This window comes from Oncorhynchus tshawytscha, linkage group LG08, assembly GCF_018296145.1.
Source record: "Oncorhynchus tshawytscha isolate Ot180627B linkage group LG08, Otsh_v2.0, whole genome shotgun sequence".
Classification (NCBI taxonomy): Eukaryota; Metazoa; Chordata; class Actinopteri; order Salmoniformes; family Salmonidae; genus Oncorhynchus; species Oncorhynchus tshawytscha.
In genome coordinates, this window is record NC_056436.1 from 49,153,179 (window position 1) to 49,412,668 (window position 259,490).

At 42.1% G+C, this 259,490-nt stretch overlaps 4 protein-coding genes and 1 non-coding gene across 10 annotated transcripts; 2 read left to right on the forward strand and 3 right to left on the reverse strand.

Annotated features, from left to right (window-relative positions):
* The first annotated feature begins 20,735 nt into the window (after positions 1–20,735).
* LOC112256386 (tenomodulin) lies at positions 20,736–134,280 on the forward strand. The gene is given in 8 exon segments (XM_042325592.1): positions 20,736–20,882; positions 25,728–25,859; positions 107,492–107,632; positions 112,464–112,571; positions 124,343–124,375; positions 124,378–124,504; positions 125,003–125,109; positions 132,972–134,280. Coding segments are annotated over 8 exon segments (906 nt in total). The 5' UTR covers positions 20,736–20,834; the 3' UTR covers positions 133,182–134,280.
* Positions 134,281–148,665: 14,385 nt separating this feature from the next.
* On the reverse strand, positions 148,666–231,713 carry LOC112256385 (ETS-related transcription factor Elf-1). 4 transcript variants are annotated; one of them, XM_042325593.1, is made up of 10 exons: positions 211,371–211,636; positions 178,745–179,082; positions 176,195–176,272; positions 164,165–164,336; positions 163,879–163,983; positions 163,416–163,571; positions 163,050–163,133; positions 162,056–162,248; positions 159,736–160,116; positions 148,666–151,181 (listed from the first exon to the last, which is right to left on the reverse strand). In XM_042325593.1, exons 4-10 carry the CDS (start codon positions 164,274–164,276, stop codon positions 150,389–150,391), a joined length of 1,824 nt encoding a protein of 607 aa, XP_042181527.1. In that variant the 5' UTR covers positions 164,277–164,336; positions 176,195–176,272; positions 178,745–179,082; positions 211,371–211,636; the 3' UTR covers positions 148,666–150,388. The 4 variants fall into 4 exon arrangements, with proteins under 4 accessions (XP_042181527.1, XP_024285369.1, XP_024285368.1 ...); XM_024429601.2 differs by lacking the exons at positions 176,195–176,272; positions 211,371–211,636 and adding an exon at positions 231,197–231,713 and having other exon boundaries at positions 164,165–164,354; XM_024429600.2 differs by lacking the exon at positions 176,195–176,272 and having other exon boundaries at positions 164,165–164,354; positions 211,371–211,650.
* Positions 231,714–231,997: 284 nt separating this feature from the next.
* On the reverse strand, positions 231,998–232,069 carry trnae-uuc. The gene has a single exon. It is a non-coding gene; the product is annotated as a tRNA-Glu (tRNA).
* Positions 232,070–247,031: 14,962 nt separating this feature from the next.
* LOC112256384 (ubiquitin-conjugating enzyme E2 A) lies at positions 247,032–251,176 on the forward strand. Its single transcript, XM_024429599.2, has 7 exons — positions 247,032–247,131; positions 247,489–247,532; positions 247,824–247,904; positions 248,162–248,187; positions 249,420–249,509; positions 249,670–249,758; positions 249,954–251,176. Exons 2-7 carry the CDS (start codon positions 247,489–247,491, stop codon positions 250,080–250,082), a joined length of 459 nt encoding a protein of 152 aa, XP_024285367.1. The 5' UTR covers positions 247,032–247,131; the 3' UTR covers positions 250,083–251,176.
* A 652-nt stretch (positions 251,177–251,828) lies between these two features.
* LOC112256383 (NF-kappa-B-repressing factor) lies at positions 251,829–256,909 on the reverse strand. 3 transcript variants are annotated; one of them, XM_024429598.2, is made up of 3 exons: positions 256,609–256,909; positions 254,962–255,086; positions 251,829–254,762 (listed from the first exon to the last, which is right to left on the reverse strand). In XM_024429598.2, exons 2-3 carry the CDS (start codon positions 255,050–255,052, stop codon positions 252,502–252,504), a joined length of 2,352 nt encoding a protein of 783 aa, XP_024285366.1. In that variant the 5' UTR covers positions 255,053–255,086; positions 256,609–256,909; the 3' UTR covers positions 251,829–252,501. The 3 variants fall into 3 exon arrangements, with proteins under 3 accessions (XP_024285366.1, XP_024285365.1, XP_024285364.1); XM_024429597.2 differs by having other exon boundaries at positions 256,568–256,908; XM_024429596.2 differs by lacking the exon at positions 256,609–256,909 and adding an exon at positions 255,477–256,459.
* Positions 256,910–259,490: the final 2,581 nt, after the last annotated feature.

Below are 259,490 nucleotides of genomic sequence, written 5' to 3' on the forward strand. Positions count from 1 at the left end.
TGTCAGTGTTAGATATTAGGCTGATAGTGTGTTATGCATTACAATTAACAGTCATTGTCACTCCAGATGAGGCACTTTGCCGTTAATGAATTTCAGCCCGGGTGTGTTGCAATCAGTCAATCAATCTATTTGATGGATTGTTTAATATGATATTGTAGCCGTTAGCTCCTCAAAGGCACGGCTAAGCTCTCTCTCCCTCTCTCTCTCTGAAGTGCGTATGACATTATACTTACCTAATGTGCAAAGTTCTGTACTCTCCTTTATTCCCTCTTTCCATTTTCCTTATGTTGTTTTGTAGCGAGTTCAATTCGTGCAAACCCACTTTTAACGATAGCTCTGGTCCAACCCCACTTTAAACAGTAGTTCTGGTCCAACCCCACTTTAGTTCTGGCCCAATAACGTGCTGTCAATTGAGGGATGTGTTGACAATCTTCTGTTTGATTAATATTCATGTGTATTCAATCAATCACTCCACACAAGTCAATCATGTTAGAGATATTTGTTTTATGACATTCAAATGTTTTAAGCTCATTTAGTGAATATCCAAGGTCATCGTTACATAGAATGTATTCTGTTGACAAGAGGAATGGGAATATAACAAAAACAACATTTGGCACTATGAGTCATTTAAATATTTTGGGATATCTTTACATGCTCTGTAACCTGTGTAGTATGACTAGGACCTCCTAATTGCGAGCAGCGGAGGACATTTGCATGCATAACCGGACACTCCTAACTGGCATATAATTAAGATGCCACAATATCTATACATGCTCGGTAACCTATGTAGTATGACTTGGACCTCCTGATTGCGAGCAGCGGAGGAAATCTGCATGCGTAACCTGATGCTCCTAACTGGCATATAATTACGGTGCCAATGATATGGCAACCTTGCCTGGAAGTATGTACGCTGCCTGGATGATGGCCGACTTGTGAAAGTCAAACAGCTACTTTTGAGTTGGAGGTGCATGCCAATTGACATCTGCTTGCTGGCCTAAGGGCAGCGAAGAATGTTGATAGGGAAAGGTTGGAGGGTTTGGATTACTTCCTGAAGCGTGCTGCGCTTGGCGTGACGAGCTCCACAGGACTCGGACATTCACAATGACCTCTGGACACTGGTCATATATTCGGACAGCCTCTTATAATCTGACTGATGCATAGATGGAATGCCGAGATGGAAGGAGAGGGGAAATGAGAGAGACTGTCACATGTGATGTTGTCTATGCATTTCAGAACTAGCGCAGTAGTACATCTGACAATACTCATTTTAGTTCACGTCAGCTTCACTGTTTTAAGGATTTGTACAGATGACACTGATGTTTCTGTTTATGTCTGGGTTATTATTGTCTGTATACCATAGTTCCAGATATACTGTAGGCCTGTGATTGGTTATAATTGTCACATCCCAAGACCATAATTTCGTACAGAGAACAGTTAACACTTCTAACATTTCATATCAACAATATTTTCTCTCTTTTTGCAGTAAATCGATTTAATTACTTTTAACAGTCAACAAATTTACAACTATTAGCAACCTGACACCATCTAGAATGGTAGCCTTTGGTATTGGCTGTCGTTCCTTGTTCAATGAATTGTTGTACATTCTGGGTTTTTGTTGAAGGATTCTTTGGACTTACACATCAAACTTGAACATCTGGTTCGAATGCCTTTATTTCAATTTAGCATAAGCTTTGACATAAGATACTTCGATGTGTTGCTTGTGGGTAGTTCTAAGTTTTTACTGAAGCCCTACAATTGAGCATTGATTGTAATCGTGAATATGATCTTTTTTTAGGTATAAACGTAACAATAACACAAGGACAATTGCAACTAAACTGGGTCAATTACGAATGGGTTTTACTTTCAAGCATTTAAAGTGTTTTTGGCAATTCTCGCCGTCAACTTAGCCTTACAGAATGATTAATATTTCAAACAGAGGGAGGAAAAAAATAACAATTATTTAATTCAAACTCAAAAATATCCCACTAATCACTGTCTAATTATATCACAGAGTAATTACACAGCAATTACAGCCCTCTATTCTGTCAGAGTAGAGCACATTTAGAGTAGAAGGTACATATGGGTTGATTAAAATTATACATTAGATCATTTGAATGAGGAAATGTTATAAAGTGTAATGCTCTGTCCGTTCTCCATTCCTCTGTATATTTTAATATGTTTAATTCTGTGTGATTAAACGTAATACATAGTGTGGGTATGGCAGCACTGCCACGTGTTTACTGTAAAGCTGAGCAATGTGCAACGGCGTTGGTCTGTTGAAGGAGAGTCGGACCAAAATGCAGCGTGGTGGTTACTCATGTTCTTTAATGAAAAAAATAGTGATACATGAAATAACTAAAATAAATACAAAAAAACAACAAACGAAACGTAAAAACCTAATTACAGCCTATCTGGTGAACACTACACAGAGACAGGAACAATCACCCACAAAATACACAGTAAAACCCAGGCTACCTAAATATGGTTCCCAATCAGAGACAACGAGAATCACCTGACTCTGACTGAGAACCGCCTCAGGCAGCCAAGCCTATGCTAGACACACCCCTAATCAGCCACAATCCCAATGCCTACAAAAACCCCAATACGACAACACAATAAACCCATGTCACACCCTGGCCTGAACAAATAATGAAAGAAAACACAAAATACTAAGACCAAGGCGTGACACAATGGGGCTGGAAAAATGTAACCACTTTCAAAAGAATTAGATGGACCTATGGATACAAGACCTGACATTCCATGAAATCACATACCCTATAGGTAGTTATCAATAAAATGTCACAATAACGTTAGATTTGGCTGCTGGGGGGGCAAGGAGATCCCAGGTCTGTTAAAACCATTGACAACTATGTGCTGTTTTCAATGGATTGTTAAATAAATGTTTTCTCAAAAATCTCAATCTCAAAAATAAAATATATTTTGATTTGTTTAACACTTTTTTTTCATGTGTAATTTCATAGTTATGATGTCTTCTCTATTACACTACAATGTAGAAAATAGTACAAAAAAAGCAAAACCTGGAATGAGTAGGTGTGTCCAAACTTTTGATTGGTACCTTATATAAATTAGATATTTATATATTTCATTTTCAATAAATTAGCAAAAATGTCTAAAACATCTTTTCACTTTGTCATGATGGGGTATTGTGTGTCAATGGGTCAGAAAAAAATATATTTTACCCATTTTGAATTCAGGCTGTAACACAACAGAATGTGGACTAAGTCAAGGTGTATGAATACTTTCTAAATGCACTGTTGAAGGTACATTATTTGTACTTATACATGCAAAAGGTTTCTTTCAAAATTGTAAGTTGCGCATCAAATTAGGTTAAAAAAAATGGTGTTTTGACTCACATCATTTATTTTCCAGGGCCCAGTTTCCAAAAAAGTATCTTAAGGCTAAGTTTATCGTTAGAACATTCGTAGGCTTTTCGTTTAAATCTTGTATTTTTGTATTTTTGATTTGTATTATCTTTGTATTATCACATGTATTTTTCTTTGTATTATCTTTTACCATATCTAATGTGTTATATTCTCCTACATTCATTTCACATTTCCACAAACTTCAAAGTGTTTCATCCTTTTAACTCATTAATGGCTACTTCCCACTAAAGGGACTTTTCGGCCTTAATTTCAACGTCCACAGACGGGACTCCTTAAAAACTGACCACTTTGATACAAGGGACTTTTCGTAGCAGGTTAGGATAACATTTTAGGTTAGTTAAAATGTTATCCTAACCTTAACCTGTTATATTAATTCTGCTAACCTGTTGTGTAAATTCTCCCAACCTTCTTCAAAAAGTTGTACCTGTATCGAAGTGGCGTGTTATTAGGGAATCTCGTCTACAGAACTTGGATTTGTGAACAAATGTGAACCAATCATAGACTTCTACACTACATGGCCACCAGTATGTGGACACCCCTTAAAATGTGTGGAATTGGCTATTTCAGCCACATACGTTCCTGAAAGGTGTATAAATTTGAGCACACATCCATGCAATCTCCATAGACAAACATTGGCATTAGAACAGCCCATACTGAAGGGCTCAGTGACTTTCAACATGGCACCATCATAGGATGCCAACTTTCCAACAAGTCAGTTCATCAAATTTCTGCCCTGCTAAATCAACGTCAGCACAAGAACTGTTCACCGGGAGCTTCATGAAATGGGATTCCATGGCCGACCAGCCTCACACAAGCATAAGATCACCATGCGCAATGCCAAGCATCGGCTGGAGTGGTGTAAAGCTTGCTGCCATTGGACTCTGGAGCAGTGGAAACGCGTTCTCTGGAGTGATCTGGCAGTCCAATGGACGAATCTGGGAACACTACCTGCCAGAATGCATATTGCCAACTGTAAAGTTTGGTGGAGGAGGAATAATGGTCTGGGGCTGTTTTTCATTGTTTGGGCTAGGCCCCTTAGTTCCAGTGAAGATAAATCTTAATTCTACAGCATACAATGATACTCCAGACGATTCTGTGCTTTCAACTTTGTGGCAATATGTTTGGGGAAGGCCCTTTCCTGTTTCAGCATGACAATGCCCCGTACAGAAATGGATTGTTGAGATTGGTGCAGATGAACTTGACTGGCCTGCACAGAGCCCTGACCTTAACCCCATCAAACTGGAAAGCCGACTGCGAGCCATGCCTAATTGCCCAACATCAGTGCCCGACCTCACTAATGCTCTTGTGGCTGAATGAAAGCAAGTCCCCACAGCAATGCTCCAACATCTAATGGAAAGCTTTCCCAGAAGAGTGGAGGCTGTTTATGCAGCATATAGGGGGGCAACTCCATATTAATGCCCATGATTTTGGAATTAGATGTTTGACAAGCAGGTGTTCACATACTTTTGGCCATGTAGTTTACGTTTCACAATATAGTTCATTCGATATAATCGATCTATTCCAGAGCTAGCACACCTGATTCAACTTGTCGACTAATCCTCAAGCTCTTAAATCTCACCTAGCTATCTTAAGATGAATGTACTAACTTTAAGTCGCTCTGGATGAGAATGCCTGCTAAATGACTCAAATGTATAAATGTAACAAAATGAAAAGCTTGTTCAGAGCTACAGCAAAATTGTGAAAAGTCTGTGGTTCTCCGAGGAGAAGTTTGAGAACCACTGCAGCAGGGAACAGCAGAGTGTAGTACATTACAGTACAGTAAAATAAAGTAGAGAAACTCTTTTCAACATTCATTCAGAACTGAAAATGAGCCTGATTTCAATGTCTGGAAAATACGTGTTTTCAACGTCCGGAAAAAAACATATTTTCACCGTCTAAAAATAACAATTCAACGTCTGGAAAATACATCTTTTAAACTTCCTGAAAATATATATTTTCACCTTTCATTCAGAACCTCAAATGAACCTAACTTCAACAACTGCAAAAAGACGTAACTTTGCTTACTGTGTTCCGATTTTTGGGAACACATTGAAAAGTAACTTGACACTGTTGATCAGAGTGCACATTTTTATTTAAATGTCATGAAGAAAATTGCATTGACAGAGGAGTGAGTGTAATGATTTTATGTATCATAAGGTAAGGGCTGGAATTTGTTCTGGATGCTCACTACAATGCGCAGTCGATGCGCTACTTGCATGTGTATTTGCCGGGTTTAGATTCAACATAGCTACGTGTGCAGCCAGATGTCACTATCAGCACAAACAGCTGCTTGTTAGTGAACATTTCCTCAACCAAGACCAGCCTCTCACAATACAAACTGGAGCTGATAAAACAAATTATCTTGCCCATTGCATGTATTATAAGTTAGCAGCATGGCAGTTTCCCAAAAGTTCCCAAAGTTTGGTGTTGACTATGAAATGTACTTAGCTAGCTATGTAGCTATGCTTTATGGAAGAATGTAGCTAGTTTCATGACGTGGCCCTTTCTGGGTGTAGTTCGTGGCTTCCCCCTCTCTCTCAAAAAGGAAGAGTCCTAATAACCAAGGCTGAAGGCATCTCTAAATTAACATATGTCGCTCTTTCTTTATATCTTGACAGAAAATAAGCAAAGCGATAGACCAGATACTTTAACTTTCTGTCAAGAAACCATACCCATTACATTAGGAAAACTGTTGTAATGAACACTTATGAGTATCGTGGGCTGAATTTTATAATACTTTTAAGATCAATTGGATAAAACAACTTCTAAGAAGACCCACTCTTCTCTACTTTTGGTGGTTGTCACACCAGCCTTCGCTTTGGCTCCCCCTCCTGTCCACTTCAGGCGTTCTGTGTCGCCGGCCTTTTAGCTGCTGCCGAACCTACTGCTGGCAAACGCCCTTCACTCATCAACCTCAGACTTGTCTCATCATCATTACACACACCTGGTTCCAGTCTCCACTCTTATCACTGTATATAAACTCCCTCGGCCATTTGTCTTTGTCGATCATTGTGACTTGTTTTTAGCACAACAGTGTTTGGGTTTCATCCCGCTTTGATCTATGGTGCTTAAATAAACTCAGTAGTTCTAAACCTGCGACTGCCTCCTGCCTACTGCTCTCTCCACCAGTGACAGAATGATCGACCCAAGAAAACAGGAAGCAGCAGGACATCCCAGCAGGACATCCCGGAGCGAAACTCCGCCACCACGACTCGTGCCTGGAGCGTCTCTGGACTGCCATAGACGAGGTGCTCCGGACCGTATGCCAACTGCAGGCTACACCACCTTCCCAGCCCCCCACAGTCGGTCCAGCCACCCCATCACCATCTACATCACCAGGTCCGATCACCAAAGTCCACCTTCCCCTTCTGGAGCGGTTTGACGTCAAACCGCTCCAGAATAATTTTGCACGCCCAATTTTTCAGTTTTTGATTGTTAAAAAAGTTTGAAATATCCAATAAATGTCGTTCCACTTCATGATTGTGTCCCACTTGTTGTTGATTCTTCACAAAAAAATACAGTTTTATATCTTTATGTTTGAAGCCTGAAATGTGGCAAAAGGTCGCAAAGTTCAAGGGGGTCGAATACTTTCGCAAGGCACTGTAACTCTTCTTCAGACTTCAGACTTCTAGAATACATCCCTACATTAAAATATTCCACTATCTCACAATATACAGGGCATTTAATGTCCTCAATGATTTTGGATGTACTGTTTAGGTACGTACATGAGATATGAGGATGTTCCTTCACCGTTCCGGAGACAGTAATAGACATAAATGTCCTCCGCGCATCACTTGATTGATTATTTGTTTAAACAGGACTGCTCTTAGGCTAACTTTATTACAAGACCAAGGCAGTCGACTACTGTAGGCTACTGTTATTATGACATTATTTGCCATTTTCAATGTATTTTGTCTGCCTTAAAAATTACTATGTAAAGGTTTTAAATCTCCAAGGGTGCAGGTAGAAATCACAGCCTGTTGTCTTGGAAAGTCGATATTTCCCAGAAAGTGTGTCTCCACATGCCTGTTAATTTAGGCCTACTGAACAAAAGGCATGTTTGGATATTGAAGAGGTAGCTTTCCTAATGATCAGGTCTCAATAAGCCCACTGCTGTCCTCCCCACAGCATCTCTGCAACAGTTGCTTAGGAACCACTATCCAGTTCCCTTTGGGTCCTTTTGTTTTAGCTCATTGTATGACTTTATTTATTCACCTTTATGCCCAGAGGCTTTCATAGGGTATGTGCACAGTTTAACTCCCACTGTTTTATAACTTTCTACAGCAAGTTTATTAGCATCATTTGGCGAACAGTTTTTTACCTGCTCCAGTAGACGTGGGCAAGCCTGATGAGTTCCCTGTAGGGAATTAAGATTCCAAATGGAAATATTTCACCTTATATAATCCAAGTAATGGATTTGAATTAGTCTTTTGACTCAATTTATCTCGGTAACATTTTTCCAGGAAAACCAATTTCCCATTCAAACACTGGCAAAATCCCCTCACAATGATCTCAAACTGTGTTTCTAAAACACAAAATTAAACAAAGAATAGCCCTTGCTCATCAGGAAACTCTTGGGTATTTTGTGGTGGACTGCTATTACAATTGCTTGAAGGGAACCAAGTAAAATTATGTTTTGTAGTGTAGCTAGCCACTGAATGGCTCTGAATTCACTTTCAGCATGCAGTCAAAGCTATAGTAACCACTTTAGGAGCTAACTACAGCACCTTGAAAAAGCATTCATCCCCCTTGGTGTTTTTCCTATTTTGTTGCATTACAACCTGTCATTTAAATGGATTTTATTTGAATTTCATGTAATGGACATACACAGAATAGTCTAAATTGGTGAAGTGACATGAAAAAAATAACTTGTTTTTAAAAAAAATTCAAAAAACGGAAAAGTGGTACATGCATATGTACTCACCCCTTTTCTATGAAGCCCCTAAATATGATCTGGTGCAACCAATTACTACCTTCAGAAGTCACATAATTAGTTAATTAAAGTACACCTGTTTGCAATCTGTGTCACATGATCTCAGTATATATACTGAAAGACCCCAGAGTCTGCTACACCACTAAGAAAGGGGCACCACCAAGCAAAAGGCACCATGAAGACCAAGGAGCTCTCCAAACAGGTCAGGGACAAAGTTGTGGAGAAGTACAGATCATGGTTTGGTTATAAAAAAAAATATCAGAAACTTTGAACATCCCACGAAGCACCATAAAATCCATTATTAAAAAATTGAAATTATACGGCACCACAACAAACCTGCCAAGAGAGGGCGGCCCAACATAAGACCAGCAAGGAGGGCATTAAATCAGAGATACAACAAAAAGACCAAAGATAACAAAGCTCCACAGCAGAGATTGGAGTATCTGTCCATATTTATTTCAACTTGATTTAACCAGGTAGGCTAATTGAAAACAAGTTCTCATTTGCAATTTTTTTTAACCTTTATTTAACTAGGCAAGTCAGTTAAGAACAAATTCTTATTTTCAATAATGGCCTGGGAACAGTGGGTTCAGGGGCAGAACTGACCTTGTCAGCTTGGTGATTTGAACTTGCAACCTTCCGGTTACTAATCCAACACTCTAACCACTAGGGTACCCTGCCACCCCGGGTGACCTGGCCAAGATAAAGCAAAGCAGTTAGACACATACAACAACACAGAGTTACACATGGAATAAACAAACATACAATCAATAATACAGTAGAACACCTATATACAGCATGTGCAAATGAGGTCGGCTAAGAAAGGTAAGGCAATAAATAGGCCATGGTGGCGAAGTAATTACAATATAGCAATTAAACACTGGAATGGTAGGGTATGCAGAAGATGAATGTGCAAATAGAGATACTGGGGTGCAAAGGAGCAACATAAATAAATACAGTATGGGGATGAGGTAGATTGGATGGGATATTTACAGATGAGCTATGTACAGGTGCAGTGATCTGTGAGCTGCTCTGACAGCTGCTGCTTAAAGATAGTGAGGGATGTATGAGTCTCCAGCTTCAGAGATTTTTGCAGTTCGTTCCAGTCATTGGCGGCAGAGAACTGGAAGGAGAGGCGGCCAAAGGAAGAATTGGCTTTGGGGGTGACGAGTGAGATACACCTGCTGGAGCACGTGCTACGGGTGGGTGCTGCATTGGTGACCAGTGAGTTGAGATAAGGCGGGGCTTTACCTAGTAGAGACTTGTAGATGACCTGGAGCCAGTGGGTTTGACGACGAGTATGAAGCGAGGGCCAGCCAACAAGAGCATGCAGGTTGCAGTGGTGGGTAGTATATGGGGCTTTGGTGACAAAACGAATGGCACTGTGATAGACTGCATCAAATTTTTTGAGTAGAGTGCTGGAAACTATTCTGTAAATGACATCGCCGAAGTTGAGGATCGGTAGGATGGTCAGTTGTACGAGGATTTGTTTGGCAGCATGAGTGAAGGATGCTTTGTTGCGAAATAGGAAGCCGATTCTGGAATGCAAGCATTTCGCTACACTCGCATTAACATCTGCTAACCATGTGTATGTGACAAATAAAATTTGATTTGATTTGGAATTTAATTTTGGATTGGAGATGTTTAATGTGAGTCTGGAAGGAGAGTTTACAGTCTAACCAGACACCTAGGTATTTGTAGTTGTCCACATATTGTAAGTCAGAACTGTCCAGAGTAGTGACGCTGGATGGGCAGGAAGGTGCGGGCAGCGATAGGTTGAAGAGCATGCATTTAGTTTTACTTGCATTTAAGATGAGTTAGAGGCCACAGAATGAGAGTTGTATGGCATTGGAGGTTAGTTAACACAGTGTCCAAAGTGTTACAGTGTCCTGTTGAACAGGCTAGTAATAGGGGTTGCAACAATTTCAGCAGATAAAATTAGAATGAGAGCGTCCAGATTGTCTAGCCCGGCTGATTTTTAGGGGTCCAGATTTTGCAGCTCTTTCTGAACATCAGCTATCTGGATTTGGGTGAAGGAGAAGTGGGGGAGGTTTGGCAGAGTTGCTGTGGGGAGCGCAGGGCTGTTGACTGGGGTAGGGGTAGCCAAGTGGAAAGCATGGCCAGCCGTAGAGAAATTCTCAAGTATTGTGGAATTATCGGTGGTAACAGTGTTTCCTAGCCTCAGTGCAATGGGCAGCTGGGAGGAGGAGGTGCTCTTATTCTCCATGGACTTTACAGTGTCCCAGAACTGTTTTGAGTTTGTACTACAGGATGCAAATTTCTGTTTTGAAAAAGCTAGTCTTAGCGTTATTAACTGCCTGTGTATATTGGTTCCTAACTTCCCTGAAAAGTTGCATATCACATTAACATGCATGATGTAACCAAGGCTTTTACGGTTACAGAAGTCAAGAAATGAGAGTACCTGGGGAGTGGGAGTGGAGTGGGAGTGGAGCTAGGCACTGCAGGTCCTGGATTAACCTCTACATCACCAGAGGAGAAGTAGGATAATTGTACGGCTAAAGGCTATAAGAACTGGCCGTCTAGCACGTTCGGAACAGAGAGTAAAAGGAGCAGGTTTCTGGGCATGATAGCATAGATTCAAGGCATAATGTACAGACAAAGGTATGGTAGGAAGAGAGGACATTGGAGGTAAACCTAGGCATTGAGCAATGATGAGAGATATATAGTCTCTAGAGACTCCCACTGCCCTCAAATATGAGCTTGTCCGAAGATTGGGACTTGACGACAGTTGCTATCCATTAGAGGACTGCGATTGGTTGCCCAAATTTCTGGTATGGGGATGTTTGCAAAATATTCGTAATATCCCTTAGTTACTGTTGCTAGCTCAGTCAAACTGATCCAAAACCATGGATTATCTTTTATTTTTTATTACACTCATATAGCAGTCAATAGAAACTGAAATCCATGAACAAGATGTTAATATGGGCTATTGTCAGCCCTTTCCTGGGTAGCTTATCAGAGATAGACATAATATGGAAAAGAGCAAACTAAGCAAGAGAAAAACATATGCATTCAGCAATTTATTTTATCAGTTAGTGTGTGTGTGCTGATAGGTTGAAGATACGAACCCATAAGCTTGACTCTCTCATCACTCCCAGGCTTTTGGGAGTGAGGCTGGACAATGAGCCTGTCATAGCAGATGTAAGCAATGTCCCCACGTTCTCTGGAAGCTTTCATGGCTGTGATAAGTTCTTTCCTCTTCTGGCGCACAGATTTAGGATAGTGCTCGTTGAGGAAGATTTGTTCCTCTCAAGTTCTTGGCTTTTTCAGCTACCTTGTCCTTGAACCTCAGGAACTTGTGGTCCATCTTCAGTTTCTCTGAGATCATTTCCCTCACTTTGTCTTCAGACTCCGTCCAAATTCTGTAATTCTGTCCACATCCATGTTGTTCCGCCTTGATTGTCCCTTGAGATAATTGTATTTCTCTGTCATTGTTGTCAGGTATTCAGATACAGATCTGATGTCCTCTCTCAATGACTTAGAGATTGCTGTCATCTTGCTGTTCTCCTGTTTAAACTCATCGAGCTGAACCTGGGAGAACTGCAAACTGTTCTTCAGTTCCTGGACCTCTCTGGCCAGGTCATCCATGCTTTTATTAGTTGACTCCACTAGTATTTGGACAAAACACTTGATGCAATTTTCTTGTTTTCTTGTTGTTACATCTGCTTGTAGAACTATTTTTGTTTGCTTAAAAAATCCTTCACCTGTGATAAAGAGACACCAACAGTCTCTCGCCGGCTTTGTCATGGTAAAAACGTAGGTCACGCTGTTACACCTCGCAGTTTCAGGCAGGGTAGGTCACAGGGAAGATAGAAAACAACAATAAACAGCAGGTGTCTAGACAGTCACAAGCCTGGGACATGGGCTGTGTTCAAGCCCTCAAGAAAACCCAACTAGCCTGATAGGCAACTAGCTAGAAGCTAGACTAGATGCTGCACCAAACAACTCCTCAGACCCGGCCTTGGTCAGCAGGATCACTGGACAGATAGTAGCGGTTCCATCAAGTTATGCAAACCGCATCACAGGATCCGAACTCAAAAGTTAGCTAGCTAGTAACCAAACCTTTTCAATAGACTTTCAAAACTTTCCAAAAAAACAAACCAAACTCTCTCTCTCATTTCACATTCAACAGGAAGTGTCTGTATTTACACTGCAAAACAAATGCTATTGGTCACATACACATGTTTAGCAGATGTTATTGCGGGTGTAGCGAAATGCTTGTGTTTCTAGTTCCAACAGTGCAGTAATATCTAACAATTCACAACAATACACACAATACACACACACCTAAAAGTAAAAGAATGGAATGAAGGAATATACATTTTTATATTAGGATGAGCAGTGTCGGAGTGGCATAGACTAAAATACAGTAGAATAGAATACAGTATATACATATGAGATGAGTAAAGCAAAAATATGTAAACATTATTAAAGTGACCAGTGATTTCAAGTCTATGTATATAGGGCATCAGCCTTTAAGGTACAGGGTTACGTAACCGAGTGGAAGCTTGAGATAGAAGCTGTTTTTCAGTCTCTCGGTCCCAGCTTTGATACATCTGTACTGACCTCGTTTTCTGGATAAGAGTGGGGTGAACAGGCAGTTACTCGGGTGGTTATTGACCTTGATTATCTTTTTGGCCTTCATGTGACATCGGGTGCTGTAGGTGTCCTGTAGGGAAGGTAGTTTGCCCCCGGTGATGTGTTGGGCAGACTGCACCACCCTCTGGAGAGCCCTGCGGATTTGCACGGTGCAGTTGCTGTACCAGGCGGTGATACAGCCCAACAGGACGCTCTCAATTGTGCATATGTAGAAGATTGAGTGTTTTAGGTACCAAGTCAAATTTATTCAGCCTCCTAAGTTTGAAGAGGCACCTTCTTCACCACACTGTCTGTGTGGGTGGATGATTTTAGACCGTCAGTAAATTGTACAAATATAATGTGAGTAGTGGAATCAATAGCATAGAACATCAGCATTGACTATGTGTGTTTATGGTTGTGTGTAAGCGTTGGATGTTTGGCTAGTCAGTGCAAATAATTTCTAAGGTGCATTTAGTCTCTCCGGTTGAAAAAGTCTCTAAGTTGCAGCTTTTTAGCAGTCTGATGGCATGGTGGTAGAAAATGTCTTGGAGGCTGTTGGTCCGAGACCCTATACTCTGATACTGCTTGCCAGATGGTAACAGTCCATGGCTCAGATGACTAGAGTCCTTGACGGTCTTTCAGTCCTTCCTCATACTCTGCCTGGTGTAGATATCACCAAGTCATTGAATTTAGGTTCAAAGCTGGGTGAAATACTTTTTCACATTTATTCAACATCATCACATTTAATTATTTTGTTGAAATGACGTGGAAACAATGTTGGTTCAACCAGTTTTTGCCCAGTGGGTTGCTTTGAATATGCCACTTAACTTCAGCTTGACTCAGAGAGCTCTGCCAGAAGCGACACAAATCCAAGTCAATTTGAATGGAGATCACAATATTTTTATTGTTCACTTTGACACCCTTTTTTACTTACACACTTCTGCACACTTTTGTTACGCAAGCTGCATTATGGATGATTTCCCGTTGAATATTTTCCTTTCCCTTTAAGGTTATGGAAAAAGTTGCAGAGTGCACAAAGCCTTTCCACAATATTGCAGCCAAGATAGTTTGCCTCTACTCGAACTCTGAATTGTATTCATATTTGATTACATTATGAATTGGATGAGGAATATAATTACCAAAGTAAATACACCTGTCCCGCCAAGCAAGAAATGGAGAAAATCCCACCGAGGTGAGCTTTGGGGAAATCCAGCATCTTGGAGAGATTTGCAAACGTGATAATCTGCCTTTGTCTTCAATTTGATTCAAGATGCCACCATTTGAATGTCAAGTGTGTGCAAAGCTGTCATCAAGGCAAAGGGTGGCTACTTTGTAGAATCTCAATGTCGATGTGGATGGGGGTGTGCTCACTCTTCTGGCTCCTGAAGTCCTTCATTTTGTTGACGTTGAGGGAGAGGTTATTTTCCTGGCACCACTCTGCCTGTGCCCTCACCTCCTCCCTGTAGGCTGTATCGTCATTTTTGGTAATCAGGCCTACTACTGTTGTGTCATCTGCAAACTTGATGATTGAGTTGGAAGCATGCGTGGCCATGCAGTCATGGGTGAACAGGGAGTACAGGAGTGGGCTGAGCACGCACCCTTGTGGGGTTAATGTGTTGAGGATCCGTGTGGGTGTTGTTTCCTACCTTCACCACCTGAGGGCGGCCCGTCAGGAAGTCCAGGACCCAGTTGCACAAGGCAGGGTTCAGACGCAGGGCACTGAACTTAATGATGACCTTGGAGTGTACTATGGTGTTGAAGGCTGATCTGTAGTTAATGAACACCTTTTTAGCATGGCCTTTAATCAATTAATTTAATGGGGGTTTTACCAGGCACAATAAATTGTCAATATCTACAGGCTACAGTTACCAGTCAAAATTCAATTATATCCTGTTGTCTGGAGCAGAAACAAAAATGTTTGTGTTAATTAACAAGTATGATAAAGTCACACTCTACAATATCACCTTGAAAAAACACTAGAAGATCTTAAAAAAAACGCAGCATACATGCCATCAAAGCATGCCAATTCGTATCATCTGAGATTCCCAAAGTTTGGAAAGCTGCCGTGGTCATCCCCCTCTTCAAAGAGGGAGACACTCTAGACCCAAACTGCTACAGACCTATATCTATCCTACCCTGCCTTTCTAAGGTCTTCGAAAGCCAAGTTAACAAACAGATTACCGACCATTTAGAATCTCACCGTCCCTTCTCCGTTATGCAATCTGGTTTCAGAGCTGGTCATGGGTGCACCTCAGCCACGCTCAAGGTCTTAAACGATATCCTAACTGCCATCGATAAGAGACATTACTATGCAGCCATATTCATCGACCTGGCTAAGGCTTTCGACTCTGTCAATCACAACATTCTTATTGGCAGACTCAACAGCCTTGGTTTCTCAAGTGATTGCCTCGCTTGGTTCACCAACTACTTCTCTGATAGAGTTCGGTGTGTCAAATCGAAGGTCCTGTTGTCCGGACCTCTGGCAGCCTCTACGGGGGTGCCACAGGGTTCAATGCTCGGGCCGACTCTCTTCTCTGCATACATCAATGTCGCTCTTGCTGCTGGTGATTCTCTGATCCACCTCTACGCAGACGACACCATTCTGTATACCTCTGGCCCTTCTTTGGACACTGTGTTAACTAACCTCCAGACAAGCTTCAATGCCATACAACTCTCCTTCCATGGCCTCCAACTGCGAGTAAATGCGAGTAAAACTAAATGCATGCTCTTCAACCGATCGCTGCACGCACCCGCCCGCCCTTCCAGCATCACAACTCTGGACGGTTCTGACTTAGAGTATGTTGACAACTACAAATACTTAGGTGTCTGGATCGACTGTAAACTCTCCTTCCAGACTCACATTAAGCATCTCCAATCCAAAATTAACTCTAGAATTGGCTTCCTATTTCACAACAAAGCATCCTTCACTCATGCTGTCAAACATACCCACGTAAAACTGACCATCCTACCGATCCTCGACTTTGGCGATGTCATTGACAAAATAGCCTCCAACACTCTACTCAACAAATTGGATGCAGTCGATCACAGTGCCATCCGTTTTGTCACCAAAGCCCCATATGCTACCCACCACTGCGACCTGTACGCTCTCGTTGGCTGGCCTTCGCTTCATACCCACTAGCTCCAAGTCATCTACAAGTCTCTGCTGGGTAAAGCCCCACCTTAGACTCTTATCTCCATAACAAGCTTTAAGCACCAGCTGTCAGAGCAGCTCACAAGTCACTGCACCTGTACATAGCCCATCTGTAAATAGCCCATCCAACTACCTCATCCCCATACTGTATTTATTTATTTATTTATTTATGTTGCTCCTTTTCACCCCAGTATCTCTACTTGCACATTCATCTTCTGCACATTCTACCATTCCAGTGTTTAATTGCTATATTGTAATTACTTCACCACCATGGCCAATGTATTACCTTACCTCCCTTATCCTACCTCATTTGCACATGCCGTATATAATCTCTTTCTTATGTGTTGTTGTATGTGTCGAACTGTTTTGCTTTATCTTGGACAGGTCGCAGTTGCAAATGAGAACCTGTTCTCAACTAGCCTACCTGGTTAAATAAAGGTGAATTTAAACATGTTTTAATAAAAACCTGTGGATGTCATCATTCCAAATGGAAATGGTTGGAAAATCCATTCAATGTTGAAAGTAACACTCAATGTAGACACAGTGTCACGTTCTGACCTTTTATTTCCTTTGTTTTGTCTTTATTTAGTATGGTCAGGGTGTGAGTTGGGGTGGGCAGTCTGTTTGTTTTTCTATGTTGATTTTTGTGTGCAGCATAGTATGGTTCTCAATCAGAGGCAGGTGTCGTTAGTTGTCTCTGATTGAGAATCATACTTAGTGTCACGTTCTGACCCTAGTTCTTGTGTTATTTCTTTGTTTTAGTTGGTCAGGACGTGAGTTGGGTGGGTATTCTATGTTTTGTGTTTCTAGGTTGGGTTTCTTGTTTGGTTTGATATGGTTCTCAATCAGAGGCAGGTGTTAGTCATTGTCTCTGATTGGGAACCATATTTAGGTAGCCTGATTTCTGTTGGGGTTTGTGGGTGGTTGTTTTCGGTCTTTCTGTGTATGCACCAGATAGAACTGTTTCGGTAGTCACTTTTGTTGTTTTGTAATTTGAAGTGTTCAGTTTTTTTATTATTATTAAATGAAGATGAACACTAACCACGCTGCGCTTTGGTCCTCTCTATCTCCAGACGACAACCGTTACACTTAGGTAGCCTGGGTTTCACTGTTGGTTTGTGGGTGTTTGTTTCCGTGTGAGCGTTTGTCGCCACACGGTACTGTTTCGGTTTCGTTTTCATCACATTGTTTATTGTTTTGTATTTCAGTGTTCAGTTTCATTTTTAATAAATCGTCATGAACACTTACCACGCTGCATCTTGGTCCGATCCTTACTCCTCTTCAGACGAAGAGGGAATCTGCCGTTACAGAAACACCCACCAACCAAGGACCAAGCAGCGTGGTAACAGGCAGCAGGAGAGGCAGCGATACCTGGAGAGATGGACTTGGGAGGAGATTCTGGACGGCAAAGGACCCTGGACTCAGCCAGGGGACTATCGCCATCCCAAAGCAGAGCTGGAGGCAGCGAAAGCAGAGAGGCGCCGGTATGAGGAGGCAGCACGGCAGTGCGGCTGGAAGCCCGAGTGGCAGCCCCAAAAATGTATTGGGGGGTGCACACGGGGATTGTGACGAGTTCAGGTAGGAGACCTGCGCCAACTTCCCGTGCTTACCGGAGAGCGAGAGGGACCGGGCAGGCACCGTGTTATGCTGTGGAGCGCACGGTGTCCCCGGTGCGTGTGCATAGCCCGGTGCGGTACATTCCAGCTCCTCGTATCGGCCGGGCTAGAGTGGGCATCGAGCCAGGTGCCATGATGCCGGCTCTATGCGTCTGGTCTCCAGTGCGTCTCCTCGGGCCGGCGTACATGGAACCAGCCTTACGCATGGTGTCCCCGGTTCGCCAGCACAGCCCAGTGCAGGCTATTCCACCTCGCCGCACTGGCCTGGCTACGGCGAGCATTCAACCAGGTAAGGTTGGGCAGGCTCGGTGCTCAAGAGCTCCGGTGCGCCTGCACGGCCCGGTCTATCCGGTGCCACCTCCACGCACCAGCCCTCCGGTGGCAGCCCCCCGCACCAGGCTGTCTCTCCGTCTTCTGCCTACAGGTGTTCCCGCCAGAGCCTTCCTCCTGCCCAGCGCTGTCAGTCTCTCATCAGTCCTGAGCCGCCAGAGTCTCCCGTCTGTCCTGAGCCGCTAGAGTCTCCCGTCTGTCCTGAGCCGCCGGAGTCTCCCGTCTGTCCTGAGCCGCCGGAGTCTCCCGTCTGTCCTGAGCCGCCGGAGTCTCCCGTCTGTCCTGAGCCGCCGGAGTCTCCCGTCTGTCCTGAGCCGCCGAGTCTCCCGTCTGTCCTGAGCCGCCGGAGTCTCCCGTCTGTCCTGAGCCGCCGGAGTCTCCCGTCTGTCCTGAGCCGCCGGAGTCTCCCGTCTGTCCTGAGCCGCCGGAGTCTCCCGTCCATTCGGGATCCGTGGCGTGGGTCCCCAGTCCAAGGTCGGCGGCGAGGTTCGCCGCTCTAAAGAGGCCACGGAGACGGGCTAAGAGTCGCATTAAAACTATGGTGAAGTGGAGTCCACGTCCCTCACCAGAGCCGCCACTGCGGACAGACGCCCACCCAGGCCCTCCCCTATAGATTCAGGTTTTGCGGCCGGGGTCCGCACATTTGGGGGGGGAGTACTGCCACGTTCTGACCTTTATTTCCTTTGTTTTGTCTTTATTTAGTATGGTCAGGACGTGAGTTGGGGTGGGCAGTCTATGTTTGTTTGGTTGTTTGCTATGTTGGTTCTCAATCAGAGGCAGGTGTCATTAGTAGTCTCTGATTGAAAATCATACTTAGGTAGCCTGGGTTTCACTGTTGGTTTGTGGGTGTTTGTTTCCGTGTGAGTGTTTGTTGCCACACGGTACTGTTTCGGTTTTCGTTTTCATCACATCGTTTATTATTTTGTATTTCCGTGTTCAGTTCGTTTTTAATAAATCGTCATGACACTTACCACGCTGCATCTTGGTCCGATCCTTACTCCTTTTCAGATGAAGAGGAAATCTGCCGTTACTCACAGTAACCAATTTAATTGGGAGGAAGATGGGAAATTCATGAAAAAAAGTTACGCTTGCCCTGTTTGCAACTGTACTAACTTTCACTTATTTTGAACTTTCATATACCTCACCTTGATTCATTGTACTCCATTGCTGCGTCTAAGAAGCCAACAAGCAGACAAGATGTCGCCGAAGAGTTCATCAAGTTCCTATCAGATGCTAGTCAGCGATGGAGCATAGAGGGGGAAAGAGCAAATGTTTATTTTTCAAATTCTTCCAGGTTTGCTCTAGCTGCTCCCATCAGCCCGCCTCTAATCTGTAGGTATCTGGCGTGTACTTGACAAATACATTTGATTATTTTCTATGGGTATAGAATCCCGAGTTTCGCTCTGAATGCTGCAAGGGGGATGGGGGTCTGTGGATGGGGGTCTGTGGATGATCGACTCCAGTGCTGACACGACACTATTCCTGAAAGAGCTGCTGCAAAATGTTACAGTAATTGTAAAGGTTTATATCAATAGGAAAAAGCTGACTAAGCCTCACGGCTATCAGATCTGACAGACAATGTGTGTCGGAATGTTGCCTGCCACACTAAAGTCCTGCTTGACCGGGTTTTGCCCAAATGATCTCCGTTGTACTGACCTTAGTCATCATTCCGCCTCTTCCTTATGCAACCTAGGTTTATGTGAGTGTTTACATTCTAGTAAAACAACACAGGCAACACCGCAACAATTCCATCGATGTGCGATTTTAAGAGGTTTTGACATTTTTTAAAGGCATTGCTGTAGGAGTTACATACTGTATGGACTATCAAGCATAGCCTTGAAGAGAAACTCCACTCAACTTATATATATTTTCTACATTAGTCCACTGTTGATACAATCCCAAAATGTTTTCCATGTCAGCAGCCAAGTTCTCAAGATATTGGACTTTGAATAAGAAAGTGTCACCAGCCATATCAGCATGACATGCAAAACATTTTGAGACTGTATCAACAATGGACTAATTTTTTTTTAAATACCAGAATATCAAGGTTCCCTTTAAAAACTCCCACACAACTTCAGGTCCTCCTTTTGCATGAAAGGTATGAAATCTGACAGATCTCACCAGATGTTCGATAGCTTAACTGTTTGCACAGTGTCACAGTGGCCTTAGCCTGTAAAGGTATTGAACTGCATAGTGTGTCAATGTATAATAGTGTTTCAAAGTGTGTCATAGTGTGTTAAAGTAAGTTCTACATGGAACAGAGGACCAGGAAATTAACTATTTTCTGTGTGGGAGCACCATCCTGAGTGTTGTTTATATTTGTGTATTTGCTGTGGTTGCTGTATTTGCTGACGGTTGCATTCACTTGAAAGAGCATTTAGACAGCCAGTCTAGAGCACTCATGTTAAAATGTTCACGCCTTCTCTTCCTCATAAAAGATCGTTGAAAAGAACAATTATTTGTATTTTCTCGTACACTTTCAAAAGTTTGCACGTCCCCCTAGAGTCAGATAATTGAAAGTAAAATTAAAATAACTATCCCGGGTGTGGTGCAGTATCTCAGAGTTAAACATCTACCTCAGATATTCCATTATTTGAATTTCAAACAGACTTCGGCTGGATACATCTGCTTTTCTTATAATGGAAATCAGAAGTGTTTAAGTAATTCCATCCCATCCCTCCCCTTTCAGAGCACTCTCAAATTACCAATGGAATGAAGTTTGGACTCTTACTTCTAGAGCCTCAGTAGTTTTACCAGCTAGGACAAGTGAATCTGAAGAAATTCTTCTCTAGGCTTGCATTATGGAAAATAGCTCTCAGTCCAGCAGTCAGCAGGCTCTATGGAAAGATGTGAGTCTTAATTTCATTCTTTTGTACTAATTGTTCATACTCTACCGACTGTAGAATATGGTTAGGATTAGGAGATGTTGGTAATAAGTGGCAATAAATTCAATATCTTCATTGAAATAATACATATCTTGATGCTTATGGACACATAATCAGTGATGTAACATGGGGTCATTGGGTGTTATATTATTGGGTGATGAAAAGATAATGAATGCAATTAAAATGACAACAAATGTCAGTATTTTGTCATGCATATTGGGCAAAAACATCCTTTACAGACAAAATAACAATTGCAATTGGTATATTGTGAGTTTTAGGTGGTTTGAGGGGCTAAAAGATCATTGAGATGTTAAGAAAAAATAAAATACTGATGTATTTCAAATTCCTAGAGTTATATCTGACATTTGCACTGTGGAATAACAATTAGAATGAGACTTGATATTGGTGTCTGACTGAGTGCTTAGAGTATACTATTTTCCTCATCTTTCCTCTCTACCTTGCCTATCTTATGTACACTTAAGTTGAACAAGTTCACCTGAGCTAGGGGACTTGCTAAATTCCTCAATTTTTTTTATCATCTAGCTATTTTATTTTGAATTTTAGTACCCTTGTAGGTACATTTTTTGGGGGGGATAAAATATTGAATTTAGCCTTTACTACTACAACCCATAGAAGCACATTGAATTACACATTCATGAATGGAAAAACAGACAGTCCCCCAAAGAATCTCATGTGAAGATTGTGTCAATTGTTACAGCAGACTCACTGAGGGAATTATTATGATTCAAAAACCACCTGTGGCATTACATTTTTGAAGAAAATATTCAATAAAAAAAAGTGTGTATTGAATGCAAAGTAGACCACACTTAGTCCAGTCTTGTGGAATAATTTAAACTAGTCTTGTGGACTCATTCAAATGTTGTGTTCATGTGTGTTACCGTAAGCAAAAATGTCAATCACATTGCATGTACAGTACATTAGCTCTTGCAGTGTTTTCTTTTTTGTTTCATTTTTTAAAAGAATGCCCTCTATCCATCCCTCTCTCTTTCTGTCTCCCTCAGAATAACAAGGGGCTTCAGGCTCCCCTCATCACAGACTGAGTCCTGCCATAGAGGCACCAAATACCTGCCTGATTGTCAACCCTTAAACCCGTTTAACACTGGTCGACTGGCAGTTGTCTGTGTGCACACTCTCTACTCCTTTCACTCTCTTTGCCTCTGCCTCTGCCTCCCCCTCGCCCCACCCCCTCTGTCTTTCTTTGAACAATTTATATTCTGTGCAGACAGAGCTTTGTCGTCAAGTGAAGTTTCCACTACATACTGTATGCAAGCTGTTGGAGGTGAGAGTAGACTTTGGCCACATTTATACGGTCTTCTGTTTCCTATCCTCATTGTGAGGAGAGCTAGAGCCTTGGATGTTTATTGCTACAGTTATAAGTTAATCACATACAATGCCTTCGGAAAGTATTCAGACCCCTTGACTTTTTCCACACTTTCACGTTACAGCCTTATTCAAACATTTATTAAATAGTTCCCCCCCCCCTCATCAATCTACACACAATACCCCATAATAACAAAGGAAAAACAGATATTTTTTGCTAATTTATTAAACAGAGAAAACAGAAATATCACATTTACATAAGTATTCAGACCCTTTAATCAGTACTTTGTTTGTTGAAGGACCTTTGGCAGCGATTACAGCATTGATTATTTTTGGGTATGACGCTACAAGCTTGGCACATCTGTGTTTGGGGAGTTTCTCCCATTCTTCTCTGCAGATCCTCTCAAGGCGTACAGAGGCCCATTATCAGCAACCATCACTCCTGTTTTCCAATGGCATGTTGTGTTAGCTAATCCAAGTTTATAATTTTAAAAGACTGATTGATCATTAGAAAACCCTTTTGCAATTATGTTAGCAGAGCTGAAAACTGTTGTCCTGATTAAAGAGGCAATAAAACTGGCCTTCTTTAGACTAGTTGAGTATCTGGAGCATCAGCATTTGTGGGTTTGATTACAGGCTCAAAATGGCCAGAAACAAGGAACTTTCTTCTGAAACTTGTCAGTCTATTCTTGTTCTGAGAAATTAAGGCTATTCCATGCGAGAAATTGCCAAGAAACTGAATATCTTGTACAACGCTGTGTACTACTCCCTTCACAGAACAGCTCAAACTGGCCTTAACCAGAATTGAAAGAGGGGTGGGAGGCCCCGGTGCACAACTGAGAAAAAGCCATATCTCAGACTGGCCAATAAAAAGAAACGATTAAGATGGGCAGAAGAACACAGACACTGGACAGAGGAACTCTGCATAGGAGGCCAGCATCCCGGAGTCGCCTCTTCACTGTTGACATTGAGACTGGTGTTTTGCGGGTACTATTTCATGAAGCTGCCAAGGCCCATATCGGCGGATGGGGTGGATTGAGATGCAGTCCATGCAAAAACTGATATCTCTAGCTTAAACAGACTGATTTGTATATTGTATATTATTATGATAATTGATTTCCATGGGGGCATGGACATCAACTCTAGGGGGTATTAATGCACGCAGCTTTTGCTCAATACATTTTTTTACGACTACCACACTGTTTAAAGTCCCCACTATTAATAGTATAAACACTATAATAAGAAATCCATTGCATATCAGACTTGGAAAGTCTAAGCTGCCTATCACACACCCCTGATTTTGCGCTTCAGCACCATTGAGAGCAGTTGAATTTGATGTTTTCTTTTTGGTGTCGCCATGGCTAGCAATAACATAATCAAAAAAGTATATTTAATGCACATGACTGTGGAAATGTCAGAGCTGTGCCCATGGTAACCTCGTAAACAATTAATGTGCTAATGCCCGGCTATTAAAAGGGACAGGCAACTATTTGAGATTCGCCTTTTAATTGAAATTGTTGACTACTTCAGACTCCAGAAATAAACATTTATAACTCTTTCACCCATTAAATCTTCATTCACCCCTCTAATACTTGTCCATGGGACCGGCTGACATTCACTCAGTCACACTACTTCTCTCACTCACATTCATGAACAAGATATTGTGCATGAACTACATATACCTTTTATAAATGGCACCCTCATTTTGTCAAACATTACCCAATCCACTGTAATAATTACAATCACAATAGAGACAACAAAGCTGTTTTATCATAGCCTTGCATGCAAGAAGATGGCCCAATTATTTTAAAGAACAACTTCGCTAATTGAACTTTGCTCCGATATCTTCTTTCCATTGTCCTCGGAGACCTTCGATAGCAGCAGTGTGAATCAGAACATTTCATTCCCTCACCACTGGAGCTTTGTGGGGGAACAAAAGCCCTTTTTTATTAATGTGTGGCCTTGAGCCCAGGGAATTGAGTTTTAATTTGAAGAAAAGTAAAATAAACATGACCTTTTAGTATATCCACAGTTCTGCGGATTTTCAAAATAATGATATCAAAATATTTACTTTGTGCAGGCAAGTACACTACATAACCAAAAGTATGTGGACACCTGCTCTTCAAAGATCTCATTCCAAAATCATGGGCGTTAATATGGAGTTGGTCCCACCTTTTATGCTATAACAGCGTCTACTTTTCTGGGAAGGCTTTCCACTAGATGTTGGAACATTGCTGCGGGAACTTGCTTCCATTCAGCCACAAGAGCATTAGTGAGGTCGGGCACTGATGTTGGGCGATAAGGCCTGGCTCGCAGTAGGTGTTCCAATTCATCCCAAAGGTGTTCGATTGGGTTGAGGTTAAACTCTGTTCAGGCCAGTCCAGTTCTTCCACCCCGATCTCGACAAACCATTTCTGTATGGTTCGCTTTGTGCACAGGACATTGTCATGCTGAAACAGGAAAGGGCCTTCCCCAAACTGTTGCCACAAAGTTGGAAGCACAGAATCGTCTAGAATGTCATTGTATGCTGTAGCATTAATATTTGCCTTCAGCCCCTGATCATTATTCCTGGGTATTGTTTACATAATCCTCCCAGCATTTCTGCAACTTTATATAGTTTGACAGTTCACACTATGAATAGAGTATTTATGGGTTGCACGTTTGTCACAATATTGTTTTGAAGGTTCTCTTGAGGTCTGGTGGCCGACTGAATGTTCTACCTGATGCTTTCTCAATTGGCACTGAAGAAGATTTACTCTAAAGTGTGTTATAGTGACTTGGAAACACAATGACATTTCTAAAGGAGGCAAATAATTCATAGGAAAACCTTTTGTCATCATTGTGATGTAGTCAGATTGACTTTAGATGTAGGATAGCATCATCTAGCTAGCTAAGAGTGAGGAGTGCCAAAAGTTAGCTAGCTAACGTAGTTTTGACAAACTTTGCTTGCTAATGACAACATTTCCATCGATCTAAAGTCAATTCAACGACCTAATGATGACAAAATTGTTTCCTACTAATTATTGATTTTCCAAGCCACTATAGTGTAATTTAGAAGAACCAATAATCTGCACTCATTCAGAGTGACTGGGCACCATTTGACTTTTGTGCACCACTATTGCTGAGAGCATCTTGAGAACATTGATATCAATGGCTTGATGCGACCGAGTGATGGAGGTGAAACCCATAAATAGAGGCTATCTAGAGAATTAACATATTTTTGTAAGCAACATTAGGAATCTTGCATCTAATGATTGTCAGACATTATTTCAATTATGTCATGTTATAATGAGGTTATTACAATATATATCATTGCTAATACCATTAGAATAACACATTTTCTCAGTGCAGCTGTAGTGAACATTTTAAAGTCATTATAGTTACTTAAAGGACAGTATGATATGTACATGAACCACTCTGAATTGTGAATGGATAAAAAATGCTTCCCAACTCATATGTTCTCCTTAGGTGGAGGTGGGGAAAGAGAAGACCGTGTACCGGAGCTACCAGCGAGGAGCCCTAATTCTGGGGCTGGTTTTCCTGGTGTTGACCCTGGGCATCTTCAGCCTTAGACACCTCTGGAGCCCAAGTCTGGGGAGGGTAAGGCCTGGCTCATTAACAGCAGTATTGCTTCACAATCATCTAGTAAACTAGAGTCACTGTAAAGGTTTAGTCTAGGGGGGTGTAAGACCTGGCTCATGTCAATAACAGGGGGATGTCATGATTGTTCATATTGCTTCAAGATCAACCAGTTGACTAGAGTCATGGTAAACATTTAGTCTGGGCATGGGGAGGGTAAGGCCTATCTTATGTCAATAACTGTGGTATGTTATGATTAGGGCTGTGGTGTTCACAACATTTCGTCAGCCAGTAAATAACTGTCGGTCTCACGGTAATTGAGCATTAATTAACAGAAACACATTTAGCATCTCCTGGCTGTCACACATAGCCTGCTGATGCAGACCTTTGGAACATCTACATTTTTAAAAGTCTAATGAATCCATGTAATATAGCCGACACCTTCACAACAAATCTATTTATTTTAGTCAGGGTTAAAGAAGCATGATATGAAGAAAATGTAGTCTATTTCAGAAGAACAGAATAGCATACTCCGAGTTGTCCTTATGTTAGGTCCTATGCCAAATGTTAGGTGGCTATGCCAAATGGCTTTGGGCTACACTAGTTCATTTAGCAGACAAGATTTCTTTACAAATCTGTGGCATTATTGTATAGTATTTTCTTGTATGAATAATACAATTGAACAAAGCTGAGTTGTTACACAAATGTTGGGCTATATGTTTTGATAAATTAATACATTTTAAGGCTGCATGATGCGATTCTAATTGTGATTTGTAAAAAGTTGCTTGAAAGGCATGAGCTCTGCTTTGTTTGTTTTGCCCAGGCTGTACACACTTCATTAGTCTCATTCACAATTTGACAAGCACTTGATAATGCCTCGAATTTGACAGCGACGTTACCTTTGTGGCTGTAATGCACTCCATGTCTTTGTTGTGCCCTTCTCCCTGAGTGTTGCGTGCTCTCCATCACGTTATCGGGTCTTTCTCAAAGGCTACAAGTGAAGACAGACACATCGGGGACGCAACTGTGCGTGTCCTTATTGGATGAACTGTCCACATTTACTTTTCGTCTGCCAACAAGATGAGTGGGCCTAATGATTAGCAAAAGCACTAGCCTATGTCAATCTACTATCCCTCCATAGTACAAAAGTCAACCTATTCTATTCTACTCTATTCTATGGGAGAAATAAACATTACATCCATAGTCTGGGACAGTTGTGGGATGCAATAGATCCCAAATTAATACAACCACTAGCATCAAAAAAATGTTTAAGCAATGTGGCTGACACAACAGATCAGAACATTTAGCTTAAAATGTTGATAAACTATTAGGTGTCACGTTCGTCATGAAGAGTAGAACAAGATGCAGCGTGGTATGTTTCTTTATTCATCCTTTATTTTGGAAATGAAAACTTCAAATAACAAAACAACAAAATTAAATGTGAAGCTGGACTAATGCTCACAGGCATCATCAATACATAGATAGGTCCCACAAAGCACAATGAGAAAATGGCTACCTAAAGACAACGAAAAACCGCTGCCTCTGATTGGGAACCATATCAGGCCAACATAGATATACAATTCCCCTAGATAACGCACCCTAAATCTCACCTCGACCCAACCCACATAGAGAATTAACAGCTCTCTATGGTCAGGGCGTGACATTAGGCTATTTCTTCACAGTATAAGCACAGCAATGGGCACATGGCAGTAGGCTATAAGCGGGAATGTTCAATTAGCGGGCAAACACCATTTTCAAAAGTGACCGCAAATGCGATTATGCATGTAATGCTTTTATTATAAAGGTGCATTTTTATGGTAAATTATCTTCCCCAAAATTGAAACTCATGCGTTGCTTATGTATGCCAGTTAGGCTCTACACCCTTGTAAAGCGGGTTAATGTGCATCATTTTAAGAAGTTATTTGGCCACTTTAGATGTGATATGGCCTAGGCTACATGAGATGTGTGACTATTATTCGAAAAAGTTTCTTATTGCTGGGCATCATTCACAAGGGATAGGCTAATATTGTCACTCATCAGACTATTCTTGATTTAATCTTATCTTTACAAATACTAAATAATGTGTGTAAAATGTATTTTAATTTAGACTGGACCATTATCATGCACCTGTCTTGACACAGGGGTGGTCGGAAAAAATACGTCATCTATGCACTTAAATAGCAAATGGCAGACGCTTTTCCCGTGATTAATTTTCATGCCAGCCAGGTAGGCTATACTCCTGTTGTAAAGATAAACAATATGCTTAATTTGAGGAAAATTGAGAAATAAATATAGCAGGCCTAACCTAATAGAAAGCTGATTGGATCCTCCTCTTTTTAGTAGAGGCCATCGCTCTGTTTTCTCACTCAATTGCATAGCCTATAGAAATGTAATGCAACATGAGCTCATGGGCTCTCATGAGTGTTTGATTTGATTTTCGATTACATTTGCATTGATGTCAGAGTGATTAGAGAGACAATAGAGTACTAAGTAGCAGGCAGTTAGCAAGTTTGGTAGGCTACTAATGACCATGAGCAGCAATCAGAGCTTGCAGAAGCCTAATTACCGTGACTAACCGGTCACGTAGAATTTGACTGCCTTCATGACTCGTGACCGCCGATGTGGCGGTAATACGGTCATCGCAACAGCCCTAGTCATGATGACTCTTCATATTTCTTCACAATCAACCAGTAGACTAGGTTTCCATCGCTCTTATCAAACAAGCTCATGTCCGACCTTGAAACAGGTTAACAGTTACACATCTGCTCATTCTTCTCTACCTGCTCATAAAAAAGCTATATCGATGTCCTGCTACAATGCTGTATGGCCCAGCTTTTAATGGAACATTTGAATTGCTAGGACTCTGGATAAAAGACCCACTGAAGCTTTTCCTGACCAAATCATATCTATGACTTTCATGGAAAATGTGTAAGAAATGGAAAGAGATGGTCAGACAAAGAGCCAAAGACAGCCTCAGCCTGCATTCGGTATAATATAACACAGTATATAACACAGTATAACACTAAATGAAAAGCTCTATTGGCCATCAAAAATACAGCCATTTTGAAATGATTATTTCAATGTCTTGGCTGTCAAGTATGTAATTTCAAGAAGCATTTGTGTTAAATGATGACTTCTCTGGTTGACTGCAGCGTCATTTATCATTTTGTCTATTAGCTTCTCTCTACAAGCCGTGTAAATATGTTTAAGCAATTCGTGTTCCTGATACCTCTGTCCAAACAACCTTAATTGCTGTTGACCACATTGGCAGCACTAGAACTCAAGCCTCTTCATGATATAATTGGAGTAAACTCTTGTCCGATCCATTCATCTTGTAAAAATTCAATTCACTCACTTTTGATGGAGAGCATTTTCACTCCGCATCTTTCCCCCAGATTACCCAAGGGGGGTAAAAGCTAATTAACTCAAGACTATGCCCCAAAAAATACATCAATAATTTCTTCTCAAGGACAATTATCCAGTATTTTTGTTCCAGGCGCTACTGTGAATAAGAGAAAATGACTGCAAATGATTTTGTTTCTTAACCAGAAAATTAAGACTGATAATCAAACTACCTATATGCTATATTACTCAAGTTCGGGAATGTCGTCAAATAATTCATATTTATTCAAATAATTCATATTTATTTATAGTATTTATAAAAATAAAATAAAAAGACAGCATTATAGGAAGGGTCAACTAATGCAATAATAAACCCCCAAATACAAGGAACTGGAACACAAAAGTACTAAAAAGCCTGAAATTAGGCAGGAATCAATGTGGCAATAGAAACAAAACAAACAGAGGACATAGGAGATACGTTATGTGAGTGAGGATATGTGGGGGGGGAGTACAGGTGTGTTTGAAGATAGGGTGCCTGAGAGTTTGTGTGATTGGAAAAGTGTGATGAGTTGAAAGTGAGTGAGCAAAGAAAGTAGTTGCAAATGTCGGAACCCATTTGTGTCTGTGAGCAGAAGTTGTGACGAGTTCAGAGATCCACTAAAGCAGCCCAGTCCCCTCAAGAGTCTGAGCATAATATACAAGGATTTTCTCAAAGCTGCTAATGACAACCTTGACAACTTCGTACCTTGCTGAAGGGAATTCCGGTGGGGTATCAAGAATGGTCCACCACTTAAAGGACATCCAGCAAACACAACTGTGGGACGCATTGGAGTCAACATGGGCCGGAATGCCAGTACAATGCTTTCGGCACCTTGTAGAGTCCATGCCCTGAGGAATTGAGTCTGTTCTGAGGGCGAAAGGGGGGGATGCAACTCAATATTAGGAAGTTGTTACATAATTATTCAGACCTTTTACTCAGTACTTTGTTGAAACATCTTTGGCAGTGATAACCGCTTTAAATCTTCTTGGGTATTACGCTACAAGCTTGGCACACCTGTAATTGGGGAGTTTGTCCCATTCTTCTCTGCAGATCCTCTCAAACTCTGTCAGAATGGATGGGGAGCATCGCTGCACAGCTATTTTTAGGTCTCTCCAGAGATGTTAGATTGGGTTCAAGTCCAGGCTCTGGCTGGGCCACTCAAGGACATTCAAGACAATTCCTGCGTAGTCTTGGTTGTGTCCTTATGATTGTTGTCTTGTTGGAAGGTAAACCTTGGCCCAAGTCTGAGTTCCTGAATGCTCTGGAGCAGGATTTCATCAAGGATCTCTGTACTTTGCTCCATTCATCTTTCCCTCGATCCTGACTAGTCTCCCAGTCCCTCCCGCTGAAAAACATCCCCATAGCATAATGCTGCCACCACCATGCTTCACCATAGGGATGGTGCCAGGGTTTCTCCAGACGTGACGCTTGGCATTCAGGCCAAAGAGCAATCTTGGTTTCATCAGACCAGACAATCTTGTTTCTCATGGTCTGAGAATCCTTTAGGTGCCTTTTACCAAACTCCAAGTGGGCTGTCATGTGCCTTTTACTGAGGAGTGGCTTCTGTCTGGCCACTCTGCCATAAAGGCCTGATTGGTGGAGTACTGCAGAGATGGTTGTCCTTCTGGAAGGTTTTCCAATCTCCACAGAAGAATTCTGGAGCTCTGTCAGAGTGACGATCGGGTTCTTGGTCACCAACCTGACCAAGGCACTTCTCCCCCGATTGCTCAGTTTGGCTGGGTGGCGAATTCTAGGAAGAGTCTTGATTCTTCCAAACTTCTTCCATTGAAGAATGATGGAGGCCAGTGTGTTCTTGGGGACCTTCAACATTGCAGAAAAGTGCCTCGACACAACCCTGTCTCAGAACTCTATGGAAAATTCCTTCGACCTCTTGGCTTGGTTTTTGCTCTGACATGCACTGTCAACTGTGGAACCTTATAGAGACAGGTGTGTGCCTTGTCCAATCAATTGAATTTACCACAGCTGGACTCCAATCAACTTATAGAAACATCTTGTCGTGACTTGACTTGAACATTAATCTGAGAACTGTTATTTATCTCATCAAGTGACTAACAATTAACTCATTATGATATGGGGCACCACGACAGCAGTTATTTAAAGAGTTACCATCTCCTGAATTAAAATCTAAAAGGTCTTTACCTATCTCATGTATAAACAGTCAACTTATTAATCATGACCTCATATTATATAATAATTCTGAACTGTCGAATACCTCGTTGCATCAGCACATTTGTTTAATTATTTACTTGTTAATTAAATGGTAATACAGGAAAAACTTACACACTTAATATGTTAAGAACAGGTCCCTAGCAGACTGACAACAATATGGTTGCTTCTTACAAAAGACATGGAGAGTGTGTGAGAGAGAGAGCAATGTACAGAGACACTTAACGTTGGTACATTTAGAAACTACTCTCATTTAGAGAACTCCAATACTTTGCACACTAACCCCCACCCGCTTGTAGTAAGAAATCATTAAATTATTTTGTGAAATTCCTTGGTTCGCTGTGTATCTCTGTTGGAACCGGGCCCTCTTGGAAAGGGGGGTTGGGCCTTTTCGCGGCACGCTTGTAAGGATCTGATGGAGCAAAAATGGTCCCAACAAGTCTTCTACTGTTGTTCTTCTCTGCAGTTGTCTGGTGTCCGGTGACTTGTCGTGTAGTCCTGAACAGAACTACAGAGTTGATTTTCCTTCCATTCACTAAGAAAGATGCCTCTTTGAAGGTAGGCTATCCAGTCGTGTCGATGGTTCCCAGTGGGGTGATGAGAGTAGAGTAATATGATGGTTTGAGCAGAGTAGTAGAATGGTCCCACTCAATTCACTTTTCTAGATACTTTACTTAGGACAGTGATTGTCCGGGAGGTGAGTTTATCGTCAAACCACTTTAAATGTAAAGCTGCAGCTCTATGTCTCCCTGGTTTGATATGTTCATTCTTAACCCATCATTTTATGCAGTTTGTTCAAAATGGGCGGTTCCGTTAGGCTGACACACTCTCTGACCTCACTCAGGGATGTGACTTGTCACTGTGTAACGCTTATGTAAAACAATTATCTCTTATAGTTTCTCAAAAACAAACAAAACAACATTAGTGTTCTGTAGATCGCCTCTGACCATTCCCCACGTTCTATGTTAGAAATATTGTTTTTGTAGTATAGTTTTGAATGTGTTAGAGTTTGGACGGGAAAAAGTATTCTTGAAACAAAGCACACTCCTTGGGTAAATTTGGAGAGGGAGAACAGAATGTTCTGTCTTTGATATACAACAGGGAGAGAGTTGTTAAACCCCCTGCAGTAAATGTGATATTTGTAATACATTTGCAAAAAATTCTAAAAAGCTGTTCTTGCTTTATTGTTATTGGAAATTGTGTGTAGATAGATGAGTGGGGAAAAAACAATTTGAATCAATTTTAGAATAAGGCTGTAACGTAGCAAAATGTGGAAAAAGGGAAGGGGTCTGAATATTTTCTGAAAGCACTGTACAGTACAACTGAGGCGATAGCATTAGAAATGCTGTTGGCTGCTAATCTGGTTCTGTTCTGTAGGTGGCACTTTGTGCTCTTTTCAAAGGTTGGGTCCCAATCTCTGGGAAGCCCTGTGGTCTATGTGTGCAGGGGTGTGTCTGCCAGTCATGGGGACGACAATCCAACTAGGGATGGGGGGAGGTTTTAGCGGGTAGACTATTGGAGGACAATTGGAGTTTTACTCAGTCACAGCTACAGTATGCTTAACATTGCAAATAGCATGGTACATCTACATGGACACTAAATCATCATGGTACTTTCTAATGGCAAGTTTACGAATATGTAATATGGTAACTACAATTGAAACTTGTATCTCCTTACGGTAAGCGGTGAAATAAGTATAGCTAGTTAAAATTGACATGGCTTAGCTAAGAACAGATGTTAAGTCTTTACCTGCCTACAGGAGAAGGAATATAATATCTAATGTTTACAGGAAACTCATTCTAAAAAAAATTATGAAGTTGTGTGGATAAAGGACAGGGGGGTGAAATATATTTCTCCCATGGACAAAGTAACTGAAAAGGGGTGATGATATTAATTAACAGAAATTTAGAACCGAATGTGCACACTGTCCAAACAGATCCGCAAGGAAGGTGGATCCTTTTAAGTGTGCTATTGGACGATACATATATTTGTCTCAATCTACTGAGAGAAACGTGGTGGACGCTCCATCAATCTAGTCGTCTTGGCTACTTTCTTATATCACTGTCGCTGGCACCAAAAGTTGTTAATTAATATGGGACAGAATGCGGTCGGGCCATCAAATAATTGGCATACACATTACTCTTACGGCATTTCCACATAGGTGATGATATTGGAAATGTCACAACTCTCTCTCTTGGGTGAGGGTCATAGGCGCCAGATCAGCTCACCCTCTCTCGCTCTCTCACTCTCCCACCAGAGTTTTATTACTTAACAACCGGATCATAAATACTTTGCAGAAAATCTCCCTTCTGCTCTGCAGTATTTGGTTTTAAATATACTTAAGTATCAAAAGTAAAACTATAAATCATTTAAAATGTCTTAAATTAAGCAAACCAGATGGTACGGTTTTCTAGTTTTTAAAAATGTATGGATAGCCAGAGGCACAAACCAACATTGAAATATAATTTACAAACAAAGCATTTGTTTTTAGTAAGTCCGCCAGATCAGTGGCAGTAGGGATGACCAGGAATGTTTCTTTTGATAGGGATGTGATTTGTGTCACGCCCTGGTCAAAGTATTTTGTGTTTATCTTTATGTATTTGGTCAGGCCAGGGTGTGGCATGGGGTTTTTGTAATTGTGGTGTGTTTGTCTTGGGGTTTTGGTGGTGGTATTGGGATTGTAGCTTAGTGGGTTGTCTAGCAAGGTCTATGGCTGTCTGGAGTGGTTCTCAATCAGAGGCAGGTGCTTATCGTTGTCTCTGATTGGGAACCATATTTAGGCAGCCATATTCTTTGAGTTTGTCGTGGGTGATTGTCCTTAGTGTCCTATGTGTACTCGTTGTTAGTTTGCACCAGATAGGCTGTTTCGGTTTCGTTTATTGTTTTTTGTAAGTTCGTGTTTCTTTGTTATATTAAACATGGATCACAATCGACACGCTGCAGTTTGGTCCGACTCTCCTTCATCACCACTAGAAAACCGTTACAGAATCACCCACCACCAACGGACCAAGCGGCGTGTCAACAGGCAGGAGCAGCCGAAAAAGGAGATGCTCACCATTTCTGGTCATGGGAGGAGATCTTCGACGGGAGAGGACCCTGGGCTAAACCAGGGGAGTGTAGCCGCCCAAAGGAGCAACAGGAGAAGAGGCAACAGAGGCAGCAGCAGCAGAAGCAGCAGCAGCTACAGTGGGAGAGGTTGCACCACCTGGAGATATGGACATGGGAGGAGGAATTGGACGGTAAAGGACCCTGGAATGAGCCTGGAGATTATTGTCGCCCCAAAGCCGAGCTGGAGGCAGCAAAAGCAGAGAGGCGGCATTATGAGGAGCTAGCACGGCAGAGCGGATGGAAGCCCGAGAGTCAGCCCCAAAAATTTCTTGGGGGCTCACAGGGAGTATGGCTATGCCAGGTAGGAGACCTGCGCAAACTCCCTGTGCTTACCGGGGGCTGGAGAGACCGGGCAGGCACCGTGTTATGCTGTGGAGCCCGGTGTCTCCAGTGCGGGTGCACAGCCCGGTTCGGTATTTCCAGCGCCTCGTATCGGCCGGGCTAGAGTGGGCATCGAGCCAGGTAAGGTTGGGCAGGCTCGGTGCTCAAGAGCTCCAGTGCGCCTGCACGGTCCGGTCTATCCAGTACCACCTCCACACCCCAGCCCTCCGGTAGCAGCTCCCCGCATCAGGCTTCCTGTGTGTGTCCTCGATCCAGTACCACCAGTTCCAGCACCACGCACCAGGCCTTCAGTGTGCCTCGCCTGTTCAGCGCAGCCAGCGCTTTTCTCCTCTCCTGCGCTGCTGGAGTCTCCCGCCTGTTTAGCGCAGCCAGAGCCTTCCTCCTCTACAGCGCTGCCGGAGCCTCCCGCCTGTTCAGCGCAGCCAGAGCCTTTCTCCTCTACAGCGCTGCCGGAGCCTCCCGCCTGTTCAGCTCAGCCAGAGCCTTCCTCCTCTACAGCGCTGCCGGAGCCTCCCGCCTGTTTAGCGCAGCCAGAGCCTTTCTCCTCTCCTGCGCTGCCGGAGTCTCACGCCTATCTAGCGCTGTTAGAGCTTTCCTCATCTCCAGCGCTGCCGGAGTCTCCCGCCTGTTTAGCGCAGCCAGAGCCTTCCTCCGACACAGCGCTGCAGGAGTCTCCCGCCTGTTCAGCGCAGCCAGAGCTGCCAGTCTGCATGGAGCAGTCAGAGCTGTCAGTCTGCATGGAGCAGCCAGAGCTGTCAGTATACATGAAGCAGCCCGAGCTGCCAGTCTGCATGAAGCAGCCAGTCTACATGGAGCAGCCAGAGCTGTCAGTCTACATGAAGCAGCCCGAGCTGCCAGTCTGCATGAAGCAGCCAATCTACATGGAGCAGCCAGAGCTGTCAGTCCGCATGGAGCAGCCAGAGCTGTCAGTCTGCATGGAGCAGCCAGAGCTGTCAGTCCGCATGGAGCAGCCAGAGCTGTCAGTCTACATGAAGCAGCCCGAGCTGCCAGTCTGCATGAAGCAGCCAGTCTACATAGAGCAGCCAGAGCTGCCAGTCTGCATGAAGCAGCCAGAGCTGTCAGTCTGCATGGAGCAGTCAGAGCTGTCAGTCTGCATGGAGGAGCCAGAGCTGTCAGTCTACATGAAGCAGCCCGAGCTGCCAGTCTGCATGAAGCAGTCAGTCTACATGGAGCAGCCAGAGCTGTCAGCCGCATGGAGCAGCCAGAGCTGTTAGTCTACATGAAGCAGCCCGAGCTGCCAGTCTGCATGAAGCAGCCAGTCTACATGGAGCAGCCAGAGATGTCAGTCTGCATGAAGCAGCCAGAGCTGTCAGTCTGCATGGAGCTGCCAGTCTGCAAGGAGCTGTCAGTCTGCACGGAGCTGTCAGTCTGCACGGAGCTGTCAGTCTGTAAGGAGCTGCCAGTCTGCAAGGAGCTGCCAGTCAGCACGGAGCCGCCAGAGCGGTCAGTCTGTAAGAAGCCGCCAGAGCTGTCAGCCTATATGGAGCAGCTAGTGCCGCCAGTCTGCCCAGCATCGCCAGTCTGCCCAGCGCCATCAGTCTGCCCAGCATCGCCAGTCTGCCCAGCATCGCCAGTCGGCCCAGCACCGCCAGTCTGCCCAGCACCGCCAGTCTGCCCAGCGTCGTCAGTCTGCCCAGCGTCGTCAGTCTGCCCAGCACCGCCAGTCTGCCCAGCGTCGTCAGTCTGCCCGGCGCCGCCAGTCTGCCCAGCGCCGCCAGATCTGCCAGTCAGCCAGACTCTTCCAGATCTGCCAGTCAGCCAGACTCTTCCAGATCTGCCAGTCAGCCAGACTCTTCCAGATCTGCCAGTCAACCAGACTCTTCCAGATCTGCCAGTCAACCAGACTCTTCCAGATCTGCCAGTCAACCAGACTCTTCCAGATCTGCCAGTCAACCAGACTCTTCCAGATCTGCCAGTCAACCAGACTCTTCCAGATCTGCCAGTCAACCAGACTCTTCCAGATCTGCCAGTCAGCCAGGATCTGCCAGTCAGCCAGGATCTGCTGAAACCACCAGCCAGCCAGGAGCTGGTAGATCTATCTACCTGCCTGAGCTTCCTCTCACTCCTGAGCTTCCTCTCACTTCTGAGCTTCCTCTCACTCCTGAGCTTCCTCTCACTCCTGAGCTTTCTCTCACTCCTGAGCTTTCTCTCACTCCTGAGCTTTCTCTCACTCCCGAGCTTCCCCTCAGTCCCGAGCTGCCTCGGTCCCGAGCTGTCCTTCAGTCCCGATCTGCTCCTCAGTCCAGTGGGGTTCTGGGTGAGGACTACTAGGCCATGGTCGGCGGCGAGGGTGGACTATCCAGGGACAAAGGGAGAGGGGACTAAGACATTAAAGGAGTGGGTCCACGTCCCGCGCCGGAGCCGCCACCATGGACAGACGCCCACCCGGACCCTCCCTATTGTTTTGAGGTGCGTTCGGGAGTCCGCACCTTAGGGGGGGGTTCTGTCACGCCCTGGTCAAAGTATTTTGTGTTTATCTTTATGTATTTGGTCAGGCCAGGGTGTGGCATGGGGTTTTTTGTAATTGTGGTGTGTTTGTCTTGGGGTTTTGGTGGTGGTATTGGGATTGTAGCTTAGTGGGTTGTCTAGCAAGGTCTATGGCTGTCTGGAGTGGTTCTCAATCAGAGGCAGGTGCTTATCGTTGTCTCTGATTGGGAACCATATTTAGGCAGCCATATTCTTTGAGTTTGTCGTGGGTGATTGTCCTTAGTGTCCTATGTGTACTCGTTGTTAGTTTGCACCAGATAGGCTGTTTCGGTTTCGTTTATTGTTTTTTGTAAGTTCGTGTTTCTTTGTTATATTAAACATGGATCGCAATCGACACGCTGCAGTTTGGTCCGACTCTCCTTCATCACCACTAGAAAACCGTTACAATTTGGATCATTTTCCTGTCCTGCTAAGCATTCAAAATGTAACGAGTACTTTTGGATGTCAGGGAAAATGTGTGGAGTAAAAGGTATATTACTTTCTTTAGGAATGTAGTGGAGTAAAAGTAAAAACAACTGAAGTATTACTTAAGTATTTTTACTTAAGTACTTTACACCACTGCTTTACCCTACATAACATGGGTGCAGCAGATCTCCTTTTTGTTTGGGACACTTCAAATGTTTTTTTAGACCCCATGCAATTCAATACTCTTTTTTTAAATTATGTATTTCCAGTGCCTACAGAAAGCATTTATACCCCTTGTCTTATTGCACATTTTGTTGTGTTACAGCCTGAATTCAAAATCATTTAAAAAATAATTCATCCCACCCATCTACGCTACACACAACACCCCATAATGACGAAGTGAAAATGTGTTTTTAGAAATGTTTATTCATTTCTTGAAAATGACATGCAGAAATGATGTATGATTTACATAAGTATTTACACCCCTGAGTCAATACATGTTAGAATCACCTTTGACAGCAATTACAGCTGTGAATCTTTCTGGGTAAGTCTCTAAGAGGTTTTCTTACATGGATTGTACAATATTTGCATTATTATTTAAAACATTCTTTAAGGTCTGTCAAGTTTGTTGTTAGACAGCCATTTTTTTAGTCGTGTCATATTTTCAAACCACTCAAAGACATTAAAAAATGTGATGGGGGGCATCCACTCCCACCCTCTTCAGAGGGCAAAAATAAACTCTGTTTGTACAGCTGTACATTGTACATTGTACACATTTTACATACATGTCACTTTTTTCTTACAGTAGCTACATAACAAATTCATATAATATTTTAATGTACAGTACTGTGCAAATGTTTTAGGCAGATGTGAAAAAATGCTGTAAGAATGCTTTCAAAAATAGACTTCTTAATAGATTATTTATATCAATTAACTAAATTCCAAATGAGTGAACAGAAGAAAAATCTAAATCAAATCCATATTTGGTGTGACCATCCTTTGCCTTCAAAACAGCATAAATTGTTGTAGGTACACTTGCACAAAGTCAGGTATTTTGTAGGCATATAGTCAGGTGTATGATTAAACAATTATACCAAACAGGTGCTAATGATCATCAATTCAATATGTAGGTTGAAACACAATCATTAACTGAATCAAAAACAGCTGTGTATGAGGAATAAAACTGGGTGAGGAACAGTCAAACTCAGCTAACAAGTTGAGGTTGCTGAAGACCGTTTACTATCAAAAGTCATACACCATGGCAAGAATGAGCACAGCAAGACACAAGTTAGTTATACTGCATCAGCAAGGTCTCTCCCAGGCAGAAATTTCAAATCAGGCAGGGGTTTTCAGAGGTGCTGTCCAAGCTCTTCTGAAGACGCACAAAGAAATGGGCAACGTTGAGGACCGTAGAAGCAGTGTACGGCCAAGGAAACTTACTGCAGCAGATGAAACACACAGCATGCTTACTTCACTTTGCAATCGGAAGATGTCCGTCAGTGCCATCAGCTCAGAATTGGCAGAAAACAGTGGGACCCTGGTACACCCATCTACTGTCCGGAGAAGTCTGGTCAGAAGTAGCCTTCATGGAAGACTTCCGGACAAAAAGCCATACCTCCGACGTGGAAACAAGGCCAAGTGAATCAACTATGCATGAAAGCACAGGAACTGGGGTGCAGAAAAATGGCAGCAGGTGCTCTGGACTGATTAGTCAATTTTTTAAATATTTGGCTATAGCAGAAGGCAGTTTGTTCACCGAAGGGCTGGAGAGTGGTTCACAAATGATTGTCTGCAGGCAACAGTGAAGCTTGGTGGAGGTTCCTTGCAAGTTTGGGGCTGCATGTCTGCAAATGGAGTTGGAGATTTGGTCAGAATTAATCTCTTCAATGCTGAGAAGTACAGGCAGAGACTTATGCATCATGCAATACCATCAGGGAGGCATCTGATTGGCCCCAAATGTATTGTGCAGCATGACAACGACCCCAAATATACAGCGACAGTCATTAAGAACTATCTTCAGTGTAAAGAAGAACAAGGAGTCCTGGAAGTGATGGTATGGCCCCTACAGAGCCCTGATCTCAACATCATCGAGTCTGTCTGGGATTACATGAAGAGACAGAAGCACCTGAGGCTGCCTAAATACACAGAAGAACTGTGGTTAGTTCTCCAAGATGTTTGGGCCAACCTACCTGCCGAGTTCCTTCAAAAACTGTGTGCAAGTGTACCTTTAGAAGAATTGATGCCGTTTTCAAGGCAAAGGGTAGTCACACCAAATATTGATTTGATGTAGATTTGTCTTCTGTTCACTCACTTTGCATTTTGTTAATTGATAAATATAATTTATTAACATGTCTGTTTTTGAAGCATTCTTACAATACAGCACACCTTGTCACACCTGCCTAAAACTTTAGCACTGTACATTACATCTAGATAGATAGTACATGTACATTAAAAATCGTGTTTTCAGTCAAAACTATAATAGAACATGAGCTTTTAAACCCACCTCTCAGCTACTCTCAGTAAACCACCCTCTTATGATTTTTATGTGCCATATATTTTTCAACTGTGCTGTGATGGTTTACATAAATTCTGAACCTGTCTAATAGCAAAGTATCTACAGATTCTAAGTTAAAGATACATTTTTTTATTGAAAGTATTATTATATTGTTGATGGATTGACACTGGTTTTCCAAATCTCACATTAATGCTATTTGTAGGGTTAATTTTAGATAAATGTTGAGTTTCCTTCCATTCCAGCAACTGAGTTAGGAAGGACGCCTGTATTTGTGTGGTGACTGGGTGTATTGGTACACCATCCAAAGTGTAATTAATAACTTCACCATACTCAAAGGGATATTCAATGATGCTTTTTTCACCCATCTACCAATAGGTGCCCTTATTTGCAAGGCATTGGAAAACCTCCCTGGTCTTTGTGGTTGAATCTGTTTTTGAAATTTACTGCTTGACTGAGGGACCTTACAGATAATTGTATGTCAAAGATAACCCTGAAGGAGCTGCAAAGCTCCACAGCAGAGATTGGATTATCTGTCCATAGGACCACTTTAAGCCATACACTCCACAGAGCTGGGCTTTACGGAAGAGTTGCCAGAAAAAAGCCATTGCTTAAAGAAAAAAATAAGCAAACACGTTCGGTGTTCTCTAAAAGGCATGTGGGAGATTACAAAACTTATGGAAGAAGGTACTCTGTTCAGATGAGACTAAAATTGAGCTTTTTCGCCATGAAGGAAAACGCTATGTCTGGCGCAAACCCAACCCACCCAGCATGGTGGTGGCAGCATCATGCTGTGGAGATGTTTTTCATCGGCAGGGACTGGGAAACTGGTCAGAATTGAAGGAACGATGGATGGTCCTAAGTACAGGGAAATTCTTGAGGGAAACCTGTTTCAGTCTTCCAGAGATGAGAGACTGGGGCGGAGGTTCACCTTCTAGCAGGACAATGACCCTAAGCATACTGCTAAAGCAACACTTGAGTGGTTTAAGGGGAAACGTCTTGGAATGGCCTAGTCAAAGCCCAGACCTCAATCCAATTGAGAATCTGTGGTAGGACTTAAAGATTGCTGTACACCAGTGGAACCCATCCAACTTGAAAGAGCTGGAGCAGTTTTGCCTTGAAAATGGGAAAAAATCCCAGTGGCTAGATGTGCCAAGCTTACAGAGACATACCCCAAGAGACTTGCAGCTGTAATTTCTGTAAAAGGTGGCTCTACAAAGTATCAACTTTTTTTTGTTAAGTTTTTTTTTGTCTTCTTTCTTGTTTGTTTCCCAATAAATCATATTTTGCATCATCGAAGTGGTAGGTATGTTGTGTAAATCAAATGATACAAAGCACCAAAATATCCATATTAATTTGAGGTTGTAAGGCAACAAAACAGGAAAAATGCCAATAGGGGTGAATACTTCCAAAAGCCACTGTATATATTTTTTTTTTTTATTAAGCAAACTGGATGGAATATGGGAAAAAAATCTAAAATAAATATTATTAAAATTATTCACAGAAATTTCCCTACATTAAGATTGCAACCTCTCACTTTTGGTTATTTGATCAATTTATTAATCTCCAAAATATCTCTATTTTTAAAATAAACCATAGAAATCTGGTTGAAATTTCAGTTTAATCCACCAGGAAAAAAACAGAATAAATATTGCAACATATTATTGTTAAACTCGAATATACTAATTGATTTTTTAAAAATACATTACAAATAAGACACAGAAATACAGGTGAAGATTACATACACCTTAGCCAAATACATTTAAACTCAGTTTTTCACAATTCCTGACATTTAATCTTAGAAAATATTCCTTGTCTTAGGTCAGTTAGGATCACCACTTTATTTTAAGAATGTAAAATGACAGAATAATGGTAGAGAGAATGATTGATTTATTTCAGCTTTTATTTCTTTCATCACATTCCCAGTGGGTCAGAAGTTTACATACACTCAATTAGTATTCGGTAATATTGCCTTTAAATTGTTTAACTTGGGTCAAACGTTTCGGGTAGCCTTCCACAAGCTTCCCACAATAAGTTGGGTGAATTTTGGCCCATTCCTCCTGTCAAAGCTGGTGTAAGTGAGTCAGGTTTGTAGGCCTCCTTGCTCGCACATGCTTTTTCAGTTCTGCCCACAAATTTTCTTTGGAATTGAGGTAAAGGCTTTGTGACGTCCACTCCAATACCTTGACTTTGTTGTCCTTAAGCCATTTTGCCACAACTTTGGAAGTATGCTTGGGGTCATTGTCCATTTGGAAGACCCATTTGCGACCAAGCTTAAACTTCCTGACTGATGTCTTGAGATGCTGCTTCAATATATCCACATGATTTTCATTCCTCATGTTGCCATTTATTTAGTGAAGTTCACCAGTCCCTCGTGCAGCAAAGCACCCCCACAACATGATGCTGCCACCCCCGTGCTTCACGATTGGGATGGTGTTCTTCGGCTTGCAAGCCTCCCCCTTTTTCCTCCAAACATAACGATGGTCATTATGGCCAAACAGTTATATTTTTGTTTCATCAGACCAGAGGACATTTCTCCAAAAACGACGATCTTTGTCCCCATGTGCAGTTGCAGACCGTAGTCTGGCTTTTTTATGGCAGAGCAATGGCTTCTTACTTCCTTTGGAGCATAGGCTTCTTCCTTACTGAACGGCCTTTCAGGTTATGTCACTATAGGACTCGTTTCACTGTGGATATAGATACTTTTTACCTGTTTCCTCCAGCATCTTCACAAGGTATTTTGCTGTTTTTCTGGGATCTATTTGCACTTTCACACCAGAGTATGTTCATCTCTAGGAGACAGAACGCATCTCCTTCCTGAGCGGTATGAAGGCTGCGTGGTCCCATGGTGTTTATACTTGTGTACTATTGTTTGTACAGATGAACGTGGTACCTTCAGGCATTTGGAAATTTCTCCAAAGGATGAATCAGACTTGTGGAGGTCTACAATGTTTTTTCTGAGGTCTCAGCTGATTTCTTTTGATTTTCCCATGATGTCAAGTAAGAGGCACTGAGTTTGAAGGTAGGCCTTGAAATACATCCACAGGTACACCTGCAATTGATTCAAATGATGTCAATTAGCCTATCAGAAGCTTCTAAAGCCATGACATCATTTTCGGGAATTTTTCAAGCTGTTTAAAACCTGTTATGGCTGCAATCCCATTATCGGGATCGATATGACAACTACCAGTGAAAATAGACGGCGCCAAATTCAAACCACAGAAATCTCATAATTACAATTCCTAAAACATGCATGTGTCTTATATCATTTTAAAGCTATTCTCATTGTTAATCCCACCAAAGTGTCCGATTTCAAATAGGCTTTTCAGCGAAAGCACTACAAACGATTATGTTAGGTCTCCACCAAACCAAAATAAGCACAGCCATTTTCCAGCAATGTAGATGATAATACAAGTTATACACATGGGATTATAGATATACCTCTCCTTAATGCAACCGCTGTGTCAGATTTCAAAAAAGTTTACAGAAAAAGCAACCCATGCAACAATCTGAGAAGGCGCTCAGAACAGTAGCCAAATTAGCCTCCATGTTGGAGTCAACAGAAACCAGAAAATACATGATAAATGTTTCCTTACCTTTGATGAACTTCATCAGAATGGAGTCCTAGAAATCCCAGGTCCACAATAAATGCTTGATTTGTTCAAAAATGTCCATTATTTATGTCCAATTAGCTACTTTGGTGAGGGCGCTTGGTAAACAATTCCAAAGTCACAAAGAGCGTCCACTATAACATGACGAAATGTCCAACAATTCCGTAACAGTTAGTAGAAACATGTCAAACGATGTACTGAATCAATCTTTAGAATGTTGTTTACATATATCTTGAATAATGTTCCAACCGGAGAATTAGAATTACTTCAGATGAGCGGTGGTACGCAAGTCCTTCCCCTGTGAATGCGTCTGGTGAAAGCATGGTCCACTCATGGCTGTGGTGACTATTTCCTGTGTCAATCGACCCCCCTTCACATTAGAGTTACCAGACAAAGTTCTATTGACTGCTGACATCTAGTGGAAGGCGTAGGAAGTGAAAACACATCCATATCTCGATGTAATTTCAATGAGACCTTGGTTGAAAATCTGCCTCCTCCAGAAAAAAACAGGAAGTAGAATTTCTCAGGTTTTTGCCTGCTATATGAGTTATGTTATACTCACAGACATAATTCAAACAGTTTTAGAAACTTCAGAGTGTTTTACTAATAATAATATACAAATATTAGCAACTATGACTGAGGAGCAGGCCGTTTGATCTGGGCACCTTTTATCCAAGCTACTCAATACTGCCCCTGCAGCCATAAAAAGGTAAAGGCACAGTCAAGTTATTGTATGTAAACTTCTGACCCACTGGAATTGTGATACAGTGAATTATAATTGAAATATTCTGTCTGCAAACAATTGTTGGGAATATTAAGAAAGAAGATGTCGTAACCAACTTGCCAAAACTATACTTTGTTAACAAGAAATTTGTGGTGGTTGAAAAGCAAGTTTTAATGACTCCAACCTAAGTGTTTGTAAACTTCCAACTTCAACTGTACCTTATTTACATAAGCATTCAGATCCTTTACTATGATACTCGAAATTGAGCTCAGGTGCATCCTCTTTCGATTGATCATTCTTGAGATGTTTCTACAACTTGATTGTAGTCTCCTGTGTAAAAATTCTATGATTTGACATGATTTGGAAAGGCACACACCTGTCTATATAAGGTCCCACAGTTGACAGTGCATGTCATTGCAAAAACCAAACCTTGAGGTCGAAGGAACCACCAAGACTCTTCCTGGAGCTCGTCACCCAGCCAAACTCAACAATCAGGGGATAAGAGCCTCTGACAGAGTTCCAGAGTTATTTTGTGGAGATGGGAGAACTTTCCAGAAGCACAACCATGTCTGCAGCACTCCATTAATCAGGCCTTTATGGTAGAGCGGCCAGATGGAAGCCACTCCTCAGTAAAAGGCACATGAAAACACTCTTGGAGTTTGCCTAAGACTCTCAGACCATGAGAAACACGATTCTCTGGTCTGATGAAACCAACATTGAACTATTTGGCCTGAATGCCAAGCATTATGTCTGAAGGAAACCTGCCACCATTCCTACGGTGAAGCATGGTTGTAACGCTTGTCGTCTGGGAAGGAGAGGAGGACCAAGGTGCTGCGTGGTAAGTGTTCATATTGTTTAATGAAATATGCAACACTAGACAAAACAACAAACACGACAAACAAACAGCCCTGAAAGGTGAAACAAAAACACTAAACAGGAAACAGTCACGTGTGGCACGGCACGGCACAGACACGGAAAATAAACACCCACAACTCAAAAGTGAAACCAGGCTACCTAAGTATGATTCTCAATCAGGGACAACGATTGACAGCTGCCTCTGATTGAGAAACATACTAGGCCGAACACCGAAATCCCAAATTATAGAAAAACGAACATAGACAACCCACCCAACTCACGCCCTGACCATACTAAAACAAAGACATAACATAGGAACTAAGGTCAGAACGTGACAATGGTGGTGTCAGCATCATGCTGTGGGCATGTATTTCAGTGGCAGGGACTGAGATAAGTCAGGAACGAGGGAAAGAGGAACGAAGCAAAGTACTGAGAGATCCTTGATGTAAACTTGCTCCAGAGCGGTCAGGACCTCAGACTGGGGAAAAGGTTCACCTTCCAACAGGACAACGATCCTAAGTACACAACCAAGACAATGCAGGAGTGGCTTCGGGACAAGTCTCTGAATGTCCATGAGTGGCCCAGCCATAGACCGGATTTGAACCCGATCGAACATCTCTGGAGGGACCTAATAGCTGTGCAGCGACACTCCCCATCCAACCTGACAGAGCTTGAGAGGATCTGCAGAGAAGAATGGGAGAAACTCCCCAAATACAGATGTGCCAAGCTTGTCTTGTCATACCTAAGACTCTAGGCTGTAATCACTGACAAAGGTGCTTCCACAAAGTACTGAGTAATGGATCTGAATACTTATGTAAATGTGAGATTTCAGTTTTTTGATTTTTAATAAAACAATTAACATTTTGAATAACCTGTTTTTACTTTGTCATTATGTGGTATTGTGTGTAGATTGATGAAAGGAAAAAAACTATTTAATCAATTTTAGAATAAGGCTGTAACCTAACGAATGTGGAAAAAGTACTTTCTGAATGTACTGTATGTTACACATGCAGCTGACCAAAATATATTGAAATGTCTGCTCTACCAAAAACTACAACCAACTGATTTCAGCATTACAGCAACAAAAATGTAGGAGGAAAGTGGAAGGGGGAGAAGCTAAGGAACTTGTCTGTCGGCCCTGCATTAAAGACCAAAATTGGTTGAAAGAAATGTATGATTAATAAAAAAATATACCAGTTATTTTTAAGGAGCAAAAGATTGACAGCTGTGCCATACAGATTGCAAAATCATTGTGTAGAGATTTTCAATGTACAGATTCAATGGCACATAGTTAATGAACTGATTTTACAAAACAACGCCGAATTCAAAACTGAGTTTTCAACTTAAAATATAATACAAAATCTTGTAACCAATAGAATGTTATATATATGGGGGATAGAACCACTCCAGCCCTGCAGATTTTGCTGTGAGGAGACATTATCTTTAGATCACTTGTTTTGGTACTGCCCATATGTACTGTAGCTTGTTTTTGGTTCTCAAGTACAGGAATGGCTGAAAAATCACATTTTACTTAAAAATGGTTTTCTGGTGAAAGAGAGGCGGACCAAAATGCAGCGTGGTGGTTATTCATGTTTTTAATAAAGACGACTATACATGAACAGACTAAACAAAACAAAACAAGACAAGAAAAGAAAAATGAAAACCTAAACAGTCCTATCTGGTGCAAACACAGAGACAGGAACAATCACCCACAAAACCCAACACAAAACAGGCTACCTAAATATGGTTCCCAATCAGAGACAATGACTAACACCTGCCTCTGATTGAGAACCATATCAGGCCAAACATAGAAATAGACAAACCAGACACACAACATAGAATGCCCACCCAGCTTATGTCCTGACCAACACTAAAACAAGGAAAACACATACGAACGATGGTCAGAACGTGACATAGACAATGTCTCTTATGACTTCACCTGACAAAGAGCATCATATAAACTGTAGCTCCTATACCACCTAACAACTAGATTTCAGCTTACTGAGTAGGGTTTAGACCACAGTTTGTGGGTGGCCCATTCAGAGTTCTTATAGATATCTTTAGATATCTCTGAAAACAAGTAACTTCATCTTTAGAGCTTGGATCCGTGGGAAGGTCCTGAGATGATCGACTTCCAAGAATACTTTTTGGAACACCTCAAAGGTATATTTCAGTTCTTTGGGGTACCTTAGATTTAAGCCAAAGATGAGGCCCATGACTGTGTAAGACAGGGAAAACCAGCCAGGACCTCCCATGCTCTATATTCTGGTGCAGATCCTTCACAGTAAACACCTTTGTCGTGTCTTTGGCTATGCCGGATTAAGTGATATGACATGCTATTCTATAAAATAATTTCTCCGTAATTAATATCACCTGATTGAGCTAATCATATAAATGTAATTAACTAGAGAGTCGGGCACCACAAAATAATATTTATATAGCTGTTATCTTCCGAATAAACTCTTAAAGACCTAGTAATATTTTACATCAATAGCAGTCAATATTAATTGTCATCTTAACATATGGTTGCCTAACGTGTTCAATCCATTTGGGTGATGATAAAAATACAGTATACGTATATCTAATACCTATTAGTCACACTAATGTTGGGTTCCGCATTGCGGAAATCATAGGGCCCTATACAAGCCCTAATGTGAGCTACAATGACAACACACAGACATTTGAATATAGTTACATACCTTGTCAATGTATTTCCCGGAAAATATGGTCTGTCCAGTACTCAGGAACACCTGAATACGTGAATACCTATACCTAAAGAAGAGGAGTTGTATTAAAATGTATGACAATGTGAGGAAAATAAAACTCAAATGACTTCAGCTTTAGATAGCTAGCAGAAACATCGCAATCCTAGCTGACTTGGAAGGGCTGCTTGTTATCTATCTTACTAGCCAGCCCAGTTATTTCATTTAGGTAGTTTGGCTGTTAGATTATTGACTAGATAATTACTGCACACTGTCAACGTTTGTGTGTTGTGAATACGTGAACAACAAGAAGGTTTCCGCAAAGGACAGGTGTAGCTAGATAGCTGGGTGTAATTAGCTAGCTACGTATTGTTCGTTCCTGTCTCTTCCTGGCTAGCTTGCCTAGCAGGCAAACATTAAATTGCAGGGGAACCATGTGTTCAGTTGTACTTTAATGTTCGCTGACGATGCATTTTTTGGTAAGCTAGGTAGCTAATATGTTACATAGCTATTTCGGTCAATATAAAACAGCGCCGAGGCGAGTAAATGCACTGCTAACTTACTAGCTAGTAACATGCCCACCACTAGCTAACTATACAAACATCACAACCGTTAACTAACTAGCTTATCAACGTGAAAATATATAACGTACTATGGCAATATAGCCAGCAAGAAAAAATGTGTACTTCAAGAATATTCGTTAAAGTTTTCCACAAATATTTTTGAAATTCCATCGAAAATATGTGTAGAGAGATCCAAACTACATTCCAAGTTGCATGGCCATTCCAGAGGAAAAAGATCAAGACGAGGTCCGTTGAGCTGTTCCAAGCACAATTTAAGTTCAGAACTTGATCTGGCATGTCAGTCCAACATAATAATAATAATTTGAATATCATATTTTTAAGATGTTGGTTGTTACTTCGAAATATTCGTTCAAATTTAGCAGCATATTACCTTGGATTTTTATTTGCAAATGCTAGTCTTTTATACGGGTTGTAAATTAAGTACTATATTCAAAAATGTAAGTTAAACCATAAACCTATAAAAATCATTGATTTTCTTTTGAAAAATGTACTAAGCCCATGGGTAATTCTTTACAGTGCAGGCCCTAACCCGATGTATAATGTCGAGGCCCGTCAGGCTCTGATCGGGTAGCAGAGCTCTACTAGTGTGTGCGCATAAATAAAACAGCCCCCCCTAAGAAGCTATTGGAATAATATTTCAGATAAAGTGCCTTTTTGGCGATTGTAGCACATGTAAAACTTACAAAATCTGGACCCCTAAATCTAGACAATCTGGACCCTCTCTTTCTAAAATGATCTGCCGAAATTGTTGAAACCCCTCTGACTAGCCTGTTCAACCTCTCTTTAGTATCGTCTGAGATTCCCAAAGATTGGAAAGCTGCCGCGATCATCCCCCTCTTCAAAGGGGGAGACACTTGTCATGACATTGGCAGTCATAAATACCTCTTCCCCACTTTTTCCTCTCTCTACCCTACTGATGTTATATTTGCAAAAATCTTGGATAACATAGAAATTCTGGGAACATCAGAAGGTGGGGGGGAATTAACTATATTCTGGTAATCCGAACAATTGAACATATGCGGTGGTACTTAATGAATATGATGTCTGTTCAGTTGTCATCTGAGACATTCTCATCAATGATAAGATGACATATACTCTACAGTGGAAAGTCTCCACAGAGTTATCCGATTCACATGGAATTGTTGTTCAATTTAAATGTTTGAATATTAAATTATTCGTGATGGGATGAAATGTGATTTTAGCTTCTAAAATGTGAGAATTGGGTTTTCATAAGACAGGGCTCTGCTCAATCACTGGCCCGCCCCTGTGAAGGGACATGGGCTATAAAACCTTTCAAACACTCCCTCCTCTCCCTTCCTATATAAGCCCTTGACGACAATATAACTTCCTGTTCCGAGGATGTAGGACGACGGTCCTATGTCAGAATGGTTCAGATAATAACTACAGAACGAAGCCAACATCAGCGTGAGCTTTGGTTGCGAATGGTATGAACTTTGAACTCGTATTCACTACAGAAGTGATACCTCCTAGCCGTTGAGTTAGCAACAGCAGATGCAACGAGGGTTAGGAAGGAACAGACAGAGTATCCCGTCTATCACCCAACGACGTTACTACAACGTATCCAATTGACAACCAGAGACATTCTTCAAAGGACTCGGTTTGGCAACACGGCCTTCCATCTACCACCAACCTACCGAAGCGCAGCTCAGAGTAAATATTTATTGCATTTTTCTTTTCCAAATGGGTGGTAATTTAGAATGCATCAGATACTGTATTTACGATAGCACAGCTTCTCCCTGTGTCCCTCAGTCTTCCCGCTCTTTCACTCAAACCCAGCCCTTTTCCTTTGTGTAACAAGCTGTCATATCTGTTCCGCCCGCTAGGGACGTTTTCCTTTATGATGTAATTTGTGATCAAGTTATGATTTAATTATGTGTATATGTAATTCTGTGTGATTAGTTAGGTATTTAGTATGCTGATTCAAATTATTAGCCAGGGTTCGTGCAGATAACCAAGAATTTACAACTTTCAGATGAGACTGAATTAAGATGACGATTAATATTGACTGCTATTGATGTAAAATATTACTAGGTCTTTAAGAGTTTATTCGGAAGATAACAGCTCTATAAATATTAGTTTGTGGTGCCCGACTCTAGTTAATTACATTTACATGATTAGCTCAATCAGGTGATATCAATTACGGAGAAATTATTTTATAGAATAGTATGTCATATCACTTAATCCAGCATAGTCAAAGACACGACACACTCTAGACCCAAACTGCTACAGACCTATATCTATCCTACCCTGCCTTTCTAAGGTCTTCGAAAGCCAAGTTAACAAACAGATTATCGACCATTTCGAATCCCACCGTACCTTCTCCGCTATGCATTCTGGTTTCAGAGCTGGTCATGGGTGCACCTCAGCCACGCTAAAGGTCCTAATTGATATCATAACCGCCATCGATAAGAGACATTACAGTGTAGCCGTATTCATCAACCTGGCCAAGGCTTTCGACTCTGTCAATCACCACATTCTTATCGGCAGACTAAACAGCCTTGGTTTCTCAAATGACTGCCTCGCCTGGTTCACCAACTACTTCTCTGATAGAGTTCAGTGTGTCAAATCGGAGAGCCTGTTGTCCGGACCTCTGGCAGTCTCTATGGGGGTGCCACAGGGTTCAATTCTCGGGCGACCCATTTCTCTGTATACATCAATGATGTTGCTCTTGCTGCTGGTGATTCTCTGATCCACCTTTACGCAGACGACACCATTCTGTATACTTCTGGCCCTTCTTTGGACACTGTGATAGCTAAACTCCAGACGAGCTTCATTGCCATTACAACTCTCCTTCAGTGGCCTCCAACTGCTCTTAAATGCAAGTAAAACTAAATCCATGCTCTTCAACCGATCGCTGCCAGCACCTGCCCGCCCATCCAGCATTCCTACTCTGGACGGTTCTGACTTAGAATAAGTGGACAACTACAAATACTTAGGTGTCTGGTTAGACTGTAAACTCTTCTTCACCATTGCAACCTGTACACTCTCGTTGGCTGGCCCTCACTTCATACTCGTCGCTAAACCCACTGGCTCCAGGTCATATACAAGTCTCTGCTATGTAAAGCCTCGCCTTATCTCAGCTCACTGGTCACCATAGCAGCACCCACCCGTTGCATGCACTCCAGCAGGTATATCTCACTAGTCACCCCCAATTCCTCCTTTGGCTTCCTTTCCTTCCAGTTCTCTGCTGCCAATTACTGGAACAAACTGCAAAAATCACTGAAGCTGGAGACTCATATCTCCCTCACTAGCTTTAAGCACCAGCTGTCAGAGCAGCTCACAGATCACTGCACCTGTACATAGCCCATCTGTAAATAGCCCATCCAACTACCTCATCCCCATACTGTATTTATTTATTTATCTTGGTCCTTTGCACCCCAGTATCTCTACTTGCACATTCATCTTCTGCACATCATTCACTCGTGTTTAATTGGTATATTGTAATTACTTCGCCACCATGGCCTATTTATTGCCTTACCTCCCTTATCTTACCTCATTTGCACACACTGTATAGATACTTTTTTTCCTACTGTATTATTGACTGTTTGTTTATTCTATGTGTAACTCTGTGTTGTTGAATGTGTCGAACTGCTTTGCTTTATTCTTGGCCAGGTCTTAGTTGTAAATGAGAACTTGTTCTCAACTAGCCTACCTGGTTAAATAAGTAAGTCAAGAATTCCTATGTGCATCAAAATGGACCTTTTAACTTCACTTGAGGGATAGTACTGGAAGGTTACAGAGCACAGGCTAATCAAGGTACAGCGAAACTTTTTGTATGGAAGTCCGCCTTCTCTTCCTCCCTGCTCACCAGATATAAATCACCTTTGCGTCCGTCTTCTTTGTCCTTGTTAAGTATTTCATGCCGGAGGTGGAGGAGTCATTATTTCTACTTTAGTAAGCTGTGATCACTCTCACGTGGCACATAATACCTCAATCCCAAATGGCACCCTATCTCATATATAGTGCACTACTTTTGACCAGAGCCCTAAGGGCCTTGGTCAGAAGTAGTGCACTATAAGGTGAATAGGGTGCCTTTTGGGACGTAACCAACATGTTGATGGCAGAGGCTGCCCAGTCATTGGACATCAAACCTGTGGGCCCTCAGTTCCCCTTTAATGGGGTCTTGAGGGGGAGGCCTCGTTCTCTGGCCTCAGTGAGAAAGATGGAGCCACTTCAAAGCCCAATTACCTGTCTGTCTGCCTGATGGGAAGCCCCCTTAGACACACAGCAGTAAAATACAGGACCCCATCTGGGTCCTGAAGGAGAGTTTGCACAGAGGATGGGAACATGTGTGTGTGAGAGAGAGAGTTAATTAATTAATCAAATGTTATTTTCGTGTCAAATCGCCAGCTGGCAACCGATCCCTTACGGGATTAATTGATACATAAATAAACATTACAATAATTCACATTGATAATTTAGTCATTCTCCAGTGTTTTGTGCAGTGCGCACCACATAAAGAGTGAAAAAGAAATCAATATATAATAGTAAATAAGGTTATTCAAGCAATAATAATGACCCTAGAGCAGTAAAAAGAATATAAAAGCAAATAAATGAAAAGGAAGGCGTTTGAACCCGGTCTGACACAAAGAGAAGTTTCAAGTGTGAGACAGGGCTACACACAATCTATATACATTCGTGCTCTTTGCTACATTTCTGTAGATAAAAAAATATATATAATTGAATTATAGGTCGCCCTTTTTCTTTTATTTCAGTCTTTATCTACAAATTCCCCAAATGGAAATAATCAATGGACAAAAAAACAAGTACAAGCGTATGCAGTGCATCCAGAAAGTATTCAGACCCCTTCACTTTTTCCACATTTTGTTATGTTACAGCCTTATTCTAAAATGGATTAAAATAGTTATTTTCCTCATCAATCTACACACTATAATGACAAAGTGAAAACAGGTTAAGAAATTTTTGAAAATTTATACACATTTTAAAACAGAAATAGCTTATTTACTTCAGTATGCAGACACTTTGTTTTGAATATCAAAATTGAGTTCAGGTGCATCCTGTTTCCATTGATCTTCCTTAAGATGTTTCTACAACTTGATTGGAGTCCATATGTGGTAAATTCAATTGGTGTGACATGATTTGGAAAGGCACACACCTGTCTATATAGGGTCCCACAGTTGACAGTGCATGTCAGAGCAAAACCAAGCCTTGAGGTCGAAGGAATTGTCTGTAGAGCTCTGAGACAGGATTGTGTCTAGACACAATTCTGCAGCATTGAAGGTCCCTAAGAACACGGTGGCCTCCATCATTCTTAAATGGAAGAAGTTTGGAACCACCAAGACTCTTCCTAGAGCTGGCTGCCCAGCCAAACTGAGCAATCGAGGGAGAAGGGCCTTGGTCAGGGAGGTGACCAAGAACCCGATGGTCACTCTGACAGAGTTCATCTGTGGAGATGGGAGAACCTTTCATTAGCACAACCTACCCTGCTGCACTAAACCAATCAGGCCTTTATGTTTTTCAGCGGCAGGGACTGGGAGACTAGTCAGGGTTGAGGGAAAGATTAATGGAGCAAAGTACAGAGAAAACCTTGATGAAAACTTGCTCCAGAGCAGTCAGGACCACAGTCTGGGGCGAGGGTTCACCTTCCAACAGGACAACGACCCTAAGTACACAACCAAGACAATGCAGGAGTGTCTTCGGGACAAGTCTCTGAATATCCTTGAGTGGCCAGCCAGAGCCCGGATTTGAACCCGATCAAACATCTCTGGAGAGACCTAATAGCTGTGCAGCAACGCTCCCCATCCAACCTGACAGAGCTTGAGAGGATCTGCAGAGAAGAATGGAGAAATGCCCAAATACATGTGTGCCAAGCTTGTAGCATCATACCCAAGAATACTCGAGGTTGTGATCGCTGCCAAAGGTGCTTCAAAAAAGTTCTGAGTAAAGTGTCTGATATTTCATTTTTTAGTGTATATATTTTTTGATACATTTTCTAAAAACTTTTTTTTGCTTTGTCATTATGTGGTATTGTGTGTAGAATGAGTGAAACAAACAACAATTTAATCTGTTTTAGAATAAGGCTGTAACGTAACAAAATGTGGAAAAAAGTTCAGCGGTATGAATATGTTCTAAATGCGCTGTATATCATGATAGAAATGGAAATAGAGGATAAAATGAATTTAATTCTCTATTCCTTCGAGGTCACAGTTCTTACATAGTCTTTCCTCTTCAATTTCACCACAATACCGACCTGTTTCAGCTTCCATAGACAATGACAATAAGACCTGTAAATATGCAGCTGTTACAGCTTTAAGCAGGCACAACTTCACAGCCCCCTATAAATATTTCAACCACAATAATACCTATTTCATGCACAACCTCCTCTGCCTATCTGGATGAGTAATTTTTTTCTTTAGTTTTTTATCATGTCTTAAAAACGAACAGCTTGCCTTTCTGTTACCCTGTTAGCTCTCATTAATTATTACCTTGCTCTAGAAAGCTTTAACCCCTGACAAACAAATTAGAAGTCAGTACATAAATAGGGATGGAGATTTCCTCTGCCACTCCCCACTCTGGCAGGAGGCTCCAACACACTGGTCTCCTGTGCCCCGCTTTACATAAACTGCCATGGAAAGAACATTTGTTCGGCACATTCTATTTCAATATGAAATGGGAACCAAATGGGAACATCTTTTAATTACTTGCAAACATACAGAACCAGTCAAAAGTTTGGACACACCTACTCATTCAAAGAATTTTCTTTATTTTTACTATTGTCTACATTGTAGAATAATAGTGAAGACATCAACATTATGAAATAGCACATATGGAATCATGTAGTAGCCAAAAGAGTGTTAAACAATCAAAATAGGTCTGGGACAGGTAGCACGTCCAGTGAACAGGTCAGGGTTCCATAGACACAGGCAGAACAGTTGAAACTGGAGCAGCAGCATGGCCAGGTGGACTGGGGACAGCAAGGAGTCATCATACCAGGTAGTCCTGAGGCATGGTCCTAGGGCTCAGGTCCCCCGAGAGAGTGAGAAAGAAAGAAAGAAAGAAAGAAAGAAAGAAAGAAAGAATTAGAGAGAGCATACTTAAATTCACACAGGACACCGGATAAGACAGGAGAAGTACTCCAGATATAACAGACTGACCCCAGCCCCCTGACACAAACTACTGCAGCATAAATACTGGAGGCTGAGACAGGAGGGGACAGGAGGGGTCAGGAGACTGTGGCCCCATCCGATGATACCCCCAGACAGAGCCAAACAGGCAGGATTTAACCCCACCCATTTTGCCAAAGCACAGCCCCCACACCACTAGAGGGATATCTTCAACCACCAACTTACTATCCTGAGAAAAGGCTGAGTATAACCCACAAAGATCTCTGCCACGGCACAACCCAAGGGGGGGGCGCCAACCCAACAAATGTAGACCTTACCGTGCTTACTTTACAAGCCCTTAACCAACACTGCAGTTCAAGAAGAGTAAGAAAATATTTACCAAATAAACTAAAGTAAAAAATAATAAAAAGTACCACAATAAAATAACAATAATGAGGCTATATATAGGGTGTGCCAGTACCGAGTCAGTGTGTGGGGGCATAGGCTAGTTGAGGTACATTTGTGCATGTAGGTAGGGGTGAAGTGACTATGCATAGATAATAAACAGTGAGCAGCAGCACTGTTTAAAACAAAGTAAATAGTCCGGTGGCCATTTGATTGATTGTGAAATCAAATCAAAGTTTATTTGTCACGTGCGCCGAATACAACAGGTGTAAACCTTACAGTTAAATGCTTACTTACAGGCTCTAAACAATGGTGCGGGGGAAAAAAGCTGTGTGTGTGTGTGTGTGTGCGTGTGTGTGTGTGGGTAAGTAAAGAAATAAAACAACAGTAAAAAGACATTTGAAAAAAGAGTAGCAAGGCTATATACAGACACCTGTTAGTCAGGCTTATTGAGGTAGTATGTACATGTAGGTATCGTTAAATTGACTATGCATATATGATGAACAAAGAGTAGCAGAAGTGTAAAAAGAGAGGTTGGTGGGTGGTGGGACACAATGCAGATAGCCCGGTTAGCCAATGTGCGGGAGCACTGGTTGGTCGGGCTAATTTAGGTAGTATGTACATGAATATATAGTTAAAGTGACTATGCATATAAGATAAGCAGACAGTAGCAGCAGCATAAAAGAGGGGTTGGGGGGAGCACACAATGCAAATAGTCCGGGTAACCATTTGGTTACCTGTTCAGGAGTCTTATGGCTTGGGGGTAAAAACTGTTGAGAAGCCTTTTTGTCCAAGACTTGGCACTCCGGTACTGCTTGCCATGCGGTAGTAGAGAGAACAGTCTATGAGTGGGGTGGCTGGGATCTTTGACAATTTTTAGGGCCTTCCTCTGACACCGCCTGGTGTAGAGGTCCTGGATGGCAGGCAGCTTTGCCCCAGTGATGTACTGGGCCGTACGCACTACCCTTTGAAGTGCCTTGGGGTCGGAGGCCGAGCAATTGCCGTACCAGGCAGTGATGCAACCAGTCAGGATGCTCTCGATGTTGCAGCTGTAGAACCTTTTGAGGATCTCAGGACCCATGCCAAATCTTTTTAGTTTCCTGGGGGGGGGAATAGGCTTTGTCATGCCCTCTTCATAACTGTCTTGGTGTGTTTGGACCAATCTAGTTTGTTATTGATGTGGACACCAAGGAATTTGAAGCTCTCAACCTGCTACACTACAGCCCCGTCGATGAGAATGGGGACGTGCTCGGTGCTCCTTTTCCTGTAGTCCACAATCATCTCCTTAGTCTTGGTTACGTTGAGGGATAGGTTGTTATTCTGGCACACCCCGGCCAGGTCTCTGACCTCCTCCCTATAGGCTGTCTTGTCGTTGTCGGTGATCAGGCCTACCACTGTTGTGTCGTCAGCAAACTTAATGATGGTGTTGGAGTCATGCCTGGCCATGCAGTCGTGGGTGAACAGGGAGTACAGGAGGGGACTGAGCACGCAACCCTGGGGAGCTCCAGTGTTGAGGATCAGCGTGGCAGATGTGTTGCTACCTACCCTCACCACCTGGGGGCAGCCGGTCAGGAAGTCCAGGATCCAGTTGAAGAGGGAGGTGTTTAGTCCCAGGATCCTTACCTTGGTGATGAGCTTTGAGGGTACTATGGTGTTGAAAGCTGAGCTGTAGTCAATGAACAGCATTCTCACATAGGTGTTCCTTTTGTCCAGGTGGGAAAGGGCAGTGTGGAGTGCAATAGAGATTGCATCATCTGTGGGTCTGTTTGGGCGGTATGCAAATTGGAGTGGGTCTAGGGTTTCTGGGATAATGGTGTTGATGTGAGCCATTAGCACTTCATGGCTACGGATGTGAGTGCTAGTAGGTCTGTAGTCATTTAGGCAGGTTGCCTTTGTGTTCTTGGGCACAGGGACTATGGTTCACAATCAGCTCCTTGTTCAGCAGTCTTGTGGCTTGGGGGTTGGACCTGTAAATGAACCTTTTGGTCCTAGACTTGGCGGAACCACTTGCCAGTGATGTACTGGGCCATACACACTACCCTATGTTTGGCCTTACGGTTAGATGCCGAGAAGTTGCCATACCAGGCAGTGATGCAACCGATGTTCTCGATGGTGCAGCTGTAGAACTTTTTGAGGATCTGTGGACCCATGCCAAATCTTTTCAATCTCCTGAATGGGAAAAGGTTTTGTCGTGCCTTCTTCACAACTGTCTTGGTATGTTTGGACCATGATAGTTAACGGGTGATGTGGGCACCAACGAACTTGAAAATCTCGACCCGCTGCACTACAGCCCCGTCGATGTTAATGGGGGCCTGTTCGGCCCACCTTTTCCTGTAGTCCAGAATCAGCTCCTTTGTCTTGCTCACGTTGAGGGAGAGGATGTTGTCCTGGCACCGCACTGCCAGTTCTCTAACCTCCTCTCTATATGCCGTCTCATCGATGTCGGTGATCAGGCCTTACCACTGTTGTGTCGTCAGCAAACTTAATGATGGTGTTGGAGTCGTGTTTGGCCACGCAGTCGTGGGTGAACAGGGAGGGGGACTAAGTACACAGCCTGATGGACCCCAATGTTAAGGATCAGCGTGGCAGATGTGTTGTTGCTTACCCTTACCACCTGAGGGGTGGCCCGTCAGGATGTCCGGCATCCAGTTGCAGAGGGAGGTGTTTAGTCCCAGGGTCTTTAGCTTAGTGAGGACCCTGGGACTATGGTGTTGAACGCTGAGATGTACTGTAGTCAATAAACAGCATTCTCACATAGGGGTTCCTTTTGTCTAGTTGGACAAGGGAAGTGTGTAGTTCGATTGAGATTGCGCCATCTGTGGATCTGTTTGGGTGGTATTCAAATTAGAGTGGGTCTAGGGTATCCGGGAGGATGCTGTTGCTGTGAGCCATGACCAGCCTTTCAAATCACTTCATGGCTACCGATGTGAGTGCTACGGTGCGGTAATAATTTAGGCAGGTTACCTTCGCCTCCTTGGGCACAGAGACTATGGTGGTCTGCATGAATCATGTAGGTATTACAGACTTGGTCAGGGAGAGGTTGAAAATGTCAGTGAAAACACATGCCAGTTGGTCTGCGCATGCTTTGAGTACACATCCTGGTAATCTGTCTGGCCCCACGGCTTTGTGAATGTTGACCTCTTTAAAGGTCTTGCTCACATCGGCTACTGAGAGCGTTATCACACAGTCATCCAGAACAGCTGGTGCTCTCGTGCATTCTTCAGTTTTACTTACCTCGAAGCGAGCATAAAAGGCATTTAGCTCGTCTGGTAGGATCGTGTCTCTGGGCAGCTCGCATATGGGTTTCCCTTTGTAGTCCGTAATAGATTTCAAGCCCTGCCACATCCAATGAGTGTCAGAGTCGGTGTAGTAGGATTCAATCTTAACCTTTATAGGGCAGGAGTTCCGCTAACATTCCGCTGAAAAGGCAGAGCGCGAAATTCAAAAATATTTTTTCGAAATATGTAACTTTCACACATTAACAAGTCCAATACAGCAAATGAAAGATCTTGTTAACTTCTTATGGCTGGGGGGCAGTATTGAGTAGCTTGGATGAATAAGTTGCCCAAAGTAAACGACCTGCTCCTCAGTCTCAGTTCTAATATATGCATATTATTATTAGTATTGGATAGAAAACACTCTAAATTTTCTAAAACTGTTTGAATAATGTCTGTGAGTATAACAGAACTCATTTGGCAGGCAAAATCCTGAGGAGAAATCAAAACAGGAAGTGAGAAATCTGAGCTTTGTATGTATTCATCACAGTTCCCAATGAAATCCCCTTGAGATATTAATGATGTTGCACTGCCTAGGGGTTCCACTAGATGTCAACCATCTATAGAAATTTGAATGACACTTCTACTGTGTTGTGGAAGTGAATGAGAGCAGAATCTATCAGGTGTCTGGCAGTCAGCCATTTTCTGATCACGCTTGGTATCATGGTATCATGGTATCCACTTGCGTTCCATTGCTCATGAAGACACAAAGGAATACTCAGTTTGGAACTTTATTGAAGATACATGTTAAAATCATCCTAATGATTGATTCTGTACTTAGTTTGAAATGTTTCTTCGACCTGTAATATAACTTTTTGAAGTTTTTGTCCGACGTAACGCTGACCAGAATGAGCGTTTGGATATGTATACCAAATGCACTAACAAAAGAAGGTATTTGGACAAAAATAACGGATATTATTGAACAAAACAAACATTTATTGTGGACCTGGGATTCCTGGAGTGCTTTCTGATGTAGATCAAAGGTAAGGGAATATTTATCATGTAATTTCTTGTTTATGTTGACGCCAACATGGCGGCTATTGTGACTAATTCTTCTGAGTGCCGTCTCAGATTATTGCATGGTTTGCATATCCCGTAAAGTTTTTTTTTAAATCAGACACATCGGTTGCATTAAGGAGAGGTATATCTATAATTCCATGTGTATCACTTGTATTATCATCTATGATGAGTATTTTGTTGAATGATGTGGCTATGCAAAATCACTGGATGTTTTTGGAACTAGTGAATGTAACGCGCCAATGTAAACTCGTATTTTGATAAATATGAACTTTATGAAACAAAACATACATGTATTGTGTAACATGAAGTCCTATGAGTGTCATCTGATGATCAAAGGTTAGTGATTAATTTTATCTCAATTTGTGGTTTTTGTGACTGGCTGGAAAATCTTTGGCTGGAAAAATGGCTGTGTTTTTCTGTGGCTATGTGGTGACCTAACATAATTGTTTGTGCTGCTTTTGCTGTAAAGCATATTTGAAATCGGACACTATGGTGTGATTAACAACAAGATTAGCTTTAAATGGTATGAGATACATGTATGTTTGAGGAATTTTAATTTTGAGATTTTTGATGTTTTGAAATTGGCGCCCTGCACTTTCACTGGCAGTTGTCACATCATCCCGTTAACAGGATTGCAGTCATAAGAAGTTAATCTACCCATCGTGTCTGATTTCAAAAATGCTTTACAGTGAAAGCACAACATATGATTATGTTAGGTCATAGCCAAGTCGAAAAAACACAGACATTTTTGCAGCCAAAGATAGGAGTCACAAAAAGCAGAAATATAGATAAATTAATCACGAACCTTTGATGATCTTCCTCAGATGACACTCATAGGACATCATGTTACACAAAACATGTATGTTTTGTTCGATAATGTGCATATTTATATCCAAAAATCTCAGTTTACTGTGGCGCCTTACGTGCAGTAATTTTTTGATTCCTAAACATCCGGTGATTTTGCAGAAATACTCATAATAAACATTGATAAAAGATACAAGTGTTATTCACAGAATTTAAGATAGACTTCTCCTTAATGCCACCGCTGTGTCAGATTTCAAAAAAACTTTACGGAATAAGCATAGTCTGAGAACGGCGCTCAGAACCCAAAACAGCCAGAGCAATATCCACCATTTTGGAGTCAACAAAGTTAGAAACAACACCATAAATATTCACTTACCTTTGATGAGCTTCATCAGAAGGCACTCCCAGGAATCCCAGTTCCACAATAAATGACTGATTTGTTCCATAAAGTTCCATCATTTATGTCCAAATAGCCACTTGTTGTTAGCATGTTCAGCCCAGTAATCCATCTTCATGAGGCGCAGGCACTTCGTCCAGACAAAAACTTGAAAAGTTCCGTTACATTCCTTTAGAAACATGTCAAACGATGTATGGAATCAATCTTTAGGATGTGTTTAACATAAAACATCAATAATGTTCCAACCGGAGAATTCCTTTGTCTTCAGAAAAGCACTGGAACGAGAGGTAACTCTGTCGGGAGCGCGCATCATGAGACCAAGGCACTCTGCCAGACCACTGACTCAAAGAGGTCTCATGAGCCCCTCCTTTACAGTAGAATCCTCATTCAAGTTTCTAAAGACGGTTGACATCTAGTGGAAGCCGTAGGAAGTGCAACGTTATCCAAATCTCATTGTGTATTCGGTAGGCCAAGCTTTGAAAAACTACAAACCTCAGATGTCCCACTTCCTGGTTGGATTTGTCTCAGGTTTTCGCCTGCCATATGAGTTATGTTATACTCACAGACATCATTCAAACAGTTTTCTATCCAATACTAATAATAATATGCATATATTAGCATCTGGGACAGAGTAGGAGGCAGTTCACTCAGGGCACCCCAAAAGTGAAAATGCTGTCCTATATCCCAAAAAGGTTAATCCTGTATTGATCCTTTGCTTGTTTGATTGTTTGTCTGAGGGCATAGAAGGATTTCTTCTAAGCTTCCGGATTAGTGTCCCACTCCTTGAAAGCGTCAGCTCTAGCCTTTAGCTCGATGTGGATGTTGCCTGTAATCCATGGCTTCTGGTTTAAATATGTACGTACGGTCACTGTGGGGATGACATCGACGATGCATTTGTGGTGAAGCCAATGACAGAGGTGGTAGACTCCTCCAATGCCATTGGATGAATCCCGGAACATATTCCAGTCTGTGCTAGCAAAACAGTCTTGTAGCGTAGCATCTGTGTCATCTGACCCCTTCTGTATTGAGCAAGTCACTGGTATTTCCTGCTTTAGTTTTTGCTTGTAAGCAGGAGTCAGGAGTATAGAATTATGGTCAGATTTGCCAAATGGATGGCGGGGGAGAGCATTGTATGCATCTCTGAGTGTGGAGAAAAGGTGGAGAAAAGGTGGTCTTGGATTTTTTTTTTCCCTGAAAATTGATTTAAATTTTCCTGCATTAATGCCGCCGGCCACTAAGAGTATACCACCCCTACCTTGTCACAACACAACTGATTGGCTCAAACACATTAAGAAGGAAAGAAATTCCAAAAATGAACTTTTAACAAGGCACACCTGTGAATTGAAATGCATTCCAGATGAATACCTCATGAATCACATTTCAGGTAAGACCCAAATGCAGACTGTGTGGAAGCAACAATGTTTCTTACAGCAACAGGGGCAGGCAAACGACAGGTCAAGACAGGCAGAGGTCGAAAATCCAGAGTGGGGGCAAAGGCACAGGACGGTAGACTCAGGGGCAGGTAGAGTGGTCAGGCAGGCGGGCCCAGAGTCAGGACAGGCAAGGGTCAAAACCAGGAGTGCGAGAAAAAGAGAGACTGGGGAAAAAACAGGAGCTGAGACAAAACGTTGGTTGACTTGTCAAACAAGACGAACTGGCAACAGACAAACAGTGAACACATGTATAAGTACCCAGGGGATAATGGGGAAGATGAGCGACACCTGGAGGGGGCTGGAGACAAGCACAAGGACACATGAGACAGATCAGGGCGTGACATGAAGCTGGTTGAGAGAATGCCAAGAGTGTGCAAAGCTGTCATCAAGGGCGGCTACTTTGAAGAATCTCAAATATAAAATATATTTTGTTTTGTTCAACACTTTTTTTTTTACATATGTGTTATTTAATAGTTTTGATGTCTTCACTATTATTCTACAATGTAGAAAATAGTCCAAATACATAAAAACCCTTGAGTAGGTGTGTCCAAACGTTTGACTGGTACTGTACAGTATGTTGCAATGGAAGCCTGCCATCGTTCTCCCTGCCGGTGTGTGTTTAAGTGTGCAGGCTGGGCTGCTTCCTACATCCTCTGTTGGCTTCAAGTACATTTCTGTCTCAATGTTTCTTGTGTGCTCATTATTTTTCAGGGGCTCCAAAGATCGCAGGGGATTTTGCTTCCTAATATACTGTTATTACCGATATCCAATGGTTATGCCCATGGATATTCTATAGTGTGCTTTTAGCAACTCAGAAAATGTGTGATAATGACTTCACACCTGCACTCATCAAGGGATTAACTGTGGTGAAAGATGTGTTTTTTGATGCATTACAATGGATTATATCAGTTTTGGTATTGTGCTGTTATTTCTTTGGAAGGCCTTATTGCAGATAATTCCTCACTTCTTAGGCAGTATTTTTTATCTTTCGCCTCACGTTGCTCAAGTGATTGCTTTGCTCTCCAAAGCCTCTTCAAGGCATGAAACAATTTGGGGGCAGAATAACTTCTAGGAAGGCAACTAGCCACAGAATAATTGTGAATCGAGAGTCGTTTGTGAACCAGTGACTCCAGGGGGAGCCCAAATAGCTCACAGGTGCTGGTGGCCCGGTATGGTGAAATTGCCTTAGAAACACAGGAGTGTCAGGCCGAAAGGAAGCACTCCATTATTCACGCTCCAATTGCATTGCTCACCTTGATGTCTCGCCCCAGTCCCCGGGCAGTCCCTCACTCGCCTCCCCTGATCGCCTCTTAAAGACTTCAGTGTCAGGCTGGGATTGCCTAATGAACAGTCTTGCACCTGCTCTTTCTAATGGTCACAGGTGCAGGGCTTCCTACTGCCCTCCTGAGTTTGTTTGTTTACCGCTCGTGTCCTGTGTCTGTTTTGACAATCGCATGTTTTGTATTCAGTGTCATCCTATCAACCCATCATATGGTCACATTTTTTCAAGAAGGGGAGAAATGCTCACTCACTCCAAGTTCTCTTGGACCCAGTGTCTTCATCTCTGTCATGTCGTGTGCATGGAATAATTATTCTAATGGAGCAGTTGGCTATCAGAACAGCTGCTTTTGGCAGGACCCACTGGGACCTCCTTGCCTTCAGCCTGAAATCTTTTCAGATTTTTACATGTCGAGCTCATTCATTCATTAAAATGTCCTCCCTGTGTCCACTTCTCCTCAAGCTGGCCTGCGAATCTCTCATCCTGAGATGATGCATTATACCTTCCATCAGGCAAAAAGCAGAGGTAGGGTAGGAGAGTTGAGGAGGGAGGGAAAAATGATTTTCCTTAAACCCTGCCCATCGGCGAGCCCAAGACAGTGACTGTGTTGTGATGTGTGAAGGGAGGCACGACGTCAGCTGTGTCATGATCCCGCATTAGGGAACTGGGAGCGCTTCAACTGTAGCTTCTGCTGGGAGCATTGAGAACACTGCTACAAAGCATGCTGGGAACACTCGTCGAAGCCGTGTGGCCTTTCAATGCGTGTCTGTGCATCTCCCTCTCCCCAAAAATTTGCATTTCAATGGCCGGCAGTTTACTTCCGAATCTCCAGGCACCTTGTGTGACGTATTGTACAGTCTGTAAACTCAGTCACGGAGGCAAGGCTGGCAGGCTGATTCCCTCCTTTCCACTTCTCCCTTACTCTCCCCAAGATACCCCATCTCTTACTAGAGCAATGCCAAGCAGGCTTAGTCTCCCCTCTGTTTTACAATTTGGAATCTGATTGAACTTTCACATCTTGTTTGGCTCTCCCAGTGAGTCTGGTCCTCTGCTTCTGTCACAGTGGATTCTCTAGCCGTGTGGAATAAGAGCACACACTCCATACTGTCAAAGTGTTATTACTGCTTTGCCACATCTGCAACAAGTCACAAAGGCCCAGGGTCTTGACATTGACAAATCTAGTTTGACATGGCATGAAATTGTATTCATTACAACGCTTTCCATTGTGGGGTTATACTAAGTAAATCTGAATTAACAATTCTTTTTGAGTTTTGCATTGAATATGAACTGCGAATCGAAGCCGACAAAGACTAATGTTACATACATCTGACAGTAGCTCCATCTCGCCTTATGCGTTGTGTTCCTATCAGGCTCTGTCAACATCCCTGCAATTGTATGCAACGCAGCATCTCAACTGGACTAAGTCAGATGCGGATGCTCTGTGGTTGTTTCACGTGGCGTAACTTATCAAAGGTGGAGTGAAAAAGTCCCCTTTGCCCGCCAGATGCTGGTCGCTTTGTCAGTCAATGTTAATAAAGCTTTGTGAAGATCTATAATTTGCTTCAGAAGCTCAAAGTATGACATTTATATGGCACCTTCCGAAACAAGGTAGACGTCTTGAAAGATAAGCATCAGATCTGGAAATAAATAAAACATCAGACGGCATACACAGAAGCACTCTCGGCAACAAATGTATTTCAATTGATTATTGCATAATTTATGAGCTCCCAAAGACTGAAATAAGATAAATATCTGTTTTTTGAGTGCACTTGAAATATGCAGCTTGCAATACGAATTGTCTTGATAGTATGAAGAGGTAACTACGTTGACTATTTTCGCCAATTTATTGAAAGATATCCAGTGTTCCAGTTTGACTAGACTACAGCTGCATATGCATATTAGCCAACACAGCATATCCTACACATATAGCATACCTTGTAATACAATCTTCTCTAAAAACAGATGGGCAAAATGTATACAATGTGGTCGGCAATCAGACGATCAGAGTTTGATGGAGTTGTCAAATGTCAGCAGCTGCCCAATACCATGTTGTGCGTACATAATGTTGCATGCTTTGCGAATGATGAACAGTCTGCAGGATCATAGAAAAATAATTATGATAAAATGAATATTTTAATTTCAAATACTAAATGTTCAGTGAATATAAGTACATGTTAGGTGGTTTAAATGATTAGTCTAACTTTCCAACTTACCTTCTAAAAGTTGACGGTGCCAAATTCTTGCCAGTCCATTATTCTACTACTAACTATGACTATTGCATGTTTTTTTTAATAATGTATGTTTTATGCATATACATTCAAACAAAGAACACCATCACATATAATATTTCACCATTTACTGAGTACAAAGTCAAATAGCAAAGGTGTCTCAGGCAGTATTTGAAGTAACTAAATATAACCTACCAATCAAAGAGAGAGAAGTGCGATGGGGGGGTCACAATCTTACAATGTTGCAGTCAAGAAATGTGTGCTAAACCATCTATGTCAAAATCCTGAGCCTCTAATGGTGACAGTAGAACTGTCATCAACGCATGCTTCAGTATTTTCCCCTCTCTCCAGAAGCATTCGTGTGCCCATGCCAAGCACTATACAAGTTGCCGAGGCACTATACAAGTTGCCGAGTTGCCTGCCACCAAGGCGGAGGCAGGGTGTTGCAAAGAAGTATCAGGAGCTTTGGCAATTTCCACACTGCATAAAAACTTTGGACAGGAAACACGTCAGCATCGAACCCCCCAAACACAGTGGATCCCAATACCACAATTACAAGGGCAACCACTCCATTGTGCTAATGGCTCTAATGGATGCAGACCGCAAATTTACCTATGTGGAAGTTGGCACCAATGGTAAGGTGAGTGATGGGGGGTCTGGACAAGTGTTCCCTCAGCCAGGCACTACAAGGTCCCTAAAAATCCCTCAGCCATCTGCCCTCCCATCACGGAGTACACCTGTCCTCTATGTGGTGGAAGCCAATGAGGCCTTCGGCTTGAAGAAATCAAATCAAATTTTATTGGTCACATACACATGGTTAGCAGATGTTATTGCGAGTGGAGCGATATGCTATTGCTTCTAGATCCGACAGTGCAGCTGTTGTATCTTACAGGTAATACCAAACAAATTCCACAACAGAACCTGATATACACAATCTAGTAAAGGTATGGGATAAGAATATATAAGTATAAAATATATGGATAAGCAGTGACAAAGCGACTAAGATGCAATAGATAGTAAAAAATAGATAGTATACAGTATACATTATATACAGTTGAAGTGAGAAGTTTCCATACACCTTAGCCAAAAACATTTAAACTCAGTTTTTCACAACTCCTGACATTTAATCCTAGTAAAAATGATCTGTCTTAGGTCAGTTAGGATCACCACTTTATTTTAAGAATGTGAAATGTTAGAAAAATAATAGAGGGAATTACTTATTTCAGCTTTAATTTCTTTCATCACATTCCCAGTGGGTCAGATGTTTACATACACTCAATTAGTATTTGGTAGCATTCCCTTTAAATTGTTTAACTTGGGTCAATCGTTTCGAGTAGCCTTCCACAAGCTTCCCACAATAAGTAGGGTGAATTTTGTCCCATTCCTCCTGACAGAGCTGGTGTAACTGAGTCAGGATTGTAGGCCTCCTTGCTTGCACACGCTTTTTCAGTTCTGCCCACAAATTTTCTATAGGATTGAGGACATACCTTGACTTTGTTGTCCTTAAGCCATTTTGGAAGTATGCTTGGGCTCATTGTCCATTTGGAAGACCCATTTGCGACCAAGCTTTAACTTCCTGACTGATGTCTTGAGATGTTGCTTTAATATATCCACATAATTTTCCATCCTCATGATGCCATCTATTTTGTAAAGTGCACCAGTCCCTGCTGCAGCAAAGCACCCCACAACATGATGTTGCCACCCCCGTGCTTCACGGTTGGGATGGTGTTCGTCGGCTTGCCAGCCTCCCCCTTTTTCCTCCAGACATACCTAATGTCTGGTCATTATGGAAAAATAGTCCTATTTTTGTTTCATCAGACAAGAGGACATTTCTCCAAAAAGTATGATCTTTGTCCCCATGTGCAGTTGCAAACCGTGGTCTGGCTTTTTTATGGCGGTTTTGAAGCAGTGGCTTCTTCCTTGCTGAGCGACCTTTCAGGTTATGTCGATATAGGACTCGTTTTACTGTGGATATAGATACTTTTGTACCTGTTTCCTCCAACATCTTCACAAGGTCCTTTGCTGTTGTTCTGAGATTGATTTGCACTTTTTGCACCAAAGTACGTTCATCTCTAGGAGACAGAATGCGTCTCTTTCCTGAGTGGTATGATGGCTGTGTGGTCCCATGGTGTTTAAATTTGCGTACTATTGTTTGTACAGATGAACGTGGTACCTTCAGATGTTTGGAAATTGCTCCCAATGATGATCCAGACTTGTGGGGGTCTACTATTTTTGTCTCAGGTCTTGGCAGATTTATTTTGACTTTCCCATGATGCCAAGCAAAAAGGCACTGAGTTTGAAGGTAAGCCTTGAAATACATCCACAGGTACACCTCCAATTGACTCACATGCTGTCAATTAGCCTATCAGAAGCTTCTAAAGCCATGACATCATTTTCAGGAATTTTTTGAGGTTGAAGAGGTGCTGTTGAGCCTTCTTCACCACACTGTCTGTGTGCATGGACCATTTCAGTTTGTTGGGGATGTGTACAGTACACCGAGGAACTTAAAACTTACCACCTTCTCCACTGCTGTCCCGTCGATGTGGGTGGTCTCTGTGCTGTTTCCTGAAGTCCAAGATCATCTCTTTTGTTTTGCTGACATAGAGTGAGAGGTGAGAGAGAAGGAGAGCCCACAGTCTTTGGTAGCGAGCCGTGTCGGTGGCACTGTATTGTCCTCAAAGCATGCAAATATGTTGTTTAATTTGTCTGGAAGCAAGACGTCGATGTCCGTGACGGGGCTGGTTTTCTTTTTGTAATCCGTGATTGTCTGTATACCCTACCACATACGTCTCGTTTTTGAGCCGTAAAATTGCGACTCCTCTGACACTTTGCTTGTTTGATTGCTTTATGGAGGGAATAACAACGCTGTTTGTATTCGGCCATATTTCCAGTCTCTTAGCCATGATAAAATGCTATGGTATTTGCACGAATGCTGCCATCAATCCACGGTTTCGGGTTGGAGAAGGTTTTAATAGCCACAGTGGGAACAACATCTTCTATACACTTCCTTATAAACTCGCTCACTGAGTCAGCGTATACATCAATGTTATTATCTGAGGCTACCCGGAACATATCCCAGTCCACGTGATTGAAGAAATCTTGAAGCATGGAATCCGATTGGTCAGACCAACGTTGGATATACCTAAGCCTCGGGAGGCTGAAGGAATTTGGCTTGGCACCTAAAGCCCTCACAAACTTTTACAGATGCACAATTGAGAGCATCTTGTCGGGCTGTATCACCGCCTGGTACGGCAACTGCTAAGCCCGCAAACACAGGGCTCTCCAGAGGGTTGTGCGGTCTGCCCAACGCATCACCGGGCGCAAACTACCTGCCCTCCAGGACACCTACAGCACCCATGTCACAGGAAGGCCAAAAACAATATCAATGACAACAACCACCCGAGCCACTGCCTGTTCACTCCGCTATCATCCAGAAGGTGAGGTCAAAACTGGTGCATCAAAGCTGGGACAGAGAGACTGAAAAGCAGCTTCTATCTCAAGGCCATCAGATTGTTAAATAGACATCACTAGGTGGCTTCCACTCAGTTAAGTAACCCTACACCTTAGAGGCTGCTTGCCCTATGTACATATACTTTAAATCACTGGCCACTTCAACAATGGAACACTAGTCACTTTAATAATGTTTACATTATTTTGCTTTACTCACCTAATATGTATATACTGAATTCTATTCTACTGTATTTAATCTATGCCACTCCGACATTGTTCATCCCAATGATTAATTCCATTCTTTGACTTTTAGGTTTGTGTGTATTGTGTGTATTCTTGTGAATTGTTAGATATTACTGCACTGTGAAGAAAAGGCCTAATCTGTTGTGTCAGCCACATTGCTTAAAAAATGTTTTGATGCTAGTGGTTGTATTAATTTGGGATCTTATTGCATCCCACAACTGTCCCAGACTATGGATGAAATATTTCTTTCTCCCATAGAATAGAATAGGCTGAATTTTGTACTATGGGGGATAGTAGATTGACATAGGCTAGTGCTTTTGCTTATCGTTAGGCCTACTCATCTGGTTGGCTGACGAAAAGTAAATGTGGACAGTTCATCCAACAAGGACACTTCACTTGTAGCCTTTGAGAAAGACCCAATCACGTGATGGAGAGCACGCAACACTCAGGGAGAACAACAAAGACATGGAGTGCCTTACAGCCACAAAGGGGACGTCGCCGTCAAATTCGAGGCCTTACCAAGTGCTTGTCAAATTGTGAATGAGACTAATGAAGTATGTACAGCCTGCGCAAAACAAACAAAGCAGAGCTCATGCCTTTCAAGCAACTTTTTACTAATCACAATTAGAGTCGCATCATGCAGCCTTAAAATGTATTAATTTATCAAAACATATAGCCCAACATTTGTATAACAACTGAAGTTACATTAATAACTATAAATTAAGGAGTACCTAGGAGTATATACGAGTACCTATTTATTTGTTAAACGCTCAACACAGAATAGTTGCATGTTCACACACCCTCAAACTATTTGGAGGAAATATTTATATTTTATTCAGCTTTGTTCAATTGTATTATTCATACAATAAAATATTATAAGATTATGCCACGGATTTGTAAGGAAATCTTGTCTGCTAAATGAACTAGTGTAGCCCAAAGCCATTTGGCATAGCCACATCAGGACCTAACATAAGGACAACTCAGAGTATGCTATTCTGTTCTTCTGAAATAGACTACATTTTCTTCATATCATGCTTCTTTAACCCTGTCTAAAATAAATAGATTTGTTGTGAAAGTGTCAGCTATATTATATGGATTCATTAGACTTTTAAAAATGTAGATGTTCCAAAGGTCTGCATCATTAGGCTATGTGTGACAGCCAGGAGATGCTAAATGTGTTTCTGTTAATTAATGCTCAATTACCGTGAGACCGACAGTTATTTACTTGACAGACACTGGCTGCTGAAATTTTGTGACCACCCCAGCCCTAATCATAACATTCCACAGTTATTGACATAAGACAGGCCTTACCCTCCCCGTGCCCTCTGCTTTACAAGGGGTTTAGAGCCTAACTGGCATACATAAGCACCGTGTGAGTTTCAAATTTGGGGAAAAATATTTTCACCATAAAAATGCCCTTTTGATAATGGTGTTTTCCGCTAATGGAACTTTTGCGCTTATAGCCTACTGACGTGTGCTCTTTGCTGCACTTATTATTTGAAGAAATAGCCTAATGGTTTATCAGCATTTTCACCACCACGGGATGGGTGTCCCTAAACGGGGATGATTGTTGCTAACGTGTGCTAACGTGACTAGAATTACATTGTATACAACAGCCAACTTTCTGGGACGTAGACATGTGTGATACGGGCAAAAAGCTGACATTCTTGTTAATCTAACTGCAGTGTCCAATTCACAGTATCTGTTACAGTGAAAACAAATGCTATTGTTTGAGGAGAGCGCACAACAACAAAAAACTTTTATCACGGCAACTAGTTTGATAAATTCACCTCTGAAGGTAAATAATGTTCTTTACATTCCGTAATCTTGCTCTGATTTGTCACCCTGAGGGTCCCAGACATAAAATGTAGCATAGTTTTGTTATATAAAATAACTTTATGTTCAAATGTAGGAACGTGTCTCTACAATTTGACCCCAATGCTGTCTCTGGATCCATACCCACGCCACCCAGCCATCTGTGAAAGTTAATGTATAAGCCAATGATCCATCATGTATGACATTCCTGGGAGTGTGTAAGCTGAAATGTTTTATTACCATAGCATGTTTGTATGTTCTCCATAGTTATGTACTTGAAAATGTATCAATTGACAAATTTGGCACATTTGGGCAAACTCCAGCCTGACAAAATATTGTGTTGTTAAGCAATTCTTTACTGAATCTGTCAGAAATTACACAGAAATCTAAATTACACCTAGACTCCTTTCTGAAAGTATGGCCTTTCTCTTGCCTTTCAAATATGATAATATTTTACCTGATCTATAATGTGTTATATTCTCCTACATTAATTTCACATTTTCACAAACTTCAAAGTGTTTCCTTTCAAATGGTATCGACAATATGCATATCCTTGCTTCAGGTCCTGAGCTACAGGTAGGTAGATTTGGGTATGTCATTTTCGGGCAAAAATTGAAAAAAAAGGGTACGATCCTTTATGCTAAATGTTCCGATCTCATTGCGTAAAAACTTTTTTTCATGCTAGTGGTTGTATTCATTTGGGATCTATCGCATCCCACAACTGTCCCAGACTATGTTTGGAATATTGTGAAGGTGTAGGCTTTATTATATGGATTTATTAGACTTTTTTAAATGTAGATGTTCTGAAGGTGGAAGCCAGGAGATGCTAAATGTGTTTGTTAATTAACAGTACAGACAGTTATTTGCTTGACAATCACCGGCTGACAACCTTTTCTGACGCCACAGCCCTAGCCAGGTGCACCGGTTTGTGTCAAGAATCGCAACACTGCTGTATTTTTCACGCTCAACAGTTTCTTGTGTGTTTCAAGAATGGTCCACTACCCAAAGGACATCCAGCCAACTTGACACAACTGTTGGGGGGGGGGGATGTAACTCAATATTATAATATTTGGAATATTTGTACACTCTGTGTATAGAGCCGCTCAATAAACTCAATGCATTATTAAAAGCTACAGAAAAGCATGCAGTAGGTGATTGAGTATTGCTGGGATCAGGTGGGTAGATTTATTCAAACGGATTCTCATTCCAATGTCGTGCTTTCACAATCAACATGAAATCGTGTTAAGTCTTTGCATCTGTGAGAGTGGGGCCACTGAGGGCTCTTGTATGCCAGACTCTCTCATATGAAGGCCCAAGCTAGTGCTGACAGGTTGTGCCCACACACCCAGGGGCCATGGCAACAGATCAGGAAGTTGTCCTCATCACCACCACCAACCATCTGCAGGGCCTCAGTCAATGGCTTCCCTTTATTGCATCTTCAAGGCAGCAACTTGGTGTGAACAACGTTTGAACAATTATGAGGCTGTAAATCTCACAGTGGTCTCTAAGGTATTGTCCCATACAGTCTACCGTGTTCAAGGGATAGCATGTTATGTAAGTAATAAGGCAGAAGTGAAGGTAGTGAAATATTCAGCCCTGTGGGAACTGTTATGCTGAGAATATCGATAGCATTGTAGAACATTAAAGGAGAGAGAGATATTTGCTGAAAAGATGGATAGTTGAGCTGGTGTAGATGTTCAATGGAAAGACATTGGGAAGAGGGTTTTGATAATCATCCAGTTTCTATGAAAGTTTGAGATTGCCAAGTCGTGATCACATGTAATGTGTTGTGCTCCTCTGCAACACATGCAGTTGACAAGCTTTGGAGCAAAATATGTAACTCCCCTACCCCTGTGGAGAAATCCCTACTTAAAAGTTACAAACCTGCTTGCTAATGACTGAAGTATCTTTCACGACCTAGCGCTACCATTCAGAAACGCTTCATTAATAGTTCCTCCTCTGTGGAGAAAGAATGTCCGGTCCTTCTTAGCAGCTAATGCTGTTCACCTGGCTGTGGCATGGACAGTTGAAGTCGGAAGTTTACACACACTTAGGTTGGAGTAATTAAAACTCGTTTTTCAACCACTCCACAAATTTCTTGTTAACAAACTATGGTTTTGGCAAGTCGGTTAGGACGTCTACTTTGTGCCTGACACAAGTCATTTTTTCCAACAATTGTTTAAAATCTGATTATTTAACTCATAACTCACTGTACCACAATTCCACTGGGTCAGAAGTTGACATACACTGTTGACTGTGCCTTTAAACAGCCTGTAAAATTCCCGAAAATGATCTCATGGCTTTAGAAGCTTCTGATAGGCTAATTGACAACATTTGAGTCAATTGGAGATGTACCTGTGGATGTATTTCAAGGCTTACCTTCAAACTCAGTCCCTCTTTGCTTGACATGATGGGAAAATCCAAATAAATCTGCCAAGACCTCAGAAAAAAATTGTAGACCTCCACAAGTCTGGTTCATCCTTGGGAGCAATTTCCAAATGCCTGAAGGTACCATGTTCATCTGTACAAACATTAGTATGCAAGTTTAAACACCATGGGACCACACAGCCATCATACCACTCAGGAAAGAGACGCATTCTGTCTCCTAGAGATGAACGTACTTTGGTGCAAAAAGTGCAAATCAATCTCAGAACAACAGCAAAGGACCTTGTGAAGATGCTGAAGGGAACAGGTACAAAAGTATCTATATCCACAGTAAAATGAGTCCTATATCAACATAACCTGAAAAAGCTGCTCAGCAAGGAAGAAGCCACTGCTCCAAAACCGCAATAAAAAAGCCAGACTACAGTTTGCAACTGCACATGGGGACAAAGAGTGTACTTTTTGGTGTCCTCTGGTCTGATGAAACAAAAATAAAACTGTTTGGCCATAATGACCAGACCATCGTTATGTTTGGAGGAAAAAGGGGGAGGCTTGCAAGCCGAAGAACACCATCGCAATCGTGAAGCACGGGGGTGGCAGCATCATGTTGTGGGGTGCTTTGCTGCAGGAGGGACTGGTGCACTTCACAGAATAGATGGCATCTTGAGGATGGAAAATTATGTGGACATATTGAAGTAACATCTCAAGACATCAGTCAGGAAGTTAAAGCTTGGTCGCCAATGGGTATTATAAATGGACAATAACCCCAAGCATGCTTCCAAAGTTGTGGCAAATGGCTTAAGGACAGCAAAGTCAAGGTACTGGAGTGGCCATCACAAAGCTCTGACCTCAAGCCTATAAAACATTTGTGGGCAGAACTGAAAAAGCGTGTGCGAGCAAGGAGGCCGACAATCCTGTCAGGATGAATGGGCCAAAATTCACCCAACTTATTGTGGGAAGCTTGTGGAAGGTTACCCGAAACGTTTGACCCAAGTTAAACTATTTAAAGGCAATGCTACCAAATACTAATTGAGTGTATGTAAACTTCTGACCCACTGGGAATGTGATGAAAGAAATAAAAGCTGAAATAAATTGTTCTCTCTACTATTATTCTGACATTTCACATTCTTAAAATAAAATGGTGATCCTAACCGACCTAAGACAGGGAATTTTTACTTGGATTAAATGTCAGGAATTGTGACAAAATTAGTTTAAATGTATTTGGCTAAGGTGTATGTAAACTTCCGACTTCAACTATATTCATGGACTCCAAGGGAAGTCAGTCTTGTTTTACCCCAAAATTATATAGAATACATAAAATAATTTCTTAAGTCTCTCTGTGTTTCATAATTTTCCTTCAATTCACAAGAGGCTGAATGTATCTCACTGCTGAGTGAAACAGCGCCTTTCTGTCTCAATATGTGTAGCAGATCTATCTGATGCAGTCTGGTCAAAAAGAGTATGAGAGTGTATTGTTGCCACCCGTAGCATTGGATGCAAGAGAAGCCAGCTGTCAAGCCCTGACCTTAGAGAGTCTTTTTTATTCTCTATTTGGTTAGGTCAGGGTGTGACTTGGGTGGGCAAATCTACGTTTCAATTATGGTTCCCAATCTGAGGCAGCTGTTTATCGTTGTCTCTGATTGGGGATCATACTTAGGCAGCCCTTTTTCCCACCTTCAGTTGTGGGATCTTGTTTTTGTACAGTTACTGTGTAGCCTGCAGAACATTAAGTTTTGTTTATCTTTTGTTGTTCATCTAAATAAAGTAAGATGTCCGCTTACCCCGCTGCGCCTTGGTCTCATTCCAACAACGGACGTAACACCAGCGAGTACTGGGCCTCCCTTGATAATTAAAAAAATTATAATAATACCCAATCAGCGTTGAGACAAACTTAGTAAATGGTCCTGGTGCACCCAAAAAAAGTTAAGGGAATTTGGATTTTGCTTCACATCAATCACATCACATCAAATGCCAAACTTAATTGACAGAAGAAAACTTGAATTGTTGCATCTCGTTGTGTTGTTGTCTTCCAGTGGCTAACTAGCTTGCCCCTTTCCTAAATTAGCCATGGATGGAGATAGGGATTGGAATTGTGGGTTTACTTAATTCTCCGTACTGGCCAATGATTATAACAGCGATTCTGATCCAACCATAAATTCATACATCATGCCCCTGGATTGAGAGGATGGAAGTTCAATATGTAGCTAGATGTAGTAGGCTAATGTTAACTAGCTGGCCCATCGTTGCCCATGAAAGGAAGTTAGGCTAGCGAGCAAGTATTTTAGCCAGGTAGCCTAGGACAACAAAAAACTAAAAGCATGTAACTACTGTATGACAGAGTCATACACCGTTTGGGAAACATGAAAGAGAGGGGGATGGCATTGGCTTTTCTCTATAAGTAGGGTGAGTCAACACGTTTTTTTTATATGTATGCTCACACACACAGAAATCAGTACCATGGACAGCCACATGATATTTAGCTTACGTTAATTGGACTACATTTATTTGGTATATTTTAGCTGTCACTATATTAGACTAAGCATAGGTGATTTGATGACATTGGAATGTTGAATTTGAAATGGTGCTGGAATAGTGGAGGCAGTTGCTACATCGGTAACTCTCCGGTGTTCTAAATCAATAGTTAAGTAAAAAAAAATATATTAAACCTTTATTTAACTATTAACATTAACTTGATTGGCCATGCTGTAGGTCATGTAACTGTCTGTTACATATAAACGCTTTGTGGACTTTACCAGACAGATGTTGCTCTCCAGTTTAGTGATGAAACAAAGGTGTGGTTGAATTTACTCTGCCAATGTCTTCTTATTCTCTCAACCTTGGGCCTATACAGTATATCACGGTGGCAAGGCATATGAACTACCACAACACATAGGTTGTAATATGGCTTTTTTTGGCTTCCCCAGTGATTTTAACCACACACTGCTACTGCATCTGGCCAAATGATCCCATGCATCTAAGCGATCTAGAATACAGACTTACAGCTACTCACAAGCTGTTCCTAAATGCTGTGGGAGAGCAGAGGACACTCTTGTCGATTTTTTAAGACGGGGTGTGGCCGGGAACCAAACGAAAGTGACAAAGAGGCATATCCACTGTAGAGGTGACACCCCCAGATGGCTTTCCTAGGCTTATCATTCAGTGACTCTCGTGGACATTTACCTCAATATTTGGTCTGGCCAAGTTTGTTTGTCATTTATGGAAATGCTTCAGTGTGTCAAAATCTTGGGGGAATGCCTTTGATGAATATTTCATGCTACATCAACTGTCCTTTTATTAGCAAAGATTGTAGGCTTTATTCAAAGAGTGGAAATGTATTTAGACCAAAAATCAGCAACAGGATTCATTCAATATGCTCCTCGTGAGGAAAATGCCACTCGCCGGCCATCACAGGGTAAAAAGAAAGCAAGAGAGAGAAAGAGAAAGTAGAGAAAGATAGTCAGTGAAAAAAAGAGACATGAGAGAGAGAGAAAGAGGCACTGAGGGGGTAGAGAAGAGAAAGCATAAGAGAGGAATGAAAGAGAATGGAGAGAGAGAGAGGATAATAATAAATAGTTGTTTTTTCTTAAATTTTTTGTTAGGATCATAAAAACAAGTAATGCTTTAGACAACTGTGTCACGGTCGCTGAGTTTGCCAAACAATAGTGGGCTGACCATGAAGAGATGGAATTGGTCCCAAAGTCCCCCTTGTTCTACCCACACCTGGACATAGCTCTATTACAGGCACAGTAGCTCGTATCAAGGTGATTTATTGCCAGAGAGGGCTCAAGTTGTTTAAAATGGCTGTTGCGATTAGTCATATATGTTCCAGAGCTGAAAAAATGTGGACATAGGTGCCCCTGAAAATTTAAAGCAGCTGTAAACGGTAGTGGACCACAGCAAACGTGGCAAGCGGCTGAGAGTCACTGGGGAACAAGGAGAAAAAGTGGGTCATTACACTTCCTTTCAGGAATTAAGCGGGGAAGAATAGAGTTGCGTTCAACATCTAGAGACCCTGCACACCAGCAGCCAAAACACCCATTTCATTCCAGGAATATAAATACAGTAGAACAACATAATTTCTGAATGATGTTGAAATTGGTGAAATGGCTCTGTAATAACCCTACATGTATGCTCTGAAATTGCCACATTATTAGTTGGTATTATATCTACACTTTTTCTTGGGTAAATTCTCAAACTCAATAGCCCTCAGCTCTAATTCCAGTCTAAATGCCACATTGAGCAAATTGAAACATTAGTACTTGTATGACTTCTAAATACACTAAATTTACCAAGAATTTGTCTTGCGTACAGGAATGCTTGCAACCTTTATTAAGGATTTAGTACACTTGAGGATACATAGTAAATCACATTGGCTTTCAGGTGATAGTCCGGAATTCCTCAGTTTCTCCAAACAATGTTTGTTTGGTGAGCTTACTCTTAGGGTTTCAGTGGAGTCTTAACCAAAATAGCTAGGCTTTTGACAGTGCTGTTGAAAGACCTTGGAGAGGTGCCACCTCAAGCACAGCCTTTCTTTTGTTAGCCTCCCTATATGTATCACCGCAGTTGGGAAGACCACAGAAAAGGGTATTAATAGAATGGATCTCAAGTGGTTATATTTAGACGCTGCTCCTGATTTTGTGTCCTTTCATTAAAGAAATGTTGGCAGATTTTAAACTGGTGTCCATTGAAGAATAAATACAATGTTTGATGTATCACTAGAAAGAGTGGAAATGGAACTGTTTGTTTTTGGTACAAATTTGGGTTTTTAATGGTATAAGTTTGAACTGACTAAAGAACACAATATAGTAGTATAGGTAAATAAAGTTAAAAGACAGAATTACTATTTCAACAATGAGTATATCAAACACAATAAGATGTGTGTGAATAGAAAGACCACACTGGAATAGAAAATTGGCCCTGTAAGCTTTCCCTTTGCAAGTTGTGACCATTTTTGCCAGTGGTGACTACGTAACTAAGTAAAAAATACTTTGAAGTACTACTTAAGTCGTTTTTGGGGGTTTCTGTAATTTACTTTCCTATTTATATGTTTGACAACTTTTACTTCTCTATATTCCTAAAGAAAATATGTACTTTTTACTCCCATTGGCAGCCCCAGAGCATTAGCCACTCCATTTATCCATATTCTCCAGGCCTTGGGAGCTGACAGCCCAGTAGGGCAAAACCTGGTATTTTTTTACTTCTTATTCTGGTCACAAACTGGTTGAAATGGTTTTACTGATCAGAATATTATGTATTTTTCTGACCCCCATATAACCAGTTGGTCATAATTGTGACCTCTATACTGACCAGCTGGTCATAATTCTGACAACTATAATATGTGCTATATTATGTAGCCTACTGGTCATAGTTAAGACCTCATCATAACCTGGTAAAGACCACCCGACTACAACTTATTCCCTAAACACTCTTAGAAAAAAGGATTCCAAAAGGGTTCTTCAGCTGTCCCCATAGAAGAACCCTTTTTGGTTCCACATTGAACCCTTTTGGTTCCCATGTAGAACCCTCTCTGGAAAGGGTTCTACCTGAAACCAAAATGGTTCTCCAGCCAAATAACCCTAATTTTCTAAGAGTGTACTATAAAAAGTATTGCAGAGGATCAAGTTGGATATTGAAAACATTGTTCATTACATTTCTATTTGTTTCCATAGTAACCAATTCAAGTTAATCCGCAACATATTCTTACATTTAAAATAGATCAAGCAATGGCAAAAACAAATCTAATCAAAAAAAATTATACATCTGCATAGAGTAATTGGTTCATAATTCACCCACAGAAATTACATGCATAGAAATACTGGGAGTATATAAAGGCCCATTGTTTTATTTGATTAATACGAGTGGTGTGATGAGTAAATCCTCATCAAGGACCTCTGAACACAAAAGATGATGGCCCTCTTGAAAGGTTGTGTGATGGGTCTGATCTGCAGTTAAAAGAATCAGCGCATTACAACTTTATCTATTTGAGATTTTATAAGTAAACTAGAAAAGGCCAAAAACTTTGTGGAAACGTATTTCCATAGTACTAGTTGAAGAATTCTGTGGCAGTTACAGCTTAGAGATGTCTTTAAAAAATAGCAAATTGCTCATATTCATAATTTGCATCCTTCTCCAATACGGCCCAGGAGCCTATTTCAGGGCTTTCCAGAGGTCCCGCAACACATCAACCTCCTTAGTATTCTGGCTTTCCATGACATTTACTGTGAGCATAAAAAATTTAAAATATACATTTACGCATAATGTGGACATGCAGGACACGACATCACAGTAACGCACAGTAAAATATCTTTAACAGTCAGGATCTACTGAAAGTGGTAGCAAAGGCATGTTTGCTCCTCTGTCCCTTGATATTGAAGTGGGACATTAATTCAATCTGAAAAATGTTAAGAAAGAGGATATCAAAATAAGACAGTAGTTGGATAATGAAAATGTTTAACTCCTCTCTAAATGGTCAAGTTTAGCTTAAACCTAATTAATGCTGTAATATTCAAACAACTTTTTATAAACACACTCTCCATAATCCTGAGGACATTGTCCCAGACAGAGGTTCCCCAATTGAGGACAGCGTGGCAGTCTTTAAAAAAAATGTAGTTAAATGCAAATATTAAATTGTGTGTAAAGAGGCAATAAAGAGACAATAAAATATTGTATTGTTCAAAAGTTGTCTGTCATACCATTCCTGCAACAAACAGTGTTAGAAATGGGTGTAATTGGTAAATCTCTTCCTCTTCTCTGCAACTGCACATGTGTGAGTTTGAGTGAGTGACAGGGAGAATGAGAAAAATAGGAGAAACTTTACATGACTCACCAAGGGAGGTGTTTGTTGAGTCAGGACAATAGGGTTTTGCAGATGAAAAAAAAAAAAGCAGAATTCAAATAGGAGTTGATTTGCTTTACCACCTTATATTATTAGAAACAGTGCTCGTTCAATTGGATTGACTTAGAAAAAAGGGTTCCAAAAGGGATCTTTGGCTGTCCCCATAGGAACCATTTTAGGTTCCTGGTAGAACCCTTTTAGGTTCCATGTAGAACCACTTTGGCTTCCATGTAGAACCCTCTGTGGAAAGGATTCTACATGGAACCCAAAATAGTTCTACCTTGAACCAAATGGGGATCTTCAAATGGTTCTCCTACGGGGACAGCCAATTAAACCTTTAAGGTTCTAGACACCACCTTTTTTTCTAAGAGTGTAAGATCAGACAATCATGGGTAGCTGAATAGCTGAATAGCATGTTTCTTGGGGAATCCAGTCTCAGTGAGACCTGATCCAGAGAAAAAACGTTAATCATCATGTGCATAGCTAGTATAAACCTAGCTCTTACAACGCTGGTTAGTAGGAATCAATACTCATTGAAATCAGAGTATCAACATTTTGCACACAACTTAATGTCAATGAGTATGAGTTTAACGAGTGGTGGTTCTGGTCTCTCCTTTCCCTGGGATATGGCAGAATAGGTCACTCATAAATGAGTGGGTGGCCAAGAACTGCTATAGAGGCCATGCATCGGGTCATTGACATGTTTCAGGAACTGTAAAGACAGAGTTGAATCATGATTAACCATTACCTAAGGTCTTCACTAAATTAGACTTAGCCTAGCAAGTACATTGACTATGTTTCCCCTCGTTAATCTGGCAGTGAGACAGACAGATGGAGAGAGATAGAGAGATAGACAGCAAAGCATAGGCTATTTCTTAGTCATCTAGTTGGATAATTTCTGTACTCCTTCCCTTTGTTCCCTCCTCCATCCTTCCAAATCCAAGCTAGAAGATTCTTGCAAAAACAGAAAATCAATAATTGAAAACTGCAGTTGAGAGGTGTAACGTTAGATTGTGTGTTAGTCCAAATGTATGGTATTGTCAAATACAAAATACACATAAATACAAGGATATTTGATGAATCAAGAAAATCTTCACATCCATATTGGGGGTACAAGTTTCAAGAATTAGCCTAGCTTGCTGTCTTACACACACAAACACTCAATCTCTCTCTCTCTCTCTCTCTCTGTCTCTCTCTCTCTCTCTCTCTCTCTCCTCTCTCTTTCATACACACACATCTAGCATGGCATGATGTCAATCTTTTCTAGAAGTTATTGTGATCATAATCATCATCTCTCTCCCCCTCTCTCTCACACACAAATACACAGTTAGCATGACAACGTTGACATTACAATGTTTTCTAAAGTCTCTCTCACCCTCTCACCACACACACACACATTTACTATCATTAACTAAACAGAAATCAAAATGTCAAAATGTTAGTTAGCTAACTATAACCAACACCTACAACAGCTAAAAATGAAAATGTACCATGTCCATGGAGGATTAGCCAGAGAGCTAACATTGGCTAGCTAGCTAAAATTTGCCGGGTAACAAGAATAGGGGAGATCTAGGACTAAAGTAAACTCACTCACTTTTGTACATCGCCTTGGTCCGTACAATTGACCTTATTTTAGCGCCCCAAAAACGTAATCTTTCCAGATCAACTGTAATGTCAATACCATTGTAAAGCACAATTTCTCCCCTTTCCAACAAAATCAATTACATGACCCCCACGCTGCACGTTTCTGCATGATTCAAGAAGGCAATGAGCCCTGTCGGGTCTTTTTTTATATGGCGGGTGGGGAATCGAAACTAATGCGTGATAGTGAGAAGGAGAGATGTTGTATGGGAAATTGCTTTTTTTCACTCGATCTGTCCAACTTATCACCTTAGGTGTCATTACATACCTATTTGAAGGTTTGTGTGGAATTTGAATCGGGTTTTTAGGGCGGTGCTAAAGTGATCTTAGAAGTAAACAGCGGCTTTGAGAATGATGATCGCATGCAATGATGACGCAAAAAATTACTAGGTATCCCACCCTTACCCCCGTCACTGTCCATTTCTTGTTTTTAAACTATGAGAGAAGTTCTTCACCTGGTGGAGAGAGATTCTAAAACAGAAATAGTTGCTTTATGCGTGCTGTACGTTACGGCATGACACGTCACGATGTAACGGAGGGTCAGTTCTTTTCTCCAATACTATAGATCCATTACCATGTCGATCAATGCTTGAATAGAAACCTAGTTCACACCCCCGATTTTGAAGTCAACAGAGTCGCTACTGTCCCATTAGTTTTCTTTGTAGCCTCGTTTGAATGTTGCGGTTGTGCACATTTGTATGGAATGGGGTGAGTTTACGTTACCACTTAGCAGTCAAATCTTTGACATTTTTATTTAGCTACTGAAATGAAAATACAATTACTGCACGCATCGTTAATTGCTTAAAACCTTTAAGGAAAAATACATTTTTTATATTTTCAGGGTCAAATTCAGGTGCAATAATATTGGACTAATTGTTGATAGAAATATATGCGATAAAAACGTTTTTTGACAACTATTTGACCGCAGAGAAATTTGAGCTTTTAACTATGCACATGTTTATATAGATTGGTTTCTCTTAATTGAGTAGCTTTTAGACAACTGGTCAGTAGTTTAATCAGATTTCAACCAAAAAACATATCAACCAAAATAAAGATGTTATTTTCATGAAGAAGATGTCTTAATCAAATCAAATCTACATTTATTTGCCACATGCGCCTTATACAGCAAGTGTATACTTTACCATGAAATGCTTACTTACAAGCCTTTAATCAACAGTGCAGTTCAAGAAGAAGAAAATATTTCCCAAGTAGGCTAAAAATAGAAAGTAATAATAAAAAGTAACACAATAAGAATAACAATAATGAGGCTATATACAGGGGAGACCGGTCCCGAGTCAGTGTGCAGGGGTACAGGCTAGTCGAGGTAATCTGGTTGTGATCTGGTTGCATGACATCCCGATCAGATTAAAACCAGTAAAATACTTCTTTATCACATGTTAAGCACACTGGGGAGGCCTTGTAATCAATGTACACAAGCATAACTCCCCATGTCTCATGACACCTATATGTAACCTGCATCTGGATTTCTCTTCCATATACCCACAACGGTAATAGAGAGAGACAGCTACTGTGTGGTGTTATCTAAAGCTTTCCTTGAAAGACTGGTGCCATTTGTAGGTCTATCCCTTAGAGAAGAATTCTCTGAGATGGCAAGAAAGAATGTGTGTGTATCTGTCTGATTCATTGTACAATGTATGACAATGAAAATGTGTTTTGAAGAAAGCACCAGCTGTGCTGAAGTGAGTGTGCATTAGTGAGCTGATTTCCAATGGATGATCTGCGGGGACACTTTGAGGATTTACAGGAGTATTATTGCATTTTCAGCATTCTATCCGCCCACGGTAGCTGATTGGGTGGACTTTGACATGCATTCAACACATGTGAATGCCATCTGCACTCCTGTCTCCGCTGGATCTATAATGGTTGAAGTTATTTCCCTTGTGGTTCTTCATTTTCCAGCAATATGTCCATAGGTACCTGGTTCGACTTTTTTTCTATCCATCTCTCTTGACTGTTTAATTTCTTGTGTTTCTCTGAATCTTCTCTGGTTTGTTTTCCTCCTCTCTCTTCTTGTTTGTCTTGCAGTTTCTACCCACCTTCTGGTTGAACATGCTGAAATCCCACATGGGAGAGGAGCGGAGCTGTAGATTGAATTCAGTGTCTCTAATTTGAATCATTTTTAAAGAGCGGAGGAAGAGTTGGTGGTGTTGGTGGAAGGGGAAAGTGTCGGGTTTCCGTGTATAGAGGTTGTTTAAGTGGTTATTTTAAATGTCTCTAACAGATATGTCCATTTCCATCTGAGGAGGGGAAAACTAAAACAACATTGTGGAGAAGTGAGTGCAACCCTGGGGAGACATTTTGTTAGTTCTCATGTGACTGGCCATGTGAGGCAAGAGTCTTGAGCTCAGCTAAATCACCATGCTGCAGTTTTCTGGAGGACAAGGGGCTAATGGTGGGGCCTCTGTGTGCAAAAGGAGAAAAGAGAAAAGCTATAAGAGAGAGCTCGGGAAGTTTCCATTCCGATAGCTCACTGTTGGCAACCAACAAAGGCTGAACACTAGACTCTCCTCTCTCTCTCCTTATACAGCTGTTTTGACTTTACGCTCCACCTTGGAGGAGTCTGACTAATTTATCTACCCAGGAGACCATCTTCTGTAGTAGTAACTGTGGTGCTTATGTAATTTCCCATCCTTTTATACATCCACCCATTAAACTTCCTTCAGTAACAATGAGAGGCTCAAACGGCATGACTTGTAATTGGTGAGCTGCTGCTCACCCCTATCCTTCACCGGTCGGCCCTGTGCCACATGGAAGGCCTGCCCCCTGCGCCCTCTCACCCCTACTAGCCCCCCACACTAAGTGACAGGCGTCACGGTTCTGCTCAAGTGGAAGGAAGCCTGTATTTCACAGCCTTAAAGTACAACTAGGGGACATGTCGTCATCAGCAGCGCATACACACACACTCATACTACGCATAGCTCACTTACACCACAACACACACACGCACCCTCTCCATCCTTTGAGTAATGTCCTCTGGTGTCACAGCCAGATAGAAGCCCCATTCACACAGACCTTCACTGGCCCCTTTTGTGGCTCTACGTTTGAAACCATCTGGGTAGAGGTTGTTGAGGACCACCTCGGAGATAAGGCCTTGCAGTGGTTAAATAAACAAGGCATTGTCAGGAAATGCTTCCACAATTCGCAGTGTCATGTTCATGCATTTCCCGCTGTGGAACTTTGGGTTTTTGTATGTCAACTGATGATGGTGAGAGGCATAAGGATATGTGGGAAACCTGAGCCATTCTTAAGGGGAATGGGAGATACTGATGGTGTTTTTTGACACGTGCAATAGGAGATCTAGCCCTCATACTCTGTAAAACTTTGATTCAGCAGGTTGTATGGAGTAAGGAAGGCATAATAATGTGTACTGTGGCATTCATAGAAGTTATCATAAAGTCACTGGTATAACATACCCACGCAACTTTATTTTTAGAATGGAAAATATTTTTGGGGAAAATACTTCCAATATTATTGTCGTGTCTTTGGCTATGCCGGATGAAGTGATATGACATTCTATTCCATAAAATCATTTCTCTGTAATTAGGGTTAGGGTTAGACCACAAAATAATGTTTATAGAGCTGTTATCTTCCGAATAAACTCTTAAAGACCTAATAATCTTTTACATCAGTAGCAGTCAATATTTAATCATCACTTTATTTAGTCTCATCTGAAACTTATGAATTCTTGGTTATCTTCACGAACACTGGCTAACAAGTTGAATCAGCAATACAAAATTTGGTTTAATTATTTATTTACTAAATACCTAAATAAATCACACAGAATTACATCTACACAGAATGGATCATACATTGATTACAAATTATGTCATAAAGGAAAACGTCCCTAGCGGACGGAACAGATATGACGGCTGGTTACACAAAGAAAGAGGGTTGGGTTTTGAATGAAACAAAGGGAGAAGCTATGCTATCGTAAATACAGAATCTTATGCATTCTAAATAACTGACCATTTGGAAAAAGGAAAATGCAATAAATATTTACTCTGCGCTGTGCTTCAATAGGTTGGTCATAGATGAAAGGCCGGGTTGCCCAGCAGGGATCTCTTGTCCTCTGAAGAATGTCTCTGGTGGTAACCTGGATATGTTGTAGTATCGTTGTGTGTGTTAGACTGGATACGTCGTCCGTCCTTTCCTATCCCACGTTTACAGCGGCTGCTGCTAACTCAACGGCTAGGAGGTATCACTTCTGGAGTGAATAAGAGTTCAAAGTTCATACCAAGTTGCCATACTTTTAAGCTCCACCAGAGCTGTTGCCAGAAAATGGAATGCTAATTTTTCTACCATAAGCCGCCTCCAAAGCTGTTTTAGAGAATTTGGCAGTACGTCCATCCAGCCTCACAACCACAGACCACATGTATGGCGTTGTGTGGGTGAGCAGTTTACTGATGTCAACGTTGTGAACAAAGTGCCCCATGATGGCAATGGGGTTATAGTATGCATGGGTATGGGCATAAGCTACAGACAACAAACACAATTTAATTTTATCAATGGCAGTTTGAATGCACAGAAATACTGTGACAAGATCCTGAGGCCCATTGTTGTGCCATTCACCCGCCGGCATCACCTCATGTTCCAGCATGATAATGCAAGGCCCCATGTCGCAAGAATCTGTACACAATTTCTTGAAGCTGAAAATGTCCAAGTTCTTCCATGGCCCGCATACTCACCAGACATGTTACCCATTGAACATGTTGGGGATGCTCTGGACTGACATGTACGACAGCGTGTTCCAGTTCCCGCCAATATAAAGCAACTTCGCACAGCATCGAAGAGGAGTGGGACAACTTTCCACAGAACACAATCGACAGCCTAACGTCTAACGTCAGTGCTGAGGTTTGCTGAAAGAGTGCTGAAAGATCTGATAGAATGGTTGTTTTTATTGGGGATTTTCAAATGAAACATTTTTGTAAAGGCATAAATAGGTACGTTTTGAGTATCTGTTGTCAACACTGTTAGTGGCTTGTCAACTCTGTCACTGATGGAGTCAATCATTTTTTTCAATATTCAGAAAAAGTATTTGAATCACTGTTCTGCAACATTTGCTTAAACAACTGATGTGTTTTGGTATGCAAACCTAAGGGACAATGTTTGCCTTATAAATACTGTTTTATGTTCTAAATCTAGAAAAACATGCCAAAATGCTAACAAAATTATCCCTGGAGCATTTAAGAGCACTATAAAACAAAACAAAAAGAAGTTGGAGATTTGTATTACCTATTAGAATAATCTCATCTTAGAATTAAACAATCAAAGCCATTAAACACTTGTTGGTCAATAATTGTAAAAATGAAATGATGTTTATGGTGTCTGACGGAGTTGACATGAATCCAGTTAGTTGCATTTTATGTTTAAAAAAAATGTAATTAGGAGGTTGTTCCTTTAGCTGATTCTTTGGTAGATCAAAATATACACTGCCGTTCAAAAGTTTGGGGTCACTTAGAAATGTCCTTGTTTTTGAAAGAAAAGCACATTTTGTTGTCCATTAAAATGACATCAAATTGATTCGAAATACTTCGTAGACATTCTTAATGTTGTAAATGACTATGGTGGCTGGAAAAGGCTGATTTTTTTATGGAATATCTACATAGGCGTACAGAGGCCCATTATCAGCAAACATCACTCCTGTGTTCCAATGGCACATTGTGTTAGCTAATCCAAGTTTATCATTTTAAAAGGCTAATTGATCATTAGAAAACCCTTTTGCAATTATGTTAGCACAACTGAAAACCGTGGTGCTTATTAAAGAAGCAATAAAACTGGTCTTCTTTAGACTAGTTGAGTATCTGTAGCATCAGCATTTGTGGGTTAGATTACCGGCTCAAAATGGCCGGAAACAAAGACTTTCTTCTGAAACTCATCAGTCTATTCTTGTTCTGAGAAATGAAGGCTATTCCATGCGAGAAATTGCCAAGAAACTGAAGATCTTGAACAACACTGTGTACTACTCCCATCACAGAACAGCACAAACTGGCCGGTGCACAACTGAGCAAGAGTTGTGCTTTAGAGTGTGTAGTTTGAGAAACAGACACCTTACAAGTCATCAACTGGCAGCTTCATTAAATAGTACCCGCAAAACACTAGTCTTAACATCAACAGTGAAGAGGTGACTCTGGGATGCTGGCCTTCTAGGCAGGGTTGCAAAGAAAAAGCCATAACTCAGACTGGCCAATAAAAAGAAGATTAAGATGGGCAAAAGAACACAGACACTGGACAGAGGAACTCTGCCTAGAAGGCCAGCATCCTGGAGTCGCCTCTTCCATGCTCAAAGGGATAGTCAATGTCTGCTTTTTACCCATATGCCAATAAGTGCCCTTCTTTGCGAGGCATTGGAAAACCTCACTGGTCGTTGTGGTGGAATCTGTGTTTGAAATTCACTGCTCGACTGAGGGACCTTACAGATAATTGTATGTGTAGGGTACAAAGATGATGTACTCATTCAAAAATAATGTTGAACAGCCTCCCGGGTGGCGCCGTGGTCTAGGGTACTGCATCGCAGTGCTAGCTGTGCCACCAGAGACTCTGGGTTCGTGCCCAGGCTCTGTCGCAGCCGGCCGTGACCAGGAGGTCCGTGGGGCGACGCACAGTTGGCCTAGCATCGTCCAGGTTAGGGAGGGCTTGGTAGGGATATCCTTGTCTCATCGGGCACTAGCGACTCCTGTGGTGGGCTGGGCGCAGTGCATGCTAACCAGGTCGCCAGGTGCACGGTGTTTCCTCTGACACATTGGTGCGGCTGGCTTCCGGGTTGGATGCGCGATGTGTTAAGAAGCAGTGCGGCTTGGTTGGGTTGTGTTTCGGAGGACGCATGCCCTTCGTCTCTCCCGAGCCCGTATGGGAGTTGTAGTGATGAGACAAGATAGTGACTACTAACAATTGGATACCACGAAATTGGGGAGAAAAGGGGGTAAAAATGTTAAAAATAATAATGAACACTATTATTGCACACGTGTTTCGGATGGTTTGACATGACGGGCAGGATCTGGTTTGGGCTTCAATGTCATGGTCTAGTCCCAGCCACCAGAAATATCTACGTGCTAACGCCTTCATTCGGATGATAGCACAATGTCCAGAGTGCAGCTCGTTCAGGATAGGTTTCCACAGCTTTGGCAGTATGATGACACCCATACCTCAGAGTCACTGTCAACTCCTTTCCCCGTGAAAGGTAAGGCTGGAACTCCAGTGGCGCGTCAGCGATGCATGACAGAACGCTTCTCATCACTCGGTCAAACACTCTGAACAGTGTTGGATCTCCTCCTGTTTCCTTCTTGATCTGGTGAGCTGTCACAGGTGTGTTCTCCACCATGTTGAAATAGATCATCTTCTGTTCACTGCTCTTAAGGCAGTCATGCGGAGGAGACCTGCTGCGCGCTTCAGACCTCCGGTACTTGATGTCATAGTTATAAGCACTAAGGAGTAGCACCCAACACCGCATTCTGCTTGCTGCCAGAGTTGGTATGCTGGAGTACCAAAGATAGCAAGGTGAACCTCCGTCTGAACAGGTAGGTGTGGAACTTTTTGATCCTGAAGATAATACCCAAGCTTCTTTCTCAATCTGTGGGTATTTCACCTCCACTTTGCCTCAAATCCAAGACGCAAAGACAATGGGATTCTCTTCTCCTGTTGGTCGGTGTGATATGTGACACGATGGCCCCAACTACATATGGGGAAGCGTCGCAGGCTAGTTGAATTTGCAAGGATGGGTCGAAGTGAGTCAACACTGTCTTGTCAATCAACATTGCCTTTGCTTTCTAGAAAGCAGCGTCACACTCATTTATCCACGATGAGATATTGTTCTCTCTCAGAAGCTCATGCAAAGGCTTCAGCTGCATCGCCAGCTGTGGGATTAACTTGCCGTAGTAGTTCCAGAGGCCAAGGAAAGACAGCAGCTGGCTGACATTCTCAGGAGCAGGAGTCTCTGCAGTCGCTGTCATTTTCGATGGGGATGTATGGAGACCGTTGGCATCAATCACATGGCCTTAGTACTCCACAGCTGGCTTGAAAAAGTCAAACTTGTCTTTGCGAACACGCAAACCGTACTGTTTGTTTAGAGTCTTTTCAAGGTTTATCCGATGCTCCTGTTACTAGAATGTCATCAAGGTAACACTGTACCCCAGGGAGACTGCTCAAGATCTAATCCATGGCCCTCTGGAACAAGTCAGATGCCGACGTGATTCCAAAAGGCAAATGGCACTGTAGACTCCCCTATGGGTAGTGATGTGAGGTACTTCTGTGAATCTTTCCTATTTTGTTGCATTACTACCTGTAATTTAAAATATTTTTTATTTGATGAAGTGAAATAAAAATTTAAAATAAACAGAAAAGTGGTGAGTACATATGTATTCAACCCCTTTGCTATGAAGCCCCTAAATAAATCTGGTTCAAACAATTACCTTCAGAAGTCACATAATTAGTTAAATAAACTCCACCTGTGTGCCATCTAAGTGTCACATGATCTGTCACATGATCTCAGTTTATATATATATATATATATATATATACACCTGTTCTGAAAGGCCCCAGAGTCTGCAACACCACTAAGCAAGGGGCACCACCAAGCAAGCGGCACCATGAAGACCAAGGAGCTCTCCAAACAGGTCAGGGACAAAGTTGTGGAGAAGTACAGATCAGGGTTGGGTTATAAAAAAATATCCGAAACTTTGAACATCCCACAGAGCACCATTAAATGCATTATTTTTTTTTAAATGAAAGAATATGGCACCACAACAAACCTGCCCCTGCATCTCAATTTGGCTGAGGTCGGGTGATTGTGGAGGCCAGGTCAATTTGATTCAGCACTCCATCACTCTACTTCTTGGTAAAATAGTCCTTACACAGCCTGCAGGTGTGTTGGGTCATTGTCCTGTTGAAAAGCAAATGATAGTCCCACTAAGGCCAAACCAGATGCAATGGCGTATTCCTGCAGAATGTGGTGGTAGCCATGCTGGTTAGGTGTGCCTTGAATTCTAAATAAATCGCAGACAGTGTCACCAGCAAAGCACCCCCACACCATAACACCTCCTCCTCCATATTTACAGTGGGAAATACACATGCGGAGGTCAGCCGTTGATCCACACTGCGTCTCACAAAGACACGGAGGTTGGAACCAAAAATCAGATCTAACGTCCATTGCTTGTGTTTCTTGGCAAGTCTCTTATTATTATTGGTGTCCTTTGGTAGTGGTTTCTTTGCAGCAATTCGACCATAAAGTCCGAATACACGCAGTCTCCTCTGAACAGTTAATGTTGAGATTGTGTCTATTACTTGAACTCTGTGAAGTATTTATCTGGGCTGGTAACGCTAATGAACTTATCCTCTGAAACAGAGGTGTCATGACGCTAGCCCTTTCAGTGAATTGGCTAGCAGAGATTTGAACAACCCCCCCCCCATTCTGTTTGTGGGGGCAATTTTCCAACCACGTTGTAAATTCCTTGCAGACACTCTTGTCTCCCTGACCATGCAGTATGGGAGAGAGATGGTCACAGTAGAACAAAGGCACTCTCCTGCCAAATTCTACCACATCCCAGAATTTGAGAATTGAACAGAAGCCAGCTACGATCCGGTCCATTTTGTTTCATGTTTGTGACCTCATGAAAGACAATACAGCCACATTACCCTTACTATGTTTGTACAGGTTCCAAAGTTATGAGGCTTGCATCTAATTCTTGTATAAAATGAATGAGTAAAGATTAAACTATTTGCGAAATGATGTAATGTGATGCTAACCTTTAAAATGAGAGAATTGGCCTTCCATGTAAAGTTTAACTAAGTCTGTAGCCATGCCCAAGTGAATAGACATTGGTTGGAAATGATGAACCAAACTATTTTCCACTCTTGAATAAAAGACTCCATGACGAAAAGTCACCTTAGTTCTAAATACCATGAGGACTTGTCCTCACATTTAAAAAGGGCTAATTCTAATTTCAACCATACAGGCCAGAAAACGTGAGAGCTTGCTATACATGTGAAATGTTATGAACTCTGAACTATTGATCACTCAAGAAGAAGTCCAAGATTACAGACTAACAGACTGCAGCTAGAAAGGTTGCAAATCTAGTAAGAACATTAACCGATGCAGAAAACCACAACATCTCACTCCATGACAACCCAGAAGAATCCACAAAGGACAATGGCGACCTCGACTGGGCAAACCAGAGCCTCACACCACCAGCTCAACTATCAAAGTCAGCTTCATGCAAATACAATGCATTACCTTTCTCTGAATGAGCTATCGTTAGTGGCATATGTATCTATGTGAGAATAGCTTCCCATGTCCAGTAGAGACCAATTCCTTAGTCTTCCTTCCAAATCCCCCTTCTCTTCTCTCTGAATCTATCGTGTTTTAACCAAACTGTTTGTGTTTATAGTCCACTAGGGACGGATTCCAAGAACACAGGATGAGATGTTACTATCCTTTGTGCAAACACTTCCAAGAGTTAATGAACAGTGAGCGTGGTGAAATTTGGGGAGCGCATCGTCAGTAGTGTACCTTTGGTTCCTAGGGTGTTTCGGCCTTTCACACTATACACCCTCCCAAAAGGCGGCCAGCGACAGGGTGATCAATCCTACGCTTGCGTCCCATTCCCAATAAGTCATAGGAGTTGCCTTGTTGTTGATAGCCAACATCCCATGGGACTATGCATGGCAGGGGCGTCCTCCTCCCTGAGTCAAGCATTGTTGACCGCATACCTCCTGGCCCTCTCACTTCGGGGCCCAGCTGGGGTCTTTCCTCTTCATCCAGAGCCACTGACTGCTGCCTTCTGCCGCCTCCGATACAGCTTTGATTGCCGAACGCTGGCTCTGGCCCTTAATTCCCAGGTCTCTAAGCAGTCTGGTTGTAGATGTTGCCACAAAACCTCTGCAGCCCACCTCCACTGGTCGGACTTCTGTGTTCCAGCTATGATGCCGTGCTTCGGCAGCTAGATCAGCATAGCGCAGATGTTTTCGCTCATAAACCTCATCTACTGAGTCCTCCCAGGGTACTGTGAGCTCAATGATGAAGACCTTATTGAGCGAACGGGACCAGAGCACCATGTCAGGTCTTAGGGTGGTGGTTGCGATCTCCGGAGGAAACACAAGTTGCCGGCCAATGTCAGCTAGCATTTTCCAGTCGCGGGCCAAGCACAGCTGGTCTCGCTCTAATGGTGTAGAGCCGCTCTTCGGTGGTTTAGCCCCTTCGCGGACAAAGTTTGTCCGTAAGGAGTGTGATGCTGCTGTGGGTGGTAGGGAGTTGGTGGCAGCTCGCTTGTCCTCCAGGGCGGACGCAAGGTTTTTAAGGACTTGGTTGTGACGCCAAGTGTAGCGTCCTTGGGTGAGGCTTGTTTTACACCCTGTGAGAATGTGCCTGAGGTTGGCTGGCATGGAACAGAGGGCACAGTCCGGATCTTCACCATACCATTGGTGAAGATTAACTGGTGTTGGAAGGACGTCATATGTTGCTCTGATGGAAAAGCTCGCTTCGCTTCCATGGCCCACAGATCCTTCCAGCTGATCTTCCCTTTCTCCACACTGTCCCATCGAGTCCACTGTCCCTGTTTGGCAAGAGAGACTGCCTTGGCCCACCTTGCAGCCTCCTCCTGATGGCGTACTCCTGCACTACCATCTTCCGCCGCTCGGGTGCAGTGGCCTTACTCCAAGCAGCACGGCTAGTTAGCCCAAGGCCTCCTCTCCCTTGCTGAACATGACCCATAATGTCAGCATGTCTGAGGGCTGCTGTTGCCTCCTGGACTGCTTTTCCTGGCCTCCATTTTCGCCCAGTTGCCAAGGTCGGCGCGTTGTTGCTCACCTCTGGGTCTCGAGATTCATTCAGTGTCATCTGGAGCCTGGTTTTTGCACACTTGAATTCCTCTGTTAGACTGGTGAGGGGCAGCTTGAGGACACCATCTCCATAGAGGCCTATGGTGGTAAGGCATCGTGGAACTCCGAGCCACTTCTTTAAGTAGCCTGTGACTCCTCTTTCCATCTTCTCCACTGTTGAGATTGGAACCTCATACAGTGCTAAGGGCCACAACACCCGGGGTAGGAGACCAAACTGCAGACACCAGGCCTTTAACTTTCCAGGTAGCTGGGTGTTGTCGATGGACTGTAGGCTACTACTGATGTCTTTGCACAGCTGTTGCACCTGGTCTTTGTCCTTCAGGCTTGCATCATACCACCTTCCAAGGCTTTTTACCGGCTGCTCAGACACTGTTGGGATTTGGTCATCTCCGATGAAGACTTTCAGGTCAGAGAGTACTCCCTTCACAATCGAGATGCTGCGTGACTTGGATGGTTTAATCTTCATACGGGCCCAGCTGATGTTCTCCTCGGGTTTTCTGAGCAGTCTCCTGGTGCATGGGACAGTGGTGGTCAATGTTGTAATGTCGTCCATGTAGGCTCTGAGTGGAGGGAGGCGGAAACCAGAGTTGACTCGCTGTCCACCAGCAACCCATTTTGAGGATCTGATGATAACCTCCATTGCCATTGTGAATGCCAACGGAGAAATGGTACATCCCGCCATTATACCTACATTCAGGCACTGCCATGAGGTGGTGAACTCTGAGGTGGTGAAGCAGAACTGCAGATCCTGGAAGTACGACTTCACCAGGTTTGTGATGTTGTCCGGTATGTGGAAAAATCTGAAGGCAGACCACAGGAGTTCATGGGGCACAGAACCAAATGCATTGGTGAGGTCGAGGAAGACTACATGGAGGTCCCTTTTCTCCACCTTGGCCATTTGGATCTGGTGCCAGATCATGCTGGAATGTTCCAAGCAGCCAGAGAACCCTGACGGTATTTACTGTATAATGTCATTATGTATTGTATATTCTGTATTTGTTGAATTAGTTAGTAAATTAATAATTGAGGCAATTTGTGTATAGATGATTCATAAGTAAAGGCTAGATTTGTGCAGATAACCAAGAATTTTACAACTTTCAGATGAGACAGATATTAGGTAAAGAATAATTAATGACTGATTGAGTGCTTTTGATATAAAAGATCTTCAGATTTTTAAGAGTGGATTCAGGTGATATCCTGGCTATCTTCTGTATACCCCCCCTACTGAATTTCCGCCTGACTGACAGGCCCAAAGTAAACTGCCTGTTACTCAGGCCCAGAAGCCAGGGTATGCATATAATTGGTAGCATTAGCATTGGATAGAAAACACTTTGAAGTTTGTATACATTTTTTAAAATGTATGAGACTATAACACAATTGATATGGCTGGCAAAAATCCAAAGAAAAAACAACCAGAATGTTTTTTATAATGGAAAGCTATGGGTCCTATGCAATTCTACCTCCCAGAATGCAATTCCTAAAAGTTTTTGTTTAAGGTTTCAGGCTTGTTTCTTCCAAAATTAGGAAGAATTTGGAGTTTTGTTACAAAGAGTCCCAGTGGAAAATCAGTCTGTCGGCGCGCCTGCTTATTTTACTTTCCTATTGAACATACTTCTTTCCGTATGAAATATTAGAGTTTATTTACATTTTAGGGTACCTGGGGATTAAATTGAAACATAGTTTGACTTGATTGAACAAAGTTTAGCGATAGCTTTTTGGATTCCTTTGTCTTTTAAAAAAATATATATTTTACCTTTATTTAACTAGGCAACTCGGTTAAGAACAAATTCTTATTTTCAATGATGGCCTAGGAACAGTGGGTTAACTGCCTGTTCAGGGGTAGAACGACAGATTTGTACCTTGTCAGCTCGGGGGTTTGAACTTGCAACCTTCCGGTTACTAGTCCAACGCTCTAACCACTAGGCTACCCTGTTTAACGAGTGGATAACTGAAATTGATGGCGCTAACTAAACAGACTTTTTGGGATATAACAAAATGACCATTCATGTTGTAGCTGGGACCCTTGGGATTGCAAACAGAGGAATATGATTTATTTAATCACTATTTGTGATTTTATGAAGCTGGTTGAAAAATATATTGATGTGGGGCGCCGTCCTCAAACAATCGCATGGTATGCTTTCGCTGTAATGCCTATTGTAAATCGGACAACGCAGTTAGATTAACAAGAATGTAAGCTTTTAAACTGTAAAGATACTTGTATGTTCAGAAATGTTTAATATTACGATTATTTATTTGCATTGTGCACCCTTCAATTTCACCGGATGTTGTTGACAAGCCTTAAGATGGAAATCAATTCCATAAATGAACTTTATAGAAGGTGCACCTGTTAATTGAAATGCATTCCAGGTGACTACCTCATGAAGCTGGTTGAGAGAATGCCAAGAGTGTGCAAAGCTGTCATCAAGGCGAAGGATGGTTATTTGAAGAATCTCAAATATAAAATATATTTTGATTTGTTTAACACTTTTTTGGTTACCATGTGATTCCAAATGTGTTATTTCATAGTTTTGATGTCTTCACAATTATTCTACAATGTAGAAAATAGTAAAATAAAGAAAAAACCTTGAATGAGTAGAAGTTCTAAAACTTTGTGTATATCATGAGTAAGTATATAATTTGTATTTATTGTTATTTGTAAACCTTGAAATAAAATAAGCAGCAGCAGTACAAAACCATAGCTAGACTGGTACATTGGACGGCACATTACTCACTCGCCAGAAACAAAATTGTAGACCCGCACCAGGCTGGGAAGACTGAATCTGCAATAGGTAAGCAGCTTGGTTTGAAGAAATCAACTGTGGGAGCAATTATTAGGAAATGGAAGACATACAAGACCACTGATAATCTCCCTCGATCTGGGGCTCCATGCAAGATCTCACCCCGTGGGGTCAAAATGATCACATGAACGGTGAGCAAAATCCCAGAACCACACGGGGTGACCAAGTGAATGACCTGCAGAGAGCTGGGTAACAAAGCCATCAGTAACACACTACGCCGCCAGGGACTCAAATCCTGCAGTGCCAGACGTGTCCCCATGCTTAAGCCAGTACATGTCCAGGCCCGTCTGAAGTTTGCTAGAGAGCATTTGGATGATCCAGAAGAAGATTGGGAGAATGTCATATGGTCAGATGAAACCAAAATATAACTTTTTGGTAAAAACTCAACTCGTCGTGTTTGGAGGGCAAAGAATGCTGAGTTGCATCCAAAGAACACCATTCCTACTGTGAAGCATGGGGGTGGAAACATCATGCTTTGGGGCTGTTTTTCTGCAAAGGAACTAGGACGACTGATCCGTGTAAAGGAAAGAATGAATGGGGCCATGTATCGTGAGATTTTGAGTGAAAACCTCCTTCCATCAGCAAGGGCATTGAAGATGAAACTTGGCTGGGTCTTTCAGCATGACAATGATCCCAAACACACCGCCCGGGCAACGAAGGAGTGGCTTCGTAAGAAGCATTTCAAGGTCCTGGAGTGGCCTAGCCAGTCTCCAGGTCTCAACCCCATAGAAAATCTTTGCAGAGAGTTGAAAGTCTGTTTTGCCCAGCAACAGCCCCAAAACATCACTGCTCTAGAGGAGATCTGCATGGAGGAATGGGTCAAAATACCAGCAACAGTGTGTGAAACCCTTGTGAAGACTTACAGAAAACGTTTGACCTCTGTCATTGCCAACAAAGGGCATATAACAAAGTATTGAGATAAACTTTTGTTATTGACCAAATACTTATTTTCCACCATAATTTGCAAATAACTTAATTAAAAATCCTACAATGTGATTTTCTGGATTTTTTTTCTAATTTTGTCTGTCATAGTTGAAGTGTACCTATGATGAAAATTACAGGCCTCTCTCTCATCTTTTTAACCCACTTATTCTCACTTTCTGTACTATTAGCTTCACTCGACTCACTAGCAGTTTCAAACAAAACCTCAGTTTCCACCATCTTCCGTCAACGAACGTACAGTACACTCTCTACTCTGGTTGCCTTTCATGGGTAGCTTCCGACTTCTCCTCTTCAAGCTACTTCCTGAGATTTGATTGATGGGTCAATCCAACCAATGGTGCAGCAATTGGTGGCTGTGGTTTTGGCTGATTGGTCAGGAGTAAAAGGTCCTGCCACCAACACTGCTCAAACCAGTTTTTTTAACTTGCAAATCTCTCTACAAACTTACAAAACTTTCTACAAGCTTATGAACCTCTAGGTAACGTGACAACAATGGCGGAACTCAGAGCTTGCGCAGATAAAAAAAAATCTGCACGTTTCTTTTTGATTCACAGCCTAATATTCATAGTCGTAAATAGACTTCACAAGTTTGCGACCGTTTTGTAACATTTTTCACAAGACATGATACAAGCTTGCGAAATTAAATTACACATTTGTGAATCGTATGGTACTTGCAACAACGATGCTCAATGTGCGACCACGAAATTCAAGATACAAACTCACATGTTTCTGTCATTATTATCCCATAGTTTCTCAGGCTGAACCAAGCTCCTTAGCAAGTTAAATATTTTAGCTCTCTTCACACTAACGAATGTTGCCACTTTAATTAATCTTTATTGCCAATGGCTGTCACATCTCAAATGTTCTGTGTAGACACTCCCATTGCTCCACTGTTTCATCAAACTGACCAAATGCTCCTATTAAAGACACTTCATCACATTTCCTTCTTTGCTATCAGGTTTGCTAGTAAATTCCTTATAATAGTTATAACTTACTACTTCATCCTCCAGTTTTTTAAATGATTTTCTTCTACTTGTTAGAACTTTTACTAACTTTGACTTCCTGTTTCTCCATTTATTTTCATTCACTCTGTTGCGACTACTCTCCTCCCCCTTGAGGCTCAAGCACAATGCAGCATTCAGTCAACAAATGGCGGATTCAACGATGAAAGATGTTACTTTTATCACTGTCATCATCCTGGAAAAATGCAGCATAATTCCATCGAACCTCATCGCCAGTTCCTTTGTTAAATTTAGTCTAATCTAATTCAGGACTGGGGATGGGGAAGTCACAATTTAGTGTGCCTCCCGCCACCTACTGTGCAGGATGGAAACACGATTCCCCCAAAAATGTAAAAAATAAAATAAAATACTCATCAACTAAATCAAAAAATGTTCTGTAAAAAATTAAACCAATCTGATTTCTACAGAGGAGTGCGGGCCGTCTTCAGATGTAAAATCCTTAAGTCCCAAAAACCTTTCTGCTGCAGCCATATGAATGTCCAGTTTCTCTTACTTCTTTGAGACTTGAGCCATACAGTTTATAACCGTGGCAATGAAAGCCACAAAATCCACCTTTTTTAACACACATGGTATCTTCTGGCTGGCAGCAAACACTTACTACAGTCTGTGGTGCATCTACTACCTTACCTTGTTTTCTCAACTCTTTTAAATCGCCTCTGCATAGGAGATTCGATAGAGCGGTCAAACTTTCGCCACCTCAATCTCTTTCACCCTTACAGGGCACTCCAGGAACTTGGGATCACAATTGCAACACCATCATCCTTTTATACGTCGTTCTTCAGTATACTCCGTCCCTCTACACACACTTGAAACACGGCCAAATCCTTTTAAAATTGGTTTGAAGACGAAAGCTCATACAACATATCTTACATAACCAAGCATCACATGTGCAGGTTTATCAAAAAATAACAGAAACACCAAACTTTCTTATTTTTCTCCATTCACCCAGTGGTACAGACGCCGGGCACCAACCACAGCACATCCACATCTCTTCAGGAGGCTCCGGACTGGAGACCGTCGTTGGACCGTCGTCCAAGCTGTTTAAAGGCACAGTCAATTTAGTGTATATAAACTTCTGACCCACTGAATTGTGATACAGTGAATGACTTGTGTCATGCACAAAGTAGATGTCCTTACCAACTTGCCAAAACTATAGTTTGTTAAATTAACAAGAAATGTGTGGAGATGTTGAAAAAGGAGTTTTAATGACTCCAACCTAAGTGTATGTAAACGTCCGACTTCAATTGTATTTACTGTATTTAATACCATCTACTGTACCTTGCCTATGCCGCTCGGCCATCGCTCATCCATATACTTATATGTACATATTCACATTCACCCCTTTTGATTTGTGTGTATTAGGTAGTTGTTGGGGAATTGTTAGATTACTTGTTAGATATTACTACACTGTCGGAACTAGAAGCACAAGCATTTCGCTACACTCGCATCAACATCTGCTAAACGATTATGTCACCAATAAAGTTAGATTTGATTTGATTTGAAATCACAAAACTTATTCGAATTCTGTGACAATTTTCTCGTGTACACCAGACGTTTAAAATAATTTGTGTGTCTTTCACGATAATCTGTGATTGTGTGTTGATAATGTTTAACCTTAAATGTTTCCAGCCCTTAGGTCTTCTACTTTTAACCACAGACTATTTTCACACATGGCTTTGTTTGGCAGCACTTTAACTGGTCCTTTTAAAGGTAGCAACTCTTTAAACGTAATGGGATAGTTCAGTGAAATGATGTATTCAGATTTGTTTCCTTACCTAAAACAGTCCATGGATTGCTCTAAGGAGTTACTGCAATAAACACTTTTTGATTTTGGTAGAACAGTCACTGCCAAGAAATACTAATGTTAGCATTTTTGGACAACAAGCTTAACGTTACTTAGCATAGAGTGGGTCTGAAGTTACACATCACACTATTACAACAGTGTGACTGGCAATTTGAGACGTTCAGGAGCGTCAGGTACTTCTGGAATGTCTATGGCCTGTCCATCTTTTTGTGAGAAATTACTCTGGTCACTCAAAATATTTTTAAAAGTATATATTTATAAAGTATAAATAGCTCACACTTTATGAAGCCACACAAAAATACTTAACTACTGATTAGTAAATGGTTTATAAGGGGAAAGGGGGATTCCTCAGTCAGTTCTACAACTGAATACATTCAACTGAAATGTGTCTTCCGCATTTAACCCAACCCCTCTGAATCAGAGGTGAGGGGGTCTACCTTAAACGACATCCACGTCATCGGCGCCCAGGGAACAGGGTCAGAACGACAGATTCGATCCAGCAACCTTTCGGTTACTGGTCCAACGCTCCTACCCTGCCAGGCTACCTGCCGTCTATAAGGACCTATATTAAACATCTTACGAATGGAGTAAAGATTAATAAATTATTTTACTATTTACTAATACATTATAAATGCTTTATTGCGTGGAGCTATAACTAATTGCTACCCATTTTTTTGCTTGCCTGAAACTGACAAGACTAATTCATTAACTTTTTTTAAAAATTGTTCCTTAAACTTAATTTCATTGTTTTGATAAGTTATATTTCTTATACTTCATGGATTTTAGGTATGTTATTCAGAACCGTTTCAATTGTTAAAACAGCGTTGAATCTGAACCTTCAAATTAATGATATGGCATTTCTGAATAGCCAACCCGATCGAGTGCTAATCATTATGACATTTCTTCAGGAGTTCTCAGGATGTACTGAACAGAGCATTTATAATATGAGAGCCCAACAGTCTTTGTACCTGCATTAGCTACACCTTGGACTAATGTCATCCCTGAATATTGGCCTCAGAGAAAGCTAATTAACTTTCACTATCATTACTTCCTTGCAACGTCTGGGTCTTTTGTGAGCCAGTCAGGCTTCGGTTGCCGAGCATGTACATCTGGAAGAATTTGTTTTTTAGTAATTGGTTGTAAAGGCTGAGCAGATAATAAAGTGAAGTTACAAGTGAAGGCCACTCTCAGTTTCTCGTGAAGTCAATGGTGGTGAGGATGACAGATACTTGAATATCATCTCCAATCTTCATTTGGCTGCGTCTTACAGTTTTAAAGTTTGGGTTCCTTTCTGAGCCAAGGCCGTTGTGATCCATGTTAATGGTTATTTATATTGCAGAGCCATACTTGCTGTGATCTTCTGTTAAGAATTATATCCCATTAAATCATTATTGCTCCCCTATTCTAGAGCCTGGTAATAAGTGGGGCAGGTCATTTAAAATGTCAAAAGGATTATGTGTTAGTGACCATGTTATAGAGCTTTAACTAGTGTTACTGTAGTCACTAGACCATAGACCAACATATGAGCATCAGACAGGGACATTGTAGTCTTAAACACCAGAAAGAAACAATATTTTTCACAGGGCTTGGGTTAATTTTGTTGATTGGGAATATTAATCTTAATTGATTTCATTGGCCACCTTCTTGTAACCATTAATCAACTCTCTCATTGGTACAGTATGAGGCGCTTTGATTCACCACCACAACAGACGAAGATGAACTCAGCAACATGTATTTCTCATTATAACACCACACTCGACATAAATATTAATAGCGTCGTTTTCAGCTTGTGGGCATGAATCATTTTTGTAGACAGGGAATTTTAACAGCCAGCCATGCATACCCATGAACAGTCCATAAGCAAGGTGTCGTGATAAACAACCAGTGGACCAAGTTACGGCCAAGTAAAAAAGAAAAATAATATCCAAGCCACGTATTCAAAGTGCCATTTATTCAACGTAGCTACTCACAGAGTACCTACGCAGCCTCTATGGATGTGCAAATCTTAATTTGAACTTGCGGTTTGTCAATAGCAATGTATCAACAATGACTCAGTGTTATCTCTGGTCGTGCTTATGAATACTTTGGCACTTTACAAATGTCAGCATGCCGGACGCCGTTCACTGCAGTGGTGTATTTCTTGCATTGGTCATGTGTTTTGTGTTACTTTGGACACGATGCTTTGAAGAATATGACAGAAATCAATGTGATTGCATCAAGTGTGTATTGGGCCTCAAATCTTTGTACTACAGTATTTCTCTTTGGCTTTGGTATATGAAGCAGTAGCGGTGCGTGGGTAAAATCCCTTTGGAAGCCAAGCCAGGGGAGGAAAAGCAATATTGCAACCTACAGTGGGGAGAACAAGTATTTGATACACTACCGATTTTGCAGGTTATCCTACTTACAAAGCATGTAGAGGTCTGTCATTTTTATCATAGGTACACTTCAACTGTGAGAGACGGAATCTAAAACAAAAATCCAGAAAATCACATTGTATGATTTTTAAGTAATTAATTTGCATTTTATTGCATAACATAAGTATTTGATCACCTATCAATCAGTTAGAATTCCGGCTCTCACAGACCTGTTAGTTTTTCTTTAAGAATCCCTCCTGTTCTCCACTCATTACCTGTATTAACTGCACCTGTTTGAACTCGTTACCTGTATAAAAGACACCTGTCCACACACTCAATCAAACAGACTCCAACCTCTCCACAATGGCCAAGACCAGAGAGCTGTGTAAGGACATCAGGAATAAAATTGTAGACCTGCACAAGGCTGGGATGGGCTACAGGACAATTAGCAGCTTGGTGAGAAGGCAACAACTGTTGGCGCAATTATTAGAAAATGGAAGAAGTTCAAGATGACGGTCAATCACCCTCGGTCTGGGGCTCCATGCAAGATCTCACCTCGTGGGGCATCAATGATCATGAGGAAGGTGAGGGATCAGCCCAGAACTACACGGCAGGACCTGGTCAATGATCTGAAGAGAGCTGGGACCACAGTTTCAAAGAAAACCATTAGTAACACACTACGCCGTCGTGGTTTAAAATGTTCTGATAATTGTATTGTTTGCTCTATAACATATTAGTTCGTATGCCTTGCCACCGTGATATATAGGCCTAAGGCAGAGACAATAAGTAACAGAATAGTGGCAGAATAAATTCAGCCACGCCTTTGTTTCATCACAAAACCAGAGAGCAACATCTATCCACAAAGCATCTTGCATGTAACAAACTGTTACATGACCTACAGCATGGTCAATCAAGTTAATGTTTCTGAAATTTTCGGACTACTAAACAATTGTTGATTCAGAACCACAGAGTTACCGCAAGTCTCATAGAAAACAGGAGCTGCCTCCACTATTCCAGCACCACTTCATCTTCAACATTTCAACATCAAATCCCCTACAATACATGACCAAAAGAATGTGGACACCTGCTCGTCAAACATCTCATTCCAAAATCATGGGCTTTCCACTAAATATTGGAACATTGCTGCAGGGACTTGCTTCTATTCAGCCACAAGAGCATTTGTGATGTTGAGTGATTAGGCCTGGCTCGCAGTTGGCATTCCAATTCATGCTAAAGGTGTTTGAGGTCAGGGCTCTGTGCAGGCCAGTCAAGTTCTTCAACACCAATCTCAACAAACTATTTCTGTATGGACCTCGCTTTGTGCACGGTGGCATTGTCATGCTGAAACAGGAAAGGGTCTTCCCCAAACTGTTGCCACAAAGTTGGAAACACATAATTGTCTAGAATGTCATTGTATGCTAGAATTCCCTTCACTGGAACTGAGGAGCCTAGCCCAAACTATGAAAAACAGCCCTAGACCATTATTCCTCATCCACCAAACTTTACAGTTGGCACTATGTATTGGGGCAGGTAGCGTTCTCCTGGTATCCGCTAGGATGTCGTACTGTCAGATGGTGAAGCGTGATTCATCACTCCAGAGAACGCATTTCCACAGTCCAATGGTGGCGAGCTTTACACCACTCTAGCCCGACGCTTAGCATTGCGTTTGGTGATCTTAGGCTGCTCGGCCATGGAAACCTATTTCATGAAGCTCCCGACTAACAGTTCTTCTGCTGACGTTGCTTCCAGAGGCAGTTGGGAACTTGGTGGTGAGTGTTGCAACTGAGGACAGACAATTGTTACGAGCTGCAGCACTCGGTGGTTCCAATCTGTAAACTTGTGTGGTCTACCACTTCGCGGCTGAGTCGTTGTTGCTCCTAGATGTTTCCACTTCAAAATAACATCACTTACATGATGAACTGACTTATTGGAAAGACGGCATCCTATGATGGTGCCACATGAAAGTGACTGAGCTCTTCAGTAAGGCCATTCTACTGCCAATGTTTTCCTATGGAGATTGTATGGGTGTGTGCTCGATTTGATACACCTGTCAGCAACAGGTGTCACTGAAATTGCCGAATCCACTAATTTGAAGGGGTGTCCACATAATTATGTATATATAGTGTATGCTTAGTCTAATATAGTGACAAATAAAAGATACCAAAAACTATTTAGTCTAATCAACGCAAGCTAAATATGTGGCTGTCCGTGGTACTGATTTCTCTGTGTGTGTGTGTGCGAAAGTAGAAAAAACATGTTGACTCACCAATCCTATCCTCGTCTCTTTCATGTTGCCAAAACAGTGTAGGACTCTGTCATACAGTAGGCTACACACTTTTAGTTTTTGTTGTCCTGGCTAAAATGTTTGCTCACTAGCCTAACTTCCTTTCATGGGCAATGATGAGCCCCCATATCTAGCTACATATTGAACTTCAGACCAGGGACACAAAGTATGAATTCATGGTTGGATCAGCATCACTGTTATAATCATTGCCCAGTATTGAGAATTAAGTAGAACCAGAAGTCCAAATCTCCATCTATGTATAAAGGGACAATTTTAGCAAGCTAGCTAGCCACTGGAGGACAACAAAATGAGATACAACCCCCAAAAAAAATCTGTCAATGACGTTTGGATTTTGTTGTGATTGGTGTGAAGCCAAATCCAAAGTGGCGCCAGGACCATTCAGAGTTGAGCTCGCTCAGATCCTTTCAATGCTGATTGGCTATTATTTTACTGTTTTCATCAAAGGGAGGCCAAATGCTCGCTGGCTTCCCTTGCATTCAATGCTACGGCGGCAACCATATCATACTCTTTTTGATCAGACCTCAATAGATAGATGGGCTGCACATAGAGACAGAGGGGTGCTGTTTTGCTCGCTTGACATTGAAAGTCAATATATATAAAAAATATTTAAATAAAAAGAGTTCTTAACAGGGCGTGTTTTTTTTTTTACCCTTTTTTTACAGTACATAAAGTGTTGTGTAATGCATTAGTTGATTAGGTCTATAAATGTTGCATTGGTAGTGGAACTCTTTTATTCTGTGATTGTAATCATGGCGTTGGAGGGACACTAGCATTGGATTGGAACAGAAAAAAACTAACATTTGCACAGTCCTGTAAACGTTAATGTGATCTGTATTTTGGAATGCAATGATTGTATGTTTTTCTTTATTGATGATTTAAGTATTTACTTCAGTACTTCACATTTACAGTACTTTACTTCAGTACTTCACTATGCCTTGGGACCAATGTCAAATTGTATGTGTTTTTATGTCCCATCAAATTAAGGAATATATTTTGCAAGATTTTAAGAATATATATTTGAAAGTAGTGTCCTTTTAAAAAAGAATAATACTTTGCCTTGGACCATTTTGTATTGGTACAAATATGCTTTCTCCGGTGAGATACATTCAGCCTCTTGCGAATTAAAGGAAAATGATGAAACACAGAGATGAAAGATAAATTATTTAGGTTTCCATATCTTTATTGGTAAAGTTTTTGGGGAAGCCTGGCTTCCCTTGGGATCCATGAATACACATCACTGATAATAAGCCTATTGAAAGGCTGTAGATTTGAGCTATTCGGTTAAGTTGCCCCACCCTCATGTATTATTGGTTAAATGACCTGTCAGCTAGGCTGAGGAGGATTCTGATTGGTCCTGTGTCTCCAGGTGTACAACCAACATTATCAGGCCGTGCTGGACGGCATGGAAACAGACAGCATCATGGAGATTGACCCCACCCACCGCATTGAGATCTTCAGGATGGGCAACGGTAGCAATGAGGTCCTCGAGGTCCACGACTTCAAACATGTAAGTATTGACAAAATACACATTACGTACAGTATACTTTATGCATACTTCATTTACCGTCTCTTTTTTATTATTATAGTTTTTGTGCAGAATGATTGAATTTGTGTTTGAGCACTTTCGAAATTGTTCCTATATTGTGTAAAAGCATTTCTGTTCTCCTGAAATCATATCTTCTTCGACAATACCCTGCACTCTCTCCTATTTTTTTCTCTCTCTCACACAAAAAAGCTGATAAATAATACAAAATATCATAACAAGAGCTTTCAATTCCCTCTCATACCCAACGTGCACACATACACACAAAAAGTGCTTTCTAGAACCTAAAAGGGTTATTCGGCTGCATGTAGATTGTAGAACCCTCTTCAAAAGGGGTCTACATGGACCCCAAAAGGCCCAAAAGGGTTCTACCTGGAACCAAAAAGATTTATCCTATGGGAACAGCTGAAAAACGTATTTGGAACACTTTTTTCTATATAAAACTAAATATCTAATAACAAGAGGTCTCAGTTACTTCTCACACTCATACTCACATGCAAGCACTTGCGCGCGCGCGCACACACACACACTCACACCGATAGCATGCATATTGCTGGTTCCTCCTCCATTCCATCCAGTCTGAAGGATTGACTTCTGTCAGTGAAGCAAATTCACCAAGAAAATGTGTTTGATTCCGGGGACTGCCACGGGAGATGGCGAAACAAGTGAGGGGGCAGAATAATTCCAGCGCCATTGTGATTACAAAAGAAAAGAAGAGAGTGGAGGAAAACACAAACCTGATTATAAGTTATACTAAGTGTTAGCTGGGGGAGGTTGAATATACTTTTTAAAATAAAGGATGTTTCAAGTCATTACAAATTCAAAAGCCACCTTAAAAACTATCTCCGTCAAGCTCAAGGGCTGTGAATGAGGAATTGAAATGGGCAGGTAATGCCACTTCTTTTGTTTCAGGTTAATACAGGGAACATGCTGCAGGAAGAACCTAGGGAACAAGAAGTGGAGATAAGAATACCAGTAGAGACAGGACTGGCATTCAAGCATATTCAACAGTCTTTTGTATGAGAATAATTATGGTCACATAGTGCAACTACCACCAACACATCTAATGTGTTTCAATGTAGCTCTTGTAAAAAATATATATTTTGATGCAAAAGACAGCATCTATGTATTTTGAAGGTTACTCTCTTTTGTTAAAAATGATATCTGGAACTAGAGTAAAGGTCTAAATCATTCCTATTACACAATTAATAACTTTGAAACATGATCAAAATAAGCAATAATACAAGAATACATTTCAAATAATGATGTAGAATTAATTTGGGGGAAAGAGTATAGATGAGAGTAGGCCTACTTCAATTCCAGTTTTCCGGAACCTTGCGCTTGACATCAACACAAACTTGCGTTCTACAAATTGATTCAATCTAAGACACGGATCCCTTTTTATGTGAAGTCTTCCAGGTTACCTTTATGAGCAACACACAGTACCTCATCATATCAATCCAGATTCTATACTGCAATTATCTGCTTTACATTTAGTCATGAAATAATCTATATTTTCCTTAAACTACATACTGTTTCTCAGATATTCCAATATCCAAAGATTACATTGTTTATTGTTTACGGCAAGTGACATTAATCCTAGGTTGTGTCCATTAGGCTCAAAACAGAGGGAAATGGACTGAAAGAGGAAGGCACTACCTTTAGTTGTCCAAAATCAAACAATAATTTATATTTTCCATTGTGAATTTTTTTTTCTCCAGTTTTGCGCCTTAAATGTGCACGGCCCTGAACACGACTGTGAATGAAAGGAAATCACAAACAGAGGTTCAGCGACTCAGAGATAATATTTCATGGCATGGGTTTAGGGCCCCCTTTAACAGGAGCTGAGGGGAGAGCGTGGAGTTAATAACTGATAATTTATTAAAGGTAGAATGAACATGCATGTTTTTTTTTCCTCAACACATTACCTGGGCTGACACTCACAAGATGCTAGATGCGGGAAGAGATGGTAATATAGAGCCCAAGTGACAATGAATCGTACAGCGTCCCCTAACCTTTCTCTGCAATGGCAATGCAATGAGCCCTCCAATCAAATCATTGTTCAGTTGGGAAGCTTAAAGCTATCAGTATACATGTAGCATGTTTAATCAGGGGTGAATAGCGAGCCGGTATTCTGACATTATTTTATAAACCTTGCACCCTTTTCCCATTTATTATCCCCATAATGATGTGTATTTTCTTTCTTTTCCGGTTGACCAACTCTGTTAATTATTGCATCACATCCCGAGATTGTCCTTTTCCTCTCTCTGTAGTGGTGCTCGCCATTACAGTAAAATAAACAGGGGCTCATCACAATAAAGTCAGGCATAAACATTATACTTCTGTGTCGGCGACTGTTATTGTAGAGTTTTAAAGACAATTACAGACGAGGATTATGACAGGCTTCATATCGTGTCGTGGTGTGTGACCTCTAAAGACAAGTGGAATAGAACTTCCGTATTTCCGAGTTAAACGCTCGTTTAAAGACGTCAGAAAGGTATTAGAGCTCTGCGCCATGTCGATGTAATTCAATTACGATTGAATCGAGTCCACTTTCATGCCACCACTTATCGTGATACAATGTTAAGGCGAGCGTGGCCGGTGAAGATCCGGCACTCTATTCTCATATGCACATGACTCTGGTAGCCCTAGAGACGGCACGAGTTACAATCTCATATGCTTTCGTGGGCTTTCAGACTTATTCCAGGAGAACTACTTAGTCAAACAGATAATTGCACACAAAGATAATTAACAGATATGTCTGCTTTGTTGAAATAGGCTTTCTCCTGTCGTCGTCAAACTGAAAAGGCCCTGCATTCCACAAGTTGGGGGGGGTCATCAATGGAGCTGAAATGAGTGGCTCTTCACTAGGCTGCACAGATTAAGAGAGTGACATGAACCTATGACTGACTAATTCAGCGGGGGCAGCCTCCATAGAAACACTGGATGCATTCCAAATATCACCCTATGCCATATACAGTAACTTCAGAAAGTATTCACACCCCTTGACCTTTTCCACATTTTGTTGTGTTACAAAGTGGGATTAAAATGGACTTGCATGTATTTTTTTGTGTGAACAATGTACACAAAATACTCTGTCAAAGTGGAAGAAAAAAATATGAATCATAAAACACTGATATATCTTGACTAGATAAGTGTTCAGCCTCCGGAGTCAATACATCACCAAGAATCACCATTGGCAGCAATTACAGCTGTGTCTTTCTGGGTGCGTCTCTAAGAACTTTTGCACATCTGGATTGTACAATATTTGCACATTTATTATTTTTTTAAATCTTCAAGCTCTGTCGAGTTGGTTATTGATCATTGCTAGGCAGCCATTTAAGTCTTGCCACAGATTTTCAAGCCGAGGCCACTCAGGAACATTCAATGTCGTCTTGGTAAGCAACTCCAGTGTATATTTGGCCTTGTCTTTGCCGATGACAAGCATAACCATAACATGATGCAGCCACCACCATGCTTGAAAATTTGAAGAGTGGTACTCACTGATGAATTGTGTTGGATTTGCCCCAAACATAACATTTTGTAATCAGTACAAAAAGTTCATTGTTAATTTTGCAGTATTATTACTTTAGTTCCTTGTTGCAAACAGGATACATGTTTTGGAATATTTGTAATCTGTCAGGCTTCCTTCTTTCACTCTGTCATTTAGGATAGTATTGTGGAGTAACGACAATGTCGTTGAACCATCTTCAGTTTCCTCCTATTACAGCCATTAAACTCTGTAACTGTTTTAAAGTCACCATTGGTCTTATGGTGAAATCCTTAAGCGGTTTCCTACCTCTCTGGCAACTGAGTTAGGAAAGACACCTGCGTCTTTGTAGTGACTGGGTGTATTGATACACCATCCAAAGTGTAATTAATAACTTCACCATGCTCAAAGGGATATTAAATGCCTGCTTTTTTTAATCCATCAAGCAATAGGTGACCTTCTTTGCGAGGCTTTGTAAGGTCCCTCAGTCACTGCTTGACTGAGGGACCTTGCAGATAATTGTATGTGTGGGGTACAAAAGATGAGGCAGTCATTCAAAAATCATGTTGAACACTATTATTGCACACAGTGAGTCAATTGAACTTATTATGTGTTATTATTATTAAGCACATGTTTTATAAATATAATTTAGTCTTGCCATAACAAAGGGGTTGAATATTTATTGACTCAAGACATTTCAGCTTTTCATTTTTAATTAATGTTAAAAAACAAACATAATTCCCATTTGATATTGTGGGGCATTGTGTGTAGGCTAGTGACACCTAATCTCAATTGAATCAATTCTAAATTCAGGCTGTATCACAACAACATGTGAAAAAAAGTCAAGGGGTGTTAATGCTTTCTGAAGGCACTATGAAGGGAAAAGGGTGCCATTTGGGATGCAACTGCTGCTTCGCCCTAGGATATGTCGCTTGGCTTTCCTGCTTGAGATATCCTCTCTATCAAGTATTGTTTAGCCTGGATGAACCCCTCGTTTTTTACTCAATCTCTTCTAAAAGTGAGGCTTGTGTTGTAGGAGATAAATTGTCTTTGAAAGTGCTGTAATCTAGAAGGAGGTAGAAAAAAGGTAGAAGGAGAAAAACAAAGAAAGAAACTCGAAAGGCACCCTCATTAGGTTCTAACTTCTGTTAGTTATTAAGAGCTTAGGCTTTTCTTCAAGAGACTGAAGAAACATTTTGAAAAATGATATCGCCCCATCGCCATGCTGTTCCACATCACAGACAAAATAATAAACGATACATATCAGAATTTTGTATTATTCCATCTCGCTTTTTCCTCTCAAAGGGAATCACAGGTATCCGGTTCGCCAAACATCAGAGGTGTTACATCAAGACCCAGACCAGGGAGCTTCCCAAAGTGACAGAGGTGGCGACCTTGAACACAGAGATACCGGTACAGTATGAATATCTGCATCTCTCTGACTCAATGTGTGTGTGTGTGTGTCTGTGTGTGTGTGTGTGGAGGAAAATATGTATTTTGCAGGGGTAGTAGGAATAAAATAGAGAAGAGGAGTCGGAGAGCTGCGCTCAAACACTCACCCTGACCTCCGCCCTCTCCCGCTGAAGTATAATCTCTGTCTCCAGCACACAGGAAACCGTCTGAAAGCTGCCCGCAAACCCACCAAACCCCCTTTGTGGATCACATCAAATGGTGTTTGCTGTCAATCTTGAACTAATATACATTTGTAATCATACTCCTCCAAAGGCTTGACCAAAATAGCCTAAAGGGGTAAGTGTGAACGAGAACGTAAGAGAGGGATCTGAGGAAGAGGTATAAGCCATTAAAGGGTGCGTGCATTTCTTCAAGCGATTCATTTCACTTCTCCTGGCCTAAGAGCCGTATATGAAGTTCGGCAGATGAATGCCTCAAATGCCACAAAATATTTTCAGCCTCTACCATCCTCCACTCTCATTTACATTTTACAGATGGCAATTACCAGCTACATCGTTTAAAAAAATGTTTTTAAATGTTGCTCCATCGTCATGCCAAGTAAATCCCAGATATCCCTTTCTGACTTTAGCTGTTTAGACGGAGAACCAGACTGCATCCCCTTCTCTGTCATCTTTTGAATGTCTGGTCCCTGTTTACAGATAGTATTTGTCCAGCCTCTTCTTTTGCACATTGTGAAACCTAATTCAACTTCTGTGGAATCAACTAGATAGGGGCGTTGGCTGTGGTGAGGAGTAGACTGGGAAGAGAGAGGAGGAAGAGGGGCTCCAAAGGATAGTGAAAGATACTTGGTGTGTGATTAGAGCAAGGATGCACACACGCTTAATTTCACACACACATGAGCGTGCAGACACACGTATATTCACACACAGGGTTAGCTCACAATCACACTGGATTAGTCAAGAACAAGTCCCCATAATAATATTATACTGGTACATAGCCTTTCTACTGTGGAAATGTCAAGTTATGACACCCTACAGTACTGTGTATATGACACCCTTAAGTACACTGTGCAGTGCATTTCTCAATCCAATTATGTGTTCATGGACAGTTTTAGAAACTTCAGAGTGTTTTCTATCCACACATACTAATCATATGCATATACTATATTCCTGGCATGAGTAGCAGGACATTGAAATTTTATGGCTGCTATCCCTGTACAGGGATCAACATCAGCGGAAATTTCAGAGTGACAACTAATAGTACTCGATACAACTCAAACTTTCATTAAAACACACATGCAGGGTACTCAATTAAAGCTACACTCGTTGTGAATCTAGCCAACATGTCAGATCTTTAAAATGCTTTTCGGCGAAAGCATGAGAAGCTATTATCTGATAGCATGCAATCCCCCGAAATACCTAAAGGGGACGTAAACAAAAGAATTAGCGTAGCCGGCGCTACACAAAACGCAGAAATAAAATATAAAACATTAATTACCTTTGACGAGCTTCTTTGTTGGCACTCCTATATGTCCCATAAACATCACAATTGGGTCTTTTTTTCGATTAAATGCGTCCACGTATACCCAAAATGTCCATTTATGAAGCCCGTCTGATCCAGGAAAAAACTGCTTTCCAAAACGCAACGTCGTTTTTTAAAATTAAAATAGTTGCCTATAAACTTTGACAAAACACTTCAAACTACTTTTGTAATCCAACTTTAGGTATTAGTAAACGTTAATAATCGATCAAATTGATCACGGGGCGATCTGTATTCAATAGCAGCAAGTCTTGAAATCATGGTCCATATTCTCTCTTTCAAAACTTCCTCCTGTGTACTCGATGGCAGGAAGTGCCTATTTCTCATTTCACCAAGGATTAACTTCAACCCAATTGCCAAGACTGGCGACATCGTGTGGAAGCTGTAGGAACTGTAAACTGGGCCCTATCTATTTTCCCTTGCCATAGACAATACAGAGACTGGCGGAGGGATATTTTTGGTTTTTTTTTTTGTGAACAGTTTTCCTTGGGATTTTGCCTGCTAAACACGTTCTGTTATAGTCACAGACATGATTAAACCAGTTTTAGAAAATTCAGAGTGTTTTCTATCCACACATACTAATCATATGCATATACTATATTCCTGGCATGAGTAGCAGGACGTTGAAATTTTGTGCGATTTTTAACAAAAAGCTGAAAAAATTCACAGCCTCCTTAAGAGGTTTTTAACTATTAACACATTGTATATCTTGTCAATGTATTTAGTCATAATTCACTCATATTAACTACTAAATTAGCTCATACTAATTCATATACAGTTGAAGTCGGAAGTTTACATACACATAGGTTGGAGTCATTGAAACTCGTTTTTCAACCACTCCACAAATTTATTGACAACAAACTATAGTTTTGGTAAGTCGTTCAGGACATCTACTTTGTGTATGACACAATAATTTTTCCAACAATTATTTACAGACAGATTATTTCACTTATAATTCACTGTATCACAATTCCAGTGGGTCAGAAGTTTACATACACTAAATTGACTGTGCCTTTAAACAGCTTGGAAAATTGCAGAAAATTATGTCATGCCTTTAGAAGCTTCTGATAAGCTTATTGACATCATTTGATGTATTTCAAGGCCTACCTTCAAACTCAGTGCCTCTTTGCTTGACATCATGGGAAAATCAAAAGAAATCAGTCAAGATGTCAGAAAAAAATTGTAGACCTCCACAAGTCTGGCAAGTCTGGTTCATCCTTGGGAGCAATTTCCAAATGCCTTAAGGTACTACGTTCATCTATACAAACAATCGTACGCAACCATAAACACCATGGGACCACGCAGCTGTCATACTGCTCAGGAAGGAGACGCGTTCTGTCTCCTTCCTGGAAGCTACACTCGCATTAACATCTGCTAACCATGTGTATGTGACAAATAAAATTTGATTTGAGATGAACGTTCTTTGGTGCGAAAAGTGCAAATCAATTCCAGAACAACAGCAAAGGACCTTGTGAAGATGCTGGAGGAAACAGGTACAAAGTATCTATATCCAAAGTAAAACGAGTCCTATATCATCAGAACCTGAAAGGCCGCTCAGCAAGGAAGAAGCCACTGCTCCAAAACCGCCATAATAAAGTCAGACTACGATTTGCAACTGCACATGGGAACAAAGATCGTATTTTTTGGAGAAATGTCCTCTGGTCTGATAAAACAAATATATAACTGTTTGGCCATAATGACCATCGTTAATGTTTGGAGGAAAAAGGGGGAGGCTTGCAAGACGAAGAACACCATCGGAACCATGAAGCATGGTGGTGGCAGCATCATATTGTGGGGGTGCTTTGCTGCAGAAGGGACTGGTGCACTTCACAAAATAGATGGCATCATGACAGAGGAAAATTATGTGGATATATTGAAGCAACATCTCAAGACATCAGTCAGGAAGTTAAAGCTTGGTCGCAAATGGGTCTTCCAAATGGACAATGACCCAAAGCATACTTCCAAAGTTGTAGCAAAATGGCTTAAGAACATCAAAGTCAAGGAATTGGAGTGGCCATCACAAAGCCCTGACCTCAAATCCCATAGAAAATGTGTGGGAAGAACTGAAAAAGCATGTGAGAGCAATGAGGCCTACAAACCTGACTCAGTTACACCAGCTCTGTCAGGAGGAAAAAATATATAAAAACAATATGTAGGTAGATTGGGTAGGATATTTACAGATAGGCTATGAAATATAAATCTCAGGCTTCAGCGATTTTTGCCATTCGTTCCAATCATTGGCGGCAGAGAACTGGAAGGAAAGGCGGCCAAAGCAGATGTTGGCTTTGGGGATGACCAGTGAGATATACCTGCTGGAGCGCGTGCTACGGGTGGGTGTTGTTATCGTGACCAGTGAGCTGAGATAAGGCGGGGCATTACCAAGCATAGACTCATAGATGACCTGGAGCCAGTGGGTTTGGCGACGAATATGTAGCGAGTGCCAGCCGACTAGAGCATACAAGTCACAGTGGTGGGTGGTATAAGGGGCTTTGGTGACAAAACGGAAGGCACTGTGATAGACTGCATCCAGTTTCCTGAGTAGAGTATTGGAAGCTATTTTGTAAATGACATCGCCGAAAGTCGAGGATTGGTAGGATAGTCAGTTTTATGGAGGGTATGTTTAGCGGCGTGAGTGAAGGAGGCTTTGTTGCGAAATAGAAAGTTGATTCTAGATTTAATTTTGGATTGGAGATGTTTAGTATCAGTCTGGAAGGAGAGTTTAAAGTCCAGCCAGACACTTAGGTATTTGTAGTTGTCCACATATTCTAGGTCAGAACCGTCCAGAGTAGTGATGCTAGTTGGGCGGGCGGGTGCGGGCAGTGAACGGTTGAAAAGCACGCATTTGGTTTTACTAGCGTCTAAGTGCAGTTGGAGGCCACAGAAGGGGTGTTGTATGGCATTGAAGCTCGTTTGGAGGTTAGTTAACAGTGTCCAAAGAAGGGCCAGATGTATACAGAATGGTGTCGTCTGCGTAGAGGTGGATCAGGGAATCACTCGCAGCAAGAACGACATCGTTGATATATACAGAGAAAAGAGTCGGCCCAAGAATTGAACCCTGTGGTACCCCCAAAGAGACTGCCAGAGGTCCGGACAACAGGCCCTCCGATTTGACACACTGACCTCTGTCTGAGAAGTAGTTGGTGAACCAGGCGAGGCAGTCATTTGAGAAATGTTACAACCGTGTGAACCACAGAGTGGTTAATTAAAAACAAAACAGCTTATGCTGCTGCTCAGCTCATCCAAGCTGCGGGCTATGTGAATGTGGGCTCAGTGGTGGACGTCTGGGGCCTCAGATTCTCAGAGGTGAGGTGAAAACAATGTAGCCGGTGAGGCATCTGCGAGTGGCTGATAAGGAAATAAAGCACCCAGGGAGTAGAGCCAGGTGACAAACATGAATTGTTTGCCGCCGGTATCTTCGGCCATTTTCACTTTGCTCCTCGTATGAAATGATGGGAGGCTGTAATCCCTGAGCCTCCCATAGTTTCCCTCCAGTCTTGAAGCTGATGAAATTCCCTTTGTCTTCCTTCTTCAGACAGTAGAATAGTGTGTTATTGGATCTCTTCTTCCTCCTCAGGGTAACCACTTAATATGTATTGCCACAACCAACCTAGCTGGCAAGGAAACCTCCCACTCAGATAAAACACAATCAAATACCAAACAATGCATGGATAAACAACACATTCTTGGAATTATATGTAGGTAGGTTAATGTCATTTGACTAAAACAAAAAGTTGTGTGTCATTTTGAACATGCGGAGCATTCACATTATTAAAAGTGTGGGTAACACTTTACTTGACACCCAGCGTCATAACACATTATGACACGGTCATAACCATGTCATGTGTCATAGCTGCTGACATAACTTGTTATAATATGGTCATAAAACACTGTCATGACAGATATATTTACACCTGTTGTGACATATAGTGTTATTTTACGGCTGGTTATGACACCTACATAAGAGTGTCAAAACCCACAAAACCTACCACACAAGGCAAAACATGCCATTACACCATAGCTTATGTCGCAACATTGTTCTACAAATTTATTTTTTGACCATGTGAAATTATCATTGTAATTGGCACACATTGATGTCAGACATGCACCTACCCCAATGCTCTGTTGCCAATGACTGGGTTAAATGCAGGAGCAAGTCAAGACACACTCTTTCTGACTGATAACTGATATACGGTTGAAGTCGGAAGTTTACATACACCTTAGCCGAATACATTTAAATTCAGTTTTTCACAATTCCTGACATTTGATCCTAGTATAAAGATCCTGTCTTAGGTCAGTTAGGATCACCACTTTATTTTAAGAATGTGACGTTTCAGAATAATAGTAGAGAGAATGATTTATGTCAGCTTTTATTTATTTCATCACATTCCCAGTGGGTCAGAAGTTTACATAAACTCAATTATTATTTGGTAGTATTGCCTTTAAATTGTTTAACTTGGGTCAAACGTTTCGGGTAGCCTTCCACAAGCTTCCCACAATAAGTTGGGTAAATTTTGGCCCATTCCTCCTGACAGAGCTGGTGTAACTGAGTCAGAGTTGTAAGCCTCCTTGCTCGCACATGCTTTTCCAGTTCTGTCCACAAATTTTCTATAGGATTGAGGTCAGGGCTTTGTGATGGACACTCCAACCCTAACCCTTAAGCCATTTTGCCACAACTTTGGAAGTATGCTTGGGGTCATTGTCCATTTGGAAGACCCATTTGCGACCAAGCTTTAACTTCCTGACTGATGTCTTGAGATGTTGCTTCAATATGTCCACATCATTTTCCTACCTCATGATGATCTATTTTGTGAAGTGCACCAGTCCCTCCTGCAGCAAAGCACCCCCACAACATGATGCTGCCACCTCCGTGCTTCACGGTTGGGATGGTTTTCTTCAGCATGCAAGCCTCCTCCTTTGCCCTCCAAACATAACGATGGTCATTATGGCCAAACAGTTCTATTTTTGTTAAATCAGACCAGAGACATTTCTCCAAAAAGTACCATCTTTGTCCCCATGTGGAGTTGCAAACTGTAGTCTGGCTTTGTTATGGTTGGTTTGGAGCAGTGGCTTCTTCCTTGCTGAGTGGCCTTTCAGGTTCTGTCGATATAGGGCTCATTTTACTTTGGATATAGATACTTTGTACCTGTTTCCTCCAGCATCTTCACAAGGTCCTTTCCTGTTGTTCTGGAATTGATTTGCAGTTTTCGCACCAAAGTACGTTCATCTCTAGGAGACAGAACGCGTCTCCTTCCTGAGCAGTATGACAGCTGCGTGGTCCCATGGTGTTTATGCTTGCGTACTATTGTTTGTACAGATAAACGTGGTACCTTCAGGCATTTGGAAATTGCTCCCAAAGATGAACCAGACTTGTTGAGGTCTACAATTTCTTTTCTGACTTCTTGGCTGATTTCTTTTGATTTTCCCATGATGTCAAGCAAAGAGGCATTGAGTTTGAAGGTAGACCTTGAAATACATCCACTGGTACACCTCCAATTGACTCAAATGATGTCAATTAGCCTATCAGAAGCTTCTAAAGCCGTGACATCATTTTCGGGAATTTTCCAAGCTGTTTAAAGGCACAGGCAATTTAGTGTATGTAAACTTCTGACCCACTGGAATTGTGATTCAGTGAATTATAAGTGAAATAATCTGTCGCTAACAATTGTTGGAAAAATTACTTGTGTCATACACAAAGTAGACGTCCTAACCCACTTGCCAAAACTATAGTTTGTTAACAAGAAATGTGTGGAGTGGTTGAAAAACAGGTTTTAATGACTCCAACCTAAAGTGTATGTAAACTTCCGACTTCAACTGTAAGGGCATGTATGTGATAGGCATATCTGGCTTATATGATTATAATGGTCAAAATGCCTATTGATCGTCTCAAAGTGTATTTTCTTAATCCAAGTGAAGTGACACAGAATGGTCATAATGCTTCATGACAGTGTCATAAAGTGTATTTTCTTTTAAATATGATGAAAAAAACATGACTGAAGAGAATTAATTACAACAACAAAAAAGGATTTAAGACGAACTTTCAAACAAAAGGAATCTTTTTGGCAGGGAAAAAACTTTTTGGAATAAACGTTGGTTTTTACAAATCAAATCAAATCAAATTTTATTTGTCACATACACATGGTTAGCAGATGTTAATGCGAGTGTAGCGAAATGCTTGTGCTTCTAGTTCCGACAATGCAGTAATAACGAACAAGTAATCTAACTAACAATTCCAAAAAAAAAACTACTGTCTTATACACAGTGTAAGGGGGATAAAGAATATGTACATAAGGATATATGAATGAGTGATGGTACAGAGCAGCATAGGCAAGATACGGTAGATGATATCGAGTACAGTATATACATATGAGATGAGTATGTAAACCAAGTGGCATAGTTAAAGTGGCTAGTGATACATGTATTACATAAGGATGCAGTCGGTGATATAGTACAGTATCTACGTATGCATATGAGATGAATAATGTAGGGTAAGTAACATTATATAAGGTAGCATTGTTTAAAGTGGCTAGTGATATATTTACATCATTTCCCATTATTAAAGTGGCTGGAGTAGAGTCAGTGTCATTGACAGTGTGTTGGCAGTAGCCACTCAATGTTAGTGGTGGCTGTTTAACAGTCTGATGGCCTTGAGATAGAAGCTGTTTTTCAGTCTCTCGGTCCCAGCTTTGATGCACCTGTACTGACCTCGCCTTCTGGATGACAGCGGGGTGAACAGGCAGTGGCTCGGGTGGTTGATGTCCTTGATGATCTTTATGGCCTTCCTGTAGCATCGGGTGGTTTAGGTGTCTTGGAGGGCAGGTAGTTTGCCCCCGGTGATGCGTTGTGCAGACCTCACTACCCTCTGGAGAGCCTTACGGTTGAGGGCGGTGCAGTTGCCATACCAGGCGGTGATACAGCCCGCCAGGATGCTCTCGATTGTGCATCTGTAGAAGTTTGTGAGTGCTTTTGGTGACAAGCCGAATTTCTTCAGCCTCCTGAGGTTGAAGAGGCGCTGCTGCGCCTTCCTCACGATGCTGTCTGTGTGAGTGGACCAATTCAGTTTGTCTGTGATGTGTATGCCGAGGAACTTAAAACTTGCTACCCTCTCCACTACTGTTCCATCGATGTGGATGGGGGGGTGTTCCCTCTGCTGTTTCCTGAAGTCCACAATCATCTCCTTAGTTTTGTTGACGTTGAGTGTGAGGTTATTTTCCTGACACCACACTCCGAGGGCCCTCACCTCCTCCGTGTAGGCCGTCTCGTCGTTGTTGGTAATCAAGCCTACCACTGTTGTGTCGTCCGCAAACTTGATGATTGAGTTGGAGGCGTGCATGGCCACGCAGTCGTGGGTGAACAGGGAGTACAGGAGAAGGCTCAGAACGCACCCTTGTGGGGCCCCAGTGTTGAGGATCAGCGGGGAGGAGATGTTGTTGCCTACCCTCACCACCTGGGGGCGGCCCGTCAGGAAGTCCAGAACCCAGTTGCACAGGGCGGGGTCGAGACCCAGGGTCTCGAGCTTGATGACGAGCTTGGAGGGTACTATGGTGTTGAATGCCGAGCTGTAGTCGATGAACAGCATTCTCACATAGGTATTCCTCTTGTCCAGATGGGTTAGGGCAGTGTGCAGTGTGGTTGAGATTGCATCGTCTGTGGACCTATTTGGGCGGTAAGCAAATTGGAGTGGGTCTAGGGTGTCAGGTAGGGTGGAGGTGATATGGTCCTTGACTAGTCTCTCAAAGCACTTCATGATGACGGATGTGAGTGCTACGGGGCGGTAGTCGTTTAGCTCAGTTACCTTAGCTTTCTTGGGAACAGGAACAATGGTGGCCCTCTTGAAGCATGTGGGAACAGCAGACTGGTATAGGGATTGATTGAATATGTCCGTAAACACACCGGCCAGCTGGTCTGCGCATGCTCTGAGGGCGCGGCTGGGGACGCAGTCTGGGCCTGCAGCCTTGCGAGGGTTAACACGTTTAAATGTCTTACTCACTTCGGCTGCAGTGAAGGAGAGACCGCATGTTTTCTTTGCAGGCCGTGTCAGTGGCACTGTATTGTCCTCAAAGCGGGCAAAAAAGTTATTTAGTCTGCCTGGGAGCAAGACATCCTGGTCCGTGACTGGGCTGGGTTTCTTCCTGTAGTCCGTGATTGACTGTAGACCCTGCCACATGCCTCTTGTGTCTGAGCCGTTGAATTGAGATTCTACTTTGTCTCTGTACTGGCGCTTAGCTTGTTTGATAGCCTTGCGGAGGGAATAGCTGCACTGTTTGTATTCAGCCATGTTACCAGACACCTTGCCCTGATTAAAAGCAGTGGTTCGTGCCTTCAGTTTCACACGAATGCTGCCATCAATCCAAGGTTTCTGGTTATGTAGGTGTCATTACCAACCATAAAATAGTGCAATATGTCACAACAGGTGTAAATATATGGGTCATGACATTGTTATGTCAAGTAAAGTGTTACCAAAATGTGCCATGGCTTTATCCAGGGTCTTATGGTGTCATGAGAAAATATTCATTGATCAATGACAAACACAATTGACCTACAGTATGAGCTTGAGTCACAAAGTTGCACCCTTAAGACATTATAGCGAGAGAGGGCAAGTGTATGTTCATTACAGCATGACACTGAATGTGGTTCCGAGCTATAGTGAGTAAACATCTAATACAAAATATCTTCACTTAAGCAATGTCCAGTATTAGATACAAGACAGCTTCATTTATGATATAACTGCATCATAAAATCATTATCGTCTTTGTACTTGTCAATTGGTCTTTTTAAATCACTATTCCACACTAGCCGTGATAAACTTAAATATTTCCCAGAGAGAGGTCTCCCTTTGCAACTTATTGGTCTTGTGTCTCAGCTGCAAAGTAAAAGTCCTATTACAGTGCTCTGTGTCGTGACCTCCATTTCCTAATTTCGGGAAGGTTTCCTTAGTTGCTCCTCTTCAGCGGTTCTGCAGTCCAATTAGAGAGGTCTGTTTGTGTTTCCTGGCCTTCATTTTAATTTCTGTAGTTCAGGAGGAGCGAACGCCGCCAGAATCCCCCTAGTCCTCCTCTGAGTCGTCATTAGCTTAGCCCGATCCAGACCAGGCTAAAAATGAGCTGGAAAAAAAGAGTGGGAGCAAACTGTCAAAGGCTTGACTGCTTGTCTAAGCGCAAACTAGCACTTGAGTGGCCACGCCGCTAAGCTAGGTATTCTTTCATCTGGCCGGAATGGGGTGCGAGTTCATCTCCGCAGGTTCATTGATGTCATGTCACTTCACAACAAACAGTTACAGCGAGACTGTAGCGCAGACCGCAAATTAGAATAAAGCGAGAATCAGCGAGGGGTGAGAAGGGAAAGGAGGGAGAGTCGAGAGTGCACAACCTAATATAAATGATACCGGCTCCAACCATAGCCCGGGGATCCTACATCAAGATCAACTAATGTGCAATTAAGCTTCAGACTAGGAGAGAATCACCTTGTAAAAACATTTGTCAAGTAAACTGTTTTGCTGTTCTCTCCAGCTGCTAATTAACGAGGCACTGGGAAGAGGGGTTTGTTTGCCGACGTATTTACATATACATAAAGAAACACATCAGGCACGGTAGTGGAATGCGGCATTGCCAAAGCCCCTTTTATACATCTCTTAGATAGCAGTGACACGTATTCCCTGTCATTAAGCACTAATAGTTTACTTTACAGCTCATGAACTACAGTATAAACAAATTAAGCATGTCGCTAGTGCTGTGAGCTGAATGCGGTATTAAGGGGATGTGTGAGGGAAGAGGACGCTATGCTTTATTATTGTGTCTGTCGGATTTAACGATATTGCAGCCTTTCGTGGCACAATAAAGTAGAAAGCACGACAAAGTCGTTTTCAAAGTCAAATCTATGCCTGTTGTTGGATTCTTGTGTTGTTGTTGTCAGGGAGAAAGGGCGAGGAGGAAGTCCAGGCTAGTGGGAGTCAGCAGGAAGCAGGAAGTGGCGGTACTCCCGGTGGGCAATAAGGGGTGGTGAATAAAAGGACGTGGCCAGGGCTTGTGTGCTGTGGCTCTGTGAAGAGGGAGCTGAGAATGCAGAGGGCATAGAACTGAGGGCTTGTGTGTGTGTGTGTGTGTGTGTGTGTGTGTGTGTGTGTGTGTGTGTGTGTGTGTGTGTGTGTGTGTGTGTGTGTGTGTGTGTGTGTGTGTGTGTGTGTGTGTGTGTGTGTGTGTGTGTGTGTGTGTGTGTGTGTTTCCTCTCCCTGGCAGGTGGGCAACACGGAGGGCATGGACATTCAGGTAGTGGGGACTCCCAGGTGTGGGTGCCTGCTGAGGAGCCCATCGCTAACCCAGCTTTCCTCTTCAACTCCAAGATCTGGGAGATATGCCAGGAGCTACCCATCTACTGGATCCATCCCTCCCCCATGACAGGTACAGGGTCACCGGTGTCTCTCCACCCCTCTCCTATCTCATTCTCGCAGCACTTTGAAAATGGTGGGATGAGAGATTTTTTTTGTAAAGTTGTATACTGATTGTAAAAATATGTTTTAGGCTTCTTTTTAGCGACCAGAAAAAGATGTCTACCTGGTTGTAATCTGGTTATCTGACCGTATAACCAAAATATGACATTGTTCCCAAGCACCTTGACGTTATTATAAAAAGACATCTAACCTGGTTGTAATCTGGTTATATGCTCTATTCAACCAGAATGGCATCATTATGACATCCCATGCCAGATTCTCTGTACTTTGTACACTGCAGCAGTTTAAAGAATGGTAAGCCTCTCAGAAAAACAGCCAGATTCATTTACAGTAGAAGGCAAGCTATTTTCCTTCAGATCGCCTCAAACAGGAGAAAAAAATAGGTTTCTGCTGTGATCTGGTAAAGTACATCAACAGCTGTTCTGTGTACTTCCTCCTTTTGGTGCAGATGCTGAGTTCCACCAGGTGGAGGATGATGAGGACATTCCTGATGCTGAGGTCGGAGGTCACCGCGTCGCCCGTGACATCCTGGACCAGGTTCCTGTCAACGACTATGTACGTACTGTACTGGGGCTGCATCTGAAATGGAACCATATTCCCTACTGTATGTCATGCACTTGGTCAAAAGTATACTGAACAAAAATATAAATGCAACATGTAGCAATTTCAAAGATCTTGCTGAGTTACTGTTCATTTAAGGAAATCAGTCAATTGCAATAAATTCATTATGCCCTAATCTATGGGTTTCACATGACTGGGCATTGACACAGCCATTGGTGGGCCTGGGAGGGCATAGGCCCACCCACTTGGGAGTCAGGCCGACCCATTGGGGAGTCAAGCCCAGCCAATCACAATGAGTTTTTCCCCACAAAAGGGCTTTATCACAGACAGAAATAAAACATTGGTGGCGGCTTATGATAGAGAAATTAACATTCAATTATCTGGCAACAGCTCTGGTGGACATCTCTGAAGTCAGCATGCCAATTGTACGCTCCTTCAAAACTCCCTCTGTGGTGTTGTGTGACAAAACTTCACATTTTAGAGTGGCCTTTTATTGTCCCCAGCACAAGGTCCACCTGTGTAATGATCATGGTGTTTAATCAGCTTCTTGATATGCCACACCTGTCAGGTGGATGGATTATCTTGGCAAAGGAGAAATGCTCACTAACAGGGATGTAAACAAATATTTGCACAAAATCTGAGATAAAAGCTTTTTTGTGTATGGAACATTTCTGTTCATCTTTTATTTCAGCTCATGAAACATGGGACCAACACTTTACATGTTGCATTTATATTTTTGTTCAGTGTATATATAGGGCCTATACACTGAGATTACAACAATTAAAACTTCTTATGGTATAGGGGATGCTTGCGTCCCACTCTGCCAAAAGCCAGTGAAATGCAGCGCGGCAAATTCAAATAAATGATGTAAAAATCAAACTTTCATTAAATCACGCATGTAAGATCCTCAATTAAAGCTACACTCGTTGTGAATCCAGCCAACATGTCAGATTTTATAAAAGGCTTTTCGGCGAAAGCATAAGAAGCTATTATCTGGTGATACCCCAACAGTAAACCAAGAGGGTAGCATATTTCAACCCTGCAGGCGCTACACAAAACGCAGAAATAAAATATAAAACATGCCTTACCTTTGACGAGCTTCTTTTGTTGGCACTCCAATATGTCCCATAAACATCACAATTGGTCCTTTTGTTCGATTAATTCCGTCCATATACACTGCTCAAAAAAATAAAGGGAACACTTAAACAACACAATGTAACTCCAAGTCAATCACACTTCTGTGAAATCCAACTGTCCACTTAGGAAGCAACACTGACTGACAATAAATGTCACATGCTGTTGTGCAAATGGATTAGACAACAGGTTGGAAATTATAGGCATCCCCAATAAAGGAGTGGTTCTGCAGGTGGTGACCAGACCACTTCTCAGTTCCTATGCTTCCTGGCTGATGTTTTGGTCACTTTTGAATGCTGGCGGTGCTTTCACTCTAGTGGTAGCATGAGACGGGGTCTACAACCCACACAAGTGGCACAGGTAGTGCAGCTCATCCAGAATGGCACATCAATGCGAGCTGTGGCAAGAAGGTTTGCTGTGTCTGTCAGCGTAGTGTCCAGAGCATAGAGGCGCTACCAGGAGACAGGCCAGTACATCAGGAGACGTGGAGGAGGCCGTAGGAGGGCAACAACCCAGCAGCAGGACCGCTACCTCCGCCTTTGTGCAAGGAGGAGCAGGATGAGCACTGCCAGAGCCCTGCAAAATGACCGTGCAGGACGTTTGGCATTTGCCAGAGAGCACCAAGATTGGCAAATTCGCCACTGGCGCCCTGTGCTCTTCACAGATGAAAGCAGGTTCACACTGAGCACGTGACAGACGTGACAGAGTCTGGAGACGCCGTGGAGAACATTCTGCTGCCTGCAACATCCTCCAGCATGACCGGTTTGGCGGTGGGTCGGGTCATGGTGTGGGGTGGCATTTCTTTGGGGGGGGCCACACAGCCCTCCATGTGCTCGCCAGAGGTAGCTTGACTGCCATTAGGTACCGAGATGAGATACTCAGACCCCTTGTGAGACCATATGCTGGTGCGGTTGGCCCTGGGTTCCTCCTAATGCAAGACAATGCTGGACCTCATGTGGCTGGAGTGTGTCAGCAGTTCCTGCAAGAGGAAGGCATTGATGCTATGGACTGGCCCGCCCGTTCCCCAGACCTGAATCCAATTGAGCACATCTGGGACATCATGGCTAGTCCCTGCACCACAGACTGTCCAGGAGTTGGCGGATGCTTTAGTCCAGGTCTGGGAGGAGATCCCTCAGGAGACCATCCGCCACCTCATCAGGTGCATGCCCAGCCATTGTAGGGAGGTGATACAGGCACGTGGAGGCCACACACACTACTGAGCCTCATTTTGACTTGTTTTAAGGACATTACATCAAAGTTGGATCAGCCTGTAGTGCGGTTTTCCACTTTAATTTTGAGTGTGACTCCAAATCCAGACCTCCATGGGTTGATAAATTTGATTTCCATTGATAATTTTTGTGTGATTTTGTTGTCAGCACATTCAACTATGTAAAAAAAAGTATTTAATAAGAATATTTCATTCATTCAGATCTAGGATGTGTTATTGTAGTGTTCCCTTTATTTTTTTGAGCAGTGTATATCCAAAATGCCCATTTATTTGGTGCGTTTGATCCAGAAAAAAACAGCTTCCAAATTGTGCAACGTCACTACAAAATATTTCAAAAGTTGCCTATAGACTTTGCCAAAATATTTCAAACCTCTTTTGTAATACAACTTTAGGTATTTTTAAACGTTAATAATCAATCAATACAGGAACACAACAAACCAAGCTACTTTTCAAGTCTTGAGCAACTCTCAACAATGTTACGCAGTTCCGAGATGGCCGTACTTCTTCATTGCACAATTGAATAACCTCAACCAAATTCCAAAGACTGGTGAAATCCAGTGGTAGAAACTGAAAACAAGTTCCTAAGAAATATTGTTTGCCAATGAGAACTCACTGAACAGACAGAGACCTAAAAAAATATTCTGAACGGTTAGTCCTCTGGGTTTTGCCTGCTACATAAGTTCTGTTATACTCACAGACATGATTCAAACAGTTTTAGAAACTTCAGAGTGTTGTCTATCCAAATCTACTGATAATATGCATATCTTATATTCTTGGCATGAGTAGCAGGAAGTTGAAATTGGGCACGCTATTTATCCAAATGTGAAAATGCTGCCCCCTATACCTTAAGAAGTTAATAACACCTGGTCTTTCCATGACTTAGACTGACAAGGTGAATTCAGGTGAATACTATGATCCCTTATTGATGTCACTCGCTAAAATTCCTTATTGATTACAGGTTAAAGAAGGATTTTTATGCCTTGAGACAATTGAGACATGGGTTGTGTATGTGTACCATTCAGAGGGTGAATGGGCAAAACAAAAGATGCATTTGAACGGGTTATGGTATTAGGTGCCAGGAGCATCGGTTTGTGTCAAGAACTACAACGCTGCTGGGTTTTTCATGCTCAACAGTTTCCCATATGTGTCAAGAATGGTCCACCACCGAAAGGACATCCAGTGAACTTGACACAACTGTGGAGCATTGGAGTCAACATGTGCCAGCATCCCTGTGGAATTCTTTTGACACCTTGTAGAGTCCATGCCCCGGCGAACTGAGGGCAAATGGGGGGGGTGCAACTCAATATTAGGAAGGTTTTCCTAATGTTTGAAATACTGTGTATACAGTAGTTCACTACTTTTGACCTAGTGGATGCACACCAAGACCACACTAGGAGATACGAGCCACGGTGGTGCCTAGTGCTCCTTCGTTTCTTTGTGCATGGAAATCGCTCGTTAATTGATGCTGACTTCATGGCATAAAACGGACTTGTGTTTGTGTACCACAGGGCATAGAAATTGCTCTATATATCTGTTTAAATGCACTTGCCTTGCTTAAGACTCCCTTAATGTCTCTCCATTACTGGAGAGGAATATCTAGCCTTCAAAGGCAGCAACTTTTTCCCTACAGTTTCAGCTGGAGCCTTTCTTGTCTTTTTTCGTGCGAAGGCAGGCATCTAGCGACGTACAAAGCAGTGCTCCCAAGGACAGTCATTGCTGAATAGATAGCCTACATTTATTAATTATGCCTTAATTATCAAGTCAAGAAAGAAAAGAGTCTAGAGGCCAAAATGCCATATTTTTGTGCATGTGAGCGGCTTAGTACTCTATGATTAATTACCCTTGACACACACGTACACGCAAAGGTAAACATACATACTGGACACACGCACAGACAGCACAGTCAGGTGGGCCAGAATGCACGCACACACACCACAGCCATAATATTAACATTTGTCAGGCTGGGCCCCGAAATACCTGCCTGCCTCCATGCACTCTCCTCCTATCCACCTCTCCTCCTCTATTCCTCTCCTCCTCTCTGCTCATCCTCTATGGCTGCAGCTGCAATGCTATGTCCTGTAATTAAAGCATACCAGGAGATGAAACTCGCTCCCCCTTTTTAAAGTAATACTGTACATAGCTGAAGCTCACCCATATTATGGCCACAGCCAGTCAGTGTTTGTGGGCCCGGAAAATAACAAAGGCCTTTGTGACCAACGGAGGGAAGGCGATTCTGACCCCAGCACCCCTCCACCTGATCTGGCCTCCACTGTGGCCCCTTGCCTGTCCGCCACTGGAGCCCTTGATTTCGTATTTACGCGAGTTATTTCGGTGCGGCCTGACTTTTTCTTTTTCAACCTGAATAATCATTAGAGTATCAGTGACAGAGGTGGGTAGATATATGGGGCCAACCTATAGCCAGGGCTGCCACGGTGGAGCATCCGCATGGCGCTGAGGCAGCGGTCCTGGATATCTCTCCAACTGAATAACTATCATCCAACATCGCTGGAGGAGCCGCATCACTGTTCTTGACCTAGATAGGGGAAGGATAAGCCTTCAAATATGATTGGGCAGCGGGGCTCAGTCGGTCAACCCGGCACTCACATGTTCTGGGCCAGTTTTGGGCCAGTTGGAGGTTGGCGGTTAGATGGTTGGTGGTGGGCCATCGTGTGACACGGTACCTCTGCCCAGCCCTCTTTGGCATCCAAAGCTAGCATTGAAACAACACGGCTTCCCATGCATGAGTGGGCAGTGATGGTTCACAAAAAACCGAGGGTAAACAGAGGCTGTAAATGCCTCCTCTGCTCCCTGAGCGTAAGCTACACCAAACCGTAAACAGTTACTGCCTGGGCCTGTGTGGTTCAGCTGGTAAGAGCATGGCGAGTGGTGCGAATGATGCCAACGTCGTGGGTTCATGTCCCACATACTGTACACCTACTAAAAATGTATGCAAGTTGCTTTGGATAAAAGCTAAGTGGCATATTTTACTAATATGTTTAATATTACATTTCCCCTTGAGTTTAACCATTAGAGGTTTCACCCTTGCCTGCATAATGAGAAAATGTGGCTTTTCATGTGGATGATGAGACCACACAATTAGCGTTGGGAGTACAAAGCAGTACCTGCTGCATATTCGTCGTCGCGTCTTGATTCTCTTCCTCCTTATTATTGAATAACTGACTGAAAGTTTTCAACTTGACAGACTGATCAAACCTCTGATATGATGTTATGTGTGAGGTGCCGTTTCGGTGTGTGTCAAAAATCCGACGGAGTCGAGGGTAATGACTTTTACCCATGGTTAATGCTGCTTGATTGTGACGAGCGCAGATTTCCCAGGGTGCCCCATTCCGATCACCGTTGAAGAGGGGAATTTAAAGCCAAAATTATTAATATACGCTTTAAAAAAGGATGCCTCTGATTAATTTGTCTCAGACGTACAATGCCAACCGATTGTCTGTTTGTTTTTGTAATCACCCATTATTTGAATAAATATATTTCCCTTAATTTTCCCTAACTGAAGCTCTGGATTTGGATTTCATACCATCACAGTTTTAGCTGTGAGGCGGCTGACAAGATTATTGTCTATGTTGTTTCCATAATAGATTGTTGCCTCGCAGCTGATGACTCTAAACTTGACTAAAATCATCCATCAGTAATTGCCCACCAGCCTTTGTCAGACTCGTAAATCAAACACACCTTTTGCATATCATCTTTTTTTTCTTTCTGAGTTGTTAGTCCCCCATGTTAGGAGTATGCAGTGTTAGTCCATTTATCATCTGTGACAGCAGTTGTGATGGCTGATTCGTGATTTGAATCCTACTTACTTCACTGTTTGTGTTGTGTATTTATTATGTTGGCTCCTAAAGTTATGGGAGCCTGAATGTAGCTTAACGCCAGCCACAAACACTAGAGTCCACAACATCTGTGAGACCCTGGGCCATTTAGTGCCCTATAAACTATTTCCTGTGACTAATACTGCTTTTCTAGGGAAGTAGCCAAACAACTTCCAGTCCACACTGCTTATAGTTTACAGTAGAGGAGAAATTAGGGTCAGAGCTATGTGTTCCTATGGGTCCCAGGCCTTTTCAAGACTGGGGTGAAACAATGACCTTGCATTGTTCCCCCTCTCAATGGATTTCTGTGAAATTTTGTTTGTCTTCTGTTATGAACGGCTGACTCATAAGGAAAGCGTCAGGTAAAGTCCGAAGGGGGGACAATTGGTCTCTTTCATCAAAGCTATTTAACCAGACAGTGCTGGATTGTCTCTGAAGTTTTAGTCAAATTCACTCAATACAGGAGATTGAAAACGTTGTCAAATGCATGTATCTGTGCAGCTCTGGGAGGGCTTTAAGTGGCACTTCTCTGAGTCCAATTCAGAATTGCCCTCGATCAAAGGCATGGCACTCAGCCCTAACTCCGTCTGGAGAGGGCACGGGACCCGGGGGACTGGCACAATGGAAAAAGCCAAGGGCCATTAATTCTTCCCAATTTACCTTTCGTTTGGGTTTCATTTGGCCCTTATATTAATTCACACCCATTCGGGGCGAGCAAATAAAAGAATCCTTGTTAGTCGATCATTACTTTCCTAATTGCTTTAGGAATGTGCCATCCACTTAAAGTCAAGGACAGGGGGAGGGCGCCCAAGATGAAGAGCCTCTCATTTGTAGGCTCTAATGGAGGGGTGGCGGCCATTTTGGCTCAGCTCGCATGGGTCACAGCAGGGGGAGTGGGAGGTCAGAGATGAAAAAAATACTGTACATTTCCCAGTAAACAGCAGTGTCAGTCACTTTGATTGAATATAGCCCTGGGCCAAAGGGGCCGAGGACTCTGGGATGTGAGATGGAGCTTGGAAAGAGTAATGCTACCACTGACATAACAGAAAGGTCAAGGGTATTATATCATGTTTTATGCTCCCGGATCGAGGCGGCCCCGCTTTCCAATGCTATCTTGATCCGTGTGTCACGGTCGAGAGTGGAACCATTTTGACCGTTCATTTCCTTGGACATCCATTTTGATCTTTCTCTTCTGTTTAGTTGCTTCATAGCTTTTTTCTGACCAACGACCGAAGCGAGAACATCGAGTCACCCAATCAAATCCTCTGTCCTGACTGTCCCTGCTCTGGGAGTGCTGCTATTCATCATGTGTGTGACCCTACTTTTGTGTTCTTCACAGGGAAAAGAAAAGGAGATTGATTTTGCTTGATAAATATTTAATTTAAAGTATAAGTGCAGACCTTACTGAACAGAAAATTCTAAAGCCAAAAGAAAGAGAAACATTTAGCACTTAATTTTCGAATAAGGAGCTACCGCAGAAAGAATAAACCTTGCCAGTGCGGTGTAGGCATTCCACACTCCACCTATACTTCCAATTAAATGTTCTCAAGATCGCTGTGTGTCTTTCTCTCTCCCTGGCTCTCCTTTCTTTGTATCACCTGCCCTTTGAAGCACTTCATTTCTTTCCTTCCTTTCATCGACTTGCCACTTGTCCTTCACAGAGAGACATTGGAGTTGAGCTGGATAACCGTCTAGATGACCGTGGCTACTGCTGCCAACACTGTCGTCGTGGTTACCGCTATTGCCAGCGCTACTATGAGCCACTGGGGGGTTTTAACCCCTACCCGTACTACTACCAAGGAGGACGTGTCATCTGTCAGATCATTATGCCCTGCAACTGGTGGATCGCCCGTATGCTCGGGAGGATATGATTGGATGGTCAAACTGGATTCACTATGTTTCAGCTCACATGATAGGTGCATTCGTGTTAGGCTGGATTTTACACCACACGAGGCATAGCGTCCCAGCAACCACTTTGTAATAATTTGTAATAACTCTACACAAGCATCAGTTATGTTTAGCTAAGGCGAATGCTTGGTGGTGTGTAAACCCAGCCTAGGCCCACCCAAGGCACCAGGTGGGTGGCGTTCGCACATTTGAGGCCATTCCATCAGTGCACACTCAGCCCAACTGGTGCGCTTGGTGAGGTAAAACAAATGCAACCCTTGCTACTCCCCAATCGCTATTCCAAAGCCTTTGTGATAGCAAAACATTTATAGTACACAACTGTAATCCATCCTGTCTCAAAAATAAGCAAATTGACTGGCAGTCTTGTCTTCAGTCTAAATTGAGTTTTGGGAGCGTCTGGGCGATATCTCTAAGATCTCCTGAGCTGTTACATTGTGAATGTTTACCTAGCCATCAAATTCTGGTTGTGTGGCCTTGTTGTGTCTGTGCACTGAAGTGCAATTTTGCTTTCAACATGTTTTCAATCAAAGTGCTACGTTTGGCTGTTTCTCTCATTGCTGCATTTCTTTCTCATTTAATTTTCCTCTTTATGTTTATTATAGGTGGCATGTAACCGACATTCTCTTGCTTGTGGAGCAGACCTGGGTTTAAATAGTATTAGATGTCTATCAAATACTTTGAGCGCTTGATTGAGCCTTCCTGGAGTGACAGATAGGGAATGGTTTGCACTTTTCGGACTATCCCAGTGGTGTGCCATATAATCTCAGTCAAACACAGCTTAAGTATTTAACAAAAAAAATATTTGAACCCAGGTCTGCTTTGAAATATGATAACCAATTATGTATATAGAACTGTAGCCTGCTCACTCTGTCAACCCTTTCTAGGTTGAACAAAAATAACATAAATCCTTTTTTTGTGAATTATGTATTTTGACTATTGTTACCACAGTTAGCATGTTACCTTGAAATAGTGTTTATTGTGTGGATGAGGTATACAAAAACCCTGTTTTTACTATCAGAATGAGTCTACTAATTATAATAAAGCAATAGCTATATACATGTATATGTGTCACAACCGTGTGTAGAGGAGGACCAAGGCACAGCGGAGGTTGAGTTCCACATCTTTATTTCTAAGTGAAACTTAAGCAAAACAATAAAAGAAAGAAAGACCGAAACGTGACTAAGTAGTGCACATGCACCAACACAAAACAATATCCCACAAACACAGGTGTGAAACAGCTACTTAAATATGATCCCCAATTAGAGACAACGATTACCAGCTGCCTCTGATTGGAAATCATACAAATCACCAACATAGAAAATAAACTTAGAACACCACATTGAAATAAATAAACTAGATCACCCCCAGTGACAATATGCTGCATTCTTCTAATTTAACTTGATCATATTTATTTGATGTAAACACATTTTTGTTATTTTATGCAGCATTGTTTTAACTACAATGGCTGTAAATGACTGTAATAGTACCACAGTTCAATTACCATACAGTAATATAATCTTTGCTAATTTTCCCATTTGCTCAAGCTCACGATAAGTATGCTCTGAACAGTGATTCTACCAGCATGGTTAAGCCTACAAGAATAAGAGAGATTTCATGGCTTGACATGCTTAAGTGATCAACAAGTACCTACAATTAAAATGTATCTTGAAACTAAATTACATCTAATACCCACTCATATCAAGATAAAGAACTGATTTTTACAGTCATCGTGAGTATGGTGATACGGCATCCATATTAGGACATTTTATCCAGTGACTATTGGAGTTTCACCTGACAATTGAGGAACTTCCTAATATGGATGCCAAAGTAAGGTTTCAACTTGCTGAAATTCCAACATTGGTTGATAAAGGTCAAATGCTATACATTCAAATGGTCCAGTTCTGCAGTTCAAATAACCTTTTGAGGGTCAATCTATCAGTTACTGTATGTCCTGACTCCAGAATTGATTGATTGATTAGGTCATATTCCACTTTGCTTCATAAAGCATTATACACCCTGTTCATAATGCTCTATGGAAGTAGTTATAGATGTTTATGAGCGCTGTTATTAGCACCGATGTTATAATGTATTATAGAGGTAGTTCATAAGAAGTGTTACTGATATCCTTCCTCAAAAATAAACCTAAGTAGATGTTCTTTTATCAAAACAATAAAAGAGGTAAACATGCAAACTTAAAAAGACAGATGAGAAACGATAGAACCGGTTTCACTTTGATTCATGTTTTTTTGAAGTACATCCAATGTCTTTCTCTGTACCCTCCCTTCCAGGAATGTTGCTTTAAACATAGGTTCTCTTGATTATATCTCTACATTTACAATGTTGAGAAGAAAGTTTAAAAAAACAATAAACCTCAAACTAATTATAGGTACAATCATCCCTTAGTCATGCAAAGATCAGCCATAAACATGTCTCCTCTTCCCACACCTGCTCATAATCACAAAGTAGAATTCATCTGGGCTGTGTTCGTTAGGCACCAAAGGGAAGAAAACCGACTCAAACAGGGAGGAACTACCTGGACTTCTCCAATAAGAAACAGTCATTTTGGTTTTACTGCAGAGTGCCCTGCTGAACATGACCCAGGCCATACCTATGTGGAGTGGATTTTATCTCGATCTCATCTTTGTTGAACGACAGATGTTATAAAATCATTTGAAAACAATCTAACCACTGATCACTTAAACCTTATTCTTTACAGGTTAAATATTAGAAACTAGTGGAAATATGAAAAAGTGCAAAACTCACCTTAATTATGCAAATGTTTTAACAGGTGGAAGCAAAGAACTTGGAGTTCAAGCTGCAAACACATCGTATTTTCAAATCGGTTAACAAATCAGATAATTGCAAACATACTTCAAATGTGCTGACAGGCAGCTCTACCATGCCCCAGGGGCGGTTCTGAAAAGTGCATGAAATCTGTGTTGATATATATTTTGTTTCTCCCTATATTTTTTCCCTTATCACGTCAAATGCTGCTGTGTTTACTGAAGCTGACACAATCACTATATTCTAGCAACAGACACGCCAAATGACTAAGAGAGAAGGGAAAGGAGAGGGGGGAGAGAGAGGCAGAGCTGTAGAGGGAGACTGAGAGACAGAGCGAGTCAAACAGAGAGAGGATGGCCTGGTTCGACTGTGTATGAAATGGTTAGGTCATCTGAGCACTAGCATTTTATTTTTCCCCTTTTTCGTGATATCGAATTGGTAGTTAGTCTTGTCCCATCACTGCAACTCCTGTACGGACTCGTTAGAGACGGAGGTCAAGAGCCATGCGTCCTCTGAAACATGACCCTGCCAAGCCGCACAGCTTCTTGACATGCTGCTCGCTTAAGCCGGAAAGCCAGCCGCACCAATGTGTCGGAGGAAACAACGTACAACTGGTCAGTGTGCATGCGCCCGGCCAGCCACAAGGAGTCGCTAGAGCATGATGGGACAAGGACATCGCGGCCGGCCAAACCCTCCTCTAACCCTGCTGCTGGGCCAATTGTGCGCCACCTCATGGGTCTTCCATTGACGGCCGGCTGTGACACAGCCCGGATTCGAACCCGGGTCTGTAGTGATACCTCAAGAACTATGATGCAGTGCCTTAGATTGCTGAGGCACTCGAGAGGCCCCTGAGCACTCGAGAGGCCCCTGAACACCCCTGAGCACTTGGCTATTGTGCAGTTGTGAGAGTATATTGCCCATGGGAGCTTGGAGAGACATTTTGAATTGGCCGCCTCAACCAGACGGTGGAAGGTGATACAGATAGTACAGCGATAGTGTTACCAAGAACGTTCCACACCTACTTGGGAGCCTTGGCCAATGAGTAAAGAAGACCATGAAAGTCAATCTGTATTATTCACCTCACAATTAATCTTACTGTTGTCCTCCCCTCATAAATTAGGATTTCTAAAGGTAAACAAGAAAGGTGAAGGTTGTTCTATTAGACGATGATTTGGTACATTTTCCCCAACTAATAAGTGTCTCGATGTGAATTTGGTCCATAACTGTCAAATTGGCCAAGAATAAAACCTCAGTTGTTCTCCATCTTGCTATGAGAGAAATACATTCGGATGAATACCTGATTCGTGAGTGATGATGGAAGAAGTTAACATTTTGAGAAGAGAGACCGTAGGCAAACTTTGTTCGGCTGTTGAAATTCATATGAAATGTGAATCTTCCAATTTGTGAGTAGGTGTATCATTACTCAACAGATACCCACTCCAAATGACTACAAGCTACACATTAAAATGTGTATCTATGACTTCGCTCATACTGTAGTAAACATCAGAATCGGTAGTTTCAAAGCCAAACCCTCATGCCCATGGTCCTCATGCAAATTATTCAGCATCTAGGAAGAAAATCCCTGTAAGCTTGTTTAGCATTGCGAGCAGAACAGGCATACAAAAGAGAAACAGTGCTCTAGGACCCATGCAACCAATAAATTCAGTCCACTAGGTTAACAGTGCCGAGAGGGATTTGCTTCGCATGACTGGCCCAAAGATTAGTAACAGGTACTGTAGCCCACTAACCCACACTTGTGAATTCTCTCCTTTTGTTACCTCAGAGCTAAATTCAGTCATTTTGCTACCTCAAAGCTGTTTATTTTGGTTTCAAGCATTACTTGTCCATTCATTTAGTTGTGCTGGGTTGTTCTTGGGGAAATTGATTGTAAACTTAAAGGCTATGCGGACATTATGAGAGAGGGGGAGAGCCATATTTGGCTTGTCAGGTGGATAGTGTTACAGATGTATTGCTAGTGCCATCTTGTGGTGTCATGAGAGAATGGCCATTTTAAGACATTACCGGTGTTGCTTATATGTTATGACTAACTATAGGGGCCCTATGCTTTCACTTGTCGTCTTGAGTACATAAATGCCTTTCTTTGCCCTTTCTAAATCAAACTTTAAAGCATCAGTAAAACTCAAACAACAGGACATATGTTAGTCTGTGGCCACTGTGCTCTAAATCCTTTCATATATTCAGAGCCCAGTGGTCCCTCAGATGGCTATGAATATTACAGTCAACGCGGGTTGCTTGGCAGAGCACAGTGCATGGCAATAGTACTACTAGGCCATATGAGACAACAGACAAACGCTACTATGCTTGGGCTGTATTGTGAGGTCAGTGCGCAAGGTCCGTGATGTACTGACGGTCTGGTGTTTGAATAATCTCTCCGCCATGGTTCCCAACACAGGCTGGAGGCTCTTCCATGTCAGTTGTCATCCTTCAACAGCTCCACACTCCGCTTGAGTGAGGCATGCGGAACAGCAGTGAACACTCACTAGCGCTAGCTAACTCGTCTCACACTGTCACTGGCTGCAGGCGACGCAGGAAATAGCCTTCTCCCCTCCCAGGACCCGGCTGGGCTGGATGGCTCTCTCTCTCTCTGGGCCTGTCTGACTCACTGCCAACACACACACACACACACACTAGCTCGACTTTCATTAGCTTTATAATCCCACTAGATTCTTGCTGTGTTTGAATTCTAGACACCACCACAAGTCTATTCAGGTACAGTGAAAAGGTAGGTAGCAGCTCACTCTGTGATGCTGTTGCTGCGATATGAGATAGCATGAGACATGTAAAAGGGTACGGTTGTGAAGTATCACATCGATATGGACAACCTCCTTCCCTCAGTAAGAGCATTGAAGATGGGTCGTGGCTGGGTCTTCCAACATGACAACGACCCGAAACACACAGCCAGGCTAACTAAGGAGTGGCTCCGTAAGAAGCATCTCAAGGTCCTGGAATGGCCTAGCCAGTCTCCAGACCTGAACCTAATAGAAAATCTTTGGAGGGAGCTGAAAGTCTGTATTGCCCAGCGACAGCCCCGAAACCTGAAGGATCTGGAGAAGGTCTGTATGGAGGAGTGGGCCAAAATCCCTGCTGCAGTATGTTCAAACCTGGTCAAGAACTACAGGAAACGTATGATCTCTGTAATTGCAAACAAAGGTTTATGTACCAAATATTAAGTTCTGCTTTTCTGATGTATCAAATACTTATGTCATGCAATAAAATGCAAATGAATTACTTAAAATATGATTTTCTGGATTTTTGTTTTATATTCCATCTCTCACAGTTGAAGTGTACCTATGATAAAAATTACAGACCTAGTTTCCTGAAACAAGTCACCTATGGCTTTGCAGGAGTGTGTGGTCCACAGCTTTCTGGGGAGAGGGTGTGGGTGTCGTGCAAGTGTGTGCAACAGCCAAACCCAGCTGCAGTAGGCCACAGCCACCACTGTCCCCCAGCACAACTGGACTAGCCGCATCACACACATACTAATGTATTCATCTGCCAACAGCAACTGGAGGAGGACTTTGAGGTACAGTCCAATCAGTCCCTTCAGCCTGCTAAAGGCTTCATTCCAGTTTCATGTAAAAGGCCTTTTCTTATCCTCTTCTTCAAATGCCATGTTACAGATTGTCCCCCTACTACACAGCACAGCACTATGTCTCTCTAACTTCAAAGCTTCGAGCTACTTCAATACCATTATGTATACAATAAAATAGCTTTAGAAACCAGCAGCACAGCTGCTTCTGCTATTATCTGGAACATACGTTTTCTGACTGTCTGTCTCTGTCTGTCTGTCTCCTGAGAAAATCAAATCAAATGTTATTGATCACATACTCATGGTTAGCAGATGTTACTGCAAGTGTAGCAAAATGCTTGTCCTTCTAGTTCGGACCCTGCAGCAATATCAATAAGTCATCCAGCAATTCCACAACAGCTACCTAATGCACATAAATCAAAGTAAAGGGATGGAATAAGAATATGTCCATATAAATATATGGATGGGCAATGACCGAGCTGCATAGGCAAGATGCAATAGATGGTATAAAATACAGTATACTGTATACATATGGGATGAGTAATGCAAGATATGTAAACATCATTATTAAAGTAGCATTAATAAATTGACTAGTGATCCAATTTGTTAGAGTGGACAATAATTTAAGTCTGTATGTAGGCAGCAGCCTCTGTGTTAGTGATGGCTGTTTAACAGTCTGATGGCCTTGAGATAGAAGCTATTTTTCAGTCTGTCGATCCCAGCGTTGATGTACCTGTACTGACCTCGCCTTCCGGACGGTATCCGGCTGAACAGGCAGTGTTTTCGGAGGATGTTGTCCTTGATGATCTTTTTGGTCTTCTTGTGACACTGGGTGCTCTAGGTGTCCTGGAGGGCAGGTAGTCTGCCCCCGGTGATGCGTTGTGCAGACCGCACCAGCCTCTGGTGGAGAGCCCTGCGGTTGTGGGCGGTGCAGTTTCCGTACCAGGCGGTGATACAGCCTGACAGGATGCTCTCAATTGTGTATCTGTAAAAGTAGCCTCCTGAGGTCGAAGAGGCTCTGTTGGGCCTTCCTCGCCACGCTGTCTGTTTGGGTGGACCATTTTAGTTTGTCCGTGATGTGTACGCCGAAAAAACTTAGAAGTTTCCAGCTCCTCCAATGCTGTCCCGTCGATGTGGATAGGTGCGTGCTCCCTTTGCTGTTTCCTGAAGTCCACAATCATCTCCTTTGTTTTGTTGACGTTGAGTGAAAGGTTATTTTCCTGACACCGAGGGCCCTCACCTCCTCCCTATAGGCTGTCTCATCGTTGTTGGTGATCAAGCCTACTACTGTTGAGTCGTCTGCAAACTTGATGATCGAGCTGGAGGCTTGCATGTCCACGCAGTCATGGGTGAACAGGAAGCACAGGAGGGGGTTGAGCATGCACCCTTGTGGGGTCCCCTGTGTTAAGGATCAGCGAAGTGGAGATGTTGTTTCCTACCTTCACCACCTGGGGGCAGCCCGTCAGGAAGTCCAGCACCCAATCGCACAGGGCGGGGTTCAGAACCAGGGCCTCAAGCTTAACGATGGTCTTGGAGGGAACTATTTTGTTGAATGCTGAGCTGTAGTCAATGAACAGCATTCTTACATAGGTATTCCTCTTGTCGAGATGGGATAGTATGCAGTGTGATGGCGATTGATTCGTCTGTTGACCTATTGTGGTGGTATGCAAAATGCAGTGGGTCTAGGGTGACAGGTAAGGTGGAGGTGATATGATCCTTGACAAGTCTCTCAAAACACTTAATGATGACAGAAGTGAGTGCTATGGGGTGATAGTCATTCAGTTCAGTTACCTTTGCCTTCTTGGGTACAGCAACAATGGTGGCCATCTTGAAGCATGTGGGGACAGCAGACTGGGATAGGGATAGATTGAATATGTCCGTAAACACACCAGCCAGCTGGTCTGCGCATTGCTCTGAGAACGCAGCTAGGGATGCCATCTGGGCCGGCAACCTTGCAAGGGTTAACACGTATAAATGTCTTGCTCACGTTGGCCATGAAGAAGGATAGCCCACAGTCCTTGGTAGCGGGGCGCGTCGGTGGCACTGTATTATCCTCAAAGCAGGCAAAGAAGGTGTTTAGTTTGTCTGGAAGCAAGACGTCAGTGTCCGTGACGTGGCTGATTTTCTTTTTGTAGTCTGTGATTGTCTGTAGACCCTGCCACATACAGTGCCTTGCGAAAGTATTCGGCCCCCTTGAACTTTGCGACCTTTTGCCACATTTCAGGCTTCAAACATAAAGATATAAAACTGTATTTTTTTGTGAAGAATCAACAACAAGTGGGACACAATCATGAAGTGGAACGACATTGTAACGGCGTTCGTCTGTCTGTAACGGTTTTCATATAGTGGTGATGAAGGAGAGTCGGACCAAACTGCAGCGTGTCGATTGCGATCCATGTTTAATATAACAAAGAAACACGAACTTACAAAAAACAATAAACGAAACCGAAACAGCCTATCTGGTGCAAACTAACAAAGAGTACACATAGGACACTAAGGACAATCACCCACGACAAACTCAAAGAATATGGCTGCCTAAATATGGTTCCCAATCAGAGACAACGATAAGCACCTGCCTCTGATTGAGAACCACTCCAGACAGCCATAGACCTTGCTAGACAACCCACTAAGCTACAATCCCAATACCACCACCAAAACCCCAAGACAAACACACCACAATTACAAAAACCCCATGCCACACCCTGGCCTGACCAAATACATAAAGATAAACACAAAATACTTTGACCAGGGCGTGACACTGTCGAAGGAGAGTCGGACCAAAATGCAGCGTGGTGGTTACTCATGTTCTTTAATGAAAAAATAGCGATACATGAAATAACTAAATAAATACAAAAACAACAAACGAAACGTGAAAACCTAATTACAGCCTATCTGGTGAACACTACACAGAGACAGGAACAATCACCCACAAAATACACAGTAAAACCCAGGCTACCTAAATATGGTTCCCAATCAGAGACAACGAGAATCACCTGACTCTGATTGAGAACCGCCTCAGGCAGCCAAGCCTATGCTAGACACACCCCTAATCAGCCACAATCCCAATGCCTACAAAAAAACCAATACGACAACATAATAAACCCATGTCACACCCTGGCCTGAACAAATAATTAAAGAAAACACAAAATACTAAGACCGAGGCGTGACAGACATTTATTGGATATTTCAAACTTTTTTAACAAATCAAAAACTGAAAAATTGGGCGTGCTAAATTATTCAGCCCCCTTAAGTTAATACTTTGTAGCGCCACCTTTTGCTGCGATTACAGCTGTAAGTCGCTTGGGGTATGTCTCTATCAGTTTTGCACATCGAGAGACTGAAATTTTTTCCCATTCCTCCTTGCAAATAAGCTCGAGCTCAGTGAGGTTGGATGGAGAGCATTTGTGAACAGCAGTTTTCAGTTCTTTCCACAGATTCTCGATTGGATTCAGGTCTGGACTTTGACTTGGCCATTCTAACACCTGGATATGTTTCTTTTTGAACCATTCCATTGTAGATTTTGCTTTATGTTTTGGATCATTGTCTTGTTGGAAGACAAATCTCCATCCCAGTCTCAGGTCTTTTGCAGACTCCATCAGGTTTTCTTCCAGAATGGTCCTGTATTTGGCTCCATCCATCTTCCCATCAATTTTAACCATCTTCCCTGTCCCTGCTGAAGAAAAGCAGGCCCAAACCATGATGCTGCCACCACCATGTTTGACAGTGGGGATGGTGTGGTCAGGGTGATGAGCTGTGTTGCTTTTACGCCAAACATAACGTTTTGCATTGTTGCCAAAAAGTTCAATTTTGGTTTCATCTGACCAATCTGACAGAGCACCTTCTTCCACATGTTTGGTGTGTCTCCCAGGTGGCTTGTGGCAAACTTTAAACTACACTTTTTATGGATATCTTTAAGAAATGGCTTTCTTCTTGCCAGTCTTCCATAAAGGCCAGATTTGTGCAATATACGACTGATTGTTGTCCTATGGACAGAGTCTCCCACCTCAGCTGTAGATCTCTGCAGTTCATCCAGAGTGATCATGGGCCTCTTGGCTGCATCTCTGATCAGTCTTTTCCTTGTATGAGCTGAAAGTTTAGAGGGACGGCCAGGTCTTGGTAGATTTGCAGTGGTCTGATACTCCTTCCATTTCAATATATCGCTTGCACAGTGCTCCTTGGGATGTTTAAAGCTTGGGAAATCGTTTTGTATCCAAATCCGGCTTTAAACTTCTTCACAACAGTATCTCGGACCTGCCTGGTGTGTTCCTTGTTCTTCATGATGCTCTCTGCGCTTTTAACGGACCTCTGAGACTATCACAGTGCAGGTGCATTTATACAGAGACTTGATTACACACAGGTGGATTGTATTTATCATCATTAGTCATTTAGGTCAACATTGGATCATTCAGAGATCCTCACTGAACTTCTGGAGAGAGTTTGCTGCACTGAAAGTAAAGGGGCTGAATAATTTTGCACGCCCAATTTTCCGTTTTTGATTTGTTAAAAAAGTTTGAAATATCCAATAAATGTCGTTCCACTTCATGATTGTGTCCCACTTGTTGTTGATTCTTCACAAAAAAATACAGTTTTATATCTTTGTTTGAAGCCTGAAATGTGGCAAAAGGTCGCAAAGTTCAAGGGGGCCGAATACTTTCGCAAGGCACTGTACGTCTCATGTCTGACCCTTTGAATTGCGACTCCACTTAGTCCCTAAACTGACATTTCACTTGTTTGATTGCCCTGGTGCGGGCTTTCAGTTTTGCACGGATGCCGCCATCTATCCATGGTTTCTGGTTAGGGTAGGTTTTCATAGTCACAGTGGGTACAACATCTCCTATACACTTCCTTGTAAACTCGCTCACCGAGAGTATAGATCTATATTATTCTCTGAGGCTACCCGGAACATCAAAACGATCTTGAAGCCTGGATTCCGATTGGCCAGACCAGCGTTGAAGGGTCCTTGTCATGGGTACATCCTGTTTGAGTTTCTGCCTATAGGAGGGGAGAACCAAAATGGAGTGGTGGTCAGATTTGCCGAACGGAGGGCGGGGGAGGGCCTTGTATTCATTGCGGAAGTTAGAGTAGCTGTGATCCAGTGTTATGCCAGACTGTGTACTACAATCAATATGCTGATAGAATTTAGGTAGCCTTGTTCTCAAATTTGCTTTGTTAACATCCCCAGCTACAATATATGCAGCCTCAGGATATACGGTTTCCAGATTGCATAGAGTCCAGTGAAGTTCATTGAGGGCCGTCGTGGTGTCAGCTTGAGGGGGGATATACAGTGGGGCAAAAAAGTATTTAGTCAGCCACCAATTGTGCAAGTTCTCCCACTTAAAAAGATGAGAGAGGCCTGTAATTTTCATCATAGGTACACTTCAACTATGACAGACAAAATGAGAAAAAAAATCCAGAAAATCACATTGTAGGATTTTTTGTGAATTTATTTGCAAATTATGGTGGAAAATAAGTATTTGGTCACCTACAAACAAGCAGGATTTCTGGCTCTCACAGACCTCTTTAAGAAGCTCCTCTGTCCTCCACCCGTTACCTGTATTAATGGCACCTGTTTGAACTTGTTATCGGTATAAAAGACACCTGTCCACAACCTCAAACAGTCACACTCCAAACTCCACTATGGCCAAGACCAAAGAGCTGTCAAAGGACACCAGAAACAAAATAGTAGACCTGCACCAGGCTGGGAAGACTGAACCTGCAATAGGTAAGCAGCTTGGTTTGAAGAAATCAACTGTGGGAGCAATTATTAGGAAATGGAAGACATACAAGACCACTGATAATTTCCCTCGATCTGGGGCTCCACGCAAGATCTCACCCGGTGGGGTCAAAATTATCACAAGAACGGTGAGCAAATATCCCAGAACCACATGGGGGGACCTAGTGAATGACCTGCAGAGAGCTGGGACCAAAGTAACAAAGCCTACCATCAGCAAGGGCATTGAAGATGAAACGTGGCTTTGTCTTTCAGCATGACAATGATCCCAAATACAAAAACCAAGGAGTGGCTTCGTAAGAAGAATTTCAAGTTCTCCAGATCTCAACCCCATAGAAAATCTTTGGAGAGAGTTGAAAGTCCGTGTTGCCCAGCAACAGCCCCAAAACATGACTGCTCTAGAGGAGATCTGCATGGAGGAATGGGCCAAAATACCAGCAACAGTGTGTGAAAACCTTGTGAACAAAGGGTATATAACAAAGTATTGAGATAAGTATTTGGTCAATAACAAAAGTTTATTTTCCACCATAATTTGCAAATAACTTAATTAGAAATCCTACAATGTGATTTTCTGGATTTTTTTTCTCTCATTTTGTCTGTCATAGTTGAAGTGTACCCATGATGAAAATTACAGGCCTCTCTCATCTTTTTAAGTGGGAGAACTTGCACAATTGGTGGCTGACTAAAAACTTTTTTGCCCCACTGTACACAGCTGTGACAATAACCAACGGTAATTATCTTGGGAGATAATACGGTCGGCATTTGATTGTGAGGAATTCTAGATCAGGTGAACAGAAGGACTTGAGTTCCTGTATATTGTTACAATTACACCATGAGTAGTTAATCATAAAACATACACCCCCACCCTTCTTCTTCCCAAGGGAAATGTTTATTCCTGTCGGCGCTGGACCAACAGCAGCAGGGTAGCGGCAGGGTAGCCTAGTGGTTAGAGCGTTGGACTAGTAACCGTCGTTCTGCCCCTGAACAGGCAGTTAACCCACTGTTCCTAGGCTGTCATTGAAAATAAGAATGTGTTCTTAACTGACTTGCCTAGTTAAATAAAGGTAAAATAAAAAAATAAAATAAAAATCCCCAGAGAGACATGTTTCTGTGAAACAGAGTATGTTGCAATTCCTGATGTCTCTCTGAAAAGCGACCTTTGCCCTAATTTAATCTACCTTGTTATCTAGAGACTGGACCTTAGAGAGTAATATACTCGGAAGCGGTGGATGGTGTGCCTCCGAAGTCTGACCAGAAGGCCACTCCGTCTACCTCTTCTGTGGCGATGTTGTTTTGGGTCAGGCTCTGGAATCAGTTTGAATGCCTTGGGTGGTTCGAACAAATGATCCACTTCGGGAAAGTCGTATTCCTGGTCATAGTGCTAGTAAGTTGACATCGCTCTGATATCCAATAGTTCTTCCCGGCTGTATGAAATAACACTTGTGATTTTCTAGGCTAACGATGTAAGGAAAAATACATTAAAAAAACGAAATACTGCATAGTTTCCTAAGGACTAGATCTAACGCGACTCTCTCCGTCAGCGCCGTCATACTTTCAGAAGGTACCAATTGGTTCCAAGCACGATTCATAGCCATTAGTTGCACCAAAGAACAGCTTATTGTGTCTACATGTCGTGTGGAAATTTGCTGCAGTAGACTAGCAGACACATGTTTTTCTATTGTTTTTACAGCAACAGACGTGGAAGAGCGAAAGACATATGGCTAGACACACCCAATCCCTCATCAGAGCTCCCTTTAAGCAAGATGTTGATGGGCGAAAACTGGGAGAGTGTTTGGGGTAGTGTTAAGAATGTGCCATAAGCTCATTCCACAGCAACCTTGAAATGTAGCCGATGGAGCTATCCAATTGGTACCTTCTATATAGCTCAAACGGTTGGAACGTTATCAACGAGGATGGTCGCTTGTGAGCAAAGGATCACTCGTTTGAGCCTGGTACAGGGACAGTGAAGGAAGATATACTTTAAACCAGTTTGGATGCCAGGATGTCATATTGATAGCCTGCTTTAAAAATACTGAGTCCCGGGCTGATGTTGAAAGTAGAGATCAGTTTGGATTCCAGTGTACTATATTGAATAAACACTGAAGTGAAATTGAAGCAAAATTGGTTTTATTATTATATTTTCTTTCTTTAAACTATCTAGTTTCAGCATAGGAGGAAGCCATGGAAAACCCAAGGCAAAGGAAAACAATCAAGCACAATGATCAGACAGACAGAGTGGACATACCCCAACATCTCACATACAACAGTGCTTACAAGGAAAATGTTGGCCAGAACATACTTGCGTTGTACATACAACGTAAGCGTCTGTAAGCAAGACAATCCAATCACCCCCACCCACAGATGTCAATGCAGTCAATTATCAACACTAAAGACAGTTTTGGTCCTCTTTGTAACCCTAGAGAGCATCGATTGTCATAACTTGGCATCGCATTTGTACTGTACAACGTTCAGATTGTCAATGCAGACACAGAGAACTCTGATTGACATAAGACTGATGCTCTGCAAAGTTTGTCTTCAGGTCTTGAGCTAGAGTGCGTCAGATGGTCTGTTGTTCACTCCAGCTAGAGGTATGTCCACTGTTAAATGGGATGATAAAAACCAAAGCACATACAATACAATCTTTAAAAAATACACAGGTCAGGTGATATCTATAGAGATGATCATTTGCTTCAGGGCAAATCACTTTGAGTACAAAACAGAGAAAATGTCATCATCAACACTGCACTGATTATATGGAATGCTTAAAAAAATTTAATATCAGCTTTTTGGAAGAAAAAAAATGACACCTGGTTATTTAATTTCATATACTTTGTATATTTTCCCTCTGGTTTTGCATATGTAAATAATAAAGAATTTAGACATTCACAAAATAAATACATTTGTGGCCTTAAATTGAACCTCAATTATATATATACAGTATATATATATATATATATATATATATATATATATATATATATATATAGAGAGAGAGAGAGAGAGAGAAAACAAAACATGTTGGTCCCATGTTTCATGAGCTGAAATAAAAGATCCCAGAAATGTTTCATTGGCACAAAAAGCTTTTTCCTCTTAAATTATGTGCACAAATTTGCTTACATCCCTGTTAGTGAGCATTTCTCCTTTGTCAAGATAATCCATCCACTTGACAGGTGTGGCATATCAAGAAGCAGATTAAACAGCAAGATCATTACACAGGTGCACCTTGTGCTGGGGACAACTTTTTTTTAAAGGTATCTGTGACCAACAGATGCATATCTGTATTCCCAGTCATGTGAAATCCATAGATGAGTGCCTAATTTATTTATTTAATATGAACTGTAACTGAGTAAAATCAATGAAATTGTTGCATGTTGCGTTTATATTTTTGTTCAGTATATACTACATATATAATCAGGATTAAATGCCTGGGGAGATAGGAGGCTAGTCAAATATGTTATATTTTTCCTCCGTATCTCTTTCTCTCTCCCTGCATCAATTCTGAGGCTATATACAAACAGGTTTGTGATTGGATTGTCCAAGGGGACAGGAAAATGCACATTTCCATAGTAACACATTGCTGTAAGGCCATGTGTAATGAAGGGAATGCACACCTAATCAACAATGTGATAATAAGGGTGGAATCTGGAAGAAATTCCAGAAAAGTCTAAACAATCTGAACTGTCATTTATTCTTCTCACAGACTTTACCCATCAAGAGTTTGAACCGTTGTACCTTTCCGTATAAGGCACTCTTCAGAAAAGGTCTGTGAGGTACATTTCCATTGATCGTCCTTAGAAAAAGAAAGTGGGGACGACGTGCAGACAATTACACATTTTCTACTCAACAAGTCTGATTTCATTGCATTCTCCCACATGAGTTCCCATCTCCTGTTTTTAGGTTGCTGTTTTTGTCTCTGTTAGAATTGATACAAGTCTGATGAGATGTACTAGTAGGTAGAGAATGGAGTAGTCTAACTGGCACGTGTGGTAGGGGAGATTCCTGGTTATCCCATGGCTATTCTCCTGGTGGGGCGGGGTTTAGGAAGAGGGCGGGACTACTGACAGTAGCAAGGTAGGTAGATAGTTCGATAGGACCTCAATAGAGTACCACAGTATGAGTCATAATACCCATAAAAGCTAGCGGTAAAACAAGGAAATGGTTCCAATCGTTTTTCCACCATAAATTTTTCCCATAGGGAATTTTAGATACTTAAAATAGGGGCTGTGTTTTATGTAGGCTTACCCTGGCGTGACGTTTTGCTAACTGTGTAAATCTCTCTATGACATGGTGACTTCTATCAATATATATGCCTGTATTTGCCCCCTAAAAATGTAATGCTAATTAGCTGCTAATGTGGCTGTCATAAAGAACTACAAATTCCATGATGATCTGGACGAGACTGCCGAATCGAGGCAATGGTAACAATCTCTGGATTAAGTATCTAACGTTAGCTAAATTTAGTAATGAATAAATTGGCAAAATGTATTTAAATTGATAATTCTGTGAACTGTCTTGTGCAAGTTTTAAATTGACACAATACCTGTATAGCAAAGTGTCAGCTAGAGATGACATGTAGGAGCTTCCAGGGATTTGTAGTCTTGCATGATGTCTACTTTGATGCAAATTAGCATTTTCAAGTCTGAGAGTAAATAGAACCGACTATATTGATAAAAGTCACCTTGTCCAAGAGATATTTACATGGTTATCAAATGTAACGCCACAGTACGCCTATACGAAACAGCCCTCATTTTAAGTGTTTCTAAAATTCACTATGGGAAAAATGGATGGTGGAAAAATGGTTGGAACCATTTCCCTGTTTGACAGCTAGGTTTTATGAGTATTATGACACCTCCACTGTGGAACTCTATCAGATCAATGGAGCCTTCAACAACACATCACAAAACAATCCCTTGAAGTTCAAATGTAGGCTCGTCACCAGAACAGCTGTGAGTGTACAAAAATATCCTGTTTGTCGCTCCATATTTCAAAAATCCATCGCTTTTCAAAATCAGATTATCATTGGGATAAGGAAAAGGAAACTTAGTTAAGAAGTCTTTTTTATGTTGATTCCAATAGTCCAGCTTTGGTGGGAGAGTCCAGGCCTACTAGGCCTCCGTGGGCTCTGTCTTGATCTGGATGAAGGAGGCCGGGAGGTGGACGGTGATCTCCGGCAGCTCCTGGAGCCCCTTGACCCCCAGCATGTGCTCTGGCTGCAGAGCCATCTCCCCACGCACCTCCAGCTCCTCCACAGGGGTAAGGCCCTCGCTGGGGCTGCTTCCCTGGGCAAGGTGTCCGTTCACTGGAGATTCGCTGCCAGTCTCCCCCTGGCTCTGCCCAAGACTTTGATTCGTCCCAATGATCACAGTCCTGTAGGTGAGCTCTGCTTCCCCTGCCTCCATTCCAAAGGACGGGTCTCCATTAACCCACGACTGCAGGTAGTAAGGGTCCAACATCTCCTCCTTGATGCTGTGCAGGCCATGGAGGAGCTCGTCACCGCTCGAGGACTTGAGCACGGTGGCGATGACTGTTCCTGGTTGCTGGGCCACCATGGGCTGACCAGTGGCCGTGTTGAGGGTAACTAGGCGGGGGAGACCATTGGGGGAAGCCGTGGTGGAGTTGATGACCCCCGTGGTGGCAGTGGTGGAGCCCAGACTGGTGACCAGAAACTGGGGTTGCTGGTGTTGATGGTGGTGGTCCTGGAGGCTGCCCGTCCCGGTGGCCAAGGAGGCCGTCTGGATGGTGAGGACATCCTTGCCCCCCGCAGTGGTGGAGGGGACAGTGTGGAGGATGATCCTGGGCGGGGAAGAGTTGCTGGAGGAGTCACCGTTGGACAGGAGGGGCTGCAACTGGCCGGACGATGTCAGGACCATGGGAACGGAGGTAGCCATGTTGATGTTCCTGAGGAGAAAGAGGAGATCAGGTCAATCAAATGTATACAATAAAACCCTTTTTGCATCAGCAGTTGACACAAAGACCTTAACAGTCAGGTTCAGACTCCATTGGACACAGAATTAAATACACCGCTCAAAAAAATAAAGGGAACACTAAAATAACACATCCTAGATCTGAATGAATGAAATATACTTATTAAATACTTTTTTCTTTACATAGTTGAATGTGCTGACAACAAAATCGCACAAAAATTATCAACAGAAATCAAATTTATCAACCCATGGAGGTCTGGATTTGGAGTCACACCCAAAATTAAAGTGGAAAACTACACTACAGGCTGATCCAACTTTGATGTAATGTCCTTAAAACAAGTCAAAATGAGGCTCAGTAGTGTGTGTGGCCTCCACGTGCCTGTATGACCTCCCTATAACGCCTGGGCATGCTCCTGATGAGGTGGCGGATGGTCTCCTGAGGGATCTCCTCCCAGACCTGGACTAAAGCATCCGCCAACTCCTGGGACAGTCTGTGGTGCAACGTGGCGTTGGTGGATGGAGCGAGACATTATGTCCCAGATGTGCTCAATTGGATTCAGGTCTGGGGAATGGGTGGGCCAGTCCATAGCATCAATGCCTTCCTCTTGCAGGAACTGCTGACACACTCCAGCCACATGAGGTCTAGCATAGTCTTGCATTAGGAGTAACCCAGGGCCAACCGCACCAGCATATGGTCTCACAAGGGCTCTGAGGATCTCATCTCGGTACCTAATGGCAGTCAGGCTACCTCTGGCGAGCACATGGAGGGCTGCGCGGCCCCCCAAAGAAATGTCACCCCACACCATGACTGACCCACCGCCAAACCGGTCATGCTGGAGGATGTTGCAGGCAGCAGAACATTCTCCACGGCGTCTCCAGACTCTGTCACGTATGTCACATGTGCTCAGTGTGAACCTGCTTTCATCTGTGAAGAGCACAGGGCGCCAGTGGCAAATTTGCCAATCTTGGTGTTCTCTGGCAAATGCCAAACGTCCTGCACGGTGTTGGGCTGTAAGCACAAACTCCACCTGTGGACGTCGGGCCCTCATACCACCCTCATGGAGTCTGTTTCTGACCGTTTGAGCAGACACATGCACATTTGTGGCCAGCTGTAGGTCATTTTGCAGGGCTCTGGCAGTGCTCCTCCTGCTCCTCCTTGCACAAAGGCAGAGGTAGCGGTCCTGCTGCTGGGTTGTTGCCCTCCTACGGCCTCCTCCACGTCTCCTGATGTACTGGCCTGTCTCCCGGTAGCGCCTCCATGCTCTGGACACTACGCTGACAGACACAGCAAACCTTCTTGCCACAGCTCGCATTGATGTGTCATCCTGGATGAGCTGCACTACCAGAGCCACTTTTGTGGGTTGTAGACTCCATCTCATGCTACCACTAGAGTGAAAGTACCGGCAGCATTCAAAAGTGACCAAAACATCAGCCATGAAGCATAGGAACTGAGAAGTGTTCTGTGGTCACCACCTGCAGAACCACTCCTTTATTGGGGGTGTCTTGCTAATTGCCTATAATTTCCACCTGTTGTCTATTCCATTTGCGCAACAGCATGTGAAATGTATTGTCAATCAGTGTTGCTTCCTAAGTGGACAGTTTGATTTCACAGAAGTGTGATTGACTTGTGTTGTTTAAGTGTTCTCTTTATTTTTTTGAGCAGTGTAGAACACTATTCTAGTATAATCTACTATAGTACAGAACATACTATGTTTAGGCACACAAGTAGCTTCCAGCATGTTACATACTGTCATTCTATATGAGCTTTCAAAATCTGATTGCAACAGACCACATCTCAGTTGTGAAAGGTATAACAGAATACGCAGCAACATTCATTATGTTATACTGCCTTCAGTTTATCAAGAACAAATAGCACTCAATACACTTATGTTGAATGGACTCTCAAGGACAAAGAGAAGGCCCAAAAATGTATGTATTCTTTAACTAAAAAATGTTTTCATTTCTATTTCATTGTTTAATAATTTCACTGATATTATCATTATTCTTATTTTCAATGACATTCTGATTTAATCTCTTCAGTTTGTGTAGGAAAGGAAAGGGTTAAATCTGAGGAAATAAAGATGCAAACAGGAATTTTCTTTGGTGGTCACTGGGGAGATACATCTAGCTAGATACATTTCAAGTTTTTCACAATTCCCGACATTGAATCCTAGTAAAAAGTCCCTATTTTTTTCACCACATTCAAAGTGGGTCAGAAGTTTACATACACTCAATTAGTATTTCGCATTGCCTTTAAATTGTTTAACTTGGGTCAAACATTTCAGGTAGCCTTCCACAAGCTTCCCACAATAAGTTGGGTGAATTTTGTCCTATTCCTCCTGACAGACTGGTGTAACTGAGTCAGGTTTGTAGGCCTCCTTGCTCGCACACGCTTTTTCAGTTCTGCCCACACATTTTCTATAGGATTGAGGTCAGGGCTTTGTGATGGCCACTCCAGTACCTTGACTTTGTTGTCCTTAACCAATTTGCCACAACTTTGGAAGTATGCTTGGGGTCATTGTCCATTTGGAAGACCCATTTGCGACCAAGCTTTAACTTCTGATGTCTTGGGATGTTGCTTCAACATATCCACATAATTTCCCTTTCTCATGTTGCCATCTATTTTGTGAAATGCACCAGTTACTTCTGCAGCAAAGCACCCACACAACATGATGCTACCACCCCTGTGCTTCACAGTTGGAATGATGTTCTTCGGCTTGCAAGCCTCCCCCTTTTTCCTCCAAACGTAATGATGGTCATTATGGTCAAACAGTTCTATTTTTGTTTCATCAGACCAGAGGACATTTCTCCAAAAACTATGATCTTTGTCCAAATGTGCAGTTGCAAACCGAAGTCTGGCTTTTTTATGGCGGTTTTGGAGCAGTGGCTTCTTCCTTTTTACTTTGCTGAGCAGCCTTTCAGGTTATGTCATTCATCTCTAGATATAGGTCCCATGGTGTTTATGCTTGCGTACTATTGTTTGTACAGATGAACATGGTACCTTCATGTGTTTGGAAATTGCTCCCAAGGATAAACCAAGCTTGTAGAGGTCTACAATTTTCTTGGCTGATTTATTTTGATTTTCCCATGATGTCAAGCAAAGAGGCACTGAGTTTGAAGGTAGGCCTTGAAATACATCCACAGGTACACCTCCAATTGACTCAAATGATGTCAATTTGCCTATCAGAAGCTTCTAAAGCCATGACATCCTTTTCTGGAATTTTCCAAGCTGTTTAAAGGCACAGTCAATTTAGTGTATGTAAACTTTTGACCCACTGGAATTGTGATACAGTGAATTATAAGTGAAATAATCTGTCTGTAAACAATTGTTGGAAAAATTACTTGTGTCATGCACAAATGAAATGTCCTAACCGACATGCCAAAACTATGTGCATGTACACCCTGGCCCATCTACTGTTGCTAGCCCCAATTCTGACTTGTGCTCTGACTGCTCTGCTTCACTGATTTCTGCTCTCGTAAAATCTGGGTGGATTTTCTGCATGTTAACCCGAGAAGCTTATTACCTAAAATGAACCAATTGAAAGTGTTGGTTCACAGCTCCAATCCAGATGTGTTGGTCATTACGGAGACATGGTTAAGGAAGAGTGTTTTAAATACTGATGTTAACCTTTCTGGTTATAAACTTTTTCGGCAAGACAGATCTTCCAAAGGTGGGGGAGTGGCAATCTTAACCAAGGATCACCTTCAGTGCTCGGTGGTCTCCACCAAGTCTGTCCCCAAACAATTGTATGTGCTGGTTTTAAACATTAAACTTTTAAATAGCTCTTTGTTGACTGTTGCTGGGTGCTATCATCCTCCATCAGCACCGGCATGTACCCTACCTGCCCTAAGCTCTCTCCTGGCCCCTTATACTAAGTCTGAATTTGTCATGCTAGGTGACCTAAACCGGGACATGCTTATACCACCTGACCAAATCTTAAAGCAATGGGACTCCATAAATCTTTCTCAGACTATTACCAATCCTACAATGTATGACTCCAGACACCCAGAAAAGGCTACTCTCCTTGATGTTATCCTCACAAATAATCCTGATAGGTATCAGTCGGATGTTTGCTGTAATGACCTTAGTGATCACTGTTTTACAGCCTGTGTTCGTAATGGCTGCTCAGTGAAAAGACTGGTCCTGATTTGTTATAGATGCTTGCCATGGTATACAATCAGCTTGATCCCCTCTGTCGAAGAAGCTTGGACCTTTTTAAAATATTTTCAGTGGTATTGTGAACAAACACGCCCCCATAAAGAAATTGAGAATTAAAAACAGGTTCAGCCCCTGGTATGATCGTGATCTTGCAGTGGTTACTCCACCTCAAGAATTGCATTTGGTGAAAGGCTCGGCACACGCATACTCAGGCTGACTGTCTCTCGTTCAGGCAAATGAGAAATACGTGCACTCAGGCTATCCGGAAGGCCAAGTTAGTTACTTTAAGGAGCAGTTGTCTCTCTGTGGGTCTAACCCCAAGAAGTTCTGGAAAACGGTTAAAGACCTGAAGAATAAACCCTCCTCCTCACAGCTGCTCATGTCCCTTAATGTTGATTATGTGGTTGTGACTGACAAGAAGCATATGGCTGAGCTCTTTAATCACCACTTCATTAAATCAGGATTCCTATTTGACTCAGCCATGCCTCCTTGCCATCCAACATTTCCTCATCTCCCACCCCTTCTAATGTGACTATTCCCGATGCTTCTCCCTCTTTATCCCCTGCCCCGCTACAAAGTTTCTCCCTGCAGGCAGTCACTGAGTCCAAGGTGCTAAAGGGCCTCCTGAAACTTAACCCCCAAAAAACATCTGGGTCAGATGTTTTAGACCCTTTCTTCTTTAAGGTTGCTTCCCGTATCATCACCAAGTCTATCTCTGACCTTTTTAACCTGTCTCTCCTTTCTGGGGAGGTTCCCATTGCTTGGACGGCAGCCACGGTTCATCCTTTATTTAAAGCGGGAGATCAAACATATCCTATCTGTTATAGGCCTATTTCTATTTTGCCCTGTTTATCAAAAGTGTTGGAAAAACTTGTCAATAATCAACTGACTGGCTTTCCTGATGTCTGTAGTATTCTCTCTGGTATGCAATCTGGTTTCCGCTCAGGTTATGGATGTGTCACTGCAACCTTCATGGTCCTCAATGATGTCACCATTGCCCTTAATTATAAGCAATGTTGTGCTGCCATTTTTATTGACATGGCCAAAGATTTTGATACAGTAGACCATTCCATTCTTGTGGTCCGGCTAAGGAGTATTGGTATCTCTGAGGGATATTTGGCCTGGTTTGCTAACTACCTCTCTCAAAGAGTGCAGTGTATAAAGTCAGAAATTCTGCTGTCTCATCCACTGCCTTTCACCAAGGGAGTACCCCAAGGCTCAATCCTAGGCCCCATGCTCTTCTCAATTTACATCAACAACATAGCTCAAGCAATAGGAAAATCTCTCATCCATTTATATGCAGATGATACAGTCTTATACTCAGCTGGCCCCTCCCCGGATTTTGTGTTAAATGCTCTATAACAAAGCTTTCTTAGCGTCCATCAGGCTTCCTCTGCCCTTAACCTTTTTCTGAACACCTCCAAAACAAAGGTCATGTGGTTTGGTAGGAAGAATGCCCCTCTCCCCACAGGTGTGATTACTACCTCTGAGGGTTTGGAGCTTGAGGTAGTCACCTCATACAAGTACTTGTGAGTATGGCTAGACGGTACACTGTCCTTCTCTCAGCACATATCAAAGCTGCAGGCTAAAGTTAAATCTAGACTTGGTTTCCTCTATCGTAATCGCTCCTCTTTCACCCCAGCTGCCAAACTAACCCTGATTCAGATGACCATCCTAACCATGCTAGATTACGGAGACATCATTTATAGATTGGCAGGTAAGGGTGAGCTCGAGCGGCTAGATGTCCTTTACCATTCGGCCATAAGATCTTCCACCAATACTCCTCATAGGACACATCACTGCACTCCTCTCTAAACTGGTCATCTCTGTTTACCCATCGCAAGACCCACTGGTTGATGCATATTTATAAAACCCTCTTAGGCCTCACTCCCCCCTATCTGAGATATCTACTGCAGCCCTCATCCTCCACATACAACACCCGTTATGTCAGTCACATTCTGTTAAAGGTCCCCAAAGCACACACATCCCTAGGTCGCTCCTCTTTTCAGTTCTCTGCAGCTAGCGACTGAAACGAGCTGCAACAAACAGTTTCATCTCAATCTCTTCATTCAATGACTCAATCATTCAATCATGGACACTCTTACTGACAGTTGTGGCTGCTTTGCGTAATGTATTGTTGTCTCTACCTTCTTGCCCTTTGTGCTGTTGTCTGTGCCCAATAATGTGTGTACCATGTTTTGTGCTGCTACCATGTTGTGTTGCTACAATGTTGTTGTCATGTTGTGTTGCTACCATGCTGTGTTGTCATATGTTGCTGCCTTGCTACGTTGTTGTCTTAGGTCTCTCTTTATATAGTGTTGTGTTGTCTCTCTTGCCGTGATGTGTGTTTTGTTCTATATTTAGGAGGCCATTTGCCTTTTGGTAGGCCATCATTGTAAGTAAGAATTTGTTCTTAACTGACGTGCCTAGTTAAATAAAGGTTAAAAGAATATATAAAAAATAAAAGATAGCAAAGAATATATCAAATTTTTCTGGAAACAATGTTCATATACTATTTTAACCTTAGTGCTTAGAATAGCCAATTATAATTCCAGCAATCATTTCATTTGTTTGGCCTCTTTTTTTAAGGCCTTGGGATCAACTTGAGGGTTAAATTAATACATTCTGGGAAATGTAGCATTTTCCTCATTTTTAACAAAATTGAAGTGATTCATGAAAATTTGAATACAGGTTTTGTTCTCCTTGATCATTCATTTGATGATTTTGTCCTGAAAATCAATTGTTTCATCATGGTCGTTCCACCTCAAAAAGCACGAGAAAGAGGATTTGACATCCATCTCAGACTGTTCTGAAATCCTTTCTGTTGTTAGTTAGATAAGATTACCATTCCTGCAACATTATTTTGTTGAAATATAATTTGATCTCCAGATCTCCTCTAGTGGTCAGGACCTGGTAATACCAGGATGTCGGATGGGACATAAACCTAAAAACCTAACAAACTCTCTGAACAGCGGGGGGGAAAAACAAATTCACTGAGAATACATTACATAGAATAAAGAAACAATATTCTGAGTCGCAGCTCCATCCTACTTGTCAATAGAGAACTGATACTGTATACTAGTTGTTGGTTTGGGATTGGAGTGGTGTGTGGGGGTTCCGTTGGTGGCTTTTGACCATTTCTTTGGATTACTCGTGTCAAACTCATTGTTAGAAAAATGGTTGGTCCAAATCGGATGTAATGTACTATATTTACTAAATATTTTATGAATCCTATAAATTAAAATGGCCAATTTGGGTGCAATCAATTTGCTTAACTTCTCAGAAATAATTTTGCAGGAATGCTATTCTTATCTGTTTCTAACTACAGAAAGGATTTTAGAACAATCTGAGATGGTGGGTGTCATGGCTTCCTGAAATGGCATGGAATGACCCAACAATATTTTATTTGCATGCATATAACAACATGTTTGATGCACAATATGTATATTTGTATAGACTATACTTAATGTAGAATAGACATTTGAATTTCACAGAATTCAATTATATTTACTTTAACTCAAATTTCAATTATGTATCCTGTATTACTACTTCAATTCAAAAGGAATTTATTATGAGGAATTCTCAATTGAGCCCAACCCTGGTGTGAAACATTGTTGCATTTAAACTTTAGATCACTGGTTAGTTTGTATGCTGAACATTTAACATTTTAATAATTTAGCAGATGCTCTTATCCAGAGCAACTTAAAGTAGTGAGGGCATACATTTTACATGCTGGTCCCTCATGGGAATCGAACGCACAACCCTGGTGTTGGGACACTATGTTTGCAATGGGAAATAATAGTTGTATTATGATTTGGAAATTATTAACCTAATGGTTCTGTTTTTGTATTCTTAGGATTTGAACCTACTGGCTTATTATGTCATAGTAAATGGGCTGCTTCTTCTTTAACATGATACTGTGTGTATGACTGCTGTCTTTCCATTTGTCTGTGTTTTACAAAAAAGTATATTCTCCTAAATGACGTGCGCAGGTACTGTATTACAGGCCCTGTCCTCTCAGCATCACGAGCCTGCCAAGCTCACATCCTTTGATGTGTCACTGTTGTTGTTTTGGTGACAGTGTGATAGTGGTGGCGTTAGGCTACCATAAGGTCTGTAAGCAATGAGGTTGTTGTCGCTGGTAATGCTAGTGCGGGTGCGGTCTCTGTTTTTCGAGATTTGGGAGTTTGGTACACTGTTTTGGAAGATATTTTCCCAGGCCTAGGTCCAATAGCCACGGTTCACTATGTTACCTGTGTTTGTGTGTGCGTGTTGCATGTGTGCGTGCGCATGTTTGCATCTGCGTGTGTATGGATATGCGTGCGAGTGTAAGCATGTGTGTGTGTACATATGTCCATCCATCTGTTACCTCGTGTTGTACGAGGAGGCCGGCACAGCCGCCCCCTGGTTGGGCTGCAGCACGTGGACCGTCTGGATCATCTGTTCTGCATGTGTCCCGTTGACCTCATGGTACAGCCTTTCATCCATATCAATGGGCTCTCTCTTCACTTGTTTTACCGATATAGGATGGCGCCCGTCAGCATGGTTTTTTCCATGACCGCCTCTGGGGCCTCCACGGCCCCCCATTCCCCGGCCGTGATGGCTGGGGCGCTGACCCCCGTAGCCAGCGCTGAGTTCGGGGCACGTGTCCTCATCATCGATCACCACTAGGTCAGGAGGCATCTCTTTAAACTGGTAGACCAGCCGCTGGCCCTCCACCTTAGCCAGGATACCGCGCTGGTAGTAATACCTTAGGAGGGAGAGTAGTCACCGTTAAGGTAAGATCATGATTTAGTTGTCCCTTTTGGAGGACATTTTGTTTGTGGTATTGAGTAAACATGAAGTAGCATTACAGACAGAATAATAATGGGCTAGGTTTTGAATAAGGTCCACCTTGAATACCTTGAATAAGGTGACACTGGAATAGATGATTGCTTTGCTCTATTTCTTTTATAACCTGGTCCTTGATAATGTTGACTTCATATGGGACTTAAAGTCCTGGTACAAAGGATGTCTGGGGTCCATAATAACCTTTTGTGTGGGCTCTTCTATTTATAGATGTCAGCCAGACTTGTCTGCCTGACACCCAGTGCCTTGCTCACTGTATTAAAACAAATTCTCAGTGTGTTTCATTGATGTTATAATACTGCCTTCGAGATGGGGGCAAGTTGAGATTTTGTTATTTCTGCACTTGAGGACGACACTATGTCGGTACAACACAATATACTGTACAGTATGTGCGGTTTGGCGTCTATTTGATCTAGGAGCACTTATTATATTTTTTACTTTTTGTAGTGCTTTTTACTGCAACAGCTGCACGGGCATTTTAGCATGATACCCTTCTTAACGGTGCAGGCCAATTATGTATTTCTATTGTTATGATATGAGGGGTAGTTTTGTACAAAAGGCTGTGAAGTATCATACCAGAGCTGTAGACCGGTGGGCGGAGCATTGAGAAGAAGATCAGCTCGAGAGAAGTCAAGTGAGAGAAAGCACCAGTCATCCTTGTGTTTTCCCACCAGTTAGCTTTCAGTGTGTTAGCCAAGGCCAGTGTGCGTCCTTGTTGATATACCACACACACACACACACACTTTGGTTGAAGCTAGTTAGTTGCCTACATACACTGTGCGGTGCTGTTCCATGCCTGTGCATCTTCAGCATTATTAAACCACCTCAACTGGAATCCTACCCGCCTGTCATCTGTGCCCTTACCAGCACACGGGAGCGAACACATAAAGTAACACTTTACCTAAAGAATATACAGTCCACTAAGTCCTCACTTACAAGTTTAGTGTAAGGATATAGACAAACACAATACCATGCACTTCCACAATGCACCCCCAGATGGCAGCACGAACTACAGTCCATGGCTGAAGTTAGAGATAGCGTTAGCGCAATGACTGGAAGTTTATGGGTATCTGCTAGCATGCTAGTAGATACCCATAGACTTTCAGTCATTGTGTGAATGCTAGTGAGCTTTGGCTCGCAAAACTACCTCTAACTTCCATCATAATGGACACAAAGACATACAAATGTTATCCACGAGTTCATCTGACTCTGGGGAAGTAGATAAAGGGCATCATTGCCAAAATCCTGAAGTATCCCATTAAGTCCAGAGAGCTGTCAGGATGATTGGCAATCTGTAGGCCAGAGAACTTGGCCTACCAGTGTTTGATGCGGTTTTGTGTTTGTTAGCCTCTTTAGTTTAGGAATGATTATTTGTAAGGAACGGCAGGTAGCCTAGTGGTTAAGAGTATTGTGCCAATAACTGAAAGATCGCTGGTTTGAATCCCCAAGGTGGGAAAGTCGGTGTAGGACACATTTTGTTTGAATGCATCCAGTTGTGCAACTGACTAGGTTTTACCTTGTAGTTTTCTTTTTGTATATATTTATTTTGGGATCACCACTTTAAACAAATACTAACCTGGTGGACAATCATGGGAGTCATGACTGTGCTGGCCCTGGGCTTAAGGTAAGGGGCTGTCTCCCTGGGCACATGCATTCAATACCTGGTTGCATATGCTTACTTCTCACATTTATGATCACATCAAAATCAGGTTACAGACCATGTAGCTAGGCCTAAGACCCCCTAAAACAAAACGAGTGCAGCAAAATCAGTAGGCTAGTTATTAGTTTCCCGAACACTATGATGTAGGCCAACACCATGTGTGTAATAACACTCCTCTCACCTGAGTGCCCTGCCCATGGTTTCATAGTTCATGTCAGGTTTGTTCTTGTGCTTGCCCCACAGTTTGGACACGGCCTTTGAGTCCACCAGCTTAAAGATGCCCTTCTCCCTCTGCGTCCACTTAATGTACTTGGGACAGGTGTTCTTGTCCTGCAAGAGGGCCAGGAGGAACTCCCATAGGTAGATGGTGTTCCCTACGTAGGGGGGAGAAAAGAGGAATTTGCCATTTTAACATGTGAGCCTAATACTGTACATGTGAGCTTGGAGCTCTGCTACACCCGTCCATAATTCATTTAGGTTTTACCTAACAAATGAAAAAAGAAGGCAGAGACGCAATTACAGCACTCCTTCCCCATAACCTAAATCAATTAATTTGCCATTCTCATTTGTGTGTGTGTGTGTGTGTGTGTGTGTGTGTGTGTGTGTGTGTGTGTGTGTGTGTGTGTGTGTGTGTGTGTGTGTGTGTGTGTGTGTGTGTGTGTGTGTGTGTGTGTGTGTGTGTGTGTGTGTGTGTGTGTGTGTGTGTGTGTGTGTGTCTAGGGTTGGAAAATTGGATGGGGCTCTGAAAGTAGATTACTCATGTTTGGGAAATGGTTAGGACCAGAAGTGTTTAGAAACAGCGACCCCTCCAGCAGCCACTTGTATATGTGTCCGGCTGAACCAACCCCCTCTCCCCATCCCCTCTCTGTGCTGTGCAAGGGAACACACAGCCGCAATTACAGTTATTTCCCTGTGAGACACAGCACTTTGAGAGTACCCGATCAATTAGCAAGCTGAGGTCCAAACCCAACTGGACTACACGGGCTGCTGGTTGCTGATTGCACCACTCTACAGGCAGAAACGTGCACATTAGCCCACAGAATAGGCCAAGAGAGAGACCTTGATTTCGATTGGCTGTTTTTTCAAGAGGCGAGTCAGTTGAGACAGGGCCAGGAGAGACCATGATTTCAATTGGCTGCTTTTCGAGAAGTGAGCTGGTTGAGAAGAACGCTCACCTTTGCCCTCCTTGCTCTTCTTCTTGAGTGGCAGGCTGGGAGTGGTGATGGGGGAGTATGGACGCACCGCCCGCGGCTTGCGCACTAAGACGGGAGAAGCGTTCAGGTCAAAACTGTGACACCAAATTAAGCACATCACTGTCAGTGGCTAAATAAAAACACAGTGTGCTAATAAGGCTGTAAGCTGTGGCTAATAAGCGCATATATTTACCAAGGCACTCCTGTGTTAACTCTTAAAAAATCTCTTCGATGAATGAGTGTAAATTGAATATTTTAATCTAGAACGTTAAAAACAAGACTAAATAACATTGTTTGACAACCTAATGTTTTGTAACACTACAGTCCATGAGGACCCCCCTGTGGTACCTTTAGTTTTCCTCTGTGGTTTGGACATGCTCTTCTGAGGGATCTCGTCCATGGAGGATGTTTCCTCGTCCAGCGATACATCAATGCAGCCCTTGGCCTCCGGCCGAAGAGGGATGTAGGTGTAGTCAGACTCCAACATGGTCCCATAGGTGTGAACTACAACAATGGAGAAAAGTAGTACAGTCAATTTTACTCCCAGTTATGTAATATTATGAGACTGTGAACTAAAGCAACAGCCAGAGATAATTATGGGAATTAGTGAAAATACTACAAATGAAACTGCCTACAAATAGCCTTCATCAAAAACTTATACGTTTTAACAATGTTTTGAAAGTGGTAAATGCTTTGAGGTAGAAATTGGATTCAGTTAACAAACAAGTGGTACCAAAATATTTTTTTTAAATACTCCTTCCCCTATCCTCCCTCCTAGCAAGTAGCAACAACAAAACAACACAAATCGTACTCATGCGCTTCTCGTCCAGGATGTTGTTTGGTGACTCCATGTTGAGAAGGGCTGCCGCAGCCTCGTTGGTCTCCATGCTGTCCTCTGTGCCCGACACCGTCGTTTCTATTGGCCAATCAGACAGGGATTGTCATCAGAACATGAAACAGACAGATTTTAAGACAAACTTGAAAGGATGTTACAATCACTAGGGGCGAATTCTAGGTAATACCAGGCCCTGTCTGGAAAAAAAACCCTAGCCCCTATCCCTTAGGCATGCGTGTGTAAAGTATCATCTCCTCCTCACCTGAGAGGCCCACGTCTCCGACCATAATGGGCTCCTCCACCACGTGTAGAGTGGTGTCCACCATAATGCCGTTGGCCACCTCATCCGACTCCATGCCCGAGTAGACCTGCATCAGGTCAGTGGCGGGAACCTGCTCTACGATGACAGCTGGAAACACGGACGGGTCATCCAGCTGGACACACAGAGAGACCAACAGACAAACAGAGACCACAGACGTTAGATCACAGAATTACATGTGTATGTCTATTGCTTCGTTTTTATCTTATGGGCAATTACACGATAACAATAATACGCGGAGACTGATTTCTCAATTTAAAATGTACGCCAAACAAAAACCATTGATTTCAAAGTTTTACAAACCATAACAGCTCTGTGCACAACAACTACTTCGAACAATTTTCACAGTAAAAAAAAATTAACAATTCCTGGAAAAACTGTGCAGATGCAAAGTTTATTACAGTAACCGAATTACGGTAAAATATCCATCCATTTTATTCTGATACCAAATGTTATATCTGCACAGTTCTTCTGGTAAATGTGTTTTTGTTACATTTTCTGTGGAGATTTGTAAAAGTTGTCCTTGTGCATAGAGTTATATTGTTTGTTAAACTTTGAAATCAATGGTTGTGTTTGCCATACATTTTAAAATGAAAAATCTGAGTCTTAACCATGGTAAAGTTCACGTAGGCCTACACACTGTGCTTTTACGGTTGTTCTGGATTATCTCACACATTGGCTTTGTCCACATGCAGATGAACAAAAAGGTACGAATTATTCATACTCGTTTCACAAACAGGGAGACAGACATGAGACATGGCAAGAAAACGTATGTGAACCCTTTGGAATTATCTGGATTTCTGCATAAATTGGTCATAAAAGTAGATCTGATCTTCATCTAAGTCACAACAACAGACAAACACAATCTGCTTAAACTAATAACACACAAATTATTGTATTTTTATTGTCTATATTTAATACATAATTTAAATATTCACAGTTTAGGTTGGAAAAAGTATGTGAACCCCTAGGCTAATGACTTCTCCAAAACCTAATTGGAGTCAGGAGTCAGCTAACCTGGAGTACAATCACTGAGACGAGATTGGAGATGTTGGTTATTAAAAACACACACAAAATTTTAATTTGCTATTCACAAGAAGCATTGCCTGATGTGAACCTCGAACAAAAGAGATCTCAGAAGACCCAAGATTAAGAATTGTTGACTTGCATAAAGCTGGAAAGGGTTACAAAAGTATCTCTAAAAGCCTTGATGTTCATCAGTCCACGGTAAGACAAATTGTCTATAAATGCTGTCCAGGCCCTGAGGCTGCTTTGCTGCCTCAGGGCCTGGACAGCTTGCTATCATCGCCGGAAAAATGTATTCCCAAGTTTATCAAGACATTTTGCATGAGAATGTAAGGCTATCTGTCCGCCAATTGAAGATCAACAGAAGTTGGATGATGCAACATGAAAACGACTCAAAACACAGAAGTAAATCAACAACAGAATGGCTACAACAGAAGAAAATACACCTTCTGGAGTGGCCCAGTCAGTCCTGACCTCAACCCGATTGAGATGCTGTAGCATGACCTCAAGAGAGCGGTTCACACCAGACATCCAAAGAATATTTCTGAACTGAAACAGTTTTGTGAAGAGGAATGGTCCAAAAATCCTCCTGACTGTGGTGCAGGTGCAATCCGTAACTGGAGAAAATGTCTGGTTGAGGTTATTGCTGCCTAAGGAGGGTCAACCTGTTATTAAATACAAGGGTTTACATACTTTTTCCAACCTGCACTGTGAATGTTTACATGGTGTGTTAAATAAAGACATTAAAAATTATAATTGTTTGTGTGTTATTAGTTTAAGCTGACTGTGTTTGTCTATTGTTGTGACTTAGATGAAGATCAGATAACATTTTATGACCAATTTATACAGAAATCCAGGTAATTCTAAAGCGTTCACATACTTTTTCTTCCCACTGTATCTACGTAAACCCATATTTCTCATTGGACCAACCTAGCAAGAATTGACGTCAACTGCTGGTAATAACGCTAGATCATTTTCAACTGATTTTGTACAAGACTGAGTGTACAAAACATTATGAACACCTTCCTAATATTGAGTTGCACACTATTTTGCCCTGAGAACAGCCGCAATTTGTCGTGGCATGAAAAGTGTTCCACAGGGATGCTGACACAAATTGACTCCAATGCTTCCCACAGTTGTGTCAAGTTGGCTGGATGTCCTTTGGGTGGCGGACCATTCTTGATACACACGGGAAACTGTTGAGTGTGAAAAATCCAGCAGCGTTGCAGTTTGTTAATATATTTTTTTACTTTTAGCCCTTTTTTCTGCCCAATTTCTTGATATTCAATTGGTAGTCAGTCTTGTCCCATCGCTGCAACACTACTGACTCGAGAGGTGAAGGTCGAGAGCCACGCGTCCCACGAAACACGACCCCGCCAAGGCACACTGCTCACTTAACTTGGAAGCCAGCCGCACCAATGTGTCGGAAGGAAACACTGTACATCAGCTTGCAGGTGCCCGGCCCACCACAAAGAGTCACTAGAGCACGATGGGACAAGGAAATTCCATCCGGCCAAACCCTCCCCTAACCCAGACGATGCTGGGTCAATTGTGCACCGCCTCATGGGTTTCTCGGTCACGGCCGGCTGTGACACAGCCTGGGATCGAACCCGGGTCTATAGTGACGCCTCAAGCACTGCAAACCGGTGCGCCTGGCACATACTACCATATCCCATTCAAAGGCACTTAAATATTTTGTCTTGACCATTCACTCTCAATGGCACACATACACAATCCATGTCTCAATTGTGTCATGGCTTAAAAAAACACCTTTAACCTGTCTCCTCCCCTTCATCTGTAGATGATGTATTTATTTTTTCACCTTTATATAACCAGGTATGCTAGTTGAGAACAGGTTCTCATTTACAACTACGACCTGGCCAAGATAAAGCATAGCAGTGCGACACAAACAACAGCACAGAGTTACACAAACAAACATACAGTCAATAATACAATAGAGAAAGTCTACATACAGTGTGTGCAAATGAGGTAGGATAAGGGGGTGAGGCAATAAATAGACCATAGTGGCAAAATTATTACAGTATGGCAAATTAAACACTGGGGTGATAGATGTGCAGAAGATGAGTGTGCAAGTAGCAGTACTGGGGTGCAAAGGAGCAAAATAAATCAAATAATTAACAATATGGCGATGAGATAGTTGGATGGGCTATTTACAGATTGGCTATGTACAGGTGCAGTGTTCTGTGAGCTGCTCTGACAGCTTGTGCTTATAGCTAGTGAGGGAGATATGAGTCTCCAGCTTCAGTGATTTTTAAATTTCGTTCCAGTCATTGGCAGCAGAGAACTGGAAGGAAAGGCGGCCAAAGGAGGAATTGGCTTTGGGGGTGACCAGTGAAATATACCTGCTGGAGCGCGCGCTCGGGTGGGTGCTGCTATGGTGACCAGTGAGCTGAGATAATGCGGAGCTTTACCTAGCAACAACTTATAGATGACTTGGAGCCAGTGGGTTTGGCGACGGATATGAAGCGAGGGCCAGCCAACGAGAGAATACAGGTCGCAGTGGTGGGTAGTATATAGGGCTTTGGTGACAAAACGGATGGCACTGTGATACTGTGAGACTGCATCCAATTTGCTGCGTAGAGTGTTGTAGGCTATTTATTAAATGACATCCCCGAAGTCAAGGATCGGTAGGATGGTCAGATTTACTAGGGTATGTTTGGCAGCATGAGTTAAGAATGCTTTGTTGCGTAATAGGAAGCCAATTGTAGATTTAATTTTGGATTGGAGATGCTTAATGTGAGTCTGGAAGGAGAGTTTACAGTCTAATCAGACACCTAGGTATTTGTAGTTGTCCACATATTCTAAGTCATCTCTTATCGATGGCGGTTATGATATCGTTTAGGACCTTGAGCGTGGCTGAGGTACACCCATGACCAGCTCGGAAACCAGATTGCATAGCGGAGAAGGTACGGTGGGATTCGAAATGGTCGGCGATCTGTTTGTTAACTTGGCTTTTGAAGACCTTAGATAGGCAGGGTAGAATAGATATAGGTCTGTAGCAGTTTGAGTCTAGAGTGTCTCCCCCTTTGATGGCCGCGGCAGCTTTCCAATCTTTGGGGATCACAGACGATACGAAAGAGAGGTTGAACAAGCTAGTAATAGTGGTTCTAACAATTTCGGCGGATAAGTTTAGGAAGAGAGGGTCCAGATTGTCTAGCCCTGCTGATTTGTAGGGGTCCAGATTTTGCAGCTCTTTCAGAACATCAGCTATCTGGATTTTGGTGAAGGAGAAATGGGGAGGCTTGGGCAAGTTGCAGAGGGGTGCAGGGCTGTTGACCGGGGTAGGGGTAGCCAGGTGGAAAGCATGGCCAGCCGTAGAAAAATACTTATTGAAATTCTCAATTATCGCATATTTATCCGTGGTGACAGTGTTTCCTAGCCTCAGTGCAGTGGGCAGCTGGGAGGAGGTGCTCTATGGACTTTACAGTGTCCCAGAACTTTTTGGAGTTAGTGCTACAGAATGCAAATTTCTGTTTGAAAAAGCTAGCCTTTGCTTTCCAAACTGCCTGTGTATTTTGGATCCTAACTGAAAAGTTGCATATCGCGGGAGCTATTCGATGCTAATGCAGTACGCCACAGGATGTTTTTTGTGCTGGACAAGGGCAGTCAGGTCTGGAGTGAACCAAGGGCTATGTCTGTTCCTGTTTATAAAAAAATGGAATGGGGCATGCTTATTTAAGATGGTGAGGAAAGCACTTTTAAAGAATTTAACAGGTGACATCAATAAGGGATCAAAGCTTTCAACTGGATTCACCTGGTCAGTCAATGTCATGGAAAGAGCAGGTGTTCTTAATGTTTTGTACACTCATTGTACAACAGATTAAAACCTACCCAAACCAGAAACCGTGAATAGATGGCAGCATTCGCACAAAATTGAAAGCAGGAACCACCGCATTTAACCATGGCAAGGTGACTGAGAATATGGCCAAATACAAACAGTGTAGTTATTCCCTCTGTAAGTCAATCAATCAGGCAAAACGTCAGTACAGAGACAAAATGGAGTCGCAATTCAACAGCTCAGACACGAGATATATGTGGCAGGGTCTACAGACAATCACGGACTACAAAGGGAAAACCAGCCACGTCATGGACACCCTGGTCTTGCTACTGGACAAGCTAAACACCTTCTTCGCCCGCTTTGAGGACAATAGAGTGTTTACGGACATATTCAATCTCTCCCTATCCCAGTTTGCTGTCCCTACTTGCTTCAATATGTCCACTATTGATCCTGTACCCAAGAAAGCAAGGCAACTGAACTAAATGACTATCGCCCCGTAGCACTCACTTCTGTCATCATAAAGTGCTTTGAAAGGCTAGTTAAGAATCATATCACCTCCAACTTACCTGACACCCTAGATCCACTTCAATTTGCTTACCGCCCCAATAGATCTACAGACAATGCAATCGCCATCGCAATGCACACTGCCCTATCCCATCTGGACAAGAGGAATACCTATGTAAGAATGCTGTTCATTGATTATAGCTCAGCATTCAACACCATAGTCATCATTAAAGTCGGGGCCCTGGGTTTGAACCCCACCCTCTGCAACTGGGTCCTGGACTTCCTGGAAGGCCGCCTCCAAGGTGGTGAAGGTAAGAAACAACACCTCCACTTCGCTGATCCTCAACACAGGGGCCCCACAAGAGTGCGTGCTCAGCCCCCTCCTGTACTCCCTGTTCACCCATGAATGCGTGGCCACGCACACCTCCAACTCAATCATCAAGTTTGTAGATGACACAACAGTAAGAATGCCTGATTACCAACAATGACGAGGCAGCCTACAGGGAGGAGGTGAGGGCCCTGGGACAGTGGTGCGAGGAAAATAACCTCTCACTCACGGTCAACAAAACAAAGGAGCTGATCGTGGACTTCAGGAAATAGCAAAGGGAGCATGCACCTATCCACATCGACGGGACCACCGTGGAGAAGGTGGAAAGCTTCAAGTTCCTCGGCATACACATCACTGACAATCTGAAATGGTCCACGCACACAGACAGTGTTGTGAAGAAGGCACAACAGCGCCTCTTCAATCTCAGATGGGTGAAGAAATGTGGCTTGGCCCCTAAAACCAAACTTTTACTGATGCACAATTGAGAGCATCCTGTCGGGCTATTTCACTGCTTGGTACGGCAACTGCACAGACCAGAGGGTGTTGTGGTCTGCTCAACGCATCACCGGGGGCAAACTACCTGCCCTCCAGGACACTTACAGCACCTGATGTCACAGGAAAGCCAAAAAGATCATCATCCACACGAGCCAAGGCCTGTTCACCCCGCTATCATCCAGAAGGCAAGGTCAGTACAGCTGCATTAAAGCTGGGACAGAGAGACTGAAAAACAGCTTCTATCTCAAGGCCATCAGACTTTTAAAGAGGCATCACTTAATAATGGAACACGAGTCACTTTAATAATGTTTAAATAATGTTTACATACTGCTTTACTCATCGCATATGTATATACTGTATTCTATTCTACTGTATTTTAGTCAATGCCACTCCGGCATTGCTCAATCTAATATTTCTATATTTCTTAATTCCATTCCTTTAGTTTTAGATTGGTGTGTATTGTTGTGAAATGTTAGATACTACTGCACTGTTGAAGCTAGGACCACAAGCATTTCACTACACCCGCAATAACATGTGCTAAGGCCTCCCGAGTGACGCAGTGGTCTAAGGCATTGCATCGTATTGCTAGCTGTGCCACTAGAGATTATGGGTTTGAGTCCAGGCTCTGTCGCAGCTGGCTGCGACCAGGAGACCCATGGGCGGCGCACAATTGGCCCAGCGTTGTCTGGGTTAGGGAAGGATTTGGCTGGCAGGGATGTCCTTGTCCCATTGTGAGCTAGTGACTCCTGTGGCGGGAAGTGCACACTGACACGGTTACCAGGTGTGCGGTGATTCCTCTGACACATTGGTGCTTCTGGGTTAAGTGGACATTGTGTCAAGAAGCAGTGAGGCTTTCTTTGGGGTGTGTTTCAGAGGACACATGGCTCTTGACATTCACCTCTCCCGAGTCCATACGGGACTTGCAGTGATGAGTCAAGACTGTAACTACCAATTGGAAATTGGGGAGAACTTTTAATATATATATAAATAACATCTATTAAATATGTGAATGTGACCAGTAAAATGTTGTTTGCATTGGTTTGATTTGAGGGAGAGCTCATTTCAACAGTGTTTCAGTGGCCCACTGGGACATTCTTATTGCTGGGAATTCCAGACACACCCCCTCATTTCCAGCACAACATTTCTCAACACAGGAAGAGCTGAGGACATTTCTCAACTAAGGAAATTGCCAGAGCTCTGGCCAAACCGTATGAGGACCATATGAGAAACTGTTGCGTGTGGCAACAAAGCTCACTTGGCAACACTTTTCAACACTTACTGCGTCCACCAGTGTTACCCCTATCTTATTTTCCAGAGGGGTTGCAAACAAACATTCAGGGTCTATTTAAATATAAACATTTTTGTGAACAGGCCTATAGGTGGGGGTTCCCACTTGGCTCTATATAATGGTAGGGGAAACACTGTCTACAGTAGGTCCACCAATGTGACATGGCAGTTTGTTTCCCAGATAAGCTTCTCTTATCTCTCATTCTGTGAATCCTTGTGGAGTAAAGACACAGATTTTATTTTCGGTCAGCAGACTGTTATTTTCCTATCTTCAATAGCACCACAAAAGGAGGCTGTGTGTATGGCACCTCTTTCTGTTTGTTTTTCCCATAACATGCCCAAAAGAGTCCAGTTCCAGATTCAAAAGGACATGGAGCAGGCAGGACTCATAGCTTTTGCAGGTCCTTTACCATTAGGTTAAGTTATTCTAAATATCAAACAACCAAAAATGCTCTAATGAAATGGTGCAAAGTATTTTGGCCTGCACTCATAGCCAGAGGAAGAAAAAGAAATTCAGTGTCAGTTTCTGAAAATTACCAGGAGATGGAGACAGACTACAGCTCTTTGCCTGATTGTCATCTATGTGCTGCTTTGTCCTACGCCCACCCCCAAAAAAAAAAAAAACATTAGTAGCCAAATACCTTGTCACATTGAAAGTCCAGTAACAACAGTTTGACTTAAAATTCCAAAATGGTGTAATGAACAACAAATAGGTATAAAAGTAATAACAAACAACGTTCTGAGTTTTTTTTGCATTTACTGATGATTTTACGAGCCCCATAACCATCAATGCAGTACAAATAAGAATAATATATAAAAGTAACGAGTAATTAAAGAGCAGCAGTAAAATAACAATAGCGAGACTACAGTATATACAGCGGGGTACCGGTACAGGGTCAATGTGCTGTGGCACCGGTTTGTCAAGGTAATTGAGGTAATATGTACATGTAGGTAGAGTTATTAAAGTGACTATGCATAGATGATAACGAGAGAGAGTAGCAGTGGTGTAAAACTACCAGTACACTAACAGCACCCTGCCACAGACAACTGCATTACGTGGAATCATTCAACCTTTAGGAGTCATTACCAAACAATTAGACTATGTTAACATAGCTAGGAGTTCAGGGACTGTTCAATTAACTTCACAAACAATATCTTAGGTTTCAGAACACTGTCCATCAAACAAACTGCTTTTCCATGATGTCAGTATCAATGGTCAACAGTGGGTCACGAGACCATTTGGGACCTCCACTTGGGAAATATAAAAGATAAAGAATGCAGTTTGTTGTGTCCTTTGACTGTAAAAGCTGACATTTCATTGACACAACAGCATGCTGTCTATTGTTCTCAGACTGTAGTAGCTAGACACAATACCAGATATCTCGGTCGGTCAGGAGCCTGTGACCTTGTGTGTGTGCATGTTTTAGTGACCAGGCAATGAGAGCACCAGTAATTCTGCTGAGTTCACTCATCTGTGCATTAACACCACACTGTCTCCCCTCCCTAGCAGAACCAACACTGAAACCAACACAGATTCTGCTGAGGGGGCAGAAGACGTCTGTGTCTGTCTGTTGTTGTTGTTTTGACATAATGGGACTCCGTTTCAACAAAGCACCTGCGGGGTTTGGCACAAAGCAGGACAAAAGAGTTACCTATTGAGCACAGACGTCATTTCTAGCTTTGATTTGCATGTGGATGTCAACTAACATGAATTCAACATAAAATCAATTAAACGTTTCACCATGTCATTTGATTTAGGTTCAAAGTTGGGTGAAATAAATACAAAACTCCCTTACATGTATTCCTTTTGGCAAATCTAATAAGTTTTCCAAGTTGATTCAGTGTCATCACATTGAATTTTGTTTAAATTACGTGGAAACCACGCCAACCAGTTTTTGCCCAGTGGGTAGCCAGCTAGCTAACTTTCCTATTAGCCAAAAGACACTCAACTATCTCAACAAGATAATGAAAGGTGCAAAACAGAGTATGGTATTTAGTACGATTTACACAAAGGCCATATTGGCTGCATCTTCCTCTTTGTTGCTCTCAACCAGATATAACGATCACTGGAGTATTTGCATCTCAGAGTTCCCAGTTTTGGCTATGAAAGCAAGCCCCTGTGTGTGAGAGGTTCCCCTATAATCAACCCGGTTCTGCTTTACCTTCCCATGTCGCAATTTTTAGCACCACCTCTATACTTCTAACATCCCCTAATAGGGCTGATAGAGGAAGTTAATGGAAAATATCTCATAGTCACAGGGGTGTCATGCACCCATTATTTTAGACGGGGCACGAAGTCCATGAAGATGGAGGTGGGGTGACAGTTGAAGTTGAAGAATGTTGCATTTTTCAAACACTCGTCTGTGCATTCAGCTTTTTCCTGCAATCAAGAGCCAAAAAATGTATATATTTTTCTGCATAGGTTATCTTAGCTGCAGTGCATTCAGAAAGTATTCACACCCATTGACTTTTTACACACTTTGTTGTTACAGCCTGAATTTAAAATGGATTAAATGTAGATTTTGTGTCACTGGCCTACACACCATAATGTTAAAGTGGAATTGTGTTTTCTACAAAAAAAACTAAAAGCTGAAATGTCTTGAGTCTACAAGTATTCAACCCCTTTGTTATGGCAAGCCTAAATCAGTTCAGGAGTAAAAATGTGCTTAACAAGTCACATTAACAGACTCACATTAAGCATCTCCAATCCAAAATTAAATCTAGAATTGGCTTCCTATATCGCAACAAAGCATCCTTCACTCATGCTGCCAAACATACCTTCGTAAAACTGACTATCTTACCGATCCTCGACTTCGGTGATGTAATCTATAAAATAGCCTCCAACACTCTACTCGACAAACTGGATGCAGTCTATCACAGTGCCATCCAGTTTGTCAACAAAGCTCCATACACTACCCACCATTGCGACCTGTATGCTCTCGTTGGTTGGCCCTCGCTTCATACACGTCGCCAAACCCACTGGCTACAGGTTATCTACAAGTCTCTGCTAGGTAAAGCCCCGCCTTATCTCAGCTCACTGGTCACCATAGCAGCACCCACTCGTAGCACGCACTCCAGCAGGTATATCTCACTGGTCACCCCCAAAGCCAATTCCTCCTTTGGTCGTCTTTCCTTACAGTTCTCTGCTGCCAATGACTGGAACGACCTGCAAAAATCTCTGAAGCTGGAGACTCATATCTCCCTCACTAGCTTTAAGCACCAGCTGTCAGAGCAGCTCACAGGTCACTGCACCTGTACTTAGCCCATATATCAACCTACCTCATCCCCATACAGTATTTATTTATTTATCTTGCTCCTTTGCACCACAGTGTTTCTACTTGCACATTCATCTTCTGCACATCTACCATTCCAGTGTTTAATTGCTATATTGTAATTACTTCGCCACCATGGCCTATTTATTGCCTTAACTCCCTTATCTTACCTCCTTTGCACTCACTGTATATAGACTTTTTGTTTTCTTTTGTTCTACTGTATTATTGACTATGTTTTGTGTTGTTGTATGTGTCGAATTGCTATGCTTTATCTTGGCCAGGTCGCAGTTGCAAATGAGAACTTGTTCTCAACTAGCCTACCTGCTTAAATAAAGGTGAAATAAAAAATAATAATAATAATAAAAATAATAATAAGTTGCATTGACTCACTCTGTGTGCAATAACAGTGTTTAACATGATTTTTGAATGACTACCTCATCTCTGTACCACACGCATACAGTCAAGCAGTGAATTTCAAACACAGATTCACCCACAAAGACCAGGGAGATTTTCCAAAGAAGGGGAAACTATTGGTTAAAAAAAAGCAGTCATTGAATATCCCTTTGAGCAAGTTGGAGTAATTCAGTGGAGGCTGCTGAGGGGTGGACGACTCAAAATGATGTCGGGAACGGAGCGTATGGAATGGCATCAAAACATGGGTTTGATGTAGTTGATACCATTCCACCACTCCAGCCATTACCACAAGCCTGTCCTCCCCAATTAAGGTGCCACCAACCTCTTGTGGTAGAGTTATTAATTACACTTTGGATGGTGAATTAATACATCCAATCACTACAAAGATACAGGCGTCCTTCCTAACTCAGATCCCGGAGAGGAAGGAAACCGGTCAGGGATTTCACCATGAGGCCAATAGTGTCCTTAAAACACTTACAGAGTTTAATGGCTGTGATAGGAGAAAACTGAGCATGGATCAACAACATTGTAGTTTTTCCACAATACTAACTTAATTGACAGTGATAAGTGAAAAGAAGGAAGCCTGTATGGAATAAAAACATGCATCCGGTTTGCAACAAGGCACTGAAGTAATACTGCTAAAAATGTGGTAAAGCAATTAACTTTTTGTCCTGAATACGAAGTGTTATGTTTGGGGCAAATCCAATACAACCCATTGCTGAGTAGCACTCTCCATATTTTCAAGCATAGTGGTGGCTGCATCATGTTATGGGTATGCTTGTAAACGTTAAGGACTGGAGAGGTTTTTTTTCAGGATAGAAAAAAAGGGAATAAAGCTAAGCACATACAAAATCCTAGAGGAAAACCTGGTTCAGTCTGCTTTCCAACAGGCACTGGGAGATGAAATCACCTTTCAGCAGGAGAACCTAAAACACAAGGCCAAATTTTAACTGGAGTTGCTTACCAAGAAGAAAGTGAATATTCCTGAGTGGCCGAGTTACAGTTTTTACTTAAATCAACTTAAGCATCTATGGCAAGACCTGAAAACTGTCGAGCAATGATCAACAACCAATTTGACAGAGCTTGAAGAATTTTGAAAAGAATAATGGGCAAATGTTGTACAATCCAGGTGTGGAAAGCTCTTAGAGAGCTTGCTGCCAAAGGTTATTCTAAAAGGTATTGACTCAGGAGTGTGAATACTTATGTAAATTAGATTGTTCTATTTTACATTTTTATACATTTGCTAAAATTTCTAAAAACATGTTTCACTTTGTCAGTAAATGAGATTAAAAATAACAATTTAATCAATTTTGAATTCAGGGTGTAACAACAAAATGTGGAATAAGTCATTGGAATAAGTCAGCTTGTCTAACTGTAAGATAGTTAGACAAGCTATTCTAACTTGATTGATAGCCTGAAATGCCTTGGTATCTAGCTATGAGGTTGTGAGATTGTGAAACTATTATGAGGTTGTGAGATTGTGAAACTATCTAGCTGGCTAGTTTAAGCCATCTTCATAAAATTGCTAGATGGCTAGAATTACAGAGAAACAAAAAAATATGTTTTATTTATTCATCAAGAAGGAATCAATACGCTACATAGCTTGATCACATTCATTTACAAACTTACCTCCTGCCCATCACTGGCAGCTAAAACCAAATAAAATGCTGTGTGAGTCACTCTACACTCTCTCTCCTCCTCCACTGACAATATATCTAGCCTCCTGCCTAGGGACTATTTTCTCCATGCACCTTGAAAGGAACCACTTACTAGGGAGAATGAGGTGGGGGGGCTGGTCCAGTCAGTGTGCCCCCAATGCAAAATACCGCTGACAGATCTTTATATAAATAATTATGATAAAACGTTTAGTAATTAATTTAACATCTGAAGAATTCTAAAACAGGACAAATCTGAGGGGGCACATGCATTTTCCCCATATGGGCATGACACCACTGCATAGCCACACCCTAGATAACAACTGAAATACTTAAAATGGGGTGCTGTAATTGTGCTGTAATTGAATTACTATTCAGTAAAAAATGTGAGTGGGTGTAAATGTGTATGACCACACCAGGCTTCCATAGAACTCTATAATAGAAGCTTTCAGATACTAAACTGAGCTAAACATAATTCTGAAGTCATTACACCATGGCCCTGACTCAGGGAGCTACTTATTGACTGTAAAATCCAATATAACAAGGCTAATCATTACAGTCCAGCAGGCTAGGTTAGCTGTGGCTTTCTTTGATTCCAACAGCCCCCATACAGAAAGATAATCCCTTCAGACAAGCTAGCTCCAGCGAAAACAAAATAGCCACCTTCGTTAGCATTAGCGCTAAATGTGAATAAGTTATCCCAGTGCTATTTTAAGATATTTTGTCCGGCTACCACGTGGACAGGCAATGTAATCCTCAGGTAATTGACTGAGTGGGCACAGGGAGGAACCCAAGAGGAGGCCTGTGTTATTTCCAAACAATGGTAGGCTTTTCAGTGAAATTAGCACATCACCTCACAAACAGCCTCCCACAACAGGTCTGTCTGGTTAGGCCTGAACCAGTGCTATTCAGGCAAGAGGATCCAATGACGACTCGTCTCTCCACATCTACATACATACACACACAGAGACACACAAGCACACACAGAGTAACCTTTGTACCCTAAATTGACAGGTCCTGGCAAAGCCCCACCGTCTTCTCCCACGCATACTAAAAGAGTCCAAACTCTTGGGCCCGGTTTCCCAATGGTTCTAACGATGAATTTAGTCTTAAGATGCTTTTGGGAAACCGGGCCCAGGTCCCTCACACTTTCCGTCTCTGTCCTGCCAACAGCCCACACTCCATTTCCCAGTCCTCTCCCTGCCATCCCTTCCTCCTCCACTCCTTCTCTCAATCTCTCCATCATGTCACAAAGACAGTAAAGCCTCTGACCCACTGGCTTGCTGACTACCCTGTTCAAATCCCTCTGACCATGTTGTTTATCAAAAGTTACATTTAGAAGTCAGTTTTGGTTTCAATAATCTTTGTTTCACAAATCCTTTCAGTATTTTTCTCAATATTATCTGTAAAATTTCCCTGGAAAAGCTGGAGTCCTTAATGGTGAAACAGCCACATCTGTTTGCGATATTACAACAACAAAGTTACTGCAAACAATGAACAAACAATCTTTTGTCCCCTGTGATATCATTGCACGTGCCATAGATGAGCACAATATGTACTGCAATTTTTTTACCATGCTCCTCAGCTCGGCAACAAAAACAATAACAATGGTGGTGGGGCAGCCAAGGACACTGTTTCTCCCTACTGCAGATTCCAGCTTTAACATTTCTATATTGGTGGTGGTACATATTGATAACACTACTGTTATTGACTACTGCTTATTTCCAATGTAATGACAGGTACCTGATTGATCTCATCCATTCCATTGCTGGCAAACTCAAACACTAGCTCATTGGGCTGCACTGCTGTTGCCATGGTGATGAAGATCCGAGGGTAGGACACAGATGGGTAGGGTGTTTTCCTACCCCTCCAGGGACTGTCCAGAAAATCCACCAGACTGAACCCAAGGTTCAAATGTCAATGTCACTGCTGAAGAGTCAATGTGGGTCACAACAAAATGGCTTCCCTTCTTGAGATTCTCCAGTGGCCTCTTCACACTTGTTTGAGAGAAGAGCCGCGCTGAGCCTGGATGGAGGCAGCCTCTTCCTGGGGCCTGCTGCGTCTGGAGCATCTACACCTGCCTGAGAGAAGGGAACATGTCAGTAACCACAGTTATTCAATCAAATCAAAATCAAATCTTATTAGTCTCATGCGCAGAATACAACAGATGTAGACCTTTAGTGAAATGCTTACTTACGAGCCCCTAAACCAACAATGCAGTTCAAAAAAAATACTAAATATGAATAAGAATAAGAAATAACAGCAACAAGTAATTAAAGAGCAGCAGTATATACTACAGTATATACAGCGTTTCTTTGGGACCATCGGGCAATGTCCTGACAATTGACACACAGAAATGTTCTGTTTGACATTAAGGCAATGTTCTCTTAACCCTAATGCCGAAACATGCTAAATTGTTCTCAGAAGGTTTTTCTAACACAGATAGAATGGTCCCATAACTAATGGACAACTGTACACTCAAACATTAGGGTAACATTACAAAAACATTCTCTCTCCATAGAATTCTTAGCTGGGTTGACATGCACTCTCACAGTCTTCCAAAGTAGAATCAAGACTAGCACGGAGCACATGGAAAAATGCAACCACACTTTCCAATACATCCATTACCCAGCTTCACATTCAGTTTCTATTGTAGTCACTTGAAAAAGTGTGTGATTATAGCTGTCACCTCAGTGAGAAGCTACAGTGCATTCGGAAAGTATTCAGACCCCATGACCTTTTCCACATTTTGTTACGTTACATCCTTATTCTTAAATTGATTAAATAAAAATGTTTCCTCATCAATCTACACACAACACCCAATAATAACAAAGCAAAAACAGGTAATTTGCTCATTTATAAAAATGTAAAACATAAATAAATATTTACAAAAGTATTCAGACCCTTTGTTATGAGACTCAAAAAATATTGCTCAGATTCAATTGATTGAACATGATTTGGAAAGGCACACACCTGTCTATATAAGGTCCCACAGTTGACAGTTCATGTCAGAGCAAAAACCAGGCCATGAGGTCGAGAGAAGATTATGTTGAGGCACAGATCTGGGAAGGGTACCAAAAATGCCTGCAGCATTGAAGATCCCCAAGAACACAGTGGCCTCCATCATTCTTAAATGGAAAAAGTTTGGGACCACCAAAACCCTTTGTAGAGCTGGCCGCCCGGCCAAACTAAGCAATCGAGGGTTCCTCTGTGGAGATAAAATAAACTTCCAAAAGGAAAACCATCTCTGCAGCACTCTACCAATCAGGCCATTATGGTAGAGTGGCCAGACGGAAGCCCCACCTCAGTAAAAGGCACATGACAACATGCTTCGAGTTTGCCAAAAGGCACCTAAAGGACTCTCAGACCATGAGAAACAAGATTCTCTGGTCTGATGAAATCAAGATTAAACTCTGGCCTGAATGCCAAGCGTCACATCTGGAGGAAACCTGACACCATCCCTACTGTGAAGTGGGTTTTCAGCGGCAGGGACTGGGAGACTAGTCCGGATTGAGGGAAAGATGAACAGAGCAAAGTACAGAGAGATGCTTGATGAAAACCTGCTCCAGAGTGCTCAGGATGTCAGTCTGGGGAGAAGGTTCACCTTCCAACAGGACAACGACCTTAAGCACACAGCCAAGACAACACAGGAGTGGCTTCAGGACAAGTCTCTGAATGTCCTTGAGTGGCCCAGCCAGAGCCCGGACTTGAACCCGATCGAACATATCTGGAGAGATCTAAAAAATAGCTGTACAGCGACACTCCCCATCCAACCTGACAGAGCTAGAGAGGATCTGCAGAGAAGAATGGGAGAAACTCCCCAAATACAGGTGTGCCAAGCTTGTAGCGTCATACCCAAGAAGACTCGAGGCAGTAATCGTTGCCAAAGGTGCTTCAACAAAGCACTGAGTAAAGTGTCTGAATACTTATGTAAATGTGAAATTTCAGTTGTTTTTTTAAACATTTGAAAAAAGAGAAACAAAACATGCTTTTGCTTTGTCATTACAGGGTATTGTGTGTAGATTGATGAGGGGAAAAAAATATTTTAATCAATTTAAAATTTTAGATCCATTTTAGACATGACTACATGGATCACGAAGATGCTTTTTGGGGTTTTAGGCTGGGTTTCAGTATAGGCACTTGATTGATTGAAGAAATTTGTCTGATTGAAGAGTTTCGTCTGGTTTGTGTTGCTCCACTTTCAGAAGCACATGGTTCCCTTTACTCCATCAAAGCCCAGTAGCGGGTAGTAGACTAGTACCCCTTTGACGTCACATCTGTAGTACCCCCCCCAACCACCCAAGGATGTGAGCTCACCCCTGGTCATGAGAGCCAGTGTAAATGATGGGGGGGCACATGGGTGGGGTGGAAGAACAGGAAACAAGTTCTGGAAAAAGAACACAGTTCTTTTGATGGTCTCTGCCCAAGCCCCCTTCGGGAGGGAGGAAGAGATGGGTGGATGGAGGGATAGGGGGATTGTAGTGAGAGTGTAGCCCGCATCCCACATGCTGGTCTCAAGGGGTGTGGATGGGAAGTGAAGGGGCCGGGGGTCTGGTTAAAGATTAAATCGGGAGGTGGAGGGGGGAGGAGATGAAAGCTGGCAACAGTAGAGAGGGGAGAGAGAAAGATAAAGATAGAGATGGCAGCAGTACTTAGAACCCCCCACCCCCCGTTACCACCACACCCCCAGCCGCCCCTACCTACCCCCTTTCCTTCACCACTGCTGCAGGGTGGGGCCTGTTTGCTTTGAAATGCCTGTGTGACTGACGAAGCGCATTCCTAGTTCAATTGTGTCTCTGGGGGTGGTGAAAGGGGAGAGGGTGAGAGAGTGAAGACGGGGGGTTCAAACTGGGGGAGTAAAGTGGTGGGGGGGGGCAAACATATGTGTGATTAAAAGTCTCTTGTTTCTTTCCCCTGCCTGCTTCTGGTAAATGCATAACGTGAAGCTCAGAGGAGGGAGAGGGGGACTGGAGAGGAAAAGAGGAGTGGAAAGGAAGAGTGGGAAGAGTACTGAAGGCTAGCCTTTCATTTCACACAGCCTCTCCCTCCCTCTTTCTCGCTCTCTCTTTCACTCTGCCCTTGGAGAGTTTCCATGCCCACCTCTGCCACCCACTGCTGGCCATTATAAGCTGGAGCCCTATGACTGCCAGTGCCCTTGGCATCTGCTGGGAGGGAGATTTGCCCCTCCCAGTGGAATGGACCTCCTGGTGGGGTTAGATGGGAGGTGGAGCAGATGGAGCCTTCAGTTCCAGGCCCCACATTAAACTACCTCCGTAGGCAGACAGACAACTAAGTGACTCCCCGCACTCAGTAGTCACACAGGCTAGAGGCCACACATGGAGCAGACAGCACGCATAAGCCTGGACTAAGCAGAATCCCCTCTCTCTGCTTCTCTGGGAAGAAAGTAAACATCTAGGGGTCAGATTCATATGGGAGCCCATTCCTGGCTGCATATATTTATTATATTTATGCCTAGATTCCCATAGACATCATACAGTATATGACCTCATCGGTACTGCCCAACTCCAATGTTCCCTTCTAGACTTAAAGGGACAGTTCACTTCAAAGTCAAGTTCAATCAATTAAAATGTGTGAGTGTTATGTGAATATAGGCCCTGAAAAGGGTAGATTTTTGAATGAACTGTGCCTTTTAGAGAGGACAGAATATGATATGACCCCTACAATCCTGTCTCATTTCTCTCTTCAATTTCTCTTTACTCCTCATGCCATTCACCATAACTGTCAGTAGTATGGTTGTTCCATGGCACTTTCAAATTCTATTACATTTGTTGCCAGAGTTTACAGATAGGCTTGTGACTGAATGAATAATTTGCACAGATGCCAGAAAAAGCCTGTTATCAAATCAATAGAAATATCACTATAGGATGGCCTGGCTTTTTATCAGAGGGTTTAATGCAAGGTAGGTGTGTGTGTGTGTGTGTGTGTGTGTGTGTGTGTGTGTGTGTGTGTGTGTGTGTGTGTGTGTGTGTGTGTGTGTGTGTGTGTGTGTGTGTGTGTGTGTGTGTGTGTGTGTGTGTGTGTGTGTGTGTTCTATATCCCTCCTGCTATCACATCATTGATCTGGGTGACCCAGTTGGCAGAGTGCTGAGGGTAGACAGATTACTACAGACAGTCAGCCATTAGAGAGACCTGTACAGTATCCCAGCGCACACGACAGATGACATGGCTGAGATCACTCTACAGTACGTCAGTCAGAGGAGACAACAGGGGAAAAAAGCAAATCAGAACAGCTCACCAGTTAAGTGTAAACTTTTTTTCCCCTTTTTCTCCCCAATTGGTAGTAGTTCCAGTCTTGTCTCATCACTGCAACTCCCGTACGGACTTGGGAGAGGCGAAGGTCGAGAGCCATGCATCCTCCGAAACACAACCCAACATAGTCGCACTGCTTCTTGACACAAAGAACATCCTAAAACACCGCACCAATGTGTCGGAGGAAACAGCTGGCGACCTGGTCAGCGTGCACTGCGCCCAGCCCACCACAGGAGTCACTAGTGCGCGATGAGACAAGGATATCCCTGCAGGCCAAACACTCCCTAACCCGGACGAAGCTGGGCCAATTGTGTGTCGCCCCATGGACCTCCCAGTCGCGGCCGGCTGCGACAGAGCCCGGATTTAGACCACTGCGCCACTCGGGAGGCCCACTAAAATGTAATCTAAATTGTAATCTACATAATCCCTTAAGTAATATTATATATATATATATATATATATATATATATATATATATATATATATATATATATATATATATATATATATATATATATATATATATATATATATATATATATATATATATATATATTATCATGAGAGGGCCATAAACAGTAACTAGTAATGCTGCATACTCCAACAAAGGTTAACATCTTACTTTTCTGGTAAATATTATTATAAATTGCTGAGGTGCATTCACTTTTGAGGACACCAGCTCAAGTACACAGTACAAATATGATATAAATCTGAAAATCTGAAATATTTTATGATGTATTTCCTATTCATCAAAACTGCATGAATAAGGCTTGAAATTACATATGCTTTCTAAATGCAGTATAATCAAATTATAAAATGACTAACTATAAGATTTCACCTTCCTTGTACGTGTAAAATACGTATTTGTATGATTAGTGTTAGAGAAAATATGCATATTTTCTAAAGATCTCTCTATCAAAATGACTGCCCCCATCGCCGTGAACATCACACAGAGCTCTAGATTGGCTTCTTGACCTCATTAGGAACTTGTCTTTCATCTCATATTAATATTTCCTGTCTACGACAAAAAAGTATTTTTTGTTCAAAATATATGAATGATTTTATATTACTTTGTTAATGTTGACAAAAATCGATCTCTGAATGTGCTAGAGTGACCACTTCGCAGGCATGTATGTGCTTTGTCTGTGGCTGTGATGGTGGGCTCAGCCAGGAGTTGATGGACAGTCAGAAGAGCGGATGAAAGGGTACATGCCAGCATCAAGTGGTGCCAGATTTCCCATCCTACTTCAAACAGGCGGAAGAGTGTCCGTTACGGTGTCCACAGATCGATTCATAAGCGAAAATGTCAGTCGGAACCAGTACCAGAACCACGCAGGTCCACTAAACGGGGGACTTTATATCTAAGAGTGTTATTCAATTTCCCAAGCCTCCACAGAGCAAATAAAGCAGAGTGTGACTTTAGGATGCATGGGGCCACTCTTGGCCAGCCTCAGGCTACATGAGTACTGGGACACTCTCTTTTCAGGCCACTTCAAAATAAAGTGATTTTCATAGCAAGTTAGGAAAGCATTTTCGCTAACCCTTACCCTTTTCCTAACCTTAATTTAGCAGTTTAGGAGACTGAGGTTAACTCTCGTAACCTGCTGCGTAAGTTCTCCTAACCTGTTACGAAAAAGTTACTTTAGCTTTCCTCTTGAGTACTACTGGAGTTAGTAGAAGGAATTACCACTCCACTGTGGCACATGTCATGTGACTGATGGTTGATGTGCTCCACGCTCTCCCTTCCTCAAACAAACGTTTGTTGTAGTGCGTTCTCGTGTCAGTTCTACCTGTTGTGTATTGAGGAGTAGAAAAGAACAAACAGCAGAAGACTACTCCACCTCTCCTGGCGCAAAGTGACTGGCAGTCGCAATAACAACCAATTAGAGGCCTGGGGTCTGTTCAGAAGGGAGCGACTTCACAGAGCGTTGTATTGTGTAGAACAGACATGACTGTCTGTCCGGTGGAATAGAGAATAGTGTTAGCTCTATTTGTTAGACCTACCTTTCTATCTACAATGTTCCGAACGCTTCACAAAATTGAATACACCCCTGGCTTCATGAACAAACGTACAGCTTCCAGCAGGCCATTATTTCCCCGTCTTCGCTCTCCTCGGCTGAGCTCATTGTTAACGATGAAAGGAGGTAATTTAGCCAATTAAATAACTAGGCAATGTGTCAGCCTACATGTGGCGACCACGTAAACATTGTGAGATATGAGAAAACCTACCAAGAACCACATATTCTTATCAACCCTGGTTCCTTTCTCTAATAAAATGTTTTAATGTTCAAAGAGGTGACGTTATAGGGTGGTTGGAGCATGCTCCGGTGGTTCTGGTATCACTATGTGATTGGCGGTTGTAGTATGGGTGGTAATGCTTGCTCAAACACTCACTCGCCCTATGTCGAGAGATTGAGTTCAGAGTCTCAGAATAGCTCTTGATCTGATGAGCGCTTTCGGGGAAAAAAGGGAGAAATGAGAGAGGACACGAAGGAGTGTGGCGTTCTTTCCTGCTTGGCGATAATAGCGAGGAAACGGACTTAAGACTGGCATTTCAGGCAGTACACGCTTGATTTTCCAAATGCGATTTTAGACGGAGATGATAGACAATGGGCATAAAGTCCTCTCTTCACTATCCAAACACTGCAAAGGTTAGGAAAACTGACCCACTGCAGTCAATTAGTACAGCTCATCACAAAGGGAATATATATGCTTCCACTCGAGTGGTTAAGTCTAAGTCTGAGAGAGACTGACAGAAAAGCTTAGCCTCCAATGTACACAACCGTTCAGGGGTTTTTCTTAATTTGTACTATTTTCTACATCGTAGAATAATAGTGAAGACATTAAAATTATGAAATAACACATGTGGAATCATTTAGTAACCAAAAAAGTGTTAAACAAATCAAAATATATTTGATATTTGACATTCTTCAAATAGCCACCCTTTGCCTTGATGTCAACTTTGCACACTCTTGGCATTCTCTCAACCAGCTTCACCTGGAATGCTTTTCCAACAGTCTTGAAGGAGTTCCCACATATACTGAGCACTTGTTGGCTGCTTTTCCTTCACTCTGTGGTCTGACTCATCCCAAACCATCTCAATTTGGTTGAGGTCAGGGGATTGTGGAGGCCAGGCCATCTGATGCAGCACTCCATCACTCTCTTTCTTGGTAAAATAGCCCTTACACAGCTTGGAGGTGTGTTGGGTCATTGTCCTGTTGAAAAACAAATGATAGTCCCACTAAAACCAAACCAGATGGGATGGTGTATCGCTGTGATAGACATGCTGGTTAAGTGTGCCTTAAATTCTAAACAAATCACAGACAGTGTCACCAGCAAAGCACCCCCACACCATAACACCTCCTCCTCCATACTTTACGGTGGGAAATACACATGCAGAGATCATCCGTTCACCCATACAGCATCTCAAAAGACACGGTGGTTGGAACCAAAAATCTCCAATTTGGACTTCAGACCAAAGGACAAATTTCCACCCGTCTAAAGGTTCATTTGCAGCAATTCAACCATGAAGGCCTGATTCACAGTCTCGTCTGAACAGCTGATGTTGAGATGTGTCTGTTACTTGAACTCTGTGAAGCATTTATTTGGGGTGCAATTTCTGAGGCTGGTAACTCTAATGAACTTATCCTCCGCAGCAGAGGTAACTCTGTGTCTTCCTTTCCTGTGGCGGTCCTCATGAGAGCCAGTTTCATCATAGTACTTGATGGTTTTTGCGACTGTACTTGAAGAAACTTTCCAAGTTCTTGAAATGTTACGTATTGACTGACCTTCATGTCTTAAAGTAATGCTGGACTGTTGTTTCTCTTTGCTTATTTGAGCTGTTCTTGCCATAATATGGACTTGGTCTTTTACCAAATAGGGCTATCTTGTGTATACCCCCCCCTACCTTGTCACAACACAACTGATTGACTCAAACGCATTAAGGAAAGAAATTCCACAAATGAACTTTTAAGAAGGCACACCTTTTAATTGAAATGCATTCCAGGTGACTACCTCATGAAGCTGGTGTAGAGAATGCCAAGAGTGTGCAAATCTGGCATTAAGGCAAAGGGTGGCTGCTTTGAAGAATCTGAAATATAAAATATATTTTCCTTTATTTAACACTTTTTGGTTACTACATGATTCCATGTGTGTTATTTCATAGCTTTGATGCCTTCAATATTATTCTACAATGTAGAAAATAGTAAAAATAAAGAAAAACCCTTGAATTAGTAGGTGTTCTAAAACTTTTGAACGGTAGAGTATCTCTAGTGAAGTGCAAGAATTAGCTTTGAAACAGCTAAATGTTCTCTGCACCCCATGAATAAAATTGTAGAATTGCAGGAAATAAACTTAACCTTTTCTCTCTGCCAACAAGAGGGGTGTGTATGGGGGGGGTCTGAATGAAAAAGTTTGTGAACCCCTGCTCTAGTTCCCATAAACTGCTAGCTAGCTATTAGCCTGGCAAAAGTGAGGCTACATTGAAGGTAACCTAATTCAGCTGTATTTACAGAGACCTGACCTAAGAGAGCAAAGCAAAATGCCAATGTACATGTTGGCAGAAAAACTGAGGACAACATCAATTTTTTGTGGTCATCAAGTGTAGTCAGCAGAGAAGTGCTGTTTTGCAGGAATGCTTCTGGGTTCCTGTTGAGGAAATGACTCAGTGGTATTAGGCTGGTGTCAAGTCAGTCCTGGAGCCCTGCTATAGTAGAATCCTCTATGGCTAATAGTTTGCCTGTACTGTTTGGCCTCGTGCACATCAATAGGGGAAAAAACACATGATTTTAGCAGACTAGAGGCTAAGACATTTATCTTAGTCAACAACAACAGCACACCCCTACTGAGTGAGAGAATGAAGTAGCCACTGCCCTGACATGGTCACAGACAATTCAACTTTAAAAGAGTCTTTAATTCATGCAAGTTGGCAAAGATACAGTTTTTTTCGAGACATCATCTCACACGGAAGAAAGAACAGACAACCTTTCAAGGCAAACTAGCCCGGTTGATTGGGAATTATCCAAAGGTCATAGTCCTATGAGGTGACTGTTTGCTAATTCGACAGAGTGAAGTGACAGCAATTAAGAGGCTGCTACCTCCATGCCAGGCAAAGAACAGAGCATACACAGACACAGAAGGTACTTTCACCGCCACTGCAACCTACACCAGTGTGTGTGTGTATAAAAACTGGTAGAAGTATTCTCAGCTCTGCTCAGCACATGTACATGTCCATGCATGGGCTTTGGAATGGGCTATGGCACAATGCTCACAGTCACGGCATGTTTAAACTGACAAAACTTTATTGGGTAATAGGGGGTTGCAAGTTGCCATGCCGGGGCGAGATATATGGCCAGAAAGGAAGGCAGTGGACACAGGAATCCTATAATAACAGCCAGTAAGAGAGAGTGGGGCCAGTAAAACAACAAAACATGCTGCTGTTATGTCTGCACTCTGATATATCTGAGTTAGTGGTGTTGCATTAAGAGTAACATTAACACACAGTTCAACAGTGCTGTTATTGTTCTGTTATGCCTGACGTCTGTGATATGGGATTGATTACTCTATTCTGTATGAGTTGACATTAAACAACATCAAGTTGATAATGGAGTTGTCATTCTAAACACAACAGCTGCCTCCAAAACAACAGTGATGTCTGTCGTAGAAATGGCATCGGCTGGTCGTGCCACAGCCAAATGAAGACAGCGATAAAAACAAGGTCGAAGGCAGCAGCACCCACACCCTCACCCAGACAGGTGCCGCTAGTGCTAACTTACTATGGCAAACCCGAAAGAGCTATAGCATTCTTTGGTGCGTGACAACAGGCTAGAGATAATAGTGCTAACTCGCACGGGCTAATTCTGAAGAGCTAGCTGTTGCTAGCTGTTGCTAGCATTCTGTGGGGTGTGAAAACACAGACTGGTGCTGTTAGTGCTAACCCGCAGCTCATAGAGTCACATAGAGTGCCTGTTAATCCATGATCATTTGCATGGTAATTTACTACTTTTTAAAGCAGAAATATCAGCTATGTGTGTAATCTCAGCCATGATTAATTTATTGATCACAGTGAGATGACCAACATTCACATGACTTCTGCATTGAGTCTTCATATGGATGTTAAATCATACTAATCTTTAAATAATCAATTGTAGCTTACTTGTAGCCTACACAAGTATCCTGATGCTTTGGAAATATATTGACACACACCCCTCATATCATGGCAGAGCATACCATGCATGAGGAAACAGAGAGAAGAGGGAGTGTAGTGAAAATAGAGGCGGCAAATATAATTGAGAGAATTGAAACAGCAGCCACAAACTGACCTGTAAAGCTTGCACTGACAGGAAATGCATCACTGGGTTTCAGCGACTTCCTGTCTGTTAGACCACATTCAGTAGAAAACGTCTCTCTCGGTGCAAGAGTGGAAAGTTCTTTCGCACAACTCCCCCTCCTTCCTTCTAACCAACTGATTCGGCCTTTGATGTGTTTCTACCCCTTCTCTGTGCCTTCCAAAGTCCAAAACTCATGTGTGTATAGAAAATTCCTGTATTGCGATTGCAGATCTGATTCAATAAATGTATCTCCTCAGAAAGACCAACCTTGAACAAGGACTTATTCCACGACCTCCATCGCACCTTTTTACATGTCAGCGAGTAATACTAAGTTCACTGTTCATAATGGCCGTGTTAGTGAATGGAAATGGAGTCAGTGGGCCTCTTCTTGTTAACCTTGATATGCTACACGTGCCCTTTCAAAACTCACACTCACATCTAACAATCCCACATATAGACACACACACATAGAAACCCCCATGTGTTCCTGATCAAGGTGTTGCCTTCCACTGCAGCACACCATACCGCACCACCAAGCTGGCCCCTTTCGTCACTGGTTTCACGCCAATTCTAACCACGTTCCTGTAACACTGTCCTGCCAGTAGTTCTAAAAATCAACTCTATAGTTCCTCTCCACGACAGTTAATACCCACTGGGCACAGACGTCAGTTCAATGTCTAGTTTTAATTTACATTTGGATGAGTTGTCAACTGATCTGGACTCAATGTGAAATCAACCAAAAAATGTCACCCTGTCATTGGATTTTAGAAGTTTGGTAAAGGAAATATGAAATACCCTTACAGTACGTACGTAGATGGCTTTTTTTGGGTGAAAATGACGTGGAAACAGTGTTGATTTTTTTTGCCCAGTGGGTAGTTACTGTAGCCTCGTACAAACGATCCTGATCTCGTGAGAAACAGAAGGTAAAGCTTGCAAGATCAGGATGGTTCATATGAGGCCCCTCAAAATATTTTATGAGTTGTTAGCCCAGCTGTTCTGGCAACAAATTTCCATTCGAAGCTTACCAAATATAAACATTCAAGGGTGACCGTTTGGTATAACTTCTTCTTAAAATGCAATAGAGGATAAAGTCAGAGGCAGCCACAAAAACGCAGAGAACATGAAACATGAAACAGCCCTATTGACATTTCCTCTCTCCTCATACATGCAACGGGGTTTAGACAGTCCCTTATTTAACCTGAACTGATATTTCAGGATACCTAAAAGATTAGCAGAATATGACACAAAGGCCTAAAACTTTAACCAAATATCCACAGAGGTAGGACCAGATCACCATGTCCCTTGACTTTTTCCACATTTTGTTACCTTACAGCCTTATTCGAAAATTGATTGAATTCATTTTTTCCTCATCAATCTACACACAATACACTGTAATGACAATGCAAAAACATGTTTTTAGAATTTAAAAAAGCAGTAATACCTTATTTACATAAGTAATCAGACCTTTTGCTATGAGACAAAAAATTGAGCTCAGGTGCATCCTGTTTCCATTGATCATTCTTGAGATGTTTCCACAAATTGATTGCAGTCCACCTGTGGTAAATTCAATTGATTGGACATGATTTGGAAAGGCACACACCTGCCTGTATAATGTCCCACAGTTGACAGTGCATGCCTGAGCAAAAACCAAGCCATGAGGTCGAAGGAATTGTCCGTAGAGCTACGAGACAAGATTGTGTCGAGGCACAGATCTGAGGAAGGGTACCAAAACATTTCTGCAGCATCGAAAGTCCCCAAGAACATAGTGGCCTCATTCTTAAATGGAAGAAGTTTGGAACCACCAAGACTCTTCCCTGAGCTGGCCACTCAGATGGTCACTCTGACAGAGCTCCAGAGTTCCTCTGTGGAGATGAGAGAACCTTCCAGAAGGACAACCATGCAGCACTCCACCAATCAGGCCTTTATGGTAGAGTGGCCAGACGGAAGCCACTCCTCATTTAAAGGCACATGACAACACGCTTGGAGTTTTCCAAAAGGCACCTAAAGGACTCTCGGACCATGAGAAACAAGATTCTCTGGTCTGATGAAATCAAGGTTGAATTCTTTGGCCTGAATGCCAAGCTTCATGTATGGAGGAAACCTGGCACCATCCCTACTGTGAAGCATGGTGGTGGCAGCATCATGCTGTGGGGATGGTTTTCAGAGGCAGGAACTGGAAGACTAGTCAGAATCGAGGGAAAGATGAACAGAGCAAAGTACAGAGAGATCCTTGATGAAAACCTGCTCCAGATCACTGAGGACCTCAGACTGGGGGCGAAGGTTCACCTTCCGACAGGACAACGACCCTAAGCACACAGCAGGAGTGTCTCTGAATGTCCTTGAGTGGCCCAGCCAGAGCCCGGACTTGAACCCGATCAAATATCTCTGGATAGACCTGAAAATAGCTGTGCAGCAATGCTCCCCATCCAACCTGAGCTTGAGAGGATCTGCAGAGAATAATGGGAGAAACTCCCCAAATACAGGTGTGCCAAGCTTTTAGCGTCAAATCCAAGAAGCCTCAAGGCTTTAATCGCTGCCAAATGTGATTCAACAAAGAACTGAGTAAAGGGTCTGAATACTTATGTAAATGTGATAGTTTTATTTTTAAACATTTGCAAAAAATTATAATAACCAATATTTGCTTCGTCATTACGGGGTATTGTGTGTACATTTATGAGAGAGAAATAAACAATTTAATCAATTTTAGAATAAGACTATAACGAAACAAAATGTGGAAAAACTGAGTACTTTCTGAATGCACTGTATATTCCGTAATATATTCTATTTTACCAGCAGTAAATGGGCACACTGTCTAAACCATGGATTCTAAAAAAAAAAATTTTTAGAACTACCACCCCACCACCAGCAATCTATTTATATTATGTAGCAACAGGCCACACGCCATAGATAGGAAGAGCCATTAGAGTTGTGAAAGCAGGACAGGAAATTGCAGCAAGGGACTCTAAAAACATATGTCCCCTTATCTCTTAAGTAAAGCTAGTAGCTACTTGATCGCTACTAGAAGCTACTTATTCAAATGTCCATTTGGCCATTTTACCTGTTCACAAAATATCAAGAATGATTAGCATCTGGAAACTGTGAAGGTGCCTATTGGTCATATGTGACCAAACAAATGGTATATGAGTATATAAAATGATGTGCTGAAGAGCAGCAATACACATCTCACATGGGAGATGCTTGTTTGCTCATCATCATTGCCTCCATCTCCAACCTGCTTCATGTGCACTGGGGTGAAATAATTAGCTTGGGGCCAATTCGCAGGATCCAATAGCAAACTGACATGATTGCAAAATGTGAGTGTAGACGGATGACTCTTGCTGAAGAATCTCCACATTTGTCCTTGGTCCAAGAATTACTTCCCTACTTCTCAAGGCACGTCAAAAGAAAGTTTGAGGTTTATGTATGATTTTGATAGAATATCTAATGGTTTTGAAATCTGTGATATGATCTTGGGTGGGTGTTAGTCGTTTATGTCTCTCTCTCTCTCTCTTGGGGCTTTTAGGACCTTATGTGTTTGAGTGACAAAATTGGTTGAAATGGAAAAACACAGACACAAGACAGAGACGACTAAAGTATGTCTCTCTTTCAGCCTCAGTTCAGCTGCCTCTTACGCATTGACAATTATACTCTCTTGGAAATATTTGAAATGCTTTGTTTTGAAGACTCTCCCGTTGTTTTGGCTGCAGTGTGGGAAGAATTTGGTACGTGACCAAACTGGAATAGCAAAAACACTTTCAACTCCATCCAGTATCCCAACCTATCCCCACCTATCTCCTAAGCAACAGCTGCCTAAACGCTAACATCCCACTGGGCACACCACATCATTTCAACATGACAATTTTATTCATATTTGGTTGAGATGTTGATCAATTCACCCACTCCAAAAGAAAGCCAGAAGCTTGTTGAATTCCTAATGTATGCTTTTAAATGGTTGAAAGTTCAAATAGGAATACAATGTCAGATATTATGTATTCATACAACACATTCCAATGAGATTTCAACCTACATTCACCCACTCCAAAAGAAAGCCTATGCTAAACTATGCTCCATGGTATGGTTATGAAATAGCACTGTCCCCGCCATCTCGCTCTTTCTCTCTCACACACACACACACACATCCCTGATCTGTTTACATGTGTGCTAATACCAACATTTCACAGCACAGGTCGGCAAGAGGAGAGAAAAACCATGCCTTAAACATACCAGCAGCACAACACCCATGCTTCACACACAGCCACTCATGCAGCAGCAACCTTTAACTAAAAAAAAGGTTGACAGCGAGATTCCTGCTTTTTAGCCTCATCAGACGACCACTGCACCTTGAAACTTGCTCTGCATTCTCCAACTGGTAATACATGCAAGTTGGCAAGGCTCACCCTAAGAATCATGGTAGTTGCTTGAGGCAGAGATTACAGCATACCGAGCCTTTATTGAAATTGTGCCCTCAAATCTTGGAGTACTATCAGAACACTGAGGCTTTGGCTCCTTCTGGGAGTGGGGACATGGCTGCTAAGAGCGGTACATACCAAAACAGGTCTGGACACAAGCGGGCTGGTGCGTCCACCCATCGTCAGTCATGCTGCAAATCAGCAACACACACACAGTCAGCACACCTACAGAAAGAGGAGCTTAACTCTGCTTCATTGGCCTCAATCTTATCGCAGGCTTGGCCAAAGTTTGGGGTCAAATGCTATAAAATAAAGCTACCACAGCTGTGTTTCTTATAGCTTGGTGAGTGCGTGGTTGTCTTATGGTTATTTTTCATTCAACCTTCCCACAACATTCTGGGAATGATGCAGGATACCCAGCTAGCATATAACGTTCTGAGAACCATATGTGTTTTCTGTGGGAATTTCAGTACTTCAGCATAACATTTTCTGCAGGTTTCTTCATGGTTCTATTTATAGTCATGTTCTCAGAGCGTTCAGAGAATGTTAAGAAACAATGTTCTTCTGTGGGAATTTCAGTACTTCAGCACAACATTTTCTGCAGGCTTCCTCATGGTTCTATTTAAAGTCATGTTCTCAGAACATCAATCAATCAGTCAAATGTATTTATAAAGTCCTTTTTCCATCAGCCGATGTCACAAAGTGCTGTACAGAAATCCAGCCTAAAACCCCAAACAGCAAGCAATGCAGATGTAGAAGCAAGAAAAAGTTCCATAAAATCCACAAGAAAACAGTAGTGTTCAAAGAACATTAAAATAATGTTATTTAAATACATATATTTTGTTCATTGCATTGGGGCGGCAGGGTAGCCTAGTGGTTAGAGTGGTGGACTAGTAACCGAAAGGTTGCAAGTTCAAACCCCTGAGCTGACAAGATACCAATCTGTCATTCTGCCCCTGAACAGGCAGTTAACCCACTGTTCCTAGGCTGTCATTGAAAATAAGAATTTGTTCTTAACTGACTTGCCTGGTTAAATAAAGGTAAAAAATCTATAGAATATTTTTTTTAACTCTCTCTATCCGCCATCTTGTTAAGTGTGTTCAGGTGTTTTGGCCGCACCCACTAATTGGCTACACCTAAACTTAATGAGTGCTTATTTCCTTTGAAATGGGGTCTGTTTAAATGGAATATAAAATAACAACTTTGTATGCATTAAAAACACTTTGAATGCTAGCTCTATCCTGGTGATGCAGTGGACTAATTCCATGGCTAGAGAGCATATGATTATAGTTTCAAATCTCACTGATGCTGTACCACAATAAGAAAATAAGTGTGTTTGCATGATTAATGCCTAAGCAAATTAATTTCCATGTGTCCTGGCTGTACTTGGTTTTCAAAACAGTTAACCTAAAAACTTTCAGGGACTATAGTAAAATGTTCGCAGAACCTCCCTGCAACCAAAAGCGTACGTTCCCAGAACAGGCAACATTTTAATTTACGTTTAAAAAACTTTCTGTTTTACCGTTCCCGGAAACATATGGCTTCGTTCTCAGAATCAATTGGAGACCAAAAACGGACGTTTACACAACTTCCAAGAAACCAAATGTGCTAGATGGGACTTGTCTGTGGGCGAAGGAGTTTTTTGCATGCATCCAGAGGCATTGAAACTGAGGACATGGGAAAACTGAAGTGAGCACATGTCCTGTGTCCCCTCAATTTGATGCATTTGTAGATTTCTTCAGTTTTTTTTAAACAATCAATTCAAAGACATTGAATTTGGTAATCAGTGCCGATTCAAACAAAACAAATCACTTGCATGACGTCTCTGCCTGCATCTATAGTACTGCATTGAGTAGAATCGTACATTAGGTTCTGAAATTGTTGTATAATTCCTTTGGGTAAATCACTTCAGTTAGAAATCCCACAGATTAGGAGCGAAATTACTTAATTTGCAGCTTTAACAGAAATGTAAAGACTAAGAGTGAGCTGTCTGTAAACAGCTAAACAACCACAAAATCAGCTCTTACAAACTGATACCCTCTAAAACCCTGACAGCCAGGACCACTCACACCCTAGACAACTGGGAGAACACTATCTCTTCTTCAAATGAGCTTATCACACTTCAGACAATGAAATACCAGCATAACCGTCTTCACATGAGAACTGGGTCATCACTAAGAAGAAAGTACGACAAATTATCAGTGAAAAGCAGCAGATGGCTCATATGAAGACTGAGGGGGAGCACACCTACAGGTCTGGAAAACATGTAACCAGCCCAGGTGAGATATCCAGGCCGATAGTGGTCAAGTTCCAGAGTTTTAAGGACAAGATGGTTGTTCTGGAGAGAGCAAAGAACTTAAGAGGGACTAACATCTTCCTCAACAGGAACGTTATCTGAAGCTGTGCGCCAGAGGCAGAAAGAACTTATCCCAGCTATGAAAGCTGCCACAGAGCATGAGAACATTGCTTACATCCGCTATGACATGCTCATTGTCCACCTTCCCTCCTAAAAGCCTGGGAGGAATGAGAGCGCCAAGCCTCAGGGTCAGTAGCTTCAGTCCCACATCACACGCACACACATATCTCTAATAAGCTACCAAGGAAAGGGCTAAGAATAGACCATATTAATATTTGTAGCTTTAGAAATAAGGTTAATGAAATTAATATCTTGCTGACATCGGATAAGATTCATACACTGGCCATCTCTGAAATGTACTTAGATAATTCCTTTGATGATACAGCAGTAGCAATACACGGATATAACATCTACAGAAAAGACAGGAATGCCTATGGGGGAGGTGTTGCTGTATATGTTCAGAGTCATATTACCGTAAACTTTGAGAGGATCTCATGTCAAATGTTGTTGAAGTTTTGTGGTTGCAAGTTCACCTGCCTCATCTAAAGCCTCTTCTTTTGGGGTTCTGCTATATGCCACCAAGTGCTAACAGTCAGTATTTGGATAATATGTGTTGCAATGCTTGATAATGTGTGTGATGTTAACAGAGAGGTCTATTTTCTGGGTGACCTGAACATTGACGGTTAGCAACTAGCTGTCCTCTCAAGAGGAAGATTATAACTGTGACTAATGCCTGTAATATGACAGAGGTTATCACTCAACAAACTAGTGCATATCAATAGTGTTGGATCTGTGACATTCACATATATTGATCATAACTTCACTATTGCTGCCGAGCTTTGCTCCAAACCAATATCAGTTTCCATTGGCTGTAGTGACCATAACATTGTGGCAATAACAAGAAAAGACAAAGATTCTTGTTGAAGATGTAAAAATGTTTGTTGGTCTGATGTGTATGAGGAAGTGAATCCAGATGCAGTACTGGAGGTATTTGTAAAATGATTCATGCCAATTGTTGACAAGTATGCACCTGTTAAGAAACTAACTGTGAGAGCTGTTGGAGCCACTCGGATTCATGATGAATTGAAAAAATTGTATGGTTCAAATAAATTATGCAAAAGAGGTGGCAAACAAGTCAGGCTGCTCACTGATAGGTTGACATACTGTAAATTGAGAAATTATGTGAATAAACTTAACAAAAAAGAAGGAGAAATTATATTACCAAACAAGAATAAATTACATAAAACACAATGGAAAAAGAGTACCTGAAATGTACATCATGAGCAGAAAACTCAATTCATCATTCATTGAAGTTGGTGGGTCATTTTCAACCAAAAAATGTGATATTTCCAATCATTTCAATGACTATTTCACTAGTAAAGTGGAAAACCTCAGAAGTGAAATGACATTTAACAGTACCATCATATGGTTAAAATAAATGAATAAAATGTCTAATAATGAAAGAGAAGGATTACAGTTTTGAATTTGGTCAAGATAGTGTTGGAGAGGTAGAAAAACTATTGTTATCCATAAATATTGATAAGCCACCAGGTATAGACAATCTTGATGGCAAAATATTTAGAATGGTAGCAGACTGTTTTGCCACCCCTATATGCCTTGTCTTTAACCAAAGCATAAAGGAGTGTGTGTGTCCACAGGTGTGTAAGGAATCTATAGTAATTCCACTGCCTAAAAATAGTAAAGCACCCTTTGCTGGCTCTAACAGCCGCCCAATCAGTTTGCTGACTGTTCTTGGTAAACTGATAGAGAATAATACAATGTTATTTTTCAGAGAACATGTTACCTATTGACTTTCACCATGCAACTAGAAAAGGGCAGTCAACTTGTACTGACTCAGATGACTGATGATTGGTTAAAATAAATGGATAATAAATAAGATGATAGTTGGAGCTGTGTTGTTAGATTTCAAATTCCGGCTGTAACACAACAAATGTGTAATAAGTATAGGGGTATGAGTACCTTGTGAAAGCACTGTACATCTAAAACTAAAAGCATTGTATTTGGTTCAAAACCAATTTTAAGACATAAACCTCAACTAGTGTTGTACATAAAGAGTGTGACCATTGAGCAAGTTGAGGAAGTTAAAGTCCTAGGTATAGCACTGGATGGGCAATTATCATGGCAAAGTTGTTGTGGATATGAGGAGGAGATGTCTGTTATGAAAAGATGTTCTGTGTTTTTTACACAAACATCAACAGTACTAGTTGTTCAGGCACTGGTCTTGTCCCATCTTGATTACTGTCCAGTAACATGGTTAAGTGCTGCAAAGAAGACCTAGCAAAGAAGCAGCTGGCTCAAAACAGAGAAACACGCCTTTCCCTTAATGGCACATACACAGCTAACATAAACAGCATGCACGCAGGTCTTTCCTTTTTGATGGTTGACGAGAGATTAACTGCTTCTCACAGTTTTTATGAAAAAACAACAACATTACTGTGATGAAAATGATGTGTCGGAAGTGAGGTGTGCCTAATTATATGATACGTGTGTTTGTTTTTCTCTGATTTTGAAACTTGCCACATAAAATAAACGAAATATCTCCCAAATGAACTGTTACTGAGGTTTATATCATGTAAAATGACAGGGGGATTTGTTAATTTGTTGTTGTTTTTTGTTTTTTAAAAGTGGAACATAAATTGCATCATTCAAGTCATGAATGTGTCCCAAAGTTGATGGGTTTATTGATCCCCTTGCCACTGGAAGTCTGGAAATCACCCTCTGGGCTTCATAAGCAACACATAACAATGGAGGGCCCTCCAAGTGAGTTGGTAGGGGCGAGGGACAAGCTTGGGACCAATTGTGTTCAGAATCATAGAATATAATTACTAAAATCAACATCCATCAAATTGCTGTAGCTCTTCATGTTCTAGTGATTACGTTTTGTCATGTGGTTTCCCTGCATGGTATTGTATGGTGTGAGGCTGGGTGCAGGTAGGAGAGAGGGAGCCAAGCCGGTACAGGTCAATATTTGTGGAGCAGCACCGGCCGGGCTTTATTAAGCAGGCCATTTGTTTATGATAGCAGAGGGGAAGGTGCATCATTGATGCAGGAGATGAGGACAATAAACCGCATGGCCAGAGAGACAAACATGCATTGTTCTATAAGAGGGGCAGAATAGCGATGTGTTGTTGTTCAACCATAGGAGGTGAAATTAATGCAGTCGGCCTACTTTACCGCTGAGTGATCAGTGTGTATGATTCTAGGTGGGAAACCTATATGACACTGTGCGCACACAACATTGCCAAAAAGGTGTTTGAGTATCGTGTCATTTTAAAGTACCATCCCGTAATTTCTAAGAAACATGATAGCCTTGACACGGAGGCTACTTTGAATGAAGGGAATAGACAAAAATCTCTTGGGGGCCTGTGACTTCTCCTGATGAGAATCACAATAATACATTTTTTAAAATGCATAGGTAAACAAGGAGTGTTGCTTAGGAACAAAGAGACAGAGAAAGAGTGAGTGAGTGAGTGAGTGAGTGAGTGAGTGAGTGAGTGAGTGAGTGAGTGGTGGTGAGTGGTGGTGGTGAGTGAGTGAGTGAGTGAGTGAGTGAGTGAGTGAGTGAGTGAGTGAGTGAGTGAGTGAGTGAGTGAGTGAGTGAGTGAGTGAGTGAGTGAGTGAGAGAGAGAGAATATACATGTATATTCAAACACACACTCCCAGAGCCGTGAACGAGTATTTCAATCACACAACCCTCAAAGAGCTACTCTCCGTGAGTAACTCATTTACTTACTGGCATGCATTTCTAAACGTAATCTTTCTACGAGGAGGATAATGATGTAAATGTTGCCATCCTTCACAGTGATGGAAGCTCAAACACTCAATTTAACAAGTTGAAGGAAAAAAATATAGAATTACTGTTTTGAGTCAATGGAATAGAACTAATGAGCAGCACTTGAGAGAGTAGGTAGTGATTAAGGTAAACATGAGTTAGAGGGGACAAAGACTCTTTAAATTTCCACTCGAGTCGAAGTTGATTGGCAATTTGCCAAGGGAAAGCATCATATCGGAATAATGTTCAAAAACTGGACTGATTTAACTTTCCCAGAGCATCTAAGTGTAACACAACCCATTTTGAAATACAAACAATTAAAAAATCTTAAATAACCTAAATTAAGGAATGTGAAATGTCAGAATAATAGTAGAGAGAATTATTTATTTCAGCTATTATTTCTTTCATCACATTCCCAGTGGGTCAGAAGTACACATACACTCAATTAGTATTTGGGAGCATTGCCTTTAAATTGTTTAACTTGGGTCAGACGTTTCGGGTAGCCTTCCACAAGCTTCCCACAATAAGTTGGATGCATTTTGGCCCATTACTCTTGACAGAGCTGGTGTAACTGAGTCAGGATTGTAGGCCTCTTTGCTCTCACACGCTTTTTCAGTTCTGCCCACAACAATCTTCTACAGGATTAAGGTCAGGGCTTTGTGATGGCCACTCCAAAATCTTGACTTTGTTGTCCTTAAGCCATTTTGCCACAACTTTGGAAGTATGCTTGGAGTCATTGTCCATTTGGAAGACCCATTTGCGACCAAGCTTTAACATGACTTATGATGACTGATGTCTTGAGATGTTGCTACAATATATCCACATAATTTTCCTTTCTCATGATGCCTTCTATTCTGTGAAGTGCACCAGTCCCTCCTGCAGCAAAGCACCACCACAACATGATGCTGCCACCCCCGTGACTCACAGTTGGGATGGTGTTCTTCAGCTTCAAAGCCTTCCCCTTTGTCCTCCAAACATAATGATGGTCATTATGGCCAAACATTTCAGACTAGAGACATTTCTCCAGAAAGTATGATCTTTGTCCCCATGTGAAGTTGCAAACTGTAGTCTGGCTTTTTTATGGCTGGTTTGGATCAGTGGCTTCTTCCTTGCTGAGCGGCCTTTCAGGTTATGTCGATATAGGACTCGTTTTACTGTGGATACAGTGCCTTGCGAAAGTATTCGGCCCCATTGAACTTTGTGACCTTTGGCCACATTTCAGGCTTCAAACATAAAGATATAAAACTGTATTTTTTTGTGAAGAATCAACAACAAGTGGGACACAATCATGAAGTGGAACGACATTTATTGGATATTTCAAACTTTTTTAACAAATCAAAAACTGAAAAATTGGGCGTGCAAAATTATTCAGCCCCCTTAAGTTAATCCTTTCTAGCGCCACCTTTTGCTGCGATTACAGCTGTAAGTCGCTTGGGGTATGTCTCTATCAGTTTTGCACATCGAGAGACTGAATTCTTTTTCCCATTCCTCCTTGCAAAACAGCTCGAGCTCAGTGAGGTTGGATGGAGAGCATTTGTGAACAGCAGTTTTCAGTTCTTTCCACAGATTCTCGATTGGATTCAGGTCTGGACTTTGACTTGGCCATTCTAACACCTGGATATGTTTATTTTTGAACCATTCCATTGTAGATTTTGCTTTATGTTTTGGATCATTGTCTTGTTGGAAGACAAATCTCCGTCCCAGTCTCAGGTCTTTTGCAGACTCCATCAGGTTTTCTTCCAGAATGGTCCTGTATTTGGCTCCATCCATCTTCCCATCAATTTTAACCATCTTCCCTGTCCCTGCTGAAGAAAAGCAGGCCCAAACCATGATGCTGCCACCACCATGTTTGACAGTGGGGATGGTGTGGTCAGGGTGATGAGCTGTGTTGCTTCTACGCCAAACATAACGTTTTGCATTGTTGCCAAAAAGTTCAATTTTGGTTTCATCTGACCAGAGCACCTTCTTCCACATGTTTGGTGTGTCTCCCAGGTGGCTTGTGGCAAACTTTAAAAGACACTTTTTATGGATATCTTTAAGAAATGGCTTTCTTCTTGCCACTCTTCCATAAAGGCCAGATTTGTGCAATATACGACTGATTATTGTCCTATGGACAGAGTCTCCCACCTCAGCTGTAGATCTCTGCAGTTCATCCAGAGTGATCGTGGGCCTCTTGGCTGCATCTCTGATCAGTCTTCTCCTTGTATGAGCTGAAAGTTTAGAGGGACGGCCAGGTCTTGGTAGATTTGCAGTGGTCTGATACTCCTTCCATTTCAATATTATCGCTTGCACAGTGCTCCTTGGGATGTTTAAAGCTTGGGAAATCTTTTTGTATCCAAATCCGGCTTTAAACTTCTTCACAACAGTATCTCGGACCTGCCTGGTGTGTTCCTTGTTCTTCATGATGCTCTCTGCGCTTTTAACGGACCTCTGAGACTATCACAGTGCAGGTGCATTTATACGGAGACTTGATTACACACAGGTGGATTGTATTTATCATCATTAGTCATTTAGGTCAACATTGGATCATTCAGAGATCCTCACTGAACTTCTGGAGAGAGTTTGCTGCACTGAAAGTAAAGGGGCTGAATAATTTTGCACGCCCAATTTTTCAGTTTTTGATTTGTTAAAAAAGTTTGAAATATCCAATAAATGTCATTCCACTTCATGATTGTGTCCCACTTGTTGTTGATTCTTCACAAAAAAATACAGTTTTATATCTTTATGTTTGAAGCCTGAAATGTGGCAAAAGGTCGCAAAGTTCAAGGGGGCCGAATACTTTCGCAAGGCACTGTATTTTGATTTCCCCATGATGTCAAGCAAAGAGGCACTGGATTTGAAGGTAGGCCTTGAAATACATCCACAAGTACACCTCCAATTGACTCAAATTATGTCAATTACCCCATCAGAAGCTTCTAAAGCCATGACATAATTTTCTGGAATTTTCCAAGCTGTTTAAAGGCACAGTTACCTTAGTGTATGTAAGCTTCTGACCCACTGGAATTGTGATACAGTGAATTATAAGTGAAATAATCGGTCTGTAAACAATTGTTGGAAATATGACTTGTGTCATGCACAAAGTAGATGTCCTAACCGACTTGCCAAAACTATAGTTTGTTTACAAGAAATGTGTGGAGTGATTGAAAAACAAGTTTAAATGACTCCAACCAAAGTGTATGTAAACTTCCGACTTCAACTGTATGTACTAACCTGTCCTGGATACATATAAGCCATGTATTGGTAAGGAGACAGGCATTATGGGTACTGTAGTACATCATGCCCCAAGCCACAGACAGCATTCCCTGTCATCCCCACTCTCATCTCAGCTCAGTCTGTATTGATCATAGCTGATCTCCGCTACATTACTGTATTAGAGAGGCTGCTTTGGGAAAGCTTAATGGCTGGCAACTCACACTCATCCACTGGTAGCCATTCTCAACCAGGCTCTGTGATGCCATTTTGTGACTGCATTAACATTGAACTTCGATATGGCCAGGGCAGCGTGGATCATTTTAGGAGATATTCTAGCTCAGAAATAAGAGCTGGCTTCTTATGGCATCAGATTATTTTTAGACATGTTTTCTGTGGCAATTTGGGGTACCGTGAAACTTCCTCCATTAATTAAGTGAATTGTGAGTACATAATAATCAACATATTTTACATTCTACAGAACTATCTCCATCCTTGGCTGCAACCTTTTAGAACCCAAGCCAATATTAGCTACAAAACGGCACAATACAGACCAATCCGCATGCAGAATATTTATAATTTCATGATGGCACCATGGTTGTTGTCTAACACATGTGAAGCCACTTTCTCACAACATCAGTCCAAGCAGCCATCCTGTATCTGGTTTTGCCCTTCATACCTCACACTGTTCTCATGTCCTCCCCACTGGCCTTGGCTCTATTCACAACTGTGACATTATTATTCTCAGCTTCTGAGGTTCTGAGCTTGTCTTCTAAAGCATTGAGCAAGGCATTTTGATTAAGGTTCTGATCTTGTCTCTGTAATTGTGGGCTATTGCATATGTCTGAGTCAGAAGCCTAGCAGACAAGATCCGTCTCTGTACCGGAGTCATGGAAGGTATGGACAGTTTTAATGACGAACAAGGCTTTGGCATTTGAACAGAGGTTCTGAGATAGTCTTTGTAACTGTGGGCACATGCATGTGTCTGGGTGAGGACTCAGAGCATAGCAGACACAGGAGTAGTCTGTGTTCCTGGAGTCATGAAAGGCATAAAAGGCAGGGCACAGTTTTCCACACCACTGACTGCAGAGGCCCACTTCACTCCCGTCCAACCACAGACAACAGTGCAACTGGGCCGTCTGGGAGCCAAGGATCCGAAAACCGTAAAGAAAAATCCTTATCTCCCAGCGTCAGAATGGCTGATTGTATTACATGGCGCTGCATTGCAGGCCCAGATGCTATTGAAGACGGCAGTGTAACAGATTGTATTAAGCCAGCTGTGAGCGATACTCTATAAGGAGAAGAAGTAGAAGTTAGAGTTGGATTCAAATTACTGGTTGGTGGTCATTTGTATCCAGGTGTCCTCTCAGCAACTATGCTGAGAGTTTTCCTGCGCTGCAGGAAGTCCAAATGAGCTTCATGATTTACATAAATTCACTGAAAATCTGCGCTAACATACTGCTATATTAACAGTGTGTTATACTTTTCGTGAGGCCTACTTTTGTCCTGTTGCTGCAGGATTCTTTATGCCACGACAACACTGGTCAAATTAAGATCCGACATCTGTAGTATTAGGCTTGATGTGTCCCGCAGTCGAAGCACTGTAATGTCTTTTTAAGGCATGTTACCTCATTAAGGGTGGGTCTGGACCATTGCAGCTGGAAAGAAAAACATGATGCCGTAGATGCATGTGCAGAGGCCACATAATTATACTGTGCTCTTCTGAGATGTCAGTTGAAGTTGGTGGAAACGTTGCTACTCCACCTACCATCTCTTCACTAAACAAGAAAAGTTGCAAGTAGCACTGTTTCATCTGAATGAAGAAGCCATCATTGCTGAAATGAATACATTTCAGGGAAAAAAAACTCTACATTTCTCTTGCCGCCCACATACGTGATGTTTCCATGATAGACACAGACATTTAACAAGAGGCGCTACTGAACCATTGATGGTTTTAATGGGAAATTACAATAACATTTATCTTTAAAGACGTGCAACATACTCCTGCAGTGCTGACTTACTTGAGAAGCCTGAGCATATTTGTTGTCCTTACTAAGAAAGGATCCTAATTTTCAAGATGATGGATTCTGTTGAATTTCCATTGTATTTCAGTAAATAGCCTTGCTATGGCACCAATAACCCAAGGCACCCTGTTGACACTGCCAACCCTATTCCCAGAGCTGTAAAGATTCCACCTCCTCAGCTAACAGGCCTGATGTTGCATTAACCGAGAACGTTATTAATAGGAAGGTGTGACTTCATCTTCCACACAAACCACACTTTTTTAAATTACCATAACGGGCTGGCTGGGGGCATAGTGGTGGGAATCGAGTGCACCCGCCCATTCCTCAGGGCTAGTGTAGGAGGGAAGGAGAGAGAGAGAGGGAGGGAGGTAGGTAGGGAGAGATAGAGAGGGCTCTGGTGGGCATTTGGTTATGGGGGGAGGTAATAGAGCTGGCTAAAGATCCCACGAGGCAGAGGAAAAAGAGATTTGGTAGGGAGGTAGATGGGAGCGTGCCGCTCAGAGTGTTCCCCAAACATGAGTCAGATGTGGTCTTGATCACCCTGGTTTACAAACCAAACAAGCCTGTGAGACTGACTATCTTGCATCCCTTAACGTCTCATGATTCTTTGTAAGGCATTTGAACTAGGGATGATAATCATGCCGATATTAACAGTGACTTGAAAATACTGACATGGCCTGTGTATTTTTAAATAATTTGTCACCTCAAGCTGACAGATGGAACTGATTAGTGACAGAATAAAGGAAACACCAGTATAAAGCGTATTAACAGGGTATTGGGTCCCCACGAACCAGAACAGCTTCAATGCACTTTGGCATGGATTCTACAAGTGCCTGGAACTCTATTGGAGGTATTCGATACCATTCTTCCACAAGAAATTCCATCATTTGGTGTTTTGTTGATGGTGGAGGAAAACACTGTCTCAGGGGCCAGTCCAGAATCTCCCATAAGTGTTCAATTGAGTTGAGTCTGATGACTGTGACGGTCATATGGTAACATCGTTTTCATGCTCATCAAAACCATTCAGCGACCACTCGTGCCCTGTGGATGGGGCCATTGTCATTCTATGGGGGCATAGTCAGGGTAGCCACAATAATGGCCTGCCCAGCATTTTTTACCCTAACCATGATGTAGTGTTAATTGCTTAATTAACTCAGGAATCACACCTGTGTGGAAACACGTGCTTCCAATATACTTTGTATCCCTCATTTACTCAAGTGTTTCCATTATTTTGGCAGTCACCTGTATATAGCTCTGTATTATAGATAGCTCACATAGAGCAGTGGCCGAACAAGATCACATCAGCATCATCAGTCACTGTAATGAAATTCACCCAGCTCACAGCTCTGGTTCCCCCGTACCTCAGAACAATGGCCTGCCAGTCTCAGCTTGTTTGTGTGTGTGTCAAACAGTTGCGACATTGGGAGAGCTGCGGGTTGCTCAATGGAAATGGAGAGACGAGTATGGAAACGTGATGCAAATCCACCCCTGGGTCAACACAAAGGTCCCTCAGCCAGGCAATGCAACGCAAGAAACACAGGGTACTAACTCTTTCAAATGTGGCCAATGTCCACCATGCACTTTTAGCATGAACAGTCAGAAACGCACAGTTACTGTTAGACGACTCAACTCAGTTCCACGATTTACGATGGAATTGAGGGTGACTAGCGTGAGCTCCGATGTCACATAAAATGATATATATATTGTTTTTTTTTAAACTATGGATTTCACACAGCACCCACTTTTACCATCAACATGATATATTGCTGAAGGCTATTGATACTGAATGGGTCCATGTATGGGTCTTCATCCTGTTCATCCGGCTAGCTAGAGCCTGCAGCATCCCCCACAATAAAGGAGGGGTTGGGGGGAGTTTCAAACCAGAGGTGTAGAGTTCAGATAACCTCAAGCACATTTTGACCTGTTTCAGCCCATCTTCCCATCATTAAGGCCCTTAGATGTGTGTGTGAAGCCGCTAAACCCCTAAACATTTACATTTTAGTCAATTAGTAGACACTCTTTTCCAGAGCATCTTAAAGTAGTGAGCAATGTTCCCTTTTTTTTCCGGCACTAAGCAAATGTCAGGTCTGCTGAGTGCAAACTTGAACGTTGTGAAAATTCTGTGCCAGTTCCGGCACGTGTTTACTGTGAACACTGAGGCTGTACCCACAGAAGGCTACTGTGGCTATTTGATCATAATGTAAGCCTACCAAGAGTGGCCTACCATCAAAAACAATGGAGAAAAACGCATCCCATAACATTTTAAGATGGACATAGATGTTCATCATTCAGCCTACAGTAGCAGCCAATGTGTGGTGTTCATCAATGCCTACGTTCCATTAGTTTTAAAGAAGAAAAAAACACATTAACCTGTTTATCCACTTGTCCTTCAGACAAGGAGGTGACTGAAAATGTTGTGTTTGATGCAAGAAACCACTTTACAAAATGAAATGAATTATTATTCCCATACAATTATTACAGCGAATCAGACAAATTGGCTATTGGCTACTTAGCTTATTCAATACCGCCTCAAAATACAACACTTCCCCTTTAAAGACAAAAAAGCTCTTTACTTGACTCGCTTTTCAAAGATGGCTAGAAATGCATACATTTTGTGCTCTTGTTGGAAGCAATCACTCCCCCATTGTTGACTAGAAATTGGCTATAACTGGGTAAATAACTCACTAACTAGCAAATAATATGAACAAATGTGCACTACATGCAGCTCTCACTTTGATCTCCAAACTTGAAACCGCTCATACTTTATCCTAAACACAGTCCAGTTCATAGTGAATGGCACAGATCCATATATGGGAATGGCTATTTGCATATAGGCCTACTGCAGCTCTGATTCATTATGGCGCACTGGTCTGTGTAGAGTACTGGCCTGAGTCGTGCCTGTCAATGCAATACAATCCTACTCCAACAAGCTCTGCCTACAAGAAAATCTCTTGCACAGTTAGTTTTGCATACTAAATCTTGCATAGTTCGTTTTGTTTATGTCTATTACATCGAAAGTGGCTAATATTGCATTGATTCGATCACAATTCCCACAGTAGAGCGAAACGTTGATAGTGTTAACTAAAATTGTAGAAAGTTGAGTAAAGTTACATTTTTGTTCTTATTTGTGCAGGCTCATATTTCTTCTGTGTGGCAGTCTGAGGGGAGCTGTGTGCAGTTTACAGGGAACATTGGTAGTGAGCGCATATATTTTCATACTGGTCCCCCATGGTAATCGAATCTACAACTCTGGCATTGCAAGCGCCATGCTCTTACCAACTGAGCCACACAGGACATCGAGGAAAGGGACCATAACCTAACCTAGAATTGCCAACCCAAACCGGTTCCTGTCACACCCATTACCTGAGACCATGTCATGTCATCCCCATCACCTGAGATCATGTCATCCCCGTTACCAGAGATCCCCTATAGACTATGTGAGAAAGAAAATTGTTAATGTGTCATAACAACACTGATGACAAGCCAACAGCATGACACAGAGTGTGCTTATTTACCCATCAACCGCAATACAGCTCAAACAAACTGCTGCCCTTGGGTCATTCAAAGCCAGCCACAGGCTGGATTGTGAAAGGAGAAAATGTGAACCAGAACAAACCCAACCCTCGATTGTTCCATATGCAGGCATGCCAAGCCTGGTCTGATTAAATCCACCCCTCCTCCTCCTCCTCGGCCAGGCCTAATGACCTAATTACAGGCTAAGACTTGTTGACTCTGTATTGTGTGAGGAGCCAACCTGACACTACTGCTTCCCTCCCTCCTTTCCTCCCTCTCTTTATCTCTCTGACTCTCCCTCCCTCGTGACAGAAACTCTCTACAGTCCCTCAATAAGCCAACAATGGGCTGCTCTGGTGTGTTGTGTGTTTGTCTCATGTCATGGCCAAACCTCAGGTACTGTGCCTCATTTACAAGCCAAATCAAGAGGCCAGGGTGAGCACGAGGCAAGATTTGGGTCAGATGCAAATTCGGGATTGGTACGGGGCACAACTGAGCTATTCACCAATGTTCCAACTGGGTTATTGACTCATGGGATTAAATCTAACATTTTCCAGGTGTAGACCCTGATGACCTAGACCAAAACAGTGACCTCATAACTAGGACTTTTCATGAGCGAGATATAGAGAGGGGTAAGGGGGCAGCCTGGTTTTGTCTCGTTGCCATGATCATCAGCCTGGCATAGCCTGCATGAATCAGGACAACAATCACAGAGGGCTGATTTGGTAACATCAGATCTACAAGGTAGAATATAAACTTCACAAATGATATGGAAGAAGATTATTGAGCCAACATTAAGTTAAACTGCTTTATTTTGGGTCTTTCGAGGTCTGTTGGATCCATACAACAAAATATATGGGGCACTTTATTATTAGTGTGTCACAGAGACATTTCCAACTGCCAACTTCAATAAAGGCTCCGTTTGCATGTATGAATGTTGTTTAAACAGTCCCATGTTTGCTCAGTGGCGTGTGCACAATGTGTTGTTTGGACCATTTCTGAAGCTCATGAGCAGTTTGTCAGTGCAGAGCATGTTTCTGGTGAAACAGGAAGCAGGCTTTTATCTCTGCTGCAATTTTTAGCAACAGAAACCTACCACAACTGCATAGAAGATAATGGTGGTACAACACCAGCTTTTTTGTCATCCCCCGTGAGTTGCATTGAGTACCTGCTGATCCTCATCTGCCTTACAGAATGAGCAACATTCGTGCAGGGCTCCAGTGGCCTGATTAAGTCCTGATATGCAAGCCTGAAATCAAACAGCAGGGAGTGGGGAGGAGCACCTTCTAGAATCTAGATACTATAGCAATGAATTACTTTTTAAAAGAAAATATTCTAGTGGTAGGCTAGAGCTAGACCAAAGCAAAGTCGGTGAGAAGAATGCATAACCTTTTCAGAATAATGGCCTAAGGTCTACTCAGAGTTGCCATGAAAGATAATTACAAGTTTTTCTACACCATGACCAACTGTAAACTCTCATGTGGGCTTGGTCGGGGGGGGGGCTTGCAAAACATGCTTCACTCCCTAGCTAAAGCGCGCCATATATGGCAATGACTCGAAGACGTGACATCGAACATACAAATGATCATTCTCACAAACAATATATCTTTTATTTGCAATTAAACCTCGATAGAATCAAAGCATACATTTGTAAAAACATTGCTTGAATCTACTTGGCATACCTCAACAAGCATATTGTATCTAAGGTGTGTCAAGAACATTGAGCATCACGCAATCCACCCTTTAGCCAGAATAGATTCCAACCCTACGCTCGCTTACAACTGCACTGGGGTCGGACAGGCTGGGGTCGGACGACTCGTTCAATCTTCTCGGTATAACAGTTGGGATAATGGGACAATTCAGAGTACAATACATTTCTCATCATTGGATTGAGGTACGTTTTCTGAGCCATATCTGGCGCCACTGTGTCTTAATCTAAACAGGATCCTGTCCGACCCCAGTGCAGCTGTAAGCAAGCATAGGGTCAGAATCTATTCTGGCTATCCACCCTTTAACATCTGAAAGACGTCTTTTAAGTCTGAGCTCAATGTCGGTCTACACTTTTACTGGAAAAGGATGAAAGGGTATAAAGTACGTTGTAATAGTGTTATAAATGATTTTTATGAAAGGTGTTTGATAAAGTTTTAGTGCTGCCCAAAACAAAATTGTCACTGACAGCAATGGGTACATGTCTTGGTTGGTATCTTTAAGAAAGTGTGTTATGAAATGTGTCATGTATGAAAACACACAAAACATGCCACAAAAGCTGAGCATTGAATTGTATCAACATGACATTTTCTTGCCATTGACTTGCCATCTTACTTTTAATTTTCTTGTGACACATTTGCAATGTAGAAAACCAAATGAGGAACACATATGGTAAACACATAACCCATATAAACAACTCTAATTGGTTTGAACCACCTATTCACCCATAAAGAAGCAAAATAGCATCAGAAATTCAAAGAAACAGCTCAGTCACTAACCTCAGAGACAAGGGGCTTGGGTGTCGAACTCCATGTTAACAGTAGAACACATGACAGATCTAAGTGACTTTAAAAAACTGAAGGGGAAAAAGTGATACCACTGCAATTTAGAAAAATAATCCAAGTTAGGAAGTGCCTCCAGAGAGCAGAGGGACACAGTGCTGTACAGAACGTGTGGAACGCTGACCTGCCCTCTACCTGAAAAAGCGAGGCAATGGCTGCTGTTTGAAATTTCAAAAAGGAGAAGTGTAGTGAAGCAACTTGCCTTGGCTCTCCCTGTGAGTCATGTAGCTCGACATCCATTGGTGGGTGAGCCTTCACGCAGAGTGGCTGCACCTGGCCAATCGCAAGTCAGAGTGGGCTCTGTATGCAAATCCTTTCAGGTGAGTCACGGCAGGTGTTGGGGATTGGCTGAGGGATGGATGTGGGGGAGGGGAGAGCGAGGACGGACCAACCAGTAAGCCACACCTTGAGCAAAGTTTTTCCTGCGGAGGAGTGCTGGGGTGGAAGAAGGGTGCTGTAAATGCATAGTTTAGTTTACCATTGGTCTGGTATGCATTCGTTTGAGGACACTTGGACTTTGACCAATCACTATAAAGCAGTCTTGTCTTGGTCTGTAAGGAAAATGGTTCAAGGCATACACAAGACATGGGACACACTTGAATGTAAAAATATGGGTCAGAGAAGAATACAAGCTCGTTTTCATCCTTAAGCTTTCAAAGCAGAGTTAGAAATGAGTTTTGAGGTCATTAAGGCAGAGCAAATGAGACAGTAAGAGGTAAATCCAGGGGAGTAGCTCTTGTGGCAATAGAGGCCACCATAAAACCAACTTTTTATGGGGCTTCACTGGAAGGTACAAGAATAGTGGGCTATAAAGACCAAAGCAGTCTCACCTGACCACAATTAGACATCAGAGGCAGGCCACTGGTCTTAGCTAACGCCTCAGCACAAGTGGGTCTATAGACCCCTCCTCCCCCCTTGTACCCACCTGGATGATATAATGCTAATGCATATGAGTGACCGTACTCGTGTAGACACAAATACAGACACACACACACACCAGGCCCCAACTCATCCTGCGCTGTGCTCTGATGTATGGGCCTTGAGATAGCTTGACAAGCATCTTTATTTTATCAGAAACAATCAGACTGACAAACAGGAAGTTGAGTAGTTCTGTTCTGTGTTTTTTTTTCACTAACCCCTGTCTCCTTGACCTGCCGCCACTCCCGCAGAACTCTCTCCCTCTCTCTCTCTCTCTCTCTGTGTGGGTGATTGTGTGGGCAGAGACAGGTGCGCTGGAGTCAGAGCAGATACCCACCAGCTGCAACCTGTTCCATAATCAAGACCTCTACAAATACTCAGCCCTGCCACTTCCATGCTGCCAGATCGTAATCTCTGCTCAGTCAGTCTACGTTTCTAGCCATTTGTTACTATTCAGATCCTGTTGTGCCTGTTTTCCTTGCCAGTTTTTCTCTCCGCTACAGTTCTGCCCGCTCTGACTCTGGTCCCTGTCTCCAGTCCCACGTCTCGTCATCCTGCTACTCTGTCCTGGATTCCCCACACTACCCTGTCTCAACCCCTCTCGCTCCAACCTCAGCCTCCGCACCTGGTTTCCAGCGACCCGCCCGAGCTTCCCCTGACCTGCACTACATCTCCCCCCTGTGTTTCAATAAATACCTTGGTTACTTCATCCCAGTCTCCTCGTCTGAGTCAGCTCTTGGGTTCCCCTGTTTCACTCCGCTTAACAAACCCCAATCTGAGAGCATTGTGCTCTGGTCTCGCATCTATTAAGACTGTGACTCCAAGGTTTAAAAAACCCCAGGGTTGTTAGATGGTGAGAGATGCAAACACACCAACACACACCACACACAAATGAACAAGAGATCATTATCTAAACCCTGAAGATAAACAATTATCTTTGTGGCAACACTAATCGATCTCAGGACCATGGCTGGAGCCTGGTGGAAAGTTGCTTTAATAATTTTGCAGTAAATAGTGTGGATGTGCTGATTATTTTCATTATTCTGTGAATAGTGTCCGATGGTGTATTTCAATTAGGATTTTTTGATGGCAATGTGGCTTTCCCTGAGGTTAGTCCCAGTCCTATCAAAGACTAAGAGAACATGGGGTTAAGGTCTCTCATTGAGAAAGTTGCATTGTCTTACCAAATATGAATCGACATATAGGTTACTTTTGTACAAGCAAACTTAAGTCTTGGTAGTATCTGGGTGTGATACTACAGCTTGGATTGATATCTATAGTACTTCTGTGAGAAGTCCCAGTAATCCATTCCCTCCAACTTCCCCCCAACAAAGATGCCAGTTCAGATAGTAGACAATTACCTTGACTTTTTAATTGGCTGTTAATTGAAGTCATTTGCATAAACAAAGCAACACACTAGTAATGGGTGGTGGGATAATTGACTTCACTGACAAAAAATGTATGTTAAAAGGAGAGAAAAGAAACAGATGAGAGGGTTGGTTCAATAGACACTGAGCTCATGGTTGGCACAGATAGCAGCACTCCATTATTCTCTACCGCAGTCTCATTAATGCACATTTTTTTCCACTTTCTGCCAGCACCCATGCCAAAGACTACATTATCCACCATTGCAGTCCCCACTGTAGTCCCCTTCATCTGCAGAGGGAATACGATGATAGCTCGGCAGACATAGGTCTCAGAAACTATTCCATTCCATCTCTTCGTGTCAGAGGACTGTCACTCTGTCTCTGTCTCTGGTGGCTATTTTCCTCAGTTCAGCTGTAGGCCGATATTACTTGCACCGAATCTTGGGTCTGGCTGTACTTTCGCCGTGGAGAAAAACAAAGTATTTAAGCTAGATATGGACGCCACTATATCAAGCCTCTTGGTGTGTGTTTTGGTATTAGCTTGTGAAATGTCATATGTGTGCCATATTTTATATTAAGCACGGTAGCTAAACGAGCACAAACATATAATGAAGGCTAGGACGTGAAACATATGTATACAGCAAGGTCACAGGGGAAAGGTGACGCACAGAAAAGGCTATAGGGAGGGAAAAGCTACAAATGGAAAAAAAAGTTTAAAAATCCAAAACGAGCTCATTGGGGTAAAAGTAAGCTGAAACGGCAATCAAGCCAAGACACAAAAAGGAGAGTGTGGAGGGTAAGAGAGAGCTGCAGCCTTTATGTGAACAGAACGCAACCATGTGACCTCGCTGACTAAGTAAAGAGACACATTTTTCCTTTGTAGGCTAAAAAATAAAAATGGCTAAGAGTCATATATTGCTGCTGTTGCATATCAGAGTCCAACTAAAACAGAGAATAGCCACAAAAAGGCCACATTTTCTGCAGCATGTCCTGTTAAAAAGCAGACACAGCAACACTTCGCCTGAAGATCTGTTTGTTTCAAGTTGTTTCCCTCCCTTTCAAGCAAAATAATTCAAAGAGAGGCAGAGAAATAAAGACCTGAATCACAATAATGTGGGTCAAAGATTAAACTGAGTCTGTTTTCGTAGAGCTAGGTCTAGTGCATTTTCAACTTTGTTTTGTCCACTTGAACATTAATCAGCTGACATAACTTATCTAGACATGGGCAAATGCCTTGCACATATAGGCACTCACTACCCAATAACGTCAGCCGACACAGCTATATGTGGTACACCCTGGCTCTGACATTTTCTTTTTTACATTGGCCAGTCCTTTCCAGCAGTTATGGTGGATGTGTACCAAGGCCAGTAGAACACAGTACTTCTCATCTCAGCTCAGTACTATGAAGAGTATAAATCTGAGTTCAGGTCCTGATTTAAGACTGGAAATAAGCCTAACCTTGAAGGCCTGAGATGTGGAGCCTTGTGAAGGACAGGCAGTGCTGTTTGTGCAGCTCGGAGGTCAGCTGATGGCCGTTCCATGAGTGACTCAGAGTTGGAGGGGTGTGTCCTCTTTGGGCCCTGGTCAAAAGTAGTCCACTAAACAGGGAATAGGGTGCCATTTGGGACATAACCAAGAAAAGTCCTCAGCCAAGGCTAACAGGGCCAAGATAGCAGCCCTCACGGGACAAACCGCTTAAGGTGGAGCAGGAGGAACAGGCAGGGATGCATTCCAATGAGCCCAACTGACATGGACAAAGAGGTACAAGTGCTGTAAACACCACAACACACTTGTAAATGACCATGAGAAAAAGTTGTTAATGTTACTTGGGGCAGACTTGCCTCGAACAATGGGTGATAAAAAGCAAAAGTCTGTGACGCGCTGTTGGAATATTTTCATACGAACACCAGACAGTTTGTTTGAGGCCAATCACCCTTAGGAGACAATCAATTCTCATCCACTAACTCTTTCAACCTTCAGCTAATTGGAAGATAACAAATTGTCAAAAAGATTATGCAGCTTTGGCCATTGCTAAGGACATCCTCACACTGTGACCAACCAGGACTGGGAATGGTCAACTCTGACTCACAGCAGTGACTGTGGATGATTGCAATGACTGCAGCCACACAGAACTAACAAAGAGAGGGGTGTAGGCATTTAGCTGAATGGTAATGCATTAAATCCACATAGCCTACAGCTGAGTCACTCACTCTCTCATAGACCAGTACGGGAATTGAGCTCTATTTATCCAGGTTATTGCAACATCAGAATATTCCGCTCATGTGATAACATGTAACAAGTCCTGGGACTTCCTGACGATGTTTACATGTTATTTTGTGCGGTACTGCAGCCGTACACAAATAAAGTGGACAACAAACATACATCTTCTGTTCATAGCTGTGCATATTTGGAGTACATAAGAGCAGAGCGGAAGGAGTTAAATGAATTTTTACAGGAAGGACCAGACAGATTACCGTTAAGGTATCACATTAAACATTAAACACACATGGCAAGGCCAACATTCCAGACAGTCCGCATCACACCTCTGTCAACAGAATCCACTACCTGTAGTCGGGACAAACACTAGAGCTGTCTCCACTGAGGCTAACTGACTGACTTTCTCATGTTTAACTGCTTGTCTAATGTAATCTACACGAAGTATACTACAATTAAGAACACCTGCTCTTTCCATGACTAACCAGGCGAATCCAGGTGAAAGCTATGATCCCCGTATCGATGGCACTTATTAAACCCACTTCAATCAGTGTAGATGAAGGGGTGAGAACAGGTTGAAGAAGGATTTTTAAGTCTTGAGACAATTGAGACATGGATTGTGTATGTGTGCCATTCAGAGCGTGAACTGACTGACTGAAATATTTAAGTGCCTTTGAACGGGGTAGTAGGTGCCAGGAGCTCCAGTTTGAATGTGTCAAGACCTGCAATGCTGTTGGATTTTTCGTACTCAACAGCTTCCTGTGTGTATCAAGAGCTGTCCACCACCCAAAGGACATCCAGCCAACTTGACACAACTGTGGGAAGCATTGGAGTCAACATGGGCCAGCATCCCCGTGGAATGCTTTTGACACCTTGTACAGTCCACAGAGTCCTGTTCTGAGGGGAGGTGCAACTCAATATTAGGAAGGGGTTCCTAATGTTTGGTATACTCAGTGTATACCAAGGGCATAGTGATTGACAGCTGGAAGGACTCAAGTTTCTTCTCGTATATACAGGGGCTTTGCCGTTAAGAGAACTAAGCATTTTTGTTTCACATTCAGAGTATATGATGCCCACAGTCTTTGAAAGCGTACTGTTGAATGAATACCCAATAGTAGAGTGTTGATATTAAATCATTCAAATATCAGGCCCAAAGGAGGGACAGTCTGTGACTCTAGAATTCACCACATTAGCCTATATGATGTGGTGACAGACAGGCTACATACTGTAAATGCTTCTCAGTGTCGGTGATGAGCTGCTAACTGGCTAACAGACGCTGTAAGCTCTCTATTTCAGATGCCATTACATTTTACACATTAACTTGTTGACGCTGTGGATCAGCTGAGTGAGGCGAATTTATTCTCTCTCCTGGGAGGCAGCTCATCATACACACGGTCACAGACACACACTGATAATACTCTGCATGTCAAGCTTTCATGACAGACATATTAGCACTCCTCTGACCAGCATACATCCCAACACAAAGCACCAATTCAAATGACATTGTAGGCAAAGAGAGGGCGACAGGCTGCTGTGGTCAGTGCTGTTTAAGATGAGGGAGGACAATTATAATTTTTTGTGAGCATGGCCTTATTTCTACAGCATATTGGTTGACTGTCATTCATATTCCATTCACCCAGCTCAATGTAATATCGATAGGTTTATGCTACTACATGACACAACATTTTTCCCTATACCCATCATGAGGTTGCTACAACCTAGCTCATGGATGGAAGTTTACAATGTAGTTGCACAGGTTGAGAGAAATTTGAGTAATCAAGGTGACAGACAGTGACACATTCAATACTGCCTTGCACACTCTAGGCTGCACCTATCTGATCTAGGGTGTAATCATTAATCTGTTCCGTTTTCTTCCGTTTAAGAAAGTTTTTCAACAGAATCGGCGGAATGAATAGACCACTGATCACACGCACATACAGTTCACTTTCATAGCAGCCACATACAAACAGCATGATCACTTTGATTATTGTAGTTATAATTCCTTCTTGCATCTACGCTCTCTCCTCCTCTCACCTTTTCCCTTTCCTTGTGGACTTCAGTGCACAACACATCAGCTGTCTGTGACAGTGACCAGGCGAAAAAAACTTTCCAGGCCAAACCTTCATATCATAACCGCTACACACAGCCTACATCGTTGTCACCATATTAGCTAACGTCAAAGTCAACATAGCTACTAGAACTAACGCATAGGTAAACCCGCTACAATCATGCAGTACAGTCAGCAAGCAGTTTAGCAGTTACACTGGCGGGCCCCGGTGGCAATAAATGAGTTCAATGAAAAGCTTACCTTGACTTGGAAGTGTTCCAGTGTTGGATATTCATCGCCAGCTAGCTAACATAGCATCCCTTTCTGTTTGAGCCGGGTGTTTGAGTAGGCTAAACTAGCTAGTTGATTTTGCTTTCAAAATGAAAGTGGTAAAAAATACAAAAACTATAGCTAGCTCTCTCCAACTTGCTTCTCCTTAATTTTTAAAAGAAATTAATTTGTTCAAAATTGTTCAACTATTGTCTTTCTCTCTCTTGAGTCAAATACTCACCACATTTTATGCACTGCAGTGCTATCTATCTGTAGCTTATGCTTTCAGTATGAGATTCATTCTCTGATCCTTTGATTGTGTGTACAATATGTAAGCTCATGCTGCAAGAGCACTGATAGGTTGGAGGATGTCCTCCGAAAGTTGTCATAATTACTGTGTGAGTCTATGGAAGGGGGTGAGAACCATGAGCCTCCTTGGTTTTGTATTGAAGGCAATGTACTCAGAGACTAGCTGTCCTCCGGCTAAACCATGCTGCTACCCTACAGAGTGATGTTGAGGCTACTGTAGACCTTCATTGCAAAATAGTGTTTTAATCAATTATTGGTGACGTGAATATACTTAGTATAGTTGTATCTAAAAATAAATATTTAAAAAATATTTGTATTTTTATGAAATTCCCAGAGGAGGATGATCCTCCCCTTCCTCCTCTGAGGAGCCGCCACTGCTATTAATTTTGTTAGTTTAGCTGGCTGTTGCTTGAGGATCACCCTAGTAGTCAAACCACCACCCAGCAACCCCCCAATCTAATCAAGCATCGGATACACACTGTGCCTGCTACATTGACTAAAAATACCCAAGCTACCTATGCGTTGATCACATCAGTATCAACAAAAAAGTAACGGGCTGAGTGGTTCTACCTTGAATTTGCACGAATCAAATAGTGTAAAACAGTGGCGTGTATTCATGGATGCCAAGGGAAGCCAGGTTTCCTCGAATTGTATTTTTATTTTGTATCTTTCATATTTATGTGTTTCATAAATGTCCTTCAATTCACAAGAGGCTGAATGTATCTCACCGGAGAAAGCATCCAAGCGAATGAAACAGCGCCCATCTATGCTGTCTGGTCAAAAAGCGCATGAGATTGTTGCCACCTGTAGCACTGAATGCAAGGGTAGCCAGCGAGCATTTGGCCTCCCTTGATAATTTAAAAAATACAATAATAGCCAATCAGCGTTGAGCTAAACTGAGTGAGCTCAGCTGTGAATGGCCCTGGCACAACAACAAAAAAGTGTAAAGGGAAGCCAGTTTGGATTTGGCTTCACATCAATCACATTGATTACAAGCCAAACGTCATTGACAGAAAACTTGAATTGTTGCATCTCGTTGTGTTGTTGTCCTCCAGTAGCCCTTTCCTAAATTATCCTTTGATAGGGATATGGATTTGTGGTTTTACTTAATTCTCCGTATTGGCCAATGATTATAATGGCAATTCTGATCGAACCATAAATTCATATATTGTGGCCATGGCCTGAGAGGATGGAAGTTCAACAGATGTAGTAACATTAGGCTAACGTTAACTAGCTGGCCTGGCGCATCGTTGCCCATGAAAGGAAATTAAGCTAGCGAGCAAACGTCTTGGCCAGGTAGCATAGGACAACAAAAACGAAATGCATGTACTGTATGACAGAGTCATAGACCATTTAGGCAACATGAAAGAGGAAGATGGCATTGGCGTTTCTACTGACACGCACACACATACAGGTGAAGTCTGAAGTTTACATACACTTAGGTTGGAGTCATTAAAACTCCTTTTTCAACCACTCCACAAATTTCTTGTTAACAAACTATAGTTTTGGAAAGTCGGTTAGGACATCTACTTTTGTGCATGACACAAGTCATTTTTCCAACAATTGTTTACAGACAGATTATTTCAGTTATTTCACTTGTATCACAATTCGAGTGGGTCAGAAGCTTACATACACTAAGAAAACTGTGCCTTTAAACAGCTTGAAAAATTCCAGAAAATTATGTCATGGCTTTAGAAGCTTCTGATGGGCTAATTGACTTAATTTGAGTCAATTGGAGGTGTACTTGTGGATGTATTTCAAGGCCTACCTTCAAACTCAGTGCCTCTTTGCTTGACATCATGGGAAAATCAAAAGAAATCAGCCAAGACCTCCACAAGTTTGGTTCATCCTTGGGAGAAATTTCCAAACTCCTGAAGGTACCACGTTCATCTGTACAAACAATAGTACGCAAGTATAAACACCATGGGACCACACAGCCGTCATATCTCTTAGGAAGGAGGCACGTTCTGTTTCCTAGAGATGAACGTACTTTGGTGCGAAAAGTGTAAATCAATCCCAGAACAACAGCAAAGGACCATGTGAAGATGCTGGAGGAAACAGGTACAAAGTATCTATATCCACAGTAAAACAAGTCCTATATCGACATAACCTGAAAGGCCGCTCAGCAAGGAAGAAGCCAGTTCTCCAAAACAGCCATAAAAAAGCCAGACTACGATTTGCAACTGCACATGGGGACAAAGATCGTACTTTCTGGAAAAATGTCCTCTGGTCTGATGAAACAACAATAGAACTTTTTGGCCATAATGACCATTATTATGTTTGGAGGACAAAGGGGGAGGCTTGCAGGCCGAAGAACACACTCCCAACCGTGAAGCACGGGGGTGGCAGCATCATGTTGTAGGAGTGCTTTGCTGCAGGAGTTACTGGTGCACTTCACAGATGTTGAAGCAACATCAAGACATCAGGCAGGATGTTAAAGCTTGGTCGCAAATGGGTCTTCCAAATAGACAATGACCCCAAGCATACTTCCAAAGTTGTAGCAAAATGGTTTAAGAACAACAAAGTCAAGGTAATGGAGTGGCCAACACAAAGCCCTGACCTCAATCCTATAGAAAAGGTGTGGGCAGAACAAAAAAAGCATGTGCGAGCAAGGAGGCCTACAAACCTGACTCAGTTACACCAGCTCTGTCAAGGAGGAATTGGCCAAAATTCACTCAACGTATTGTGGAAAGCTTGTGGAAGGCTACCCAAAATGTTTGACCCAAGTTAAACAATTAAAAGGCAATGCTACCAAATACTAATTGAGTGTATGTAAACTTCTGACCCACTGGGAATATGATGAAAGATATCAAAGCTTAAATAAATAATTCTCTCTACTATTATTCTGACATTTCACATTCTTAAAATAAAGTTGTGATCCTAACTGACCTAAGACAGGGGATTTTTACAAGGATTAAATGTCAGGAAAAACTGAGTTTAAATGTATTTGGCTAAGGTGTATGTAAACTTCCGACTTCAACTGTACATACACACATAAATCAGCACGATCGACAGCCACATATTTAGCTTACTTTGATTGGACTAAATAATTGTTGGTATCTTTTAGTTGTCACTGTATAACAATAAGCATAAGTGATTAGATCTTGTTGAAATGGTGCTGGAATAGTGGAGGCATCACCTGTTTTCTTTGCGACTTGTGGTAACTCTCCGTGGATCTAAATGAAGAGTTGTTTTGTCGTCCGAAAATGTCAGAAACATATTAACTTGCCTGACCATGCTCTAGGTCATGTAACTGTTTGTTACATGCGATATGTTTTGTGGACTTCACTGGACAGATGTTGCTCTCCGGTTTTGTGATGAAACAAAAGTGTGGTTGAATTTATTCTGCCACTGTCTTCTTATTGTATCTGCCTTAGGCCTATATATCGAGGTGTCAAGGCATACGAACTAACAGGTTATAGAGCAAACAATGCAATTATCAAAAGACATAGGATGTAATGTGCCTTTTTCTGGCTTCCCCGGTGATTTTGCCCACGCAAAAATCGAGATGGCAACAAAACCTCTGGGTCAGTCCAGCCTGATTGTCAATCTCTAGTGGTTGGTCATCTTTTGCCACCATACCATTGCAACAGCGTAATAACTGAGTAATAGCCTATATGGGTCATGGGAAGAAAAACGATATATTGTTAGTTAAACCTACTGAGACATTGCATTGTTGCGCTTTGGAGCTTGTTTTCAGTTGTTCAAGGCCGCCTCTAGAGAAAAGGGAACACAGAGTCTAAAATCTATGACCTCTTAAGTTCTTGGGGGAAAACAAGACAAGTTATGTAGTTTACAAGACATCAAAACCGAGGTTAACATGATGACATTACAAATGACAGTAAGTATGTATGGAGACATGGAGTCCATGTGTATAGTTTGGACTGGAGTCACATGCTTCACATTGTGAGAGGCAGCATGCAGGCGGGATGGGGTTACAGGTGGAATTTCCCCTGGCTCCCCTTTCTCTTTGACGTCACGTCGGCCGCTTGGCCGTAGCGCTGCCTAGTGATCGAACGGATATATCAGAGGACGTGAAACTCAGGTGACAGAGCCTCGGTTGTTGAAACAAACTCACAGTGAACTAAGGAACTTTACAGAGCAAGTTCCCTACTGTCTTCCAACAAAAAATAGGGGGAGCCACCATGAAATATCTTTAGGGCAGGCACAATTAGCATGTCACAGACCATTATGGATGAAGACCATCATGAAAATAAAATAACCGTCATGACTGTTTTTGTGTGGGACGAACAGCTGACTGAAGACAGGGCATTTGTATGGTTGAGTGAGTTTCTTCCGTACCTTGGACTCTTAACAACGTGATGAAACTCTGTTTCTCTTTGCTGAACTGTAGAATATTCATTCAAATTAAATGGAATGTATTTTTTGTAATGTCAGTTCACAAATCACAGCACATACTGATGGGTACATTTCCTGTGGTGCTTTAACTTCTTGCTTTGCTCCTATGGGTACACTCGCTATGACAGCCAGTCCACCCATTATGACATCATTGACTTGAATGGGGATGCCCGGTCTATTCATTCCATTTCTATGGCGGTCAGGAGCTGAGGAGAGGAGAAAATGTGTGCCCCAAAACAGTTATATCTTGGTGACCACGGTCAAATTTTCAGTGGAAATTGTTCAAAATCATCCTTGTACATAGAGTTGTATTGTTTGTTTAACTTTGCAATCATTGTTTTTTGTTTGGCATACATTTAAAAGAGAAAAATATGAGTCAGACATTCTGTTAACACTAGAACTGCCAAAAATGGTCAATCTGACCATTTTCAATATTGTAATTTCAATAACTTAATTTCAATAAAAAACTTGAACCCACCTGTCTCTGACTTTTCCTAAATACGAGTATTTTACATTCTAGTAGTACTTTCTGAGAAATATCATAAAAGACAAAAGAATTCTGAGAATTTCATCCACAAAGAGCCATTATGGTCAAAATGACCTTATGCATATTTAACAGTAGAATAGCCAGGCCTACCAATAGGCACCTATCAAATAATTACATTTATCTAGAAAATAAGCCTGGACTCATAGGACCCCCTTTTGAGCCTGGGCTAGAACCCAGAGTCTCTGGTGGCATAGCTAGCACTGTGATGCAGTGCCTTAGACCACTGCACCACCCAGGTGTACCTTACATTTATTTTTATTTGGATTTCATGTAATGGACATTCAAAAAATAGTCCAAATTGGTGAAGTGAAATTTAAAAAATAACTTGTTTCAAAAAAATCTAAAAAAGAAAAACGGGAAAGTGGTGCATGCATATGTATTCACCGCCTTTGCTATGAAGCACCTAAATTAGATCTGGTGCAACCAATTACCTTCAGAAGTCACATAATTAGCTAAATAAAGTCCACCTGTGTGCAATCTAAGTGTCACATGATCTCAGTATATAAACACCTGTTCTGAAAGGCCCCAGAGGTTTGCAACACCACAAAGCAAGCGGCACCACCAAGCAAGCGGCACCATGAAGACCAAGGAGCTCCTCAAACAGGTCAGGGACAAAGTTGTGGAGAAGTACAGATCAGGGTTGGGTTATAAAAAAGTATCAGAAACTTTGAACATCCCAAGGAACACCATTAATAAAAAATTGAAAGAATATTGCACCACAACAAACCTGCCAAGAGAGGGGCGCCCACCAAAACTCACGGATCAGGAAAGGTGAGCATTAATCCAAGAGACCAAAGATAACCCTGAAGAAGCTGCAACGCTCCACAGCGGCGATTGAAGTATCTGTCCATAGGACCACTTTAAGCCATACACTCCGCAGAGCTGGGTTTTACGGAAGAGTGGCCAGAAAAAAAGCCATTGCTTTCCAAGTATAAAATCTATTTCATTCGTGGAGTGCCTTTGTAACAACTATGAAGCAGAAAGCTTGTGCATTGAAACAAAGTAAAAGCTTATTTTTCTACTGACAAAACAAATGAAAATACCCAAACCGCAAGACACGTGCTGTCAACTAAGAAAATATCTGAAAATACTAGTAGCCTAAATATCAGTATAGGTGCCAAGCGTGCTTGTGAATAGAGAAAATCAGCACAAAAAGAATATTGGCATTATAATGAATATGTGTCTATATACTGTAACTGTGGTCAAAAATAGCATATTATTGTCAGTTATTGGACACATTATTTGTGGCCTTGCTTGTGCTTAAAGTATTGTGTGCGGTTGGATCTCATTTCGCTGTTATCCCTTGTCCGAACAGTCACCACAAATCTTTGTCACTTTCACTTGATTGCTACACTTCCCCCACACAAGTCGCTTGCAGCGGAAGCAAGTGTCCAGGTTCTGTTTCCGAGTTAATCTGATCAACTTGCAGCTTCTCCTCCCCGGGAGCTGTGTGCAATTTGGCTCGCGCAATGGCTCTTTGGAATCTTTGCTGCTGCCTTGGCCCTCATATGTCTCTCACGTAGCCCGTGTGCCAGACTCATGGTGACGTCTCTCCCTCTCATGGGTGTTGTTCATGCACTGCTTGAACAATATGTGTTTGTTGATAGCAGCCAAGTCAAGCATATTGTAGAACACAGCAACAGGCCAGCGGCAAGTTCCTCCTTTCACCTAGTATAGCCGTGCCTCCTGATCAAAAACATTATCCAACACTCGCTCACCTGCTGCCCGATTATGGATCCTTTCCCAGATATGGAAAGCCGTTCAGCATGAATCTGAATAATCATCATCAGATACGGTCCATTTCTTCCCCGCCATCCATTTGTCTTGGTCTTACCATTGTAAATTATGCACGTTCTCACTGTGTAGCCTACTCCAAGTAGACTAATAAAACTGCTTTGATTCGGTGGACTGATACAGGGTACATACCATTTTAAGATTAGAATTAGAATGGATCAATACAATAGAATGGCCCTCCCTGTTCTTCATTCACTATTGGTGATTACAGAATTACGAATCCCTCACTCATCAACTCACCCATTCTCCCCTTTTCTCCCCCATCATACTTCATTTATTTAATCTATTGTTATATGTTTGAAATTAGTTAGTGTTAATATATACAATCACAAATAAATCCATTAATATTTCATTCAGGAAGGTCATAAATAAACATGATACATGTTTATTAACTTCAAAAGAACAGAATAGCATGTTTTCAGTTGTATTTATCTGTGCTTGGCAGACATGGCTATGGCTACACCATGCCAATCTATGGCTGTGCCATGCCAATTAAATCAACTTGTTCGTTTAGTTCATCCCAGGCCCTGCCACAGTCAAGACACATGTTTTTCAGTAAGAATATATTTGAATATCCCAAATGGCTATTGCTGATTTTCACCGGTAGCCTACTCATATGAGGAATGCATGGAGCCCCGGTTATTCTAGGAAAAAGTAATATTTTGAAACAGAGACATCCTCGCAATTTGTACAGTTGTTTGGCAAAAATAGGTTCATTAGAAACATCGGAATCTGCTCTTTCTGATAGGGTATAGCAATCAAAACATCTGCATGGACTTCTGTAGGATGATATGGAAGAAGTGCTATTTGGTAAGCTCCTTTCCTCTTTGACAATGCACGCTGTCAATGCACGCTGTCAATGCACGCTGCACAGGTCATCAGTCACAACATTCTCTATTCGACGATTGATAATATTGTCACCCATCAGACTATAGTAAATTTCATCTTGTCTTTAGGCTATATATATTATTATATGTGAAATTAGTTTCAATATAATGTAGGTGTAGTTTGGCAACTGTTGTCTTACAGTCAGAAAATAGACTATCATCTTATTTTAGTATTTACAGTCTATGCGTTTCTGGATCATTCAATACATTTTCTGACTGATTACAATTTGCATTTGGTGTCCTGAGGTTTCTTATTACCTATTTTAACATAAATGCATTCATTTAGAAATGTATTATTTATTATGGAATATTTATACAATTGAAATATCAACTGTCAGAATGACCGTCATGGCCATTCTGTTAATGTGGAATTACCCATAGTCAGAGACACATTAAACATTGCTACCTTGTGATTACCTAAGAGGTGTCAAATGACACTAATTTACCTCAGAGAGACTGATCACTAGACTAGATTGGAAAGAAGACTCCAAACCAGGCATCTCAGAGACATTACAGGGACTTCTAATGTAATGCTTTTTCAGAGGATGTGATAGAGCATATGTTTCCTACATCATCTGGCTTGAACCCTGACCAAAATGCATATGACAAACACAAGAATCCTTTCATTCACTCACCTGTCTCTCTCAAGGCCACTACACAAGCTATCTGTCCATTGTAAGGCTCTAGTGGTGCTTCAATGGTGCTTTAATACGGTACCGCATGCTGGATGGGAACATGGAGAACATTCCTTCTCTTGGGTGGCTGGGGTTTTTGGCAATTTTTTTGAGCCTTTCTCAGACACCACCTGGCATGTATGTCTTGGATGGCCACACAGTTGTGAGTGAACAGGGAGTACAGGAGGGGGCTAAGCACACATTCCTGGGGGGCTCCCATGTTGAGGGTCAGCATGGCGGAAGTGTTGTGCCCTACTCTTACCACCTGGGGTCGGCCCATCAGGAAGTCCAAGATCCAGTTGCAGAGTGGTGTTCAATCCCAGGGCTTGGTGACGAGCTTGGAGGGCACGATGGTGTTGAATGCTGAGCTGTAGTTGATGAACGGCATCCTCACATAGCTATTCCTCTTTTCTGGGTGGGAGTGGGCAGTGTGGAGTGCAATTGGGATTGCGTCGTCTGTGGATCTGTTGGGGCGGTATGAAAATTGGAGTGGGTCCAGGGTACATGGGATGATAGAGTTGATGTGTGCCATGACCAGCCTTTAAAAGCACTTCATTATTACAAATGTGAATGTTACAGGGCGGTAGTCAATGTGACAGGATGCCTTAGAGTTTTTGGGAACAGGAATGATGCTAGTCAGCTTGAAACATGTGGGGATTACAGACTTGGACAATGAGAGGTTGAAAATGTCAGTGAAGATGCCTGGCAGCTGGTCTGCACATGCCCTGAGGACATGCCCTGGAAACCATCTTACGAGTATTGACCCATTTAAAGACATTACTCACGTCAGCCTTGGAGAGAGAGATCACCCAGTCCTCAGGATCTACAGGGGCCCTAATGCAGGTCTCTGTGTTGTTGTTGTCAAAGCGTGCATAAAAGGCAACTGGTTTGTCTGGTAGAGAGGCATTGTTGGACAGATCTCGGCTTCCTTTATAGTCCATAATGTACTGTAGCCCCTGCTACATGCACTGAGTGTCAGAGCCAGTATAATAAGATTGCACCTTGTTACGATATTGTTGTTTGCCTGTTTGATGGCTTTGTGGAGGTCGTAGCAGGACTTCATGTACGTCTTCTTGGCCATAGCCTCAGGGTTGGCTGTGATAGCCCTGTAAGTGGTAGCTCTGTCCTTTAGCTTAGCACAGACCTCTGTGTTAATACAGGGCTTTTGATTGGGGAAGCAGCGAACCTTCACCGTGGGGATGATGTCGGCGATGCAATTCCTGATGAAGCTGGTTGCGGAGGTGGTTAGCTCGTCAATGTTATCGGCAGAGTCATAGAACATATTCCAGTCAGCACTAGCAAAGCAGTCCAGCAGCATAGCCTCTGATACGGTAGACCATTTTTCTAAGCAGTTTGTCACGGGTACTTCCTGTATGAGATTCTGTTTGTAAACAGGAAGCATGAGTATGGAATCATGATCTGATTTGCCGAAGGGGGGAAGTGGGTGGGGGCTTGTATGCTTGCTTGTGGGTTGAGTAACAGTGGTTTAGGACTTTATTGGCCCTAGTGACAAAGGAGACGTGTTGCTAGAAGTTGGGCATCACGTGTTTTAGTGGCGCTGAATTTTAATCACCGGCAATAAGAAAAGTAATATCTGGGTGCATGATTTCCTGCTTGTTTATAGCCTTGTACCATTTGTCAAGTGTCAGCTTGTTGTCCTGAGGTGGAGCAGTCACGATAACAGATTCAAACTCTCTTGGGAGGTAGACGGGTCTGCATTTGACCATATGGTATTCCAAGACAGGTGAACAATAGGTTGAGACTTCCACTGCACACCATTTGCTGTTGATGCAGAAACATAGCCCTTTCCCTCTGGTTTTCCCTGAATCCAATGTCCTGTCCGCTTGGTGAATGGAGAATCCATTGCGTTGGGTAGCCATGGGGGGTATCTTGTCCGAAAGCCATGTTTCAGAAAAACAGAGAGTATTGCAGTTATGAGAGTCCCGTTGACAGCAAATCCACAATCAGAGGTCATCCATTTTATTATCAAGTGACTGTACAATGGCCAATAGTATGGAGGGAAGTGTTGGCTGATTTTCACATCACCTTAGACTCACCAAGATGCCCACTCTCCTGCTTTTTTTCACCTGTGTTTCCTCTTGGGTAGCCGAAGATTTGGTCGGAGGTACACAAAGAGCCAAGGGCAGATCCAAGAGCTCATTAGGGCAGCTCTTGGCCAGTTAGAAAAGACTCAAGACTGAGGCCAGGACATTGATAGCAGCCGTCAATATTATGAAGCACAAATGAGAACAGCTCTCCCATTGTCTGCAGTCTTCGTCACCCAGTCACAATCCTCAGCTGCTCTGGCTGCTGTGCCCTGCTGATGGTGACATCACGGTCACGCGATAAGTACCAGGCATGTTACTAGCCCCAGATAGGCATAGGCTAGTGTTCCCAGTCAGTGTGCATAAACGGACTATTAACTGAAACCTGATGCCTGGCCTGTTCTCATACTCCATCATGTTAATCCAGGCCTTGTCTCATGAAAGGGAGGTTACTACCTCAAATTCCCTTTGTGAGGGAGAAATCCCTCCAGCAACAAAGTTCAAAGGCGGAGAAGGCAGGGTCATTAATGCACATGACTGTCGAGACCAAGAGAGAGAGGGAAGGAGGGAAAGAGGGTGGGAAGTGTGCAGTGAGGCGGGCACCATGGGATTTTTTTTTAAAACTATGCATGGAGTCTGGGGCTTGAAACATATGCAAGAGACCACTACACTGCAGACGAGTATATTTAGAGGCTCTTGTTAGGGGATAATTGGTTTCAGAAGACTGAGATTTCCAATTATCTACTGGGCCTCTGGGATAGGCGGGCTGTGTTGCGGGGGGAGAGGTGGGGGTGGGTGGACAGTGGAGGAGGAGTGGGGGTCAGCAGGACCAGCTGATCTCTGTTGCTGACGGGCTGAGCTGAGTCGCGCAAACATCTCCCTAAACCCTCCAAATAAGGAGAGCACAAGTATTCCCCGGTCTCGCCCCTACTTTTCTCCGGACAACAGTAGGCACGGAGATTTCTCAGCTCGCAAAGTCCCACAAGGCCAGCATCTTAAACCAAAAATGTAAACATCTGGCAAACGTTTATATTGACCACAGATGGGTTGAGGAGATCAGGTCATTTGAGAAAACACAGTTTAGTGTAGATCCAAGCCATCACATTTTTCTGGCAGTTGGAAGTAGTTAATTACATGAAAATAAGAATATCTTAACTGATGAACATGTTAGATGAACATGATGAGTAGACATGGTTCATACAAGTGCCCAATAAAGAGCAGGGGGTCTTTCTCAACCTCTTGAACTAAAAGGCCAACTTCATGATAGAGCAGCAGAACATTGGTAATGGTACCATTTGTCATTTCTACAAATCAGAGGGAAATACAAGCACTGGTGCAATGATACAGAATATTCTCCAATAGTATATTCAGAGACTGAAGAGATATTGGGTATGCTTATTAATGTGACATCTAATACCTGTGGAGGCTGCAACAGTAGGGTGCAGTTGAACTCCTCTTTACTTAACAGATAAAACATTAACAATCTATTGCTTTCAGGGCTGTATAATTGATCCCTCACACTCCCATGAAGCACAAATGGCAACTGGAACCTAGAGACACTGCAGACAGGCTAGCTCTGTCAGCAGCACACAACAGCCTCTCACATTTACCACACAGCACCCCTGTCACATGGAAGGCATGGTACACTCTTAGAAAAAAAACTTTTCCAAAATGGTTATTTGGCTGTCCCCATAGAAGAACCCTTTTTGTTTCCAGGGAGTACCTTTTTTGGAAAGGTAGGACCCTCTGTGGAAAGGGTTCACATGGCACCCAAAATGGTTCTACCTGGAACCAAAAAGGGTTCTTCAAAGGGTTCTTCTATGGGGACAGCCAAAGAACCCATTTAGGTTCTATATAGCACCTTTTTTTCTAAGGGTGTATCACACAATGACACGGCTTCTCAATAGGAGGGTTAATAAACCAGAGCAGTGGGTCATACATCTCTGTGATTTTTCATGTCAAATGTTCAGTAATGTGGGTCAGTGGCAGAACATTGTGTATAGAACTCTTTTGAATTTAAGAAATGAAAGTAGTCCATATTTGTTCTAGTCTACAAGGTGAATAGATGCAGTACAGCAAATAACTTGTATTTTATTTGTTGTGGAGTTAAATGCGGTATGTAGGCTATATAGAAATGAATGAAAGAAAAATATCAAATGCACTCAATCCATACATTTATTGAATGGGAGAGCATTCTACGATATGAAAAGGACTGCTTGCGCGGGGGTAACACAACTGTTTCATACACATTCCAGACTAATAGTCAAGACAACGTAAAAAACAAAAACAAATTAGAAGTACATCATTAGCAAATCGAATTGCAAAGACTCACCTTAAATCCTTATTTTATAGTGTCAGACATTTAAAATGACAATGTCTTCATCAAAATCGTCCAGTAGCATAATATCTTCAGTAGGCACTTATCAGCATCTTGTTATTATCCCCAAAAAATAATCCCATTTGTGAGATGAAGCTCGACATTATCAGTACAGTAAATATGCCAACTCTACTTTCACTACGTTCGCGTGGCTGACATAAGGTTACACTGTTAATTTTCTTATTTTTTTTCTTACCGAAAACCGATGCGTGGGGAATTCCTAGCAGTCACATTTTCCCTAAGAAATGATTGGCCAGCATTAGGGATTCGGTTGAAAAAAAAAACAGGATGTTGTGAAAAATAATGTAATGTTGGTTACTCATACTGAGAAACTTACTGGGATAGGCTAGAATAAACTACGTATCGGACTTTTAACTGGAATGCAATCTTAATCATTATCTTTAACAGATTGTTTTAACACTAACTAGATTTACAATCACGAACAAAAAATGCATTGAATATACAACTTCAAGGATGTGGATCACGTTGATACATTGAAACCAAATGCACACTGTCCGGTGTGGTATAAACAGTCCTGGCTACACTTTCAAACCCGCCCACTTAAGGGATCGCAGTTTTGGTACATTGCCTATTTTAGAAATTTACTTTATGTTATAAATATGACCGTGTGGATAGGTTTCTATGGGTTGTCCAGTTGAACAGTAAGATACATTTCAGACTTCATCAGAAAGGCTATTAGCAGCACATCGGTGCTGCGAAACAATTGCAAGTTCGCGACAATATTAAAACATTGCATTCCCATACCGGGAGTCGAACCCGGGCCGCCTGGGTGAAAACCAGGAATCCTAACCGCTAGACCATATGGGAACCGATGTATTCACAGCACTCAACTATATCTCAAATCTATGGGGATCGTTTTTTGTATGGCTTTCACACATTTCAGTTACGGTTGGCTGGCCCTTCTACACGAGCCCTCCTCCATTCCATGATTATTTTCTAGATTATTACAGATAGACTGTATTTGTTTTAAAGCCTGAATTTAACACATTTCTGCTATTCATGGCAATCCACCCCCACCTAGTGTCGACTTCGTGTAACTTGTGTCATGCACTGGGGGAAAAAGTGTCAAACTGCTTTCCAACGATGTTTATTGCTTCCCTTTGGACGTGCTTGCCATTGAGCAAATAACCCTCCCCCCCTCTCTTAAAATCATACTACTTACAAGTCAAATAAGAACTTCCATTTGTTTCTTTTCCCAGTTTGATTATTTTGGAAATTACAGAGCTTTACCAAGTGGTTGAGAAGTAAAAAGGAATTTCATAACAGCAATGCCATATTATAATGAAAATTCGAATAGTATTTTTACTCATGTCAACAATATTACATAAATTCCTTTAGATATACACTGAGTGTACAAAACATAAAGAACACCTTCCCTCTTTTCCCTCAGAAAAGCCTCAATTCGTTTGGGTATGGACTCTACAAGGTGTCGAAAGCGTTCCACAAGGATGCTGGCCCATGACGACTCCAATGCTTCCCATTGGTGGAGCATTCTTGATACACTTGATACTTAACAGTTAAGCTGAAAAACCCAGCAGGGTTGCAGTGCTTGACAAAAACCGGTGCACCTGGCACCTACTACCAGGCAATTAAATTGTTTGTGTTGCCCATTCACCCACATACACAACCCATGTCTCAGTTATCTCAAGGTTTAAAAATCCTTCTTTAACCTGTCTCCTCCCCTTCACCGATTGAAGTGGCATCAATAAGGGATCATAGCTTTCACCTGAACTCAACTGGTCAGTCTGTCATGGAAAGAGCAGGTGTTCATAATGTTTTGTACACTCAGTGTACGCTTCAATGGCTTTTATAGGATCCAAAGGTAAGCATTGTTAAATAAGGACAATGTCATATTTGAACAAATAATGAATAATAATTACATTGAAATGTGTTTTCAGGTGGTGTGTGGTGCAATTTCCCTAAAACGGTTCTCTTAAATTTGAAGTGATCCAGGTTTTTTGACTACCTTTTTTAAAATAATGTTTAACAAAGTGCAGTTTTTATTACTATTATATGCATTATTTTATAGGCGACCTTTAGTCTGAAAATGGATTATAATATAATAAGAAAATATGCCATTTAACAGACACTTTTAGGCAAACGCGACTTATCCAAAGCTGGCGAACAATAGTATGTTAAGGGAGGAAGAATGGGGAGAAGAAAAAAGAGGAAATTAAACGTTGTTTCTTCTTCATAATATAAATGTTTATTAATCATTGTTCATTATGAAAAACAATGAAAATGTTGTTTTTTCCTGTTTGAGAAAGGGCAAGAGTGGCCCCGAAAGACCCTGTTCGAATCCTGCCTTGGCCAGAAATAACATATCTAAACATCCACTATAGTGTCTAAAAGTGTTATTTTTCACATCGTTGAATTTAAGATCACCTGAGTTAATGGAACATTTAAGGGTAGAATAATCATAACATATAGAAGAAGTGTTGTTCTAATGAGGTTGGTTTATTACTGGTTGGTTTATACTCCCTTGTTTATGCAATTATTATCTTAAATTATCAGTTCTGTTTCTTTGTGGACTGCATATTTCTTGATGTAATTATTATTATATATTCCTGTGAGAGCAAAACATTGTTGTTATTAGAAGTGAATAATGATTTTACCTACAATCAAAAGTCATTCTAAGAATTGGTTGAAATAAAGAAACGTGTTTATTAATGACAAATGTAAAACGTGACACATATACGTATCCCTTAGGGGCCCAAGGTAATGAGTGGGTATGGCAACTGACTGATTCTGAGTGAATAACACAGCAGGATCCAAACATATGGCAACATCCTTGCAAACAGAGGAAAAATCTCCACCTGAAACTTCTAGGGCTCGATTTAATCAGAATAATGCTATGATTGTTTTGGAGGTATCGGAGGTGGAACTGTGTTAGAGCTGTCAAATCCACAAGCGGCTCCTTGTGTTACCTCATCGCCTACACTGCCATTGGATGTCACAAAACTACCAAACGTGCTATTCGACAAAACCCATGCAGCCATGTTAGAAGTTCCTGCAGCCGTGTTACAGATTCAAACACTGTGTGATGTTCTATTGTAGGCTATAGACCCTACTCTTGATTAGACTGACAGGCTTTAAATTCCCCCATCCAAACAGCCTACACTTTCTATCACTGATTTGAACTTCTAACGTGGTAGGAAGGGAGTGGTTTGTGACACACAAGAGCAACCGCAGGTTAACTATATATCTGATTGAATTGAGACCTTCATTTTAGAAACAAGACCAAAAGGGCTGGAGTACAGCACAGTCTATATGGAAACTAGTGATGAGTTGTTACTTATCAAACCACTCAAGTTTTTTGCATGGGTGGAGTTGGCTGGCAGCAGACTGAGCTGTGGGTGAAACAGGCCAGATACTGGTGGCAGCAGACTTGGCACTGAAGGAAGCAGGTTGGACTGTAGAGGGAGCAGCCTGGGTGGGAATGTCAGCAGTGAAGTCAGCAGTGGTGGTGGTGGTGGTGATGAAGTCATCCAGAAGCATACAATCTGTGGGGTCCATTACATACTCCTCAAAATGAGTCTCCTGGTCAGAGTTCATGTTCTGCATGGCCTTCCCAGTCTTCATCATATCAAAACACTGACTCATAGTTTGGTTTCTGACATGTTTCAATATAGGTAATTATATTAGTTAAGAAATGACAGTGTTATGTAATGTAGTTTACGAAAAGTTTAATCGGGAAAGCTCATCTGAATGCACGTTTAACTTCATCAAGCTGCTTAATATAGTTCACTCTGTTTCCAATTATACGGGCATAGTGGGAATGAATACAAATGTATCATCAGCATAGTGTCCCGTTCTTCTCATCTTCATACCATCCATGTGCTGAATGTCATTCACCTGCAGTGTATTTGGAAAGTATTCAGACCAATTTCCTTTTTCAATATTTTGTTAAGTTACAGCCTTATTCTAAAATTGATAAAAACATATTTTTCCCTCACAATACCCCATAATGACGAAGCGAAAACAGGGTTTGTAGAAATTTTTGCTAATTTCTAAAAAATTAAAAACAGAAATAATTATTTACATAAGTACTTAGACCCTTTGCTATGAGCCTCAGGTGCATCCTGTTTCCATTGATCATCCTTGAGATGCTTCTACAACTTGATTGCAGTCCACCTGTGGTAAATTCAATTGATTTGACATGATTTGGAAATGCACACACCTGTCTATATACGGTCCCACAGTTGACAGTGCATGTCAGAGCAAATGCCAAGCCATGAGGTCGAAGGAATTGTCCTTAGAGCTCAGAGACAGGATTGTGTCAAAGCACAGATCTGGGTAAGGGTACCAAAAAATGTCTGCAGCATTGAAGGTCCCCAAGAACACAGTGGCATCCATCATTCTTAAATGGAAGAAGTTTGGAACCACGAAGAAGTTTGGAACTACCTCTTCCTGGAGCTGGCCGCCCAGCCAAACTGAGCAGTCAGGGGAGAAGAGCCTTGGTCAGGGAGGTGACCAAGAACCCGATGGTCACTCTGACAGAGCTCCAGTTCCTCTGTGGAGATGAGAGAACCTTCCAGAAGGACAACCATCTCTGCAGCACTCCACCAATCAAGCCTTTATGGTAGAGTGGCCAGACGGAAGCCACTCCTCAGTAAAAAGGCACATGACAGCCCGCTTGGAGTTTGCCAAAAGGCACCTAAAGGACTCTCAGATCATGAGAAACAATATTCTCTTGTCTGATGAAAACAATGTTGTACTCTTTGGCCTGAATGCCAAGGGTCACGTCTGGAGGAAACCTGGCACCCTCCCTACGAAGAAGCATGGTGGTGGCAGCATCATTCTGTGGTGATGTTTTTCAGCACAAGGATCGAAGGAGATCCTTGATGAAAACCTGCTCCAGAGTGCTCAGGACCTCAGACTGGGGGAGAAGGTTCACCTTCCAACAGGACAATGACCCTAAGCACACAACCAAGACAACGCAGGAGTGACTTCGGAACAAGTTTTTGAATGTCCTTGAGTGGCCCAGCCAAAGCCCAGACTTGAACCTGATTGAACATCTCTGGAGAGACCTGAAAATAGCTGTGCAGTGACAATCCCCATCCAACGTGACAGAGCTTGAAAGGATCTGCAAAGAAGAATGGGAGAAACTCCCCAAATACAGGTGTGCCAAGCTTGTAGAACCTTTCCCATGAAGACTCGAGGTTGTAATCGCTGCCAAAGGTGCTAAAACAAAGTACTGATTAAAGGGTGTGAACCTCTACAGGACTAACGTGTGCTAATGTGATTAGCATGACATGTAACAAGAACATTTCCCAGGACATAGACATGTCTTATATGGGCAGAAAGCTTAAATTCTTGTTAATCTGACTGCACTGTCCAATTTACAGTAGCTGTTACAGTGAAATAATACCATACTATTGTTTGAGGAGAGTGCACAGTTATGAACTTGGAAATGTATCAATAAACCAATTAGGCACATCTGGGCAGACTTGATACAACATTTTGAACAGTAATGCAATGGTTCAGTTGGATCAGTTTAAATGTTTGCACATACACTGCTGCCATCTAGTGGACTAAATCTAAATTGGGCCTAGAGTCCTAAGTTATATAATATGATAATATTATATGGTCTTTCTCTTGCATTTCAAAGATGATTGAACAAAAAAAACAGATTTGTTTTCTTTGTTATATTCTCCTTCATTAATTTCACATTTCCACAAACTTCAACATGTTTCCTTTCAAATGGTATCAAGAATATGTATATCCTTGCTTCAAGTCCTGAACTACAGGCACTTAGATTTGGGTAGGCAAACATTTTTTAAAAAGGGTCCGATCCTTAAGAGGTTTTTAACGTAACCAAATCTGGAAAAAGTCAAGTGGTCTGAATAGTTTCCGAATGCACTGTATTTACCTTTAGCCTTTAAGCACGGCACTATAATGCACATTCCATACGTTTGATGTTTAACCTATGGGCTCACTCTCAATTATGACTTTACTGTCACGCCCTGGCCTTAGTATTCTGTGTTTTCATTAGTATTTTGGTGAGGCCAGGGTGTGACATGGGGATTTATGTGGTTTGTTTTGTCTGGGGTTGTTGGTAGGTATGGGATTGTGGTTAGAGTAGGACTCTAGTTAAGTCTATGGTTGCCTAGAGTGGTTCTCAATCAGAGGCAGGTGTTTATCGTTGTCTCTGATTGGGAACCATATTTAGGCAGCCATATTCTTTAGGTCTCTTGTGGGTGATTGTTCCTGTCTCTGTGTTTGCACCAGACTGTTTTGGGTTTTAACGTTTCTTGTTTTTGTTAGTTTGTTCATGTGAAGTTCTTTATTAAACATGAATCAAAATAACCACGCTGCGCTTTGGTCCGCCTCTCTTTCCCCAGAAGAAAACCGTTACATTTACTCTCTCTTAACCAATGGGTGTAACCCTTGGTGTTAGAGCCGATTTGGACATATTTGTATAAAAGACCGAACATATGGAGCTCCATGTATATTTGTGTAAATATATTAAATATTAATGTAAATTATGAAATATTAGGTACGTACCTTTATGATTTATACAGTGCCTTGCGAAAGTATTCAGCCCCCTTGAACTTTGCGACCTTTTGCCACATTTCAGGCTTCAAACAAAGATATAAAACTGTATTTTTTTGTGAAGAATCAACAACAAGTGGGACACAATCATGAAGTGGAACGACATTTATTGGATATTTCAAACTTTTTTAACAAATCAAAAACTGAAAAATTGGGCGTGCAAAATTATTCAGCCCCCTTAAGTTAATACTTTGTAGCGCCACCTTTTGCTGCGATTACAGCTGTAAGTCGCTTGGGGTATGTCTCTATCAGTTTTGCACATCGAGAGACTGAATTTTTTTCCCATTCCTCCTTGCAAAACAGCTCGAGCTCAGTGAGGTTGGATGGAGAGCATTTGTGAACAGCAGTTTTCAGTTCTTTCCACAGATTCTCGATTGGATTCAGGTCTGGACTTTGACTTGGCCATTCTAACACCTGGATATGTTTATTTTTGAACCATTCCATTGTAGATTTTGCTTTATGTTTTGGATCATTGTCTTGTTGGAAGACAAATCTCCGTCCCAGTCTCAGGTCTTTTGCAGACTCCATCAGGTCTTCTTCCAGAATGGTCCTGTATTTGGCTCCATCCATCTTCCCATCAATGTTAACCATCTTCCCTGTCCCTGCTGAAGAAAAGCAGGCCCAAACCATGATGCTGCCACCACCATGTTTGACAGTGGGGATGATGTGTTCAGAGTGATGAGCTGTGTTGCTTTTACGCCAAACATAACGTTTTGCATTGTTGCCAAAAAGTTCAATTTTGGTTTCATCTGACCAGAGCACCTTCTTCCACATGTTTGGTGTGTCTCCCAGGTGGCTTGTGGCAAACTTTAAACAACACTTTTTATGGATATCTTTAAGAAATGGCTTTCTTCTTGCCACTCTTCCATAAAGGCCAGATTTGTGCAATATACGACTGATTGTTGTCCTATGGACATAGTCTCCCACCTCAGCTGTAGATCTCTGCAGTTCATCCAGAGTGATCATGGGCCTCTTGGCTGCATCTCTGATCAGTCTTCTCCTTGTATGAGCTGAATGTTTAGAGGGACGACCAGGTCTTGGTAGATTTGCAGTGGTCTGATACTCCTTCCATTTCAATATTATCGCTTGCACAGTGCTCCTTGGGATGTTTAAAGCTTGGGAAATCTTTTTGTATCCAAATCCGGCTTTAAACTTCTTCACAACAGTATCTCGGACCTGCCTGGTGTGTTCCTTGTTCTTCATGATGCTCTCTGCGCTTTTAACGGACCTCTGAGACTATCACAGTGCAGGTGCATTTATACGGAGACTTGATTACACACAGGTGGATTGTATTTATCATCATTAGTCATTTAGGTCAACATTGGATCATTCAGAGATCCTCACTGAACTTCTGGAGAGAGTTTGCTGCACTGAAAGTAAAGGGGCTGAATAATTTTGCACGCCCAATTTTTCAGTTTTTGATTTGTTAAAAAAGTTTGAAATATCCAATAAATGTCGTTCCACTTCATGATTGTGTCCCACTTGTTGTTGATTCTTCACAAAAAAATACAGTTTTATATCTTTTTGTTTGAAGCCTGAAATGTGGCAAAAGGTCGCAAAGTTCAAGGGGGCCGAATACTTTCGCAAGGCACTGTATATGAATGAGTGATGGTACAGAACGGCATGGGCAAAATGCAGTAGATGGTATAGAGTACAGTATATACATATGAGATGAGTAATGTAGGGTATATAAACATAAAGTGGCATAGTTTAAAGTGGCTAGTGATACATGTATTACATAAAGATGGCAAGATGCAGTAGATGATATAGAGTACAGTATATACAGTGGGGAGAACAAGTATTTGATACACTGCCGATTTTGCAGGTTTTCCTACTTACAAAGCATGTAGAGGTCTGTAATCTTTATCATAGGTACACTTCAACTGTGAGAGACTGAATCTAAAACAAAAATCCAGAAAATCACATTGTATGATTTTTAAGTAATTAATTTGCATTTTATTGCAAGACATAAGTATTTGATACGTCAGAAAAGCAGAACTTAATATTTGGTACAGAAACCTTTGTTTGCAATTACAGAGATCATATGTTTCCTGTAGTTCTTGACCAGGTTTGCACACACTGCAGCAGGGATTTTGGCCCACTCCTCCATACAGACCTTCTCCAGATCCTTCAGGTTTCGGGGCTGTCGCTGGGCAATACGGACTTTCAGCTCCCTCCGAAGATTTTCTATTGGGTTCAGGTCTGGAGACCGGCTAGGCCACTCCAGGACCTTGAGATGCTTCTACGGAGCCACTCCTTAGTTGCCCTGGCTGTGTGTTTCGGGTCATTGTCATGCTGGAAGACCCAGCCACGACCCATCTTCAATGCTCTTACTGAGGGAAGGAGGTTGTTGGCCAAGATCTCGCAATACATGGCCCCATCCATCCTTCCCTCAATACGGTGCAGTCGTCCTGTCCCCTTTGCAGAAAAGCATCCCCAAAGAATGATGTTTCCACCTCCATGCTTCACGGTTGGGATGGTGATCCTGGGGTTGTACTCATCCTTCTTTCTCCAAACACGGCGAGTGGAGTTGAGACAAAAATAGAGCTTTTTGGTCTAATCAGACTACATGACCTTCTCCCATTCCTCCTCTGGATCATTCAGATGGTCATTGGCAAACTTCAGACGGGCCTAGACATGCGCTGGCTTGAGCAGGGGGAAATTGCGTGCGCTGCAGGATTTTAATCCATGACGGCGTAGTGTGTTACTAATGGTTTTCTTTGAGACTGTGGTCTCTGCTCTCTTCAGGTCATTGACCAGGTCCTGCCGTGTAGTTCTGGGCGGATCCCTCACCTTCCTCATGATCATTGATGCCCCACGAGGTGAGATCTTGCATGGATACCCAGGCCGAGGGTGATTGACCGTCATCTTGAACTTCTTCCATTTTCTAATAATTGCGCCAACAGTTGTTGCCTTCTCACCAAACTGCTTTTTAATTTTTTTTATTTAACTAGGCAAGTCAGTTAAGAACAAATTCTTATTTTCAATGACGGCCTAGGAACAGTGGGTTAACTGCCTATTCAGGGGCAGAACGACAGATTTGTACCTTGTCAGCTGGGTGGTTTGAACTTGCAACCTTCCGGTTATTAGTCCAACGCTCTAACCACTAGGCTCCACTGCCGCCACTGACTATTGTCCTGTAGCCCATCCCAGCCTTGTGCAGGTCTACAATTTTATCCCTAATGTCCTTACACAGCTCTCTGGTCTTGGCCATTGTGGAGAGGTTGGAGTCTGTTCGATTGAGTGTGTGGACAGGTGTCTTTATACAGGTAACGAGTTCAAACAGGTGCAGTTAATACAGGTAATGAGAGGAGAACAGGAGGGCTTATTAAAGAAAAACTAACAGGTCTGTGAGAGCCGGAATTCTTACTGGTTGGTAGGTGAAATACTTATTAATACTCAAATACTTATGTCATGCAATAAAATGCTAATTAATTACTTAAAAATAATACAATGTGATTTTCTAGATTTTTGTTTTAGATTCCGTCTCTCACAGTTGAAGTGTACCTATGATAAAAAATTACAGACCTCTACATCCTTTGTAAGTAGGAAAACCTGCAAAATCGGCAGTGTATCAAATACTTGTTCTCCCCACTGTACATATACATACAGTGGGGCAAAAAGTATTTAGTCAGACACCAATTGTGCAAGTTCTCCCACTTAAAAAGATGAGAGAGGCCTGTAAAATTTCATCATAGGTACACTTCAACTAAGACAGACAAAATGAGAAAAAAAATCCAGAAAATCACATTGTATGATTTGTAATGAATTTATTTGCAAATTATGGTGGAAAATAAGTATTTGGTCACCTACAAACGAGCAAGATTTCTGGCTCTCACAGACCTGTAACTTCTTCTTTAATCCACTCGTTACCTGTATTAATGGCACCTGTTTGAACTTGTTATCAGTATAAAAGACACCTGTCCACAACATCAAACAGTCACACTCCAAACCCCACTATGGCCAAGACCAAAGAGCTGTCAAAGGACACCAGAAACAAAATTGTAGACCTGCACCAGGCTGGGAAGACTGAATCTGCAATAGGTAAGCAGCTTGGTTTGAAGAAATCAACTGTGGGAGCAATTATTAGGAAATGGAAGACATACAAGACCACTGATAATCTCCCTCGATCTGGGACTCTACGCAAGATCTCACCACGTGGGGTCAAAATGATCACAAGAACAGTGAGCAAAAATCCCAGAACCACACGGGGGGACCTAGTGAATGGCCTGCAGAGAGCTGGGACCAAAGTAACAAAGCCTACCATCAGTAACACACTACGCCGCCAGGGACTCAAATCCTGCAGTGCCAGACGTGTCCCCCTGCTTAAGCCAGTACATGTCCAGGCCCATCTGAAGTTTGCTAGAGAGCATTTGGATGATCCAGAAGAAGATTGGGATGATGTCATATGGTCAGATGAAACCAAAATATAACTTTTTGGTAAAAACTCAACTCGTTGTGTTTGGAGGACAAAGAATGCTGAGTTGCATCCAAAGAACACCATACCTACTGTGAAGCATGGGGGTGGAAACATCATGCTTTTGGGCTGTTTTTCTGCAAAGGGACCAGGACGACTGATCCGTGTAAAGGAAAGACTGAATGGGGCCATGTGTCGTGAGATTTTGAGTGAAAACCTCCTTCCATCAGCAAGGGCATTGAAGGTGAAACGTGGCTGGGTCTTTCAGCATGACAATGATCCCAAACACACCGCCCGGGCAATGAAGGAGTGGCTTCGTAAGAAGCATTTCAATGTCCTGGAGTGGCCTAGCCAGTCTCCAGATCTCAACCCCATAGAAAATCTTTGGAGGGAGTTGAAAGTCCGTGTTGCCCAGCAACAGCCCCAAAATATCACTGCTCTAGAGGAGATCTAAATGGAGGAATGGGCCAAAATACCAGCAACGGTGTGTGAAAACCTTGTGAAGAAGTACAGAAAACGTTTGACCTCTGTCATTGCCAACAAAGGGTATATAACAAAGTATTGAGAAACTTTTGTTATTGACCAAATACTTATTTTCCACCATAATTTGCAAATAAATTCATAAAAAAATCCTACAATGTGTTTTTCTGGATTTTTATTCCTCATTTTGTCTGTCATAGTTGAAGTGTACCTGTGATGAAAATTACAGGCCTCTCTCATCTTTTTATGTGGGAGAACTTCCACAATTGGTGGCTGACTAAATACTTTTTTGCCCCACTGTATGAGATGAGTAATGTAGGGTATGTAAACATTATATTAAGTGGCATTGTGATATAGTTTTACATCAATTTCCATCAATTTCCATTATTAAAGTGGCTGGAGTTGAGTCAGTATGTTGGCAGCAGCCACTCAATGTTAGTGGTGGCTGTTTAACAGTCTGATGGCCTTGAGATAGAAGCTGTTTTTCAGTCTCTCTGTCCCTGCTTTGATGCACCTGTACTGACCTCGCCTTCTGGATGATAGCGGGGTGAACAGGCAGTGGCTCGTGTGGTTGTTGTCCTTGATGATCTTTATGGCCTTCCTGTGATATCGGGTGGTGTAGGTGTCCTGGAGGGCAGGTAGTTTGCCCCAGGTGATGCGTTGTGCAGACCTCACTACCCTCTGGAGAGCCTTACGGTTGTGGGCAGAGCAGTTGCCGTACCACGCAGTGATACAGCACAATCGAGAGCATCCTGTCGGGCATCTGTAGAAGTTTGTGAGTGCTTTTGGTGACAAGCTGAATTTCTTCAGCCTCCTGAGGTTGAAGAGGTGCTGCTGCGCCTTCTTCACAATGCTGTCTATGTGGGTGGACCAATTCAGTTTGTCCGTGATGTGTACCCCGAGGAACTTAACTTACTACCCTCTCCAGTACTGTCCCGTCGATGTGGATAGGGGGGTGCTCCCTCTGCTGTTTTCTGAAGTCCACAATCATCTCCTTTGTTTTCTTGACGTTGATTGTGAGGTTATTTTCCTGACACCACACTCCGAGGGCCCTCACCTCCTCCCTGTAGGCCGTCTCGTCGTTGTTGGTAATCAAGCCTACCACTGTTGTGTCGTCCGCAAACTTGATGATTGAGTTGGAGGCGTGCATGGCCACGCAGTCGTGGGTGAACAGGGAGTACAGGAGAGGGCTCAGAACGCACCCTTGTGGGGCCCCAGTGTTGAGGATCAGTGGGGTGGAGATGTTGTTACCTACTCTCACCACCTGGGGGCAACCCGTCAGGAAGTCCAGTACCCAGTTGCACAGGGAGGGGTCAAAGGGTTTGGAGGGTACTATGGTGTTAAATGCTGAGCTGTAGTCGATGAACAGCATTCTCACATAGGTATTCCTCTTGTCCAGATGGGTTAGAGCAGTGTGCAGTATGGTTGCGATTGCGCCGTCTGTGGACCTATTGGGGCGGTAAGCAAATTGGAGTGGGTCCAGGGTCAGGTAGGGTGGAGGTGATATGGTCCTTGACTCATCTCTCAACCCTCATCAAATATTCAAAAAAACATTACAATAATGAGATGTATCCACCAATCCAAAGAAAGGATAGGCGGGCGCTAGACAGCCGCCGTGCCGCTTTGTGGACAATGACTCCCATTGTTAGGGTGGAGAGACATGTATCTTGTCAGTATATCCATCATCTTTGACTTAACTCACATAAGGCTGTAAAACATGTCCAATCACCATCCAGTTGTCCATGTTTCATAAGCCAAGCATGTTTAACTTCTCCTTCTTTGAAAGAAGGACACAACTAATAGCGTCTCACCATCTTTCGAAAGATGGAGGGGTGCGAAGCTATTGGTTGACACAGCCAACCACCTTAAAAAAAACGACTTCCAGGCAGTGCATGATGGAAACAGAACTGTAGCTAGCTAATTAGCCAACCTTTTCCATTTTCTCCTGGACTATCACCTTTTCATACCACAAGGTAAGATCAAAAACATGAATTATACTGCAATGGTGATAGTAATCAGAGCCAACTTGTTTTCCAACAGTACGTGCAAAGACACTGCTTTTGTGCTCACTGCTGTAACAGGATTTAAAGGACACATATTTCTTGTTTCAGATTTAGCTCTTTTTGTTCACTTGGTTGAGAATTCGCTGTAAGAAACACGGAAGCCCAACTAGCCTAGCTAGCCGACAGTCTCAAATGGAGGTCGCTGTTGAATGTTTTCAATGCTGCAGGAGCTGTGTTTATTTTGCTCGATTCCGGGACAATGTGACCTCCCGGACTTTCAATGTAGCAACTGTTTGCTTGCAGAGGACTACAGGGGCGAAGTGACTACTCTTACATGCTGAACACACCGCTCACCTCGTGTGCGAGAGCGTTACAAAATAAATGTACACATACATGTTATTCAATCATTGCACCCACACTGCCCGTGGGCATGAGCGAGCATCTGCGTGGCCAGGCGCTAAAATAGAAATTGGTTGGTGACACTCAATGCGCTGCAAGTATTGGCCTCTCCCATATCCTCATTGGTTTTTAGGGGCATATACCGACGTGCCATATCCTCATTGTTTTTTAGGAGCATATACCCATGACACAGACGAAGTCAGAACTGCAACTAGGCCATTCAGGAACATGTAGGCACTGTCATAGCGAAGTTGGCTATCTAAGCTCATGTTCAGAAACACATCATCGGGTCTAAAGGCACTAAAAGGTACTTCTTAGATATAAAGTTGCTTTTGACAAATTAAAACCTCTCAGTTTGTCACTTTCAAGAGATTGGCATAATAACATGTTCTACTAAAAGAGATTCTCTGGTACTTTTGTGTACTTTTTAGCCAGTAGTTTTGAAAGTAGTGCTCACAAGCAAAAAGTGGTCCCTGGACATTGCATACTACCTCACATATGTGCAGATTTTTGTTCCACGTCATTGCTCTCTCTCTCTTGCTTTGCTGTGTGTGCATGATGTGCCTCTTGCTAGCTCACTCAAATGGCGAGGGTCTGAAGCTCATTGGTTGAACTGAAATTGCTTGAGGGCTGGTCCATGTGGGGGGAAATGTAGGGGAAATGATGCAGCATAGCTTCCAGAAAAACAGTCGCTTTTAAACTAGGGATTTCATGGCTAAATGAGATAAGACAGTAATTATGCATGTATGAACTATACATTGGTTTTTTAAAAGTAGTTAGTAGTCACCAAAGTTAAAGAGCATTTGTAAAAAATAAAAATACATTATTTTTTATTGAACCTTTATTTAAAACGGCTAAATGTTCTCTACACCCCATGGCAAAAAAAAGTCTAAAACATAATTTTTTTCTACCCACTGTCAATAGTGTTTTTCTCACAAGGTGGCTGTGACTGCATGTGTGGGTATGGATGTGGGTATACAGACATTTACATTTGAGTCATTTTGCAGTTTCTCTTATCCAGAGCGACTTATAGGAGCAATTAGGGTTAAGTGCCTTTACTCAAGGGCACATCGACCATTTTGTTTTAGAAAGTCTGACCCGGGGATTCGAACGAGCGACCTTTCGGTTACTGGCCCAACACAAGCCACTGCAGCCCCCCATGATGAATTCAGATTTTTGGTGGCCCCCACCCCCATCAAAGTTGCCCATCCCTGAGCTTGAAGGTTATATAAACTGCTGCTAGCATCTCTGGCACAGCATCTTGGTCATAACCTGTCACTCAGTTCACATAATAATACCCCATAATAGTCATTGGTGGATCACCAATGATTATCACCAACTGCTTTTTAGAGTAGGCTAAATTAATGTGACTGCACATTTGCCACCCAGATTGATTTACAGTTTACAATAACTGTTACACACATCCTGGAATTTACCTTGCACACCCATGCTAAGGTCGTCACTAGTTATCACAGCCACAAAGTAAAATTTATGGTTTAACCCGACTATTTACAATTTCTCTTCTTAAATCTGATTTTAAACCAGTGGTATTCGGGGGTCACAGAGACCTGCAGTTGGGTCACCAATATTTTGCCAAAATAATAATAATTATTATTGTATTTATTTTTAGGAACAAAAAATTAAGAAAAGACTACCATTTTGATAAGAGAGAACCTTCAATAAATAATTGCATTTTCATTTGTTGATTTTAAAAATCCAAATGGACCTATTTTATGGTTGTGTCATTAGATTTGGGGTGGTGTCCCCATAATTTATGTCCGAACAAATGGGTTCCCCGCTGAAAATGTTTGAATGCCACTGTTTCAAACCTACCCTTAACCACATTTTTTTTACCGTATCCCTAAACATAACCTTAAATTAAGACCAAAAATCGAATTTTTGTTTTCATTAAATTTTACTTATATCGCTCATTTTGACTTTGTGGCTGTGGTAACAACCCCATGCTAAATCTGACGTAATTGTTTACAGAGGAACAACAAACGTGGAGAGTGAAGGTAGCTACATTCAAACATACTTGACCATTGAAATGTGTTGTACAAATACATTTTTATGTTGAATATTCACTGAATAATATACGTAATTGTTATATTTTAATTACAGATTCATTTAAACTAATCGAAGACTGGCAACACTCACTATGCCCTCGTATTCACCCCCCTTTCGCGACGTACTGCCTAGCCCAGATCATGTCCTACTAACGTACTCCTAGCGAGAAACAAACATATTTGGCTAGCTAGCCAAAGATTGCGGAACCCTATCTTTGGAAATATAATAATTACTGTGAAATTCGTTTGTTTTAAGACGTGTAACTTCTAACCGTATCCATACCTCTTTTTTATCAACTGAATAAGATGTCAACTCCAGCAAGACGGCGTTTAATGAGAGATTTTAAACGGTACGTGGGAAGAGTAACGTTAGTTAGGGCTAGGTGAATCTGTTCAGCTAGCTAGCTTACTTCACAGCTAGCTGGCTAAATGTTAACTTTCATCTTATCAAACGTATCTGCTACTGGGTAACTTAATTTACTAGCTAACACTTGTGTTAACAAAGATAACGTTACAGGTTAATCGTTTCAAGTTGTAGCGAACTTTAGCTAGCCATGCCAGTTAGCTCTATCGTTAGCCTATTTAATTAGCTCGCTAACTGCTAACTAATGCTAACCATCGAAAATAAACGTATTTCTCAGGCTTCAAGAGGACCCCCCTGCTGGAGTTAGTGGAGCCCCTTCTGAAAACAATATCATGGTGTGGAATGCCGTAATTTTTGGGTAAGCGACTGCACTTTAAAAGTAGTTGCTAACTAGCCAGAACAAGTAACGTTAGTTGTGTAGTACAGAAACGCCGCTACCCGCACATCAATGACATGTCAACGTGTATCCAACGTAGAGTATTATTAGCTATGAACTTCCTGTTTATTTTCAAGCAATTAACTTCTAGTACAGCTCTTAGCCGAAGCATGTAAAGTTATCAAGCTAGTTTACACAGGTGATTAGCTATATTGAAATTGTTTTCTCTCTTCCCGCAGCCCAGAGGGAACCCCTTTTGAAGATGGTAAGTAGCTAACGTTAGCTAGCTGTGTGTTGACTTTCTGTAGCTGCTACATTTTGGTGTATGTGTTTGATAACTCAAATGGAAGTGATCAGTACCATGATAATGGCTCATTAATTGGGAGAGACCTGCTAGTTGGAACAGTACATTGTAGACCAGGTGGTGTCTTATCGGAAAAGTACAGCAATCCAGCTGAATCAGCTTCTTTCACCTGTTGCATGGTTGAGCTGAGATTACTGCCTGCCAGCAAGTGAATGACGCCTGTGAATGGGTTAACCCTTGTTTGTTTTTTCAAAACCAGGGGATTGTATCTGTTTATGGCATGTCAGTCAGTGAATATGCCTTATCAGACCCTAGCTCCCAAACTCTAGGTGGCATTCTGGCATCTCACTACAGTTCTCAGCCATTAGCTTTGCCCACGACTGCCTCGTGAACTAGATTCCCTACACTGTTTTAACATTTAGAAAAGTCAGTAATCATTTATTGTAATACGGCGTTCAAAACATATGGCCCTTGTCTTTCATCAGCGAGAAAGAATGCTTAAAATATAAAAAGCTACACTTAGCAGTTTAGCACAGATCCATACAGCTATGTGTGCCTCCATCTGACAGAACTACACTTTCCGAGTTAAACTTACACACAGGTGTTCGACGCATGCTAGATTGCTAATTAGCACAGGTGGTAGTCTCTTGTCTGCCATTTGTTTTCTGTAAACAAGCGCTGTAACATGGAGATATGTCTGTGTGGGAACACTAACCCCAACCCCTATCGAGGTGTGTAGGGTTCTTATGCTTCCAAAACCACGATGCATGTTAATATTCTGATTGAGCGCCAGGGATCGTTAAAAAACTGCCCCCTACAGAACACCCCTTCGACTCTTATGTGTGATCAAGGGCTAATCAGGCCCACCAGCCACCAGTAATCCTCTGTTCTAGTGAATGTCTGTGATTGAGTTGCAGTTATGTACATTAGGATTTTTTCTCTGTATACTAGATAATGTTCTCTGGTATTGGAATAGCTGCAAAAATGTATTGGCCAAATACAGTATGCTTATGCTATTTGGTTGCTCAAAACATTTGACAGCAAGAACAACTTTGAATTTAAGACCTTCTGTTTTAGCTTGGTCCCAGATCCGTTTGTGCTCTTGCCAATACCAACTCCATTGTTGTCATTGTCAAGCTAACCGGTTAACCTTGTGTGATTTAGTGCCCACTTTATAAATTCTCTCATTTCAGGAACTTTCAAACTCACAATAGAATTCACAGAGGAATACCCTAACAAGCCTCCAACAGTGCGTTTTGTCTCCAAAATGTTTCATCCAAACGGTACGTTTTTCTTTTCTGGAAAGGAGGTGGGCACGGCATTTTAGAAACATGCTTATTGCTTACAGGATCCTTTTTATAATGGAACAGCTGAATCTTTGTCAACAAGTCAATCCACCAGTCATTGTTATGAAGAGTAAAATGTATGTTTTGTATTGTGCAGTCTATGCAGATGGTAGTATATGCTTGGACATTCTTCAAAACCGCTGGAGTCCGACATACGATGTTTCTTCAATCCTAACTTCAATACAGGTATACTCCAAAGATTTCCAGCGGGAAATACTCATAAATCGCTGGATTCTTTCCTCGTAAAGATCTTTTGATGTGCTTTAATTAGTCTTCAAATATCTGTGTTGTCTGATTCAATGTTAGGAACAATTTCTTTAAAAAATAAAGTAAAAAATGAATACTGTTGTTATTAAAAATTGTCTTATTGCATTGTCCTAGTCTTTACTGGATGAGCCGAATCCGAACAGCCCAGCCAACAGCCAGGCAGCTCAGCTGTACCAGGAGAACAAGCGGGAGTATGAGAAGAGGGTGTCTGCCATCGTGGAACAGAGTTGGCGTGATTGTTGACCCCCTCACCATTCACAAAGAATGAACAATATCCAGCCTCAAGTTGAAACAAAAACACCGAAGACAAATCTCTCATAAAGGAAATGAAATGCACATCATGGTTTAAATCTTTCTCTGCATTATGTGTGTTTGTAGTGAGGTTTGTATGTTGTCGTGGTATCACTTCATGCAGAATGCTCCTCCTAGACAAGAGCACATCATTTAACAATGTACATTTACTTTAATCTGGGTTACTTACAATGTAATTTACCCCCATATTTCTATCTTGAGACAAAAAGGTATGTTCATTTGTAGTTACTTTTGTATCTTGTCATTTTAGTGGTTTTAAGTCCTCTACAGTGTGATTTGCTGTGTGGATCAACATTTTTCTTTTTTTCTATTCTTTGAATGTTTGGTTTCTAGCTTCTCTCACCCATTTGCCTTTTTGAAACTTTAGTATGATATTAACTAAGAAACAATATGATGAACACCTGTCATGGACTTCTATTCCCAACCAATGTCAATCTCAATATCCTATCCTTTTTTTTTTTTTTTTATGCACAAACCGTGTTCTTGTTGGGGCTTTGTGCCAAATGGCACTTTCATCAATGAATGATATGCATCAGGAATCAAGTGTTTCAGAAAGGAACGTACTTGGTGCACTTTCAAAAGTCCTGTAACTGTTGCAACAAAAAGAAAAAAAGCTATAAGTAACTGTTTCCATGGACAGTTTTTATGCAAGTCAAATGTGTGTATATGTGTGTGAATATAAAAATCACGACAGCTGTGATAGAAAAAGGGTGTTTCGGTGTACTTTTATAAATGCCAGATCATTTGCTCGTTTGACATGGTGTGATCTTTTTGTCAGTAAAATGAATTATGTGGGAAATGGCAGTGGCAATGCCTTTATGTGTAAATATTGATATAACCGTTATGTCAAAGTACATTTGGAGTCGTGGTGATATGGTGTGTGTGATATTCCCACTACAACTCGGTTTATGCAGATTATTAGGCTGCAGTTGAAATAAATTCTGATGAACTTCACAGGGGGTGAAAGTGCATGTGATGATCTTAATGCTGCTTTCCAATAAATATCGAGGGTCTTATTCTGGTGACATGATGATCGATGCTTGACTTCCATTTGACAAAAATATTCTTGATCTCGTCCATAATAATCTCATGTAGACTAGACCAGGGTTTCCCAAATTTGGCTTTGGGGCTCCCCCAAAAAACAAAATGTGCACTCAGTGGGGGCCCAAGCACCAAGTTTGGGAAACCCTGGGCTAGAGCACAGGTGCCAAGACAAGAGTAGGCACATTTGCTATTTAACGCAATAGTTTGTGGCAAAACTATCAGTAGAGTTGAAAATGCGATGGAAACACATTGAACTTTATACCTTTCTTCGGTACATAACTTAAGCGAAAAAGTACATTTTGTGTGCACATCACACACTGATTTTTTTATCCACAAGTGAATTTTGGTGGAAACATAACACTGGTGAGAAAATTGACACAAAATTGGATTAACTGCCTTGTTCAGGGGCAGAACGACAGCTGTTTACCATGTCAGCTCAGGGATTCAACCTAAAGGTAAAACCTTTACAATAGTGCTACAAACTTAGACTTGCAAACATTGAACAGAACTGGAATAGTCATTGTTCATAGGAACATCAGTGTTAACATAAAAATAAATGTTCCAATGCATTTTGATGAATATATTTGTAAATACACATCAGTCAACTCACAAGTATTGAAGTCCAGACAGTAGACAACTATAAGACTTCATTTATTGATCATTATTACAGCTGTGAAAACAAGCAGACAAGTTAACTATTCACTAAGACATATACATCTGACATTTCAAAGGGATCACAGCTTGCGCTTTTACCATGTGACAAAGATCATATTACAAGTCTTGGGGGCAGCTTTTATTTTTCAATTATCTAACTATCCAAGGGGGGAAAATAACATAGAAAGTATTGTCAGGGATGTGTCAATGTCAGCATATAGTTACAGATGTCACTTGATGTGATGCCATATACATTTTTACTAATGAAACGTGTGTAGGTAAAATGCCGGGCATTCTGCTGGTTTAGGCTATTTCTGTAGCCATGAAAAACATTTGCTAAAATGTTTTGAGCCTTTTTGTCAAGATACATAACTCTAATCAACTGTTACAGCACAAATCACTAGCATATTGTGCAAATGTGAAGCTGACAGAAGACCAAATTGTAGAATGACAAGAAGCGTTAAAACAATGCCAGAAAATATGCAATTGTAGGAAATGGAATGCAGAAAACACTGAAGTATTTCCCCAAAAGACAAGCCTAGAAGATTGAAACATCCCCAATAAAAGTACAACCTTTGCCCAGATCAGTCACACCTGTTTTTGTTCTGAAGTATCGGTCATCGGTAGTTTGTTGGAGCTATACTACATCCAGTCAGTGTGAGGCCTGAGGTTTCACCAGCTCGTAGCGTCCCACCTGCCCTTCCTGCAGGAGCTGGCCAATGAGCTGGTCTTTGTGCACTTTGCGACTGACGATGAGGAAGCGCAGCCTGCCCTGGCCATATGACTTACTCCGCAGGCCATACTTCTGGGATATCTGGTGGATCTGCTTGCGTTCATCATTGTTGAGTTCAGTGGAGAAGCGCAGGTCATCCTGGCGGTCTGAACTGGCATAGTTACGGATGATGTCCTCAATGTTCCGTTTGGTGAGCTGATTCCCAGACTTGTCCATGTCCATACCCAGTCCTTCTCTGGAGAACTGCTCTTTGACCTTTATGGGTTCAGAGATGCCCTCCCCTTCCCGGCCCAATCCGCCACCCTTCCAGCCCATCTTGCGTAGTAGCTGATTCCCAATGTTATCCTCCTTGATCTCCTGTCTCGAGGCCTCCTCACCAGAGCGCGTCAGAATCTGGTGGCGAGAGAGGGCGTCAGCATTACCCTCCTTCCGGAGGTTAGATTTAACCACAGCCTGTGTCTGCCTGAGTGTGGCCAGGGCTTCCTCTGCTGCAATGTGCTTCACCGTTTTCTTGGGTCCGATGCCTGACGCTACATACTGACCCTCCAGGTATACCTCACACCTCCAGCGGTGATCTGGTAACACTGTGAACTTATAATCGGCAGCTACCTTGTTGAACTGGGCAGTGTCATTAATGATGCAGATGGCATTGTCTGAGTTCTCTAGGATGACCAGCTCACTCAAGTGTTTCTTCCTACCACCCTGGTGACCGAAACGGCCACCCGATGGATCAGAGGGATTGTTCCCTCGGGAGAACTGCTGTGGTTGTTGTTGCTGCCGGGCTGCCTGGTTCATGCGCAGTTTCCTCACTGCCTCTTCAGCTGCTGTATGTTTAGATGTCTTCTTACTTCCCTTGGCCTGTGCCACCAGTTCATCCTGCAGGTACACACTACATTGCCATGCACTGCTGTTGGGAACCACATCAAACTTGTAGTCAATCTTCATGCGGTTGAAGGCGGCAGAGTTGTTAAGAATGCAGATGGCATCATGAGCGTTGTCAACAATGACAAAATCGGTCCAGTGCTTGCGTTTGTCAGGCTCGTATTGCCCCTTGGAGCTAGGCGTCGGCTTATCCTCTGGATTACGCAGTGCCGGTAGAAAAGCAGGGGTAGGGCAGTTGATCTGGCAGACCACAATATCATTGACCAAGGAGTGTTTGAATTTGCGCTGCACTACACGCACCTCCACCTGTTTAAAGAAAAGCTTAATAGCCTGCTCAGAAGCACGGTCCCTGGCCCCGTTTTTGCTTCCAGAGTATCCAGTAGCAAGGTAAACACACTGGCATCTCAGCTCACAGGCATAGCCATCAGTTGGTACTTTCCTGTTCTTGGGTAGGTCTGCTGGAGGGATATCTTTGAGGTTGACATAAATGTACTCTGGGTTGGTCTTACAGGCCTGGATGCTACGGCTTAGCATGAAATTGTAGTTTGGAGATTCAGCTCCACACATGAATGCGGGGTCTCTTAAAGTGACAGCTATGGCAGATGCCACACTATTGATCAGCCTCTGCTTTTCATCCAGTACGGCTTGAGATATGGGGATGGGTTGTGAAGAAGACCCAGAAACTGAGGGGCTACTCCTCCCTGGGCTACTGTAGACTCTGCTGAATGGCCTGCTAGATGAGGGTCTGTCCTGATTCCCTCTGTCCTGATGCCCGAAGCCAAGTCCTTGGCGTCCTGAATCCCCCCAGCCCCCTGATCGACTGCCCCCTCCATATCCATCAAACCTAGGGGCCTGAGAGTATGAGTCCGGCTGCCTAGTGCTATGGGCTTCAAATCTGTCTGAGTAGTCCTGCTGCACTTTAGTCATATAATTTGAAGTGGATCCTCGGCTCCCATAACCTAAACCACTTGTGCTACCTGAGGGTATGTCTCGATCTCTCTCTCTATCACTTTGTCCATCTCTGTCCCTCCAAGAGTCAGAAGAAGAACCGTATGATGAAACTCTGTCAAATGCTGGTCTAGCTGCAGAGGAGCCCTGAGCTCGGTTGCTGCCATAAGACGGACGGTCAGAGTCCCGCTGTCTCAAACTGTTCACCTCACTCCTCCGGCGTTCCTTGTCATTCTCCTTCTCATCATTACCAGACCCGCCATTGCTGCCGCCACTAACAAAGTGCACAGGCTCAAACAGCGGTCTGGAACAAAATTTGGACACCGGCATCTTCCTCATTGGCTCTTCTCCTAACATTAAAGAACAAATCAGAGAATCAATCAATGACAAGTATAAAACAATAATATAACAATAAAAAAGCATATAGTATACATTATGTTGAGGTAAGTTATTTGCCACCTTCCAGTAGATAAGCAAAATACTTCAACAACATCCAAAATGAGTTCAGATGTGGCAAGGAGTTTAATCTGAAGAACCAAAATCACTCACTGCCATCTGATGAATTGGGTCTCTTTTTTGCTTCAGCACTTGGAACTAGGTCAAAGGAGTGCATTTCGCCAATGTAAATCCCTTCAGCCATATCCAGCACCTCTCTCCTCAGATCAGGTCCATACCTTAAAAGAAAACAGAGCTGTATTAGGTAAACAAGCAAAATGTGTATTTCCATGTTAGCACAGTAACATACTGACACTTTATTACCGGAAATACTCTATTAGGGAAAGAACTTGTGTTGTTATACTTCCCACATCAAATTTAGGACTAAAAACAAATCTGTAGGCAAGGTAGATGCCCATTTCATTATCCAGTTGTCAGGATAGGCTTTGTTGTTGGACAGAGAAGCACATGGGGGGTGATGGGGTGAAATAGTTCTCTAAATTAAGGTCAAATTCAAGTCAGTTCAAGTAATGTTCTTCTTCTGAAATCCCACCTGCACCCCATGATGAAGACATTGTTTGCCAAAACTATCGATAATACAATTTCACAATAAATTGTTATATGCCTACCACTGTTCCTCACTTTCAAAACTCATTGACAGAGGGATTTAGCTGTGTAAATGTCGTCATTACATTAGGAAGATGGCACCAACATAACTAGTGATAGCTAACAAACTCAGTTTACAGACTGCAGTCACAGGTTATCCATTATATTGACCAGATACTCAAGTGGCAGCTCTAAAAACGACAATAAATGTCTTCAAAAATGAAAGGCAGTCGGTTGGAGGCAAGATCAGATGGGCCCATTCTAGCCAATGAGAGGGCAGAGACGCGGGTGAACGACAGGAACAACTCCCATATAGTGTGTTTTGTTTTTCTTTTCGAAGTTTCCGGGATGTCACCTGTCCTACTTATATCAGTAGTCGTAACAGTCTATGCATTACGAAACTTCTATTCGATCAAATAAGCCTCATGTAAGCAAATAAACCATTACATTTCTTTTGACCAAATTCGACACTCATTGAACGAAAAGCTTCTCGCTTGGTGAGGGTGAGCGCCACCTGCTGGAGAAGACAGGTTTTGGGCCCAGTTATGCCTCTCGCTTCGCCTCTTCCTCTGCGCAAAAACTATTACCAGCTGCCAGCATGGCCACTATCGCTAAGAATTATGGGGCTCAGTGATAGATCAATAAGAATAGGCTGACTGATGCTTCAGTCAAAACCGTCCATTAATGTGGAAACTGTAGTTATTTATGCTAACATTGGCTACATTTCTGTTTAATTACGACTCCCATTTCGTGCACAATATATCCCCTCCAAAAATGTCTCCGAAGTATACCGATTTAGCGTGCACACAACTAGCACAACAGCTAATGTTACCTAGCTGGCTACGTTATCATTGAAGTCAAATAATTCAAGCATGATTTGCTCATTTTAGTTATGATTTCATCTGCAGACAATTATCTGACTAAAAGTAAAACATGTTATCTGGCGAAACAAGTGACGCAGCAGACGAGCAAAGATGGCTAACGGTAGCTAGTTAGCTCATTGGAAGAAAAAAAGATTGATGCATCATCTTGCACGGAAATGTGATATGAAGCACGAGACAGATTTTGTCGAATAGATTTTTTTAGCTCAAATGAAGATTTGAGCTACTCTGACCTCTATGCGAAGTTCCAAGTCCAACGTCTCTTTGTTTGTACCTTTTGATGTCAGTTTTTCAAAAATAGTTAGCAGGCTAGCAAGTTCAATGCGTATTGAATGTCCGTAGCTAACTAACAGCTTCGGCAAAGGCTTCGGTCATCACCATAACATCCGGGGGGGGTCAACGCTGTCAGCTAGCTAGCTGATTAGACTCGAATGCTGCAGTGGTAGCTATATTGAGACTGGTCGTTATGTGGCATTCAGAAATGTGTTGAGCAATTGCAGAATTACACTCGAAGTGAATTTACAGTAGCTACTCGCATCAACCTCCCATAATAACCCTCTTTTTTTGTCCCTCTGAAATCGTGGCGTCAGTTTCCGCATGCAACCGCGGAGCTGGTAGCAGACAGGCAGAGGAACTAAATATATTGGAGGTGGTCGACTGTATTATCTTATGTAGCAGAGGGACTAAATATATTGGAGGTGGTCGACTGTATTATCTTATGTAGCAGAGGAACTAAATATATTGGAGGTGGTCAACTGTATTATCTTATGTAGCAGAGGAACTAAATATATTGGAGGTGGTCGACTGTATTATCTTATGTAGCAGACAGGCAGAGGAACTAAATATATTGGTGGTCGACTGTATTATCTTATATAGCAGAGGAACTAAATATATTGGTGGTCGACTGTATTATCTTATGTAGCAGAGGAACTAAATATATTGGAGGTGGTCGACTATTATCTTATGTAGCAGACAGGCAGAGGAACTAAATATATTGGAGGTGGTCGACTGTATTATCTTATGTAATGTGTATTAGGTATACAGGGGAGCAAAAAAGTATTTAGTCAGCAACCAATTGTGCAAGTTCTCCCACTTAAAAAGATGAGAGAGGCCTGTAAATTATCATAGGTACACTTCAACTATGACAGACAAAATGAGGGAAAACAAATCCAGAAAATCACATTCTATGATTTTTAATGAATTTATTTGCGAATTATGGTGGAAAATAAGTATCTCAATACTTTGTTATATACCCTTTGTTGGCAATGACAGAGGTCAAATGTTTTCTGTAAGTCTTCACAAGGTTTTCACACACTGTTGCTGGTATTTTGGCCCATTCCTCCATGCAGATCTCCTCTAGAGCAGTGATGTTTTGGGGCTGTTGCTGGGCAACACGGACTTTCAACTCCCTCCAAAGATTTTCTATGGGGTTGAGATCTGGAGACTGGCTAGGCCACTCCAGGACCTTGAAATGCTTCTTACGAAGCCACTCCTTTGTTGCCCCGGGCGGTGTGTTTGGGATCATTGTCATGCTGAAAGACCCAGCCACGTTTCATCTTCAATACCCTTGCTGATGGAAGGAGGTTTTCACTCAAAATCTCACTATACATGGCCCCATTCATTCTTTCCTTTACACAGATCAGTCGTCCTGGTCCCTTTGCAGAAAAACACCCAAAGCATGATGTTTCCACCCCCATGCTTCACAGTAGGTGTGGTGTTCTTTGGATGAAACTCAGCATTCTTTGTCCTCCAAACACGACGAGTTGAGTTTTTACCAAAAAGTTATATTTTGGTTTCATCTGACCATATGACATTCACCCAATCTTTCTTCTGGATCATCCAAATGCTCTCTAGTAAACTTCAGACGGGCCTGGACATGTACTGGCTTAAGCAGGGGGACACGTCTGGCACTGCAGGATTTGAGTCCCTGGCGGCGTAGTGTGTTACTGATGGTAGGCTTTGTTACTTTGGTCCCAGCTCTCTGCAGGTCATTCACTAGGTCCCCCCGTGTGGTTCTGTGATTTTTGCTCACCGTTCTTGTGATCATTTTGACCCCACAGGGTGAGATCTTGCGTGGAGCCCCAGTTCGAGGGAGATTATCAGTGGTCTTGTATGTCTTCCATTTCCTAATAATTGCTCCCACAGTTGATTTCTTCAAACCAAGCTGCTTACCTATTGCAGATTCAGTCTTCCCAGCCTGGTGCAGGTCTACAATTTTGTTTCTGGTGTCCTTTGACAGCTCTTTCGTCTTGGCCATAGTGGAGTTTGGAGTGTGACTGTTTGAGGTTGTGGACAGGTGTCTTTTATACTGATAACAAGTTCAAACAGGTGCCATTAATACAGGTAACGAGTGGAGGACAGAGAGGCCTCTTAAAGAAGAAGTTACAGGTCTGTGAGAGCCAGAAATCTTGCTTGTTTGTAGGTGACCAAATACTTATTTTCCACCATAATTTGCAAATAAATTCATTAAAAATCCTACAATGTGATTTTCTGGATTTTTTTCCCTCATTTTGTCTGAAGTGTACCTATGATGAAAATGACAGGCCTCTCTCATCTTTTTAAGTGGGAGAACTTGCACAATTGGTGGCTGACTAAATACATTTTTGCCCCACTGTATATATACACTACCGTCACAAGTTTTAGAACACCTATTCATTCAAGGGTTTTTCTTTATTTTTTACTATTTTCTACTTTGTAGAATAATAGTGAAGACATAAACTACGAAATAACACATGGAATCATGTAGTAACCAAAAAAGTGTTGAAACAAATAAAAATATATTTGAGATTCTTAAAATAGCCACACTCTTGGCATTCTCTCAACCAGCTTCATGAGGTAGTCACCTGGAATGCGTTTCAATTAACAGGTGTGCCTTCTTCAAAGTTCATTTGTGGAATTTCTTACCTTATTACGTTTGAGCCAATCAGTTGTGTTGTTACAGGTACTTGGTAAAAGACCAAGTACCTGTTATGGCAAGAACAGCTCAAATAAGCAAAGCGAAATAACAGTCCATCATTACTTTACACGACATGAAGGTCAGTCAATCCGGAACATTTCAAGAACAAGTTTCCTCAAGTGCAGTCGCAAAAACCATCTATCGCTATGATGAAACTGGCTCTCATGAGGACCGCCACAGGAATGGAAGACCCAGAGTTA

Bases quoted from the DNA above. Each gene is read 5' to 3' on its own strand.
- LOC112256383 (XM_024429596.2), bottom strand. From the start codon at position 255,502: ATGAGTTTTGAAAGTGAGGAACAGTG. The intron at 255,087-255,476 runs GTAGGCATATAA...TTTTCTTTTAAG, and splicing joins TTTGAAAGTGAGGAACAGTG to GTATGGACCTGATCTGAGGA. The intron at 254,763-254,961 runs GTGAGTGATTTT...CTTTAATGTTAG, and splicing joins ACCCAATTCATCAGATGGCA to GAGAAGAGCCAATGAGGAAG.
- LOC112256384 (XM_024429599.2), top strand. From the start codon at position 247,489: ATGTCAACTCCAGCAAGACGGCGTTTAATGAGAGATTTTAAACG. The intron at 248,188-249,419 runs GTAAGTAGCTAA...CTCTCATTTCAG, and splicing joins GGGAACCCCTTTTGAAGATG to GAACTTTCAAACTCACAATA. The intron at 249,759-249,953 runs GTATACTCCAAA...GCATTGTCCTAG, and splicing joins CAATCCTAACTTCAATACAG to TCTTTACTGGATGAGCCGAA.
- LOC112256385 (XM_024429601.2), bottom strand. From the start codon at position 178,816: ATGGCAACAGCAGTGCAGCCCAATGAGCTAGTGTTTGAGTTTGCCAGC. The intron at 163,134-163,415 runs GTACCACAGGGG...CTCCCGTCTTAG, and splicing joins ACCACAGAGGAAAACTAAAG to TGCGCAAGCCGCGGGCGGTG. The intron at 151,182-159,735 runs GTAACAGATGGA...CTTTCTCCTCAG, and splicing joins GCCTCCTCGTACAACACGAG to GAACATCAACATGGCTACCT.